Source organism: Phyllopteryx taeniolatus, chromosome 9 (genome assembly GCF_024500385.1).
Source record: "Phyllopteryx taeniolatus isolate TA_2022b chromosome 9, UOR_Ptae_1.2, whole genome shotgun sequence".
Taxonomy (NCBI): Eukaryota; Metazoa; Chordata; class Actinopteri; order Syngnathiformes; family Syngnathidae; genus Phyllopteryx; species Phyllopteryx taeniolatus.
This window is the reverse complement of record NC_084510.1, coordinates 8,182,894-8,468,184: the sequence shown is the minus strand read 5'-3', so window position 1 is coordinate 8,468,184 and position 285,291 is coordinate 8,182,894. Positions and strand designations below refer to the sequence as shown.

The following is a 285,291-nucleotide window of genomic DNA, read 5'->3' as shown; positions in this document are numbered from 1 at the left end:
TCAGGAAAATGTGAGCTGTCTGAACACCAGTTTGGTCATCCTAATGTTGGCCCGCAGAAAGGCTAAATTGCCCTTCTACCTTAACGCCTTGCGTGAGAAGGAATACGCCGAGAAGTACCCCGGCTGTCTGCTCAACAACTTCCGCAACCTCCTGCGCTTCTGGCAGTGTCATTACCTCAACAAGGACAAAGATAGCACCTGTCTCGAGAATGTGAGTCAAACACCCTAACAATCCCTGAACATGGCTTGACTGTCGTAAACTCATACGCTACATAAAAAGAACATAAATGTTGTCACCCGCAAGCTAAGGTGAAAATATTTGTTTCATTGAAGCAGTAAGTTAAACCCTCTAAAATTTTACTGTGCTCACGGACACATGCAGATATTCAGCTCTCCTTTAGTGAGTTTAGCAGTGACCTTTCTGTTAAAATGTCTTACAAATACTGTCTAGCATTGTTGTATTTGAACACTATTTTCACTCTCTCTCTGCTCTTTAAGCTTACACTAGGTTGCTATTTTTAGTAAAGCAAGTCCAGCGGTCAGTACAGAGACCTGAAGGCAGACAGAGTTGGTGAACGGAGCATGGCATGTCTTGAGGGCCAGATGTTGGTCGCAGCAGTTAGCGAAGACCAAAGCTGAGCTAAAAGGAGCGTGAATGTTGAACGCTTGCCAGACGGAACGTAGCACCAGTCCACATGAATGTTCCTGTCAGCTGCTTTATAGAGGGCCAACTGTTTGCTCACAAGGTGAAGTCAAGGTTGTGTTTTTATTTTTGCCGCCACCTTCACGTGGCCAAACATATCAATCGTGGCGGCTTTCACAGGAATAGTGCTTCATGTTTTCACAACTATTTACGCAACCAAAAACATAGCATCGTAGCTCATAGACGTGGTGACTTTTTTGTTTTGTTTATTGAGTTCATTGATCAAGTAGATGTCAAGATACAGCAGATTTTACTCTCATTTTAGATTAGTGCGTGCGAGAGATGAAACTGAGTCATATCATGGGCAAAATTATCACAGTTGTTGGTGTTATCATGAATGTTGGTATTAGAATCAATTATTCATAAAAAATTATGATTACATGAATGAAAAGCATTTTGTATGCTGAATGGATTTTGGCATTAGAAATTGTAAACAGCAACACTCAAAGGGTTTTTTGTAATACCTCACAAAATGTACTTTAATGATAACAAATAGGCTGCAGTTATCCATTTGTGTGTGGTGGGCCGCTATTAAAGCTTGAATCTCAATTTGATTATTAAATGAAATTATCATTCACAGTGTCATAACTTCACTCCAAATGATCAGCTCTCTCAAAATGAATGTGGTGATTAATCACAGCCACATTTTGTAATGAAACACTTGAATGGTAATGCAGTTTTATCATGGTTTGTGTAAAGAGGAAAACACTTAAATATACGATAATGCTAAACAGCTACATAGACACAGGGACCGGAAACGACCGCTGCTACGTCACTTGAGAAAATGGGCCTATAATTCTTTAAATGTACATTAATATAATAACTATTTAAAGTATAAGATAACCTTAATTAGTCCCACAATGAGGAATTTGCATCATTTCAGCAGCAATATTGGATACAGGAAATATAAAAAGAGCAGGCAAGAGAAGACATTTGGCCGCAAATGTCTAGCAGTAAAAGGTTGATGCAATAAATACAGTAAAATAACAAATATTGAAGCCATAATTTTTTAACGATTACAATTATAGCGTAATGATTGTTGTGAAACTGAACAGTGTGCTGAATTGTTTATCCTACTACATAGAGTAACATGCAACAATAAATTATCTCGTGAATGTTCCTGACATGATTTAAAAATATTTTTGATCCTACTACATACAGTAACATACAGCAATAATTGTCCCATGTTAATGTTCGTGACAAGATTTTAAAAAAATATGAAAGTTCGGACAAATTGTTCTGGAAATGAATTTCTATAGGTGGCCATCTCTGCAGTCATAGCCATAAATGCAATTTTACTCATGATTCCCACACGTTTATAATTAATGATAGGCGGGCTTGATTTATATATATATATATATTTTTTTTTTTCTGGCTTTTGGGTTTTGGCCTGGGGCTCCCCACTATCGGTTTTCTGCTTTGGTCAAGATTTTTTCGTTTTGGTGCATCACTAGTTTCATTCTAATACGAACTTATAGTTAACACTCTTATTACAGTGTGGAATTAATTTTCGGCTGGCAATAGTCTGACCCTGGGCTAGGTCATTTAAATTTCCAAAGAAATGTTTCCAAATCTGTATCCTGGAATGGATTGTTTGACTTTGGAGGTTGCACTGTCCTAATGATGAGAAGCGTTAACTTGTCAAGCGACTCCAACCCTGTGGCCTTCTTAACGTCGCTGTTAGTGTTCAAATGAAGCGGCTGCCAGGAAGAAACAGGGTGACATTTGTCTACTGGCATTTTGTTTCCTCAGAGCTCGTGTGTCCCATTCAGCTACTGGAAGGAGACTGTGTCGGTGTTACTCGGCTCAGACAGGACTTCCCTCTGCGCCATAGCCAGCTACATCGACGAGCCCTTTATGGATCTGGACAGAGAAGATTGACCGCGAGCAGGCGGGCGCACAGTGCGGTGTGCTTCGGAGAGTGGGTCGCGGGTCGCATGTAACGTTGCTGTGGACTCCACTGAGCTGAGCCTTCGAGGCGCCTGCTGCCCCACCTGTCAGCTCTGCCCTAGCATCGATGCTGGAGCCTGGCTGCCATCTCGTCTCTATGAAGGAGGCAGGCCCCACCCCGTGTCTACCCCACGCTATGACAATGTATGGACCTTTGAAAATTTCGCCTGCGTTGATTGTTTGCTTTAGTTGGAACAAAATAGAGCCTTTTTATATAATCTTTACAAAATGTTATGAAAAAAGTTCCATTCAACAAGTGTTGAAACAAAAAGACTTTTCACAAAGCTACCAGATGTGCATCAAACTGCTGCATTCACTCGCCCGCAACCTCTCCATCCCCGAAGTGCACCTCCATGGCCTCGTGGGGAAATGGAAGTCTTCTCAGCGGACATCATCTTTATTTCCTCTGTTTCCAATTGTTGATTGGTGCTTTCTGGCCTGACCAGCACATTTACTTTGCCTGGGGCTCTTCATTCGGGACTCTCTTGTTTTTTTTGTGTGTTGAAAACTATGGCTTTTTAGCTCTGGATTAACTAGAATAAAACATTGCACAGATTCAATTGTTTTTATTGTTTATATAACACCTTTTTGTTGATTAAATGTTTTCTTTTTGTAACAGAATGTGTATGGTTGTGAGAGATGATTTGGGAAGAGAAGAAACTATGCAGGCACTCGAGTTCAGATAGCCTTTTCATTTGAGTTGTTTGTTGAGGCCAACATGGCTCCACCACGACCTGAGCTGCGTGTTCTAGTTCTTTCTGCTGGCTTTCTGACTGACCACGAGCTGAAATGAGAGTCTGTCGGTTTGACTGCTCTTTTGTGTGGTGCAGCTTGATTATTTGGGAGCGAGAGAGAAGCGGGGTCCACTTGGGTGCCGACCTGGCGTCCAGTCTGAATGTGCAGCTATTTGGTCTCAACAGGATTGCTACGCTGTCTCCAATGAAACACACGCGATAAGTACAAAAATGAGCTACCTCGTTATGTCTTTTTCGAAAGAACAATTGTGGACAATTTGCCTCCCAGCATATCATGATTCCTAGCACGGGAATGTAAAATTGCATTTCTGCAGTTGATCCCTGATTCCTTGGGATGTAAAAAAAAAACAAAAAAAAAAAACCTATGTTCAAAACCCGTTTTCCCGTTGCAGTCGCTAAGCCTGTCTTAAAATTCAAATATGATGGTGGTGCCAGTATTTTAACTTTTATTTGGTTTGTCCTCTGTGCTTTGCAGTGAGGTATTTTACTTGGACTCTTCCTGATAACCGTAAGAGGAAGTGATGTTTTCTGGGTACTTTAAGTCCTCTTACTGATCATATGATTTCACTGATTCCCATGCTACTTTGCTTTGGATGTCAGCCACGCAGCTGCTCTAAAAACAGGATTGTTGACTGAAAAGAATACTTCACTTCATCATGTACATGATTAAAATGTGGAAAACTGATGTAATTTCCCAAATATAATAGAAAATGTTTAACACATTTTAATCGTGCAACTGATGTACGTTTGAATTAAGTAAATTCAAGGGACTTTTTTTTTTTTTTTTTCAGTGTTCGGTGTGGTTCAGTAAAATTGTAAAGATTACCACTGCGTTCTGACCACTAGCTTTGAGATTCACATTTCTTTTGTCATCGCGCCGTATGGTGAATGGATGTTTGTGGTTGACTCTTCTAAGATGACTGAATAACTATTAGAAGGGGGGGGGGGGGGGTTGTCTGCAAAAAATACAAATAAATACTTGTCGTGTGAATGTTGCACCGTTGTTTTACACTATGGATATAGTTGGTTTAACACTTTCCAGTTTATGTTGTTATGTCCAGCACAATGAGGACACGTGCAAAATGACTCAAATCACTCCTATTCACACGTGCACTCATGCAGACTTTCTTCCATTGACAAATCACTGAGGTGTTTGCCGAGTGTGCGTCTTAATCACACAATTGTATCTCAACATCAGTGAAATAGTGATTTAATAGTATACAAATCAAATACTATTATTTTGTTGATGTCTGTAATCCTAATAACAGTCATGTAGTTTCTGTCACAGAACCATTTTGGTTTTGACTAATTTCCTTCATTTGTTTGTCCAATAAAGACAGGAATAAATTATTTTTTTAGGCAGTTACTGTGGCGTTCCTATATATATTCACAGTGACAAGTTTTTATGAAGTCTTTATTTGCTTGCTAGCACACGGTTTAATGGAGCTGTTGCAGCTGCTTGTCCATGTGACGTCTGCATGCAGCCTCATCATTACTCAGGAAGCTGAAACAGAAAAATGGAGTTTATTGCACATACCTGTCATGACTACCATAACATTGAAATGTGTAGCTTTATCTGAGATGACTTCTAGAAATGAGTCGACTTTCTGCTGCATGTTTTAAACTGAGCTGGACTTATCTACCAACCTTGCCACCTTGGTCGCGCGTGCGGACGCGGAGCTTGTTGACTTGTGTTTCGGCCGTGTCGGCCCTCTCTTCTGCATCGTCCAGCTCGTGCTGCAGCTTCCGGTACTTGGACAAGTTGGTGTTGGCCTGCTCTTCCTGAATACAAGACACAGGACTACCATTCAAGAACAGATCTGGAAAATGACATTTACATCCTCAAAGCACTGTTACAGTTATTTGTCCAACTCTCTACTGTTGTCACCCTGGGTTACACACTGGTTTTTACATTTTCCTGTTGTCACCAAGTCGCGACCCACTTTTACAGGAGCAAAGAACATGACTTGTTCAAGAATAGCCTTTGCAACATGTATATCATGTTTTTAATTAGAACACATGCTTACACGTTCAGTTCAATGTCTTTCAGAGCACTTTATTAAGAAACTGAGGATGAACATGACAACTTCATGTACAAAGATAAAGTAGAACTAACTGTCATTATTGCACAAAATACGGCCACAAAATTGTCTGCCTCACAATTCTAAGGTTCAGGGTTGGAATCTCTGATCCGGTCTTCCTGCATGAAATTCGCCTGTACTATCCGTGCTTGTGTGTGATTTTCTCTCCTGGTACTCTTGCTTCCCTCCACATTCCAAAAACATGTTTGTTAGGTTATCGGAGACTCTAAATTGTCCATACTGACGGCTAATTAACGTCATTTCATTACACCGCCTGTCTCCAGTTTGTCATTCAAACAGCCTAGTCACAAGGCCTTAAGGGGTCTGGCGGACAGATGTCGCTTTTTGGTTGGCCTATGAGGCAGTTATAATTGAACCTTACCAACTGCCTGACAATAAGTCTCAGTTTTAGAACAAATCTGCGCAATTTATAACACTGTATAACCGGAAATATGAAAGCACCTTAGACAGGAATCGTAGTTTTCCGGGGATGGAGCATACGTGAGTGGTTTGGTATATAGAACGTGACTGAACTGAATTCAAGCACCTCGTGACTGGTAAACGAGCATGTCATCGACTCACCGCTTCCTCAGCCAGTCTCTTGTAACTCTTCACTTTGATCTGCAGTTTGTCAATGAGATCCTGCAGGCGGACAAGACTCTTCTTGTCCTCCTCAGCCTTCACAACAAAAAAAAACATTCAAAAGACATATTGAATACACTATGATTGATGGCTAGCAGCCCGATGTGTTGATTGTGCTACCATAGATGTTTACCTGGTAGCATAGCTCTTTGACTCTTCTCTCATATTTGCGTGCGGTCTTCTGTTGCTCCTGGTTCTTCTTTTGCTCTAAATCCAGTTCATTCTCAAGTTCTTTCACCTATTAACAAACAATGTGTCAGCTATGGTGAAACCTCCAAAAGGTCATCCGGTTTGGAGTTCAACCAAAATGTTATGGAAAAATATGTCTCAAAAGTAAAAAAAAAAAAATGAAAACCGAGTTCCAACTATCATGATGCAAATCTTGTGTGACTTCAGCTTAGGGAGTATCGAAAGGATTCACTCTAAAAGCGTTTTTCTTTTTTTAAAAACAATTTTAACATTTTTTTATTCCACCAAGAAACTTACAGTTGTTGATTGTCATTTCATTAGCACACTGAATACATATTGACGTCCAATCAGCAGCATCACGTGATGCATAACATGAACCTACTGAACTAGAACATCTGATGACATTTATCTCGAATTTGGTCTGTCTGTGGCTGCGACTCGAGTGAGGGAGGTGACCAACTCACGCGTCGCATCACGGAACGAGTGCCTCAGCTTTCTGCACATGAATGTGGATGCATGAAATTGTATGATCCCTTTGTTATTGATGTGTGAATTAATCTGGGTGTGATACGACTAGGATCGAGCCCAATGCAAATATTCAACATTATAAGCTTAATTGCTAACACTGTTATAATTTCAATTTCAATTGAAAGACTGCTGATGGATATTTGTAATACTGAGAAAAGGTTGTTGGCAAATGTTACGTGAATAAATCATAAAGGAAGTAAATATGTAATTTATTCTAATCATGGAAATGTGTGTCATTTCAAATACTGTTTTACAAATAAGTAAGCAGTCTCAGTAATAATAATTTGTTTTTTTTAAATAATCATTGAATCTTAGCTCTAAATTATAATGTAATCGAATCATGAGGAAAGAAGAGGTTTATGCACCATTGTGGTTACTTTTTTGCTTGTATGACAGGAATGTTAAAAGTTCATTGAAACCATTGACTGCGCAGTTAATTAAGGTTTTAAGGACGGCAACAGTTTGGGAATCAACCCGTTTCAGGAAGTACGTTGTGTTCAACTTTGAAATGGAAATATGGAAGGAATTGGCGTGCACGTGCACTCATGCAGACTTTCTTCCATTGGAGCACGGACATCCAGGCAGACACTCACCCTGGCCTCCAGTTTCTGGACCTGCTTCTTGCCACCTTTGAGGGCGATCTGCTCAGCCTCGTCCAGGCGCATCTGTAAGTCTTTGATGGTCTGGTCCATGTTCTTCTTCATCCTCTCTAGGTGGGCGCTGGTGTCTTGCTCCTTCTTTAGCTCCTCTGCCATCATGGCCGCCTACAAATACACATACAGTACGCTGTTAAAGGATCTCCGTGTCCAGCATTTCTAGAGGCCTGCGCACAGCGCACGGCTTACATCCGTGATAGCCTTCTTGGCCTTCTCTTCTGCATTGCGGCACTCCTGCACAGCATCGTCCACCTCATTCGACAGCATAGAGAGGTCACTCTCCAGCTTCTTCTTTTGGTTGATCAGCCCTGTGTTCTGGAGCAAAAGATGCCGTCGTTTAAAAAAAAATGAAATTAAAAAAATATATATATATAAAGTGCTTAAACAATGTATGAGACCATCACCACATGTAAGGTGTATGCCACAGCTGCCCTATAGTAACAGCATTGGTAATTTTCAAAATATTTGTCTTTTACACTTTTATGTAGAAAGACCTTTTTCCTAAAATTATATTTTAAATGCTAAATGCAGTTTCACAAAACAAATCGACATAATTATGTTGTCTAATAACATAGCCAACTTTGTTTGTTTTTCTTTTCATGGTGAAAACGAAAAATCCCAGTACACTAGCTTTGCTATCACTTTGTTTTTCAATGCAAATCCAATGCAAAGTTCTGGAAAAATTAAATCATCTTCAGCCTTTTGAATATGTTGTTAGAATTTGATAAATAAATCATTTCTTTTTCTCGATGAAGCCTATTTATTTTTAAAGTAATTGTCCGAGGACATGTAGTCACTCCGATATTCAAATTGCAAATTATTTCAAAATGTTAAATTCTTCAGTTTGAATTGTTTTTTTTGGGGGGGAGGGGGTTATTTTAGTGGTTAAATATTTTCTGACATCATACATACATACATCTCATTTATTATGTATGGTCATCCCTAAGTTGTTTTACACTTTCACTGTTTGGAGATTTGCCAATGACCCTGCAAAGACCAACAGGAGCAAATTTATGGCATGTACAGGTTTACAGTTTTAAGATTCCCACCATTACCAGCATTTTCCTTTACTTAACACTCAATGATAAATCTAAAATCCATTTTAGTAGACACAGGTCAAATTTGACCGGAAACAGCTTCATTGTACACACATTTTGTAGCATCTGTATAAATGAATTATATTTTCACTTTTGTGTATTTTGAGTCACTTTAAGAAATCTCATATAATTTGAGGATGAAGGAAAGACATTTGGCTATTTTCATTGCTGTCAAATGTCAAAATGGGTCAAATTTGAGCCAAACAGTACACAAGGCTTAATTAAGATCATGCTGTTACCTGCGAGTGCAGCAGGCTGACTCTCTCGTTGGCTTCAAGCAGCTCATTCTCGGCCAGCTTGCGAGCCCGGTCGTTCTGCTCCAGTAGAGCCCTGAGCTCCTCCACCTCAGCAGCAAGCAAGTTGTTGCGCCGCTCCGTCATGGCCACCTGCTCCCTCAGCTCTTCGTTGTGGTGGATGGTGTCATCCAGCTCCAGTTGGACATCCTGGGCAAAAGCCAAAGTACATCTCGTACTGTCCTGCGCACCATTATTGGCTTCCATTAAGTTTAAGTACTAAATGTGGAATATCTCCTGAAGAAAATGAATCGAGTGAAACAATATTTTCTATAGTGAACTTGTGGTTGATACAAAAGAGCAAATGATAAATAACATTTTACAGACAGATGAAACGAAAAATAGAGCTTTTTGGCACTGCGTACAAACAGTTTATTTACAGACGACGCAATGAAGCCTTTAAGGAAAAGAACACCTTGCCAACATTCAAGCATGGTGGAGGATCCATAATGCTGAGTGGCCGCTTTGCTGCATCTGGTACTGGAGGCCTTGACTGTCGCAGCTATGTCTAAGTTGAGTCAAGTGTCTTGCATACGAGGTCAAAGTTAAGTCGAGTTTTACCAAGAAAGTCCCGAATCCTAGAGAATTTGCAACTTAAGTCTGACTCGAGTCAAGTCATGTGACTTGAGCCCGGAACCTCTGTCCTGGGGTCACACTCTAGTGCTCCTCTCTGAAGCACGAACAATAGATAACGCTTGGTGATGTGTGTCAATTATCACCTTAAACTGAATCTGCAGGGTTCTCAAGAGTTTCTGGGACTCCGCGGCCTGCCTGTTGGCATGGTTCAGCTGCACCTCCATCTCATTCAGGTCTCCCTCCATCTTTTTCTTCAGGCGCACTGCCTCGCTGCGAGACCTGGTCTCAGCATCCAAGGTGGCTTGCATGGACTCGAGTGCTCTCTGGTGGTTACGGCTGAAAAGATTATGGTAGAAGAGGAGGAGCATATCGACCATTTCAGAATATTTGTAAACATCAGGTGCCAGGATACTTCCAGGTGGCAGAAAAGTCAGTGACTATCACTGACCTGAACTGAAACAATGACAAATACTTATTTTGTTGTGTTGTGCTATCTACATCCCAAAAGGTTTATGTATTTTTCTGTTAAATACATTAATCCAGCGTAGATGTCGTAAATAGTTGTGCAGAGAAGATCAACAAGACTGCTGGCAGTGTAGCCACCTCTAAAGGGACAGACTATAAACCAAACCTCCGTCATCAGCTTTGTAAAAGGCATTTTCTCACAGGTATATATCAAATGTTTGGTTGGGTTGTCTGGGAGTACCGGTAATTTAGCAAAAACAAGGGCTAACACGGTAATAGACTACAGTGCGCTTCCATTTTACTGTCAAAAGAGCACATCTGTGCCAATAATCCAATTAACAGGTACGTCAATTAATTAGCCAGTCCCTCAACATCATGTCAACTATGCCGGAAACCTGAATTTCCATCACATCTATTTTTAAATCAACTGTTGAAATGCAAATTAGAGTGGGAGTTCTGTCTCCCTTAGAAGGACCTTACCTCTTGTAATATCTTTTTTTCGACAGACGCTTCACACATTGAAACTACAGAGGTACGCGGTTTTCTCAATCACTCGGCCTTCATCAAATGACATTGAAGGGTTTGTTTACTAATGGTGCCAGTGCCAATAGTTTCCCACCCGGAAGTACGATTGAAATCATGGTGAAATGTCCTTTCGGGTGGTTGATATAAGAATGACAGGATGGAGTAAAACTTACCGGAGGTTGTCAATTTCTTCATCCTTTTCTGCCAACTTCCTGTCAATGTCAGCCTTGATCTGGTTAAGCTCCAGTTGGATCCTCAAGGTTTTGGTTTCTTCATGCTCAAGCGCGCTCTGAGACACAAACACACACACTGTTCACTGGAGGTGGTGTACTTACTAACTAACTAACTAATAGCTATAAATGGTTTACACCGAACGAGAAATAACAGCTTGCTATTTGTATTTTAACTGTATTGTCGTCTCAAAATAATATCAAACTAACGGTTATTGTAACTGAATTGATAAATCAGACCCATGCTTCACATTTCAACTCAAAGTCAATTCAACCATCCATCCATTCTTTGCGGTGGCTTATCCTGTTCAGGTTCGCGGGTAGCTGAAGCCTAGACCCAGGTGACTGCAGGCTAAAGGTGGACTCCACCCAGGAGTCATTGTATTTAGTGTATTTTTCATTCTTGAGCATATTCGATTATTGGGACTGACTACAAATTGTGATTTTGCACTTTTAATGTGCCATTTGTATTCATTATTTTTTAAATGATTTTCAAATTTATTTTCTATCAAATTGTAGAATATGCTTATCTTTAAGTTAAGAAGGGGTTATGTTGAAATTTAAATATACAGTGGGTTCGGAAAGTATTCAGACCCCCTTAAATTTTTCACTCTTTGTTATATTGCAGCCATTTGCTAAAATCATTTATGTTCATTTTTTCCCCTTACTAACTAAGAATTGTTGACATATTTATCCATCCATCCATCTTTTTTCTGAGCCGCTTCTCCTCACTAGGGTCGCGGGCGTGCTGGAGCCTATCCCAGCTGTCATCGGGCAGGGGGCGGGGTACACCCTGAACTGGTTGCCAGCCAACTAACAACCATTCACACTCACAGTCACACTTACGATTACCAATTTAGAGTCTCCAATGCATGCATGTTTTTGGGATGTGGGAGGAAACCGGAGTGCCCGGAAAAAAACCCACGCAGGCACAGGGAGAACATGCAAACTCCACACAGGCGGGGCCGGGGTTTGAACCCGGGTACTCAGAACTGTGAGGCTGACGCTCTAACCAGTCATCCACCGTGCCGCACAGATTTATTAAAAAAGAAAAATGTAAATATCACACAGCCATAAGTATTCAGACCCTTTGCTGTGACACTCATATTTAACTCGGGTGCTGTCCATTTCTTCTGATCGTCCTTGAGATGGTTCTACACCTTCATTGGAGTCCAGCTGTCTTTGATTATACTGATTGGACTGGATTAGGAAAGCCACACACCTGTCTATATAAGACCTTACAGCTCACAGTGCATGTCAGAGCAAATGAGAATCATGAGGCCAAAGGAACTGCCTGAAGAACTCGGAGACAGAATTGTGGCAAGGCACAGATCTGGCCAAGGTAACAAAATAAATTCTGCTGCACTTAGTCCTAAGAGCACAGTGGCCTCTATAATCCTTAAATGGAAGATGACAGGGGCAACCTGAACCCTTTCTTGAGCGGGCTGTCCAGCCAAACTGAGCAATCGGGGTAGAAGAGCCTTGGTGAGAGAGGTAAAGAAGAACCCAAAGATCACTGTGGCTGAGCTCCAGAGATGCAAGATAAAACTTTTTAGCCTGAATTCTAAGCGCTATGCGTGGAGAAAACCAGGCACTGCTCATCACCTGTCCAATACAGTCCCAACAGTGAAGCATGGTGGTGGCAGCATCATGCTGTGAGGGTGTTTTTCAGCTCCAGGGACAGGAGGACCATACATCACCAAGCGCAATGCAAAGTGTCAGATGTAGTGCTGTAAAGCACGCCACCACTGAACTCTAGAGCAGTGGAGATCTTTCTGGCATGAAGAATAACGCTTCTCCATCTGGCAATCTGAGGGACGAGTCTGGGTTTGATGGTTGCCAGCAGAACAGTACTTGTCTGACTGCATTGTGCCAAGTGTAATGTTTTGGTGGAGGGGGGATTATGGTGTGTCGTTGTTGTGGCTTGGCCCCTTAGTTCCAGTGAAAGGAACTCTAAATGCTTCAGCGTACCAAGATATTCTGGACAATTACATGCTCCCAACTTGAAGCTGGCCCCTTCCTCTTCCAACATGACTGTGCACCAGTTCAAGGTGTACCTTGCGTCTTGTCCAAAGTCAGCTGGGATAGACTTCAGCTCATCCGTGACCATAAACAGGACAAGCACTATAGGAAATCGATGGATGGATGGATGAACAATTGGAAATAAATGTATTCACATTATCAATGGAAGACTTGTCTAAATTTAAATATATAATATAATCTTGTAGCCATTTTGGCACTCAGCGCAGTTAACAGAGCCACATAGTTACCTCCGCTTCTTCCAGTGCTGCTTGAATCTCATTTTTCTCCAAGTCCAGACCCTTCTTGATCTTCTCCAGCTCTTGGATGGTCTTCGCTCCCTGGCTGATTTGATCAGACAGGTCAGCAATCTCTTCTAATTGAGAGAAAAGAAGCAAACATGACCTTCCATGTGTGTACTAATGACTCAAGGTTCACTGACACGTTGTTCACTCACCCTGCAGGTTCTTGTTCTCTCGCTTGATGGTCTCGAGATGATCCAAGGTCTCCTCGTAGGAATTTTTCAGTTTGAAAAGCTCCGTGCTCAGGCTACGGGACTCTTTCTGAGAACTTTCCAGCTCTGTCTGGCACTCTTCATACTTCTGTTTCCACTCAGCCAGCAGCTGGTTGAGGAATGAAGCAGAATTTTAGACATGCAGCACTAAATTGTATATCTGTTTGTTCAATCAGTACCTTGTCAAAATTACGTTGCTTCTTGTCCAGGGCGGCAGCGGCAGAGTTGGAACGCTCCAAGTCAATGATCAGGTCTTCAATCTCTGTCTGGAGTCGATGCTTGGTTTTCTCCAGAGAGGAGCACTTTGCATTGGAGGCCTCCACTGCCTCCTCAGCCTCCTGCAGACGTGTCACCAGCTTCTTCCTGACAGCAAACAAGTTTGTCATGCGTGCTTAGATGCCATTTCATGCCTAGTGTGTGTTACACTTCCCATACGCATTAGACACAGGTGGAACCATTCCTTTCATTCGTATTTTATTTTTTTTATTTAATACAGAGTAGTGATTCAGTTGTGAAATTCATGTGTAAATAAACCACAATCCTTTTGGCCACATTTTCCAAGCTCCTAGTTTGTCACTCACTTGGCCTCTTCCAGTTCTTCAGTTCTCTGGATGGCGTCAGTTTCATACTTGGTCCTCCACTGCGCCACCTCAGCGTTGGCCTTAGACAATGCTCTCTGCATCTCAGCCTTGGCCTCCTGGTCCTCGTCGTACTGCTCTCTTAGGAGGTCGCAGTCATGGCGAGATGACTGAAGGGCGTGCGCCAAGGCGTTCTTAGCCTGAGGAAAGCGGCCGTGATGTTTGAGAGGAGTCACGGTGGAGCTGTGATGCGATACGGCGGCAGTAAACAAACACTGCGGTGATCAGGAACTGACCTTAGCCTCCTCCTCCAGCTGCTTCTTGAGCTCTTCAACATTTTGGCTGAAGGAGGTCTTGGCACGCTGGAGCTGAGAGACCATGGATTCACGCTCTTCCAGCTTCCTGCTCAGCTCGGCTGCATAGGTCAAGGTAAATTAGTTATACTTCTATGGGGTCTTTGAATTGAAATTATTATAAAATTATTCATCCTTCCCCCACTGAAGTACAGTCGTTTTCATCACAGTTTCTTTGCTAGCAGGAGGGAGTAAATGTCTCGGTGAATATTGCTTGAATGTTAACTAAATACAGGCATAAGCACGATTACAATGTGGCGCATTAGGCTTTGGTAGATGTCCGCATTCTATTGAGTGCCATTCTAATTACCTTGTCAAGCACAATTTAAGTACTGTTTTGATTGACTTCTGCTAGACAAGTACCCATTGAATGTTCACAATGAAGGCTGTTCATTGCCATCTAATGCCTCCTTCTTGTCAGAGCGCATAATCCTATCAGTAAAAAAATACCACATGCCAACCAAACCCAAATAATGCGCTCTGTTTTTTTTTTTTTCACTTCTTTGAATAGTTTGAACTTGAATTTGAAGAATACACTGAATAATTAAAACTGAATGTTGAATTTGAAGCTGAATGTTGAATTTGTGAAGCTGAAAAGTACACTGAATATTTCGGTTGTAAACAAAAAAAACAGTTCAACTATTCAATGTATGAGTACTTTTTGCATAACTTGTTCTCTAACAAGGAGCTGAACGACAAAACTCACATCAGGTGTTTGTTCCATGAATGGACCAATACATTTCCTGGTTCTATTCGAATTGCTATTTGAACAGTCCTCTTCATTATGCTGTTCGCATTTCGACATCATGAGACCAAGACAACACCTGCTGTGACAATTGATCATCAGTACCTCGCCATTGCGATGCCCCAAAGAGGATGTTCTCAAAGGTAAGTGGCGACTGACCTTAGAGTGTCACAAAGTGCCATCAGCAGGTTGCACCAGAAATAGAGAAACACTGGAAAAGTCACAGAAAGGCATATACAGTCCCCTCCAAAAATATTGGAATGGCAAGGTAAATTTCTTTGTTTTTGTTGTATATTGAAGACATTTAGATTTCAGATCAAAAGATAAATATCAGACAAAAGTTCAGAATTCCAGCTTTTATTTCATGGTATTTACATCTAGATGTGTTAAACAACTCAGGACAGAGCACCTTTTGTTTGAACCCACCCACTTTTCAAGTGAGCAAAGGTATTGGAACATGTGACTGATGGGTATTTCCAGTTGCTCAGGTGTTGCCTTTTAGACTGATTGCTTAAACATTAGATATTGTTTGATTTTGGCTTTGGGTTTCACCTGTGATAACTAGATTTGCTGTTAAGCAAACATGAAGACCAGAGAGCTGTCTATGGGAGAAAAGCAAACCATTTTGAAGCTGAGAAAAGAGGGAAAATCGATCAGAGCTATTGCACAAACATTGGGCCATACAACAATTTGGAATGTCCTGAAAAAGAAAGAAACTGCTGGTGTACTGAGCAACAGACATTGAACAGGTCGGCCAAGGGTATCAACAGCAGTTGAGGACAGAAACATTGTCAGAGCTGTGAAGAAACACCGAAAGACAACAGTCAGTGACATCACTGCCAACCTCCACAGAGCAGGGGGGGGGAAGGTATCACAATGCACTGTTCGAAGAAGACTTTGAGAGAAGTAATATACAGGCCATACCACAAGATGCAAACCATCCATCAGCAAAAAGAATCGGAAGGCCAGATTGTATTTTGCAAACAAGGACAGAGATGAGCCACAAAGGTTTGGAGCAAAGTTTTATGGACTGATAAAACCAAGATTAAGCTCTACCAAAGTGATGGAAAGGCCAACGTATGGCAAAAGAAAGGATCCAAAACACATAAGCTCCTCTGTGAAGCATGGTGGCAGTAATGTCATGGCTTGGGCTTGCATGGCGGCTTCTGGAATGGGCTCACTAGTCTTTATTGATTATGTAACTCATGATGGTAGCAGCAGAATGAATTCTGAAGTCTACAAAACCATTTTGTTTGGCAATTTACAGAAAAATGCATCCAAACTAATTGGGAGAAGCTTCATCATGCAACAAGACAATGACCCAAAACACACTGCGATTACAACAAAGGATTTCATCAGAAAAAGTGGAAGGTCTGAGAATCACCGGACCTTAACCTAATAGAGCATGCATTTTACCTCCTGAAGAGGAAACTAAACGGAGAAACCCCCAGAAACAAACAAGAACTGAAAGAGGCTGCAGTAAAGGCCTGGAAAAGCATTTCAAATGAAGAAACTGTCTGGTGAAGTCAATGGGTCGCTGGCTTGATGCAGTTATGCAAGTAAGGGTTACGCCACAAAAAAATTAATTGTTATTCACTTTAAGTTAATTTAATAGTATGTTCCAATACATTTGCTCACTTGAAAAGTGGGTGGTTTCAAACAAAAGGTGCTCTGTCCTGAGTTGTTTAACACATTTAGATGTAAATACCATAAAATAAAAGCTGGAATCTGAAACGCAAATGTCTTCAGTGTATAACAAAAACAAAGGAATTGACCTTGCCGTTCCAATACTTTTGGAGGGGACTGTAAGTGCATTTCCTTGGAAATAGATTTTTAAAATAAAACCCCTGTTGTAAATTTTACCGTTCAGCTCCTTGTTAGAGAACAGCAGATTGTGAAAATTTACTGACACAATGAACAGATGGACATTCAGGAGTTACGATATGGTCAAATAAAATTTACCTGTAGAGATTAAAGTGAACTTTAGGTTCAACATAAAATCTCCTCAATATGCCTAACTTTTTGTGAGTCATGGTTGAACTTCACTTTTTGTGTATTGAGCTACTGAAACATATGATCTTTTATGCTAATTGATTGAGATGTTCCTTACCACTCTCAGTCTGAGCACGGGCCTTGTGGGTGGTGCTTTCATTAAGCTGCCTCTGAAGCTCCTCCACTTTGGCTTTAGTCTCATTCAGTTGATCTTCATAGAGACGACACGTCTTGTCTGCAGTTGCCTGCAGGCCAGAGAAGATCACTGCCATTTCGATTCAAATTGGATACTCCTTTTGTTCTGTTTCCACCTACCTTGCCCTTGGAGAGTTGCTCCACAGTGGAAGACAGGTCGTCTGCCTCCATCTTGGTTTCGCTCCTTTCTTTCTCCAGTTTCTGCTTGACTCGCTGCAGGCTGTCGATCTGCTCGCTAAGCTCCCCGACCGTGTCTGCTTGCTTCTTCCTTAAGGCGGCTGTCGTGGCCTCGTGGTGCAGCATGGCTTCCTCGAGGTCCCGCCGCAGCTTCAGGAAATCAGCTTCTCTCTTTTTGTTGATCTCGATCTGGACCGATGTGGCCCCTCCGGCCTCCTCCAGGCGCTCGCTCAGCTCCTCCAGCTCGCGGGCCACGTCCCCACGCTGCTTCTCCACTTTGGCCCTACAAGCTCTATCAGCCTCCAGCTCCTCCTCCAGCTCCTCTATGCGAGCCTGGACCAAATGGAATTGTTATTTTTCTTTTTTACATAACAAAAAGGATCTGCATCGCTCCATGTGAGGCCTACCAGTAACTCCTTGATCTTCTTCTGGAGCTGGTTGACCAACAACTGCTCATCTTCTATTTTGGAGCTCATCTCATTCATTTCAAAGTCTTTTCTGGAAGACAATGACATCATTGTAAAACAGAGTATATTGATACCTTAAGAGGCGAGATGCCTTTTTGTGCATATTTCAATCAGGCTTACTTTTTGAGTCGCTCTTCCATCTGCTGTTTGTCGTTCTCCAGATCCATAACTGACTCCAAAGAAAGTTTTAGATCTCCTTCCAGCTTACGTTTGTTCCTTTCCAGATCCAGACGTAGCTTCTTCTCTTGTTCCAGGGAGCCCTCCAGCTAAATTACACAAGGAGTAGCATCGTTACCAAATATTAACACCTTACGTTTACTGTCGAACTGTATATAATGTAATGTATTTATGAACTACTTGTATGCAACTTGAATAATTACATTTTATGCATTTTTTTAAGTATAATATAAAATATTTTATGGACATTCTTAACAGAATTACAATGTTAAAACCAACATGCATGTGTTCCGGTATTTAATAGAAAATACATCAAAACAAAAATCCTCAGAAGAAGTCATTCCAATCCAAGAGTTGACACTCAGCCTCACACTAATTTCATTTTTCTGCACGCGGCCCTCGGAGGAAAAGGTTCGGACACCCCTGAGCTCGATTAATTCTCAATGTCTTTATTAAAAGGATCTTATTGGAAAAACTATTATGTACTCTGGTTTTTTGTGTCTTGGTTACGTTAATAATAATAAGTCTATGTTGCATCGGGTCCTCGCCACAAGCTTATTTAATATTTGTACAAACCCCAATTCCAATGAAGTTGGGACTTTGGATAAAACATACATAAAAACTGAATACAAGGATATGCACATTTTTTCAAGCTATATTCAATTGAATACACTACAAAGACAAGATATGTCTTTTTTTTTTTTTTTTTCAAATATTCTCTCATTTTGAATTTGATGCTGCAACACTTTCCAAAAAAGCTCAGACAAGGGCAAAAAAAGACTGGGAAAGTTGAGGAATGCTAAAAAAAAAAACAACCACCTGTTTGGAACATAACCACAGGTGAGTGTCATGATTGAGTAAAAAAGGAGAATCCCCAAAAGGCTCAGTAGTTCACAAGCAAGGATGAGGCGAGAAAGAAAAAGATTCAGATAATCAGGAGAAACCTCTGCACGTAAGCGGCAAGGCTGAAAACCAACATTGAATCCCCATGACCTTCGATCCCTCAGGCAGCAGTGCATTAAAAGCCAGCATCACTGTGCCAGTAGTCCAGACCTGTCTCCCATTGATAATGTGTGGCGCATTATGAAGTGCAAAATACTACAACGGAGACCCCGGACTGTTGAGCAACTGAAGTTGTACATCAAGCAAGAATGGGAAAGAATTCCACCTCCAAAGCTTCAACAATTAGTGTCCGCAGTTCCCAAACGCTTATTGAGAGTTGTTAAAAAGAAAGGTGATGTAACACAGTGGTAAAAATGCCCCTGTCCCAGCTTATTTGGAATGGGTTGCAGGAATCAATTTGATAATTAGTGAATATTTGCACAAAAAAAAAAGTGGTTCATCAGTTGGAAGATTAAATATCTTGTCTTTGCAATGTATTCAATTGAATATAGGTTGAAAAGGATTTCCAAATCACTGTTTAGCTTTGTACATTACATATGAATGAATGACAAATAGGGACCCTTCAACCTTGATAGCACAACCAGAAAGTACAAAACAAAATAAATAAGTGGGAAAAAAGAGTTTAGTATTAGCAGGAAAAAATCCTCTCATAAAACAAAATGAAACATAATCCCACTTTATTTGTTGTATTTCTTTTTACCGTTTTTGATAATGAGTGCCATGAAAAGGGTAATTCAAAGTAAGCCAGTGGTGTTCTTATCCAGTATTTTTACACAGTCCTGTACTTAATATATACGTTCTAAATGTGTGCTTGTTGTACACGACTTACATCATCTACTTGTTGCTCCAGCTTGGTTTTGGCTTTTGTTAGACTGTTGACCTTGTCTTCTTCAGCCTGAAGGTCATCCAGAGTCTGCTGGTGGGCCTCTTGGAGAGCCTTCTTCTCCTTGGTCAGCTTTATTATGGTTTCATCCAAAACTGCCATTTCCTCAACCAGGTTCTTCACCTGTAACAGAGCAGATGTGTAAACCAGAAGGGCCTCTTTTTGTGTGAAACTCCAACCACAACATTATTTTCCCCCATGATGTTCGAATCTCTGTGTGGGGTTTTGCATGTTCTCCCCCGCTTGTGAAAGTTTTCTCACCTCCATTTCCTCCCACATCCCTCCAACATGCAAATTCAATTAATTGAATGAATTGCGCTGGTGTAAATGTGAGTAAGAATGGGTGTTTGTCGCTACATCATGTGCCCTGCGATTGGCTGGCAACCAGTCCAGGATGTGCCTCGCCTCTTGCCCAAAGTCAGCTGGGATAGGCACCAGCTGACACCCCAATGACAGCAAGCGGTGTGGAAAATAAATGGATGGATATATTGTGTGGCCTGTTAGCAACCAGTCATCACTGTTCACGTGAGAGGCGTCACCTTGTTCTCAAGGGCGTGTTTCTCTTTCTCCACTTTAGCCAAGGTCAGCTCTAGGTCATCTATGTCTTTCTTTAGCTCGGCACACTCGTCCTCCAGTTTACGCTTCTTGGCCAGTAGATCAGCATTCATCTCTTCCTCATCCTCCAGCCTCTCCAAGAGTTCTTTCACTTTGGCTTCCAGCTGAATCTTTGTTTTGATGAGAAGGTCACAGCGTTCCTCGGCATCTGCAATATTGTCTTGCTCCTAATGGTTAGACAGAAGAGCAAAAGCAAAGTATGCGCCATTGCATTCCCATTCTAAAAGCAGAATGTGTGAATAGGTTAGGAATAAACACTTACTGCCTGCAGCTGCAGGGAGAGGTCATTCTTCTCTTGGGTCAGGCTGACCTGCCGCTCCTCCAGCTCTTTACGCTTGACGTCGGATTTGTCCAAGGCCTCCTTGAGCTGGACCATCTCCTCCTTCAGAGTGGCCAGCTCCTTCTCGGTGGCCGCGCTCTTAAGAAGGGGCTTAATCTTGAAGAAGAGTTTCATCCAAGGCCAGTTCTTCACCGTGTTGAAGGCGCGTATGTTCCATTGGATAATCATCAGGGCCTCCCTGCGACCAGAAAATATAGATGGAATTGAACTGAATTATTTTAAATATTTCAAACAGGCATTAACCAAGCGATTCTACAGCTTCTTTGATCACCTACTAAAGTTGATCAATTACTGAAATATATTATGTTTAAGTAATTTTAAAACAGTATTTGGACCATGACATGATTGTTACAAAGTTAAAACTGGTATTCAAGAAAAGGAAACTTTGTATTTTGTTAGTTAAACACAAAAAAAACTATTTTTACTTCCTAATTCCGCTAATATGCAATACAGTGGACCCCTGCATATTTGTGGTTCGGCACCCGCAGTCACCTATTTGCAGATTTTTTTTCCCAATTTATTTTCAATTTTTAAATTACACTTATTGATGGTATAGCCCTGCTTATTCAAGAATTTATTGAGTTACATATATATATAGTATTAATTAAATATATAAATATTACATATGTTAAAATATATTTTTATTTTGTTAAAATGACTTGAAAGGACTCATTATATCAAATTTTTACAATGCGATTATAATGAGCAGGAGTTATTCATGGCTTTTTGCTCTTCGCAGTCGGGCCCGGTCCCTATCCCCACAAATAGCGGAAGTCCACTGTATTTACATATTAAAATATGTACATCTTTTTGAGTTTGTTGCATTGAAATGTGACCAGTGATGTCGAGCATATGGGTTCCATCAACTAGTCAAAGGAAGAAGGTTCAAATGTGTAATTCTAGAGTTGTGTATTTCTTTATTTAGTGACTTGCCCTTGATGCTTAGTCGGTCTAATCACACACAGAGGGATGTGATGGTGTGAAACGATACGCCGAACGCCGCTTTTGATGTTTCATGGGTGACCCAACTGGGGTAGCAGATTGATTTAGTCTCTGTAGGATGGCTTCTCACAGCCCTAAATATGGAGCCCAACCCACTGCTCAAGGACTTCCCGTCAGTGTTTAGAGGGTGAATTTTAGTGGGTGCGCGCACGCCCCTGGGTGACTGAATGAGGATGGGGGAGCTGATTCCATTTTTGACATAACTCCAAGCTGGGTGCCCCTCAGAGGTGAGGGTCTGTGTTTTTTTAGCAACCCAAACCTTCCGTTCAGCGGCAGGCTTTAATCCTCCGTCACCCGCCATGCATCCCATCAATGCACTCGCTTGGAAGCACAGGCGCCGTGGACAAAAGGGGCCAGGGGCCATCAAGCAGCCAAGAAGGGGGCCGCGGGTTGTATTTTTAGGGAGGCGCTGAGCAGCTGCTACTTGACACATGTCGCCATGTGGCTCTGAGGGCACCGTCAGCATTGTTTACTTTACGGATAGCTCATGGAGAGAATGGCCGCAGACCTGTGGGAGCGTGTGTACGTGTGTGACAGAGCTGGAGCTGTTAACAGAAGGGCCACACGCACACATGCACACACGCCTGCCAACCAAAAAAGGGTAAGCACACGCCTCACACGCACCGACAACACTGCCCATGCATGCCACACTACCGCAAGGGAGTAAACATAAGCTATCAAGATGATCAAGTTGCTATTGAACCCCTTAGACAATTTCTGTGAATGCTCAGTCACCCATTTATGTGTTCCAGCCTTGTTTTACCTCCTTTGATTCATAATCCGAAACTCCATCCTCATGATTGTGCCTCGAGCAACTGCCTGCAGCAACGTCAGAATTTTGGCCAAACGCTCATCCCTCATTTCCTCCAGTTGACCCAGCAGGCCTGCCTTGAAGAATACCTATGGCCCAGAGAATAATAATGACTCAACAATTTAACAGCGACATAACATCATCCAAGAAGGAGGTGATGTAAGTTACCTTTGTGTGTCCAAATCGATATTGGTTATGGTCGATATCCAAGGAAGCCAGCAGCTGCTCTGCACCTTTCCTGCTATCCACAAACTTGTCATCTGGGATGGCTTGTGGGTTCAGGATACGGTAGCTGGATGAATGTAACAAAAAATGATTGTCATATTATCCAGAAAACCACTTGTAGATGTTCTAGGGCAATTCTAGTATGTAGTGAGTTAAACTTATTATTGTCAAATGGCTAAACACTGGCATATACTCCACTGGCTAATGGGTGTGTAAAAAGGGTCTACAAAACCTCCTGCGTGTCTGCTTTGACTTACCGCTGCTTGAACTCTGCATAGAGGATGCGATTAGGGAAGCCCTTCCTGCAGATCCTGATGCCCTCCAGCACCCCGTTGCAGCGAAGCTGGTGCAGCACCAGAAATGAGTCTATGATCCCTGCACAATATCCAAAAATGTGAGTGCGACCCACATGGTTTCACTCTATGTGATGTATTTGAGCTGAGACTTACCAGGAGTCTTGGTCTCATTGGGAATGATACAGCGCACAAAGTGAGGCTGGGTGCTGCGGAGGTTTGTCATCAGCTTCTTCAGATTTTCCTGGAGAGAAAAAATAGCATCGCAAATTGCATTCAAAGAGTACAATGAAACTATCTTGCAATATATGTACTGTATATGTATATTTCAAAAAGGAGATTAAAAAAGCCAATGCTATTCAATGTGGACAGACTCTTAACCCTTGTTGAACATGTTGAGACTGAGCCAATAAATTACCGTAATTTCTCGTGTATAACATGCTCTTGAGTATAATACGCACCTTCAAAATTGAACCCAAAATTCAGGAAAAACCTTCTACCTGTGTATAATACGCACCATTTGCTGCTATCCATGCTCAAAACCTAAAGTATTATCCATATTTTATTACCTTTTTCGCTGAAACATTGTGCTCTGCGTGCATGCACTGATGTAATTCAGATTTTTTTAATCGAACCTAGGTGTTGCCTCCTACTCAAGTTCTCATTTTAGCAACAAACAGAGAAAATGATCGACTCAAATCAATGCTCAATGATACAGTTAGTACAACAGCAGTGGTACTGGGCCATGAGGCGTTTGTTACCGGGCCGCATAGAAGGAATGACCAATTTATATCATTTCCGTTGTATTACGTTTTCGCGTGTCAAATGTATTTTATTTTGAAAAATGACCCGAGCTTCTCCGCTGCAACAGCTGCGCGTCGCACTTGACACGTCAAGATTGCACAGAAGGCTGCAGCAGTTCCGTTTCTGCTCCCACCTGACTCTCTCATTGCGGTGGCCAAGCTCAAAGAACGAATCATTTCATAAACTGATTCAGTTCATTACGTTCACTGGAAAGATTTGTTCTTTTGAACGAAACATTCTCGACCAAAACACTAGACTCCACGTCGGTCACATGATCCGTTTCTAAAAATAAGTCCGCAAACTAGCAAAAATGAGTGAAAAATAAACGTCTTCGGAGATCTACCTTTCAAAACGAAAAAGGCCACCTTAGGAGCCAGAAGAAGAGCCTACGACCTCAAAGAAAAAGAAAGCTTCCCTTATCCGTTATGCGTTATGGTGAGTTGTATTTTTCATGCATTTAAAATTAGTTTTTGAGCCGGTCGTGTTAATTTATTTTTGCTGTATATATATGCCACAACTTGACAGCCGCTCCATGAAAAAAAAATGCCTTCTCTAAACCGGTCCGTGGTGCAAAAAAGGTTGGGGACCACTACCCTACGGAACTAAGGGCCGATTAGTTTGTTCCACTGACTTGCATGCTTTCTTCCAAACAATGTGTTCTTTTACTCAACATTTTTTTACTTTGGTCCGTGAAGTGGGGGTCGAAGAAATACCGGTAAATCTGCCGTCTAGTAAGACGCTCATCTGATGCTGTCAAACTCTAGTGTGAGCAATAGATATGATATCGATATCGATATGGCGGTGCCTGTGAGGATGTCACAATTCTTGGGTGAGCAGCGAAAATTTACCGTCTTATAGATACATTTGTAACATTAGACATTCCATATTACATTGGAATGAAAAGTCACCTTTTTCATAACCCCTAGGTACTGGTATACATTTATACAACGAGAAACAATTTGGTTCATTTTCCGTATACCAATGTATAATACCCTCAATCGACATTTGATAATTGTTTTATTTTGGGGGGCGGGGGGCGTAATATACATGAGAAATTAAGGGAAGTAAAAGTTGAGTTAACAAAGTTAACAAATTAAGTTTGTTAAATGTGTGAATAAATCTGGGTGAATAAATGTCATTTTTCTCAGAATAATCCAAGTAGACATAGCAAAGGGCTCTTCATATTCTGGGACATTTCAATAAATGAGAAGAATAATTGGTAAACCTAATTTATCTTAGTAGTTCAATTCAATACTAAATTTCATATATTATAGAGGTAGATTACAAATAGTTTCCCTTTTTTATTATTTTTTTTTACAATTTTCAGTATAGTTTACACCTAATGAAAATGTTTAATGTATAATATATTTAAATAAGCAATAATAAATGACCTTGTAAGGTATTCTAATTTATGCACCTGTATATATACTGTTACATATATATATATATATATATATATATATATATATATATATATACACCCTGTTTTTTTTTTTTCTCCATCCACCCATACAGCACCCACAGGATTTCCTCAGTGATGAAATGAGGGAGGAGCCAGCACAGACTTAAAGTGATGTTCATGTGATCATTGCCCTAAACATCACTGCAAGTCTTAACTGCCTCTGTCCCAGAGCGCCGTTCTGATGCCCACACCACACCCTCAATAAGACATTTCAAATGGTTTATAACAAGAGAACAATTGCTGTCATGCTAACCTTGTGCAGCTGAGACACTGTCTGGAATGAGGCCGCCTTCTTCCTTCTCTCTTTGATCCCAGTTTTGGACTCTGCAATTACCCAAAAGTTAGCCCACTGAACTCTTTGACCATATGGACCTAACAATTTGTATACGGTCCTGTGTGTAACGCATTCGCTACCTGAGTCTGACCCGACGTAGTTCTCGTACAGAGAAGCCAGCATCTTGTTTGCGGACTTCTGGAAAAAACTCACCACTGTCTCATTCAGCGGGTCTTTGTTTTTGTCCAACCAGCCAATTATATTATACGGTACCTGTAAAACACATCAGATGTGCAAATGTTTAAGTACAATGAAAATAAAAAAATCCTCAATGAGTGGACAGCACTTACCACTCCAGCATAGTGCACAAGTTCGAAGTGGGCTTCATATTTGCGCTTCTTGTCCGGACGTGGCTTTTGGAAATTTGGAGACTTGCCAATATGATTATCATACATCTTGGCTTTGAAGCTGCTGTCTGTGGCTTTTGGGAACATGCACTCCTCTTCAAGGATGGACATGATGCCAAGAGGCTGCACGACAGGAACAGTTTACTCAAGTAAAGCAAAAAAAAAAAAAAAAAAAAGAATCATTTGACATGAACATGTCTTTTCTACCTTCTCGATGAGATCAATGCACGCTTGAAGGTCCAGCCCGAAGTCGATGAAGGTCCATTCTATGCCCTCCCTCTTGTACTCCTCCTGCTCCAGGATGAACATGTGGTGGTTGAAAAACTGTTGCAGTTTCTCATTGGTGAAGTTGATGCACAGCTGCTCGAAGCTGTTGAGCTGCAATGGGATGCGATCAGGTTAAAAACATGAACACCATCGTTTTTAACTAAGGAAACACTGAAGAGTTTTGTTCTGGTCGATGCAAAGACATTTGGTCGAGTTGTTTCCCCAAGTAAACCCAACAACCTGCCTTTTAGATCCAATTCCCACATCACACATACATTTTTTTATGCCTTCTTTTAGGAACAGATTTTAAATGTTGTCAATTACTCTCAGCAGACGTGAGTTTTCCCCACTGCTTAACGAACTTTCTTTGTAGGTATAGATACATTTTCTTCCAGAACACAGAACATTGAGTGTGGGGTGTCCCAAGGGTCAATTTTAATTTGTGCATGCTTCCTCTTGGGAATGTCATCAGGAGAAACAACATCAGCTTTTATAGTTACGCAGATGAGACACAGCTGTATATCGCCGTGTCTCTCTGATGATGCAGGGCCAATTGTTACCCTTCTTCACTGTATTTTAGATATTAAGTGTATGGATGACAGTGAATTTCCTACAGCTCAACCAGGACAAAAGAGGGTTTAGTCATCGGTCCTGAAACTGAGAGACAAAAACTTTTACTAAAACTACAAGATTTGAAACCATCACAGTATGTAAAGAACATGGGTGTTATTTATTACTCTGAGATTAATTTTATTCCACACATGAAGAATGTAACCTAGATAGGTTTTTACCATTTTCAAAATATAGCCAGAGTCCGCCTGTTTCGCTCTCAGGCTAACACAGAGGTGCTGATACATGCATTTATCTCCTGTCGTGTAGACGACTGCAATGCCGTGCTCTGGTTCTCCAAAAAATATTATCTCTAATCTACAACTACTGTAGAACTCAGCTGCTTGTGTGTAGACAAAGACCAGAGGGCGAGAACACATTCCACCAGTTTTAAGATCGCTGCACTGGCTTCCTGTGTGTTTTTGGATACATTTTAAGTTTTGCAATTTCAAAATTTTTGACATTTCAAATTGTCACGTTATAAATAACGTTGACATATTGCAAGCCCCTTTTTTAGGTAACTTAAAAAGTTGTTGATATGATGCGGCAATTAAACCTTTATATAGATTCACAGTCATAACTGCCCTGCGAGATAAACCGTGCCAACGTGACCCATGACAAAAATATGTTTGGCACCCCTGTTGTAGAATGATGCCACATCATTAGTGAAAATGGCACACACAGAGCACCTGGTATTTCCAAACAAAATAAGCACAATAAGCATACAGTCCATGTATTTTGTCAATTCTGCATAAATTATATAATGAGTCAACTTACGTCAAAGATCTCAAAGCCAGCAATGTCCAGCACTCCTATGAAGAACTGGCGGGGCAGTGTAGTGTATAGGGTCCGATTAATCCGTCCCACCATCCATTTGAACATGCGGTCATATGTGGCTTTGGCCAGAGCGCCTACAGCATAGTTGACCTACGACACACACACATGCACACGCACGCACACACAAATATTGTACATATAGCTGTTATTTACACATATAGCTCCAGTTGCTTAGTAACCAGAATCTAGTGTATGCAGAGTTGCTTGGAGTGTATTTCCATTCCATTGCCTTTATCTCGTGTGCTTCTGTGTGTGTGTGTGTGTGTGTGTTTAGAAACAAATGTGCAAACGTGTGGTTGTGTGGCCTTACCTGTTCAACATTCTGCCCCTTTACCACATACTCGTTACCCACTTTCACCCTTGGGTGGAGGAGGCCTTTAATGAGGTCTGCTGAACTGACCCCCATCAGGTACGAGGCCTTGTCCGCACCTTGATTTAAAAAAACAAAAAAACAACAACAACAAATCACAAATGTGTTTTGGTGCCTTTTTTGTTACTATTGTTGGTTCTTACTTTCAGTGCCATCAGTCTCTGCCTGTTCCTCGCGCTGCTTTTGCTTGAACTTCATATTGCCGAAGTGCATGATGGCGCCGACGATTTTATAGCAGCCATTCTTCTCATCGGGCAGAAAGCCGAGGATGTCCATGGCGTGCTGCAGAGGTGATCTGGTTATCTGATGCAGCCCAACAAAGCGGGACGATATAATCTCTTACGTCAGTGGCCATCAGCTCCAGTCCATCATCCAGGTTCTCAACAGTGGTCACCCCCTGAGAGCAGAAGTGATAGTCGTACGGGTTGGAGGACACCAGCAACATGTCTGCAACAAAAGAGTTTAGAAAGTAATGTATCATGCCATGCCAACTCAAAAGTAATTAAACATCTAAAGTCAACAATGGAGTTCCCACCTAAAAGTTCCGGTTTCTTCTGCGACATGATCTGGTAATAGATGTGGTAGCTTCTTTCGCCCGGCTGCTGGAAAATCACTCTGGATTTTTCCAGAAGATCTGAGGAGCAGAGAAAGGATTTGAGACAATAAACCAGATCCCCGGTATCGAGTTCCTGTGTAAATGTTTAATGCCTTTGCTTTGGGACCAGATTGAAATTTGCAAGATGCTCTGTGAACTAAAATGAGGATAATGAATTTGACATTCTGGACCAAAGAGGGAACTCTGGATCTGTTTGAAACTTTTCCCCAGTTTTAGTTATTATGTAAGATCCCAATCATCCATTCATCCATCAATTTTCTCTCCCATACACCTTGGAATGGTCGCCAGTCAATCACAGGGATCATGACCGCACTCACATTCACACCGTTACTGAGTTGGAACGGAACCCACGCTGCCTGCACCCAAGTCAGGTGAATGAACCACTAGTCATTGATCTGAGACTAATCAATGGCCAACGTGTCAACGTGGATGGATGATCCCATATGCATATACATAAGACAATTTTCTTAAGGGAGGTCATAAAATACATCAGTGAAAAAGCGCCAAACTCACATATATCAATGTCAGCAGAAGCCAGTTTGCCAGTGGGGCCAAAGTGGATCCTGATGAACTTTCCCTGTGGGGAAAAGGAGCTGTATTTGTGTGGAAATGGAAAGCATGGTGTACAAATAACAAGAATATAAGCAACTGAATATGAATGCAATTCCCCAGGGCCAGGGTATTTCTGAAGTACTCACAAAACGGGATGAGTTGTCATTCCTCAATGTTTTGGCATTCCCAAACGCCTCCATGGCAGGGTTGGCCTCGATGATCTGATCCTCCAGAGTCCCCTGAGACAGAGGGGTTAATTTGTGGCGAAACAGATTCCGTGGTGCAACGTGTACAGTTTTGTTATGAAAGAGACTCAATGCTGATGTCACTCACCCCCGTCTTAGTGGCAGGACCCTGCTGCAAGTAGAGAAAGTTTAAAACAAAATGTGAGATTGGTATCTTGTCACGTATGACTTCATAAGACTTCACAACACGGAACATCATGACCAATAGAAGCTGGTTGTTAAAGCGATGGTAAAAAACAATGGCCTCCTCGTTTTATATGATGAAGTGCTTGCGGGAATGAGTATCAAACAACATTGAAAAAAAAAATATATTTTAAATCAAAGAAAATATAAAATATTTGGATCAAAACAAAAATGAGAGGGATATAAAAAATTATTGAAAATTCACTAAAAGAGCATTGCAAAGGGGGCTGGAAAGCACATGAGGGTGAGGACATGATTAATCAGTTCTGCCACTCTGGGGAATGGAAAGGTATGGGAACAAGAAAGAATTCCTGGTAGGGAAAAAATACAAATACAAAAAGGAAAAGGAAAACAAAATTCAGGGAAAAAAAGGGTTGAAAAAGGGAGGATAGGAAAAAAGTACGGTTGCCATGTGTGCCTTACTGCTTTCTTAGCAGAGGTTTCCCCAAGAGCTGCCACAATGGCAAAATACTGAATGACACGTTTCGTGTTGACAGTTTTGCCAGCACCGGATTCTCCGCTAGGAGTGTGAAAAATAACAGGTGAAAAGAGGGCAGAGAACTAATAAAAGTCATGGAAAATAACACCACACAGGTTGTAACGAGAGAAAGAAAAAGAAAAAATGAAAAATCTTTGAAAGAAAAAAAATACATTTGTGCGCTTTTATCTCTCTCAAAAAAAAAAGTGTCAATTCTGTTACAAGTTATGCGACTTCTTTGTTCAAAGAAATAACATGTTACATTAAAGAAGAGGTCACTTACGTGATAAGCATGGACTGGTTCTCCCGATCTGAAAAAGACAGACATTCATGTGCCATCTGTTTGCCGTGGTGTGTGTGTGTGTGCGAACGCTTACTGCGCAGCATTGCATTGTAGGCATTGTCTGCGACGCTGTAGATGTGCGGCGGCACCTCTGAGCGTCGTTTGCCTTTGTAGGCGGCGACCACAGGGGCCGTGTAGACAGGCAGCCACTTGTACGGGTTCACCGCGACACAGAAGAGGCCCGAGTAGGTCTAGAGGTGACACAAGGGCGGCGCTCGTGATCAACTCCACCCAAATACCGCTGCCTGCGTGAATTAGACGGCTGCAGTCGGCAAAAGGTCAGCTCGGGTCAGCCCAGACTCACATAGATCATCCAGGCCGAGTAGCGTCTGCGCATGTTGAAGAGGACAGAGGCTTCGTTGAGGTGCGTCAACATTGCCATGTCTTCTATCATGTCGTACTTGGGAGGGTTCATCTGTTGGATGTCGCCCTCCTTCACGGTCAAAGTCTGCGCGGACACCGAGAGGACATTATGGGATGGAGTGGTGCCCCTCAGAAATAAAGTTGACAATTTTGCACACTATTTGTTCCCATGCACCTTACCTTTCCATTTTTGGTCTGAACAATGACATTGTCCCCACTGAGCTCCTTCATCTCGATCTCGATGTATCCCTCTTTCTCATCGGGGATCCATGCTCGTTTCTTACCTACAGAAAGGGGACCATGTTGATTGATTTTTTTTTTTTTTAGCTGCAACATCTCATTTGCAAGGGGGTCCCACACACCAAAAAAAAATACAACAAATAGGGCGATCCAAAATACCACACGAAACAAAATAATAATAATAATAATAATAATAATAATGCAAAACAATACATGTCAAAAACAGCCGTTAACAACATCAATCTCAACACAGAGCAGGGGAAAAGTATGAAATCAATTTATAGTAATAAAAAATGTACAAAAGAGTCAAATAAAAGAATGTAGAGAGAAAATGCATTAAATTATGTTCAGAAACTTTGACAATCACATTTGAAGTAATGAAACAAGTTCCAGTGAGAAGGTGCCGATGATTTAAAGGCTTTCTTGCCCGTTTCTTTAGAAACCGAAGGCATTGTAAAGAGCGACTGTTCTGAAAAAAAAACAAAAAAAAAAAACGAAGCATTTTATTGTTGAACTTTTGGGGTTATTGTATTGCCATCGATTGAATCAGTTTGAATTGTCTTTTGTGAAGCAACCCAAAAGTGTAGGAGCAAGGACGAGTGTATTCATGCTCCCGTTAGCGCGTCTGCGGTTTCACGTTGTGCTCGGAGGCCTACCGTCAAAAGCGATCGTTTGCGCCGTGAGTTGCTCCAAATCCGATTTGCGCAGAAAGGGGGCAGCTTCCCCGAAGTCCTTCATGTCAAAACTGGACATGGTTCCACCTGCCCGACAGCCCCTTCGATGGAAATACAACAAATGATGTTAGGATGCTGTCACGTCATCTTACTTGGAGAGGATTCAGAACAAATGCAAACGCGGCGTATGCAGGTTGGGTTTGGTTTAAAAACACACAAAAGTGTGAAAATGGTACTTGAGATTAAAAAAATAATAATAATCAAAAACGAAAAAAAAAAAGAACACTACAATGAGGATGAGGAGTCATGAAGAAAATGAAGATGAGGAAAAGTTGACCAGGTGCGTTAAAGAGGCGACAAACCGTGCGTAAACATAAAAAAATAAAAATAAAATAAAACATAGGGGGGGGGGGGGATGCAACCCACCTAGGAAATGCAAAGAGTTGCCCGGTGACTTGCAGAAACGCGCACGAGGAAATAACGGCAGAGTGAGAAGTGGCCCGCTTTATAGCGTCTCGTCAAGGTCACGGTCAGCGGACATTTGTCTCTCATTAGTTTGTGCCATGCACCTCCTCCGGCGCCCATTGGTGCCGAGCGCCTGTCTCAATTGACACAAAAGGAAAGCAACGTTTTTGTCATTGCGCTGAACTCAAGCGGGCTATTTCGGTGCACTCCACACGCTGCGGGCACAGTTGAGAATGCTTCATTTCTTACGTGCGTCATGGCTGACTTCGTCGCATCCGTGCGAAGAAATGGAGGCTAATGTAACAATAGAGTGATTTTAGTTTCACGAATTTGGGGCAAATCCACATTCCAAATGCTCTTCGGTAGATCGTTTGTGTCGTGAGAAGTTACTATGCCCCTCCGAGGATGCGACCTTAGAGGATTATTTCGGGTGCTGTAGGGCATTAAACAAGGTACTATAAATACACAACTTGTGTATTAATAGAGAGAACGATGGTGCGTTGCAAAGTTAAAAGTGGCAAAATCTAATCGATTCATTGAGCAAACGATCACCTTGGGTTTAGCTTTCCATCTTCTGGTTTGTGGGGTTAGATCATCCCAAGTGCACTCTGCCGAATCTGACCTTGAGAGCGAGGGGAAAGGTTGGAGTGTGGGGGTAGGGGCACTGCAGCACAGCTTCTCAGAATAGACAAAGCCAGAGTCCAGAATTCCTCATCGGGACTTTGACCGGTCACCGTGGCCTACGTCGGATACCGAGATGAAGTCATATGCGGCAAAACCAGACATTAATGCGCCATCTCCGACCGTTCTCGTACGCTGTCTCGAAGCGGGGCTTCGAAACCCGGCGGCGGCCATCTTTGTGGACGCCGTTATCTGTCGCGGTGGCAGACTATGAGGTGTTGCCGCGATGGCTCAAACGTTCCCGGGCCTCAGTGAGATAGAGCTGGCCGGACCTATTCTGGGAGAAGGGGCTCTTCAGAGTGGCGGAGGCTGCTTTATGTACTATGTCACCCACTGCACCGTTTCAAAAGCTGGCATGCTGATAACACATGAGGAGGAGATGAACCCCGAAGTCCCCAGAGCTGCTGGCTTTAAATAAGTCTGTAAACACACACACACACACACACACACACACATATATATATATATATATATATATATATATATATATCTCCAAACACATAGTGAAGTTTTTGCAGCGTTAGCGTCGCCCCCCCACCCCAACACCCAGCCAGCACATCTCTCTGCACCGCTAAACTGCAGCCTTCTGCAGCAGCTGACTTGTCCAGCTCACAGCTCTCCTTACATCCCCAGTGTTCTTCAAAATCATTTAGACTAATGCTCCTGTTTTCATTATTGGACATTTGTACAGGTTTAAATTACATTCTCGTATAAAATAACTCAAGTCCAGCTGAAGGCCTCGCCTCCAAAATGTTAGGTTAGAGCTCCATGGGTCCATTACGGGGGGTTGGCCCGCCGGCTGTCATGTTGGTGATGTGCAAGCGAGGAGCCAACATTTTGGGCATCAAGACTTGATCTGCGGGTCGCTGACAGTTGTTTTAGATCGTCATGCGCCGGATGCCTGCGGGATTAGGCGGCGAGATGGGGAGAGGGATTGGGAATTATGGCCGCAGTCGTTTTCATCAGCGCTTAATCGTACTTGACGCAGCCCAACCCGATCTCCGTGTTGGACCTCTGCACAGGTGGCACCGTTAATCACCAAGTGAAATAACAAAATGAAAATCAAAAGCAACTGCTGCTGCCTTTCAAAATATCTTGTATACATTTGATGGTTATCAAAATATGCTGTATCCTGAAGACATACAACACTAACCAAATATATATATATGTAGATGTATATATATTTATATGTATATATGTAAATATATATAGGGGTAATTTTCAACGGTAAATACATTCCTCACATTCAAATTTCATTCAGTTTCAAAGTTAATTAATTTTACTGATGTGAGTATTTGAATTATAGGCCGTTATCATTCAAAAGGTAAAAAGTGTTTCTAAGAATTATCTTTTTTTTTTAATAAAGTCATATTTTTCACATTTTTAATGGCGAATTGTCTTTACGTTATATGTCCCAAACGAAATTTACGGGCAAATCATATTTCCCCCCTATTGCTTAATATGCCTTTACCATAAAAAGTAGCACAAACGTTCCTTTTTGTGGTTCTTTTCCAAATGCTCCTTCCAGGTGACTCAAATTGTCTTTGTTGTTAATGCCACTGGAGCGAGCCTCATTATGTCGTTGCAGCGAGATCTGGGATCTGAAGTGTGAGGATGTGGCAGCCATTTTGCGTTCACACGGTGGCAGACAACAAAATCGATGGTGTTTATTTCTTAGGTATATATGAATTTGTGAAAACGTGTCAGAACAATTGTCTGTCTTTCCCGTTATTACAGTTGTGTAAAGACAAGTGTGTAATGAGTTTAAAGACTATTTATGATTATTTACGCACTTGGAACTGCGTAGTTTGAAGGGCAATACGTAAATTGTGCAACTCACGTGATTTTTATGCTGCTGTTGGTCTTTACCATTATGCACGTTTGTCTTTACCGTTAAGAAGTGTGTGTCAGTTGGCCACCACCATTTGCCGCCTGCAATAGGTTTTTATCAACAAAGCTGCGACAAAGTCATTAGCATTGTTTTATGATCAATGTTTGTGATGTTTCCCATACAAGTTGAAGAAATATTGAAATTATTATTGAAATACATTTCGATACTTTCAATCCATGTTTTTACTTTGGTAACGTATTCAAAGTTTGTAATCTATAAATAAACCATCACAAAATTGGGAGAGCCGTGCTTTTCGTCGGAGAGCGATGATTTCATAATTTCAGCCTGTGCTGTGAACCTGTTTTAAATGGGTAAAAATAAAGCATTGGTTGAGATAAGAAATACTGGATCACAACAGCCCATACAATAAAAAAAGAGGATCAAAGCATTCATCGCCGGTGGATATTTCTGGAAATGCCTTGTGCCCGACCACAATGCATTGCAGCGCTGCTTTGGGTTCAGCTCTCAGCCATCGGGTCATCGGAGTGGAGACGGGCTGGCGCGTGGCACAAACACACCCTAAAGCCCCAATTATTCTTCCTCACTGACTGCATGTGGCCCCCTGACATCGCACACACACACACACACACACACACACACACACAAGGAGCTAATCAGTATTGTAGCTATTAGCCTATGGCTCCAGACAATAGCCACGGCGCTCATTGTCGTCTGAGTCCATAGGCCTGGCTAGCGTGGCCAGCCCTGCCCTCGCTATGCATGGCAGCTCTCAGCTGTCTTTCTATTTCAGGACTATGCAGGCATACCTCGACCCAGCTGGGTCATCAGAGACAATGGACATGATGCCTTATCTAAACATAGGCCCGCAGACAATCTGACGCACTCCAGGATCCCGGTGAGAGCCCTGCAGCCTTATCGGCCCAATAAAACTAACTGAAAGAGTTAACAAGACTAAACACACACACACACACACACATACTCTGCATTATGATTAATGACAATAAGGCAGCTGAGCTAGGTGATTCCCACATGTCGAAAATGAGACGTCAATATGTCGATCCAATACGTCACTGAGACTTTTACGGTCAACTAAAACTTTTTGTAATCACAACTTCACAGCCTGACATTGCACACTTGGGGAAGGAATCTTATCCACCTTCCAGCAAAAGACGACAGACACCCGAAAGCGGTGTCAAATTAATTTTCCGCGTGGGCCACATCAAATTTATGGTTCCCTTCCGTGGCCTTTTAATACTGTTAAAAGTAAAAAATAATCTCAAGATATTTTCAGCCAAAATGAAAATAATGGATGGATGGATTGTATCAGTTCTTGAAAATGGGCTGCTCAAAACCAAAAACGGATTCTGAAATCAGATTAGATCACATAATTCAATCCCGCTTTTAATCTGGATCAAACGCTCAGTTTGTGTTATTCAAAACTTTTTGTGATAACTTTGATCCCAAAAATCAGGATAATTCTGATCGGATTCAGCGTGGATTTCGGGAACAAAATGTGATTTCAATGAATTTCTAAGAGGTCAAATAAATAACTTTTATCATGCAGTAGATAGTATGGGTATACATTTATAAAACAGATTTTCCGAACCATAAAGTTGAAATTATAGACTACGTCACACGACAGACCGTGAAAGTAGAAATACAATAATCCCCTCACAGCTGTAAAAAAAAAAAAATCAAAACAAGTATTGAATCCTAACTCTAAATCGAAACGTAATAATCACAGACACATCCAAAAATCACTGATCAAAAATAGTTTCTGACAATGGCATCCCTACTCAATGTCCAGTGACTCTCATTCTGGTATTAAGTATGTCTTCATTTTCAGATAGCTCAGGTGCATCATTGACATTCTGCTTTGTAGCAATATTGTGCAGGACAATACAAGCAAATATTAGGTTGTACACTCCACACGGAATTAGTTGAGGGAGGCATGTAAAGCGCTTGTGCAGAAATCCATTCAGCACCTGTTTCAAGGTTGACATTTTAAGTTTGAATTTAAAGCACATGCCATGCAATGGATATTTGCTTTTTTTTTGTGGTGCAGATATTGTCTGGCTGGTCGAAAGATATTGAAAATGGTCTTGAAAATCTTGTTTCTTCAAATAAATACACAGAGTGACGCATCTTTGCGATTCTACCATTTTTTTTTTTTGCTCTGTTTTTTTAAGCACCTAAAAGCCTTCAGTGTGATATGAATTCTAATTTAGAGCACTCCTTATCCGGATTAGGTAATCTCAAAACGTTTGGATCCAATCCAACTGCTTTGAGCAACTGACAAATGTAAAATGGATTATGTGATCCTGGATGGTAAAAAAAAAATTTTAAAAAAAAAATAGATTTAAAAATGTGGATAATTTGGATCCAGATTACACTTTTTGAACTGCTGGGCCCAGGTTCTCACATTAAATTGGTGCAATGTTGTGTAAATTGTGTCAGGTTCGGGTTTTCGAGGTGTGGGAGGCAAGACAAAAAGTGAAGGACCCAATTGCAGGGAGGCAGGCCGGCAAAGCAGGAGTGCAGGAACTTCAAAAAAATGCATTTTTATTTAGCAAGCGAAAAAGGCAAACAAGGATCATGGAGGCAAAAGGCGAAATCAACACACTCCAAGATGTGTCATGAACGGAACAGAGGATAGGACCCAAAAATGCACGACTCCAAAACAAATTGGTGATGAAGATGCTCACAGGAGCAGGTGTGTGTGAAACAGGGGGGGGAAGACAAAACCCGGAACACACACACATATGACAAGATGTAAATACAAAGTAACAAAGAAAGGGAAAAAACAAAAAACTAACCACTATAAAAACATGACAGGACTAAGAAGACATGACGTGACAACAGATCACATCCAGTATAAAAAATGACAATCGACCTACAACAGTGAACCAACACTGATTGGAAGAAAGCAGAGAACTAAATACAAAAGCAAATTGACGAGACAACGAGGAGCACCTGCACAAGACATGAGTGGCTGGAGGGAGCTGATTGGTGGAATCAAGGGGCTTGGCTGACGAGAACAGGTGGAAACGAAATCCTAACGAGCAAGACAAGACAACATGGGACACAGGAAAACATGAAACATCGATCCATCCATCTATTTTCTTCCCCTTATCCAGAGTCAGGTCGCGGGTGCAGCAGCAGCAGGGAAGTTTAAACTCCAGCGTGTCCTGGGTCCTCACCAGGGAGCTGTCCGGGAGGCATCCTAACTTGATGCCAACATCGCCTCATCTGGCTCCTCTTCATGCAGAGGAACAGCGGCTCGACTCTGAGCCCCTTCCAGATGACTGTGCTTCTCACCCTATTCCTAAGGGATAAGCCAGGCACCCTGCTAAGGAAACTCATTTCGGCCACTTCTATCCGCCATCTTGTTCTTTCGGTCATGACCCACAGTTCGTGACTATATGTGAGGGTAGGAACGTAGATCGACCAGTAAATCGAGAGCTTTACCTTTTGGCTCAGCTCCAACTACGACAGACCAATGCAGAGTCCGGATCACTGGACACGCTGCACCGATTCGCCTGTCGATCTCCCGTTCCATTCTTTCCTCACTTGTGAACAACCCCCCCGAGATATTTGAACTCCTCCAATTGGGGTAGGATCTTTTCCTCGACCCGGAGAGGGCACTCCACAACTTTTCCGAGCGAGGACCATGGCCTCGGATTTGGAGGTCATCCCAGCTGCTTCACACTAGGCTGCGAACTGGTCCAGCGAGAGTTGAAGATCACAGTTTGATGAAGCCATCAGAACCACATCATCTGCCAAAGGCAGAGAAGCGATGCTGAGGCCACGGAACTAGACCCCCTCAACACCTTGTCTGTGCCTCGAAATTCTGTCCAAAAAGGTAATGGACAGAATCGGTGACAAAGGGCAGCTTCGGCGCACTTCAACCCTCATGGGAATGCTCGTACTGGGACCGAACAGCCCTTATCAAGGGTTATGGTACTCTATACTCCCAGAGCACCCCCACAGGAACCCCAGAGGGACACACTTTGAACTTTATTGGCATTTTTTACAGAAATATACTATCTTGTCTTCCTCAGTACTGTAGGAGGTTAGCACAAACTACAGTACATTCTTATCAGTTTTGGTCTATGGAGATATCATTTACATATATGCATGCCCCCTGCCATAAGATTTGTTACTGGCGATGGGTTTATGACACACCACGGTCAACTGTACCATAATGTCGGCTGGACCTCCTGAGCTCTGACAAGAGAGCAACCATGTTTTCTGTTTATCTATCTAAGTCTTGTTCTTCGTAACGTGACTGCTTATTTAACAAATGTGGTTAGTTTTAAGTTTGAAATTCTTACGCATGCCCACGAGATACGAACGAGAGCACGCAAGTTTCACTTTCAGAGTCGACAGAGCCTCATCAAATGTGCTGTGAGTACAGGTGGTTGTCCATAGATGGCTTTGCGCAGCTCTTAAGATAAATGCAATGATACATGTTGCGTGGTTTACGCAGGCGTCAAGGTCTTGTACTGTATGTGTCCTTTATACAGGCGTGCACGCGCACATGCCACCTGTTATGCTGGCAACTGCTCAAACAAAAAGAGTTGAAATGACTCGCAGCAAATGTGTTGGGAGGTAAATTATGTTGGTGGTTCATGCTGATAGTGTGAACAAATGCAACAAATGTGAGGTTAAAGTTGTTACCTCAATCATACAATAATAACAACAGTGTCTTACTAATTGTATGTATGTATTTTGGATGCAAAAATATATCTTAACCAAGATAATAATGCTTTATTATTAATGGTTTTAAGAGCTTTTATCTATCTGTCATTTGAGATTTAAATTATTTATTTGAACCAATTTATTTTTGCAAGGTAAAATGATTATGCAATGTACAATCTCCCAGATTCTAAAGGTAAGAACTGGGTACACAAATTTGTACACTGGCTTAAATAAATGCACACAGGCATACATTAAATAAATAAACGAATACACACACACACAAAGATATATATATATATATATATATATATATATATATATATAGTACAGATAATTTTGCAGTGGTTTATTGATTTTTTTTCCCAGAACTATCAATATAAAATATATACTTTATGTAAAGCCTTCGAAATGTCTTTTTAGTGATCACGATTGACTGCAGCTGATTTGTGAATAATTTGTTAGACAGTAGTCAGTTGACCAATACTCAGAACGCTGGGAAAGTCCTGGGAATGCAGTGAGGATGTAAGAAGGAGAATCATATTCATGTTCGGAACATATTTTAGACTGGAGGGGTGGGCAATCTAAGGTCCGCGGGCCACATCCGGCCCGTTGATCTTTTCAATCCGGCCCGCCAAAGATTGGTTCAGAATCGGCCAAATCATATCAAAATCATGACTGCATTCATTTGACCTTGTCCTGTAATGCCAAGTGGTTCCACCGGGTTGTGCTGTAATGCCAAGTGGTTCCACCAAGTTGTCCTGTAATGCTCAGTGGTTCCACCAGGTAGCGCTGTAGGTACAGTGATACATTGACCTGACTTTGGCTGTTCTGTTTTTACTCTGCTACTGCGCTGAACCGCTTTTCAACCATGAAGGGGCCAAAGAAAAAGGTCGACTGTGAGTGGCGAGTGTTTAATATAGAATGGACTACTAAATACTTTTTCACTGAAGTCTGGTCGAAGGCTACATGTCTAATTTGTTAAGAAACCATTGCGGTTTTAGAGGAATATAACGTCAGCCGTCATTTTTCTACCAGCATGCTGATTATGCTAACAGCCAATCAACGCAGCAACTGATGGCTCCGGCTCAGCGGTTAAAATCAAGCTTGCAGGCTCAGCAAAACACCTTCATCGGACAAACTGCCATCCAAGATTCAGTCCCACAAGACCCTAAAAACAGCGCCACGGGAGCTGCAGACGGAACTGATTGATCTCCAATGTGATACTGTCTCAAAAGAGAAGTTCAACTCTCAAACTGGATGATTTTTATGCTTCATTAAGCGCACAGAGGATGCTGGTGGTGTTTGGCTCTACATATGTGTGTGAACAGAATTTTAGTGTGATGAACACCAACAAAAACAGCCTTCAGAACCCAGCTGAGTGATGAACACTTCAGATGTGTTCTGAGAATTGCCACAACAAAACTAACACCAGACTTTGATGCACTGACAAAAAAAGGTGATCAACAAAACAACAATGTTCCCATTAAAAGTAAATCTAAGTATTAACACTCCGATGTATTTTTTTGATTTATTTTTTATATGTAAGCATCTGGTCCTGGCTTGGCCCGCGTGTCAAATTTTATAAGTCAATGTGGCCCCTGAGCCAAAACGTTTGCCCACCCCTGTTTTAGAGCCAGGTCGACAACCCAAATCTGCACGTATATAACACATTTATTGTTATTATTATTATTATTATTATTATTATTATGTGTGGCGCCACAGCATCCTTCACAGCAAGGTTATGGATTTGAGTCTCAGCTCTGACCTTTCTGTTCTCCATATTCTTGCATGGGTATAAGGACTCTAAACTTTTGGTTGGTGTGAATGTTTTGTTTGTCAGCATGTGCCCTGTCATTGACTGGCAACCAGTCCTGGGTGTCTTGCCCAAAATCAGATGGGATAGACTACAGCTCAGCTGTGACCCTGGATAAACAGGATAAGTGTAATTGAAAAGGGAAAAGCGAATGAAGCATTTTTTTTAAAGACGAGACACACATTTCTAATAAATCACACTGAATTGTAATTTAATAAAAACAATTGGCTGGCGACCAGTTCAGGGTGTACCCCGCCTCTCGCCCGAAGATAGCTGGGATAGGCTCCAGCATGCCCGTGACCCTAGTGAGGATAAGCGGTACAGAAAATGGATGGATATTATAGACATTGTCAAGAAACTGTCATATGTGTATAAATTTCACTTGAACTAACTAGTAACTAACAGCATCAATTATTTGTAATAATAATTAAAAAGAAATAGATTAGTTAAGTGAAGTTGATAATGCTCAGGTTGAATTAATACCACAATAGAGGCATTTATTTAATTACGTTGTAGATGTTTAATAGTAGGCGGCACGGTGGCCGACTGGTTAGAGCGTCAGCCTCACAGTTCTGAGGACCCGGGTTCAATCCCCGGCCCCGCCTGTGTGGAGTTTGCATGTTCTCCCCGTGCCTGCGTGGGTTTTCTCCGGGCACTCCGGTTTCCTCCCACATCCCAAAAACATGCATTAATTGGAGACTCTAAATTGCCCGTAGGCATGACTGTGAGTGCGAATGGTTGTTTGTTTCGATGTGCCCTGCGATTGGCTGGCAACCAGTTCAGGGTGTACCCCGCCTCCTGCCCGATGACAGCTGGGATAGGCTCCAGCACGCCCGCGACCCTAGTGAGGAGAAGCGGCTCGGAAAATGGATGGATGGATGGATGTTTAATAGTATTTTGGTCGTAAGAGGGGCAAAACATTGGCAAGCTCACATAATGAACATATTGTTGAACAGAATGACATTTTTCAGCATTGTCCTTGTACTGAATTGCACAGTGCAATGGAAAAAAAGGTTTGCAACTCTTAACTGTACAGCATAATCGGGAGCCATTTTCTACCGCTTATCCTTTTTGGGTCATGGCAAGTATATGCTGGTCTGGTCGCCAGTCAAGCGGAGAGCACATTCACACTCACATTTACGCTTATGGGTCATTAATAGTCTTAACTCAAGCTAACAAGCATGTTTTTGGAATGTGGGAGGAAGCCACAAGCGTGCAACAACAACAACTGCTGACTTTGAGGCAGGAATGATCTCCACATGCCGAACCATGCCATCCTTTCTTCATACTATGGCAAAGGGTGTTTATTTGATTACAGGCCTTTTTGCGTCCTAGATGTAAAATTTAAAGAAAACATATATTTAAATAGATTATTTCAATAACCAGAAGTGGGAGTGCCTAATTTTAAGTGTTGTCTAAAATTTCCTGTTAATATTAGTATATTTTGATTTTTTTTTTTTTTGTGGTTTTATGGTGGTATTTTACAGTTTTCACCCTGTCCCTAGCACAGGGTTTTGGATATATGAAGTGCTATCTTTCTACTAAAAAAATGCTAAACTGGTGTAAGTTTTACCATAAATTCCTTAAAATATGATATAATTCATGATTTCTCATCACATATACAAAAAATTCAAATTTTGTCTTTTATTTTTACTAAAATATGTCTATCCCTTAAAGTTGCTGTCATTACTGCCACATTGACCATTTTCAGATCAATAAAGTTTATTCAAAAACGGATTCTTTAATTCCCTGTGTCATTTTGTCTTGTCACTCAAGCACATGCTCGGGCAGAGAGAAGTCAGACATTTTGAAAACTGGAAGAGTAAGTTTTTTCCTTATTTGTACCCTTAAGTCACATCATATTTTTATTGCATGTCATTACCAAACGACCTGTAGTGTTAATATGTTTAAAGATTTTCCTGTAAAAAATTGATAATCATATAAAAATGTTGTACGGGACTAGCTAGCTAAAAGAAAAAATTAAGCTAACTCTACCAGCATAGCACAGTTAGCTAAAAACTTTGAAATGTCATTACCATCACATGTCATCACATATTGCAGTATGGTGGTGATGACAGAAACGAAAATCAAAAGTGCCCGGAATCAAATAAACACCCAAAAAAATAAAATAAACATTTACTACAGTAAAACTGTGTTTGAGCCTAGATTCCTGACTCCCATCTGGTTCTCTGCTGGGGCCCCGAAGAGAGCCTGACAACATTGAACAGCAAGCTGGCGTTAGGTCCCCGGGATGCTGAGCAGGACGCGGGGCCAGAAGCCGGGGCAGGTGAAGACGGTCCCGGGGGATGCTTCCCTCTCTGAGATGTCCCAGAAGGATCCGCTTGGAATTCAACAGTGCTGCTTCATGGCAACAGGCCAGACACTTGGACAGCTGCTTTGCGGGTGTCTCAACTTCTGCTCCTCTCATCTCCCACCACCAATACCACACATAGTGTGTCGGTGGCCTGTTGTCATCTGCTTGTTGGCAGGTTAAGACACTGTGAACAGCAGCAGCTGAGTCTCAGAGGGAGTCTTATTACATGTTGGAAAAGCCAAAACAGAGATGAAACAACTGTGAATACGACACAATTAGTGCTTTGCACCTATACAAGCAATGTACTATTTTCTAAATCAACTCAATACAAACAAACTCAAGTACTTGAAAATGTGACGCAAACCAATGGTGCCCCCTACTGTCTGAAAGTATTGATTACAGGTTGATTTCTAACCGTCATGTGGCGACCCCTGACGGGACAAGCCGAAAGTCACAACAACGTAACATTAAATGTGCTGTTGTTATGATAAAAAAAAAAAAACTATGCAAGACTTCACTTCGTTCTTGGAAAATCTCAAATGTTATTAATCATCAGAAACAACTTCAAATAGCCTTCTCCAAAGGCGTTTCAGACAATTTGGCAGTACATCCAACCGGCCTCACAACCGCAAACCACGTATAACCACACCAGCCCAGGACCTCCACATCCAGCATATCCACTTCCAAGATCTGGTCTGAGACCAGCCAACCGGACAGCTACTGCAACAATCGGTTTGCAAATGGTGGTCACACCAGATACTGACTGGTTTTCTGACCCCCTAGACCCTCACAATAGAGCAAAACTGCATATTTCAGAGTGGCCTTTTATTGTGGCCAGCCTAAGGCCCACCTGTGCAAAATCATGCTGACAAATCAGCATCTTGATATGCCACACCTGTGAGGTGGGATGGATTATCTCGACAAAGGAGAAATGCTCATTTACACAGATTTAAACAGATTTGTGAACAATATTTGAGGGAAATGGCCTTTTGTGTATGTAGAAAAAGTTCAGTCCAGCTCACAAAAAATGGGACCAAAAACAAAAGTGTTGCGTTTATATTTTTGTTCAGTATATATAAATATATATATATATATATGTGTGTGTGGGTGGGTGGGTTTGTGTGTGTGTGTGTGTGTGTGCGTGTGTGTGTGCGCCTGCCTTTAAAATGTGCACGATTAAGACAATATCACTTGATGTGACAAACCAGATAAGTGAGTGTTCTATAAAAAAAATAAAAAATTACAAAGATGAAACTGGTCAAAAGTCAGTGTTGCTTTATGTGTTCAAATGTGTAAGTAGTCCAAATCTCAGGCGAACTAATCGATTGCATCACAAGGTAACGCTTGAGACGCCAGCAGAATGGCACATGACTATAAAGAGACAATCACAACCATAGGCTTAAGAGGAGGAAGTTAATTTGACTAAAATTGTAATCATGAAAATTTCCAAAAGCAACTGTCATTTAATTATGTTTTCTCCCAGTCATGAAATGGATAAGAAGATCACACATTTTGTAATTAAATGACATAATCCCATAACATGTAATTAGTTACTCCCCAACACTGATGGATTTTTGCATGAGAGGGCTCGATTCACAATCTTTGTTGAATCCATCCATCCATTTTCTATACCGCTTGTCTTGATAAAGATAGCAGGTAAGCTTTAGCCTATCCCAGCTGACTTTGGATGAGAGGTGGGGTACAACCTGGACTGGTCACCAGCCAATCGCAGGGCACATATACAGTGCCGTGAAAATGTATTGGTCCACCTCTCAAGTTCTTAGTTTTTTGTGCATAATTTTCCCCCCTTCGTTTAAGATGATCAAACAAAAAGTATAAATCAGACAAAGATAACCCAAGTAACCCAAGTTCAGATCTCAAATGTTTTTTGAAGTTCTTCCACACCAGCCATTACTTTATGGACCTTGCAATCTGCACTTAGGAACAGTCATGCTTGGACAGATAAGGGCCTTGCGTGCAGTCATCGTTTGAAGCGGAAAATTGGCCAAACGTCCAGATTCTCCATTCTTCTTGACTTTATTTGTTTATGGGTCACTGTCACACTTTAACCAGCAGAGGTCAATAAACTCCAGTTTCTTACCAGTCTCCTTTGGGTTCACTAAACCCCTAAAGAGAATATCAGGGCGCTGTGGTAGTACATCCCTGGATTAGCAGGGGGCGCGTTTGTCTTCCATTCCATTGGCACATAAATCAGAAAAAAAAAAAAAAAATGTCCCACACTCATATTTTGTGGTCAGTGTGCATTCTGAGGGTGGAGTCATGGGTGGAGTTGAGCAGCAAAGAAATTCTTAAAGGGCCTGCAGCAAACCTGAACGCAATGAACTAAGAAGTTTGAACCCAAATATGTATGTCAAATATATATTCTGAAACAATACACTGATAAAAGACGCTACTAATTTAAAAAAAAACTGTAGTTTAGAACGGAAGCTACTACCAAATTGGTTGATCATTGAGATCCTAGTTGTTACTACAGATGGTTTGGTCACAAGTGTTTTTTTTTTTTGCCTGTCAATAATCCTGGACTCTGACTTGGATATGATTGTGAGAAACGTCAACAAGTCAGTAAGACAGCCTGAATAGGAGGAAGTTTAGTCATAGTTAAATAAGTTTGACCAGCTGGAAGCTAAGAAAGTCGTGAGAGTTAAGTAAACAACTTCACCTTCGGATGTACAATTTTTGCACTTTTGGCTTTGCAACACAACCAACATAGTTTAGTATGATCAAACATAGTTACAGTGTCTTTCGTTGCTTTGTTGCACATTGAGAGGTACTTGATAAATAAAAGCACAGTATTTTAACTGTGGTGGCCTTTGTGTTAATTACACTACCATTTCTTTTTCAATTCCGACACTACAACCAGAGGTGGGTAGTGACGCGCTACATTTACTCCATTACAATTACTCAAGTAACATTTTCGATAAACTGTACTTGTCAGAGTACTTTAAATGCATCGTACTTTTTAGTTTTACTTGCGTATTTATGCGAAGAAGGATCGATACTTTTACTCCGTTACAATGATCGACATGCCGTTCGCTACTTTTATTTATCCATTCTTGCGTGCGCGCGTCTCTTTGAGACTCCATCTTCGACTTCCGCACAGGGCGCCCGTTGCGCCAATCACTAATGTCATTTGACTCCAATTCGCCAATCAGAGGACACGAGGCAGTCACATGACCACGCACATAGCCTTCGCAACCCGATCAAAGTGGGAAACAACAGTGCGAGCGTGTTTACTTTACAGACTCCAAAATACAAAAGCTTTGTCATGCATCGCTTAAATTGTGACTGGCCAAACTTGGAGATTTCAGCCCACTTCTAACTTGACAACACACATTGCGGTTAGTTGGAGACGTTTTTGTTGCTGTTTTGCCAGCGGATGTGGCAAAATTAGCACACAGAATCACTAAGTCTGTTCAGCAAACAGCTTCTTCATGAAGTCATTTAAGTGACTAAAGCAAATAATGTTTCTGTAGGGCCAAATGCATATGTGTTGTCGTTTTTTTGGGCAATTAAAACTTGAAATGGTGGCAGACTCCCATATATTATTATTATTATTATTATTTTATGTTCATGCTCTGATTTAAAAAAAAATAGACTCAGAAGTTACTCACAGGTTACTCTTTACTTGAGTATTTTATTCATTGAGTACTTTCTTACTCTTACTCAAGTAAATATTTAGATGACTACTTTTTACTTTTACTTGAGTCATATTATTCTAAAGTAGCAGTACTTTTACTTGAGTAGAATATTTGGCTACTCTCCCCACCTCTGACTACAACTGCTGCATTGTTGTGTAATTTTCAATGCGGATTCATGCTGTTTCCTTTTTACATTTGGATTGGTCGCTTTTGCTACTTGGGTGATGAAGTTCTGTATGTTTCTGGCCTCTTTAAATCATTATGCTTTTCGGATGTTGTTTGTCAACTTCCCCAGTGACTCCGCCTTCTGCAGGCCATGTTGGAGACTGCTCATCACACCACAAATTGTTCCCTATTGGCAAACAGCACCTTGTACTGTCAGATTAAAACATAATGAAGCCTCACATGTGGTCCAGAAGAATTTGGTGAGTGAGAGAACTGGAGCAAAAGCTGCTTTGATGATTTGCGTACATGAACAAATGAGATTTGCATCGAAAATTACAACACGTATCAAGAGGTCTATGCCAGCTTCTAATGAAACACTGCCTGGTTGTATTTAATATAGATTATTTCTCATTTGAACAAAGAGTGATTGAAATAGTTGTGTTTCTCAATGACAGGAAGGGGCTATCGCATAGGAAGTGGAAGTAGGAGCGTCCCTTTCACAGTCACAAAAGCGCCACGGTCGGCCACTTGCCTGCCCATCCTGTAGCTGGGAGCCCTGTGAGCCAGGAACACCCCCTCTCTGTAGGCCGATGGCTGCCTGCTAGTATTTTGGTAATCGTCATCCTCCCTGACCTGCTGGCCTGATCCTGGCGCCAGGAGTCTCCACACCTCCCGACTCGCCGACTCCCCCCGACCCCGCATATAATTCAAACCAGCTGTTGCAAGGTGCCTGCTCCCAGTGATGGAAGGACCCTTCGCCAAAGTGAAAGTACCACAGCCCCAATGTAAACATCCATCCATTTTCCGTACCGCTTTATCCTCACAAGGGTCGCGGGCGTGCATCACAAATAGTTTTCTAGAACAGTAAAAGGTAGTTGAAGTACTAGTAAAAAAATGAATTTGCATTCTTTGTCAGACGAATGGCATCAATGAATCCGTCAGTTTTTTTGTGGTTGAAAGAATCATGTCATTGTAGCTGTTGCAGGTGGAACCTCTCAGTTTGAATTGCCTTGAGATTTTGATAAGAGAGGAACGACAGAAAGAAATGGGTTTGATGCACCAATCTCTTTCTCGCTTTTGGACTTTATCCTCTTTCACTCACCTGACTTCCGTGCAGCCAGCATGGGTTCAGTGGCCAGTCAGCAAATGACTGTCTGTCCTTATACTGTACTTGACCTGCAATTGACTGGCGACCTGTCCTGGGCGTACCCCAACTATTGCCTAAAGTCAGCTGTGATGGGCTCCAGCCCACCTGCGACCCTTTTGAAAACCCACACAAACCGCAGGGAGCACATGCAAACTCCACGTAGGGAGGCCGGAGGTGAGATTCAAACCAAGAACCTTAGAACTTTCAGTCACATGTCCTAAACGCCAGTTCACCGTTCTACCACCACCACAAAGTACAACTACAATAATAAACATACAGTATTGACAGAGTCAATTCAAACTGAGAATTATCGCTTACGACTGAACTTTGAATATTCTTATTTTGTGTCACATCACCCTTCATGTAAAACCAATGTCAGCGATAACTACAGTAGAATCTTTACAATACCCAATACCGGTACCCGCAAATGTTACTTTCTAAATTCCAGACTAAATGAATTAGCTCGCTTCTTTAACAAATATATTATATTTGTATATTAATGTATAATGTTTTGGAGGCCTGTCGAGCTTTGCCTGGGGTCTCACTGACGGATTGGTCAGGCCCACGGCAATCTCAGGCTTGCTGTCTGGTTCCGGCCTTGTAACAAATCTGCATCGATTTAATGCTACTGCATTAAGAAGCGTTTACTGTTAATATTTGCTTTTCCTGGTTCTTCCCGGGTTTCGTTGCCTTGAATGTTTTTGTCGATCCTCAAACCGTCTCGTCTTCATGGAAAGGAATGTGTGCCACAGTGAAAGAAGAGAGACCTACCGAATTCAGCTCCTCATTGGAATCACATGAAGAGCATGTGCATCCTCAGTGATCAAGTGATACAGAGAGGAGATTTAGGATAATTGCAGAGGAATGTTTGTCAAGTGGGACGGGGAGAGACAAAGATAGAGGGATTCCGTTTTGCATTGTAATTTAATCCACAGGAGGGAAAAGAAACATTAATATTTTCAGAGCATATGCGTGTTTCTTTTTTCCACTTCAGTGTTTTTGGCGTTTGGGGGCTCTGTGTGCAATAAGGTGCCTCTCTGTCTATGGTCTGACCACATCGGGACATTGTGCTGAGATTTAGGGAAACCCCAAGCTTTTGATCCCCAATCTACAACCCCCAGCACTGCTGAGTAATGGCCCACAAGTGAACTGACTACATATGTGTGTGACAGAGGTTTGGATTGTTTTTCACAAGGCGTTAGTGGTGCGGTTGTCTCCTAGAACAGCAGTGGATGGTTATCAGAGACAGAGGCCCGATAGAGGGGGCGGGTGAATGGTACAAAGAGCTGTTCTGGTGGAACTCTGGAGAAAAATAGTTCATGCTGCACTGGGATTTCCTGCCTTTGCCCTGGCTAGCCTCCCCCTTCTGTTGTCTTTCGGCTCTTTTCGCGATGCTCAATCGGCTCGTGACTGTTTTTCAAGATTAAGATGGGGGAAATCAACCAATGTGATGATGCGTCCACACAAATGTTGGGGCGAAAGATGCAGTGTTGATCCTGACAGTTAATGCAGTCAGGTTTCCATAATTGCATTTCCTCTTTTACAGTGTCCGCCCACAGGTTCAGGGAAAAGGAACTGACGAGTATAGTTTGCACACTCTTGGCGCTCGCAGTGACATGCAACATATCTGGATGGTGTTATCTGATCTCATATCGTCCACAGCTGGACTACGCATTGCTTGCCTTTATATGGATCCTTTGAATGGAGAGGCACAAGGCAGCCACATTCCCACTCGTGTTGAATGCAGAAAGGACAGGTGCCTGGCCATTTGGCTGCGCTCAGACATGTCGCGTGGGTGTCAAAGAGGAGGTGGACGGGGGGAGCGGCGCGAAGGGACGAGCCAATCCAAATCAGTCCTCATCTCTTCCAGGCCTTTGATCTTAGGTGCAGCTAAGAGGCATGTGTCAGACATTAGCAGTGTGGTGAGAGTGTGTCTGCTCACAGGTTCTCCTAGTGTGGCGCACATTGGGAAGGGTGTTGTGAAAAGGGTGGCTCACAGGGTGTTCCTGCTAATAAACTCACTAAATTGGTGGCAAGGCTGGAGGATGGGTCACCAAAAAAACAATGAAAGACGAAAGTGTTCTCAATTTTACCGGCACGGCTTTCATTATGCTTTGTGGTGCACACACTTATGCTAAACTGATCACACAGGAAGTGAGAGAGACGATTTCATTGAAAAGCATTGCTGCCAGCAATCACTGTCTTGGGAAAGGGGGGAAATGGAAACCAGATGTCTGAGATCCACCATGAATATGTCAAAGCTCCTGGACTATGTCAAATCCCCGATGTCCCTTTGGAGGACTGAAACTTTTCTGCAGCGTCATCAGTAATGTGGTGAACAAACCCTCCCAGTGGACATCTTGGCTCTATCCGCAACACACGCTCAAGGAGAGACGCTGTCGTTGTACCACAAGATGATATTTTCCTCTCGCTAAAGTTTCTGGCCTAAACGCATTCTTTACATTGCAGCGTAACTTCCCATATCCCAAGGCTGAGTTGGGTGGCAAATCTCTCAGCACTCCTTTGTGGATAGAGTGCTTTCTCTTGCTTGAGAAAATAACAAGCTATAGAGTAATGACTTAACAAGCAACAGGATAATGGCTTCAACATGTGGTGTGCTGGGAGAATTCAGGCTGGTGCCAGTGCATGCTTACTCGCATGTATATGTGTGTGCCTATTGTTGGGAGGAAGATCTTTGAAAGTTGGGACATCAATGAACAGATTGCTCTGGACTTCAGAATGAGCCTTAAAGACTTTGTTTGGGGGGGGGGGGGGGGGACATACATGGACAGCGATGGCAGCCGTGTGTCACAATGGCAAAGACAGCCCTAAGGCGTCTGTGGGAGAACCGAGTGTTTTCCATCATAACCAGCTGCAACATGGGCCTCCCACACAGAGAAACGCTCCTCGGTGTACACTGACGTATAATCACCTAACGTCTGTGTGAGTGTCCCAAGATGCAAGACAACAGTGTGAAGTCCTAATAATACCGTCATTCATTATATATTTTTTAATCCCTAAATGGAAAGTCAGTTGTCACTCATTGTTGCATGATTGTAGAACAAGCGTTCGGCCTAGGTGCGCACTTTTTGAGCACCAGTTTTCCGAGGGCCGCTAGTACGTCCAGAATACACCCACCAAGGCATAAATAGAGGGACTCCACACCGGAAATTTAGAACTGAAAAAGCCTTTCGGTTTAAAGGTGAAACGTCTTCGACAAACAACAACAGTCCAGTTGCCTTGATTCAACTTTGCAGTTTCAGCCATGTCAGCTGAGCTTGAGCTCATCACAGATCGCAGAAAGGAGGTCAGAAGATTCTTCTTGATGTCTTCATGTGTACAAAGAAATTCGTTTCCAAGGCAGCAGATGAGATTGTCTGGCACTGTGCCCAGCAAGGTGCCAAGTGCAATGCTCGTTTGAAGACCTCCAAGGACCTCAGTGACCATCGGCTTGTTGATGAGCACTGGCATCTTGCAGACAGTGTGGGAAGCTAAGTGGACAAGGCTCGTCAATCTATGAGGAGGAAGGTCGCAAACACCAAACCAGATACTTACCTTCACTGTTACTGAGGATGTAAAGGCACGCAAGCCTCGGCCTGACACCAGCAAGTGCGTCCTTCGTCGCACCCGCGCTGCTCATCGGAGGAACGTGGTGGCCACACAACCAAGCGTGTGAAGAGAAACTATGTAGAACTGCAGGTCCGTCTCCACAACCTGGTGGGTGCCCTCAACGAATGCAAGAAGACCATTCCAGACTTCATTCATGGAATGAGCCAAAACCTGCGTGGTGGAGAGCCCAAAATCTAGACGTGCTCTGTGTATATATAGTGAGATTAAAAATTGTGTTAGATATTTTTGTGTGATTTGTAATAAAGTGTGCAACACTTATTTGGTTTTTGCAATAAATATTGATTTGTTAGTCATTTATAGTCCTTGTTCTTTGTTAAAAAGTTGTTACATTCCAAAAAAAAGTATGTTGTTAACTTTATTGTGAGGAGCCAGTCGTCCAAATTCCAGAGCACCAGTTGTCCGTCCACCGTGTTGCATGCATTACATCACACAAAAGGGGAGAGATGTCAAAGTGGTGGAGCAATTCAGTGGCGTTACGCCCCTAAGAGATTAGGGGATTAAATGTCTTGCTCAAGGCTCGGCGGTGCTTTGGACGCTCTTTTCTTTTCTTTCATTTCATTTCATTTCTTCGTCCAAAGTTGGCTTTCAATCTTTGAACCTCGAGAACCATTTCCCCATGAAATTATTGACTGACAATGAAAATAATATTTTCCGATATTTAATTCTAATCACATATAATTTGAATTATATTAGATTTATATTCTTCCAATTACCAGTATGTGGCTGGTTTTCTGTTACCAATTACATGGTTCAACTGTCTCTTATTAGGCATGCTGGTTCAGCATCCACTCAAATAACCAAATGTTTATTTGCCTTATAAAGGGCTACGATGCATTATCCACAAGGAATCCAAACATACATGCCTTAGAGAGATGCACAGTGTCGAACAAGCACCGTCATTACCATGCCTTTAAGCAATTTGAGCGACTCTTTGTGTGAATGAAATGTGAAATGATGGCCATCCTGTCAGTATAAGTGTGCGACATTTGTGTACGCTCCGGCAGGACCAGGCTTGCCATGCTTCACCCCAGTTCCACAAAATCCAAACTTTTAGGAGACAAGAGGTGAGACTGTGTTTCTCCGCATACTCTCTGATGATGTTTGCGTGCTGTTATGCACAGGCATGTTGTGGCAGGTGCACAGAAATGAGCAGCACCTCTTTCATAATGCTCATGTTCAGGCTTGTGGCGACAGCGCAACGTCCTCTTGCACCTTGTCTGGGAAAATATTCTCAGGTTCATTCCGATGTGACACAGGTGATATTTCCTAAAATGCCAGTAGGAGTGTAAACTTATCCAAACTTAAGTATATGCATGTCTTTAGTCATACAAATACCTGTAGATGGGTTCATAGTCTTTGAGCTACTATCCACACGGTATGTGAGCACTGATTGAGCTGTGTTTTGGTTCATGACTTGTTGAACTTATATTCCCAAAAGATGGAGGCATATCCTGTGTAATGATGAAGAAATGACTTTGTCAGACTTTTGTGTTTGCTTGGTCCACTCCTTTGCTGACATACTGCAGAAGAATTGGGGAGTTTTGACAGTGAAGAAGCGTGGGTCAAGACATTCTGACACTTGTCTTGTTTCCTGTCCCAGCGAGGTAAAAGTTGGGTTTATTTTCTTCCCCTCCTCAGTTCTCTTCTTCCCCATCAACAGCAATGTGAGGCAATGTCCCGAAGGACACAGGAAAAGCAAAGAGCCCAGACGCCATTGACTCCCCCCCCCCCCTTCCTTTTCCAACGCTCTGGTTCTCGCTGGCAACGACTCTGCAGCAACACATGTCTCTGATCAAGTCCAGCCTGCGTCATCAGTTAGTAAACTCCGGGCTCCAGGAAAACCAACAGAGAGCACATTCATAGCCGACGACCCTGTGACTGAGTGTGTGATTCATTACGCTTTAATGCAGTATGTACGCCTACCCCCTATCCTTACACCCACCCAACCACTTCTCCAATGCAGCCCTGGGGCAACCTCACAGCCTGATCAAGTCCATCATTAAACATACTTGTGGTGTTGGCGCGTTTGGCCCTCTTTTTTACTAGAAGGGGTCGTTTTGTCTCGGTCCTGTTTGCGGCTCAGAATAGTGGAATTAGTTCTCCCTGACATTTAAATTAGTAATCGAGTCGGAACTTTTAAAACATTAATAATGTCACAACCCCTCGGGAGACGTTTTCATGGGACAGGAAAGACAGATTTTTTTTTTTAAAACCACTGAATTGTGAGCAATGAGGTGTTTTTAAACAAGGTGCTAATATTAAATAGAGATGACCACGGGCGTAATACATGAGGTGTGAGGTGGGAGTGGAGCTGAGGATGGAATGATAGCTTTGGTGAAATGAAAAACAGCCACCTGACTTTGCATAACGGTGGCTCTGTTTCCAACCCCTCTGACACTTTTGACACTGTTGAGGTTTTATTCCCTTGACCCAATTCCCAACTGACACGGGAAAACGGTCCCACTTTTGGGGATTGACCATTGCACACAATCGGCCTCCTGTCAATGATTGTAGCGTGTGAATAAAATGACCGGTGACGCTCAGGTGATGGTCACAAGTGTGCATCTGGTCCATGTGAGCAGGCCACTGTGATGAGAGGGTTTTTCCGAAGAGTGCTCTCTCAAAGTCTTGCGTGTCATAAATGCCAAAAGAGTCCTGTTTATGAAATGCTGACAGCTACTTCCTTTCCTTCCGAGTCCCAACTGCTGCTACGGCGAAGGACGCACTTTAGTATGGAGCCACCAAACTCCACCCCAAAACCTTGAGCAGCCCCGGGTGGGACAGCTGATGGGGGTGGCTGTGTTGCAGGAGAAACAGCACTTGATCCCTGCAGCGCTTCGGTCCGGGCTGCTTTTTTTGGGGGGGAAAGTAGGCCAATGTAAACTCTAACTTCCTGTCGGCCTTGTCTCAGAGGGGGAGAGATGATCCTTCTGCGAAGAGGGACACACACACATAAATAGAAATACTGCTGTAGAGTCAGGCAGAGAGTGACTGGGTGAGAGAGGGAGCGAGGAATATACAAACATGACGGGGTGCAGGAATGTTAAACACATGGTTTATGGCATAAATAGCAGCCACTTTTGGTAAATTACAGTGAGTGTTCTGGCACTGTAGAGCACACAGCAGGAAAATGATCTCAGATTTCACATTGAGGGCCTCTGGTCTCCTCAAAGAACAAGACGGGGAGCGTGTTGTGTTTTCCTTTTTCTATAAAAAGGCCGAAATAAGTACAGCAACAAGATGCGGCAAAGGTTTAAGGGTTTAGCTTGGCTCAGTAAAGCCGAACAGCCTCTGTGGCAACAGTGGGACTAGAAGACAGAGATACATGCCAGGATTTAAAATTAAAAAAAGATTGCATCACGACTTGTGGGTGAGGTTTTCTTTTTTTGCGAGGCAGTATTTCAAAAAGTGTCGATAAGTGTTTTCATTCACTACATCCAAAAACTAAGATGGGCATCAGCAGAAAAAGTCAAACAAGTAGAGATTCTGACCTCGGGACATGTTGCCAGCTGACATTTTGAAAATAGTCCTGAACTAACTGGCAACAGCTGAGAGTTTAATAGGCTCATCCTGGATGAGACACAAGATCATCATGGCCTAAGGGGACCGCGATCGTTGACTTCAAATCCATAGTGGACCTGTTGCAGATGTGTGACAATCTGTATCATTCACATTTAAATGAGCGAGTCTGAAGTTACACAATGGTTCGACTGCCTGGGGGCTGCACACATATATCCCTGAGTCAGGAGGAAATAAGAAACGGCCACGGAACAGTTTACCTCACTCTGGGCAGGCTCGGCTCAGCTGGGCTCCAGCCCACGCAGCCCGACTGCCTGACTAACTGACGGAGAGCGAGGGGAGCCATGGGAAGGTGAACACACACTGACTCACTGTCTAGGAGGACGACAGGTTCTACTCTCCCTGATGACAAAAAGAGTATGAAAACATAACCAGGACACAGTTCTTGAATTAAGATAAATTCGAGGACTTTGGCAAGCATGCTCAGTCCTGGTATTGATTAAAAACATACGTCAGTTTCCTCTGAGGTTCTCTTTCAAATTGCAGACGGCGACGCTAACTTCACATATCTTTCTTGGCACATTTGGTACATGTGCACTATCTAAAAAGATCAAAGACAAGATTTATTGAGAAAAAAAAAAAAAAAAGCCTTTACCGGGATGACAATGCTCTCTTTTAAATTGACACTATCAGAGACGTCATCATTTGGCAATAGTGGTTATGCTTTGCAGTTGTGTAGAATTGACCTGCATTATACTCGGGCTTTCCATTATTGTAATCCTCTTATTTACCTACACAGCAGGTATATAACATTCAAAACACTTCTCAGTATGCAAAATGCAAACCACACCTAATCTAAAAAAAATATGTTTCTGTTCCGAGTTTGTAGAGCACAATCAACCGTGGTCTATTCTGGGATTCATTAAATATTCTACAACATATATTTTAATAAAAACAAAAGCTGTAGGATTTTATCAAAGGTTTTCTCCATAAAGGCAGAACAAATGCAAACAACCGCTGCATTAAAAATTGCACTTTTTCAAAGGTGATAATGTTCAGTTCAGACAGAAGTCAAATGTATTGACACTATACTTATTACTGCGTGTGCTGCCATGTTTGCACAGTGACAACAGTGAGAAGTAGAAGGCAGGTGGAAACTGACAACAGGTGCATTCATTTTTTTTCCCCCATCCATCATGCAGCATGTTAACCAGCACATCTGCAAAATTGCTTTTGCACAATGGTCAGTTCACTCCACACGTCCAATATCAAGATCCTGAAGTACCAGTTAATGATTATACAGACCTTGTTTAACCATAACGAATCAACTGTTTTCATTTCCCACATCATGGCAGGTGTGACACACCTTGGCTTTGCTGAGGTTCCCACCAAGAAACAGCTTTTAATAAACATAAATTACTTTATTGAATGAAAATCAGAATCACTTTTTTGGCATACACGAAATAGTGAACACACAAGCAGGGTACAAAATTGAAATAACACATCATCTGCACATTGCACTATAAAACACTGCCATACATGTTCCAAGAAACTTTACAATTCATCTTTGTACTGTCATTTACAAGGTTCTCATCACATATTAGGCAACCATGTCTCCATGGTGTAAACTTTAAAAAAAAAAAAAAAAGTTTGGTCCCAGCCTTTTTGGTTTGAAACGTTTTGGTTATCAATGATTTGAATACTGCAAACATGAATTAAAGCCACAAACAGTCATGAGGTAAATAAGACAAAGACAAAAAACAAAAAAGAACAAAAATTCCTAGGCACAAATTCATTTCACTTATGGCTTTGACTGGTATTATTAACACTGTGGTAACTTGAGTGCATGGCTTGTGGAGCTTCTGAAGTTCCTATCGTTGGAACTCATCAGTTACAGAGAATTTTGGGCTGTAGTCAAAATAAGGCTTAAGATGAGCGTCTTTCTTCGAGAGACAACGTCCTTTGCGGCGACATGCGGCGGCATCTTTTTGAAAGCAAGGTCAGCGGATGTCACCTGCTCAACGCCAGCGAAGGTCACTGCTAAAGCACCTGTTAGCGCCTCGTCTATCTACGCCACAGTACCAGGGACAGCTGTGTGTGTGATGGCTTTTGTGTTTGTGCGTGTTTGGAGGCACACTGAGAGGTTTATACCACCCACGCACCCCTACCTCTCAGCAGCTGTGTCTTGGCACTGATCCTGAGCTGTCCGGCACCAGGACGGAGACAGGAAGGATCACCTCTAACCCTGATGAGTTCAGTACATATTTGGTCTTTGGAATGCACACAAAGGCGGCAAATCAAGTGTGTATCAGCTGGGTTCGGATTTGGTCCAACCGCCTCAAGACTTCAAAATAGTATGGGAAAGATCTGCGCGGGATGGCTAACAGGCTTGTAAAATTCAGATCCACAATGAGGACTAATTCCTTCCATGTTTCTTAAAGCTGCAATTTCGGACTGAGAGGGTTTCAACAGTCCACTGGGCTTTTGAAGACACCCTGTCCGTGGTCGTAGGTCCTCCACCATCCTGATCTTGGAGCTTTGTCCTGCTACGTCTCACACCGTGGCAGAGCAACATCCCGAGGAGCTGTGTTTCTGCAGCAACGACATGCGGCTGAAGGTGCGAGAGCAGACGCTGCACTGGTACTTCTTCACCTCAGCGTGAGTCTGCAGATGAGCCCGCAAATTGGAGCGGTCGGCGAACGCTCGGTTGCAGTGGGGGCAGGAGAAGGGACGCTCGCCTGCATCGGAAGAACAAAAAGACGGAAACGTGTTAACATTTCAACTTACTCACACGGCCCGCAGAGGTGGCAAAGCCTTTGGCGGGTGTTGCCGAGGGCTTTGAATTCACATGAGCGTCCCATTAACACCTCACTCACACTCACTGTGTCGATAATGAAGAAACACTGGTGCAGTCAAAGCCTGAGTGAATTAGCATGATTAAATCAGGGCCAAATGAGATTAGTATGCTAACCAGCCGCAGCAAGTGCTCAGTGATAAGACCTCTTGATAAAACCCTTTTGTCTCCATTGTGTCATCTTCCCCAAAAGCAACGGCAGAGACAATTACCAAGGGAGGCATTGTTGTTGGCGCATTAAACACAATAAGTGATCAATGAGCACAGAGTCTACAGAAGGCTTCCCCGTGTGATTGCATGTGTTGAAGACATCGCATTGATTGCCATGGATATCCTGCTCCTTCGGGCCACAGCACTAACGACACGGGACCGACTCATGACTTCAAATGTAAATTTCAACCTTTGTTTTCTATCAATAGAACGCTTTCTCGAGACATGGAACTCACCTGTGTGTGTACGGATGTGACCGCGCAGCAGCCAGGGCCTGGAGAAAGCCTTTCCACATGTGGTACACACGCAGGGCAGGGTGTGTGAGCGGATGTGCATCTTTAGAGCCCCCAGGCTGGTGTACTCTTTAGGGCAGTGTTTGCAGAGGAAGGCAGGCCTGCTTGCGGTAACAGGGGCCTCCCTCTCCTCCTCTTCTGGAGGACTGACGTGGGCCATCACGCCAGTACATTTCATCCGCTGACGAGGGGCGTACGTGTGCACGGGTTCCGGGCTGGGGGGGTCTGAAGTACGTCCTTCGTCCTCCTCGCCGCTACTGCTGGCGCTGCTGCTGAGGCTGGACGGGGAGCTGAGGTCCAAGGGGACTGGGATGGCGGAAGGCTCTGTTTGGGAGGTGGGCAGGTAGAGAGCAGGCAGCACACTGAGGTCCCACACCAGACCTGCGGTCAAGCAGGTGGCGGTGGATGAGAGCACAGTGACAGGATATTTGTCCAGTGACGTATCTGAGGAAGAGATGGAAGCATAGATCAAACTACAGTAACACCAATAGGCTTCAAAGGAATTAACTTAAAACATTAGAACTGATCAAACCCAGTGGAGGCACGTGTCTGCTTTAGTCACTTTATCTTCCCAGTGGGATTCTTTTGATCGCCCATTTTAGTTTTTTGGGGGGGCATAAAGTTGCAGCCATTGCAAGGTTTCATGGGCCGCTTCCTCCCACGTATTCACGAGGGCTTGTAACGTGAATGGAGCTCTGTCTGCCGCCAGTAAGGGGGGAAAGTGCATCTAACGGGCCACAGCTTTATTGACAAGTTACTGGATGTGGAGTTAAACCACATTACATGGGAAATGTTTTAAAATAAAAATCAAGTATTTGTACCCCCCCCCCCCCCCACCCCCCCATAGTTCCAGCAGCTACACACTGGAAGCAGGGGAGACTTTCTCACCAACATGCGCAATTACGTAAGGAGGGTTTTCTGAACTCAAGCACTAAAATAGAAGACTTCATCACTCACCATTCTGACATTCCAGTTCACTGTAGTTGGGTTTCTGCTTGGCGAAGTACTTTTTAACCAAGAAAGACCGAGGCATTGTCCTGTTGCGTGTCAAACAACTGTGCGTAAAAGTATCCGGCGACGGGTGGGACGCACAGTTTGGAGCAAACAGAGTCAATCAAATTGTCCTCTCCCAAGTGAGAAATATTTGGGGGGGGAGGGGGTGGGAACAAGAAAAAAAAACAAGATGTATGTTCCTATAGTCCAAACGTTTGGAGTGAAGTTCGGCAGACCAGCGAGTCTGCAGCTTCCATGAAGAATGACTAAATGCTGGCCCCTGTTCTGAAATACTGACACAGGCGGTAGGGGTGTGCTCGCCCCGAGGGCCCTCCCCCCACCTCCTTTCCCTCCTCCTCCTGCTGTTCTGTGCAGGAAAGGGGCTTCATGCGTACACCCCTCTCCGCAAGCCAAACACGAGGCTCACGTCGTTGCAGACAGAATCCCAGTCGTGCTCACCGGCAGACAAGCAAACGTGAAGAAGCTCGACAACAGAGATTCTCATAAAATATTTTGGCACACCGGCTATGTAAAGCACGACCTACAATAAGCAATTAATGGCAATCATGCACAACCCTGAGTTTGGGCATCATTTGTGTATTATAGTTCCAGTGAGTGGCCATACTTTTGGTACCCTGGCCCTTCAGTTAATCCATCTCTTACCACTATTATCATGTTACAGTTAGAGAAAGGATCAATAACATACAAATAATAGAAAATATAACAGCACTGAACTGTGCCATGTACATCATCTGGGACAGTTCAGAATCAATATTGACTCCATCTAATAACATGACAAAAAAAAATAAAGTACACCAGAGATCAGCATTCATTAAATGTATTAATGTGTGCTGATCACTGGATGTGTTTCGCTGGATGCACTTGGTTGTAACGAGTTTCATTTCGACCAGTCAACCTGTGGCGACAACATTTGAAATCTGATCGGTTAAATCAAAAGTCCCATTACTAATATAGGTTACGTTACAGCAGTCAGCGCTGCAGATTCCGAAGGCCGTGAGCAGATTAGATGGAAATTGAAATCAGATTGGACAAATATATATATATACACAAAACAGCTCACGAGACGTATTGTAAGCGGTGCTGCCAAGAGAAATGCTTTGAAATGATAAGAATACACTGCTGATAATAAATGAATATAATTGCATGGAAGAAATATTCAAATTTTGATTGTAAATTAAGGTAAATGCTTCTGATAGTTTAGGCAAGTAGTTAACTGTGTGGACACTGGTGATAGCTTCAAATAAAATGGAAACCCTGAATAAATGGGCAGAAATGCTGAATTCTCACACAGAACAGAAGACTCATTGAAAGGTTTAATTAGAATCAAAATGGTGCGAATCATATGTTGTCGCACACAGTCACCAGATCACATTAGCTGAAAGGCTCCCATGAGACTTTAGGACACAGAGACTCCCAGTGCAGCGAGGAAAAAAAGATTCATTTAACAATTATTACGGTTGAAGCGTGCAGCAATGCAACACTCCATCATGTAGAGACAGTTTCTAATGCTGTAGTTTGGTTACCTTTCTTTAGCTGCATGAGAGGGCCAGAATAGAGGAAACTCCCATCGGATTATGCGGCGCAGTAATTCATGTCCAGACTGCCAGTGCCAGTCAAAGGTGCCCATTATTAAAAAAAGCAGAATTTTAATACAGCTTCTGTATTGGATACACTGGCGGTTAAAATGTCACGTAACATTTTGGGTGGTACCGAAGAATGACGTTATAGACCACTAAAATGACGCTGGTGGCTGATGGTCACCAGATGATGGATGATCTTCAGTTGAATTGCGAAAGGACGGAATTGTCGACATCTTGAGATTTCCTCAATTATGCTCCTCTTCATTTCCTATTCGTGCATACTTCTCGGGGTCACTGTTCTTGTGAACTGCATATCACGAGCACAAAGGTAGAAGATTGATAGTTTGCTTGATGTCATTAACTGATTCAGTGCCCGGCCTCCCAGTTAACATGGATATATTTTTTTAATTATTTCTTATGCAGTCAGTGGCACTGAATGCGTTAAACAAGTCACACTTTATTACTGTAAACAAAGAAAGCACTTGACCGTCATGTGAAGCACATGTGAAAAGTGGGGGCGCCCCACATTGAATTATTTCACTTGGAGCAAAAGCGCCACCTGACGGACAAGAGCAGAAGTGGAATATTACGTCATCAGAAAGCTGTTCCACGAGGAATTCCCCTAAATGACGTCGAAGGAAGGAAAAAGCTGCAGCCGAACTCCTCAGAAATTTTGAACTTCAAGCGAGTTAACTCAGTTGAGCAACACTGTTATTTTCCTAAAGATTTGTGAGCACAAAAGAAAATGACACTTTAAAAGACTGAAACCAAAGTGTTTGAGAAACAACGGTAAAAAGTGGCTGAAACTTACTTAGTGCATGATAACAGATAATGTCGCATACGTCATTACACATGCAGACAATATGTTGTTGTAATATTTTTACAAAAATGTTTATTAGTGAAACAAAAGAGACAAAGACGCTGACTGGAGTGCTGTTTGTCCTTCGTTAGAGTTGAGGCAAACGGAGCACGAACCGCTTTACGAACCAATATCATCCCGGAAGAGAGCCCCCAACCGTCTGTTCTGTCCGGTATGCGCGGGGCAGATCTGCGACCTCTGATTGGTGGGCGCTCCTCGTAGAGGCGGAGTCAATTCTCCCATTGGTCGAGCGTTTGAAATACTCAAGTCTGAAATTGGTGACCCCCAAAAAAACAAACATAAAAAAATCCAATACGTCGTTGGTTGTATGACAGTGAGTAGAATCGAGAAACATTAACTGAAGGTAAGAATCATATTAGTATCTGTTGAAATATCGTCAAACAAGAAGTAAATATGTTCATAGATATGTATGCAGCTACAGACAGTATGGACTGACACAATTACAGTACTCGACTGTTGTTAGACCTGATCAAATATGCGTATCGTTATTGTTGATCGAAGTTTAATTATTATTATTATTTTTTTTGCATGACAAGATGCAAGACGTGTGTCGCGAGCATACAGAAAATGTCTCAAACTCATTAAATGTAACTTAACAACATTACTGCTGTCCCGGGAATAGTTTTGTTCTTAAAGTCAACGTAACACCAGGTAGTGAGCAATAATAATTCCGAGATGTCTTCAAATCTTTGCTCATATTTGATGAATGTATGTTCGTCGAGAGACAGACGCCCCCCTTTCTCGAGGAGCGGGGGACACCATTATTCAAATCGCACTCGATGTTTCATTGGACATCCTAGTCAGCTGATCAAACATTGCTTTTTGTGAGACAAGCGGCAAACTTTGAACCTTTAAAGGAGGATTCATCAGTATGGAGAATGGCGTGAGATCATGCACACACACGTTAAGTATTCGTTGTATCCTCCTTAGCTCAAGATACGTCAGGGAGACGCAGCCATGCTCCGAAAGCTCGCTCATCTGCTTTTTGGGGGAGAGGAGGATGCCTCGGAGGAACTGAGGTCTGAAGAAGTGGAAGAAGAATGGCTTGTGGTTGATCATCATGGTTGGTTGTGCATCTACTGTACAGTTTGATTTGACACATGCAACTATATATTTACAATTAATGTAAAAAAAAATAAAATAATAATAATCATCTCTCAGTTGTTACCTATTCTGGCTTTTCCCAGTTGACTATTGCACAATGTATAACTATCTACATTTAATATATTGCTTATTTGGTCATGAGCAAGTTGATTGGAATCACAATATACTGTATTGATTTTTTTTTAAAACTAAATAATGTAATGGCCAAGGGAATGTACGAACTTTGAGCTCATTGATACCATACCAATACCATGTTTTCAATCACTTTTGTTGTTCAAATGTATTTTTCCTCAAAATTACTTTCACATCCTGATTCTAGTCTATGAACGTATTGTTCAGTGATGTAAACCCTATATCTTCATTCGTATCCACAGAAGACATGAATTCTGCAGAGATCCCGAGCGCGGAGGCCGCCACTATATTATCAGACTCTGCTCCTAATGCAATGACTATTACAAAACTAGAAACCACAAGGTAAGATGTACTGTATGATTAAATGCATACGAGGTACACGCTGCCTTTGAAGACCAAGAACTAAATGTTGTCAACCCATCCATTCATCCATTTTCTGTACAAGACGATTTAAAATTTTGCTTTATATTAATTGTAGAAAAGTGGAATTGTGGATGACTGGTTAGCACATCTGCCTCACAGTTCTGAGGACCGTTCAAATCCGGCCTCGACTGTGTGGAGTTTGCATGTTCTCCCCGTGCCTGTGTGGGTTTTCTCCAGGTACTCTGATTTCCTCCCACATCCCAAAATCATGCACGGTAGGTTAATTGAAGACTCTAAATTGCCCATAGGTGTAAATGTGAGTGCGCATGGTTGTTTGTTTATATGTGCCCTGCGATTGGCTGGCGAGCAGTTCAGGGTGTACCCGGCCTCTCGCCCGAAGATAGCTGGGATAGACTCCAGCATGTCCGCGACCCTAGTGAGGATAAACGGTACAGAAAATGAATGAATGAATAATTGTAGAACCAAGACATCATCACGTAAAATCTTATTTTGAAGCCTGCAGAATGAGCAATTGTACATTGAATTACATTTTATGTTTCTTTTAGTGTAACAGATCCGGCGAGTGAGCAGTCCACAGTCAAAAGCAAAGAAACAGCTGGTAACATTCAAGCTATCTCAACATTACTTTCTTCTCCTAAAGCCCTGCAAGAGGTCACAAAGTTAACCTGCATGCAAAAATCCTGCACATCCCACCACCCTGTGTCCCGAAACGCTATTCAGCAACACAATCGTGGTCGGCGCGGATTCCAGCGCCATTCCTTCCCACTCCAACAACCGGGACATCGCACCCTCAGCCACTAAAAGCGCTGCAAGTGCAACCAGTAAAGAATCCATAGATCTGATAATCCCCTTAGATTTCTATGTCTTTGTTTTACACGCAATGATTCTTGTAAGACTGACAACTCTTGTACTAATCTTGCTATAATTAATTACTGCACTTGTATTTAAATCAAACTGGCAGCTGTATAAGAACCTTTTTTTTTTTTAATCATTGCATTTTACATTGACATACATTGTTTTTTATGGATGCATGTCTATACAATTATGTCTGTAAAAGGTTTGATATGTTATACTATTTTTTTTTACTAGTACTGTATGTATTTGAGTACATGCAGCAATAAAATATAGAAAAGTGTATTACTTGTGCATGTTATTTATTAAATTCCTCATTGGTTGGAAGGTAACTAACAGCTGTGTTGGTTCACACGTTAAGCCGTGGGAGGAGTGTAGTTCATAGGCAAGACATAACACCTGCAATCAGCTTAGAGTTTTTGATAGATGCATAGTGACTGAGGAAGTTTCACCTGATGCAGAACTTAACAGTCAATCAACAATTAATTACAAAAGTTTTGATTTGTCTCAATTGACTGACAGTTCCAAGCCAGGTAAGTTCCACTGTGATACAACCAAAGAATTGTATTTAGGCGAGTAGAGCTGAGCCGAACTGTAATGGTAAAGAGGAGCAAAAGTCCTGACTTCAACCCCAATAAACACCTAGGATCAGCTAAAACAGATTGTTCAACATGAGCGACCTCTGGATGAATCAGCAAAAACTCCCAAAGAAAATGTTGTCTAATCCAGTATTTTATGATCGGTTTTATAAAGCCACATACCCAGATTTGTGGAGTCTGAAATGTCTTTCCGCGCTGCTTTCACCAGATGTCAGCAAAGGCTCCAAGAACATACCATTGTACCAAGTGGCCGCTGGTTGGAGTCAATTCCATGACCAGGATGAGATCAACTATAACCAAGCAAAGCAAAGATCCAGTGATAATACACTTGTATATTTTTACATTGCCTCTGTCACTTGTGCCATGGTGGTGACTGTTGTGTTAATGGTGCGGGTTTATCTTGGTGAAAATCTAGTATGTCATCTATTGGCAGTGTACCTCGTGCCAGGCTGTCATCCCAGTGGCTTGTCAGCTCTTTGTAGAGGGAGCGTTGGTGTTGGACCACGAATGGTGCACAGCACTTGGCCAGAGAGTCCTTCATGATCATGGTTCCAGTGTGGATGCGGCCATCTCTGCCATTCTGTGTTTGGGTGTGGTGCCTCTATATCTGTGGGTGAGGTAACTCGGGTTTTTGTTTACACGTGCGTGAATTATAGCACGTGTCCAATAATACATCTTTAACTTGCTCCCCTTTTATATAGAAGAGGGGTGATGCTAGTTCGTGACATTTGTAGGAATGCATAAGCAACTAGACTGTGGAAGTCGGACATTCTTTGGAAGGACTTTATAAAAGTAAAAAACATGCAGTATTGGCTGGCGACCAGCATTACTTAAAATTATCCATACGGAAATATGTTTTTTTACATTTTTTTAGAGTTTGGAATTTGGGTTCATGCTCCACCATCTGCTGGTGGTGCAGCTTCGCTATTGACGCTCAAGCTGTTAGAGGGCTTCCAGCTCCTAGGAACAATACCTCGGAGAATCAGACAGTGCTCCACTGGACCACTGAGGAACTAAACCACAGAGCATACTGTATATAATGGAAGGTTTGTCTATTTTGGTGAGGTGGAATTGTGTTCCTCTTCGTCTAAAATGGTCTTTCTTCACCCTGTAAAGGCTCTGAAGGCAGCTGTCACAATGGCAAGTGGTTTGGGTGACCCTAAATATAACTCATCTGTGACTGAGTTGCTCTCTTACATGCTGAGGTAAGTCATCATTATACCCCTTGGACAAAGTGCTTTGAACAGGAATTCAGACACACATAACTTAAGCGTGTGTGTGTGTGTGTGTGTGTGTGTGTGTGTGTCTGTGTACAGTTTACAGTACACTCTGTCTGTGAATCACTACTCTATTAAATCTAAAATACCCAATGGAAATGAATGTGAGGCACCACTCCTACAGCAGTTGCTATTTACTGCGTGTTTATGCTTAATGCTTCATTTATTTCAAAGTATCTTAGAAAAATATTATTTATTTAGATTTGAATATTTAAAGATAAGGTATATAATTCATACATCATGAGAAAATACCACCCTCAGATTCAAAACCCCACTTCCACTGTGCTGACAGTTTTAGATTTATTACGTCTATTTTCTATTCTGCTTATACAACCCCAATTCCGATGAAGTTGGGATGTTGTGTTAAACAGAATACAAAATTTGCAAATCATGTTTAACCTATATTTAATTGAATACACAAAAAAGACAATATTTAATGTTCAAACTGATAAACTTCATTGTTTTAGCAAATAATCATTAACTTAAAATTTTATGGCTGCAACACATTGCAAAAAAGCTGGGACAGTTGAGGAATGCTCATCAGTACTGTTTGGAACATCCCACAGGTGAACAGCCTAATTGGGAACAGGTGGGTGTCATGATTGGGTATAAAAGGAGCTTCCCTGAATTGCTCAAGCAAAGATGGGGCGAGGTTCACCTCTTTGTGAATAAGTGCGTGAGAAAATAGTCGAACAGTTTAAGGACAATTTTCCTCAACGTACAATTGCAAGGAATTTAGGGATTTCATCATCTACGTTCCATAATATCATCAAAAGGTTCAGAGAAACTGGAGAAACCACTGCATGTAAGCGTCAAGGCCGAAAACCAACATTGAATGCCCGTGACCTTCGATCCGTCAGGCGGCACTGCATCAAAAACCAACATGAATTTGTAAAGGAAATCAACACATGGGCTCGGGAACACTTAGAAAAAAATGTCAGTAAATACAGTTTGGCGCTACAGCCGTAAGTGGAACTTGAAACTCTACTATGCAAAGCAAAAGCCATTTATCAACAACACCCAGAAACGCCGCCGGCTTCTCTGGGCCTGAGCTCATCTAAGATGGACAGATGCAAAGTGGAAAAGTGTTCTGTGGTCCGACGAGTCCACATTTCCAATTGTTTTTGGAAATTGTGGACGTTGTGTCCTCCGGGCCAAAGAGGAAAAGAACCATCCGGACTGTTATCGACGCAAAGTTCAAAAGCCAGCATCTGTAATGGTATGGTGCTGTGTTAGTGCCAATGGCATGGGTAACTTATACATCTGTGAAGGCACCATTAATGCTGAAAGGTACATACAGGTTTTGGGGAAACATATGCTGCCATCCAAGCAATGTCTTTTTAATGGTCGCCCCTGGTTATTTCAGGCAAGACAATGCCAAACCACATTCTGCACGTGTTACAACAGCGTGGCTTCGTAGTAAAACGTGCGGGTACTAGACTGCCCTGCCTTCAGTCCAGACCTGTCTCCCATTGAAAATGTGTGGCGCATTATGAAGCGTAAAATACGACAACGGAGACCCCGGATTGTTGAACAGCTGAAGCTGTACATCAAGCAAGAATGGGAAATAATTCCACCTACAAAGCTTCAACAATTAGTGTCCTCAGTTCCCAGACGTTTATTGAACGTTGTTAAAAGAAAAGGTGACGTAACACAGTGGTAAACATGACCCTGTCCCAGCTTTTTTGGAACGTGTTGCAGCCATAATTTAGTCTTCAATTATTCATCAATCCATCCATTTTCTGAGCCGCCTCTCCTCACTAGGGCCGCGGGCGTGCTGGAGCCCATCCCAGCCATCATGGGCAGGAGGCGGTGTAAACCCTGAACTGTTTGCCAGTCAATCGCAGGGCACATACAAACAAACAACCATTCACACTCACATTCACACCTACGGGCAATTTAGAGTTGTCAATTAACCTACCATGCATGTTTTGGGGAGGAGGTAACAACACAAGTTTGATGCAATCTTGAAGAATTTAATTTTATTAGTATACTGTATATTATATCAAATTTGTGAAAATAACATTTATCATTTAAAGTACTGTTCTTTCACCTATGCATTGTTCCTAAGAGGCTTATATCAATAGTACTTTCAGCGGTTCTTACATGATCAATCACAGATTGAGTCCAAATAATACATTTTATATTTTTTTTGTCCTGTTCGGCTGTTAGGTCAAGCAGAATGGAAAATCGGTATCCCTTTTATGCCGAAACAGTTTTATTGTGTCACAGTGGAGTTTTTAAGCTTCCGCTGTGGTATTATAATTGAGGTTTATTGCGAATCAGACTTGATCAGTCGAATAGAACAAAGTTTCTAGAAGGGAAAGAGAAACAAAGACAAAAGCACTAATTTAAACAGGATGAGAGAAGTAAATCATTACATTATCTACAACAATGAAACATTAAATAGGAGTGTTGCATGCGGCTGTACTGCTACAACCTGTGAGGGAAGGACAGGACAAGATAGAACAGGACAAGGACAGGAGAAGAAGCATGAAGGACCAGGGTCATGAACCCGGCTGTACAACTGAAGTGTGGTGGCATTAATTATGTAAATTATAAAAGTGTACAGGACGAGAGTATAAGTGAGGGGATACACAAGCGATTTGCATATTCATGAGTTATTTGTTGCAGTAAGGGGTGTGTGCCTGCAGATACATGCAAGTGAATTGATATCGTTGTACATGCACAAAGACTGACGGAAGTGTCCTGTAATTGCTGTGGCCGCACCGTGGCGGCTGAGGACCCCACCCAATCAATCGAGGGGCGGGATCAGGCCCAAGGGTCCACCCGAGAGGAGCCCGGCGGACGGGACGGGTGGTCCGCAGGGGCCCCAATGCCACCCCCCCAGCCAAACATCCCACCCCACCCGCCGCCCCACACGCCCCGCCAACCCCCCCCCCCACTCTGCGCAAATCTGTTCTTTTTTCTCATTTTGTCTGCTTTTGAAATAAGCCTTCTGCTAACGTGCTATGCCAAAGCACACAGGCTCTTCACCTGAAGACCACACCCTCCAAAAGGCGAAGCTGATTGCTGGGCAAGTAGTAGTCATGGGGGCAGATGACCTTATCGTGTCAGTGGCAGGGTAAGCAGGCAGTACGCCATCAGTGATACACGATAAGATATGTGTGTGCGGTATTTGCTTCCGAGAACACTGACATTCTTTAATGTAATTTCTCGCGAAATTACTCTCCTGTAGTTCACTGAGCAGACCATTTGGGAGCAGAATTGTAACTCCCCCAGGCAAATGCAACTGGCCAGAGCGTAGAAATTAAAGCAAATTTATTTACATAGCGCATTTCATACACAAGGTAATTCAATGTGCTTTACATGATTAAAAACATTTAAAAAACAAAGAAAAAACAGCTCATAAACATTTAAAACAATAAAAATAAATAACATAAAAGTACAATTAAAACCGCGTACAGTGCAAGAAATAGCACTTAAAAGTGGAAATGCTCAAAAAAGCATGAGGAAAAAAAGAAGTTTTCAACCTCGACTTAAAAACATTCACACTTGGGGCTGACGTCACTTCTGTTGGCAACTTATTCCATTTGTGTGCAGCATAATAGCTAAATGCTGCTTCACCATGTTTGCTTTGGACTCTGTGCTCCACTATTTAACCTGAGTCTGTCCATCTCAGAGCCCGACTGGGTTTATATTCCATTAGCAGTTCTTTTATGTATTCAGGACCTAAACCCTTTAGTGATTTATAGACCAATAGCAGAACTTTAAAATATATTCTAAAGCTGACTGGGAGCCAGTGTAAAGACTTTAGAATTGGAGAAATATGCTCTGACCTCTTCTGGTCAGAACCCGAGTTGCAGCTGTTTAACGCTCTTTTTAGGGAATCCAGTCAGAAGACCATTACATTAGTCAAGTCTACTTGAGATAAAAGCATGGATGAGCTTCTCCTGGCCTGCTTGGCACGTACCAGCCTTCACTCTGGTTATGTTCTTCAGATGTTAGAAGGCAGTTTTAGTTTTTGATTTGATATGACTGTTGAACAACCAGTTCAGGGTGTACCCCGCCTCCTGCCCGATGACAGCTGGGATAGGCTCCAGCACGCCCGCGACCCTAGTGAGGAGAAGTGGCTCAGAAAATGGATGGATGGATGACTGTTGAAAGTCAGGTCGGAATCTATCACAACACCAAGGTTTCGGACTTGGTCTTTATTTTTTAAAGAGAGTGACTCCAGGTATTTACTAACAGTGATCCTATTTTCTTTATTGCCAAAAACAATTATCTCAGTTTTGTTGTGGTTTAATTGAAGAAAATTTGGACTCATCCAGTTATTTATGTTTTAGACAGAGACACAACATCAATTGAACTGTAGTCATCTGGAGACACTGCTTGATATACCTGTGTGTCATCTGCATAGCTATGATAGTTAAAATTACAGTTCTGAAGAATTTGACCAAAGGGTAGCATATACAGGCTGAATAGGACGGTTCCAAGAACTGACCCTTGAGGGACTCATAAGTCATTGCCATTCGATGAGATTGAACACTTCCAATGGTTACAAAATAACTCCTTTCCTGCAGGTTGACCTGACCCATTTAAGGACCGTTCCATTTAGTCCTACCCATGTTTCCAACCTCTTCAGCAGTATATTATGATCTACCATATCAAAAGCCGCACTGAGATCCAACAAGAACATAATCGACACCTTTCCTGAGTCAGTATTCAACCTTATATCATTTAGCACTTTGATAAGAACAAATTCTGTACTGTGATGATTTTGAAAACCTGATTGAAATTTGTCAAAAAATAACTTTCTCAACAATCTTGGCCATGAAAGGGAGATTTGAGATGGGTCTATAGCTTGCTAACATAGAAGCGTCCAGCGTTCTATTTTTTTTTTTTGAGAAGAGGCTTAATGGCAGCTACTTTAAGAGCTTTAGGAAACTCACCTGACTGAAGTGAGCAATTGATTTATTTGCTGCAAATAATGAAAACTTTTGTCCACAGAGTGCTGATCAAAGATATCATTAAGAAATTGACTGTTCCTCTATTTGTCTAATAAAGTCTCATTACCTCAAGCTAATAAAAATGACTATGCACTGTTGAACTGTGAAGGATTTTAATATGTTTAATGATTGCTATGCTCTTAAATAAAATGAATACACTCCTCACAAAAAGTTGTGTATCTGGCTTTTGGGTATCAGGAATAACCTAAAAATGCACTAATCATCCTTTCATCCATCCATTTTCCGTACCGGGTATCCTTATGGTTCCTTCTCAAAAATTTGGAATGGAAATGTCCAACTGTTTCAGTATTTTTGCATGCTACTTGCTGTTCTCTAACAAGGAGCCGAATGGCAAATTCACAACAGATGTATGATTTATTAATAGACGATCCATTTCTTCGGTGAATCGGAATTGGTATTTAAAGTCTTCATCATGCTGTTCACATTTTGACATCATACGACACTTAGCAATTGAGCAACAGTACCTCGCCATTGCGAGGCATCAGACGTGAAGATCGCAGAAGGAAGTGGCCACTGACCTTGTTGTCAGTCCATCAGAGAGAGTGGAAGAGGCGCAGAAAGGCAAAAAGTGGATGTCCTTGGAATTAAAAAAAAAAAGTGACTGTGAAATTTGCCATTCAGCTCATTGTTAAAGAACAAGTTGTGCAAAAAGTACTGAGACCTTGAACGTGTGCATTAAAAAGTTTAACAAAGGTCAAATTAAGTTCACCTGTAAAAGTTATCGTGCCTTTTAGGTTTATCCTGAAATTACACCTGAAAGCCGAATATTCCGAACTTTAAGTTCCTAAAAATTTTATTTTTAAATACAACATATGTGATACATTTTAAGGTGTTTTTCCTTTTTTCCAGTTCAAATGGAACAGTTAAGAAACACGACATGCGTGCATGTGCTCACTGAGGAGCGCCAAGCCTATTATCTAAAGCTGATGTGGAGCCAAGATATCGTCAAACTCGCATACCAGCTGCATCACAGGGTGCGACATGTCACATGTGTGGAGTCTGAGGACAAACCTGTCACTCAAAGCATGTATTAGTTACTGTAAATATTTCTGCCTGATGTCTGTTGACACTGCAACAATTATAATGATTTTCAAGTTGCATTACATGATTTCTTGGCAAGGGGCTATATATTTGTGTTTAATCTAAAAGTCATGAGGCTGTCCTCTTCACCAGTTTGTTATTATGTCACCTTGTTAAAGAACAACTTGACAGTACAGTATAGTCAAGCATCTCTCCACCAACCATTTGCCCGCAGCCAGACTTGAACTGTTAGCTTCTGTTTGCAAAGCCCAAGGCCTTACAGATGAGCTACTGCTAATATTCCAGAGTAAAACCTGTGACTAACCAGTTCAAACTGGTTTGATGCGTCCTTTCAGCTAAAAATGTGATTATACCAGGGACAGGACAAGGGCTTAAATATTCCAAAAGTAGCACTTCAAACCACTTCAAACTGTGGCAAGTGGTCAAGCCCAACAAGGTCGACTGCTGGCCTAAGCACTTTAAGAACTGACCTATATTTAGAACTTAATATTCTAATGTTTGTTTCATTAAATAGTATTTATTCCCAAAAGTCTAGTCTCTTCATTTCAGAGCATTTCTCCTGGCTGCGCTGTTTCCAGGTGTGTATTGTCCATGTCAGATTTTAGCCTCTATCTGCTGTGTCGTCAATCTAATCTGTCCAAGGACCTTCAGAATCAGTAGTACCGGCTTTTTCTTAAACCAATCGGACTTCAAGATGGTCTTCCCAAGGCTAGCAAGATGGCCCTCGATGATGTCAGCATTTTCCCCTCCTCCGTTTGGTCACAGTAAACTGAGTTCAGAAAACTATTTATCCCATTTGATTAGCACGTCTGTAGCGGTTCACATTAATATACCTAATTAGCTATAATTTCTGGTATGATGTATCCTATCTAGGGTTGGCATCGCTCAGTTACTCACTTTTTGTTTGTTTGTAGATAAAGCGATATATAACTGCAGTCTACTTACATTTACAATGGTGTTGTCATGTTAGTAGATCAATATTGATTCTGAACTGCTCCAGATTTATCTGGCAGTTGCATTGCATTGTGTATTTGTGCATTATTGATTGTTTCTGTCATTGCAATGTGACATGGTGGTATTAAGTCAAGTAAATCCATACTGAAGGCCCGGGTACCAAATGCAGTGACGCCACTGATTCCTTGAGTTCAGTTTTCCTCTTTTCTTTCCATTCATGCATTCATGCATTTTGTAATAAAATATTATGGTATGGATGAACGTATGTCACAAACGTGAGACAAATATTTCCCATTAGCTTATCAGCGCTGCAGTCACGCACTGCCCGCCCCCCAAAAAAAACGTGTTCCAGTGAGCGTGCTTCAGTGTTAAGGGCGGAGATGAAGTGCTGAGGCAAGTGGGCGTGACCGGTCGCACTCAGGTCAATATTAGAACAAGTGAAAAAGGAGGCAGCGGGGAGTGTTATTGAACGAGTGCAACGATTTCCTATGAAACAGAAGACAAATTGTCTCTGACTTGACGTTGAGTTGTTGGCGAGGGCGGCGTGTCTTCCGAAAGAACCCATCTAGGTGAGTGATTTATTTAGTTTAACTTTTTTTTTTTTTTTTTTTGACAACACCATTGCGAAACAAATGAGAACGTAGACATGTGTCCCTGTGTTACATTTCAACAGATTTACTCGGTAAGCACCTGCTGGCCATATTTGGTTTCAATGGAGCCCACCCCCGCGGTGTTAAAGGAGATGTTTTTCATCGTCTTACGTGGGAAGTCACGGAAAGGCTTCTCCCGGGGTTGCATCGGGCAGGTGGAGGCAGAGACGCAGCGCGGGGAGCTGATGGGGCTTCTCTACCGCGGGGGGGCCAACGCGGGGAGCCCCAAGAACGGAGGTGTCGTGCGGAAGGAGGACACGTACCCCCTGAGCCGCCGCCAAGCCCAGCTTCTCCTCTTCGTCTCCTCCGTAAGCAAACGCCTGAAACAGCTGTGCAACCCACAGCTGTTCTCGGCCATCTGTGAGCTGACTGTGGATGACCTGGTGGTGGTGAAGAACAAGAAGGCTCACCTGCCGGGACTGGTGAAGAACCTGATGCAGATTGGCAGGAAGGAGAACAAAGACGACCTGCAGATGCTGGCGTTTGAAGTGGAATTTGTGGTGGGTCCCGTTTCCCATATTGCACTAGTAAACAGCATTTCAGTAGAACTGCGAACCCCTGTGATGATAATCCTCAAGTGTGCTGCGCGGCGCCTCAGGCTACAGTAGATGAGTGTTGTTATATAACTTGACCGACTGTGTGCACCCAAACAGATTGAATGTAGCCTACTCTATAGACCAGTCACAATCTAAGTTGTCAGTCAAACAAACACGAAAAGTAATTAAGAAACCCTGAAATATGGGTTGAGTTGAGCATATGGACAAATTGTGTACTTTCTTTTTTTCACAAACTCCTTTTCTCTGCCTGCCTTCCAGGACCGTGATCTGACTTTGTCTAAAAAGCCTGCCCCTCGGTCCCTGTTCAGTGCTGCAGACATCATCCAGGTGGTCCCATCTTACTCTATCCCCATTGGACTAAACTGGAACGCTGGCCAACACGGTGGTATGTATGGGGTCAATGTTGCATCCATCTATCCATCCATATTCCGTACCGCTTATCCTCAATAGGGTCGCGGGTGTGCTGGAGCCCAGCTGACTCTGGACGAGAGGCGGGGTACACCCTGAACTGGTCGCCAGCCAAGCGCAGGGCACATATAAACAAACAAACATTCACACTCACGTTCACACCTACGGGCAACTTAGAGTTGCCAATTAACCTACCATGCATGTTTTTTGGGATGTGGGAGGAAACCGGAATACCCGGAGAAAACCCACGCAAGCGCAGGGAGAACGTGCGAACTCCACACAGGCGAGGCCGGATTTGAACTCGGGTCCGCAGAACTGTGAGTCAGATGTGCTAACCATTCCCCACCGTGCTGCGAATGTTGCATTATCAGAGAAAAATGTACAATCGAACCTTTGCAATTAGCTGTCATTCAGTCCAGGGTGTGTACCCCACCTCTTGCCCCAAGTCAGCTGGGATAGTCTCCAGCACACCCGAGACCCTAACAAGGATAAGCGGTATAGGAAATGGATGGTTAGATAGATATGAAATGAAATGTGGTGTAGTAGAAAAAATGGTCCTGTTGCTTAGGAATGCAGAAGAGTGGAGTCATCACATGGCTTGGTGCGCTTTCAGAGATCTCGACATATTTCAGACATGCTGTCTCCCTGTGTTGTTAACCAACAGCATGTCACAAGATTCAAGACAACTGTATATGACTTTTTCACCTTGAACCTCCCTCATTCTAACAGGCACAAACAAAAAGGCTGTAATGCGCATCAACTCCATGGCAAATATTAGATCCCATGGACAAGTGAACGAAAAACAGAAAGAGAAGAGCATCAATCCGAGTCGTAATCACAATCCATCACGTGCACCTTTGGAAGTGGGGTCCTTGGTGGAAGTGGTGTCCAACACGGGGGTCACGGTACATGGGGTTGTGAGGTGGCTGGGTATCCCTGTCGGAAAAACTTCTGAATGGGCTGGAATCGAATTGGTGAGTCTCGAGATGATATTTAAAGATTTTCAACTTATTTTGTAAAGATTTACAATTGATTATAACTGTTTTGTGCATCAGGACTACGATGTGAACCATTGCTCTGATGGAACATACGGGGACCAGCGGTTGTTCAACTGCAAAAAGGGCAGGGCTTTGTTTGTCCCTGTCACTAACTGCAGCCCTGATAGCAGGTTTGTCTCCTCCTCTACAGCAAGTGACACCATCAGCCAAGTGGAAATACCTCCAGGTTAGTTGCTTGATGCAATGGAACAGCAACCTTCTGAAAATTAAACTATATACAATACACCGATGGCATCATTTGTTGGTATTGATCTATCATTTGTAATGACTTTTTAACGGAAGTATTTGTCGGAATAGAATGTCGGCCAGCTCTGGAGCAATATTTTCATATTTGTGTCCATTCTTGGCAAGTTACTGGTCACTACCCCAAGTTTGATATACAAATATTTAGTTCACCATCTTAACTGCTGTGAACTACTTTCACAGGATGCTTGGACCGGGGTTGACTTCTAAAATTATTTCCTTTCACTGAACACTGAAACCCTTTCCAATTCATTAACTAATTGCAACTCAAGAAAATTGCATCAAACCTAAGCAAGATTATTTTGCTCTCAGCAAAACAAAACGTGAAAAAATAGCAGGTTGTTTCCACAGAGAGGAAGGCTTCAAAGTAGCCAAACAGGTCAGGAACCAAAATGCTTGCATTTATTGGCTTCCATTTTTATCATTGCTAAACTGTACTGTATATGTTTATTTAGTGGTGTTCATCATGTATTTATGTAGAAAGTTTAAGTTCCTGAGAGAAACTATATTCGTTTTGAGCGAGAAAGTTAACGAAAGCCGCCCTGTAATCGCCTGGCGACCAATTCAGGGTGTACCCCGCCTCTCGACCGGAGTCGGGTGGGATAGGACCCAGCATGCCCGCGGCCCGAGTGAGGATAAGCAGTTTGGAAAATGGATGGATAGTTAATGAGAGCCTTGTTGAGTCTCTGGCAGGATGAGAAAATGGTTATGAACTTATGCAATTGTTAGTTTCATTGTAAATGGGGCATGATAGACCTGTGAGCCCACTCTTGAAATGGTCAGCGTTTCAGAAAGTCCATGAGATTACAGTTTGTCTGTGCAAGATTAAAACCCTTTATATAATTACCACATTTTACATGCACTGCACATATTTTTGAAAGTACTAATTGTGTTGCTAATGATACTTGATGTATCACTGAAAGAACATGTTTTTTATGTGGTCTAGTTCCTCCATATGTGGACTCCGAGGAGTATGTGGCACCTATTGCTGAATCAGAGGTCATGTCTTTGTTAGTGGGACGAATGAAAGGGATTCAGGGTCACATCAACTCCTGTTATCTGGATGCCACTCTTTTCAGGTAAAACCAGTTCACCACCCATCAGAACTCCTGACTATTAAGTGGTGCTGTGTTGTAATCTGAGTTTTGATCTTGAATAATGTCAAGTGACAAAAGAGTTAAGTGCATCCAGATAAAAGTTGTTTATTTTTTCCTTCAGTTTGTTCAGCTCGTCTGTGACCCTGGATAATATCTGCCAGAAGCTTGCTGACACTGTGCAGCCCATTGCTTCCACACTGAGAAAAATAGTCAATCGTTTACGCAGGTATTATTGCTTTCCTCTAGTCGAGACTATATAGTTTTTTTTTTATTTTTTATTTTTTTCATAGTCTCACATTTACCTTGCAAAACAAACATTGACTTTTCCAATAACCACAAGTGGTAAACATATTTTGATTTCTTCATGATATGGTGTGTCTTTGCTCATAACGTGCTTTCTTTCCTTGCTCTCAATTGTTTTGCCTTATGTCACTCACTGACTTCAAATGCATTTTTTTGCAGACAAGGGTTCGTGCCTGCTGCAAGTGTAATGAATTTTCGCAATCAGCTTGGCTGTGACACCTTTCGAACAGAGGAAAAAGGTCCATATTTTTCGAAATCATTTTGTACTATAGTGGTTTCACGCTAAATAGCATGGTTGTGAAGTGTTTTTCCCCCCACTGCAGACCCAGAGGAATTCATCACGCTTCTCTTTCAGAAGGTTCTTTGCATTGAGCCATTGCTTAAACTCCGGTATGAACTTGAGCAGTCCTCTCTCGTTCGCATGGCTGAGTTAAGTTACTGAATACAAGTTTCTACCAGGTCGAGAAGTGAAAGTTATCAGGGGACCTACACCTTCCAGATCTTTCTGGAAAAAGAACAGATTGCCCAGATACCCACAGTTCAACAGCTACTGGACACTTCCTGCCTGTCGTGTGATATCAAGTTTGAAGAGGTACAGTAAAATGAATTCCCTCAAGGGAGGACAAATATGAAATACTTCGCCATTGAATCCTTTAAATCTGATATCATATTTTACCTGTTCCTTAGATGCCGTCTTGTCTGATAATTCAGATGCCAAGGTTCGGAAACAAGTATAAAATGTTTTCTCACATCATTCCCTCCATGGAGCTGGACATGACGGACCTCCTATACAACTGTAAGGAACATGCAGAATGAAGCAGAAGAAAAAATATTACATAATTTAACTCTTTGCTAATATTACCTCTGTGTGTTTTTACAGCTCCGAGGCAATGTTTCATCTGTGGACAATTGGCAGAGCATGAGTGCCTCCAGTGTCTGCCAGATCACAAACTCCATCCAGGGAGAATTAAACAGTACTGCACAACCTGCAACATACAGGCAAGGCAATTTTTGGGGGTTGTAAGCAATCCCCTTATTGTTAAACATTACTTCCTACTCATTTACTACTTGTTTGTTTTAAAGCTGCACAGACATTCCTCACGACAGGGGCATTCCCCAAAGCCTCTGTCAGTTCCAGCTGAGGTAGCCACAGCTTACCCTGCACCTCGGCACACGATGCAGCTGTTTGCGGTGCTATGCATTCAGACCAGCCACTATGTGTCCTTTGTCAAATCTGGCTCTGACCCACACTCCTGGCTCTTCTTTGACAGCATGGCAGACAGATGTGGTGAGGATCTTTAGTATTCTTTGTCTTTTTTTTTTTTTTTTTAGCTAGACAATAAATATTTCCACAAAAATGTTCGTGCAAACGTTGACATGTTTTGGTTTTCAAATGAAATGGTTACTCGTGACTGTTCTGTTCTGATAAAGCAGTCTCAACAAAGACAGATAAGAATGCACTCTGACTTCTTTGTCGCCTCTATCTCTTTTCAATCTGATGTCTAATCGCAACACCGCTCTTCCTTGCAGGTGACGATCAAAGGGGCTTCAACATCCCAGAGATCCGAGCTTGTCCAGAGCTGGGTGACTTTTTGTCCCAGTCTGAGGAGGAGCAGGCACGGGCTAACCCCTCGTACGCTCCTGAACTTGTGCGCCGACTGTTGTGTGACTCCTACATGTTTTTATACCAGAACCCAGCAACGACTCTTTCCAGTTCAGACCATCGGGAGCCTTAAATGTATGAGGACAAGGACGCTGTGTTCTGGCAACAGTGCCTTAATAATAACTTTGCACTTTATCAACCAGATTTTGCTTTTTGCATCCAAACAGCAGTGAGTGGAATTGTTTTGACATACCACAAAATGCAATAATGTTCAGAAGGAAATGCTGTGGTAGCTCACTACAATTTTGTTTTACATATTCGGACATGCCAGGAGTACAACAATTGTTTTTTTTAAATAGACATTTTTACTGCCTTATTGTATTGTCCTTTTGGTTGTGAATTATGGCTATTTATAGTAAGATTTAAAATGTAGCATGTAAATGTTTTTATGCTTTTTCTTTTCATTCTATGTAATAAATAATCTACTCAAGCTTTTGGTGAAATGGTGTGGTCTAGATTGACAGTGGAGACCTAAAGGGTAATTAGAACATCATTGACCACTCATCTTTTGTCTCTTGACAAGTGGACTGGAATAAGTACCAATATGGTCACATCGTGCTTACTGTAAACAATTGCACAGCATCGTTTTAATGTTTGAAAACATAACAGCTTCACTTTACTCAGTCAAAACCAGTTCAAATCTTTTAAGATGCAACAAGGACAATTAAAGGTGCCTTTTTTTCTTTTTCTAAATGAACCGTTTTATCAATATTCAAAGTTACATGAGGGGTTGTGGGAGGCTGGTGAATGTAGTGTAACATGGATTTTAGCGCCCTCTTTTGGATGGAAAAGGAGCTGCCTACTCAGGATGACTTCAGCAAACTGAGTAGACATCGTTTCACGTCATCTGTTATTTTGCTTGCACACAGGTTCGCCCATACACGCATCAGACACATTTTCGTTACTGTTAAACTGAGAGCATTTATGAAAGTTGCTGTGATGAGTGAACTAATTGAAAGCCATAGCATTTTTTACAATCTTGCTTGAAATAACAAAGGGACATAGATAAATATGCAAACATTAACCATGGGGTTGCGTGCACTTTACTACGGTTGTTATAACAGTAAGTTTTTTTTTTGTTTTTTTATTATTTTTTTGTTTTTGTTTGGGACATTTCTTTCAGTTACTATAGTCAGAAACATGCCGGTGACCTTTACGTTCTGTATCGCACAACTGTAGTTTGAAACTCCTGCGTTGTTGTGTGATAGCCGGCGCTGTCGGCTCTCAAGGTTACTGAGGGCAGGTTGGCCTGCCATGCGTTCCCTGGCCTACATTCTGGTCACCTCCATATTTGAAGTCGGAGCACAACACAATTCCAAGGACCAGAGGATTTCATTCAAACAAGGGTCATTATCGTAGAGTAAACAAAACAATTGACAAAATGATGGAGAACATTATTGCGGACAATATGTTTGTCTGTTTGGCTGTCTGTATTTTCCTAGTTGCCGTCATGCACGTAGCCTGTTCTGTGGCTTCAACAAAAAGCAGTGAGCCTGGGAGGGCTCGTGCTGCTAAAACGCAACACGTTTCTCCAAAGGAGGAGCTCCACTGCTGCTACCATTTAAATGTGGACGCATGCGCACTGCAATTCAATTGGGACTTCGTCTTACACAACCCAATCCTTTCTTTATTCTGCCCTCTTCTGCTCGCCGGTGTGTGGTAACCTCTCACGTTTGTCATTTTTTTTTTCTTTCTTGTCAATCACCGCTTAGGAAATGAGTGGGGACCATTCCCACAACGAGGACCAGGTAACGCTGAGCACATTTTGGGACGCCAGCATCAGTGATTAGCGCGTACATACTTGCTCGCATTGAATTTGTTTGGCTTGACAGGGTAACTTGGCTAACTGAACAGTGGCTGCTAATGCGCGTTGGCCGAGTGTGTTCACTAAGTCTCCTCATTTTGTTAATAATAATGTACTGACAACTTGTATTACATATTTGTTATGGATGACACAGCGGTGTGCTGGCGAGTTACCGCTTCGTCTTGTGTGGTTAGACGCATACTTGAATAAAAGAGTGCCGTAAGGCTGCATTTAATGTGGCGTTAGCATTTCCCTGTAGCATTCTAGGTATTAGCCGCTAAGTCATATTACTAGCCAGCGTAGCACGCTAGCTCACCGAGCTAAGATACTGCCCATTTGCCATCCAGCAAGTTCAAAGTTAGTTAGCTGCCGGCTGGTTAGCTTCTACCAAATGTAACCCTTGTCTGTTTTCTAATATATTTCAGATTGACTGTGGCTCTCGGGTCAACGGTAAGCGTGTTGGATTTCTAATATACATCGGGGTTAATATGCTTTTATCAAATATTGCACATATCTTCGGTGATAAATGACAACATGAGATTAGTTTAGAGCAGAGGAGAGAAATGGCGTCCAGAGACTAAGTCCTCTCTTTCACTCACAAGCGTCTATTGTTCAAACGGGAGGTCTTGCTACAGGCGTTTGGAAAAGAATAAACTCATTTCGAAAACATATTTGGAAAGAACCAGAGGTGTTTTATTCGTTTCTTGTGTTAAATATAGCCGCCGGTCACGTTAAACGGGCGAACTTTCCAGCTGAAAGTGAGGGTTTGGGGGTTGAGGACTTAGTCTCTGCGCCATTTTCTTTTTCGGCGCAGCGGCCTGACGACTGCAAGCTGAACCCAGAGGTGTACATGCCTGCATGGCTCAGAGGGCGCCCCATCTCGCCTCCACCACGGTACACTCAGCAAGATGATGTGAGAAGCGATAGTAATTGCTTATTTACTACACGATTATTAGTGATCTGGTAACGGGGGGTTAAATTTTCCTTCCCCAAGGAGAGAAACTTTTGACAGCACAGTGCTTCAGACAACATTTAAGTTAACTCAAAAGCAGCAACGCGGGCCTCAAGTCTACACTATTTCAGGCCATTTGTTCAACTTAATTGAATGGTCCCAAATACGATAAATATGACGAATGACGAGATGATTGTCTGTTTTTATTTCACAAAATTGACACTGGTCTGAGAGGTAGCAATATTTTTGGGACACAAATGGCTTGAGTGTCACCTTTAGTACCCATTTCCTTTTTAAAGCACTTATTGCACAAATGCAATATCCCTGGTGTTGAGCCGAAACCTCCTATAGCCAAATTTTGTCACTTTCATATTTTTTCACATATTAATACTAATGTTTTAGTCCCCACACACGTATGTTAGTTTTACAAATTATTCACCAATCTGAAGTGCTGAAAATGGCTTGGTCTCTTTGACGATGCAGTTTTTATGGTGCAACAAACATGGCATTTTGGGGGGGGTTACTGCAAACTGATGTTTAGGAGATACAAGGATTCTGACTCCCGTAATAAATGTTTTTAGTAATATATTGGATGAAAACAAGGTTAAGTCTACCCTGTCTAGCCTCGTACACATAATTTTCAGAATCTGTTTGGACAACACCATCAGCTTTAGTGATTTTGACCCACCTGAAATCTCACTGATGTCTGCTCTTACTCATCCATTATACTAAAACGACGTCTGCGTCTGTCTGCCTTAGATGAAAAGTAGGGCAACAGGAGAAAACTGTTCTTTTACGTGTTATGACCTGTCACTGTTTCAGATTGTTTTAAACAAGGGCTCATGTTGCAAGGGGGGTACTGTGTTGCTCTATTTTTGATTTCCAGTGATATTTTTTTTTCTTTGAGAAAATCCTTGCTGGAATGAAGGTGTGTGTGTGTGTGTGTGTGTGTGTGTGGTTATATAGATTATAATAATTTATACAACACTCACTGCACATCTTATTGGGATATACAAATACTGAAGCCCTATTTTTGATTGCCACTGTCTTCGCATAACTGTCTCCTTTTCTTATAGACTCCCACAGGCATAAATATAAAGAACACAAACACAAGGACCACAAGAAGGATAAGGAACGGGAGAAACTAAAGCATGGAAATGGGTATAATTTGCATTTTACAATGCACCCTGACTTCGGTGGTGCCCAATAAAATTAGTTCCACTAAATCTAATCGCGACATCTGTGTTTTTCATTTAATTGATGCAACAGTGACCACTCGTCTGACAAAAAACATCGAGACAAAGATAAGGACAAGTTGAAGCACAAAGATGGCAGCACAGACAAATTTAAGGACAAGCACAAGGAGAAGAAGGTGGTTGAAATTAGTCTTTGCATGCATTTAACATGATATATTTACCCTGTAGGTTCCTCCTGCTTTGTCACATCACTCCTAATTGCACCTAGAGTATCTGTCATCTAACTTCTCTGAACATGTACACTGTTGAGTAATGTCTACTACAAATGTACAATGATGTCTTATGTAGTTTATTTCTGCAAAGAAAGTGGTAATAATACAAAAATGTTTGAAGGGAATGACTGTTGATTAACAAATGTATTTCTCTTTTACAGATGAAAATCCTTGATGGTAAAATTAAAAAGGAGAAAGAGAATGGATTTGCCAGGTATTTATGTTCTGGTTTTATTTTAAGGGATTCATTGTCATTGCATATATAATAATTGAAGCATGATTGTTTTGCCGATTAATTTTTTTTCAGCCCACTACATTTGAAGTGTGAGCCTGACGATGACTTGTACCACTCCCCTAAACACGACAAGTCTCTTAAGAGGCAGCGAGATGACGATGAAGAGTGAGTGACCAATAAACTATCATCTTGGTGGTCTTTTCGGTCACTTGACATTTTTAATGTTCATTTTTCAGTTATGATTTTAAGCCCAAAAAAGTAAAGACTGAAAATGACAAGAAGGACAAGAAAAGGAAACAAATTGAGGTAAGTACATAACCATGTGCAAAATATGTGTGTTTGTTTGTGTGTGTGTGTGTAAAATTCATTAGGGCTGGGCGATTAATCGAAATTGTGATTTCGATTTTGGCTTCTCACAATCATATTATAATTGAACAAAAATTATTTCCGGTATGTGGCGCGAGTTGTGTATGCAAGTTCCTGCGTTGTGAACGCACCCTGTGTTGCTTGTAGCAAGCGTGTTGACATGTTCTTCTACTCTCCCAGAGTGTGCTTTAAGCTGTTTATTGACACCCCAGTTGGAGTTTACTGTAAAACTAAACGCACAACAAAAATTTTTACACACATTGTATATTAAATACAAGACGCATTGTTTCAGAAATTGCCATCTTAATGCTAACAGTCAATTGAAAACCCTATTGACGGACAAGCTAAAGTAAGCATTAGCTTACGGGAGGGATTTACCTTAAAATAAGGTATCTTCACACACAAACACTATAGTAACAGACAGGTGATATAACAATACTCACAGGCATATAGTCTTCCAAATCTTATAGTCTTCCTAATCCAGTTTTTATTATAACTTTCTTTGTCTACTTTTTTAAATTTTATTTTAATTGTTTTTATTTTTATTTAAAAAAAAAAAGCTGGCTGTAAATATGCCACACTGCCCCTAAGAAGCCAAGGTGTGTATAGGAGTAACAGCAGCTACAGTCATGGCTTAGTATAAAAAGACAAACTCCCCCCGCCCCCTGTGGCTGTCTGACATGAAATCAGACTAAAGATTTCCTGTTGTAGGTCAATTAGGATTACCAACATTTCTATTTGCTAAATGCCAGGTTATTGAGAGGATTTTATTTTTTATTTTTTTTTATATAGACAAATATGTGTAATAGATCATAGTCACCCCAGGCGTACCAATGTTTTTCACCATGACTATTTATTTAAATTTTTTTATTTATATTTTTTTAATATGGACTGTAAAACATTATCATGATATTATTTCACCAAATCAATTCAATTGTAATTCAGATAAATTTGGTTGACTACATGACAAATTATTCGATATTGCTCTGGAGAGTTTAATTTAGTACCACCAAAGTGACATGCCTCACTCAGAGATTTCATGCAACAGGAACATTTTAATTATTGTTACAGTGCTGCTGTTTAATGCTTAGGTACATCTTAAATTAGTATTTAGTTGGAACATAACCCCCAAATTACTAAGCATAATCACTGTATAGTAGTTATAATAACATAAACCTAGGGGCAATGGTAAATTGCATTGTTTACTTATGTCTTATGTTTTTTTTTTCTTTTTTCTTTTTAATTGTTGTCTTTGGGCTTCATCATAAAGACCCCCAAGACACAGGGTCTTGGTTTACTAATATGACCTTTTTGGGTTTGAAATACATGTATTGATTGAACTTTTTTGGAGAATTATCTGTAACCTGCCCTTGAATAGCTTCCATCTTAAACAGGATTGTTGTTTGTACTGCCTAGTAATAAAGCTTATCAGTGGGATGTTTGATTGCTTTTTTCCAGTAATAAGATATGAAAGGTCATGGTTCGCTTTTTTAAATATTTATGATAAAGATCATTTTGCATGTTTTATTTTTTTTACATCACGTGGTCTTAAAGCGAGTTTAAGTTTGCATAATTAGTTTCAACCAGGCAGTCAGGCTTTCTGTACTACAGATGTGAATTGCAGCTTGGGTTTGGCCAACTCAGTTAATTTTCTCTTCCCTTTTTAGGACGTAAAGCCTAAAAAGACAAAAGATAAAAAAGGAGAAACTGCTGATGGAAAAAAGAAAGCAAAAAAGGAACCAGAAGAGAAGTGGAAATGGTGAGTTAGTAGTGTTTTTGTGAATACCGTATTTTCGCGACTATAAGTCGCAACGTATTAAAAGGCGCAGTCTCAGTTACTTTTCTGTATTTAACACATACATAAGGCGCACCACACGCATTATTGGGCGCAGGCATGGTGAAACATTCGGTAGCTTAAAACATACGGTAGAATGCATGCACGCTAAAACATACGCTAGTTGTTTTTAAAAAGGCAGCGGGAGCAAAACTGAGTTCGGTTGTACTTTATTGAAGTCTTTAACAATGTAAACAGTGAGTTTGGTTGCATTTTATTGAAGTATTTTAACAATGTACTCGTGTTATTATAATTATTATTTTTTGATCAATCCTCATCCATAAATCCATCGAAGTCCTCATCTTCTGTGTCCGAAATGAACAGCTGGGCAATTTCGCCATCAAACATGCCGGGTTCCCTCTTGTCATTGTCAAAGTCAGTCTCGTTGCCGGGGGGCTGTTCAGCATTGATGCCGGCTTTCGCGAAAGCTCGGACAACAGTCAAAGCAGATACCTTAGCCCAGGCATCCACTTGCGAACCATGGATTTGTTGATCCTGAATTCTCTCGCGGCTACTTGATTCCCATGTTCCTCCACGTAACTGATAGCTTGCAGTTTAAACTGTGCTTCGTAAGCGTGTCTCTTCGTAGGTGCCATTTTCGGGGGTCCTTAGACAATATATACCTAATGGGGACGTGCCTTTAGCGTGCTCTTTCACGCGTACCCTTCCCCCTTTAACGTCCGCATGCTGTCCTCAGTCCCGTCCGCCTTTACTCAATATAAGCAGCGTGTCGGCAGGAAATGCTCCCAGTCAGTCAAGTGGAGCGCTCATCATTCACACAACAACATTTACAGAATTTGGAACTCGGTCCACACATAAGGCGCGCCGCATTATAAGGCCCCCCCCCCCTCGTCCACTTTGGAGAAAATTTAAGACTTTTAAGAGCGCCTTACGGTCATGAAAAAATACAGTAGATGTGGTGGGATTCTGTCATGAGTTATGATTTTTGCCACTGGTTCCAGGTGGGAAGAAGAGCGATACACAGATGGTGTCAAGTGGAAGTTTCTGGAACACAAAGGACCTGTGTTTGCCCCACCATATGAGCCCCTCCCTAGCAAAGTCCATTTTTACTATGATGGTAAGAAACCTATGTTTGCATAACACCACTTCCCTGGCTGATCAATACATCTATTTATCTTTAAGGTAAGCCAATGAAGCTCAGTCCAGAGGCAGAAGAGGTAGCCACATTCTTTGCCAAAATGCTGGACCATGAGTACACCACAAAGAACATCTTTCTCAAAAACTTTTTTAAAGATTGGCGGAAAGTAGGTGGAAAATAAGATAAGTAGGTTTTTTGATACGTTCTCCAATCTTTTTAATTAATGGTATATTTTTCTAAATTCAGGAAATGACCACAGAGGAAAAGGCTAAGATCACAGACTTGAAGAAGTGCAACTTCTCTGAGATGTCTGACTACTTCAAGGCTCAGTCTGAAGCAAGAAAGGCAATGTCCAAGGAAGAGAAATTGGTAAACTTCTATCACTTTTATGACAGTGCCAAAATGCCAAGCTCCCTTGATTGATGCGTGGAATCAACTTTACATCAGTTGAAGTCTTGAAATCCCAAAAGATTCTGGTGACACTGAAAGTTGGTTACAGTGTCCTTGGTTTATGACGGAGTTCTGTTCCTACAGCAGTGATGTAACCTGAAATTGTTTGTCACTAACACACACTTAAACCGTACTAAAGTCATAATTACAGTAAAGATGTCTGTATTATTTGCTACTTGTATCAAACACACGTCTTGGCCATACGTATAAAACAATCAAATGAATAACGGTAAGCATGCCAGTAACTGGGCATATTGCCTGACATTCCGACACCACTGAGCAAACTATTTAATTGCGTGCCATCGTTAACAGTTTGTCATTATTCATTATCAATCCTTATAAAGGGATTTTATTTTTTCTTGTTTACAGTGAGTGAAACCTAACTGACGAGTCTATGTATTTATCCATCCATCCATTTTCTGAGCCGCTTCTCCTCACTAGGGTCGCGGGCGTGCTGGAGCCTATCCCAGCTGTCATCAGGCAGGAGGCGGGGTACACCCTGAACTGGTTGCCAGCCAATCGCAGGGCACATACAAACAAACAACCATCCGCACTCACATTCACACCTACGGGCAATTTAGAGTCTCCAATTAATGCATGTTTTTGGGATGTGGGAGGAATCCGGAGTGCCCGGAGAAAACCCATGCAGGCACGGGGAGAACATGCAAACTCCAAACAGGCGGGGCCGGGGATTGAACCCGGGTCCTCAGAACTGTGAGGCTGACGCTCTAACCAGTCGTCCACCGTGCCGCCTCTATGTATTTATAATTTCTTTAAATTCATGGCATTGTTTGTCTTTTTTTGTTCATAGAAAATAAAGGCAGAGAATGAGCGCCTCTTACAGGAGTACGGCTTCTGCATCATGGACAACCACAGGGAACGTATTGCTAACTTCCGCATTGAGCCACCTGGCCTGTTCCGTGGTCGTGGAGACCATCCTAAAATGGGCATGCTGAAACGTCGGATCAGACCTAAAGACATCATCGTCAACTGCAGCAAGTTAGTGCTTTTCCTCAGTGCTGTGAGGCCTTTATTGGCAGCGGCACAGTTAAGTGCAGGGTCTTTGGAATGTCACTGTGCGCTCATATTTTTGTTGAACAGACATATTTTACTATAGAATAGAGAATGCACATATATATATATTCTATATTGAAACATATCTGTTGATTAAAAACATGGTAAGTGCACAGTAACTTTCCAAACACCCTGTATTAATCTAATGTGCACACAGGGACTCCAAGCACCCACAGCCTCCTCCGGGAACAAAGTGGAAAGAGGTTCGTCATGATAACAAGGTGACATGGCTGGTGTCGTGGACTGAGAACATCCAAGGTTCTATCAAGTACATCATGTTGAACCCCAGCTCAAGGATCAAGGTAGGCTGCAACCTGATCTACTGTACATGTATGGGCTTTGTTTGATCATTGAGCGTCGTGGTTCCCTCCTTATTTTGTGTGTGTGTGTGATGTGACATCATCTCTAGAGCTGTGGAATATTTTCTTTGTATGTAGTGTGATATAAAAATGGGGTGGGGGGGGTTACTCTGCGAGCCAATGAGAACATGGCTGTCAAATTTATGAGGACCTCACAGTATTATGTTGGTCGCAATAAGAGAGATTTCACTCTTATTGCGACCAAATCCAGTGCAAACTGGCATACAGAAATGGTCATTTGACCTTCACAATAATAATAATAATAATTTAGTACATTTTCCTGACAGTTGAAGCACTTGTTTTTGTGTTCACTCTGAACGGAGCAGGAACCTAACAGGATGCTAGTTTGTCAATCACTGGCGGGAGCCGACATACTTGAGCTTATCCTTTCACATTCAGAGCTAGCTGGTTTCACTTTAGTGTTCGCGGTGCTAGCTTCATTCTTAAACAAAGCGTTTTGGGCTATCTGTTCCGGACAGTCTGGTTTGGTTGATGTGGTATTTTCAAGAATCAGTCTTGTTTCTTTTTTTATTCACTTTATTGAAAGTTCACCACACAGAGCAAAAGTGGCATCCTTATAGCAACTTAGAAATACTTCTTCGACTCTTGTTTCTTCAGCTCCTATCGACATACTCCTTTTACGTGGTGCCCCTCAGTTTTCGGAGTCTGAACTGTCTCAGGCTAAACTTCAGACTGAGACACGACATTTGGGTAAAGTAGGGCCTTTCGAACAAGATGACTAACTTGCGTTACTAAAACTCTGATTAAATGGTAGTTAAATGTGACTGTGAATTTTAATTTCATTCTTTGAAAAGGGATTGTGCTACCAGATATTTTGAATGGTATTTATTTGGCCACTGGATATTTTTCATTTTTATTAAAATTGTATTCATTTTATTGTGTTGTATTCAAAAAATTTTTTATGAACAAATGTAATAAAAATAAGGGAAGATTCCCAGTTATTTCATGTAAGTTTAAGAAAAAATACTATGTCGGGATATATATCGTTATCAGGATATACAATTACCTAAATCGGGACAAATAATTTTGTCCTTCATCTGTGTTTTTTTTATTACCCCAACTGGAAGGATTGGAACTAGCCGTGTTTGCTTGTCAGATGGATCATAACTACTTTGAGGCAGTCGTCGCATGTCTTTTGCTGGTCTTATGTTCCAAAAACTGCTGTGAAAAGTGAAAATCTGGGAATATCAGGCGGCTCCCATAAATTTAGTTTTCCTATCAAATTTAATCCCGAAATTAAGCTCTTTAAATATAAAACCTTGACACGGATATGTGAATAAATATATGTACGAGAGGTGCATCAATTAATTGACAACTAATCGATTATCAAATCAACAGTTATTTTGATATTTAGTTAATTTAACCTTGTTTAATTTACAATTGGCCAAATACAATGTGTCAGCCGCACAATCGTGAATATTATCAGATTTCTGTAGTCCTCCATGAAAGCACATTGATTATCTTAGTTTAATCAAAATAAGACATTTGCAATTATCTAGTTTTTGGAAAACAATGATAAACATTTTTACCTATTTTCTGACAGAAAATGTGGACCAAACAAGTAACTGAGTATAATCAATTTGTTTGTGAATTTCTGCAGTTAATTTGAAATAATGTCCTGTTTTTGAATAAAAGGATGGATGGCTAGAAAATGTTTTTTAAACCAATTCATCCATTAATCAAATGTTCTAATTGGAAATCTGTGGGTATACCAAAGTGAAGTGTGTAGGCCTCAGTCTGATATGCGCTGAACAGTTACTGTAATGTAGTGGTCAAAAAGTTTGACCCAATCGTTTGTCAACACTGTCGTCTGTTTTGTTTGTGTGCAGGGAGAAAAGGACTGGCAAAAGTATGAAACAGCCCGTAGACTAAAGAAATGCGTGGACCGCATCAGGACCCAGTATCGCGATGACTGGAAGTCCAAGGAGATGAGGATCCGACAGAGGGCCGTAGCGCTTTACTTCATTGATAAGGTGAGCTACACCTCGCCCGTGTACGTAGCTCAAAGTTACAATGTGACAAATTCCTTGAACGCAAGCTTGGTCTCGTGTGGTGCAGTTGGCTCTGAGAGCAGGTAACGAGAAAGAGGAAGGTGAGACCGCCGACACGGTGGGCTGCTGCTCCCTGAGGGTGGAACACCTCAAACTCTATCCAGAGAATGACGGTCAAGAGTATGTCGTGGAGTTTGACTTTCTGGGTAAAGATTCCATCCGATATTACAACAAAGTCCCTGTGGAAAAAAGGGTGAGTGGTCCTCTAAAGAAAACTATCTCACTGCAAACTCTTACTCATGGCTGTTGTTTCTCTTTAGGTTTTTAAAAATCTACAGTTGTTCATGGAGAACAAAGAGCCAGATGACGACCTGTTTGATCGCCTGAACGTGAGCTAAAAAATATGCAGTCGCACCTCAAAGTTCAACCGCAATCCATTTCAAGACACCAAGCAACATTTTATCATTGTCATACAAGTATGAGCAGAAGTTAACCAGCCAGTATTTAAAACAATGAAGATGCCAAAAGGTGCAGCAGGCATTGGATCAAAACAGTAGAATACGTAACTTGATTTGCACTGACAACATTTGATATTTTTGAACTCTAAAAATACTTAGAACTTTGGGGTATATTTGTTACCAGCGTTTTGAACTCCCAAGTGGGCATTCCAATTTCAAACTGCCACTGCACCTCTGTACGCACAGAGGGGTCCTTGGTTCATGACGGAGCTCCGTTCCAATGGTGGAGACCTAACCCAAGTTTATACGGGCATTAGAGAAAAGTTGTAGTCTATAACCAACGTAAGCTAACGCGGTAGTAAAGTCATGATCACAGTCAGGCCATAAACAGGGATGGACAGGGTGTGCGCATGTGCACTGAAAATATAAAAAGTGCACTAGATTTAATTGTATCATTGCGCATTTGCATACCGGGGGCTCGAGATTAGTGTTGTCATTCACGAACGACTCGTTCGAAGGAACAAATCGTTTGAGTGCACGTATTAATGGAATCACTTCATGAATTGATTCGTTCCTCTCTGTTTAGTTGAGCTCAGCCTTTGGTGCCAAAGAAATGGAAACAGTGCCACGTACGCACGGCAATGGTGGTTGAGTATGCGCGCATGGGCCTCAGGCGAGGCGGTGGGCTCTGTGGGGTGTTGGTGTCTCGGTCTTGCTGCACAGACCGCTACGACAGTCTGTCAAAATATGTTGTATTTGTTTAATTCATTTATTGAAGTTTTCACAATAATACAGATATGTACAATTACAGCATGAGAAAAGAAAAACCCACCCCACACAAAACTTAACTTTCCCACTGCCACAGAAAATATAGTACTTCGTATGTCATTCTTGTAGCTTTGTTGATGGCTGGTTAAAGAATGTCTGTCAAAATATGTCTTGACGTAAAACCAGATCGTGGTGGAAAAATCAATGGGGACCGGTGCCCCTCAATGGTCAACCCCATAATCTTTTTCCTGGCAGTGTGGGCTGGCGCAACCTCGGTCCTTCCCCTTTTGCCATAGATTTTAACTAGTATGACCCCGCCTGTGTGGAGGTTGCATGTTCTCCCCGTGCCTGTGTGGGTTTTCTCCAGGTATTCTGGTTTCATCCCACATCCCAAAAACATGCGTGGTAGGTGGATTGACTGCCCCAAATTTGCCCATAGGTGTGAATGTGATTGGCTGGCGACCAGTTCAGGGTGTACCCAGCCTCTCGCCTGAAGATAGCTGGGATAGGCTCCAGCACACCCGCAACCCTAGTGAAGATAAGCGGTACAGAAAATGGATGGATGAAAATGTCCTTACGGGATTATAAAATAAGTATAAGTACAGGTATATACAGAATGCAAGGTATGAAATGATATACAATGGGCTTTATATTTGTGGACTGCTCAATGTGGGCCGGAGCGCAAATGGTACGCATCTTGATGTTGGTGCCAGCACCACGCTTGCTGCGCATTTCCCTATTTGGCAGAATGGTTTGTGCCAAACTAAGGGCGGGGGGGGGCGGATAGTTGTGTGATTTGTCTTCTGTCTGGAGCATGTGACGTTTTGGTAAATGAGGGCTCTATTTCCAGTGATACATCTTCATTTCATGCAAGCACAAGACTCATTGCGTGTTGGCAGACCGTCTGTGCCAAGCTGGGCGGTGTCAGCGCAATGAGGGTGTGCGCTTGAAGTGACATTATGGTTTCAGAAAGTCTGTCTAAACTTAGACCAGCTATGGCATGGGGATCTAACGCGATATTGGTGAATCTGATGCAGTGTACATACAGGCACGCAAGGTCGTTTTTCGTGTGCTGATTTATTTCATCAGTGGGCATCCAAACCGCTTAATCATTTTCGGAATCAATACATTGGATGCATTAGTATTTTTTTAATTATTATTATTATTTTTTTTAAATCCACGTACCGGCTGGCCCACAGGGGTGGAAAGGAATGATCGTTTGAGGGGATATAAATCAATGAGGTGCGCGAACAAATTTTTGTCGCCAGCGATTTTTCGCGAGATCATTCTCTGTATAAGGGTTGACCGCTAAAGTTAAATGCTCCAGTCTCACACACGTCACTGAGTTCTCTTCCACGTATATGACGTCACCATATGCCGCTTTTAAAGGGTATGACATGACCCGCTTCGATTAGAGTGTTGAAGTCTGTTGCGGTGATGCCCACACCAGCGCGGATGTCCAATTTTAAATGTATGTAAATAGGGTACGTCAGTCCACCAAAGTACCAAAGCCCTCCCGCCTCGCAGAGAGAGCAGATAATACGTGACCTCTGCAGATGTGGGGTGGATCAGACGCAGTATTTCATTCATAAATATGTGAACAGCTGACATCGAACCCTCTGAATTAATGTACAGACCCTTTCCAAAAAATTTGAATATCATGGAAAAGTTTATTTCCATAATTATATTAAAACAATTAAACTTTTATGGATTATAGATTCAGGGGCCACAATTGAAACAATTTCAAGTACTTATTTGTTTATCCATCCATCCATTTTCTGTACTGCTTATTCTTACGAAGGTCACGGGTGTGCTGGAGCCTATCCCAGCCATCTTTGGGTGAGAGGCGGGGTAGACCCTGAACTGGTCGCCAGTTTTTTTACATAATTTGGGCTACCAGCTGATAAAACTCCGAAATCAGGAATTTCAGGAAAATTAGAATACTGTGAAGAAATCACCATTTACTTCTGTGTTTGTTTAAAAAAAAAATAATAATAATAATAATTAGTCATATTAAATCCATCAAAATATGGTACTTTCAAAACAATATGTTAATCTTCAATACTTGGTTGGGAATCCCTTTGCTTTAATCACTGCCTGAATGCGCGGTGGCATTGAGGCAATCAGCCTGTGGCATTGGCTGGGAGTTATGCAAGCCCAGATTTCCTTGATGCTTGCTGACAGTTGTTCTTTGTTCTTGGGTCTGGTGCCCCTCATTTTCCTCTTGATAATACCCATCGATTCTCAATGGGGTTTAGATCCGGCGAGTTGGCTGGCCAGTCAAGCACTGTGATGGCATCAAACCAGGTTTTGGTGTTTCTGGCGGTATGGGCAGGTCCTGCTGGAAGATGAAATCTGCATCTCCATACAGATCCTCAGAAGAAGGAATCATGAAGTCCTCTAAAACATTCTGGTGGTAGATTTTTGCGGTGACCTTGATTTAAGAGGGCAGAGTTTACAAACAGCTGCACTGGACATTGCACCCCAAATCATGACTGACTGTGGATAGTTCACACTGGAGCTCAAGCAGCTTGGGTTCTGTTCTTCCTCCAAACCCGTGGACCTTGATTCCCGAATCATCGGTACACTTTACTTTCATTGGAAAAGAGGACCTTGGACCACTGTCCAACAGTCCAGTTCTTCTTCTCCTTGGCCCAGTAGAGACTCTTCCTACGCTGGCTCAGAAGTGGCTTGACCCGAGGAACCCGACTGACAGTTGTAGCCCATCTCATGGATGCGTCTGAATGTGGTGGTTTTTGAACCTGTGACTCCCTCCTCATTCCACTCTTTCTGGATCTCTGCTAGATTCTTTAATCTTCTCTATTTGATAATCCGCTGAAGCCCACGGTCATCTCTTTTGCTGGTGCATCTTCTCATGACACATTTTGTCCTTCCACTAGACTTTCCAATGATATGCTTGGACACAGCACTCTGTGACCAGCCAGCCTCCTTAGCTATGAACTTTTGTGGCTTACCCATCCTATGAAGGGTATCAATGATGTTCTTCTGGCCAGTTGTCAAGTCTGCAGTCTTCCCCATATTGAGCCCATCCATCCATCCAATTTCTGAGCCGCTTATCCTCACAAGGGTCACGGGAGTGCTGGAGCCTATCCCAGCTATCATCGGGCAGGAAGCGGGGTACACCCTGAACTGGTTGGCAGCCAATCGCAGCATATTGAACCCAACTGAGAAAATGTAACCAATCTGAAGCAATTTAATGACACCTGGGGAAACCTGTGCAGGTGCTTTGAGTTTTGTAGATGATTAGTGGGTGACAATCAGCTTAAAACATTTATGGCTTGCAAAATTTGTGCTGATTTCTTCACAGTATACACATTTTTTAAATTCCTGATTCCGTGGGTTTAATGAGCTGGAAGCCCAAATTATGTAAAAATAAACAAATACTTGAAAATGTTTAAATTGTGGGCTTTGAATCTATAATCTATGAAAGTTTAACTTTTTGAATGGAATTATGGAAATAAATAAACTTTTCCATGATGTTCTATTTTTTTTGGAAAGGCTCTGTATAAAGCAGTTCCTTGGAGACATCATTATCATCGTCATTATTACCCCATTTGTATTTATTTAATCACCCAACTGGCCAGCACAGAGCTATGGGTGGAGATAGATTCTTGAAGTCCACAGACATATTTGTCACCCGTGGTTATCCCCAGCTCATACTTCAATCACGCTTCCTGTTGCCACACGGGCAAGTGACAATGCTCCATGCAGTCACGCATTGATCGCTCTCTCCATGCATGCAAGACCGTCAATGCGCCTCACTTAAAGGGAATGAATGAATTTGAGCCGCTTTGATCGGCCGCGAATGAAGTCTGCTGTGTTTACGCCCACCGGCGCAGACAGCCCCTTTTTGTTAAATACACTGGCTGCACGCGTCTGCGAGATTACGACAATCCGGTCTAACCTGCCCCCTCCCTCACAGAGACACGCCACGCGCTGTGCCGGATTTGCGTTTGTCAGGAAAATAGAGCCCAATGTGGTCTGTTTCAATAGCTATGTATGGACAGGCTGTGTACCAGCTGTGATCTGGCTCAGACTATCCATCCATCCGTTTTCCATACCGCTCATCCATGCTAGGGTTGTGGGTGATTTGGAGCATATCCTAGCTAACCTTGGGCGAGAGGCCGGGTAGATCCTGAACTGGTTGCCAGCCAATCGCAGGGCAAATATAACCAAACAACCATTCGCACTCACATTCCGACTAAGACAAATAAAACAAAGCGTATGCAAAAAGACCTAAAGGACAACAAAAAAAACGTGCACCTCTGGCCGTAGATATAAAAAATATAATAATCAGACGAAAAACAGGCGGTGTGATGGTAACTCGGCATGATTCCTGTGCTGTGTCAACGCTGCGCAAACTAATTTATGGTTGCACTGTGTAAACGAAGGACCCTCTGTATTTGGAATGTTGGCATTTTGTTCATTTTGCTCACTTTTGGCAGACTTCAATTCTCAACAAGCACCTTCAAGAGCTGATGGACGGTCTGACAGCCAAAGTTTTCCGTACATACAACGCATCGATCACCTTGCAACAGCAGCTCAAAGAGCTTACAAATGGTATGCTGCCATTGGAAAATCTCAGCTCAACAATCCAAACCAGATCGATGTCAAGAATGTTCTTTAAGTTCATCCTTAAGAATTGATAAACGTCTTTTTCGTCACTATTAAATCAATGTTGTTGCTGTTTCCTCTGTAGCGGATGAGAATGTTCCAGCCAAGATCCTGTCGTACAACAGGGCCAACAGAGCTGTGGCCATCCTGTGTAACCACCAGAGGGCTCCACCTAAGACGTTTGAGAAGTCCATGCAGAACCTGCAGACTAAGGTGAGCATGGGATGTGCTTTTGTTTATCATCACACAGGAAATGTCACATTGCTGGGCAAATGATCCAATTACAGGTTTTTATGTGGATAAATCTCCATTTTCTTCTTGTGGGTGCTAAAATGCAAGTTTCAGTGCAAACTAGAATTGTGAAAGGCTGCAAATTTTGTGGTAAATTTCCATGGGAATTTAATCTAGGGAATTTTCGAAGTATTCCAAATTTGAAACTTTCCATGGGAAATTTAATCGAAAGATATCGTATTCAAGCATGCATGTAAACATTTTATTTTGTTATAAGCAGACATCCATGCAAAAGGGATCTCCTTGATCACATGTGAGGTCATTGCAGGACCTGATCTGCTCCATTTGTTTTTCACTTCACTCGAGCAGCAGGGTATCTGAAGCAGTGGTGGTTTTTGACTGGTTTTACTGGGGGGCCAGGGGTTTTGTCAAAGGGACACACACACACACACACTATTGTTGAAGTTGCTTCACTGTATTTACTTATTCATTCATGGTATTTATTAACTGCATTCATTGTTTTTTATGCTATTCAGTAAATTATTTCATTGTATTCTAAAGCCTGACAAGGGACGAAGACTGCAAATTAGCTGACGCTAGACATCTAGACATTTTTAAAGGCAATGGAGAGCAATACACATTTCATCAACCCAGTATATATAACGTTTGGTTTTGTGTCGTGGTTAAGTTAACTAACATTAGCTAAAAGCATGCAATCAACTCAAGCTAACATTAACGCCTGCTCTGACAGGCTGCTATTATATCATTCATAAAGTTGGCCAACAATAATTTTTGACCAGAAATCTTACCTTTTATTGTTCGTAGTAATTGTTTCTTCATTCTGATTGCCTCTGGTGGCCGGTCATTTTGTGCTGCGGTTTTCACCTTTTATATCAACAAAATGCACTCAAACAAATTAAGGATCGGACTTGAATATTTAACTTGAGCCGGCGCATTATTTCCGCCTTTTGCGGTGCTGCAATAGCAAAATTTTAATGATTACAGTAGGTTCTGTAGCGCTGGGAGAAGTGGATGAGGATTTCCCTTCATGCCTAGCGACATGTTGTACATTGTTACAGTAATTAACGTGTCAATCTAAATGTTTGACGTTGTTTCCTCCATAATAATACTGTTTTACTCACCTGTTGGTTTTCGTTGTTGTCATACTGTAAGTGTAGGTTGTGCTCTGTGTAGTGACTGCTGACTAGTTTTCACAAAGTGACAAGCATATGATTAGTCCGTATGAGGTGCTGATGCTTGGGAGGAGAGACTGTTGTAGCATGTATTCATAATGGTGATTTGTCTGAGCTAGATTCACCCTCCATGCCACATTATAACAAGTCAGCCCGTTATCGACGCAATGTTAAACAAACCTTAACTTGTGGCCCCCCTGTTACATAGTAAGGGGGGGAGGGTGAAGGCCCTGAGTTACAGGGGTTCTGCCCTTTCCCGTCCCGCCCTAAGAACTGACACTGGTCTGAAGCTTGCTCATATCTCACATTTTGGCTTGCATCACAAAGCAAAAAAACGAGGCGGTAAGAGATGGTAAATCAAGGTACCACTGTGCTGTAGTCAGACTTATGCTAAAATGTCCCCCCCCCCCCCAAACTATATGTAGGTTGGCTATTAAGAGCCAACCTTTATTTTTTTAATTCCTGGTTTGTTCCTGTTCTTTCTCATGAAAGGTTTTCAACTTTCAAAAATTCTTGGAATTTTGCAATCCCGACTCAAACTTATTTTTGAAATGGTGGTGAAAGTTAACATGTTGCAAATGTAACAGTCAGTGAGTTGTTATCTTGATTTGTCTTAGATTGAAGCTAAAAGGGACCAGCTGTGTGATGCTAAAAGAGAGCTGAAGAGTGCCAAGGCTGATGCCAAAGTACGGAGGGATGAAAAATCCAAGAAGTGAGTGGACTTTTATAGATGTGGTGCCACGTGTTAACTAACGGGCGGTTTCTTACAGCCTTATGTAATCGTGACCCTTCACCGTATAGGGCTGTCGAGACGAAGAAGAAGGCCGTCCAGAGGATAGAAGAGCAGCTGATGAAGCTGGAAGTGCAGGCGACCGATCGTGAGGAGAACAAGCAAATTGCGCTCGGCACTTCGAAGCTCAACTATCTCGACCCCCGCATCTCTGTGGCTTGGTCAGTGACGTTTAATTTAAACAAATAAATAAATAAATAAACAAACATGTTTATAACAAGTAAATGTGTCCAGCCTGCTAACTATACTTTCTATTCCCAGGTGTAAGAAATGGGGCATTCCCGTTGAGAAGATCTACAACAAAACCCAGCGCGAGAAGTTCGCTTGGGCCATCGACATGGCAGACGATGACTTTGAATTTTAATTCCAGGTTATGGTTTTAACTCTACTTTTTAATCGGATACTTCTTTTTACTATACTGAATTTTTCTTGATGGACTGACCCGATAAGGTTTTGGCAGGAAAAAAAGATGAGATGAGGCCACATTTGAGTGGTAGTTTAAACATCTGATCTGCGATCAGGCATCCAGCTGAACTGAGCATCAAGGCATAGTGCCAGTAGTCGGATTGCTCCCTCACCTTTTTCTCCCTGTGACGATGCCTGAACTTTGAACTCTGTGGTCTTTTTGCTTGCGTATTAAGCAAAAAAACAAGAAAATGCTTTGTATCATTATATCTTCATTCACTGTTTTTTGTTTTAGCCCCTTCATGTATTATGAATGAATCTATATTTTGATAAAAGTCAAATCAAATGAATTCCTTAATACCACCCACAGGCCTTTTGAGGACAATGACAAGTGTGTGTGTGCGTGTGTGCGCGTGTGCGTTAGCGGGCCCGACCTTAAAAGCTGTCTGTTTAGGGTGATTATTTTAAACTGGACTATTTAAAATGGTGTTTAGCATACAGATATCTGGGAAGTGGGCAGGCTTTTGGGGGTTGGAGTAACACTGCAACCATGTCAACATTTACTTAAGCAAGCAGAATGTGAATATATGTTTTAAAGCCTTTCAATCAGGGACTTCTTTTTTCAGTGTAAATGTGAACCAATCATTTTGATCCTGTCACTTGCGAGCCCCCATCCCCTGAAGCTGCTACTCAGCCCCCAAAGTCTACACCTGAGTTGAACTTAATTTGTTCCTAGAAAAAGAATCTCCCCTGTTACTTGAATTCAATGTATTTAAGTCTGTAAAAGGAAAGTGTTTCTCATTGGAGAAGAGTGTGTGAGGGATATCAACTTTGCCAAAAAATAATCACCAATCTGTTACAATTTTAGGTAGATAATTGTGTAAAGAATGAGGTTAAAGCAATGTAACATTTTAATGTGAATTCATTTTATTCCACTCTTATGATAGGAAAGTTGATGTAAGTAGTTGTAAAGTCAACATCCTATTCCTGTTTTACCTTTTTGTCCTAGCATTTGATCATGTTAAGTTGTATGCGCATTGTAGGTTAAGAATATAAATAAAAACCCTACACACGAAAACGTTTTTTTTTTTTTTTACTAGTATATGGTGCTGAAGTAGCACAATTGAGGATGTCTTGTCTGTCCTCGGGTACTTAAAAATGTCAACCTGTGCTCGAAAAACAATGAAACTTGTATTCTCGCTAGTTCCAGTTATGGAAGTGATTAAGAATGATCTGGCATCGCTGTGTCTCTTCATGATCACAGCATTCCCGCAACAGTATTTTGTCTATGTTGAGAGAGTCATTGTCTACAAATCCATATTTGAGGCCAATCTCCCTCTCACTTTGCCTTGTAGTAAAGACAAAAAAAAAAAAAAAAAAAAATGGAAACAGGCCGAGGTGCCTTTTTTCCCCCCTGCCAGTTTTTAGCTATTGTCAGCGGTTCGCCAGCAGGTGACGCGCTAAGCACTACAAAGTCATTTGAAAAGTATCCCACAGCGTTGATTTCTGGCGTCATTTTCGCTCCCGCTGCAGGGTGGGTGGGCTCTGGAACAAACAACACTGCTGATTAGTGAGTATTCGGTTTATTCTGTAAAGATTCAGAGAAAGTGTAGAAAGGATGATACAACAGTGCTTTATGATCAAGCTATTTCATAAAAGTATCGTAAGCGATCATTACACCGTAAGTCCAGATTCCATTTATCTCAAACCAAAATAAATTTGTAACATTCGACACAAGTGCATACACTGCTGGTAGGAGATTAACCTCCAATTTCACTTTGGATGGTATAGCACCGTTCTTAGCTATTAGCAGCTTGACAAGGATGCAGCTTAATAGGATATCCATGTAGTGACTGTATGTTTATATAAACACAAGAAAATTCCGAAGAGAATTTCTCCCCATTTGGCTCTCTAGCTAGCTCTCGATCTCACTCTGTCAGTGTCAAAGGATCCAATTGGTAATTTAGCTTTCAACAACAATTGCCCAGTCACAATATTTGATACGATATTAACAGTTACAGCTCATATGAAAACATCTCCAAAGCAGCACATGATTTATTTTTTTCACAGATATAGACCCAACAGCGATCCTTGATGCACTGGCTGTTTGTTTGTTTTTTGTTTTGTTTTCCTCTTTCTTCTTCTTTATCTTTACAGAAAGCGCAGTAGCTGGAAAGCGAGCTGATGGACGAACAGGTCATATAAACACATGGACAGAGCTGAGTAAGGCAACGTTAGCGTGACAGGCTTGTCTCTGTTCAGTTTGCAGGGCATTGTAGGTTATTGATCTGGGCAAAGCTGTCAATACCTTTGCAGTGGGGCAGTGGGATTTTGAGCATTGCTGTCTTCATTAGTGCATTGAATATAGTCTCTTGCGTGTAGCTGAACCACAAAGTGATCACCGACATTGATACGGGTCTAAATAAAACGTGTTTGATTGCATCTGGACTTACAGTGACTATAGAAAAGTAAATAGAATTGGGGAAAAAAGCAACAACAACAAAACAAAGTAACATTCAAGGCAGTGCTTAAGTACTGGTTGCTAAAAAAAGTAAAAAATATCACAAAAAAGCCAACAATAACATTTCTTTGACACATCTTTTGTCCATTCAGTCAGTAAACCCCCTTTTGTAGTGCAGTTTCGATCATATTCTGTATATAGATTTCTCACTGTGACCCCAAAACATTATCTCTCGGCCTCATCCCATCCTATTTTTGTTCATTCAAGTCAGTTTTCCAGTCAGTGTGCGTCTTCTTTTTCTTTTCTTTGATCCCTCATACTGACCTCATTGTGCACCCTCCCCACACGACCACAAAGAAGCATGAAAGGCTGAAACATCACAGGACTCGAGAAGGTGAGAAGTTCTTTCTTCTGACACGGGAAGAAGCGATGGCAGATGGAAGAGGAAGAGGAGGGGGGAGGGGGTGGGGGGTATTCACAGTTACAGTCAGAGTCTTACGGTCCAGCTACAATCACATTTGCTGTCATTACAAACACTTTTTTTATTTTTTTTTATTCTAAGCCCGGCCAGGGAGCAAACCAGCCTTGTACGCGTGTTCCGTGAGACTTCATCACACCTCCAGCAGCTCCATCCTCAGGCGATCCCTAAACGTGAGCAAGCAAACGCAACATGCACAAACAGGTGAGGATCTGATCCCAAGGTTGTATGAAAGGAGCGTGCCTCTCGGAAATCCACCCCACTGAATACAATTGTCATGATTTATTCACACGTATTAGCATGCGCGCTCAATCTATAATTCAACGGGCTAGACTCCTACTTACCTAAAAATAGCTTTTAAATCAAATTAAAAAAAATTTTAAAAAAAAGACACAGACCCTTGATTGGCTGAATGTCTGTGCACATACACACGCCGCACAAACCAGCTGGTCCACTTTCATCACTTCACCTGAAATGTTAAGTTTTTATTGACTTGTAATGAATGATAATAGCAAGTCGATTAGGGTATGGTGTTGCTATATCGCAGTCAGGGGCGTCAAGTAACCAAGTACAAGTACTTTGTTACTGTACTCAAGTCGGTTTTTTTTTCAGGTATCTACTTGAATATTTTTCTTGCGACTTTTTACTTTTACTCCTTACATTTTCAAATTGAGCTCGTTTACGCCTTAAGCTTAGCGACGACACAACATTAAAGACAGAGGGTGGTAAAAGAGCCGACTTGTTCCAGCGTTGTTGTTTTTTTAAATAGACCTTAATTCCTATAAAACGGGTATTTTCTAATGGCGGGCATCGTCACGCGGCCATTTAAAAATAATAATAATAATAATAAATTCTCTCTCTCTCTTCTCACGTACGACGCTGTAACAGACTGTTTATATTCAGTATTACGGTAGCTCTTGTGATCACGTGACCACAATGAGCCAATCAAGTAGTTTGTTTACCGGAAGAGATTTGCGGACTTGAGAAAGCGGGACGCTGTATTGCCGCCTGTTCAAAAGGAAAGTTAACTCTGAAAAGAGTTTTTAAAAATGAATGGATGGGCCAGTACTTTTCTATTCTTCCAGACGCCAGCTAAAAAGTGTTGTCTCATATGTTGCGAGACCGTGGCTTTATTACCATTAAGCAGCTGTTCTTGCCGAGAAGACTCGAACTCGGCTAGAAAAAATAATTTTGACTTGAAATGTACATCAATGATCAAACTCTTCCGATTTACTCGAGAGTCGCGTGTTCAGTGTTACTTGAAATTTCGGCTTGATGTGCCTGTACTGCTTCACTTCAAACGATTGTGAGCCTTTCATTTCTTTTATCGCGTTTAGGCATAAAAACAATACAATTTGTAGTCATGAAATGTAATCCTGATGTGTTTGTGCCTGTTTAGTGGATTTTTACTTGTAAGTTATTGGTGTTCTTTCTTTGTATTTAAATGTGAACCTGTTAAGGGTTTGGATGTGTGGTTAAAAATCATTTTATATTTCAGTATTTTTGGGGGAATATATTTATTTGTGTCCCTGTATTGTTCTCCTTTCGTAGGATCAAAATAGTTTTTCATTTATCCTACAGACAGATGTTATTTTTTTCATGGAAAGCAAAACATATTTGCTCTGACACGTCCGATTGAGGTTGATCGTTCCCACCTATTTGCTGCATCGCGCATTTTTCAGCAATTGTTTTTCATGGGGTTTTACAGTACTGTACGCTGGAAATGTATTTTTAAATCAAATGGTTGAAAAATATTAGTTTGCTTGTCTCAAGTGACGTAAATGTATTTTCTTTACTGTAATTGAAATTGACAGCGGGGCACCAAATTGAAGTGTTTCATTTTGACCAAAGGATTTATTTATTTATTTTTATTTTTTTATTATTGAATGTGATTTGCGCATGCATTGCGGACTTAGACACAAGGAGCGGCATTGACATTGGTAATAAAAATGGATAAACGTTGCATTTATGGTTAGTGTAAAGTCATTTATGTTTTTAAACATGGGTCTATCCCTGACAGGATGTTGTATTCGGCCCTCGAATCTGACGCACTATTGTCCATAGGGTGCACGCCAGGTAAACGGTAGCCTACTGGGAACGGGAGCTGGGAGGAGCCGCCGCTTAGACGTGTATTTACTGTATTTCTTTCAGATGAACCAGAAAGACGCCATAAAACGTTAAATTTTAAATAAACCTTTATTTGTTGGGCCTCTGGAGAAAGTCAAATCTCCTAACCTTTACAGCACCTTTCCCTAACCTTGGTGAAAAATGTCATCGGGTCAAGGTGAGATTAAAAGGGGAACATAGCACTGTTTTAAATCAATCCACTTTTCCTATCCGACGTTATCCTGCGACGGCAAGTATTGCTGACGTAAATCTCTGACGTGAAACTACTATTTTCCGAAGATGGATTATAAAAAGCGCTCCTCCGATCTATGCATGCTTGATGTGTTTATTTCAATCAGGTTGTCCCCAACAGTGCAAATCACTTAATAGGCCAAACTTAAGAATGTTGCTGTGAAAAATCCAGTGACCTCAGTAGTCTCTCTTTAACGTGAAATTTGCATTTTATTTTCTTATAGCATAAATTATGTGCCACGAAAATAACTATTATGATGCTGTCTAATATTATTATAAGATCCGGTAACTTCCATCCATCCATCCATCCATTTTCAGAAAGAAAGAACAGTCTTGAAAATGATGTGTCATTGTGTTAATTGAAATTGTATGTATCAAACGTACTTGTGGTATCAGTACTCTATTATATCTGCATCAGTGAGTGCTCTAGAGGGAGTACTCGTATTGCTATTGTTCTGAAAAAAAAATGGTATCGAACATCCCTAGGTAACATCCTTTTATAAAGGTTGCTTCAAAGTAGACTTCTGATCGGTGTGATCGGTATCGGCCGATGATTAGCATTTTATGCTGATCGGCTTTCATGTCGTCATTCGCCGATCCGATCAATGACGTCATCGGCTCCGTACAAGACATTTAACTCGCCGTCACGTATAAATCCAAAAGCTAGTTTATGTTTAGCCTTGTCACGTGTCTTGTGGCGCAGTATTGTAACTATCTGATGGCCAATAAAGTTTTTTCAATCTTGTCGATGAAAAAACATGTCGTCGGTGTGGGACTATTTTGCGGTGTCTCAGACAAACAACACGTAAATTATTTGCAGTCTGTGCACAACTGAAGTACGTCGTGGGGAACGTCATCTAAATGCTTCGACACAAATTTGATCGGGCACCTGAAGAATGTACACAAGGAGGAGTGTGCCGCATTCACCCTTTATGTTATAATGTTGATTTGACTTGCTGATCGGTGAGCGGCCCTAAAAATCCTGACAGTGTAAAGCCTACTTAAAAGGTGTGTTCAAGGTTGCATTAAGGCACCTTCCCAAAGCATTTCAGAATTCGAACAAGCTTTCCTCCAAATATGGTCATCTTGCTCGGATTGGAAAGGAAACGAAAGGTCCTGGGCAAAAATAGAATCCAAAGAGGGCTGTTGTTTCCACATAGTAGAGAGAATATACTGTTAGCCTGGGAGTACTGCTGTATTCTGTTTGTATGTGTTTCAACTCCCTGTGCGTCTAAGTAGCAGTTGTTTGACAGTCTATAATTACTGTAACATCTATTCTAATTTCTTTAGCTCGTCTATGGCATTTCGTTCGACAAAATTATATGGTTTGGTTGAACAGTTTGGTGTTTTTCTTTCTTTTTTTTTGGTCAGTTTTACAGTAAACTTAAACTTGGAGTGACAAACAGCTTGAGGCAAGCACGCGTCGCCTCTTATTTGAAGAAGAGACGGAGAACAAGCTACTTTAAAAATGTGTTTTAATGAGTTCAAGTGTGTTTTAATCAGTTTAAATGTGTTTGAAGTGTGTGAGAGAAGTAAAACAAACTAATGTTTTTGTTTTTTTAGATAATCTCTCTATATCGCGGATTTTCACCTATTGCAGGTATGTCTGAAACGTACTTGACCTGATAAACAGAGATCACTTTCCAGTTCTTTATTTTTCGTGACAAATAAATCTTTTTTTTTTTCAAAATTTATAAGATGTAAAATGTATACCAAAGCAACAGGTGGCGCTATAACACTAACCGTCTGCTGCTGTTTTAGCTCATCAGAAGTCAGAGGAAACTCATTTACTGAAAAAAAGTCCACTGACAATAATTGTTCACAGTTAACAGGGGGAGTTAGCAGTACATTGCACGAAAATCTTCATTCATTTGTAGGGATAATAAACATAAACCCTAAGGAAAGATGGTGGTTAAGAGGGGAAAAAAACAACTCATCTCTGAAAGCAATACTCACTAAATAACCAAACATGAAACAAGTAATTTGCAATAAATAATTGTGACAGTTCCAAGAAAAGCAAGTAATACAGTATGTTTAACAGGTGGCAGACCATTTTGAATTTTCTCCAAATACCACACTAGGATTGTCATGACATTGTCCTGCCTTGAGATATGTTTCACGTAGTTAAATGGACTGAATTAGTTGTTAATATTGCAGGAAATGAAATTCACTGCACACAGGAATTTCTGAACATTTTGAAAGTACACTTTTGACTTAAAATTGACCAAGGTTGTGATTAAATGTATTAGTACATTTCTTAAAAATGAATGATTTAGTAATTCTTTTGTTACTATTATTGTTACTATTATTATTGTTATGATTAGGATTTCATATTATTTTGTTTTATGTAGGCGGGACGGTGGACGACTGGTTAGCACATCTGCCTCCGAGGACCCGAGTTCAAATCTGGCCTCGCCTGTGTGGAGTTTGCATGTTTTCTTTGGGCTGAAATATGCGCCAGCAGGAACTGAATTTGAATTTCTACACTTGAATAATTGCATTTACAAACTGAATTTGAAGAAAAAAAACATTTGAATTTGTGTTGTTTAATTTGAAACAGTGCATTTAAAAAAATAAAAAAACTTGAGTCTGAATAGTATAATTTGAAATTGAATTTCTTGGTTTGGAAACTGAAGTCCAGTAAACTTGAAAGTGAATGTAAGAATTTATTATCCGCAATGAAAATTCAAATGTTATAGTTTCACATTCAGTTTGTTCATTTCAGATTCAGTTCGACAAATTCAATTTCAAATTAGCTGTGACAGACATCCAATTGAAGACTCTAAATTGCCCGTAGGTGTGAATGTGCGTGTGAATGGTTGTTTGTTTGTATGTGCGCTGCGATTGGCTGGCGACCAGTTCAGGGTGTACCCCGCTCTCGCCCGCAGTTAGCTGGGATAAGCTCCAGCACGCCCGCGACCCTAGTGAGGAGAAGCGGTGTAGAAAATGGATGGATGGATATGTGTGTTATGTAAATAAGTGTATTGCTTAATAATTGATTAATCTGTCGATTATATATTCAATTAATCGATGAATCAGATTTAAAAAAAACAAAAACATTTTTAATTAGTATTTAGTTACTGGATTTGGTTGTGTGTTGTGTGTGTGTGTGTGTAGAAAGAGAGAGATAGCTTGATCGATAGATAAATAGTAAACACATTTTCCAATGTAATTGTTTTGCCAATTCTTGTTGAATGTTGTTAATAAATGATGTCTGCGTTGTTTTCATTTTTCTCAGAATAATTTCAATTGATTTATAGCGTTTTGAAAAAGACCTCCACTTAAAAAAAAAAACCCAAACAAATCTCAGCCTTACTTGGGGGTTTTGGGCCCCGCTCATTTGAATTACCTGGTCTGATTGGCATCGTTGGGTTGTTCAATAAGTGGCTGACTGGCAGTTAGCTGCTGATGGTCTCTTTCTGGCCAGGCGTCCATCAAGACTCCCGGCTGTGTGGAGGTCTCAGCTTTGATTAGCTCTCTGCTTCCCTCAGTCCCCATCAGACCGTGCAGTGGTGAGTTGAAATCCTGCCATTGAAGCCGTTGGTCAGTGTTTATTCCTCCTTCCCCTTCGAGGGGCTTGTTCACATCTTGTTCAATAAGTTTCTTTTTGGCAGCCGGCAGGTCCTTCTGCAATTTGGCTTCAACATCTCCTCTGCCACTGGCTTCCTCTGCATCTACAGCTGGTCGCAGATAGGTCTCCAGCCACTTCAGCTGTCCATTCTTGTGACTGTGGCGGCTGTCACTGAACCAGCGTACCACCTCTGACTTAGGCAGGCCCGTCTGGATGCTTAAGTCCTCGTATTGCTGACTGTTGGGCCAGCGCGCGCTGGAAAAAGCCTGGCGAAGGATGCGCAGCTGCTGGGCATTCTTGTTGGCCCAGGGGGGTGAGAAGGACCCTTCGGCTATCTCCGACTTGTGATCTTGATGTGCAATCTCAGAGGTGCTCTCGCTTTCATTCATTTTCAGTCTCCTGAAGTTGATCTTGATGGGTTCAAATTTCAGCTCTGAGCAACTTCTGTCTCCGGTAAAAAGGTCATCCTCCTTGATAAGTTGCTGCAAGATTGACATGCCTTTTATGCTAAACTCCTTGTTGCGTTTACCCTCATCAATCACAGATGAACTACCTTTTGTGATGACGGTGGTGCTGGTGGTGCTTTGATTAGGGGAAGTGCTGGCATGGTTCAGGTGGGGAACACTGTCTTTAGAGGCAGGGTTTTCATTGGTAATACTGCTGCTGTTGCTCTGAATGTCGCGTTGCTCGTCCTTCTTCAAGGTGTCAGCCTGCTCTTGAGGACTGATGATGGCGCTGTTATGATTGTTATTTTTGTTATGATTTATGTTGCTGGTGTTTTCTATGGCGCCGTGACTGTTTAAACCTTCCGGTCCCGTCAGTAAACTGTTGCGTGTCTTGTCGCTGGGGTAGTGCAAATCATTATTGCTAATATTTGTGGAGCCGGCAGCAAAGTTGTGGATCCCGTTGGTCGCGCTGCTGTTATTCCCGGTTTTCCGGGACACATTCTCACCACTGACACCGCTGCTTGAATAGCTGGTGATGCTGCTGCTATTGCTGCAAGTGCTGCTGCTACTGCTGCTGCGACTGCTGCCGCATCCAGCCGCCACATCCACGGTGAGGCCATTGCTGCTCTTATCCGGCTCCGCGGTGGGTTGAATATTCTTGGTCAGTGTCTGCGTTGTTCTAACCAGAGACGGAACCTTCTGAGGGAGAAGCGGAGTCGAGTACGAGACCCTCGTCACATGGGGATTAGTGGACATGCTGGCCTGCTTAGCAATGACTCCGACAGGCTTGTTTCTTATGCTGCCATAGGGGACTTCAGCCATTGGAAAGTGTGGTCCTTTTGAACCTGAAGGGGTTGTTACGGTGTGGTGAGTAACAATGTGATTGACATGACGCTGCGTGGCAGGTTGCTTTTGGGGTGCTCCACCCTGGAACACGGTGTTGAACATCTTCCTCCTGGCCTCTTCTATTTCCTCCGGAGACCAGCTTATGCCCTGCTTGAGTCTTTGGGCAGTAAACCACAGTTTGATCTGCTCTTCGGGGAACTCCGACACTACTGTCAGGTAACAGAGCTCAGCTTTGGTCGGGTAGGGGAACTTGCCAAAGGATGTCTTAAGAAAGCTGCTGGTGTCCATGGCGGCATCGTAGGTAGGGATGCTGCTCAGAGGGATCATCACCTTTGGAAGGTCTTTATTGGAATCAGAGGAAGGTGGGGTGTACAGGGAGGGAGTGTGCTGGTGAAAGACTTGGTTGGAGACTGTTGTCGCAATCACGTGACTAACAGCTGTCCTCGGCATAGCTTGGGCGCCAGAAACACTGAGAGCCCCATTTTGGAGTTCAGGCACATTTGTCAGCATGTTGGGGTCTACATCTTTCCCACTGACTTTCTTCAATACTTCCACGGTATGAGATACTACAATCCTTTTGTGCTCTCCCTTGGCTCTCATCATCTTTGCAATAGGGGTTTTGCTAAGGGAGATTCCAGATTCTCGGTAGGGGTCTCCATTGTCCGTGAAGAGGCTTTGCTCCACTGCTGTGATGCCATCCCTCTTGTTGACACTCAGGGAGGCAGTCATCAAGCCCTCCATGATTTTAGGATGCGTGTTGGCATTATGCAGAGCCAGAGCCTCAAAGCGAACAACTGAGATCCCACAGTTCAAGCAGTAGAAAGTGGGATGGGCCCTGAAGTCTAAGTGGCAGTTGTGCATGTGATCCAAATAGTAGTTTAAATCTCTGGACTCGAAAGAGCATGGTGGACAACTGTATGTACCTCCTTTCTGCACCTCGCTGCCACATTCGGATTTGGATGAGCTGTGGGAGACATGGCCAGACTCCTCTCCAGAGATGCTGAGTATGCCGTCTTCCGGGATTGTTGGTAGGAGTTCTGGCAGTGAGCCCAGTATAATTTCCTCGCGCACATGTTTGGATTTGGATGGTATCATGCAGGGTACGGTGGATTTCCTCTTGCTGGCCATTGTGTAGTTTTGTGGAGATGGCAAAGTGAGTGATTGATTGTCCGGTTTGATGAGAGCAGGGGGCGAGTGGAGTTTCGTGTCATGGATCAGCCACAGTGTTGCTTCATGCCTTCTGCTGCTCTGGGACCTTTGTCCAACTTTAAAAGCTCCCAGGGAACCTGTGAGGCACAAAAAGTCAGAAAACAACATCAAATTACTCCATCGCTCAAACTTCTGGTAATTGTAGAAAAACAGAAGTAGTCGGTGACCAATCCTAAGGATGCGGGTGTTTAACTTTCCTAAGCACTGGGCACGCTGTATTTCTACATGGCACATAACGGAAGTGTGAATGTGGGGAAGCTGAGAGCCTTACGCAGAGTAATAAGTGTAGGTGGAAGTACAGTGTGACAATGTAGGTGGTGTTGCTCTACAATCACAGCGCTCATAACACTTCCAGGGCTTCTTTCTTTTTGCTCCAAATAAAACTAGCTTATATAAGTACTATTTAGTATGACGGGTAGATGTAAAGCAGATTTGTTTGAAAAGCTATTGATAGCCACAAAGCACTTATTGACGATTCCAAATAGCCTTATGTCAGACGTGGTGTTTTGGAAATTCAAGTGACTGTAGCAAAGACAACGGCAATTAAACAGGAAAATGTCCGAGGGCAACACACACTCAGACAATCACTATCACCTGTCAAGTGTTCTGTTGATTTCTTTCGGATTTTCAGACTTCTGTCTTGCTGTCTGTCACTTTTCATCAATTCAAAAAGAGACCATGAAAATCAACACAGCCAGCAATGACAATGTCTCATCTTCATCATATTTGTTGTTTTTCTTGACTGCCGCCTAAGGTTTAACTCAGCTAATTATTAATGGCATGTGTATTTTTAGCAGCGCTTCATCCAAAAACAAAAAAACAGTAATTAAACTGTAGCCTTGCATGCCAACTATAGTCAAGGCGCAGAGCGAGTAATGTGATTTGCAGGCTTTGAATGTGACCGGGGATATTTGTTGCCAGATGCCACCTGGCTCCCTCAAGGAAGGAGTTATTATCAGTGAATAAATATTAGCCCCACACTTCCTCTGGGATTTTCAACCTCTCGAGTTGAGTGTATTTCCTCCACTCCCTTGATTGATAGTACCGCATCCATCCCACTTTTCCAGCTATTTTACATTGTCTGCTGGCAAAAATATACAAAATATGCACACAGGTTTTGTCTCTGGAAGTGATGAGTATTCATTGATTTGGTTTTTTTTTTGAGCAGGATGTTAGTTTTACTGAAAAAGATATAAAGGGTATCTCAAAAACAGCATACACGCGTGGAATAATGAAACTACAATTTCAAACTTCCAGTATTCAAATGAGCGTAATCCGAAAAGAAAAGCCAATTAGTTAACTGTGTACACATTTTAGAGACACGCAGTCCAGACTCTTCATTGCGTACACATGCTTTACCAAATGAGACAAAACATATACTGTAGAGAGATAATTCATGCTTTGCTTTGATTAACACCATCAGAAAGGTATTCGTTTAACACTAAGTTTATGATCATGGTTGTATATAGTTTTTGTTTCCATTTACATTTGGCTTGACAAATTCATGTGGCGACAAAATGTCATCAAGACAAGTCAGTTTGCGCTATGCGTGGCATTAGCAGTATCAGTCTTATACAATGTTCATGTTTATACTCATTTTGGTTACCTTTGCTCCAAGAAAGGACAAAATGTTTGACACCACAAATACAGCTATACGGTGCAAGTGTAAATTATTTAAGGCTGCGTTCATGTGAGTGTCGTTTCATAATAATTCTGCTGGATCAAACTATTGTGTTGAGCATTTGCTAAAAAGCATGCATCGAGCCAAAGCACACACATCACCGAATGCACAAATCCATTTGTAAACCGCATCCGCTGTCTTATAACACCTCAGTCATGCACAATGAATTTCTCTCCTTTCTTCACTGTGTTATTATGAGGTGAAAAATATGCCTCTCACCAAGACATACATATTCGAAAAACTATGGATACTCTCTCCGGGTTACTGTCGCATCGGCAATACAGCTCGCATTAATCGCTGTGTAGCAATAGAAAGTAAAAGGCATGGAGAAAAAAAAAATGGAATTCTTCACCCTCTGCCTGAACTTGTGACACACAAAGAACCTCCGATCATATTTCTCTTGTCTTCTTTTCTGGGACTGGAGACTTGTTGACTTGTGGCATGCTTTGAGAGAGTGAATAGCTCTCACTATGTCCATATCACAACGGTTTAACCTCATCTCATGGGTTGATCACACCTGAGAGAAACATCAACTGCACATCATTCATCATTCATACAACAAACTGCTAAGATCGATTAGTATAATATTGTGTTGGTAATATGGGTACTGCGTTTTTCCTTTTCATCATGTGGCATTTGGACATGATGAAAAGCTCTTCCACAGACTTCCATTTTACAGAAGCCACCCTGGTGGCTGGTAAATAAAAGATGAACCTGTTCCTGAATTAAAACCCTCAAATGACTGCTCAACAGCACTAAGTGACCCCAGACATTGACAAGCTCCTTGTGACTACTTTTTTTTTTTTTTAATTTTATCTTATGACAGACAGCTGCTGCGTTCGGAGAGAAATACAAACAAAACCAAAAAATGAAACAAAACAAAACAAACACCAAAAAAAAAAAAAAAAACAACAACCCAAAAAAACTAGGTCACCAGCATCTTATGCAGTAATCCCGCTTCACTGCATCCAGACCCAGGCATGTGCTGTACGTTTTGGTGCCAGACAGGTCATGATATCCTCTGATGGAACACTCAATTAACCCCTGCTAAGGACACCATGTTTGTACTCTGAACTAAAGATTTACAAGTGTGTTCATGCACCAGAAGGATGGAGACATGCACATCTGTATGAAAGATGCCACGATGCTTTTCGAGTGTTGAGAGAAATCGTTGACTCCATTTAGTTGTGCAGATTCTCTTTTTCTAACGGATGACGACACTTGGCAGATCAATGGCAACCACAACAACAAGGTTCTGGGTTCAAATAGGTCCGTGTGGAGTTTCCATTTATCCTTGTGCGCTTCTCTGTGTAGACTGGCTTTTCCCCCCCAGTCCAAAAACATGTAAGCTCCGTTCACTGACAACTCTAAATTGCGTGTTGTTGCGAATGTGAATGGTTGTCAGTGTCTATGTGTTAGCAGACAAAATGTGATTGAATAGTAATCACCCTAAGGCCTTATTCCGTTTGAACAGAAAACAGTAAAACACTGTTATTTTGGCAGTTATTTTTGAAGCCTGAAAGCAAGGGTCTCAAAGTGTGAGTTTATTTAATATAAGCCAGATTGCTATTGTTTCCGTCTAAACGCTGAAAGCGGTCGTCTGTACCAACAGAGGTGTGTTCAAGCATGACGTGTTAGTGTTCGAACAAGGGGTCCTCGTTTTACAGAGCTTTGTTCCTATGGAAGCAATGTAACCTCAATTTATATGTACAGTATGTTTGAATGCACCGTAGTCAATCACAAACCTACACTAATGCAATAATAAAGTTGTAATTACGGTAAATATTTGCTTCTTGGACATAAATATAAAGCAATCAAATGAAAAGAGTACTGAAGCGTGACATCTTCTGCTGCACGACACAATATTCTTACGCAATGCCCCGCAAATGAGTAACTGTGCCCCTCTGCCCCCCGTAGCCTTTTTGTGCCAAACTTTATATATATATATATATATATATATATATATATAATTATCTATGTGTAAATGTATTAGCCACTAACACAGATAAAGAATCAAAGTAAAAATAAAACAAGTGTTGATCATTTGCATTTGGTCACGTCACTTCCTATCAGAGTACTCTATACACACAGCTGATGGCCGTGCCAAGTGTGAAGTGAGCTGATGGCTTTCAAAATTGGCTCCTCCACGGCAATATGCGAGGATTCATTCTCCACTCGTGAGTAGCGCGTTCTCAGACCACAGGCGCACAATGCTTTATAAAATAAAAGGCACGGTTGGTTCAGCTGGCCTTTGAGAGACGCAACCCAAGAATGCAAAAATGTGTGGAAGGAAACTGAAAAATGTCCACATTCGCCACCTCGGCTCTTCTAAAGCTAAGCGATGTGTTTACTTTACCCAATGCCCATAATGGCATACCTTTTCATAACGCTTAATTCGCATTTATTGAGCAGCAGAATGTGCCCCCTCGCACGGACCAGGTTGGGGAGCAGGAATGTAACAACCAAAATAACAATGGCGGCGACCACGTCCCTGTTGTAGTAGGTTTGTGTATAATTTTTCTTCAGAAGTGGTGGTTAACTGCACCATTAATGTTTTCAGAAGACACATTACAGTAGCACCTTGACTTACAAGCGCCCCAACCTTTTTGAGTGCCGTCGCTTGGTCAATTTTTCACTATCGCGACGGCACTCGAGTGGAAACAAAGGCAAGCGACAGTCGCTGATGCATTTTCAGCAGTTTGTGGAACGGGACAAACAGTCAAACACACAAATATAAAATGAAAACACTCGCAAGGAGTATGGAGAAAGACGCTCCCACTGAACTAACCATGTTCACTAATGGCCAACAAGCTCCTGACATCACTCACTACTACATGCCGTTGAAAAGGACATTTTACCACAGTGTTGCTTTTCGTCATTAAAAACCTGTAACAAATAATAGTGGTGTTTGGGGAGGGGCTGTAATGGATTCATTGCATTTCAACTCCTTTTAATTGGGAAAATGTAGCTGATATACAATACAGAGCGAGTAAATTGAGTAAGACTTGTAAGTCAAGGTACCACTGTGCTTAGATTTGACAAATTCTCAATAACACAGAGGCGCCACACGTCTTTTCAAAAGATGGTTTTAGATCTTCCATGAGGACAAGTAGTGTGTGAATGTGTGTACAGTGTCTTTACAAATTGCCATTTATCGCTCTAGCATGCATATTACAGTATTTTTTTAAAGGTCCATGTGACCAGAGATCTTTGTTATCTATATGTGATTCTTAAAAACAGAAAGGAAAAACATTCCCAATTATATTTGGTCATTGTCCTATAATTGCACCCAAAAACTCGCAAAATTGGCAAGGCTTCTACCAAATGTTGATACAAACCCAAAATGATTACATATCTGATTATATGACCCAGGCGCAAATTGACAGATGGTATGTAGGCACTAAATTGGAATTAGACAATTAAGCCTGCAGTGCAACGAAAACCAAAGCGTGTGCTTGTGTCCCTTTTAGGGCGATGGGGTGTTCACACACAAGTTGTGGCTTGCCCCCTTAATATATTTAGAATGTGTGGCCACGTCAGCGGGTATTGTTTTCCACAAAAACGTCGGTGGATGGTGAGTTTAAGGTTGCGGGGACGTTCCACCTTTGGTACTACTTCAGAAACCAGCAATTCGCAGGTCGACTCCAACCCCTCCATCCCGCATGGGTAGCACGCACACAGGATAGCGAGCTGGGAAAAACCTGTTCAAATGCTGGCGTAGATGACCAGTAATTAAAGAGGGTCCAGTTAGCTGGGCTCGGCTGGGGCTATATATCTAAATCACCTTTACAGCTTTTTTACGTTTAAATTTAAATCCATTTAGAAAAAAGGTTTGACCTGAAAAATATGCAATCAAATTTTTTTTAATTTTGAGGTCACTTCTTGAAGAAGATTTTTTTGTGTGCCTTCATTTTCAATTAGTCTACAATGAAGGCCTTGGCTGTTGAGTAGCTGTGTTTCCATTATTTTAAACCTCCCCTAGAAAACGGACTCAGGGTTCACATTAATGGTGGGTCAGTATTTACTTTTGTGTGTTTTGGGCAACTGAAATATGTTTTACTTGGTTTCATATATTTACAATGTTGTCTGGGGATCTGCCACACTTTCTCCCGCTGGCCAGAAGTTTATTGCCAAAAAAGGTGTGAAATGCGCTAGAGAAAATAGATGAATGGATGGAGAAGGTAATTTGGTAACAATGCTGGAGTGTTACTGGAGCAGCTGCGTTTAAATGGGACAAGAGTCAGTGACAAGGCAGACGTGGGCTGAGTACAGACGCTGCGCTCCCTGTAAAAACCGTCCAGTCCTTTTGGTGAGAGAACCCAAGACGGGTGAACAGTTTGCATAAAGAATCAAGTCACCTATCCGAAGAATGGCCCACTATATCTGGACGAGCGTGACTGGAGACACAAAACAAGGGGTTCGTTCCCGAGACCGCGGGCCATTGAATGTTGCCGATGAAAAGGCAGGATTTGTGTTTTGGTGGAAAGGTGGACAAAGCGTTGACCAACAATGTCCCCACAGGGTGTCACATGGCCACTGTGAAACAAACTCTCTGATGCACCTTTCTCTTGGGCACCCACACTCACGGAAGCACACTGCCCTTGTTGCTAAACTGGTGCTCAACTAAAAAACAAGCGTTTCCAACGAAATGGGATTAGGCTCTATTTAGGTTGGGGGGTTAAATTTAAAGTGATTTAATAGCAGCATTACGATTTGAAGGAGGGCTTGCTTTTATACTGTAATTTCCATTGCAGTATTATATTTACATGCCATTAATGTATGATTATAATCTCTACTTTTGTACGGCTGAGTGCTTCTACCTCTGCAAGCAGCACTGGCGTCATTTCATCACTTCATAAACTGCTGCAGCAATTAGAATATTACGTGAAAAATCTCCAGCGTGCTAAAGAGAGGCGAGGCTGCAAAGTGGTTGCTAGACATTAAAATTGAATTCAAAGCAGCCCACTGGATGCAGACACTCCCAGATTGTTGGGTCAGCTACAGTTGACATTAACAAACACAGATTTGTGTTTCGCACCGCGCTGCCTGTCACATGAAGGAGAGCGTGGAGGCAGGAGGAAGAAGAAGCAGGACAAAGGAAGACAAAACTCAGACGTCTGGGAGTAAAGCGAGAAGATGACTGACGATGATGACAGCCTGCGCTCTTTCAATATTCCTCCCTGCTGGCACCTCCTAGTCGGGCATCTACACACTCTCACACACTCCCTCCTCACCTCCGCAACATTTAGCGCCTGCGCCGCTCTCAAATCTTTCTCTTTGAACCAAATAACTGGCAAGGAGTCTCTTGATACGACTGTTGCAGAAGAGTTAAAACACAAAAGGAAAAGGAGAGAAAACAATCTCTCACTCTCAAAACATTTGCGGTTAATTTGCCCTGACAGTGAGCTACGCCTGTTTTTTTTTTGGGTTTATTTTCCCAAATGGGGTAAAGACAGAGGAGCCTGACAGATCCATTTGAAAGATCAAAAAATTTGTCCAAAGGGAACATTTTCAGCCTGGTGCCCAATCGAGACTTGGATGTCATGTGAGGGGATCAGCTGGACACCTAAATTATAAGCCAGAGATAAGGCAGAGAAAGAATATCACTGTTTTACACAGATTGGGAACAATGGTGGCTCATTTATGTGGCAAACGTGATCCAGCGCTGTGGGCTTTAAGACGTCTTTCTGTGGACATGCGATAGTTCTGTTGGCCGTATGTCTCCTCTGTCCGTGGTGTGATGCATGCCGGGAATAACGTGTCATTTCTTTTACAATAGCAGAGTGGACAGGTTTCACATTATGCGTGCCACTGTACGCCACGGCACCATGAATAAGTGTGCGGCTGGAGTGATACGTGTGCTGAAATACAAGTGGGAGATGTCAGGGTGATTAGCACAGTGTTAATAGAGTGGCTGTCCAGCTCAAGACAAAATGTGACCTCCAAGCGTCTTCGTCTCGTCTGCACCCTCTTTTTGTGTCTACGTCCGACGTATTTGTGTGCGTTTGTGTCTGAACGTCTGCGACGCAGGTGTAGTCAGCCTTCTTCTTCCTCCCTCTCGCTCTCTTTAATACACACACAGTCATGCACAAACCCCCCCTTACCTCCACGACTATGGCCCCGTCCACTGGGAGACTGGTCGGTCGTGCCACTCATGTGTTAACATTGCCATGGCAACCCTTCTCCTCCCCTTGCCCACTATGCCACACACACACACACACACACACACACACACACACACACACACACTCTAACCTCAAGACTCATACACACTGAATTCCTCAGACTGCATCTGGCACAGGACAAACTTTAATCCAAATGGGCCTGCGAGCCACATCGTTGAAAAGTCCATTCACGGTTCGGGTCCCTTTCAGACAACTTCGGGTGAGGTCTGAGCCATTTTCTTCCTCAGCAACCCGAAACCCGCCTCTCCACTTCTCAAATGGTTATCAGCGGGCTTAGTTAAAGAAATAGCACAAGTGAGCATGCCGCAAATGACCTCCTGTCACCATGTTTCTCAATCAGACGCTGCAGTGACATACTTAGTGTCTCCTTGCACGTGTTTGCTGTTATGTGTTAGGGCGTAGCTTGCTGCGGAAAGCGTACATTGTTCTTCAAAGCCTTCTATCTGTGGCCCAGATGAATGACGGACAAATAAACTATGGTGCGCTGAGAAAGAATTCTGAGTCACGCATCCTTTTACATCACTTTTCATAAATAACTTCTTCAGTTCTGGAGCCAAGACTACAGGCTTTCATTTGGCAACTTAGGAAGAAAAGGAAGAAAGATGGCGGCGTACCACACATTGTACTGTCCATCCTAAAATGGCTGACATCACAGGCTCGTCAAAGCCTGGCAACGGCCAGCTCCTGCGTGGGACAGAGAAAGTGGCAGGGGTTCTTTCCCCACTAGTCCCACGTTACCCCCCTCCCCAGAGCACAAGTGTTTCTTTTGGTTGGAACTGTGCAAACATGCTGTTTTAGTGAAGCTTTAGAGCGGGCCGAGTTTCGCTATAGCTAAGACCGACGACAAAAGCGGCATTAAATAAAGGCTGAAAGCCCTGACTAAATTGCACCTGCATAGGAGGACACTGTCCTCTCTGGCGAAATAAATAGGACCCTGCATTGTGTTTCTGAGCGGGAATTGTGCGGCTCATGCAGTATGCTGTTTGCATAAAAAACAGCAGGAAATTTGATTGGTTTGGCATTAAGACAGTTGATTCTCTTCTTAGAACTTGAGGAATGTTGAACACTCCAAGTCAGCTAAATCTGAAAACCATGACCATATGACCTTCCTTGGTATTCTCAGGCAGGGGTTTCATTGTGAGCTGTGGGAGGCACACACACACAAGCACAATACCTAGGAAGTGCTGTCAGAACACCAGAGATGTGCAGTATTGCAGGTATACAGAGGCGTGATGTGCCTTCGCTGTGTTGCGGCATTGTCAGCGTATACAAGCACTCTGCGGTGGCCATAATAAAAAAAAAAGAGAGAGTGCTTTTTGTGCAGTGTGTGTGTGTATGGGTGGAGGGGTGCTGCCACCATGGTAGTGTACAAGTGATAGCAAAGAGGAAAATAGTTATGATGACCTTAGAGCAGGGAATGGAAATGATGCCCCATTCACACTGCTTGGTACTACATGGCACTGCGGTGTTTTAGTGGTTGGTTCTCCATTTCATAACAGTACCACCACAGCAGTCGCGGGAAACTGCCAAAAACCATACCTCATTGAATGCATCGGTTGGCACAAGATGCAACAGCAACAATGAGGAGAACGGGGGTCTTCTGTATTCATTTCTCGGAGTGCTGTAAGGTGACCATTTTTATTCAAGAGGAAATTAGGGTGGCCGGGCAAAAATAGGATGAGCAGTTACGAGCCATGTGTCCTAAGGAAAGTACGACACTGTGATCACTAATGTGGTCGACGGATGGCAACCCGGCTGACCAGGTAGAAATAGCACCTCGTAGTACCAGGTACGGACAGCTAATAGGGCCGTGACGAGGTGAGGTACCATGCGGTTGAAAATTGAGGGTACACGCTGGAGCCTATCCCAGCTATCTTTGGGCGGGAGGCGGTCGGCAGCCAATCGCAGGGCACATAGAAACAAACAACCATTCGCACTCACATTCACACCTACGGGCAATTTAGAGTCTTCAATTAACCTACCCTGCAGGTTTTTGGGATGCGGGAGGAAACCGGAGTCGAATGATCTTTTCTACGATATTCTGATTTATTGAGATAAATGTTGCACACAACAAAAGTGAGTCAATAGTGTGTCAACATCAATTATAAAAGAACAGCTTAAGGTATATACAGAAAGTGAGCGTGCTGCATTATTAATGTGCAGAGACTCACCTCCCAGGTAAACACAGTGGCCTGCCTCAGCACATTTGTCACCTCGCTTGTCATTTGACAAGAATTTGTTATCTTTACATTTTACTTTCTGTTTATTAAAATTGGTTTACCTCCTTTGACGCTTGTATGACATTTAAGAATGTTACTTAAATCACTGCCTGGCAAGTTATAGTGGAATCCAATATTTAGCTCTTTGGCGTACTTACAGTAGATTGCAGATTGAGGGACAAAAGCGGACCCAACCGCAGTCCTATTTCTGACTGGATGAAAGGGAGACTGGCTGGCCTCATTAGAGCCGTTCCGAAAAACGGGAGCCCGTTCCCAGTGTACATGCGCTGGACTGAAAACCTCCACGCACGCACAACTCACCGGTCCAAGCTGCCAGAAAGACAACGGCCAAGAGCCCGTCCACCACGTCTTACTGGTCAAGCACACACACGCCCACGAATCAAGTATGAAGCACGGAGAGCGGACAACCATACTTGTTCTGGAAAGGCCCTGTGGAAAACCTCAGTCCTTTCCTTGACCTACATTATATGTAACGCCCTCACATGGTGAAATAATTAAAGTCCATTCCCCAAATTTGCCAGTGAAACACGCTTGTGGAGCTAGCCGGTCTGCCACGATTCATTTGGCCTCTGGTTTCGTGGAGCCACATTGCAGTCCATAGTGGCAAGAAACAGTTGGTGCAGAGAGGTTCCTCCCCTTAGGGCAGAGGGAGACAGAGGCTGTGTTCGGAATCGTTCACTCTGTCCCTACTTCATCACTATACAGGGATTTTTGTTTTGTTATTGTGGGCTATGCAGTTTACTAAAGAGTCAACTAAAAATCCCTGTATAGTGAATAGGGAATGAGTGAATAATTTGGAACGCCGTCTTCTGAACACAGCGACTGCATTCGAAATTATTCACTCATTCCCTACTCCCTATACAAGGATTGTATATAGTGTACTATAGTTTAATCATCAGTCAAAAGAAAAATATCTTTCGAACGCTACTGAGGTTAATTGCGTCATTGCTGTCACATAATTACAACGTATCGGATCAACGTCAGCTGTTGGCCCTTCTGTAATAAATATTTAACAAATAAATGAGACGAACATTATTTTAAGATGGGTTTCTTTTACAAACCAAAGGAAAAAAAACAATGCACTTTATGTCCGTCCATGTTGTGATGTGTTGCTGTACTTATAATAAATATATTTTTATTTAGTCTACTGTTTGATTTTCATGCCGAAAATCAAACAGTACACTAAAAACTGTCATTTTCCTGTGTTGGTGCAATGCATCATGGGATACATCTGGTTTCTAGTGGCCGTCATTACTGACTACTTTCCAATCAGGGCGCGAGATGAGTCATTTTCATATAATTGGATCAATAACGGTAAAGACATGGCCCACCAAATGTCCTTTTGAAAATCAATTTTACTGATGATATTTGAATTACTGGCAGTTGTTATCCATCAAAAGGTCATACTTGTTTTCGAAATAAAATTTAAAAAAAAAAAACTCAAACTTTTATTGCCTAAATGTCTTCACCGTCAGGTGTCCGAAATGAACTTTCATGATTTGCAATGTTTTCTTCAGATGCTAATTCCATTTTGTATATATAGGATTTTTCTCCTCTTGCTTAATAAGGCGTTTCCATCAAATGCATTGTAGTGTCTTCAGAGTTCCTTTTCTTTTTTCTTGCTTCTTTTGCAAACGTTTACCCAATTGTCACTCAAGCCGTCTTTACCGTTAATGCCACTGGAAAGAGCCTCATTATGGTGTTGCGATACAACAGAGGGATCTGCGTGCTGACACAACAGCAGACAGCAAAATAAATGGGTGTTATTTCTGAGATAGAAATGAATATGTACGAATTTGTGAACGTGTCGGAACTATATTGCATGTCTTTACCGTTATTACGATTGTATAAAGACAAGCGCGTAATGGGTTTAACGAGGAGTTAGCATCATTGATGCACTTGTATGAAAGGCAGCAAATGTAAATAGCGCAACTCACACGATTTTTTTTATGTCATTACCATTATGGACTTTTGTCTTTACTGTTATTAAAAAGAAGTGTATTTCAATGGGCGACCATCATTTGCTGTCTGTCAAAAAGGAGGGCCTTTACTATGAATGCCGACAATTTTAAATGATCAATAACCTTTGGAAAATAGGACTTAAAGTGTTGGCTGTTTCAGCACGGGAGACATTTACCCTTATACAACCAAGGCAAAAAATAAAAAATACAAATAAAAAAATTCCTAACTTAGAATTGATTTCTTTTTTTCTTTTTTTACAATCGTCTTTAATGTTATTGATCAAATTATATGAAAATGACCCACATAGTGACTACCGCATACGGATTGTTGTGGTCAGTATTTCTGCACATTATTTTAAAAAAAAAAAATTTCTTCGGCCGGAAGTGCTCCATTCACTACCCCACTGGCAATGCCGACTTTGGGAAAATATGTAGAAATGAGCAAGCCTTGCCTTGTGTACTCGTGTTAGCGTGTGTGTGTGTGCGCATGCGGGCGCGTGCGTGCTCGCGCGTGGGTGAGTGGGTGTGTGAGGAGGGCAGAAGCACATGTTGGTGGGAGGAAGAGGAGGAAATGAAAGAAGAGTCCTGTGCATTCGGGCCTACCATAGCAGGACGTGCAGAAAGGGGGGGGGGGGGGTGTTTGTGACACTTGTGCGCGCGCGTGCGGTTCCACGGACTTATGTTATACGTGAACCCGCACGGCTCACTTGTGTGTGTGTGTGTGTGCGTGTGTGCTATATAGCGTGTGTTGCTGGGTTGGCAAGTCTCTCCCAGACTCAAAAGCGCTCCGGAGAGGAAACACGGCGGGTTGTGCAATAATCCAAAAAAAAAGAAAAAGAAAAAGAAACAAACAACAAAAAAAGAAATAAGCAGATCCGCCACATTGGAGGCTATAGCGAGCGAGCAGGAGCGCACACGCAGAGGGGCTCGGCGGGCTCCAAGTGTGACAAAGTGACGCGTAAAGCCATTTCAAGTCCATTCACAAGGCTCGGGAAGCCTTCCGCGACCTCCCAAGACACTTGTCAACGGTCAGCTGGCACTCTATATAAACCTTAGGAACACTCAACCCCTCTCCAACCCCCCCGCCCCAAAAAAAAAAAAAAAAAAAAATCCTCCACCCCCTCCACCTACTGTCGCCATTTTATACATAGGCGACTTCATATAAACTACAGCAGCAGATCAACATCCACAATTCAAGAGCGAGACGTCATTTCGGTAAACAAGTTCGGAGCTCACTCCGCTCCGCGTCAGAACGAGTCGATGTGTCCTTACCTCAACAGTCGGCACGGCAAAATGGAATCCGACATGAATATATCAATGACTAATATTGGATTAGCTCCGATCGCCGCGCTTTGAGGAGAAGAAGAGGCGAGCAAGGGGGTGGGGGCTCTCCTCAAGTGAACCCGCTGAACTGGCGTGAACCCGTCAGTGACCACGGCAAGGTACATTACATGACACGAGCTGCCAGGCCCGCTGCAAAACAACTATGGTCGGCGATGCGGGACGAGGCAGCTCCAAAAAAACATAGCCCGTGTATTTCCTACGAGCACGTGATTGGGAGCGTCATCCAAAATCCAGAAGCCCTTTCATCTCAAATTTAGGAGAGGGGCGGGGATAGATCAGCGTGTGTAATGAAAAAAAAAAAAAAAAAAAAAAAAAAAAATAAAAAAAAAAAGAGGAGGAGGAGGAGGAGGAGGGATGTATAGACTGGTTCTGTGCAACGTCACCACCCCTGAGACACACTGGATGGGCACACGAGAAAGGAGGAACCAGTGCACTTGGACCCAAACAAATGCAACTGAGATGAATGAAAACAGACCCAATACCCCAGGAAGTGTTTTTGCCAAGAATGGGCTATTATATGGACTCAAAGTGTGCGACTTGCCCAATACTGTGCACGCAAAGACTCCGCGGTCGCTCCTGCAAACAGCCTCGAAATCCAAAATTATACGGCTCTGAGGATTACACGCATTTTATACAAAACAATTGTTGGACATCCAAAATCCATACATGGACAGGAACCCTTTCGGCGTCATACTTTCTTTGTTTCCTCTATTTAGATTTGTGTGGATTGGAACCGTGAGTCCAGCGTTCACATCAATGTCATTCTGCGTCAAAATGTCCGTTACCAAAACATGTAATGGCACGTGACAGCATCGCTATTTCGCAACTGATTCAAACTCAATAAAAGAACAAAATGTGAGGCTTATACGGAGTGGATGATTCATTACTTTTGAAAGTCCAAACACTCCCTGTTTACAAAATATTGCTGCTTTTCTGCAATGATGTTGAATTTACAGGAAGATGAAAGCACATGGGTGATCTAGTTGTTGGCACAATCAAGGGGGTCAATCAATCGTACGTGGGTTTTTTTTTCTCCTTAGGTTCAATGAAGACTCTAAATTTTCCTTAGCTGGGATTGGTTGTTTCTCTTTTTGTGCCCTGCAACTGAATGGGCGACCGAAGAACAAAACAGCCTTAACAAACAAACGACAGTCATTCGTGCCGATTTAGTTAACAGGTGTAGGGGGAAATATGAAAATACAATACAGTGAAGAATTGCAAGCATGAATTTAAATAAAAACCAAGCTATATTAATGCTAAGATTGGCATACTGGCAGGATTTGGCACCTCCCCATTGACTTTTACCATGGCCATGAAAATGATCATAAGGGCCTCTAAGACTCTGATCAAATAAGCGAACTGCAACAAGGATTCGTCAAAGATCTGCCTACCATCAATACAAGCACGTTGCTCGGCAAGCTCAAAGCTCAACGCCCTCTGTCTCGCCTCACAGAGGAGTTCTGCTGCTGAGCTGCTGCCCCAAACCTGATGACAGGTAGGATGCAGTCCAGCAGGCAAGAGCTGCACTCTCCCATGGTGACATTACGGGCCGAGTCCAACGGAGAAGAAGCGTGTTTGAACTGGGTGAGTGAAGACCTTGCTGGAGTTTAAAAACAAACAAAAAAAGCCTCAAAAGAATGGAGGAAGCTGGCTGTTGCCGAAATCCGCCAACAGGAGAAGTTTAGCAGGTGTGCCAAGGCAGTGTCGCAGGCTAAATAGGGCCAGTGGATGAGATGGGAGTGTGTGGAAGAGCACAAGATCAGCTGGAAGGAAATGTGTCAGACTGACGAGGGAACCGGGCATCTGCAGACATTCTCCACACTGGGCCATCAGGGAGATGTCGAGGGTGGTAGAGAAGAGTGGCCAGTGGTTATGGCTTCACTGGAGAGACGTCCAAGGTGCTCTTCCACATAAGTTGGACTAAAACAGGAGTTGGTGGTTCTGGGACGCCAGTATCCGCTGCTGAGCCTACTGGAGACGTCACGGGCCAATCTGTGAAACCTTGATGAAAGTACGAGCCCACTTCACAACCCCAGTGATGAATCAGACCAGACTTCCTAAACAACAACAACAACAAAGCGCTGGTTTTCCATACTTGGTATGCGGTCAGAAGTAAGCTATAGGTTCAGGGAGGGGGATGCCCCTTTTGTGCACAGTCCCCGTGCACGTTGGATTTGTTGACATCACATCTTTTGCATTATGAATCTTTACATTGTTAATAAAATAACTACACAATAAACATGCAATTGGAATCAGAAGTGATGCACTGAACCGTGAAGGCTGTGCTAGTCGCCTAAGGTAATGCAGTACTAAAGGAGGGGTTTAACGTTTATTTTGCCGTAATAATAGTTTTCTCTGTCTTACCTGTTTGTCCAGGATTGGGTTCAGACGTTGCCTGTAAGTAACATTCAGGAACAACAAGATTATGAATTGCTAAACCACTACATAGAAACAAAAAATGTGGGTGTGGTGTGAGCAGTGAGCTCTCGCAGGTTCCACTATATAGCAACGACTGTAGGATTCTCAAAATGACTGCAGGATTCTCAAAATGATGTGCCAGTAATTAAGTCAGGAATGTAAAGATCCAATAACACAATACAACCTACATTCCTCTGCGGATTAAAACAGGATGTGAAGGAATCTGTTTTGGCCTCCAACCACCTCATCCGTGTGTTACTTTTCGAGACCGCCTCTAATTTGACTCACTAAGTGGAGTTTATTTCGCTTGTAATGTGTTGGGAAACTGCTCTGCGACTGACTGGTGATCATTCCAGAGTGTACCCTGCCTCTTGCCCAAAGTTACTTGGGATAGGCTCCAGTTTGAGGACCAAGGATTGCCATATTTTTACAAAAAAAAAAAAAATAAATAAAGGGTATGACTGTATTTAAACTTATTTTCAACAAGGTCATTTATAATTTGTTATTATTACTAAATAGCAGTGTACTTATTAGCTGTCTGGGGGCGTGTTACTCTAACAGTGAAGTGTTTTCCAGTCAGTCGGGTAAGTATATCGTAGCTCCATGGATAGACAAGATGCATAATGCAAGATAAATGTCTAAAGTGATTGGAAAAAAGCAGCCCTGCCTTCAAACATGTACTGTATGATTTAAAAATATAAACGTGTACAGTACAGTACCTAGATTTGCTCAAGAATGTAATCGCACAGAACGCTCTGATAGAGGGCAAGATTACAGGACAACAGAAACATGTTCAGTGTTGGACAACACTAATCAAATTTTAGCTAACAAAAGAACTGAGTATTTGTACAAGAAAAAAAAAGTTTAAAAAGAAGTTGTTGAAAGCTATGAACTACGATTTTATGAGCGCTAAAAAGAGTCAGAGTGAGAGGTCTTGCTGTTGTGTGCGGGGTGGGCGGGAGGGTACGTGGGAGCAAAGCGGAGAGACGGTGAGCGAGTCATGTTTGCATCCAAACCAGCCAATAAGATTGTGTTTACATTAAACGACGGTCTCGTTGGACCAATCAGAAGTCCCCATTCCCGTGTGAGACTTTCCCGGCACCCAATGGCAATCCGGGACAAAGGAACCGACGGAAACCACAAAATACGAAAAGTGTGTACCTGTGGGTCAAAGCAGCTTCACCCACGGGACGGTTAGAAAGGTGAAGAAGCAATGGCGCTGTCTCAGTGCCTGGACGACTCACTCTTAAGGGCGAAGGCAACAAACACAGGGGCCGCGTTGTGTGACCTCCAGGAGGTGTACAACGAGAGACACCGGCTCGCCTTGGAGGAGCTGCTGTCCGGGGGGGTTGACAGCTTTCTCGCTTTTCTTAGGAAGGAGTCCATCGCCAACTTCCTGTCTGACGATGAGCTCCAGTGGATCCGGGGCGCCGCCGTGGCTCCCCGGCGCGTGTCGGTGCTCGGCGAGGACCAGGCCCCGCCGGAGCAGTCTTTCAGCAGCTCGATTGACTGTTCGTCGGTGACTTACTTCCCCGAGGTGTCGGACGTGGAGCCGCCGCCGCTGGAGATCGGCTGGCCCGCCTTCACTGCGGGCTCTTACCGGGGAGTCACCAGGGCCGTGGCTCACTTCCAGCCAAGTTATGGGGTTAACATCTACGCCTGCAAAGAAGCTGCAAGGAAAATGATCAGCAGTGCCAGAGAGGTACGCTGCAATACTGCCTGGAGTTAGGCCTACATCATTATTGTGTCAACCCTCATCACAATTTACTGTAAACATACGTGCTCCATATTAACTGCCCAAAGTTTCATATTAAATTGCTTACTAACAGTGGTGGGAAGTAACGAGGTACAAATACTTTGTTTAGATTTTCAGCTATCTGTACTTTCCATGAGTATTTATTTTGCTGATGACTTTTTACTTTTACTGCTTATGATTAAAAACGAATAGCTGGACTTTCTATTCCTCACTTTGTCAAAATAGGCTGGACACTTTTCCCAAACACTGCTAATGACATAAACAAATATGTTAATCAAGAAATGTAAAGTTGTTGAGATCAATTTGAGATGGATGGGTCTTCTAATGTGGGGGAAAATAGGGGCCAAAATTATATGGAAGAACATGAACCAGAGGGCATTTCTGACAATTGCAACAGATTCGGAGAAGCAAGATATTCCCCATCCATAGCCTTAATCGAGCTTGATTTTGTCAGGTCCAAGAATGATTTGTGGCACCAGCTTGTGGAATTCAAAATTTAATCAGAAAAAAATAAAAACACAAAGAAGGTGTATTTTATTCTTTGTTAATTGATCTTTTTGGGTCAATTCGCAACATTCGCAAAGCTATGCACATTTTTATTTATTATTATTATTTTTTTAATAGCATAAAAGCCGAGCTGGGTCTTAGTCTAAAAAACAACAATATGCAACACAAATCGTGATTTTCTTTTTCTTCTTCTCAGTACGAGCACTATGTAAGTAAATATAAGAGGGAAACCATTTTATGTGCACATTTAGTTTTTTTTCCTGTTCTGCCAAGTTATCAATACGTGTATTGTATAATTGACAGTAAACATTCATTTTTGCTTTTTACTTCTGTTCATAGTGGATTTCAGTCTGTACTTTTTTTTTTTAAACTTAAGTGCAGAGTTGAATAAGTACTGTACTTCTACCTTTTTACACAAGTATCTTTACTTCTATTTCAGTACAACGTGTTAGTACTTTGCCAACTCTGTTTATTAGACCCTTAGACAGGATGATTGATTTTGACTGGCTTGTAGTAGACCACCACCTCATATATACTTTTACTGGAATTAAATAACAAACTCAAAATCATGTCATCCTAAAATCATGCTGGATATTCCCCATGGAATTTAGTTTGATCCTCCCCTTTTCTTTTGTCTGGCTTTTTAATGAGATGAAATGACCAAAAGAAAGGACAATCAAAATCCAAAACAGAATGAATATTCATTGTGGTGTCATGCGCCTTATTTGAGCTGTCAGCCCTGTCTGCTGTTCAAAGAAGGAATCGTTGTGTGGCTTCAGGAAGACATTGGGAGCCTTCGCAAACACTGCAGCAGATGTGTCTCAACTTGTTTTGCTAAATTTGGTTGCTCTTCTATTAAAGAGCTGTACTTCCCTCTGTAGAGCCAAATAAAAGCTTTTTTTTTTTGTAGAAAGTGCACAGGCAACCAGATCAATCTGGAAATGAGACATTATCATGGCCTTTTGTGGTAGTAAGACCCTCGTAGTCCACAGTCTTTGCTGTACAAAAGACTGTAACTGTGCATAATTGTCATTGGGCAGACATTTTGGCATAACCTCCTTAAATAATCCATGCTTTTTCATTCAAATAAGGCAGATTTAGTTTGTATGTGTCTATGACCAGATTGAAGTCTTAAATCTGAGATTACGTTAACATCCGTGTCTAATCCTCAACACACAACAGCTTGTGAAATTCCACCCCTCTTGGTGAACGTGGAAGATCTGCGCAAAACAAATCTGTTATAAAAGGTATTCGTCTCGTTTGGGGAAAAAAGTAATTTGCTGACCAAGTGTTACTGCTGATTGCCATGGTAACAGACGACTGTCGAAAGAGGGCACATCAGCACACATATTGCACAGGAGTGCGTCTGACAGAGATTCACAGTTGTGTTTTCAATAAGGCCTTGCATTTGATACAAATGAAAACACAATCATGTACCGCATCGCAGAAAACTGTGCTGCAGCCCTGAAAGTAAATTTTGTTCTCTGTAATTTTCCACTGCAGGTGATTGCCATAGTTACGGATTCCCTGACAGACCTGGATATCTTTAAGGATCTTCAAGAGGCATGTTCTGTCCGCAAAGTCCCCGTTTACATTCTGCTGGACCAGTCAAGCTGTTCCGCTTTCCTCAAGATGTGCAGAAACATTAGCGTTAGCTTGGATGACCTTCAGGTACACCGCTGTTTCTTTAAAGGGGGATGCCAATATCTGGTTTCATATGATCCAAATATTTATTTTAAGATTTCATATGAGTGGGCAGTTTTGTTCACTGCTGCTGTCTCTTTTTTTTTTTACATTCTTGAAGCAAATGAGAGTGAGAACCATAACTGGCACGACTTATTACACAAGATCAGGAGCAAGAATCACTGGGAGAGTTCATGAGCGCTTCATGCTGATTGATGGGAACCGTGCAGCTACAGGTTCATACAGGTATCTGATCTATCTATTAGGGCTACGATCAAATCAGTGGTGACTCGGTGCTGCATTTAAGTGCGCCGAAAACAATGAATGCCGAGTCAGGAAGTTTTGATTCAAATCAAAGAATAACATACTACTTACTTACTTTATTCTGACAAGAGCCGCAATTTCGCCACGCTGCATTTATTTAAAAAAATACTAAATATTTCATGATGTTTCGTCTTTGTTTAAAGCCCACGCCATCTTGACTTACTGTGTATGCCTGCATTGTATCTCTACCAAGATCGTCGGAGTCTCCGGATAAAGTTTGTCAAGAAAGGATTCATTTCTTGAAGCTTAATGTGCACACGAAACCACCTGCTGGCCATGCGTATAATCGCAGCAAGCTATATCTTAAGGTCAGAGGACAAAGATGTTATGGGGTCAGTTAAAATTCATTCATTCATTCATCTTCCGTTCCGCTTATCCTCACTAGGGTCGCGGGCGTGCTGGAGCCTATCCCAGCAATCTTTGGGCGAGAGGCGGGGTACACCCTGAACTGGTCGCCAGCCAATCGCTGGGCACAAACAAACAATCATTCGCGCACACATTCACACTTAAGGGCAATTTAGAGTCTTCAATCAACCTACCATGCAAGTTTTTGGGATGCGGGAGGAAACCGGAGTGCTCGGGGAAAATCCACGCAGGCACGGGGAGAACATGCAAACTCCACACAGGCGGGGCCGGGATTTGAACCCCGGTACTCAGAACTGTGAGGCAGATGTGCTAACCAGTCGCCCAACGTGCCGCCCAAAATTCATATTTGCATTGTTTATATGTTATGTAATACATGCGCGTCACTTCCAGCAAGGTTTTTATTACGCGTGTTGAGCCCTTGTGCTCTATCCACTGCAAGGGCTACCGGAAGTGACATTGCAATTTCCAAACACAGCGCACTACACTCTATACGCAATGGCGAGCAACGTGTTGGAATATGAGGAGGAGGAGGATTTGGACGTATAGGAGTACCGAACTGAACTTGGCATTGTCAAACCGTACCTGTTTGAGACGATCAGGAGGTCGGGACCTGACAGTGACGACGATGAGCAGCCAAGTTGCAGTTGTACAACAGAAATAGAGAGTGGCCACTGGGTCGATGCGACTGCACCGCCTGCAGAAGAGACGACAGAATACCGCGCAGAGCGGATTGGAAATACAGACTGGTATGTTTACTCAATGTGCTTTACACGATTAAAAGCATTTAAAAACAAAGGAAAAAAATAGCTTCTAAACATTTAAAACAAAGAGGGGAAAAAAATATAAGTACAATTAAAACAGCGTATAGTGCAAGAAATATCATTTAAAAGTGGAAATGCTCTACAAAGCATGAGAAAAAAGAAGAGTTTTAAACCTGGACTTAAAAAACGTTCACACTTGGGGCGGACGTCACTTCTGTTGGCAACGTATTCCATTTGTGTGCATCATAATAGCTCAATGCTGCTTCACCATGTTTGCTTTGGACTCTGTGCTCCACTATTTGACCTGAGTCTGTCGATCTCAAAGCCCTACTGGGTTTATATTCCATTAGCATTTCTTTCATGTAGTCAGGACCTAAACCGTTTAGTGATTTATAGACCAGTAGCAGAACTTTAAAATCTATTCTAAAGCTGACTGGAAGCCAGTGTAAAGACTTTAGAATTGGAGAAATATGCTCTAACCCTAACCAGCTGCAGCATTCTGAATGAGCTGCAGCTAGTTAATGCTCTTTTTGGGGATTCCAGTCAGAAGACATAACCATAATAAAGTCATAGGTATATACAAGGAAATCCTCACCTCTTGTCTGCACCGCTTCGCTGCTGCACCATGGCGGCTGCGAGATTTAGTTCTCTTGCTTGGGTTTGAGGTCACGATGGCCCTAGGAAAAAGAGTTGGCACCATCGCTGGTTTCTGCCTTTGCCTTACTATACGTGTATATCCAATGCTTTCTGCTAAGTTTTTCTCAAAACACGCCGGTTCGAAGTGATCAGCACAGAGTTTGGAATACTTGCTAGGCACCCATTGCTGACCACGTTTTTTCCCCTGTCTGTTGACTTCCCCTGTCTGTTGACTTTCCCTGTCCACTGGTGTATATATATATATACTGTGTGGGTTTTCTTCGGGCACTCTGGTTTCCTCCCCCAGCCTCCAAAAAAAAAAATGCATGGTAGGTTGATTGAAGACTGGAGACCAGTTCAGGGTTGTACCCCCCCCCCCCCCTTTCACCCGAAGATAGCTGGGATAGGCTCCGGCACTCCCGCGACCCTTGTGAGGATAAGCGGCTCAGAAAATGGATGGGTGGATATATTTATAAAACACACATTTTGAATAATTTTGAATGGAGCCTTCATGAGGGGTTTATATTGCTGTCAAACCTCGCGGAAAAATCTGAAGCACTTCCCGAATCTATCACGTGGCATAGCCAAGGCTTCGGGAGTCATCATTTCCGGCCCCTCCCCTAAATGAAGCAAGCCTCGATACGCGCTTTGTCGAAATGCCTCCTCCATTACCTGACATACGCTTCGAAGATTCTGCACATCTGTAACTATTATCTGTTGCTCTAGTAGTAGTCAGACTCGCACTCTAAATCCCCATTCGCTATTTGTATTCACAGTCACGAATGACTTGCGAATTACAATCGAATTGTTACTCTTTGTACTATTCGAAAATAGTAGTCCAACATGAAAAATCCATCAATTTTCCGTACCGCTTATCCTCACTATGGTTGCAGGTGTGCTGGGCGAGAGACTGGGTACACCCTGAAATGGTCGCCAGCCAATCCCAGAGCACATATAAACAAACAACCATTCACATGTACAGGGCAATTTAGAGTCTTCAATTAACCTACGATGCATGTTTTTGGGATGTGGGAAGAAACTGGAGTACCCGGAGAAAACACACGCAGGCACGGGGAGAACATTCAAACGCCACACACCGGATTTCAACCCAGGTCCTCAGAACTGTGAGGCAGATGTGCTAACCAGTCATCCACCGTGCCGCCTATGAAAAATCCAATTTGATTATTTGAAAACTATCTATTGAACCAGTAGGAGAGAACGAGAGTTTTAGCTGCCACGTATTTGTACAGAAAAGTTGTTCCTTTTAGTTTAAAAAAGCTTTACTTTATCCCTTGACATACCTTGGCCAAAATCAGAACCCCGGGTCTGGTTTTCGCTCGGCCATGCCATAAATCCTCGCGGACCAGACCAAGCTGCCGCTTTGCCAGCCAGCCTGCTGGCTGCTTAGCCTGCTGGTTACCTAGCCGCTGTCGTCATCTTTCACGCTGTGTTGGCTAAATTTCTCCCATTCAATCTGCCGCAGTTACTCTCTCCAATGATGGCTCCTTTTCGGCCTCAGTTGTGGGGCTTTCATGTTATCCGTGCAGCTCATTGGAGCTAGTCTAAAAGTAAGCCTCCTTCAGCAGTGAGCTCATTCATTTATTTTTAAAATCTTTATGGAGATATCGGTGATGCTACAATGCGTACATGTGCCGAAGCGATGTGCACTAAGTCAAAATGGTGGCGCCCATAAAACAATGGAAGTGGCTCTTGTCAGAATAAAGTAAGTATGTTATTGTTTGATTCGTTTTGTTCAAATGCGAACATTCTGATTTGGGATTTGTTTTTTCTAGGGTTGGGAACGATAAACCAATGCGACCGAATATCTGTTCGTAAAAGCGAGAGATAAGACAAGCAGACTCCTCAATCGATACAAAATCTGCGAGGAATCCTTAGATACATAGATTGTAGAGTTGTGGCAGCAAGCAATGCTTGTGTGCAGTGGCGTTCCTAGCTTGAATGGCACCCTGTGTGTGAGACCCCCTTTGGATCTTAAATATTGTTTGTGCAGATTATTTTCTCTACAAAAATATTTTTTTTGTGTTCTATTTAAATAGTTAATTTGATATTTGAAAAGATATAAGCTAATTTGTTATTTTTTTACAGTGCCATTAAGCAACAATGCTCAGAGAAGAGGTCTTTTACGTGTTTGAAAATACATTCTGTAGTAAGAATTTCATTTTCTCGAATTGGGTTAAATCGAGTAAAGGTTTGTTATGATTGTCTACATCAGAAAATAATAACGCATTAATGTTAACATTGCATTGATGTTAATGCATTGTTTCCGCACCGAATCGAATCGTACTACTCCCATACTGAACCGAATCATTTCGAACCATTTGCCCTTAAAGTTAGTTTTTTTTTTTTTTTTTTATTGAATCGCAACGCGTGTATCTAGATAGGTATCGAATCGGCCTCATGCCAGAGATTCCCAACCCTAGTGTTTTCATTGGGATTCGTAAGTCAATCTCAATCACCACTGATTCTTATTCTGTCAGTCTATCTACCGTAAAATTAGGTCTATTGAACGCACTGCTAAATAAAAACAAAACACTTTTTTCCACACACAAGCCGCACTGGTTTATAAACTTCAGATATTACACATAAAAAAAAAAAGGCGAACAGTGAACGCAATTCTGGTGAGTAAAAAAGAAGTTAAGAATAGATGAGAACGTGACACTCCCGGGATTGGGAAAATCCACAAATAAACTGCATCATTGTTTAAACTAGGGGGTTAGCTCGGGAAAAAGTTGCTTCTTACGGCGGAATTCATCCAGTTATCCATCGACCAGGGATGAAACTCTTTACTGATAAACAGTGATAAAATATCAGACTGTTATTAGTACCTTTTCAAAATTTGTAATGCATCAAATCTTTTGACTCACCTTTGTGATCACGACTCAGAATTGTACACCAAGGAAAGTCTGCTGTTTGTTAAATATATTGCTGTACTATTCATTTTAAAGAAAACGTGAATTTAATTAAAAAAATATATATATATATTATTATTTTTTTTTTTACAATTTTGGACATTGAGGTATCTTAAATAGGGGTGTCCTGTTCCGATATTTGATATCAGTCCGATATCATGATGATGTGGTTCTGTTCGCTTCATCAAGCCGTGATCTCCAATTCTCACTGGAGCGGTTCGCAGCCGAGTGTGAAGCCGCTGGGATGAAAATCAGTACCTCCAAATCCGAGACCATGGTCATCAGTCGGAAAAGGATGGCGTGGAGGAGTTCAAGTATCTTGTTCACGAGTGAGGGAAGAATAAAACAGGAGATCGACAGGCGGATCAGTGCAGCGTCTGCAGTGATGCGTACTTTGTATCGGTCCGTTGTGGTAAAGAAGGACCTAAGCTGAATGGCAAAGCTCTCAATTTACCGGTCAATCTACGTTCCTACCCTCACCTATGGTCACGAGCTGTGGGTCGTGACCGAAAGAACAAGATCCCGGATACAAGCGGCAGAAATGGGTTTCCTCCGTAGGGTGTCTGGGCTCTCCCTTAGAGATAGGGTGAGTAGCTCGGTCATCCGGGAGGATCTCAGAGTAGAGCCACTACTACTCCACATCGAGAGAAGCCAGATGAGGTGGCTGGGGCATCTGATTCGGATGCCTCCCGGACGCCTCCCTGGTGAGGTGTTCCGGGCACGTCCCACCGGGAGGAGACCCCGGGGACGACCCAGGACACGCTGGAGAGACTATGTCTCTTGGCTGGCCTGGGAACGCCTTGGGATCCCCTCGGAAGAGCTGGAGGAAGTGGCTGGGAAGAGGGAAGTCTTGGCGTCCCTGCTAAAGCTACTGCCCCCGTGACCCGACCTCGGCTAAACGATAGAAAATGGATGGATGGATGGATCTAAAATCTCCAATCTAAGCATTCTTTTACATACATTCAATTGCCGGCTCGGCTTCAGCACTTCTATCCTGCATGCCGTGTGGCCACAGTATGCAAAGCCCTAGTGATCACAACAACAGAGCGCTAAGTTGATAATAAAATAGCAAAGAGTAATCGTGAATGTTTAAAGTTGTTTAAAGTTGTTTATTGACACTCCAGTTGACGTTCACTGCAAAACTAAACAAACATAACAAAAGAAATACACCTATTGTATGTTCAAATACATCAGACTTTTTTTTTTTTTTTGTCCACCAAAATTCTCCAGCTTCAAGCTAACACAATGAAAAACGCCATTGATGAGCCAACGGAAATTTGCATCGCACTTGCGGCACTTCCATCCATCCATTTTCTGAGCCGCTTCTCCTCACTCGGGTCGCGGGCGTGCTGGAGCCTATCCCAGCTGTCATCGGGCAGGAGGCGGGGTACACCCTGAACTGGTTGCCAGCCAATCGCGGAGCACATAGAAACTAACAACCATTCGCACTCACAGTCATGCCTACGGGCAATTTAGAGTCTCCAATTAATGCATGTTTTTGGGATGTGGGAGGAAACCGGAGTGCCCGGAGAAAACCCACGCAGGCACGGGGAGAACATGCAAACTCCACACAGGCGGGGACGGGGATTGAACCCCGCACCTCAGAACTGTGAGGCTGACGCTCTAACCAGTCGGCCACCGTGCCGCCACTTGCGGCACTTGTATTTGTATTTGTCAAAATAATTAACATTGGTACACAAAACGACGAATAAACACATACAAACAGGCAACATAACAATATTCTAAGGCATATATTCTTCAAACTGAAAAAAACGACAAATCAATAATATGACTTTAATATGGGCGGCACGGTGGCCGACTGGTTAGAGCGTCAGCCTCACAGTTCTGAGGACCCGGGTTCAATCCCCGGCCCTGCCTGTGTGGAGTTTGCATGTTCTCCCCGTGCCTGCGTGGGTTTTCTCCGGGCACTCCGGTTTCCTCCCACATCCCATGCATTAATTGGAGACTCTAAATTGCCCGTAGGTGTGACTGTGAGTGCGAATGGTTGTTTGTTTGTATGTGCCCTGCGATTGGCTGGCAACCAGTTCAGGGTGTACCCCGCCTCCTGCCCGAAGACAGCTGGGATAGGCTCCAGCACGCCCGCGACCCTAGTGAGGAGAAGCGGCTCAGAAAATGGATTGATGGATGGACTTTAATATGACTTGCATTGCGTGCACCACACTGCCCCTCAGAGGTCAAGACGTGCACAGCAGGAACAGCACTCCAAAGCCCAACAAGACACAAAAACGGGCAGTACAAGCATCTTAATAATAATACATTATTGAGAATACTATACCCCAGACGCATAAAGAAGTTCAAAAGTGTATTGCCGCACATGTGAAGAAACCAAATGCTATTCCCACCATATACTGACAGTAAATAAATTGAATGAATTAACTGAATACCTTAAATTATTTTGCACTTTAAAAGTATAATTTGTATTTATTTATTGAGGTTATTTTTTTATTCAATCTATTCATTTGAGATTTACTGAGGTTATTTTTATGTATTTCATTTAATTGTAGTATATTCTTACTGTATGTTTAAGGTTAAACTTTATGTAACCCAGGGATCTCGTTTGATGTGCGTCTCGCGTCTGAGACACACAAAAATGAGCAGGGACACCTATATTAAGTATAATCTGTGTCCGAGGATGCGATGCTATGGGTTAAACTATTCTGACGTGGTGCTTGAAATCCGGCGTGTGAATGTTTTTTTTTTTTTTTACAAGACACGGCTCTGGAGCGCAACTAATTTGGTCGGATATGTGCCCTAATTTCTAAATGGTGCGGCTAAAAAAAACAAGCGAGATGGTTCACCTGTATGACCAGCCATTTGAGGAAGGAAAAAAAATGTGAAACATGAAACCCATCTGGTCTCTAAACCAATCTGAGATAATGAAGGTCAGGGTGGGGGGAGCAGCGTTTAAAGAAAGGCTGCAGAGTTTTAAAAAGTAGAACAAATCTTGAATCAAAACAGGTTGCTTTGATCTCTGTTATTAATGTTGCTATACTTTGCACTTTTTCTTAACGAGTTAGAAACTTGATTGGTAGTATATTGCCAGTTAAAGGATTAATGTGTGTAATCTGTGCCAATTGTTTGTTTGTTCAAGTGCAATTTTTGTGAAGAGAGTCTGAGTGTGTTTTATTTAGATTTTTTTATTTATCTAAGATATTTTATTTATTGTTCTACATTACGATGCCAATGTTCAATATTTTCTTTGAGTTAATTGTTTGTAAAAAGGAGTTAATTGTTTGTAAAAAGGAGTTAATTGTTTGTAAAAAGGATGTACTTATTATTATTATTATTATCTAATATTGCTATACTATAGTATAGTATAGTAAAATATGATAGTTTTAAAAAATATAAATAGACCTAAAAACACAGAAAATTCATTGATTAGTGCTGTTTGCAATTTTTAAGGTGCAAAAACTAGGTTTTTTTAAGTGTTCTAATTTTAATCAGTATGTTTATCCTCAAAATTGTTTTATTGGTTTTGGATTGGATGGCTTTTAAAAAAAAACATTAACTAGGGATCCGCCCATTTTGGAGATTGACACCATGAATGCATCAACAACGAATAGAAATTGATTTAAACTTTAATAATATAAAAAAATACAATAAACTGAAAAAAGAAACATTTAGTGTTTAAAAAGTGATAGAATTATGAATGGTCAGAAGCTGTCCAACCAAGTTCATCTGATTTTGATCTAGATTGCACATTTGGAAGTAATTTGACTTTAACATGGAAAACCCCACTTTCCCACTTTTCAGATCTCATCAGAAAAAAATAGAATTTGTTTTGCTCACATTTTGGGTCTAATTACATTTTGTTCTCTTGGATCCAATATCGTCTTTGATATTTAGTTGAAATGTATTACAGTATTTTGTTGTTGTTGTTGTTTTAATCGCTAAGGGGAAACAGGCAAGCATAGAGACATGTCAGAGTCATCGAGCACAGGGGTGTCACACTCTTGTAGTTCAGGGGCCACTTACAGTCGAATTTGATGTCAAATGGGCCGGACCACAAAAATAATACCATAAGTTTTTGTTTTAATGGAAAGTGTAGTAGAAAAATCTTCATCTTTATTGAACTATCCTTCAATCTTAATCTTTTTGTGTGAAGGTTCAACTGGACTGATGGCAAATTGAACACCAGCAACTTAATCGAGCTTTCTGGTCAAATAACAGAAAAGTTTGACGAAGAGTTCCGGATTCTTTATGCACAGTCTCTTCCCTTGAATATCCGAGGACCTGCAAGTGTACAAAACAGTGCGATCCTTGAGCACATTCCTAGCAAGCATCTGCTCACCTCCTCCCCATACCTGAGCAGGGTGAGGTCCTTGGAGCAAGTGTTTCTGACCAGCACACCAGGCCATAAAATCAGCACTTCATCCTTCCAGCCTCCCTGTGAGGGCTCCGCTCCAGAGGTGGGTCAAAGCAACAGCGGAGCATCAAACACTTCTACTATTGGCGAGGCCTGGTTGGATCAGCGGCGAATGCAAGAAGAAATCCTGGCCTGTGTTCTGATTCCCCCAGCAGAGGAGTCTGCAACAAGCAAGCCTTTACCCCTGGGTGTAGTGTCCTGCCACGTGGCCACTCAGACCAGTTTATCAGTGGAAGACGGTGACGCGCAGACAGACCTCCAACTCACGCAGGACCCAAATCTCACACTCCGCCAGAACAAGGCCTCCTCTCTCAGGCTGATCATCCCCACCCAGGCAGCTCCAGCTGGCACCCTGAAGAACAGCCTCAGGAATCTGACCAAAGAGCGCCAACACCACTACTCAGCCATCCGCTCCAAGCTGGAACACATGATGGCCACCGTGTCACAACGGCGAGAGCTAGCAGACATTGGCGTTATGACTCAAGGTCGACGGGGGGTAAACAAAGAGATGCTGGGGGGAGACCCTACCCTTGCTGAGAATGCAGTCATGGTCACCTGGCCAACAGCCAGATGTGTACACTAGCTTTACCCCCCCCCCCCCCCCCCCTGTATGTCCCCGGTTTGGGACACTTGGATAAGGGCTGCTGCAGGGTTCCTTTAGACTGCTGTACTAGAATGTCATCTGTTTTACATTGGCACTTTGTTTTTGTCTGGTGCCAAATTGTTGCCTTTCTGTTGTGTTTTTATGCCCTGTTCATACAATTTTGGGTGTAATGGTCGCAGAATAATAGTTGATCACACGATGTAGCAATTGTGCAATACTACTGTTACTATAATGAATAACTTCCAGATGTACAACCCCAATTCCAATGACGTTTGGACGTTGTTAAACATAAATAAAAACAGAATACAATGATTTGCAAATCATGTTCAACTTATATTTAATTGAATACACAACAAAAACAAGATATTTAATGTTCAAACTGACAAACTTTGTTTTTAGCAAATAATCATTAATTTAGAATTTAATGGCTGCAACACGTTCCAAAAAAGTTGGTACAGGGTCATGTTTACCACTGTGTGACAAAACCTTTTCTTTTAACAACATTCAATAGACGTTTGGGAACTGAGGACACTAATTGTTGAAGCTTTGTAGGTGGAATTCTTTCCCATTCTTGCTTGACGTACAGCTTCAGCTGTTCAACAGTCTGGGGTCTACGTTGTCGTATTTTATGCTTCATAATGCGCCACACATTTTCAATGGGAGACAGGTCTGGACTGCAGCCAGGCCAGTCTAGTACCCGCACTCTTTTACTACAAAGCCACGCTGTTGTAACACGTGCAGAGTGTGGTTTGGCATTTTCTTGCTGAAATAAGCAGGGGTGTCCATGAAAAAGGCGTTGCTTGGATGGCAGCATATGTTTCTCCAAAACCTGTATGTACCTTTCAGCATTAATGATGCCTTCACAGATGTGTAAGTTACCCATGCCATTGGCACTAACAGCACCATACCATCACAGATGCTGGCTTTTGAACTTTGCGTCCATAACAGTCTGGATGGCTCTTTCCCTCTTTGGCCAGGAGGACACGACATCCACAATTTCCAAAAACAATTTGAAATGTGGACCGGTCGGACCCCAGAACACTTTTTCACTTTGCATCAGTCCATCTTAGATGAGCTCGGGCAGCAGTGAAGCCGTTTCTGGGTGTTGTTGATAAATGGATTTTGCTTTGCATAGTAGAGTTTCAAGTTGCATTAACGGATGAAGCGCCAAACTGTATTTACTGAAATTGGTTTTCTGAAGTGTTCCTGAGCCCATGTGGTGATATCCTTTACACATTGATGTTGGTTTTTGATGCAGTGCCGCCTGAGGGATCGAAGGTCAGGGGCATTCAAATGTTGGTTTTCGGCCTTGCCGCTTACATGCAGTGATTTATCCAGATTCTCTGAATCTTTTGATGATATTATGGACCGTAGATGATGAAATCCCTAAATTCCTTGCAATTGTACGTTGAGGAACATTGTCCTTAAACTGTTTGATATTTTCTCACACACTTGTTCACAAAGAGGTGAACCTCGCCCCATCTTTGCTTGTGAATGACTGAGCAATTCAGGGAAGCTCCTTTTATACCCAATCATGGGACCCACCTGTTCCCAATTAGCCTGTTCAGCTGGGGGATGTTCCAAAGAGGTGTTTGATGAGCATTACTCAACTTTGTCAGTCTTTTTTTGCCACCTGTGCCAGCTTTTTTGGAATGTGTTGCAGCTATAAAGTTCTAAGTTAATGATTATTTGCTAAAAACAATAAAGTTTATCAGTTTGAACATTAAATATCTTGTCTTTGTAGTGTATTCAATTAAATATAGGTTGAACATGATTTGCAAATCATTGTATACTGTTTAACACAACATCCCAACTTCATTGGAATTGGGGTAGTAGATAATACACCATCAGTTAGAGCAGAGGTCACCAATATGGTGCCCGCGGACACCAGGTAGTTCCAAGGACCACATGAGTAGCCAGCGGGCTGTTCTAGAAATACCTCACCACTGAGATGCAACTAGTTTTTTAAAAAAAAAAAAACACTTGCATTGATATAAATTTGGAAATGAGAATATTTTTAAAAAACCTGGTATAGTTCAAATGTTCGCAACAAGTGAGTCGCAACAATGAAGATGACGAGTTGATTCCCAATAATTTAAGCAGATTTGTTATTTTAGAAGCATGTATCAAACTGGTTGCACTTCGCATCAATTAGTAGCCTATCCAAGTAGTAAATCTCAGTTTCCAAAAGGTTGGTGAGCCTGTGATACAATAAGGATGATTGAAAGTACATTTGTGTGATGTGGGTATTGAAATCAAACATGGTTGTGGTAAATGCATCTAAATATACTTGCCCATTGCGCCTAGCTAATAATAAAGTGGCCTTTTTGCTTCTTGATTGAGTGCTTACTGTATTCACAGTCAGTCCAAATGTATTTTGAATTGCAAAGATGTTGTCATAAAACAGAGGCTCAAAAGCTCCAGAACACACAAGGAAGCAAACTGCCAGTGTGACTAGAGAGAACAAGCGCTAGTGTTTTTTTGAACTGCAGTGTCAACACCAAATTAGTCAAGTCGGCATCTGAGACACTTGCACCTCTTTGGAGAAGCTTTGTCATTAATTGCGGGCATAGACAAGGAACACTGTTTACACGTGTATTTTACTTGAACAGCTCATTTCTTTAACTTTCCCAAAAAAAATTCAAAGTTTCTCAAAGATTCTTGCTAAACACATTCTCAACAGTCAGAAAGCAGCATATTTCCAGACAGAAGAGAAGCAGGGGGTAGGAATTTCTTCATAGCGCCATATTAGCGATGCTCTACTGAACGTCCTTCTGAATCGGAACAAAAAAAGTGGCTTTGCACGGGCAAAAATGCTGCTGAGCCTGGCATGAACAGTGTTTTCAACTTCCTATCGTGCACCCAAGGCCCTGCTGTGAATGATCAAAACACATCAGAGTCTTGGCTCTCATAGAGAGAAGTGTGTTCAGTTTTCATCCTGCTGAGCTTGATGTGTCGAATGTTTTGCTGCCCGAGGTGCGACTATTCCTTATCAATGTATACAGATATATAAATCCACAAAGGAGGAAACTTGCTGGAGGTTTTGGCAATACAAGAGTCCGTGCTTATGGATCCAAAACAAAGTGTTAATTAGTTGAAAAACATTTGGTTATTTGCACTGCTTTTGTTAATTTCCCTTGAGGCAAAAGTCTAGTTTAATTTTTCCAGTGTGATCAGATCTTGCATCATTCACAGTTGAGTCCAGAAGTATTTGGAGAGATTTTATTTAATTTTTTTCAACCTAATGGTGGCCTTCTTATTTCCATTTAGATCTTATTGGACTATATATTGGTAGCTCCATTCAAACATCTATCAGGGCATGATATAAACTCCAAACTTGAATCTGTTTCAATAGTCTTGGAGAACATGCAAACTCCACACAGGTGGGGCTGGGATTTGAACCGTGGTCCTCAGAACTGTGAGGCAGATGGGCTAACTAGCTGAATTGAACATCTGAAATAAATTCTTCTTTGATATTTCAATTTATTAACCTTTCTATGCAACATGTTAGCTGAATTAGATTTCGATAGTGGGCTTTATTAATGTGCATGGTTGCTGAATGTACACGACTGAGACAACTATTTGAATCCAGTCATGCACTCGAGTGTATTCACCAACACAGGCCTGTTTAATGTGAATAGTGTGTGCATATTAGCATTTTAGTGAATCAAACCATCTGAGTCCGTCTTTCAGTCTGTGCATGTTCATTTCATGGATACTAATTATCACTTGACTGGTTAATGGCAAAAATGTTATACAGTACTCAGGCTTGATTTTAGAATGTTCAAAATAATTAAGCATCACAGCACCTAATACCAGTGAACTAGAAGGAAATAATTAGGGGGGAAAAAAGTTAGTTTTCATTCATATAATGGTACATTACGGCTGTTCAGACCTACAGTAATTCAGCCAACACTTTAAACCATTATAATGGAAGAAGGTAAGAACAGCAGGCCCTCGGGCGGCTCCTCCTGCGGAGTGTGCGTCTCCTACCAGGCAAACACATCAAAAGCCTCAGCATTCATTATGTAAAATGGCACAGCTGAGAGGGGACTGATATACAAGTAAATACAATGGGGGTAATATGGAAGAACACTATTTGATTTTATTAGGCTGCTGCAAAGCAACCACTGCCTGTAATTAGGGGAGCAGCGGGGGATCCACAACACAACAGTGTGCACCTATTAGTGGAGGCTCACAGGTAAACAGACAACCTTTGCATATTTCACTTCACGTGTCAATTAAAAAACAAAATCTAGGACGTTCTTTTATTTTTTGCTGGATGAGGGCCTATTCACAAAAAAAAGTGGCCTACTTGTACAAAGCCTCACTAGCACCTTTCAGCCACCAGAGAGTGCCCTCCTCTTGCATATCAAAAAAAGCCAACAGTTTTTGTTGCTGTGTTGAAATTCGGGAAAGACAAAATTAGGACAATTTTCACTCATTCTCACTTTAACAACCTTGGGATTTCTCCTTGGCAATCAGCCAGGAAAGACGAGAACGAAAATGAATGATAATAATGAAAAAGATACTGATTAGCTGCACTGAAAGAAAGGTACATTATGCAAGCATAACCTTATTCTAAATACATATACAGTGATAATGATTGAGTTTCATTTCAAGGTAACTCGGCAAGACAAAAACGTTCATATACTACAATCATTTGTTGGTATTGAATTTTTAATTAACATTTAAGATAGTTGGGAAATGCATGCATCCATGGATTTTTCCATACAATTTCTTTTTGTTTATCACACAATTGATTATTGGATTTGCGTCTTCATGTTTATTTATGAGCTGCCTTAGAGCCTGATGGAGAATACACAGGTTGGATCAATGCGAATCTTATAGTCCTATCATCTCCTCAACTGGTCAATTAGACTTTAGTCAAATGTTCAGGTTTGGGTGTTTTACTCCTGCCCGCTCAGTAGCAGAATGTAACAGCCCTCCCAATACTGACCTTTTAATTACGACAAACATGCTTGATGAGTTTGAAGCTTGATTACTTGGACTTCATCGTCAGTTTGTGAGCTACAGTGACTCCCAGAGGCACAATTTGGCACCTCTAAAGACTCCCAGCCAATGTGTTGAGCAATCACATTTCCTCTGCAGTGTACAACCAAACAGGTAGAAGCACCCAAATGCAAGTAGGTGCTTGTGAATCATACTTTTTATCATCAGCCTGAACAAACAGGGCTGGTTATAAAGTTTTAATTTCTGTCTGTACTTACTGACAGAACATGACTGAGAGGAGACTGATAAAAAAAGAGCTTTGTGTGTGAATTTTTGTGGAGATTTGTTTTCTACCAGGGTAGTTGGTGGTTGTCACTCCTCTGACCAGGGTTTGTTCTGCGGTGCTGATTGGGAATGTTTTGCTCTGAAAAAGCAAAGTGTCTGATTTTTGTGGTTTATGATCCTCTCGTTGTTTGGATGCGTGAGTCACAGTGACATGCACTGACGTTCCCGCTGCACGAGGCCCTCACTTCCTGTGTGATAGTGCTGATGCTAGGCCTCCTGCAGGTGGGAGTTATTGTTGATAAGCTTTCTGTGCTGAACTGCATGTTGACTTCAACGTGTGCCAGGAGCAGCCTTCACACTATTTTTAGACGGGTACAGCTGCTCCTGAGTGCCCACCTCTCAAAGCAGGCATTCTCCAGCGATTTATGGCATGGGCCCATTAGAAGCAGCTGTAGTGTCTTAACACTTGCATGTCCAAGTAGAGCAAGCTGAGGTACCAGGGCATCGCATATAATGCGTTTATGACGGTGCCCATTCCCAACAGCTGACACAGCGTGGAATGCAGTTATCAGAGAGCGGGATGCTGCTAGATGATGAAACCACAAGCGATGAGTAAGCCTCCGGTCACAGAAGCACCTGAGTTCGAAACAATCGACATTTGTGGTGAGCGGCTTGCACACGGCACTATGTGTCCTAGAGCAGTACAGTACACACACATCTGATGGCTGAAACAAAGCTAGACAAGTTGTTTCATAGCAAAGTTACTCTGTGTTCCAGCCATTCCCTAATCTTTGCGTGTACAAAAAAAATAGATTATTATATTTCTATGCCTAACATGGGGGCATAGTGCTTAACACGTGCACCTCACAGTCACAGTCGAGAGGTCCCGGGTTTGAATCTCGGCTGAGACCCCGAGGTACTCCCGCTTCTTCCCACATTCCGAAAACAGCATGCTAGGTTAACAGTGATTGACCATAGGTGTGAATGTGAGCAGTTGTTTGGCTAAACTGTATGTGCCCTGCGATTGGCTGGCAACCAGTCAAGGTCCAGGGGGTACTACGCATTAAATAATATGAAATATTAAATAGATGGGGGAATGAAAGAAAAATAGCATCAACATCTTGTTCTAGTGGGCCGCTGCACTGGGCCTTTAACGTAAAATCACTACAGTGTCAAAGTAAAACAACGGCAAGGAAATGAGATCATCAGGTGTGCCGCAGGACAATATCAAATTTCACTTAATTGGTCCAAAAATTATTAATTTCCTACAAATAAAATCTCTGTTCACATATCTATGCCAGCGACGTATAGTGACAGGTGGCAGGTCCAGTGCTCTTCCACATGATGGCAGATAGTACAAAATTAACCAGTTGCTTTTCATAAACAAAATGCTGTAATAGCTTTGTGTTCAACTAAACAGGCAGATTTTATGCTGAGATAGTTAATTCATTTAATAATTTCACAACTGTATATTTTGTGCAAGTTTTGTTTGATATTGTGCTGTGAGATTTTGTTGTCAAATATGTGCCTTGGCTTAATAAAGGTCCGGCAACACTGATGTATTCAGTCGAACGTTTTGGGGTTTGGCCCTCTAAATGTCGAACATCGTAGTTCTCTGCCGCTGTTGGCTGTCAACGTCTTTGTTGTCTGCATTATTCAACAGGACACCTTATCAACCAGGTCGACCCGCATTAGCCGTCTCCACTGTGTGTGGCACACAATGATGTTCTGCGCTGTTCACCGTTAACTCTGGTGTCTATTTCAGCAGCTCTCTATCCATTTATTGATGCATGTCTTCCATTGATTCAGCCATTGATCTGCCTTGTAATCCATTACCCATCTGTCTGTCTCAGCAGGCTTTCAAATGATCCATAGGATTGAGCTATTACAGCGAGTAGTGGTGAAGTCCAAAGGTTGGTGATACATTCACGAAAAAGTGTGTGTGTGTGTGTGTGCATGTGCGTGTGTGTACATGCATACATGTGTGTTGTTCTTGGCTCGTCAGACTTGGAAGAGTACGACAAGGGTGTGTATTTGTGGAATAGGAATAAAGAAGCCTACAAAAACAAAATGTAGAGCTGGGAATCACTCCTCAATAATGCTTTGATGATGACTAAAGAAACGATTATCAACCCACTTGTGAGTGTAATTCATTTCACACTATGTTTAATGCGATTCTGCGGCTATTCTGCTCCTAAAAAAGTCTGGTCAGATTATCCATCCCTCTACTTTCATATCACTTATGCTGTTCAGGGTCGCGGGGTGCTTGAGCCTATCCCACTTGGCTTTGGGTGAAAAGTGGACTAGTCCCTGGACTTGAACGCCAGCCAATCACAGGGTACTGGTCAAATTGTTTGCATAACATCAAACAAAACATTTTTTGACTCATAGTATGGGGTTTAGAATACATCACATTGTCTGTACATATGACATTACACTAAACAGTCTAACATACAGGGTGGATATCCTTTTGTTTTTGGACACAAGGTTTATGTTTCATTCATGTCAATGCTTTGGCCTCTGCTGTTTATAGTATATGGATCTTTAAGCACTGTTTCCAAATTTAATCATTTTAAACCAAAACCAAACACCATCAGGAGGTGTGGTGTTATGACCTGTTTGTAATTATTTGTTTTTAAATATCTCCCAAAAATAGTTTGCTGATTTCTGTCCAGCCGAGAGTATTGGGGGGGGGGAATCTGTTAAAACTATGTACTGAATAAAACATTAAATTATATAAATAAATAAATACATTTTAACTAAATTATGTAAAGGTACGGTAATAATATTCTTAAAGAGTGGAGAGAAACAGCTAAGCTTGAATTGTTTTCCTTTGACAATTTTCTAAATAATAAATAAAACATCACACACAGTATACATGTCTTACGAGTACGGACTAATTGCTATTTTTGTCTCCAAAGCAACGCTGTAATGTCCTTTTAATCCACTGCTGTTTGTGTAACACCACGTTTTAAATGAATATTTAAATATTGTGCAAAAATATACATATTTTGCACAGCCATCACATCTCTCCAATAAACTCCTGAGCAAAATACAGGTTTGCATTTATTTTTATAGCATGGTCAGCATGGCAGCACGGTCAGGTTTTGCACGATAACATTTGAAGCATCCTATAAGAACACACTTGGAAGGAACAAAGAAAATGCCAGCAGCTGGAGGGTGCTTCAGATTGAGATGCAAGATGGATTCATATATATTCATGAATTCAGTTAGAAAAGTCAGACGTCAGCAGTATGATTGTATAACTGTTTTAGCTAAACTGGCGCCACATTCAGACACATTTTGGTGGGAAATACAGCCATGATGCACCGAACAGCCGATACCTTAAGGCCAGTAAATCCACAGTAGAGTCAAGTGGTGGTTATGCCAAATCTCTTAGATTTACAGGTAATGGGATGACTATAATTTGTCCTCGGATAATCAATTATATGTTTAATTAAAGTAGACATATAGATAATTGAACTATTGACTGGCTTCACTGAGTTCTATTTGTCTTCTGACTCAGGGAGGGCACCGCTGGAGTCGTAGCACATTTAGGCTGAGATCGTGATGAGAGTGGAAATCAGTCTTTTCCTCAACTTGACAGAATCCTCTGATGAGCCTAACGTCTGACTGAGTGAGATGTTTTTTTTTTTTTTTGTGAACTTTTGTCACTTCTTGCTCCTTCCTCAGGATAAGAACTACAAGCTCACAAAAAAGGAACACCCGCAGCACCGTGTTTCAAACTATCATGTTTTTTTTGTTTTTTTTCCATGTCAGTCTGTGGATACATGTCAGCAGCCGTCTAAAAGGTGCTGACAATGCTGTCCAGCAGCCTGCTGCCTGTGTGTGAACTTAGATTTAGCTCAAGGGTATAGCTACCCGGCTAATTTGATGGAGCACCAAGAAGGAAACAAATTGGCCTGACGTCTCATACTCTGCCTTGTCTTGATTGTGTGACGACTTCCACTGCTAATATGCTACGATGGGTAGACCTGCCCCACGAGAGTGTGCGTGAGAGTGACAAAGAGAGAGAGAGAGAGAGAGCGAGAGAGAGAGAGGATGGGGGAAGGGTCTCAGTTTGCAAGATCAGCAGAAGTGGAATTGCTTTGATTCAGTTAACTGCAGAGTTGGAGCGTGATGTGGAATTCTATTTATCACAAGTGGGCTTACCACTACAGTACCGACTATATTTTACTCTCATTCTCGATATTGTGCTCAAAGATGTTCCATCGTAAAAATGCACTTATACTCCCATCTGGAATTTCATGTGTTCAGTAAAACAAGTAGATGTATATTTTCTACTTTAAAATGGATCATTTAAATAGCACCGTTATTTATTTTTCCCTTTAAACTATGAACACCGTTAACATTACCCAGGAAAATTGCACGCTGCATCACAAAGCTGCTGAGTTCTAAAAGTCTGCTTGGTAAAACTTAACATTACCGGTAATCACAAATGTGCATATTTAAGGACTTATCCTCCTTAAATCCATTCTGTGATTTTTTTGTTGTTGTTGTTAGTTTTTGTTTTGTTTTGTTTAAGATGAGAACTTGGTTGCAGTTTTGCATTTTTAGCAACATCAAGACAAACTGCCATACAGATAGGCCTCACATTGTCCGTCAGTGAGATACAGTAGTATATTTTAAAAGGACATGTTGTCAGTGGATATTCTTTCTTTTTTTGTCTCTAAATGTATCCATGGAGTTGTAGAACATTTCTTTCTCACGGTTTATCACAGTAGCCTCATTTCCCCTATATACTTAGTCATTTTGCTGATCCACTCACTTTTTGGTATTTCAGTATTCTTATCATTCACCGCCAGTAAGAGGATCCATTTTACTTATTTGTTCGCAGTGTGGCTGGAGCCTAAGTCAATAACTCCACAATGAATTTGGAGGATGGGGGGCAAGTTGAGGAGGGGCAGCTAGTTAGCGGAGGTGATGCTACTGGTGGGGCAGGACACCTTTTTATCCAGACTCAGCAAGGGTAAAATGTCAAGCATTTCTTAGGCAAGCGGCTCCGTAGGGTTCTATTCAAAGCTTTAATCTTAAATGAGAGCATTGCACATTGATATTCCAGAGGCCTCTTTGCCCTTCGTCTCTCAGCTACTTTCATTTAGAGGACAGCCGTGCTGCACCAGAGCATGGGGATTGCTTTGTCAGACAGCCAAGAGGCAAAAGGCAAGGTCAACCTCTCTTTGTGATGCTGCTTCACAATGGAGGGAAGGCATCACCTTTCTGACTGCTTTTTGTGGATCAAATTTGCATCTTCATTAATTAAAAGGAAGGAAAATTATCTCTGTGTGTTTGCACTCTCTGGGAATAAACTCAGGCAGCACAGTGGACTAGTGGTTGGCCTGTCGTCCTCACAGTTCTGAGCTTCGAGGGTCCTCTTCCTGTGTGGAGTTTGCATATTCTCTCATGCTTGCGTAGTTTTTTTCGGGGTACTCCGGCTTCCTCCCACATTCCCAAAGGATCCACGCTAAGATACAGTAGTTGAAGATGAAATTGTTATGCATTTAAATGGTTGTCTATACTGTATGTGCCCCGCATTTGGCTGGCAACCAGTCCAGGGTGTACCCCATCGCTTGCTCAAAGTCAGCACACCCTAAAGAGGATGGATGGAAATACACTACATTGACAAAAGTCTTTGGACAGCCATCATAAAGTTAGGCTTGGCTCCTTTTTACCTCAATCTTAGTTCTAATCATTATATTTTGGACAATTCTAGGCTTCAAACTATGTGTTAAGTCCCCTGTTTCCTGTTCCAAATGCCTTAAACGTGTAGTTCGGTGAGGTTGGTGTGTAAGCACTTGACTTTAAACTTGCCCGGTTTAGATTTTCTAACTGGCAGATGGATGTGAGGGAACAAGAGAGAGCGTCTTCAGTCTGGTTCACAAGACAGAGCTGAACTGTAAATGTGCATGCAAATGTGATAAATTCACGTTGAAAAATGTTTGTTCTTCTAACTAACAAATAAATTGTGTATTAACTTTTAGGATAAACACGATGAACGGCTAGAGATTACTGCTTGCAAGGCGGGTGACCCAGCATTCAGACTTTATGCAACTCACTATTTAACATTCTTAATTGGCATACAACGAACAGTAAAGCACAAAAACGGTTAGTTTGATGCCGAGTGACTGACCAAAATTACAGTTTGTGCTTTGGATTGGAGTCACTCACATAAAGACTTCACGCACCTCACTTTCCAGTGTACATCTACCTTTTGTCCTTTATTATTACTGTTGGCTTAACCATTAATTACTGAGCAATGTTGTTGTATGGTCATCATCACACTTTTCCTCTTTGCCATCACCAGTACCCTACCTACACCAGTGATTCTCAAAGTGTGGTATGCATAACACTAGTGGTATCGGGCTCCCTCTAGTGGTACAGTAGAATTAAATGAATTAAAGTCCCAGTAAAGTGAAAATAATTGTCTTGTAAATTTGATACACAACAGAGAAGTTTTGGTAACAACGCTGTCAAATTTGAATCATTAAAAAAATATAAAATGAGGCTTCAAAATTGTGTAAAATCTACACATTCTCTCTGCTTTCAGATCCTGTGGGCTTCTTTGTTGAATCCTTTAAAAACCACGTCCTGCTCAATTGTCAAACAAATACTGCACATCTTTCTTATGCCAACATATTCCTACATGTTTGAGCCGCAAAAAAATATATCCACTTTAAGCCTCAGATGGCTGGAATACAGTATATCCCAGCAAGTTGTCGCGGGACCTCCCACGGGAAGCGCTAGCCAACAGCTAGCTCGGAAGCTAATGGGCAGTCGACTCGTCAGCAGCATGACCTCCTCGCTTGGTGTTGTGGTGTGCGGGTCTACAGGGACAATTCAGGGAAAGTCAATCGTTTATTAAACACAGCGGCACAAGTCATTCAGCCACAGGCATTTGCTAGTTATATACATCATTGAAGGAGAAAATCAATCAATCAAAATGTTTGATTATTTTTAATTGTATTCAATTATGTCATTACTGTATGTTTTTATAAAGTATAATAATATAGAGTGCTATTTTTCCTTATTAAAAACACTACATTTTTGGGGGGGTTGGTTGGCATTTCATTCATTTCAATGATGAAAGATGATTTGAGAAGTGTTCTGAGTTAAAAGCATGGTCAAGGAATGAATTAAACTCGTATCTCAAGACACCACTTTACAATACACTTACATTATGTGCAATACATGTAAATTACATCATTATTTAAGTACTGTTTTTTTAAATATTTTACTCTAATATGTGATAATGCATGAATTGCAAAGTTTTACAGTGGATAACAATAATATTAAATATACTTTTAGGTTAAGCCTCTGTCTCATTTTTTTATGAACACTTAAGGCCTTTTCACACTGCATTTAGCAGAGCACGTTGCATGCTGGCAGGCAAGGTGCTGCGGCAGCACCGCGAAGGCACCACTCTTGAATTGAAAATTGTTTAATGAGGGAGCGGCCCCGTTGTGGTGACAAATGGAGAGATGGTGGTGATGGAGAGATGGTGGAGTAGTAGTAACAGAAAAAGATTTTAGTGGAGTTGAACAGTAATCGGCATGGAGAAAACATGTTCGGTATCTTAGTAACTAGCGGCAAATATGGACACGCTTGTTGTCACCGTTATCCCTGTGCGGTACTGTGTCCTACCTCGCGGTGAACGCTACGAAAACCAAGTGCAGTGTGAAAAGGGCTTTATTTCTACTATGTTGCTGTATTTTAATGTTGGTCATGATTAGTGGTACTTGGAAAGCTGAGTAATTTTTGAAGTGGTACTTGTAAAAAGTTTGAGAAACACTGCCCTACAAAATAGTAAAAAGTAAAAAAAAGAAAAGAAAACACCCCTGAGTTATTTCCTCAGATTGATCTGAAGTCTCATGGGATTTGCTGAGGTGTTGTGATATGTGCATAGGACGTGTGTATATTACTAGTTTCAGAATCGTATCACACCATCAATATCTGCTTCAATTACTTAGAAAGAGCTTTATCAAACATGTCCATCCATCCATTTTCTGTACCGCTTATCCTCACCTTGTGTGCCAAAAATTCCAGACTGTGTGCACTGTGGCTCACAGTTTATGAAGTGGCACCCCGTAATGCTCTCACAAAGTGGCCAGTAGATGCACTGATAAGGAGCATGTGATCAAGTAAGGTGAGGAGTGAGAAGAGGAAAGTGTGGGATGACAACTCTCTCACTACTCCTGTGGGAATTCTTGTCGTGCCACCTTTCCAAAGGCGACAAATACACATAAACACACATAAAACCTGTTTACCTCGAAGATCATAGCCCCTATCTGTGATCCTGAGGACCAGGATTGCCTCCATTTCTCATGATCCTGTATCTGTCCACTGCTGACACAGATATACTGTCGAGATAGCGGCACAGATAGGTAGGTGTGTGCATGTTGAAGTAGCCCTAAAGGCGAGCGGCTCTGAAAACATAAAGACTGAAGGCATAACTAACACACTTTTGTCTTTAACCTCTCATTTATTTGACAACTATTAACTGGAAACGTTTTTGCAGAAAACTCCAGCCCCCCTTCAAGTCTAACAAATCCAGATTGAAGTATTATACTTTCTATGATTTGTTTTACTACAGATTCTTGTAGAGTAACTGTAGTTCTGACAGATCTATCGGGTGATCGGGGCTTGATAAAGCATCAGTGAAAATGCTCCAATTTCAAAGTCTGCTCTGGCTGTGTGGGAAAGCCCAATGCTTGTGCTTTCCACCGCTTCAACCAATCAGCCACCAGCAGCCTTTACAAACACCTCAGCTGTAGCCACCGTATCAACACAGTTCAACAGCACATCTTCCCTGACAACACAGCCGCTCAACTCCTCAGCAAGGGGCCACATTTTCTAAGCAATCAATAAAGACTTCCAATGAGGCAGTAATAAAAGACACAATTCAAAAATGCGCAAGCTTGTTTCAAACAGGAAACAGAAGAACTCTGTCCAAAGAATAAATATCCTATTTCACACTTCAGCCATAGATGTCATAATCAAGTGTCCTTAAAATAATAACTGGCAAAAGTCATATGGATGCTGACAATGTTGTATGGAAAAAGGATCCACACGAGTCAAGGCTGTTCCTCCTAGGATTTAAATATAGCCCCACGCGCCATTACTGCTGTCACTCACACACTTGCGCTGCCCTTTTGACCTCACATTCACAAAAGAGACTTGAAGCTGACACCCGTAGAGCAAATGTTTTGCACCACCACAGCCAAACTGTGCCAAGCATACAGTTTTTGGGCTTTGATATTATTAAACAATGCATGGCTGCATGGTTACTTCTGTCCAGGGGGATAATTGACTGTTTTTGTTGTTTCAATAGACAAAATATAATTCATAAATAAAAAAATAATCTGCAATATAGATTTTTTTGTTTTATTTTATTTCTCACCAGGACATCCTTTATTGCTCAGTAAATAAATAATGCATGAATCTTAATGAAAAAATTAGCATATGCACTGCCACTAAGTATGCACCATATCTATGAAGTTGTACATTCTGGTGTTGATCCTAATTAGAATTTCCTCTGCTCCTCTCCTGAATGCTATTCTAGTTTGTCATAGTGTCATTTTCACTCATTTGTCTGATTTGTGTGTGTTCACTTGCAGGTCGTGTGAACACATACGGGAAACAAAGAAACAGGGGGGGGGGGGGTCTTGCGCCAACTATTAAGACAGTTGAATGTTGCTTAACATCTGATGGTGTTGCAGGCTCAGGTCAGAGCTTGTTGGGTTTTGAGTCAAAGGCCACCAACACATGTTGTCGTACAGCCTGGACATGTTAGTGCCAGAGGCTGCTTCTCACTAACGTGTGGGCAGTGTCCTTCTTTACATACTTCTCTTTCTCCCAGCTGCTGCTGTATCTGAGCTAAGGATGGAACCATCGTCATGACGAGTGTGAATAATATTGAAGAGTGTCTTGACTTTTATTTTCTGTGGAATCTCTTCATTACAGGCAGCGGTGTAGTGGCTTTTTAAGTGATCATTTTGTATGGGATTTTATAGTATAGAGCAGTGGCTCTTAACCTTGTTGGAGGTACGAAACCCCACCAGTTTCATCTGGAGTTCACAGAAACCTTCCTAATTTGAAAAATACATTTTATTTTTTAGTTTTATTTCAAACTCAAAACAGGTATATATATTTATTGTCTGTGTAGATTGTCAGTCATCCAGGTCATGCACAAAATGAACCACGCATCAGTTGCACACAAAATCATTGTGTTAAAAGAACAAAACCAACAAAACTTGAATTTCACACAAAAAAAATAAAATAAAAAATTCATTCATCCATCCATCCATTTTATGTACCGCTTATCCTCACTAGGGTTACAGGCGTGCTGCAGCCTATCCCAGCTATCTTCGGGTGAGAGGCAGGGTACACCTTGAACTGGTCGCCAGCCAATTCCAGGGCACATATAAACAATTCAATGAAAGTTTACTCGAAGTGAATGTGAATTTTGCTGTTGCCATTCACCTTGGTAAGTGGCACTCTCATGTCAGAGGAACACCCTTCGTTGTAAAAATTCACAACAAAATCTGTTCCTTTTCTCAATGTTATTTCTACAATCCTCGAAAAGGGTTCATAGGTAAGAGTAATTTTTTGGGCCTCTTTTTTATTATTGGATAAGCTGTATGATGCCACAGAGATGCAACTCAACTCAACTGTATCGTTAAATAAAGATTGTTTTAAAAAGGAACAAAGCATTTCAACTCGAGGCGCAGCGCCGCAATGGTAATCGCCCACCTTGACGCAGCATTGCGTTTTGAACGGCAAGTACACAGCATTCAAAATGCAGTGTAAGAAAGGCTTTTACGGATACATGCAGGCACGCATGTGTCGAGTCCTCCATTGAACCCCAGCAACTGCCTCACCGAACCCCTGGGGTTCAATCGAACCCAGGTTAAGAAACACTGTTATAGAGGGAAGTCTGAATTTTTTTTGTGCTACAACATGCCAGGGAGCACTAAGGCCTACTGAAGGAGATGCAGCGTAATTAACAGAAAGAAGAAGAGGAAGCCCCTTCATTGTAATACAGTGCCACGTTTGCCATTTTAATATTTGTTGTTCCCACATAGCAGAGAGAATATATTCTTGAGTGTATGCTCTGCTTGTTGTTTTGCAGCTGTTTGTTAAAGCAGCAGTTGTTTGACTGTGTAAAATTACTGTAACAGCTATGATTCTACATGATTAATCACCAAAAATAACATTAATTATGAAGTAACGCAGGTTAATCATACAATGTCTTCTGACCGCACAAGCTCCTTTCCCTTACCATAGGATTGATATCTGAAAGGCGGTGCAGGTTGCCATAAGGTCAGTGTTCAGGTCAATGCTTATGCCAGTGCAAAGATGAGTGAGGAGGTGTTTTGCTTCTGAAGTCACGCCGATGTGACTTTTGATAAAACAAAGGTAATTTGCATATAGAGCAGTACGGAACAATTTTTTCATCGAAGCACGAGTTTAAAATACCATCTCAAAGCAAAATGTAGTATTATGTGTGGTATATTTAGTGCCTGTGATTGATAGAGATTAATCATGATTGATTAATTAAGTGTGATTAATCTGATTTAAAAAAATTAATTGATCAAGTTTAAATACATAACTTTGTTTTATGTGTGTCTGTTTAACAGTATACATCATCTGGGAGTGACAAATAAACAGCTTATTAGAGCAAGCACATTTTGCCTCTTGTTCGGAGAACTGTCCGAGTGAGAGGCTTCTTTACGTTTACTCAAAGTGATAAAATATGATAGTCTCCCATTTGTTGACAGCAAGAATGGAATACAAGCACTAAGGAATACTTTAAAAAGTGTGTTTTGTGTTTCATATGTTTTAATAAGTTTCAATTGTGTTGGAGGGGTAAAACTAAAAGCATATGGTTTTTATATGGTCTTCATCACAAATTTTTACCTATCATGGTTGGGTCTGGGTCATCGTGATTGAGAGGAACAGCCCCCCCGATCAGAACCCGAGCGGTGTTCTGTTATTGGACTTCTGTGCTCATCACGGATTGTCCATAACGAACACCATGTTCAAGCATAAGGGTGTCCACACGTGCACTTGGCACCAGGACACCCTAGGTCGCAATTCTGTGATTGACTTTGTGGTCGTGTCATCTGACTTGTGGCCGCATGTCTTGGACACTTGGGTGAAGAGAGGGGCGGAGCTGTCAACTGATCACCACCTTGTGGTGAGTTGGCTCCGATGGTGGGGGAAGATGCCGGTTCGACATGGCAGGCCCAAACGGATTGTGAGGGTCTGCTGGGAACGTCTGGCAGAATCCCATGTCAGAAGGAGTTTCAACTCCCACCTCCGACAGAACTTTGCTCATGTTCCGGGGGAGACGGGGGACATCGAGTCCGAGTGGACCATGTTCTGCGCCTCCATTGCTGAGGTGGCCGAATGGAGCTGTTGGCCGTAAGGTGGTCAGTGCCTGTCGTAGCGACAATCCCCAAACCCATTGGTGGACACCAATGGTGAGGGATACCGTCAAGCTGAAGAAGGAGTCCTATCGGGCCTTTTTGGCCTGTGGGACTCCTGAGGCAGCTGATGGGTACCGGCTGGCCAAGCGGAATACAGCTTTGGGGGTCTCAGGAGGGGGAAGGACTGCATCATCAACACTGTGTATAGTGGGGATGGGGCGCTGCTGACCTCGACTTGGGACGTTGTGAGTCGGTGGGGAGAACACTTCGAAGACCTCCTCAATTCCACCGACACGCCTTCCCATGAGAAAGCAGAGTCTGTGTTCTCTGAGGCAGGCTCTCCTATCTCTGGGGTTGAGGTCACCGAGGTGGTTAAAAAGCTCCTCGGTGGCAAGGCCCCAGGGGTGGATGAGATTCGCCCGGAGTTCCTAAATGCTCTGGATGTTGTGGGGCTGTCCTGGTTGACGCCTGTGCAACATCGCGTGGACATTGTAGACAGTGCCTCTGGATTGGCAAACTGGGGTGGTGGTCCCCCTTTTTAAGAAGGGAGAACGGTGGGTGAGTTCCAACTACAGGGGGATAACACTCCTCAGCCTCCCTGGTAAGGTCTATTCAGGGGTGCTGGAGAGGAGGGGCCACCGGGAAGTCGAATCTCAGATCCAGGAGGAGCAGTGTGGTTTTCGTCCTGGCTGTGGAACAGTGGACCAGCTCTACACCCTCGGCAGGGTCCTCGAGTGTGCATGGGAGTTCGCCCAACCAGTCTACATGTGTTTTGTGTACTTGGAGAAGGCGTTCGACCGTGTCCCTTGGGGAGTCCTGTGGGGGGTGCTTCGGGATTATGGGGTACCTAACCCCCTGATACGGGCTGTTCGGTCCCTGTACGACCGGAGTCAGAATTTGGTCCGCATATCTGGCAGTAAGTCGGACTCGTTCCTGGTGGACTCTGCCAAGGCTGCCCTTTGTCACTGAATCTGTTCGTAAAATTTATGGACAGAATTTCTAGGCGCAGCCGAGGCGTAGAGGGGGTCCGGTTTGGTGGCCTCAGTATTGCATCTCTGCTTTTTGCAGATGAAGTGGTTCTTTTGGCTTCATCAAGCCGTGATCTCCAACTCTCACTGGAGCAGTTCGCAGCCGAGTGTGAAGCGGCTGGGATGAGAATCAGCACCTCCAAATCTGAGACCTTGGTCCTCAGTCGGAAAAGGATGGCGTGCCCTCTCCAGGTCGGGGATGAGATCCTGCCCCAAGTGGAGGAGTTCAAGTATCTTGGGGTCTTGTTCACAAGTGAGGGAAGAATGGAACGTGAGATTGACAGGCGGATCGGTGCAGCCTCTGCAGTGATGCAGACTTTGTATTGGTCCATTGTGGTAAAGAAGGAGCTAAGCCGAAAGGCGAAGCTCTCAATTTACCGGTCAATCTATGTTCCTCCACTCACCTATGGTCACGAGCTGTGGGTCATGACCGAAAGAACAAGATCCTGGATACAAGCGGTCGAAATTAGTTTCCTCCGCGGGGCATCCGGGCTCTCTCTTAGAGATAGGGCGAGAAGCTCGGTCATCCGGGAGGATCTCAGAGTAGAGCAGCTGCTTCTCCACATCGAGAGGAGCCAGATGAGGTGGCTGGGGCATCTGATTCGGATGCCTCCCGGACGCCTCCCTGGTGAGGTGTTCCAGGCACGTCCCACCGGGAGGAGACCCCTGGGACAACCCAGGACACACTGGAGAGACTACGTCTTTCGGCTGGCCTGGGAATGCCTCAGGATCCCCCCGGAAGAGCTGGATGAAGTGGCTGGGGAGAGGGAAGTCTGTGCATCCCTGCTAAACCTACTGCTCCCGCGAAGAAAATGGATAGATGGATGGATGGGTTGGGTCTGGAACGTATAACCCCACGTTAAACGATGGTTCACTGTAAATCTAATACACTGGAATATGATCATTTTCCATTCCAGTACACACAATGATGGTCCCTTTTTGTAGCACTTTTTCATAAGCAACTCTTTAATACAACATGCGACCAAATACATGGGACCATTGTGACTCATTAGTGAAGCTGGTAGCAATAATGAACCTCTGAGGCTGGCTTTACACTGCAGGTACTATAATGGTAAATTAAGCTTCACCAGAAAAATGTCCCATGTATTTTCACGACCATAAGGCACACTTAAAAGTCTTAGATTTGCTCCAAAATGGACGGGGCGCCTTATGTGTGCACCAAGTTCCAAAATCTGTAAATAATGTTGATGAACCCTCCGCTTGACTGACTTGGAGCATTTCCTGCCGACACGCTGCTTATATAGAGGAAGGTGGACGTGACTGAGGACAGCATGCAAACGTAAAGGGGGAAGGGTGCGCGTGACAGAGGAAAAAGACACGCCCCCAGTAGGTATATAGTTCCGGTACGTGCATCGGTTTGGCTAAGTACCCCTGAAAATGGCATCTACGAAGAGACACGCTTACGAAGCACAGTTTAAACTGCAAGCTATCGGTTACGCGGAGGAACATGGGAATCGAGCAGCCGTGAGAGAATTCAAGATCAACGAATCCATGGTTCGCAAGTGGAGGAAGCAGGAAAACGAGCTTCGCCAAGTCAAGAAGATGAAGCTGAGTTTGCGCGGGAACTAGGTGAGGTGGCCCGAGTTGGAAGACCAACTCGAGCAATGGATTAATGGGAAAAGAACAGCCGGGAGAATCGTCTCTACAGTCACCATTCGACTGAGGGCAATAACGCTTGCAGAAGAAATGAAAATCGAACATTTTCAAGGAGGTCCGTCTTGGTGCTTTTGTTTTATGAAACGGCGCCATCTATCCATCCGGGCAAGGACTACCGTGGCGCAGCAACTTCTGGTGGATTGCAAGCAAAAGCTGGCCATCTTCCGCTCCTACTGCAGTAAAAAGATTGCCGACAAACCACATTACCAACATGGACGAGGTGCCGCTCACTTTCGACGTCGACCACACTGTAGAGAAGAATGGGACCACCACGGTAGCGATACGCACAATGGGGCACGAGAAGTCGGCTTTTACTGTTGTGCTTGGTTGCCATGGTAATGGAGAGAAACTGCCACCTATGGTGATTTCTTAAGAGGAAGACGCTGCCTAAAGAAAAGTTTCCTGCCATAGTCATCGTTAAGGCCAATCAAAACGGGTGGATGGACGAGGAGAAAATGAGAGTGGCTGCCTTTTTAAAAACATTGTTTTAGCGTGCATGCATGCTACTGTATGTTTTAAGCTAGCGTATGTTTTACCATGCCTGCACCCAATAATACGGTGCGCCTTATATATGTGTTAAATACAGAAAGAGACCCCGTAACTGAGACTGCGCCTTTTAATACGGTGCGCCCTATGGTCGTGAAAATACGGTAGTTTAACACGACACTAACTTCTCCTGCCCTTTTGTGTTGAAAGCGATTGTCACTGTCCGACTAGTATTGTATACGTTACACCAGCCATTAGCGTGATTCCGCGCCACTGTGCCAAAGCACACACAGTTGAGGCATCTGAAAATAAACGTGAGTACCGCTGATAGTAATAAGGGAGATCAATTGCTCCTCTCTTTGACCTAAGTAACTTTTGCCATAATTGATCAGACATTTTAAAATCTACAGCTACACTGCCCTTATTTAGGCAGCAAACAAACATAATGCCTGAAAGTTTTAAGATTGATCAGAAGACTGCTCACAGGGAACATTTATATAACAATGCGACCTTTCCCCTCTTGAGTGGGATGCCCTTCACAATGAATAGGATACTTGCTCTGAAAAAGTGCATATCACTTGAGGAAACCAAGCTGTTGAGTGGTCACAAGAAGCCTCTTCAGACATCGGACTTAATCGTGTAATCGCATTTAAGAGGAAAACACATCTTCATTCAAATAGGCTGAGAGGCCTAACTTTCTTTCTTGTTATTTGGTATAAATTATATCCTATAATCGATTAAATTGTTTTTGTCATTTCATCAGCAAAAATCAAGTGTGAAGTGTCTGAATTCTGCTGTAATTATATGTTATACGGTTTTTTTTTCTAGGGAGACCAGAAAGGAGAGTTTTACAGTAATCAATGCCACTGTAGAGAAAAGTATGCATCAGGGTCTCCGTGTTTTTCTGGATAGAAAAGAACGTACTCTGGCGTTCTTAAGAAAAATCCAGTTATTTACAATGTTAATAACACGTAGGATAAAATTTCAGTCACTGATGGTGCAGTGGTACACTTGCCTGACGGGCGTAGACATTGTGGGTTCAGTTCCCTCTCAGTGACACTGTGAATGTGTCAGTGAATGGATGTCTGTCCCTATATGTGCCCTGAGATTGACTGGTGACCAGTCCAGGGTGTAGTCTGCTTTTTACCCAAAGTCAGATGGGATAGGCTCCAGCTCAATTTATCTGTGAGTCAAAAATAATGATAATGACAAGGTTTTTAATATGGCATAAGTTTCTCTCTCTGAGCTACAGGACTGATAACTAGAACTTCAGTTTTGAAATTAAATGAACAGGATGTGCTTTAACTGCAGACTTGCAGCTTTATTTTGAGTGTACTTATATCCAAATTAGGTTAACGGTGTAGGATATTTACATACAAATCAGGTAAACGGTGTCGGAATTACAACAGTTCATGTTTATGCCTCCTACTTTTTAAAGGCTAGTACGCAGCATTAGGATTGCATATGTTCAGGTGAAGCAAAGTTTCCATGGTAATCAAAACACCTCTCAAAAAAAACGATTTCCAGCGAGTTATAATTCCAAGTCATCCGTTATAAGTACCAGAGATCTTGCGTTGGAGTTGCCTACTTACTTCTACAGAGACTCAATCTCTTCTCGCCAACGCAATATCTCTGGTGACCTGCCCCGCTGTAATATGATTGGCTGCTGCATCGCTGGAAAACATGACGCAGAAGACGTGTCCGCGCCGCCATCTTGGCTAACTTGCTAATTTGCTCTGGAGTGTACACATTGCTTCACTTCATTGGTAAATGGAGGGGGGGGGGAAGATAAAGAGTTCTGCATGTTATGAACAGAACGGGACAGACGTTGACCTAACCGAAACAGTCGAACCGAAAGGTAGGAAAGGTATATATATATATATATATATATACATATATATATATATATATATCTTAGTTTTTTGCCTAAAATGGCTGCCGCCAGAGGGGAGGCCGTGGTAGCACTGGACCCCTCCTGAAATCTGATTGTACAGATGATTGACATATCACGGCACTGCACGTCTTGTCGAAAGGAGCCGTTTGCATTTTGAAATCAGTGATGCCTTTTGACTGCTTAGTCCCTCCTGTACAGTAGTTGGCGCTATGTACCACAAAGAGTTGTAATCCACATTTATTAGGAGAAGAATCCCCACAGAAGTGCAGTGCGCTAGTCTCTCTTGCCTGTTGGCTCACACAAACACGGGCACACGGACAAGTTACATCTCATGGCATCTACAGATGACCAATGTCAGCTTCCAACAGGCACTCCACATTAACGTGCACATTTAATGCGGGTTGCTGCTAATATTTACGTGTTTCTCCGATGATTTTAGAGGAATGAAAGTAGCAGACAATCAACCAGCTAGCTGTTTCATGCTCTGTTGGCTTAAATGAAATATAACGTGAAGGAGGGTGGAGGGTTATCCTTAACGTTTTGCCCTTTGCTATGTCTCTAAACTGTTGGTATACTGATACTGTATGTTTGTTTAAAAGGTTTAAAACTGTCAAAAGTGTTGCTTTTTCATCTTATTTCGTGCATAATGTACTGCACAACAGGCTAGCTAAAAACACTTTTAAGACAAACTAGTGGAGTGCTTTCAAAGAAAACGTCAGGAGTTGAGGGCATCACAAAAGTGTTGTTAATGAACATCACAAGTGTAACTTGTTTAAAAAGCATAAAACCTGTGATTTGCTGGTGAGCCCACTGATATTTCGTCATCATGAATTGTGTTTTCACCTATTTCTATATTGCACAGTATTTATTTTTAACCACACAACAATCATTCATTCATCCTCCGTACTGCTTATCCTCGCTAGGGTCGTGGGCGTGCTGGAGCCTATCCCAGCTGACTCTGGGCCAGAGGGTACACCCTGAACTGGTAGCCAGCCAATCGCAGGGCATATTCAAACAAACAGCCATTCGCACTCACATTCACGGCTATGGGCAATTTAGAGTCTTCAATCAAGCTACCACGCATGTATTTAGGATGTGGGAGGAAATCGGAGTACCCAGAGAAAACCCAGGCAGGCACAGGGAGAACATGCAAACTCCACCCAGAAGAGGCCGGATTTGAACCCGGGTCCTCAGAACTGTGAGGCAGATGTGCTAACCAGTCGTTCACTGTGCCGCCGAGAACGGAATCAAAGAACAAATTACATTCGTAACCCAAGGTTCAACTGGATTTATAGCCTCTTCATTTCGATATCTAAGATGTTGCTCAGTGATTTGCTTGTGAACGCACCATGTTGTTTCATCATATAAAGTTTATTCTATATTGTACTGAATTTTTAAATACACACCGATTAAAACAAGGTTAACATGACTTTATTTTCTGGAGTTGGAAAGGAATTTCTATTTCCATTCATTTAAATGGTAAACTTTGCTTTGGTGTCTCAAAACGAACTACTGTGAGTTAGTGAAGTGAGGTTCCACTGTATATAATATCACTGTTACATAAAAAGACAACTTTGCTAAGGCAAACAGTAGATCGATCCAATGTCAGAAAGCATTCAAAGTAAGTAAGTTAAAAAAAAAATTTAATCAGAGTGGGTTACTTTCTGTATGTTGAGCACCAACTGGATGGGTTTACTGTAGTGTAAAGGCCCTAAATAGATCCTACACATGCTGTGAGTTGGTCTCTTCTGCCTGACTGTCAAGAGGTAAACCCACCCAAGAATGGGTGTAGAAAACATTTCTACCACGTTGTCCATATGCAAAGTAGTAACATGACTTAAAGCTTCACAGCCACCTCTGGAGAACTGTGAGAGACAAGTTATGACACTACAGAGATGTTCACATGACACATTAGTGGGAGAGTGACACACCCAGTTTCAAGCAGTCTTGTTAGAGTTCTCTAGAACATATGACACCACTGCCATGTTGTCTTGTCCATCATGTCAGGGTGCTAATGCTGAAGACAGATCAATAAACAAGTTAAAGTTAAAAAAGAAAAAAACTATACATTAATATTGCCTAAAACACCTTCTTTGCTGAGGATTCTATAAACGTTCTTAAAAAATAAAAACCTCTTTGTTATTTCCTGGAGGTCAGAGTGCTGTACAAGGGAGATTCAATGCTGAAGAGTAGCGATAATGTGCGTTCACTGGGGGAAAGCCCTACTTTGTCAAGCTATGTTGAACTCGTCAGTTTGCACATGCTTGTGTGTGAGCAGGAGCTGACCCTTAATCAGCGCAGCTTTGCTTCACTGAAACTAAGAGACACAATTATCAGCCCTAAAGATAGGAATCGGGGGGGGGGGGGGGTAGTAGGTGGCTGAGTTAACCGCTGTGGCTCGTGTTTCTACTGTGCACTAATGGTTGCCTGTCATTATTATAGACAGAAACAGGAGGGCGCCTGCCAGCTGCATGACCCCCATAAAACAGGACAGGAAATCCTAACAGGGAAAGAAAGGGAAAGAGGTTGGCTTTCTTGGATAATCCCCCGTGTTGACTGGACTCATTTATCCTTTAAAGTTGCAAAGTGACACTAATGAAGTAGAAAGATCTGTCCATCACAAAATGCAACATCATTCAGTCTTTTATCGAGCCCTGTGTTTTCCAGGGTTGTTCTGTCATGAAGGGAGGAATCTGTATAATTATTACATTACAGCAGTTCACCCTTTGCTCTCCGACCAAAGTACAGGGTCTGTAACGCGACAGGACTTTGTCAAAGCTGCCTCAGTGGTGTCCAGTGAAACGTGACAAGCTGTTTATCAGCAGTCCGTCCTATCAGATCCCCAGAAGTTCATGCATAAACAGGCTGAACACCACGTCACCAGGAAGCCTTATTGCAGTCAATAAGATAACTCCACAAGCTTTATTGTAGTTGAAGAGCTACATATTAAACCGCTTGGTAGAATCTCGCAGAGCGTGTCATATGATAACATTAGTCATTACCAGTAGTACATTCATAATTGCATTCATGTACATTCATCGGTCAAGATGTAGAAACCAGTAAAAAATTACTTTGAAGTGCAAGCGTGAAAGCAACCAAAATTTTTAAAAAAAGGAAAGAATATACACTTTTCTAAAATACATTAATAATTTGTTCTGACTTTATTTGGGGAACTGCTCATGCACTGATTTTACATTCATGTACGTGCAATGTCCAAGGAGATGTGTGCAACATCCATGAAGTGCGTGTGTGACAACGCCATGATTCACAGTGTCACAACTGCCCAGAAACGACTGGACATCCTGAGCGGAAACCACAGCCATCCAAGCTGTGTTTTCCTGCGACATACAAGCTTAACGCTCTCACAAAGAGTCACTTGACTGGGTCCTCATATAGGAAGTGAAAGAGGAAGCCCCTCGTCCATCCTGTCCTCTGTCCAAATCACTGCTCTGTGCCTCACGTGAGGCTGCGCTCTAAGACGACCATCAATTTTGTACTCTTACTGTTGCAAAACAACTGTGAAGAAAAACTAAGCTAGAACTGGAGCTCTCCTGATTTTAGGGGTCAAAACTGGCCAGTTGCCATAGAAGATTAGCAGCAATCATTGTGACTCACTTCTTGATCAGCAGTGTTTGTTTGAAACCAACACATGTTTACACAGCTGATTAACTAATGCTTCTTTGAACGTGCACATTTGTATCTAATCTCCGACAGTCACTCAGGAGCTCTTCTGAAACAAATCCCCCAAAACTGTTCAGGCAACATGGGTATGATATTACAAGTCCTGTTGAACTCTAGGTTCTGCTGGGCCAGGCCTCCTCTTGAGGCTAGAGGCCTCTGGTTGTGTTCATTGGTGTCCGTGTGTGCCTGCATTCCTCTGACTCTCCCCACACAATGGTGACTCTCTGCAGCATTCTTCTGTCTGTGTCCACTGTCTGAGACGCAGCCAAACACTGGCAAAGCTCACATTCTCTGGAAAACATCTATAAGCGTTATACACTGTATCAAAGTGTGTCATGTTGTTGTATTGGTCACGCTCATTATAACAGACACCTCTGTGGTAGGGATTTTGAAATAATTTAAGATGTGATGATGCTTCCTCTTTAACCTGCTTCATCATCCTGTTCTTTTTTGTGCAATCATTCCCTTTCTCCATTCTGATGCCACAGACGTGCAGACACCTTTCCCTCATGCTGACTCAGTAGCCTGCCTCAGGCGCTGTGGGCTTGGGGTCTTTGCGGTGAAGTGGAAGGGGGGTGGGGTGAAATGTGTGGCTCGCACATCAGCCGCTGCAGCCAATTACATTCGAGGGAAAAGAGCTGGCTAATCGTTTCTACAATGGCACCCCACACATTGTCATACAGCACCACAAAGCCCCTCTCCCTGCCAACACGGGCACTGTATTGTGCTGCTGATGCTTATAATTCCAAATGCAGTGATTGATAGTGGTCAAAGATTCTAATGCATGAGGAAGGCACTTCTTGAAAGGGCTGAAAAGCATACAGAGCATGCCAAGTTAATAAACACAAATACTGTAAAGGTTACGTAATGTACGGTATGTGTGACATCATAAAATGTAAAAAAAAATATCTAAAAGGTTCATCAGTGAGACTGAATGGCTTTTTAGTGACAGATTGTGGTAATGTAAAAAGAAATATTTGAAAAGAAATGTCCCCACAGTATTCATTTGACTGAATTAAACCTCACAAAGAGCAGGTTTAAACACTATTTGAAATGTGGAGGAATCTGATTGACTGTCATATACTTTCTCTCACAAACTATAAGTACCCCTGCACAATCTGGTAACACTGCACATATTATAATGCAGGATTATGTTAAACAGGTATTCATAACATATTTATTATTAGTAGAACTTTCTTACATAATTAGACACCTTGGAGGGGGAATCTTTCCCAAAGACCTCTCATAATGCAGTGCAGGGCATGACCGTGAACAACCACACCAGACAACATATTTTTAAATGAATATTTCCCTCACATTATCCAGATTAATTATTGTTGTAAAAGTGACATTTTTCCACACAGCTCATGTATTGGCTCTCATTCTAGATTGTGCAGGGATACCTATTGTGAGCAGTGAGAGTATTTTCCACCATATTATCTGCTACATGATTCATGTAGTCCCAGCACAGCAGGAAAGGCTACAGGGCCAATGCCTGTTTTCAAAGGGAAAGTGCTTTTGCACCTGTGGTGAGAAGGGGTGAGCAGAGAACTGTCATGGGGTCAAACATGAGAGAACCTGATGTCCAGTCAAAAAGATGGTGCCATTAAGTGAGCCACCTGCTTAGCTGAACTATCACCCAAGAGAGGACTGTCAAGTATTCTATGGCAGTAGAATGCTCACTGTAGTACGGTAGGAAGTCAGTTCTCAATGAAACCACTTATCACATCGGCCTTGGAAGCAGGTTGGTCGTCCAAATATTATTGCACTCCTAAACTGTCAAGGAAATGTGGTGAGGAAACATGCTTGTGGATTACAAAGTGGCAAACAGTGCAGAAAAGAAGAAAAAGTATCAAGTCCAAACATTCCTCTTGAAGTGTCCAGAGGAGCGAGGACCCGGCTGCCATGGATTGCCGCTTCTCTCTTCCTGTGTCACTGAATACAGATGTGATTTGTTTGTCTGAGGAAGCGAGAAGAGGGGAAGCCTGATTTCCACTGCGTTTTATCTGTGCCCCACAGCCCCTGCCAGCCGTCGTCCTTTGCTTTCACGTCAAGATCCCACAGGAAGCAGCACTCCTTGAAGACTAAAGGTCATGGAATGAGAGAAAGCACTTGTCCCTTCATTCACCGCAAAGAGGAATTTTGGGGCATTTTTAAATAGCCAATACATTAGACAAGGAAGTAAGGTTTTCACTAATTGGATTGGACAAACAATACATACACCAACTAAAGATTATTTCATGTCCTCTTAACACTTTCAGTGAAAAATCTTCTCGTTCATCCTTTTGCAGGATACCAATCACATATCACTAATTAATATTTCCTTATACTTATGTTGGATGCTTCCTCTTGCGTGCATTTAAAGGTTCCTGTGTGTGTTGAGGAATGACTTAAATCTTTTTAAATTAGCTTTCATGTGTGACAAAGGACATTGGCAAAGACAGAATGTGCAAGTGACATTTTTGTATACTCAAAAATTCCACAAAGAGATGAGATGATATATAAAAAGTCACAATAGTTTTATTGATCCACAGTACTGTACTTGAAGAACAAAAACAATTTGCATAATTGTGTTTTCTTTAAAAAAAGAAAGAAAAAAGACAAGCAAGTCAAGAAGACGTCTGCCCAGCAGAATCAGCTCAGTAAAAAATAATGCTGCAGAGAAAACTAGCATCATTGTCTTCAATGAGTATTTTAATAAACAGAAACTCAAAAGAAGTGGTAATTAAAAAAATCTAAGCCAAACAAATTTTTTTTGGGGGGGGGGGAATATATATATATATATATATATATATATATATATATATATATATATATATATGAAATAAAATGAATCAAAAGAAACTGCAGGGGGTGATTTCAATGACGTAATTTCACACAAAATGCAGATATGTCTCTATAAACTGCTCACACATGTCCTGCATGCATGTTTCATTGGGCGTCTTCATTCACCACTTGTTGAATCGCTCTACTATCATTTGCTATATTTCAGTCTTACATGAATTAAACGAGGAAGAAGTGATTGTTTACAAAGCAAAGTTGGCTGCTGGTTATTGAAAAGTAGCTACAGTTCGGGTTCTTGCGGAGAATCGACACCTCACATTAAATACTCGGGCGAGGAAGGGTTGTCACTGGTTGAGCCGGTTTCGTGGTAACAGTTTGCACCGGACAGTTTCTCGCATTTAAGTTTGTACGCATCCCTCTCCCGGACCAGCCTGTTCAGTTCGTGCTTGAGCTGCTCGACCTGGGACACCAGGCTGGTCTTCTCGTGCTCCAAGACGTGTTTCTGCTGGACGCGCTTGTAGCGGCACGATTGTGCGTAGCCTCGGTTTTTCAGGGTTCGCCGCTTCTGCTTGAGGCGCATGACTTCGTCCTTACTGAGGCCCCGGAGGAGCCGATTGAGCTCCCTGACCGACATGGACACCAGCTGGTCGTCTGAGAAGTGGTACTCGGCGTTGTTTCGCCTGTGCTGCCCCTGAAGGTGGGCATGGTTATGGTGCGCCCCGCTGACCTGCTCAGGGGACTTTGGGGAGGCGCCGCCCATGTCGTTCTTGAGATAGGGGTCTTGGCAGTGGCTGCCCGGGAGCATTTGTGGGGGCGCCGAGAGCTCCGAGTAGTGATGCGCAGTCTCGCCGAGCTGGTTGTAGCCTTCGTACTCAACCGGGAAGGGTGGCTGCGGATGGCCCTGCTGCGTTGTGGCCCCGATGAGCGCTTCGACTGCGTCCTCGGGGGTCAGCCCAAAAGCTTGCGGATACATTTGCGGGTGAGGGTAACCCCCGTTGTTAGCTATCCAAAACGGGTCCTCGGGGTTATTTCGCAGCTCGTTTGGGGGGAGGTTCGGCGAGGAGGGCATCGAGTTGGCAGGTGTGCTCCCGGGGGTGGAGGACACCGAGTCGGGTCTGTGGAGCTGGTTGCACGGCCCCAGGAGGGAGCGCTCTATCGCCTGCATCGTCTCCTTTTTCACGCCCAACTTCATCAAGTCGAAGTCGCCGACGAAATTCATGAGGGGTTTCTGCACTCCCGAATGCGAGCGCGTCTCGGTGCTAATCTTCACCTTTGGATCGTCTCGTAAATGTCCGCAACTAGTTCATGCGCTCGCTGAAAACGCACTCACTGCCCCGTAAAAAAAAAAAAAAAAAAAAGACTTCATAAAAATGAGATTTCCGCTCACAAGGGAAACCCGATTCCAAGCGGCATCCAACTGTAACTAAGCGAAGCTCCACTCGTACCTGAGGACAGACGCACACGCCGTCGAACTGAGCAAAGAACCAGTGCACAGTTAGTTCATAAAGCCGCACAGGATCCGCGTCACCGCCCTCCAGACGACACCTCCACACTGCTCGCCAATCACAGCGCGCAGGAGGATATTTGCAGAAAAGAGAGCTGCTCGTGACCGTCACTTGACCAAGACACGTTCGCGTCATGCACGCTGCTGCCGCCATCTGCTTCGCAACTTGTCTGTCTTCCGTCAATTTATGTCTCTTACCAATTACATACGTACATGTACGCACGTATTGTATAGGTATGCAAATATCCAATAGGGAAAATTAAACAGGAGTGGGACACAACATTCAGTCATCAATCATGCCCTGTTAAAATAACCAATCAGTAAACCGAGACTGGCCTTGTTCCGCTGACTCAACAGCAACAACAACAAAATGTTCACGTAACAAAAACACAATTCACTTGACACCGCGTTTTGGGGGCTCGTCTGAGTCAATACTGACATCTCGTGGCTGTTTGTTAAACCACAGCCGTCCCATTGCAAACAAATAAATGAATGGTAAACGCTAAACGGACTGCACTTATAATGCGCTTTATCTGGGCGGGATAAAAAAATAAAAATAAAAAAATAAAAATAATCCAGCACTGTGCCTGCTCTTGCATGAATTTCCTGATGCAGTGTTCAGTCTAAAACCATGCCAAATTAAACAAGCGCATAAACGATATAAAACAGCGGTCTTGTGTGTTTCTTACATATACTGTATGGGCGTTCTAAATAAAATTTTAATAGCGTAGAAAACTTAATATAAGTAGTTAAATTCAAAACCTGAAACTTACAGTATATATTACATAGATTCACTAAACACAGAATAATTTCATCCCCCCCCCCCCCCCCCCCCCCCCAATTTTGATGCTTGTCGCTTACAGCTAACCAAAACCCCAAATTCACCATTTTAAGAAATTTGAATGTTACATAAGAAACAATCAACATCCTTTTTAACATAGAAATTATTTTGAATTGGCCTGATTTTTAATGAATCTGTATGAGTTTCACTTCTAAAATTCAACAACTTAAATACATTTTATTTCTTTTCTAATTTATTGAGATGCACCTACTGTATATATAAAATCTATGTTTTTTATTAGTTTAATTATTTGTTTTTACATCAGCGCCTATTAAATAAAAACATCGCAATAGACTCCTCAGACAAGTTTTGCATCCGAGATGTATCAAAAATATTTTAAATATTTAACATACTGCAAGTTAGACACAGGATAGATAAATGTGTAGTAGCCCACAATGTCTTGTCTTTCCTATGTGAGTGACTACGATGTAAAGAGAACCTCAAGATTAAACTTGGCCAGTCAGTGGATTGGTACACGGCTGGCATTTCTGGAACAAACTGTCAGAATAAACACCTTTATTTACCAGCAAAGAGCGGCACCACTGCAGACAAAAACAAATAAGGCAACTAGATGTTGCAGAGATCCTCGCCTGCTTCCTGACTTCTGTCAAGGTTCCCTTGAGCAAGAGATGTCAATGACCTAGCTCAAAGACTACAGTACTGTTTGTAGGCACCCCCTACACATGACATCTGTCCTTGCAAGCCCCTATGTGTGTGATCTAGTTCTCTGTGTGGTATACAACAAAAAATATTTGGCGGAGTGTAAGTTGAATTTCCCATTGAGTGATTAAAATCAATATAGAAGCCACTATTGTATGATTAATTGAACATTGTCATGTGTCTTTGCTTCTTGTATACATAACATCTTTCCCACATGATATTTGGTTCCAGTGTCTATTATGTAAACACGTGAGGGCCACTAGCAAACATTAGCTTTACTTATACTCTCGAGTCATCAGATAACAACCACGGAGTGAACAAGTAGCGTCAGGAGAAAAGCCATGGCTCGACAACACAAGGCTGAAGTCATGATTGCTGGAGAACAACTCAGGTATGTTGTAAAACGCAGTCAGATTCCTAAGTCATATCAAAGTTAGATGAGTGATGTAAACTTCCTTCAAGGTTGAGGCTTCACGATGGAAAACTCATCAAGGACAGACGCTACCACCTTCGAACATATCCAAATTGCTTTGTAGCGGAGGAGCTCATAGTCTGGCTTGTGAACCATAAGGAGGCTCCGGATCGGACAACAGCCGTGTGTCTGATGCAGCACCTCATGGATCAGGACATTGTGCATCATGGTAAGAGAAAAGCACCAAGAAAAGACAAGCTTCAGCAAGGAGAGTGTAATGCAAAAATGATTACTTTTAAGACACAACAACAAATCTCTCTGGGTTTTTTATAGTTTGTGATAAGTGGTCTGAGTTCAAGGATGCCAAACTGCTGTATCGTTTCCGCAAAGATGATGGCACATTTCCCTTTAATACACAAGTGAAAATCTTCATGAGAGGACAACGATTGTATGAGCAGTAAGAGCTTCAATGAGCACCATTTTATAAAATATCATCCTGTAATCTGTCATATTAATGTTGTGTATTTTTAAATATTCCTTCCAGTCTTTTCTAAGTAAACTCTATATTCTTATTTCTAACAAAATAAGATTTGTATTCTTATATCGGTAGTCTCATCGGGGACAAGCACTCAATTCTCCAGCTAAGAGAGGAGCACGGTGTTGCGTATCAGCGCTCTTTTCCTGGCTGCCAGATGATAGATTGGCTCCTTCAAAATGGAGAGGCAGTGAGCCGGTGCCGGGGTCTAGAGCTGTGCCGTGCTTTACAAGAGCATCGCGTCATTCAGCATGGTGAGAGAAAAGCAACTACACAACAGTTGGTGGCCACTGGCCAGCTACAGCAACTGCAACTCATCAATTTAACAACAGTTCCCTCTTGTGATTTTGTTCCCTCTCCTCTCATCAATAGTGGCCCAAAAACATGCTTTCTTTGACAGTGGACTTCTCTATCAGTTCTGCATAAATTTCCGCCGCAGACGACGCTTGTCTGAGCTGCTGGGTGAAAGTGAGCAAGACAAACAGGAAGGCACAATGTTGTCAACACAAGGAGACAGCCACTCTGATAGTCCATTTGTTCTGCATAAAGATCCACCCCAAGAGGCTACCAGTGGTTTCCAGTCAGGTTAGAAAAACGTGCATTTTCTTCCCTGTTTGTTGCATATTCCTCTTCAAAAGATTCACACACAATTGAATGATAGTGGGAGCCAGTAAAGACCTGAAAAGGGTGACAAGTGGCCGTCGAGGCAGCTTGAATTCCCTTCAGCTTCACTCTGCAGGATTTCCCCCTATTGTTCAGCTGTCTTCAACCCCAGTCATAAGATGCAACCCTAAATCAGGCAAGTGTGTAATTAAACTGCAGTGCTGTATAATACATTTAGTTAAGATAGAACATTTATGATGAAATTAACTCTTGTTCTTGCAGTTCTTAAAAGACATTTTACTTGTGAAGAGTTACTGGTACCAGGAGCACCCTTTACCAAGAGTGTGTTGACAGTGAGTTGCTTTAGGCATCATTATTCTATTTTCATAGGATACGTTTGTATACATTTTTCATGAAGTATTACTTTCTACTATGTGGCTAGCATAATCTGCCTCACAGTCAAACGTTCCAGGTTTTAATCTCAGCTCTTGTCCATTTTCCTCCCATATTCCAAAACTATTTCCACTCTAAACCTCTAAATTGCCCATGTGAGTTAGCGTGATCACATACAGTATACTGTATGTGCCCTCTGACTGACTAGCGATCAGATCAGATCAAATTCAAATCTTAAAAAGAAAAACAGATATTTTATTCGAGATTCCAAGAATATTTATGGTAAAAACGAAAATGAAATTCTCTCACCATGATTGCAGGTTACAGGTGATGCCCTCGGTTGGGGCTTTGTCCTTAGAGGCGTGGCTCCTTGTTATGTGCAAGCTGTTGACCCCGGAAGCCCTGCAGCAGCTGCTGGAGTAAAGGTCATAAACGTCATACACATGGGATTACAATGAGATTAAAACAATAACGTATTAACTCAATGACAAAAAAAAACTAAATGTGTCTTACTCTAAATCTGCCATTTTTTTAGGTGCAGCAACTATTGTGTCAGGTGAATGGACAATGTGTACTCTATTTGGACTACAGGACAATAACCACACTGGTGATGACAGGACCTCGAATTGTTGTATTGGAAATGATGGAATCATTGGAATAAAAAAGCTTCAGTATTCAGTTTGATCAAGTGCAAAATGATGCATTTTATAGAGATAAGACTTATTTGTGATGGGTGTTGACATTATTTTGTAGTTGTGTAAAACTGCACTGCATCACATAAGGAGGGTTTTCTCATTTTTAGCTCTTCTCAGAAGGGATTTTTCAGGAAATTTCCCCGGAATTATGTTCTCAAGCCATTTGTAGCTTTGTTATTTTAATTATATTTTCACAACAGTCATATTAAACAGTACATTTTAAACAAAATAAAATGATAGACAATACAAAAAAAGCTAATTACAGATTTCCATAAAACTTTATAGGGGGATCATGTACATATGTCAAGAATGAAACTATTAAACTTAAGTGAAGGTCTGGATAAAGGTGCAGATACATGAATGTATTAGTTTTTCAGGCATTATGACATCAGTGGGGAAACACAGGGCTGCATTGGTTAGCATGTCTACCTCATGTCGAGAGGTTCAGGAATCAAATCTTTGCTTAGGCCTTCCTGTGTGTTTTTCCAGTGCTTGTAGGGGTTTCCTCCATCTTCCTGCCACATTCCCAAACCATGCATGCTATGCTCATTGAAGACTCTAAATTTTCCATAGGTGTGAATGTGAGTGTGTTTGTCTATCTATGCCCTGCTATTGGCTGGTGACCAGTTCAGGGTGTACCTTCCCTCTCACCCAAAGTCAGCTGGGATAGCCTCCAGCTCAACCTTGACCCTAATGAGGATCAGCAGTATAGAAAATGGACGGATGGAAATTGTCAGAATATGGTCATGTAAGTGTAAATGGCTGTGACCTCCAATTGATTGGCTATGAGTCAGCTGGGATAGGCTCCAGCTCACTTGTGACCTGAATGATGACAAGTGGTTGCTAACGAACAAAATGGACAAACAAACAAACACGGCAGCCTAATCCTTGCTTGATACTACTAGTTTTTCACAGTTCTGAGGATCGGGGTTCAAATCCCTGCCCTGGCCTGTGTGGACTTTGCATGTTCTCCCTGTGCCTGCGTGGGTCTTCCCCGGGCACTCCGGTTTCCTCCCACATCCCAAAAACATGCATGGTAGATGAATTGACGACTCTAAATTGTCCTTAGGTGTGAATGTGACTGTGAATGGTTGTTTGTTTATATGTGCCCTGTGATTGTTTGGCAACCAGTTCAGGGTGTACCCCGCCTCCTGCCCGCAGATAGCTGGGATAGGCTCCAGCACTCCCGTGACCCTTGTGAGGATAAGCGGCTCAGAAAATAGATGGATGGATGGATGTGAGTTGCAGGGTTTGAGGAATGTAGCAATGTTGAAGGAGAACATTTCCAGCACATCAAAGTTTTTTTTTTTTTTTCCTCAGACCAATTTGTAAGTATGTTTTCCCTCAGATGGCCATTATGACAGTGAAACTAGATCCAAGTATGTGTATGTATGTATTATCACCTGATGATATTATTACATATCGTCACTGTCAGTCAGAAATCTCCTATGTCCAAATTTGGTAAATTTCAAATGTTTTCACAAATCGATACTCTTGGTCAGTCCCCACATGGGGCTTTTATATTTACAAATTGATGACCAATGTAAAGTGTTGAAAATGTCTTGCGCTCTTTGACAATGCAATGTTAAGGGCTCAACAATGTTTTTGGGGTTCCTGAAAAGTGATGGTTTTGGTGAGGTTTTGTGAGGATTTCACTCAACACCAGTGATATACATAACAAAATGATGGATAACTACTTTTGAAATCATTCAAGGAAATAGTTTGTTCAACTATTGTTCTATTTATATTAAAAATTAGTTTGGTCACCCAAAAAAATGTGATGATAATTTGTTAATAAGTTTTTAACAAGAAAAATTAATAGGTCACCCATTATTTGCTTCAGCAAGCCATTAAATTAAGTGAAATGATCAGGCCCCGTGATACCTGTGATTTAAAAAATGTAACTGTGTTTCACAAATATAGATTAGTGTAAATGCAATAAAATTAAACCAATTTAAAGTGTAGACTTGACTTTTGGCCCAGTATGACAGTGTATCGTCTTGTGACACTGTCAATCAGAACATACTGTACTGGCACTCCGTGCATAAGGCAGGCATACCCAATATTTCTTGCTGTGAGCATTCATGAAAATGTATTGTAGGATTGCAAACAAAAGCAATTAAAAACTTCAAATGGATGGAAATAAAACAATTTAGAAGTGAAATTCAACACTAGCTCTGGAGCCAGCTCCCAGGCTCTTACGACTTCCGCCGCCCCCATCGCCATTTTGGATTTGGAGTTGGTTGGCTTACTTTGGTGTGATACCTTACACAGCCAGGCTAGCGGCTTTCAGTTATCACACTGGGCACTGGGTGGTGCTGACAGAGTCATTGTGGAGGACGTTGTTTTCCACAAATCCGCATTACTTCCATCCTTTCTCTCTCTCTCTCCTCGTCTCATTCTTTTTTTCCCCCCCGTCGGCTCGTTGCGGAATTCCAAGTGGTTGTGGAAGCTGCAAGCTAACTAGCTTGTAAGCTAGCCGCTAAACATCATCGGCACCGGCTTCTTTTTGAACAGAGGAAGCATAACCAGGCCCGCCGCCAAATTGTCTTTCGGCGTTTATCCAGTGAGGCCCACCTGGCTTATCACCCGGTGAGTAAAATGTAGTCACATCGAAGAAAGCAATAATGCTTACGTGAAAAAGGATGCTCTAATGCTAAGTGGGCTAACCGAACCGAGAGGAGCTAATACAACAGCTAATATTAGCCACGACGCGAACGCTGGTGCACAAAGTTGACTGAATGAATCTTTTTTTTTTTTTTTTTTGTGCTCAATAGCCCCGATGAGTTTCTTCAAAGACTGGTCATAAATAGACGACATGCTCCGTAACGCGTTTACAAGCACACTGATTCGCAGTCATTTGAAACGCCTTTTCCAAGCTTGCCCGCCCAAACAGATTCGGGCCTCAGAGATAATCTCATGATATATTTTATTCTCACATGGAGCTGAATTGCTCAGTTATGTTTTATACACTAAAGTCTGGCTAGGAGATATCGCTCAGAAATTAACTGTGACTGCATATGCTTGTTGTAAATGTTTTTTTTTGTCAGGAGAGATGTATCAAATCCCTGTGAACGACTTGACAAAACTCAGGAAAGCCAGGAAACAAGTGAAAATTGCACTTGAAGATATTGGACTGGAGTACTGCAAGGAGGCGCTAAATGTGAGTGAACATTAGTTTAATTGCCTCCGGAAGTTGCTGCATATTTATGGGCTTGTTTTTGTATTTTCCTTTCTGTTGTTTATTCTGTTTTATTTTCCACACAGGAATTCAAGGATTTTAGTCCTGGTGAGAAAATTTTCTATGAGACGCTCTACACAGATATCTGTGTCTGGCATCCTGCATACTCTAAAATACAGGTAGATGTATTTTTTGTCTAAAGTTCTACAGTAAAGCCCTGCTATATAGCGGTTCGGTTTTAGCAGTCCCGAGATTTTGCATTTGTTGTTGTTTTTGTCAGTATTGTTGCAATTGTGAGTAGAGGTGTCACAATTCATATTAATAAGCACCCGTGTTTTTTTTATTTATTAACCGTTTATAGCCATTGTTCAACTTAAAATTGTCCAAATCCTTTGAATTAAGCCTCTCATGGGTATTCTGATTTTTGTAGTCCTACATGAAAGCAGACTGACCCTTTGTGTTTAAGCTGAATAAGACATTTTCAAACATTTGCTTTCACTTTGGAAAACATTGATCAACATGTTTACCTATTTTCTGACATGTTATGGACCAAACCAGAAACTGAATCACGAAATGTATGGAAAACAAATAAGTCAGTTTAATCTATTATGAAAATAATTATTTGCAGCCATAGTATGAATAACCTGCAACTGACATGTAGTTGAACCTATCGCAGCCTCAGAAGTGTATATCAAATTAGCAGCCTTTCGCATTAATCAGGACCCAAGAAGTACTGTAGCTCTCAGTTTTAAAAAGGTTGGTGAGTGCAACATCCCTCCCTCTTGTGTAGGCCTGTCACAATAATTACTATATCGACTTATCGTTCGATAAATAAAATTGACACGATAGTTTTTATGGGCTTGATAAATTGTCATTGTTGTGGTGAGCTGGAGCGCGGATCACACAGTGAGCCGACAGAATCGGACGACTGTGTCATTAGGCGCTAATGGGCTCGTGGAACGCCGGTGGACCGACACACTCTTGCCTTGCTCCTCGTGCGGCACGTAGATTTACACAACAGAGACACTTAAGGGAACGTTCACTGTTTATTATCTTCGCTTGCCCACAAGCTAGTGAGTTAAGGAGCTAAACAGCTCACTCCACCGGTGCAATGCCATTTAAAACCTCAGTGCTTCGCTCTATGCGTGTGTGTGTGTGTTGGTACCTGATTAACACAGACACGGGAAAGTTAACTGTTTATTATGTTAGCTAGCCCGCAAGCTAACGAGCTAGCCCAGGAGCTAGCAAGTCAAGCAGCCAAACAGCTCGCTCCACTGCAGCAACGTTGTTCAAAACGTCAGCGCTTCGCTGAGTTGTTGTGAGTCCCAAATTAACACACACGGGAAAGTTAACTGTTTATTATGTTCGCTAGGCCACGAGCTAAGGAGTTAACCGCTCGCTCCACTGCGGCGAAGCCGTTTAAAACGTCAGCACCTCACTCCGAGTTGTTGTGTGCGTGTTAGTCCCCAATTGACACAAACACGGGAAAGTTAACTGTTTAAGCATAACCTCAGTGGCACATGTATTAAGCCAGTAGTTGGTTAGAGCGAACGTCATCTTATATTTGATTGACAGGTGAAGGGCTAGTCTTAAGCGGACTAACCACAGGGCGGACCTTATTTTTCATGATTTTAGAGGCCTAAAAAACGTATCGTTTGTCGTGATAGCTTTTGGGAAAATATATCATCTTAAAAAAATGACAGGTCTGCTCTTGTGTGCTGTATCACTGTTGTTTTTGTTTGTGTTGTTTAATCATTAAACAATAACAAGTAAACAACAATAATTGGTTAATAAACAGTAATTGAAAAAATTATTGTCTAATAAACTAATGCAGAATAAATTTTTAAGCAATTATTCAATGGAATAATTGATTTATCGATTCTAAAAATATTCGATAGTGACAGCTCTAGTTACTCTTTTTTATACTGTTTGTACAATATTTGTATCCATTGCACTTGCTTTCTCCCAATATATTATGTGTTTAAATGTGGTTATATTGTTTTAAAGTGTTTAAAGGTCCCCGTCATGACTTTTTGTATTGAATTTTTGACAATCGTTTGAATCTTTTTGTATTAGGTTTGCGTGATCATTTTGGTTGGAAGTACCAAAAATTTCTTTTTTCAAGCATTTTGTCTTTTCCGCCCGGCATTTGAGACTGTCAAATTTCTCATTATTATGTGACATGTTAATGAGCTTTTCTCTGATTGGATTGCTCATCTTCCCTCATTTAAATATGGAAAATAGCTTGGGTCTGATTGGACCATATCACGGCGTCTGCTAGATAGGTGTCGCGTCCTTCGATGCCTAATTCAGACTGACAAGAATGCGTGCTGTGTGAAGTCACCTCCAGACTTCTCTGCTCATGCTGCAGCCAGCTTTGAATGTCACATTAGCTTAAAGTTATAATGCTTACATTTAGAAATGTGATAGTTTCAGTCCAATGTAGGCGATTGGGAGTCTGACAAAATAACCTAATTTTTTTTGGTCAGTTTTTCATTGTCAGCTGTAATGTTATTTTAATAAATACAAGATGTAAATCTGTCTTTATTCGTGTCTTGCATGTTCTGCTTCGAATGTTGGTTCTGCACTCTGTTAATTTAAACCATGCGTAAGAGCACCATGAATTTGATCTTGGGAGTTATTAATCCACATGGAACATACATTCAAATTCTGGCTATAAGTATACATATGTTGTGTTTTACAACAATACTTATTTGGGGTGTAACGATTCGTTTCAGGAACGATTCATATCATGATTCAAGGTTTTCGATTCAATTCCTGGACGATATTGGTTCATTGAGAGCAATACGATCTGGAACAATTCAGTGGCTTTTAGCCAAAAAAAGTGTGTCTGGTGTGATTGTGAAATGAATACCTGCATACTGGACAGTGCAGGTGGAATTTCTTAGATTCCTATTGTTTCTTGTAAGGTAACTAGGTAACATTAAGTCATTGCATATAAATATTTTCCTGATGTACTTTTATTTCTTTGCAATAAAACTAATAGACTTTACACCGATTTCATCGGGCTGATCGGTATAGGCCGATATCTAGCATTTTATGCTGATCCGCTTTAATGTCATAATTCGCCGATCCGGTTAATGACGTCATTGATCGGCTCAGCAAAAGACATTAACTCCGCGTCGCCGCGTGCACAGTATATTTGAATCCAAAAGCTAGTTTGTTTTTAGCCTTGTCGCATGTCTTTTGACGTAGTACTGTAAATATCTGACGGCCAATGAAGTTATTTAAAAAAAAAAAAAAATTAAAAAAACACGTCGGAGACAGGCAACACGTACTGCCCGGATCAAACTACAAGACAAATTTGCTCTTTCACGATTGCACTGTCAGACTACTGCAATAAAATCTTGTATTCCGATACCACCGCATCCCGTTTTTTACGATCATTGGGCTTTATCTTGTCAACTCATGTGACCGGATACACTCGTTGCCGTGGCGACAACAACAGTGGTTTGCACCGACTGTATTATAAAAACAAAATGGGGGGAAAAAGTGTGTTGGTGGTCACCGGTGCTCAGGACAGGAGAGGACGTTCGTTTAAGGCTTGCTTGAGGTATGTTCACATACTTTTAATACGATACGGCTCATAAGCAGGCAATAAAACGTGATGTAGCCTAGCAAGCAAGTGGTTGCACGAACGGTTGGACATGAACATGCCGCCGTTCTGTCGAATCATGCTCTAAAGTTTCGGTGTGGGTGAAGTCACTGGAATAAATAGAGGAACAAAGATACATTATTTATTGTAAATATATTTTTTGAGCAATTAAGTACACAAATATATACAGTAAATGAACAGGTCATTTAAATAGACTCATTCCTGCATCTTGTGATCGGATCTGTGATTGGTTTATCGTTTTTTTAAACTCTCTGATCGGTGTTCGGCCCCAAAAATCTTGATTGTATGAAGCCTAAAATCTAAGGGACTAAATAGCAACTTATTATGTATATTATTTCAGCTATGATTTTACTTGAGTAATGTTTTTCCTCAAAAGCAAATGTTGAATTGGTGTTAGAATTATGAGGGGTTTCTTGGAAAAAATTCTCCACTGTAAGGAGTCCCTAACTGGACCCAGAGTTTGAGAATTCTTGTTCTAAAAAACGTGAGTCTGAAACACCGTCCAGTAGTTGACGACGTCGCTGGTTCTGCTCTTTTGTGTCACAAAGTTCCTCCACCTCGTACTCTACTGTTGTTCTTTCTAAAGCTACAGATATTTATGTGATGGCTGCACTTGGTCTTGCATTCATCAATGCTCTCAGCATTTCTACTGTACACATTTTCATACGATCGTCACATTCACAACAGTTTGCACTCACACCTGATCTCTACTAAATGATGCGTTTATCACAAATGCGTTTCTCGTGCCTCGCGACCTAAGCTAAGCTAGTGAGCTTTAAAGGCTTCAAAGTGTATGGGGAGTTCCACGAATCATACACACACACTCTTATTGATAATTTCTCGCTCTCTGCCTACTCATCTGACATCCACCAGACAGACTGATGTCTTCACTGTCAATAAAAGTGCTTAAAAACACACGCATACTGTAGTGTCTCGTCCAACCACTACGGACACTATAGAAAGTAGCACCTCGATGTGGGGTGTACAATAGGACACAAGGAAGAGTGTGTATATATATATATATATATATATATATATATATATATATATATATATATAAAATATTTTTTGCCAACTGAAAAATAAAACGGGAATGAATATTAAAAAAAATACAAATAAAGTGTTGTAAAACAACATACAGTATGTATACTTTATAATGTGTATTTTTATGGCTCTGCCGCAGCTGAGACTGGAAAATGCTGTGTTGCTGTTCAGCTGAGTTGAGTGGGCGGGTAACAACCATGAAGTGGGCAGGTATAATATATGAATGTAATTACCAAAACTACGTCACACTATCAACAATTTCAAATAGCGGTTTTGGCGTTCAAAGGCTGTTATATTCAAACGACAAACCGCATAGTTATCAACCTAAAACCATGTCACAGACTAATTTTTACTGATATTATGCATAAAACAGTACAAAAAATGGATTCTGATGGAAGGGGACCTTTAAAGACCTTAACAATTTAAGTACTGTAAATGTTACAAAAACATGCTAAGGGTGTATTTAAATAAGGTATTTGTATTTTTCAGATTTTTACTTGGGTTACTGCATACTCCTGTTGAACTCATCACGTGATATAATGTATTTCCTTTTGTCGTCTAGGACTATCGATCAAGGCCTTATTGCTGCAGAGAGTGTCGGTTTTCTTCCGCAACCTACGCGGGTTACAAGAATCACTTCCGCCATGCACACAAGAAAATCATCCAGGATCGAGTTCTTCTTAACTGTTCTTATTGCACATTCATTGCAAACAGGAGAACATTGGAGATTCATGTTAGAGTATTCCACAAGGACAAATTGGACCAGCAGATTTCACGGATTAATGCGGTCAGACAGAGACAAGTGGCCTCAAACAAGCCTGCCCTTGGTTCGGCAAGGTCTTTGTACTTTTGCAAAAAATGCACTTACCGTGACAGTCTCTACAATGCTGTAAGAAAGCACATCTACCGGGAACATTTCAAGCATGTTGTCGCTCCGTATCTGCGTATGATTCCCAAATCATCAGTTCCAAACGGTGGTCCTTTTAACGGGGACAACATCCTTTGTAAACGCTGCAAGTTTACCACGAAAACCTATGAGTCGCTGGTGCAGCATGTCATAGAATATCATGAGCGCATAGGCGCTCAGGTAACCACAATGATTGGACACGCAAATGTTGTTGTCTCCAATTTGCCAAGCATGTCCCAGAAGTCTTCTATGATTATCAATGGTGGGTCCTCACTCGCAGTTAATGCAAAAGCACAACCAGTCATTGGCTACTTAAAGCCACCGGGTCCTGCTTTTAAAAGTCAGTCTTTGAGTGCAGCCAAACAGGTTGGCGTTAAAGCTTCCCCCAACACTGTGCCCGACAGTAATGTCCCTGGTGTCAACACATCCCAGACACAGAAGTGGAAGATATGTACAGTGTGCAATGAGCTTTTTCCAGAGACACTCTACAGTGCTCATTTTGAAAGTGCGCACAAGGCAAGGATAGTGTGGGCAATGGCCAAGTATATCATGAAAATCCACAACTTTACCAGCAAGTGTTTGCTTTGCAACCGCTACCTGCCCAGTGATACACTGCTTAACCATCTGCTAATACATGGGATCACTTGTCCACAGTGCCACTCTGCTTTCCACAGTGTTGAGAAACTTCTTGAGCATGAGCGGCAGGCTCACCTCACTGTTTTTGTAGGACCGCCTGGATCAGCACCGCTAACTTTTGATCTCACCATCAAGCAAAACGTACAGCTTCATGTTCTCACCTTTAACATGAAAGAGTCTGATAGCAAAGATCCGTCTGTCACTCCTCTTGTTAAAGTGACACCTTCCATTGCAGAAATGCAGACTCAAGCGCTTGAAAGTATGTGCTCCTCAGAGAGGGATATGAATGACTCTAGCAGGACCATGTGTCCGCTTTGTTGCACCAATGTGAAAGATCCTGTGCCGAATGCTTTGGCCGTTCACCTAAGGCAGCGACATCAGGTGCTCCAAACAATGCATCCAGTGGAAAAGAAGATGACATACAAGTGCATCCATTGCTTGGGAGTCTACACGAGCAACATGGTGGCTTCCACAATTACGCTGCATCTTGTCCAGTGCAGAGCAGTAGGAAGGAAGCAGGCGAGTCTAGGTGCCAAGTCGACCTTGACACTTAATTCATCAGGGATGAGCATGCTCAAGAGGCCAATGCCACCACGTTTAGCATCGTACTCCAAGAAGATCAAACTAAGTGCAGAGTCAATGCTTCCTTCCACCACTGGAAAGAAAACTGGTGCTGGGGACCTCTCTCTAGATCCCAATGCGCACAAGACATATGAGGCTCGTAAAAACTTCCTAAAATCCTATTTCAATCAACGGCCTTACCCTTCCCCCAAAGAAGAAAAGAAGCTGTCTGCGAGTCTCTGGATATGGAAAGCTGACATCTGCAAGCACTTCGCAATTTTGCAAAAGGAATGCAAAAGTTGGTGTGAGACCTCAAACGTGTCTGTGCTGCTTGGATTTGACATGCAGGCCCTAAAGACAGTGAAACACGACATAATCTTTAAGAACGTCCAGATTGAAGGCACTTCAGGGGGGAGGCCTGGTGGACTCAAGTCTGGTATTCCAAACATGGCTAAAAATCTTAAGGGTGTCTCCTCCAGCTTGAAGAACACATGCACAGAGCCCATCCTAATTGACTCAGACAGTGAGCCAGAAATCCAACAGACACCTGTTGCTAAGAGAAATGGTGACTCGGACCTGCACAAGAGTGGATCCCAGTCAACACAGACGGGAGAGAATCAGCTGGGCGACTCGACACAGACGGCAGAGAAGCAGGTGCGTGGCTCGACACAGACTGAGGCAAAGCAGCCCAGTGACTCGACACAGACGGAAGAGAAGCCGGCAAGTGACTCGACACAGACGGAAGAGAAGCCGCCAGGTGACTCGACACAGATGGAACAGAAGCCGCCAGGTGACTCGACACAGACGGAAGAGAAGCCGCCAGGTGACTCGACACAGACGGAAGAGGAGCCGCCAGGTGACTCGACACAGACGGAAGAGAAGCCACCAGGTGAGTCGACACAAACGGAAGAGAAGCCACCAGGTGACTCGACACAGACGGAAGAGAAGCCGCCAAGTTACTCGACAAAGACGGAAGAGAAGCCGCCAAGTTACTCGACAAAGACGGAAGAGAAGATGCCAGGTGACTCGACACAGACGGAAGAGAAGACGCCAAGTGACTCCACACAGACGGAAGAGACGCCACCAGGTGACTCGACACAGACTGAAGAGAAGCCGCCAGGTTACTCGACACAGACGGAAGAGAAGCCGGCAGGTTACTCGACACATATGGAAGAGAAGCCGCCAAGTTACTCGACAAAGACGGAAGAGAAGCCGCCAGGTGACTCGACACAGACGGAAGAGAAGCCGCCAGGCGACTCGACACAGACGGAAGAGAAGCCGCCAGATCACTCGACACAGACGGAAGAGAAGCAGCCAGGCGACTCGACACAGACTGAAGAGAAGCCGCCAGGTGACTCGACACAGACGGAAGAGAAGCACCCAGGTGACTCGATACAGACGGAAGAGAAGCAGCCAGATCACTCGACACAGACGGCAGAGAAGCAACTGCATGGCTCGACACAGATGGAGGCACAGCAGTCCGGCGACTCAACACAGACTGAAGAGAAGCAGCCAGACGACTCGACACAGATGGAGGAGAAGCAGCCAGATGACTCCACACCGACCGGAGAGAAGGAGGCAGTAAACACAGAAGAGCCCTTAAGCGCAAATGAAATATCTTTGCAAGATGAAAATGTAAACATCTGAAATTTTCCATTTGTGTCTGTGCTTGGGAAGTGTGCCTTGTTAATGTTGTCTGAAAGATCTGTTTCCATTGTTGTCCAATAAAATTGCATTTCTCTCCAAATTTGTTACTTATTATGCACTTATATTCAATAAACCAAATTTTTTTGTCATTTTAAAAATGGAGCTGCATGCTTTTAATTGGACAACAATGATGCGAAATGGCCCACAAATTTGCAGTGTTCCAGTGGTTCATTGTACTGTATATACTTAATGTTCTTTAATTGCCACCCCCCCCGAAACCTGTTCGCCTACAAAAGACATGGTCTCATTTCTCAGAGATATATATTTTTCAACTGTATTAAATTGCTGATATTCATTTGGAAAATGTATAGTAATTGCTTATGTTCACATTTTCAATAAAAAGAAAAAACAAAAAAATGTGAATGTTATTTTGGTAAGTGAAAAAGACAATATCTCATCGTGCCTTGTAGTCAACCTAAAAGTGTTTGGGGGACACACATTAATTGTGTGAGTAGTTGTTTTTTATACATTATTAGCCAATCAGCCCATTGTTCATGGTGGGTAAAAGTAAGCTGCATAGAACAAGAATATAAATTAGCAGGATATTAATCCAAATATCTCTATTACAACAGCAATATTCCTGTTGTATTGTTGCTTTGCGATCGTTATTTTCATTTGTATTACCATTAACATAATTAGAGACAAGTAATATGTAATAAAAAAAAAAGCATGCAAAACTATAAATAGCTGAATTGCAGTTTATGTATTGTTTTTAGTACTTGTGAATACTAGTAGTATTCATGAAACTAAAAAAAATAAAAAACGCAGGGTAACAATGGCCAGTTTTTAAATTTATGTGATAGGAGTAATCTTATCTGTTTCTTCTACATTTTATGATCTCGTAAAGACTGAGCAAGTACGTATCGATATAATAGAGATTGGCAGCATACGAAGTAGTAAATTGAGTGTTAAATACATGACCATGAGTTAGGCACACCACACAACACTTATCTTTCAGCAGCAGGGATCAAGGCATTGCATCCTGTGCATGTCAGTTGGGGCGGGGTGGCGAGGTTGCAGTATCTTCTGATTTCCTTTGCGTGTCGCCTGTGTCCCACAAGGCTGACATGACGTGAAAGCGGTGTGTTTCCCATCCCCTTTATTGAGACAAGGAACATATTTTACATTAGAACAATCTCACGGTATAAAACCAATCACAAATGTCACAAAAACTAAATACGATAATGACGGTCTCGTCTCAATTTACAAATGTATTGAAGGAAATCTATATGGAGCGGGGAAAACAAATTCATCCCGACGCAGATATCAGAGCAACCTTGTGAGTGGCACAATTTACACGTCCTTCAAACTCTGCAGATACAAGTACATAAATGATCCTAACTACTCAAACCTATGACACCCTTGTCTTTATACATTCCTAATAATGGTAAAGACATGCAATTATTGTGACAATTTCACAAATTCATACATGTCTGAGGATAAAACCCATCCATTTTGCTGTCTGTTGTTGTGTCAATGTGCCTTGTATGTAAATCTCGTGTGGTTCCTAATCTTTTTCTTTTTGATGTTTCATTTGTTTCCAAGAGCATTGGCTGCTGCAGATAAAAAGCGGCTAGGCAGTTAGGTAAACAGTTTAAATTTACCGCTCATTCAGTTCAAAGTACTCCACAAATCAAACGCTACGCAATATAGTATCCATAAAATGGGCTATTCAAAATCAGACATATGCACTCATTGTACTGAAAACACTCCAGGCACTTATTTTCACACTCTTTGGCATTGTACACTTCTGGTCACAAGTTACACAGAAACTCTCCTCAGTTTTGAACAGTATGATTCCAATTTCTCTTAATCTTTGTCTATTGTGTGATTTTAAAGGTATAGATCTTCCAAATAAACATGCTCAACCAATACTTGTAATTCTAGCAATCTCTTAAAAAAACAAAACAATATTGTTAAACTGGAAAGATAAACATGCTGTCAACATTAACCAAGCCTCTTTAGCCTCTTCACACACTCATCACACCCTTCCTCGATGTGCTGGCTCTGCAACTCCGTACACCAGTTGACTAACATGAATGTGATATGGTGTTCATACGTTTCATGGACACGCTACAGGCTTTAATTGCTTGTGCTGGGACCACTAATAATAACGCAGGTTATATTAAGATATCAACTCACAGGTTCTTACAGGTGTTTAGACACAATAAAAGCATCTCATCGCACAACTCATCAGTAGCACTACCTTGCTCATTTCCCACATCCTGACCTGTTCTGTCCTCTCTCATCTTGTCCTATTGGTTCGTTGCTGCATGTCCTCACCGGGTGTCCCCACGCCCTATTCACAAATAAGAACACGATTTGACTGTTGTAACATTACTTGTGGTCAAATATGTAGACTGTATAACGATTGTTCTGCTGTGCTTCGCACCCCTATTCCCCTATTCCATTCTGTCCCCTAAAACCCTTTTCTGTCCAGCTGAATTTTCAATAAACATCAGAATAATAATAAAAATGAGCAGAGGGAGTATTTCAAACTCCACAGCAAAAGTGTTCCAGTACAAAAGGCATCCAGATCCGCCATTCTGCAAGGCCATGCAGCTGAACAGGACAGGTTAAAAAAAATCTAACTAATCTATGTTTCAACGTTTCCTGCAATCGACAGTGATAAATGTACTAAATACTCTTTTGGGGTCTTCAAAACGTGTCAGTGTTTACGTATGTTTGCAAAGTACTAGTGAGTAGCACGTGGTGTCCTCCACTTGCCAACTGCAGGGAGTGTGAGCGTGGTGATGCCAGTAGCAGGTGACCGGTCCGAGGTCTGCAGTCCCGCTGATAACTAATCAGCCATCCCCCATTCATGAGTGTGTAACCAGCTCCGCTTCTCACCATGAAATATACTAGCAAACATTGCTATACTGTGGTTACTGCAGTCTGTGTTAAACATCCTTCGTATGAATAAATCTCACCTTGTTTGAAAATCCACATTCGAGTGATATAAAAGGCCTTAAATCTGGTTTATTAGTTGTACTGGGAGGTTTTTTCGAATATTTCTATTATACTGTATCACAAACTCCTCTCTGTTTATCCATCCATCTGTTTTCTGTACTAGTTATCCTGTTCGGGGTCGAAGGCGCTGGACTGGTCGCCTGTCAATCATAGGGCCAATATAGAAACACGCACACACATTCTTACCACTTATACACAAGACCCGTTTTAATAACTTGGTACTACGGGGGGAAAAAAACTTCCATCTCATAATAGTTCCCCTCTTAATAACTTAACATAGTGCTCGTACTGTTCACATAGCTTTGGAAACGTCACGAACTGACGAACAAAAAATGCTACATTAGCTAATGATGAAAACTGAAACCTTACTCGTATGTGTCTTTTCAGATTAGATGGAGAATATTTGAGCACCAGAAGGTGGTGGTAAAAAAAAAAAAAAAAGTCAAACAAATCTGTTTTGACAAACACAGTCCTCGTACATGTTTTCTTATGTAAGGACTAAAAGTCGAAAGTTATTGGTAAAAAAAAACAAACTCAAATGCTGAATGCGGATACCTGGAAAATGTACTAATACATTGACAAACTATTTGTACTTCATTACTTCCCACCACTGGCAAGAAATACATTGTTAAAGAGCTGTGATGTCTTGCTCACACACAATAGAGCAGAGGCTACTAAAGCAATATTTAAAAAATAATAATAATTATGTCTCAAATAAAAGAAGACGTCGACCATGTGTATGCATGTGTGTGTTAGAAATTGGACATACTGTAAGTGGTGCACTTGGGTTGTTTTTCACCTTTGTGGGTGGGTGAATTTGCATAAACCGCTACTGTATGCAAGCGTTACGCAGTCAAAACTCAGCACCCCCATTCAATGCAACTACACAAACATCTGAGCGCAGAGTTTAATCAACTAAATGAATGCACTCAAGAGTCAAAATGACCTCATCAACATCATGGTCCCACTACACATACAGTAAATTCACACATTTTATTCATTTGCCTGCTGTTTACATGTCATGGTAAATTAGACAAACAGTCCGTGACATCACATACAAATAACTTCACGCCGTGAATAATAGAAAAGACAGTTAAATCAACCTTGCTAATATTTACATCGTGAGCCAGCTGGCCGGCCGGACTGCCCCCATCTTCATTCACACTAAATGGTCACCATGCCCGGGTTGTGGTGGTGTGGGTATGGTAAGGGAGCAGAGGCGTGCAGAGGCGATGAGCCTGGAATGAGGTGGGGTGTGTGGCTGTAAGTCAGGAGAGTGGCGGGGCCGAGGGCGAAGGGCCCGCCGTTGCCCTCCAGGGAATACGGTTGAGCGCCTTCTGCGAACGTCTCCAACGTGGCTGCCTTCTTACTCTTCTTGTTCTTGTTCGACACTTTCCTGTTGCGGGTTTGAATGCCGTCTTTTTTCATAGTGAGGGGTCGGTTGACCTGTGAGGAGAATTTCATTTGTGCATTACTGTAAGTAAAATACACCACATGATGAACATCGTATGGCTGAATAACTGACATTGTGGAGTTTAAAGTAGAGTCCACAAGCGTTACAGACAGGCTCCCCATTTGCATTGCGTCTCCACAGTGTCGTCGTGCTCGTGTGACAGTTGGCACACTGTGTTCCTGCCCGCTTGCTGACAATCTGAAAAACAAAGACCATTTGCTTTCTTTTAGGAAGCTAATCCCCTTCATTTTTCCCACCACAAAAGTGCCCCTGTTAGCGTATACTATAGTACCAGTCTCTTCTTGGGTCGGATCAGAGGTCTGTTCTGGCCATTCATCTTATGGTACAGTCCACAGGCGTTACACAGGTAGTGGCCTGTACCGTCACGGCGCCACAGAGGGGTTGCTGTGGCTCCACAGTTAACACACTCTCTAGCCTCTGTTCAAACATAAAAGTGCACCTATTGTCAATGTGTGAAAAACAATTTAGATGTTTTTTTTTTCGTAGAAATTGTATTATATCTTGGAAATCTACGGAGAAATGCTGGATGAGATGAGGGTGTCGAGACTCTGACCTGCGAGCCATTTGCAGCCCACGTTTTTTTTTATAGGCCCGCTGCATGTGCTACTAATAAAGTTAACCACGGCCCACGTCAAACGTTTAGGCAAAAAAATATCAAATGTTGGAAGATGGCACACACCCTTTTTTTTTTTTTAAAAAATGTAAAAAAGTGTAATTGTCCAAGAAGTTTTTTAAATGTAAAAAGGTTTCATGAACATTTGTTATTTTAAATTTGAAGATTAAATGTTATTGATCCAAGATATCACACTATTTTAATGCATTTTTTAAAATGTAATGTTAATTAAAATAACAACTAGATATGTTCAACTGCTTAGCATATGTTGACCGACAGCGTATTGAATTTGCTTCAGCCTCTTTTATAAACACAAGGTAAAGATTTGTATGTACGTGGCCCTCATTTGAAAAAGTTTGGACATGCCTACTGTACAAAAATACTAATTTTTGAATGACAATGTCATATATATATATATTTTAGTAATATTTACTTTATTATTGTGGTTGTTGTTCGCAGTGGTGTAAAACTGCACGGCATCATACCAATAGGTGTTTCTAATATTTTGGTCACCTCATTTAGCTGTAAGCCGTGAGTCCAAAAAATTTGAACACTTTGAAGATTTGAGCTTTGGTGCAGTGTAATTCCACACCAATGTAAACGACAACCGTGCTAATAATAAAAATGGTTAAATTAAAACATCTCTAACAGTCACAGTCAAAACTGTTCAGATTTAAAAAAATATTTCTTTGACTGAAGTACCACATATCAAAAATGCATGTTAGGTTATTTGAAGTCTTTAAAATTTCCATAGGTGTGAATGTGAGTGCTCGCCGAAGTCAGCTGGGATAGACGCCGGCTCATCCTCCACCCTAATGAGGATAAGCGATATAGAAAATGGATGGATGGTTTTCTTATACGATGTAATGTTGTGGTGGGTCTCTTTATGTACCGAAACTGCTTTGAAACATCTCCGCTATCTGTCGAAGCGCTTAGATCAAAAGCTGAAATTGAACTCCAGATGTTATGGCATGTATGTGAGATGAAGGATTTGATCGTTTTGTCACTTTCCAAAATCTAGTCGATCATCATGTTGAATTGTGACCCCACACAGTGTATGACTTTGTTCTCACCTGGTGTGGATATTCTCATTTTGTTGCAAAGTTTCGGGGAGTATGCGGGGCTTATCCAGGCACCGGGGCTGTTGTAGTAGTTAGCTGCGGCATACTCCTGTGGGCTCGTCATATATGGGCTGTAAGAGCTCAGCATGTGCGTATGCGATTGGGAAGTCGCTGTGTACATGCTCCCGACTGCAGGAGTCAGATGGAGAAAACCGCTGCAGGACGTCGACCCCCCGAGTGGGCTCATACGCTCAGCCTTGAGGGCCTCCAGAGGCTGAGGACTCTCCCTGCTCTCCCTAATTGGAGATGAATATCCATCCCTGGAAGGGGTGAGGGAGGAGGAGGCCCCTGTGTACAAAGAGGTCGGCAGTGTGGTTTTTGTCAGAGGGCTGCTGCTCCAGCTGGTGTCTGGAGAATTGTAGGGTGAGCCCAGGGAGTGACCGGCCGCCCCGTCCAGCAACTGGAGGTTGCCGAGGAGACTCGGTGAGGTGAACACCTGCCGGACTTTTGGACAGAGCAGAGGTCATGTAAAGCCTTTTGGGTCATTCTAAAATTGGAGGACATTTCCCTTCGGCCGTAAAATTTCCAAAAATCCCTTCACAAAATATGCACTTGTTGTGCATATTATACAGTAGTTGTACTGATACAAAATATAACTTACTGTACCAAAGTGATTCCGAAATCGGATTTAAAATACCAAATAGCACGTGAGCACCCTCTAAAATGTTTTTAGCTATAATGGTGTTCGTCACGCAAACCAACAACTGTTACGCATATTATCAGAAAGAGACGTTTTTATCTATAGAGGTAAGTCAGTTTGGATGACAGCTCGTATGTACTTTTGAGGAAACACTCTAACATTAGCATTGGTTTGCAACACTGTTACTAGCAACCCTCTTACCGTAATTAGAATAATATTAAAATGAAATTATTATTCAAAATAATAATTGTAAGGGATTTATTCAGCAATATTTTTTGTTCATTGTTTTTCAGGTGCCAGAGTATCTGTATCAGGGTTGTGCTGAAAAGCAAAATGTATGGTATGACAAAATATCCCGTAAAAAGTGTATCGTTGATGTTTGAGATGGACCAAATTATATGAAGTTTAGGACTTGCATTTTTTCAAACATAACAAATAATATAAAAGAAATAGTCCGTTTTTCAAAAATGTTGATGCCTAAACTTGTGTCCTCCAATTCTGGATTGACCCTTTTATCACACTGTGAAAAGACTCAAATGGAATGCTTGGTAGGCTTAATGAGTGACCACTGACCCGAGCTGTTCCTGTAGGTGGAAGGTATTCGATTCTGACTCGGGTTGGAGAAGAAGGAGGACAGGTTGGTGTAGTCTGTGTCCTGGCTGCAAAAGAAGGCATCTCCATCTTCTCCTGGAGGCAGCAGACTTGCCTCAGAGGAGAAGGCCGCCAGAGGATCTGAGCCCAGCAGTGACGAAGACACCCAGTGAGATGGCTCTGAAGAATGCTCCATGCCGCATGTGAGAGCCTCTACCTGTGTCGCCATAAGTACATGCCATTTTACTGAACTCGGTTGTGTTTTTAAGCGAACCATAAAAAAAAAATTCCACACAGTGATTCTGATAAGATCACGTCATGTCCAGCATCCAAATCACACCACACAGTCCAAATACTGTAGATGTGGGACTCATTTGAAGACTTGTACATACAGAAGGCGTGAATGTGAGCGTAGAATGTGGTCCGTCTCTGTCCTATGATTGGTTCTGTATCTAAAACACAGGTGTGAAATTCTAGACCCAGAGGCCAGATCTTGCCCACCGCATCATTTTATGCGGCCCGCTAAAGCAAACAGAGTGTCTACGTCATGTTTCTTGCTGAATGGATTTGTTCTTTTCACTTTAGCAGAAAATTTGTACCATAATTGCGCTTTCTCTTCACTTTTAATATAATATTACAAGCACTTTCCCCCCACCCCACCAAATCCCTTCTTAACATCAAGTGAACAACTGAAATGTTGCCATACACATGCCAGGCCAGTAAGTGTTCATGGCACACACTGAAACAGTACTGGTTATCCCCCCCATGGAAAACCATCTTGTTATATCCTTTTGTCTGCATACGTGATTTAAGACTTCAGTAGGTAATGCAACTTTGTTGAACACGGTACCAATACAGTAAGTTTACACTGCCTGAGAGATGTTACAATGCTACTACAGTACTGGGGTATTACATTACTGATTTGACTGTGATATACTCGCTTAGACCTAAATGCCCTGACTGACTATCACCTGAAATCAGCTGGGATTGGCTCCTTATGACCCTGAACAGAATAAGCAGTTGAGAAAATGGATGGATGGATAAGTTTAACCCTTTATTCAGCAAAAAGAAAACTGGCTTCTAACTTAAAGTAGACTCGTCTGATTGATTATGAGGCAGCAATTTCTCACAAAAATCCACCAAATGATTTATTATATGATAATAATTACAGTGACAACCGTATAATAAAATACTACTAGACACTATTATCTTGATAAATTATTATTATAATAAATAAGGATAATTGTACAAAATATAAAGTAAGAAAATATTTTTTATGTATGTCAATAAATGTTTAAATGTGGAATTTGTAGGATATCAGTGTGTCTGTCGAGGGTTGAATTGTATTTTATTTTATTACAATAGTAATTGTAAAACTCATTCCAGCCTCTGCAGTTAAGCACTATACCATAAAGGATATATTACTGCATGTAGAATCTTCCTTAAACAATGACAGCTATATCTGATCTAGTGATAACTATAAATATGTCAACAATAAATGTGCTAAGGCAAAACAAATAATAATTCAACTCATTCATTCGGAGCCGATTAAAAGAGTTTATATTAAAGAATTAACCAATTTATATTTACAATATATATCAAATTTGTGGGTTGCGTATGTGTGGGGTGACCTACCTTATGAGATGTAACTGTCGAAGGGAGTCGAAAGTCGAACTGGGCTCAAATGTTTCGGATAAAGTGTGGGCTGCCAGATCGAGGATGCCACAACTTGACTGACCTTAACTGAAAAAAAAAAAAAAAAAAAACATCTTCTCCAACCAGCAGTAACGTTTAGGGCCCACAGTGCGTGGGAGGGATTTGGGGCAAGTTTCAGAGAGACACACCTCCAAAAAAAGGATCCAAAAGACAGACACAAACAAAAAAGCACTACAATGTCTGCAATTGATACCATAAAATGGTCATTAAAAATAGATTCAGTGCCATTATTAATAACCAAATAAAATATGCATATTGAGCAATTCAGTGGCGGATACAAACATGCAGATTAATGTTGGAGCTACGCAATGTAAATGTAAACGTGTGTTTCCAGCAAACTACAACTAGCGTGTCTCACCTAAATGCTCGCAGTGAGAGTTTGACAGACAAGTGAAGAAAACAAAAATTATAAGTACAAAGACTGATTTCTCTGACATGGGAATGCAAAGCACAGCAGTGAGAGCGAGAGATACGGTCTGATACGACCATGGTCTGGACATGCACAAGTCCACACTGTGGCGGCCATTTGATAGTCAAAGCAGTCCCGCAGCTCTCTTCCCTTTGTTCATGTACAGTTTTCAGGGAAATTAGGGGAAGAAGAAGACGAAGAAGAAAAGTTTAGGCACCAGGCATTTGTGCAAAGTGTGGCAATTAAACCGCGCTGATAAGTTATGTGGTTGCACAGGAGAAGAGAAACTGCAAATCAATGTGCATGTGGAAAAATATGACATACAGTTGTGACCCTCGGGCAAATGTCCACGTTGGATTGTCCAGAAAGACAGGTAGGTCAAATATGGACTTCAAACCCAATAAATGTCACAAAAACTGAGTCTATTACTATTATTATTATTATTATTATTATTATTATTGTGCCATTTTCCTAGACACTCTTGAACGTACCCCCACAAATAAATGAGGTATCACAAGATATGTCATGGCCATGCTTGAATCGTCCCCTCCGCCCATAAACGCTGTATTACCATGGCAACAAAATTTTTCGTTAGATTAAACTGCTTTCTTTGACACTGCGCACCATCAGATCCTCCTGTGCCGGCTAGAGAACTGTGTGGGCATTCAGTCCAGTGCCTTGGAGTGGGTTCGGTCCTACCTTACAGGTAGAAAATTCTCTGTTCGTGTTGGGGTTGATGAGTCGTCTTCTGCCCCTATCAGGTCTGGAGTGCTTCAAGGTTCTATTCTTGGGCTATTTTTTTTATTTCTTCTTCTTCTTGAGGATCTTCTCTGAAAATATGGCATCTCATTTCATTTTGATGTGGATGATACGCAAATTGACATGCCACTCAAGCGACAATATGCGTACTGTGAAAAACAACTTCTCAAATGTGTGCAGGACATTAAGGCGCGGAAGTCTTCACATTTCTTGCTTTTTTTAACGACAAAAAGAATGAGGTCGTATTGCCCCAGTGACCTGGGTGCTCTGTCACAATATGTGAAACCCAGAGTTACCAATCTGGGAGTGAGGCTGGATGCTGAGCTAAAACTTGACACGCAGATTAGATGGTCAATCTTTTTTCATCTGCGTCAACTGGCCAAAGCTCATCCAGCCCTCTCCCATCATTACTTTGAGATTGTAATTCATGTTTTTATTATGAATTATTTAGACCACTGCAATGCACTTTATAATTATTATTTATAATGTAAGACTCTAAATTGTCCGTAGGTGTGAAAGTGAGTGTGAATGGTTGTTTGTTTATATGTGCTCTGCGATTGGCTGGCGACCAGTTCAGGGCATACCCCACCTATAGCTGGGATAGGCCCCAGCACACCCGTGACTCTAGTGAGGATAAGCGGTATGGAAAATGAAGGAATGAATGAACATTTGTTTTGAAATCCCAGAAAATGGTCTGACCCCACCGTACTTGTCCGACCTGCTCCAGCCCTACACCGCAGCACGTTCCCTCAGGTTGAAAGATGAATGTTTGTTAGTTGTCCCCAAGTCAAAGAGAAAACCCAGAGGGGATCACACTTTCTATTTTACTGACCTGAAGTTTTAGAATGAACTACCTCTGCACCATAGACGATTCTGTTCATGTTTTGAAATCCTCTCTTAAAACGCACTTTTTTTTTCTTTCTTTTACCTCTTTAATCCTTATCTACATTTATTGTGTTTTTTTTTTACGGTGTTATTTTTTAATTGCTCTTTTCATTAATTGTATTAATTTATTTATTAACCAATTAATGTTGGTTTTATTTTGTTTTAACTTTGCTAAATCAGTTTTATATTGGTCTTACTTTATATCCGTGGTATTTTCTCGATCTATTGTTTTTTGCTGTGTTTACAATTTTGTTTCTTTGGTTAATTTACATTGTGTTAATCACTGTGTTGTTGTTAAAGCGCTCTATAAATAAAGCTGGATTGGATTGGAGGCAACTGACAGACATGTTTCTCATCTCAATTTGATGACAAGCTTCCGATCTTTATCTTGTTGTCTTTTTTTTCTCGAAAAGTAAACTCACCCTTTAGCGTCGATTGAAAGCTAAAGCCTTGTAGGTGACTTTTGGCTCATCCTATCACAGCGCATCACAAATTCTTCACTAAACGTGTGTCGCGTTAGAGTGGAGGATTGGAATTTAGAGGGTGAGTCCCCAGAAAGACCTCTCAAAAACTTTCCATTTAACTCGATACTTTGGCCGCACAATTCAACCCTGTTCCATACAACTTGGTAATTTTGTCAATGTCCAAATCAGGTGTCTTCTCTCCAAAACAGCCCATTTCTGTGTCACATGCAAGTTACTTTTGACCTTTTGATTTCACTTGAAGTGAGAGATCAACTACTCCATTGCCTGCATTGTTATTGTTTTTTCACATTTCTCAGTCAGAATCAATATTTTACACTTCATTTTACCTGCTTTAATTCATTCATTTTAATAATTAGCTTTTAACTGACATAGAAAATGAGCATTTCCACACATTCACGGAAGCCTCAGTAGTGTTACATGGACTTAATATCTCAAACCGGTTTGGTCGTGATAGCAATTTATTGGTGGTGAACATTCTCAACATTCCGTCACTAGGTGTGGCCAATCAACATCAGCCACCTGTCACATGACACAAGCCCTCAACCCCCCCGAAACTGAAAATCTGGCCATTCCTCCATTACAGTGTTGTTCAGCCTCATTGCACTAAAAGAAAAGTCCTTCACAAATGTGGCTTTTGGACTTGCAGCAGTTAGAAATGTCTGTGCAAATCGGTCTAGTTATTATTATCATGGCCTGCAATTGCGATTGCCATTATCATTATCAGACGTTCTGAAGAACAGAGGTCAACATTGTAAACATTGACTTTTTGCAAGTGTTACTTTGTTTGTGTGTGCACGTGTATGTTTTACACACACAACCGTGTATATGGCGTACACACACATCCACACTTATTATCACTGGCACAGCCTTATTATTATTATTATTATTGCATAAACAATACTAGAGCTGCCTCTCAAATCCTGCCCATACGAAGATTACAATGGTCAGTTTTGATTGGCACTGTCGGTGAGGTATTAACTCAACAATGTGTTTCTTATTATGGTTGTTGTTTGATGTGCACTGCATCTGAGAGTACAAATATTTTGGCCACTTCATTCTATTCGAGAGCGTCTCTCAAATAGATGACGTGCAGGACTACACCACAGCAAACGACAACCGCAATTATTAAAGTCATACCAAAACTGAGCATTATTATTCATCATATCATTTGCCTCACTGTGCACGATACAGATAAAACTGTAGCTTACCTCAAATCTAATGACTAATAGCACATTGAAAGGAAGTAGAATAATCAGAGGGCTAAAAGTGTGTTATGCCGATGCTTGTAACCCTTAGTGACTGCGCGGAGACGTACATTTTAGGGACAATAGTGTTCGTATGTATTAGTAGAAGAGCGCAGTGGTGTGCATGTGTGAGTGAGATGAGAGCAACTGGGCAGGGATGTGGCTTGGGCTGCAGTGTGAGTGGACTGCTCCGCTAAGATAAGTGCTTATCAAGATGAAAGGGGGAGGCCAGGAATGAAACGCTGTCATACACTCACACACATGTACACACAAGAGAGTAACATCTGCACTTTCGCATGCAGCGCATGCAAATACAGCACGCGTACAGCACCCACCCGGGTCATTCCGACGCAAACAACACAGACATGGTTTGAGCTGACATAGTATCATCGCATTTGGACGTTTAGCGGGATGGCACTCATTTGCTGTGGTGTGCCGCTAGTACATTCGGAGGACTGACAAACAATTCCCAGGAAATGAACTTGTGTGTAGGCTGTGCTCTTATCTCTGCCACACAGGACCTACTGGGACAGTGTATACACACACACACATAAACTCGACTTTTGCTTATGCCACTCCTGACTCCTGGGGTCTTTAAATTGACTCGAGACTAAACCTGTTTTCCCCAAAACTTGAGTCAACTGTTAACTTGAACATTTTAGCCTTCTGTAACATTGACCCAATTCTCGGCTTGCATCGAATATTGGCCCTCTCTTGCTCTAACTTTGATCTGTAGATTGTTTGTACCTCTCGACGTGACATAATGCACTCTTAGGCTAATATTAACTTGACCAGACTCCAGATTTGACCTAACTCACCTTTAAGTTCATCCTTAAAGTGAGGTACACGCAGAACTAGTTACAATTTGACACAGATTCTCCAAGTCCTCTCAAAGTCAGCAATTGATTATTGCGTGGCTCTAAAAGATTATCCCGAGCAATTATCCTGTCAAGTGTGGTGTGTTAAGATTGATTAATATTATTTTTTTATACCTTCACGATCTGTTTGGAAAACGGTTGAGGCCGACAGTCATAAATGTTAAACCTGTTCAACATTAACGATTGCAAATCTTTCTATGTTGTGAGTCGGTGGGAAAAACACTTCGAAAACCTCCTCAATTCCACCGACACGCCTTCCCATGAGGAAGCAGAGTCTGAGTTCTCTGAGGCGGGCTCTTCTATCTCTGGGGTTGAGTTTACTGAGGTGGTTAAAAACCTCCTCGCTGGCAAGGCCCCGGGGTTGGATGAGATTCGCCCGGAGTTCCTCAAGGCTCTGGATGTTGTGGGGCTCTCCTGGTTGACACGCCTCTGCAACATTGCGTGGCCATTGGGGACAGTGCCTCTGGATTGGCAGATTGGGGTGGTGGTCCCCCTTTTTAAAAAGGGGGAAGGGAGGGTGTGTTCCAACTACAGGGGGATCACACTCCTCTGCCTCCCTGGTAAGGTCTATTCAGGGGTGCTGGAGAGGGGGGTCCGTCGGGAAGTCGAATCTCAGATTCAGGAGGAGCAGTGTGGTTTTCGTCCTGGCCATGGAACAGTGGACCAGCTCTTCACCCTCGGCAGGGTCCTCGAGGGTGCACGGGAGTTCGCCCAACCAGTCTGCATGTGTCTTGTGGACTTGGAGAAGACGTTCGACCGTGTCCCTCAGGGAGTCCTGTGGATGGTGCTTCGGGAGTATGGGGTCCCTGTACGACCAGAGTCAGAGTTTGGTACGCATTGCCGGCAGTAAGTCGGACTCGTTTCCGGTGAGGGTTGGACTCCGCCAAGGCTGCCCTTTGTCGCCGGTTCTGTTCATAACTTTTATGGACACAATTTCTAGGCGCAGCCGAGGCGTAGAGGGGGTCCGGTTTGGTGGCCTCAGTATCGCATCTCTGGTTTTCGCGAATGATGTGGTTCTGTTGGCTTCATCAAGCCGTGATCTCCAACTCTCACTGGTGGAGCAGTTCGCAGCCGAGTGTGAAGCGGCTGGGATGAAAATCAGCACCTCCAAATCTGAGACTCAGTCAGAAAAGGGTGGAGTGCCCTCTCCAGGTCAGGGTTGAGATCCTTCTCCAAGTGGAGGAGTTCAAGTATCTTCGGGTCTTGTTCACGAGTGAGGGAAGAATGGAACGCGAGATCGACAGGTGGATCGGTGCAGCGTCTGCAGTGATGCGGACTCTGTATCGGACTGTTGTGGTGAAGAAGGAGCTAAGCCGAAAGGCGAAGCTCTCAATTTACTGGTCGATTTACGTTCCTGCCCTCACCTATGGTCACGAGCTGTGGGTCGAAGCTCGGTCATCCGGGAGGAGCTCAGAGTAGAGCCGCCGCTCCTCCGCATTGAGAGGAGCCAGATGATGTGGCTCGGGCATCTGTTTAGGATGCCTCCCGGACGCCTCCCTGGTGAGGTGTTCCGGGCACGTCCCACCGGGAGGAGACCCCGGGGACAACCCAGGATACGCGGGAGAGACTAGTCTATCAGCTTGCCTGGGGACGCCTCGGGAGACCTGGATGAAGTGGCTGGGGAGAGGGAAGTCTGGGCGTCCCTGCTAAAGCTACTGCCCCCGCGACCTGACCTCGGATAAGCGGAAAACAATGGATGGATGGATATTCAAAGTCAAAAGTTTACTTACAGTAAGATTTCTAAGATGTATTTAAGCAGTTTAGGGGGGGGAACAGATGATGATGTCATTTCTTTAGACGCTTCTGATATTTGGTCAACAATATCTTTCAGAGATGTCAGAGAATCGGCCTTCTGCTGACTTTGTTCGCAAGAAAGAGAAATTGGCCGGATTGTGGGTATGTGTGTACCTCGCTTAGAGGCAATTTTTTGTTTCTCATCATGTGTGGGTTCCTTCACATTTTTAAACATCGGTGAAGATGTTAAAACTCGGAAAGTGTTTACCTGGTTAGATTCACTTTCATGTAACCTTCGCCTTGATCTTACTGTGACCTTGATGAATTCCCTCCACAAGTAGCTCCCATTTTGAACAGAGGTTGAAAGCCTTATCGTACATTGAACATAACCTAAAAATACCATCAAATGTAGGCTACAATTATACGCTGATTTCATTCTTATGAATTACATCAATTCATCCCAACACCTGGCACAAAAAGGAAGCTTTTGAGGACGTACCACAGATACTGCCCCCTGGTGAAAAATTAAGAAATGACCGAAAAGATGATACAATCATGGACTTCGTTTTAATTCTTGGATGGCAATTTATTTCCGTGCGTATCCCTTAAAATGTTCGTGTTAGACTTTCAATTGTGATTACAGGGAGTTCTCGGTTTGCGGAGTTCTGCGACGTAACCTTTACGTCAATTTCTCGGAGCGCGCCGTAGTCGTATTCGAGTCACCAAATAAGCTTTATTATGGGGTGGCTTCAAATAACAGCAATAACACGTTTAACTTCAATGTTAAAAAAAATAATAATAATTGGGTGTGCTGTGAATTGCTGTTCATTTCAACGTGAGCCACCACAAAAAACGGCCTCCAGTATATGGTCGCAGTTGGTGATGCTGTGGTCGCTGATTGGGGATGTGGGGGGTGGGGTGAAGACACCAAGCCCGGCTGTTTACCATGTTTATTTTTTGGATGATAAAAGATACATTACTCCCTACAGTACAAAAAAACACACATTTGAAAATACAGGACATTTCCAGGTAGCTTGCGATTCGTCGAGAGAAACTCGCAACGACTGCCAGTGGTGACAGAACCACTCGTGGAGGGGAAAGGTCAGACACATCTCGGCACTGCTGACGGTGACCTATCGAACAAGGGTGCAAAAAGAGTGACCCTGCAAAGGGACTGAGGAAGGGAAGGACACACTTGAATACCACGTGGAGAGAGGAACAAACTTCTTGTTTTTTTTTTTGTTGTTTTTCCTTGTAGAACCTTCAGCGTATGATCTAATTAATTTAAGGCATCACTACCAAAATACACTGCTTTTGCATGCATGTCTAGTTTTGTTCAACAGACACACTGACACGCACAAAAAATAAGAATGCATTTGAAGAGAAAGTTCAGCCAGACAAAGAAACTGAGCGAACCCACAAAAGGTAGATTAGATGAGAGACAACAGAGAGAGAACAGGCTGGCCAGTATCATCACAACAGAGATGCACGGCCTTGGCGAAAACAAACACTCCAGTACAAGTTGGCGCTGTACTGTCATGGGATTATGACTCCCACACGCAGAATCGGCATGATACAGGCAAATCAAAAACAATCAGGGAGACTATACATATCTTTGTATATAGATTTTTTCTTTCATAGTAAATACACAAAAAGGCAATGAAGCGATGACCAATGTGAAAAAACAGCGTCACAGGTAATTATATAAAAGGCCAACGTGATTTTGTTTTGTTTTATTCTTGCTCTATGAACGAACTAATTTACAAGTGAGTACACTGGCTATGTAAGCTCTTTTGCTCAAAGACAACCTCAATCGAAGTCACACAGGTTTGCACCTCGCAGCTGACTGGCATGCCATCTGCAGTTTGAAATACAGAGTCAAAGAAGGGAAAAAAAAAATTAAAATTTATTAAATGGATTCACATACATCAATAGGATAGGGGAATATGCCTACTAATATAATTTGACATTCTACAAAAACAAAACAAAAATGAAGAGGTGAGAGACCACATTCATGAGCATAAAAAGCATAGGACAACTGAGTGGGATGTTAAGGGAGTGGGTATGAATCCCATGAAACCATGTTTGGCAAACAAAGCAAAAACAAGCATGGAGACCGTTGTAGTAAACAAAGTAAAATCTATCCCTGGGTCCACTTAAAGTTCCCTTCAGTCCTATAACCTCTGCAGTTCTACTTGAAACAAATACATACAAAAGTTTCGCTCTTTCATTACCATCTGTTAACAAGAACATACAACCAACTGAGTGACGACTTTTAAAAATATAGTGGCAACTTCAACATGGCCACCCATCTGCCCACAAACACAAACTATTGGGTGAGGGGAGGAACAAACAGTTTAAAAAAAAAAAAAAAAAAAAAAGGTGATGTTTTTAAAAATGCACACATACACAGTTGGGGGAAAGCTTAAAAAAAATATATACAAAAATAAACTACACAAAAAGATCTGCGCCATTGCACGCTAATTTTTGGGGAAGATTTTGCAATGATTTGTGTGTGTGTGTGTGTGTGTGTGGGGTGCAAGTCTCAGTCGGAGCAAAGTTCAAGGTCAATTCTCTACAAATTATTTTATTTTGGGGGAGGGAGACCACATCCGGATGCCACCAGTCCTCATCTTGGGGTGAAAAGCACACAGTGATGACGTTACCAGGAGTCCCGTACCATCATGACTGTATGGACTCAGGTCTTGTTGATGCAATTTGGAGCAAAAAAGAAAGGAAAAAAATAATGTCCTCTCATTAAGGACAAGTGCTTTATTTGATTCCATACTGATTTCCGTTCATCTAATCTAATGCCTCCACAGCCTTGTTCCAACACTGTACATTTATGTAGTCTCTCGCTACATCCCCCACAAAAGATGACCCAGAAAAAAGTAACATAGCACCCAGGCTGGCTCCCACTTTGTGAAAGATGAAAATGGTTCTCTACTGTTAAACTACTGAAACAAGCCCCCCAAAAAGCAAACATTAAAATGGCGAAAGAGGATTCGATTCGACTGAAAAAGATAATGTGCTTCTAGGTTTATGCCACTCTACAAATATCATGGCCAACAGAACATGGACGAAAGAGGGTTTTATCTACAGAAACGACTCAGATTGACTTTCATCTCGGCTTCATTCGGGTGTTGTGCCTCTGTTGTTGTCGTGTCTGAGACTTGAGGGTGGAGGAGGAGGATGCTGTTCGGATGACATTGAGGATGAAGAGGTCTTCCTGATAAAAAGGACAGCAAATAGGAAAAGGACAAAGGGGGAGGGATCTCTGGGAAACCTCACTGGTCCGTCCTTGCTTTCTTTGGACCAGTAGTCTTACTGGAAGAGCACACAAAAGCAAAATAAGTACAGCATGTTTCAACATTAAGTCTTGCCACCACGTCAGGCCAAATTAAGTACTTACGTATCAGGAGAGGTGCCTGGTCTTTTGGGTGCCGGTTTTGCAGAGGCGCCATCTTTGCCAGATTCTATGAAGCATCATGTTCGTTACAACATTGTCTCACGTTGAAATATTAGTTTAAGAATTGTGCTTCTCACCCTGCAGCCATCGAACTTGAGTGGCAGGACCGTAGCCCTTCTCATTTCGGGCGGCGATGCGGAAGATGATGGCTGGCTTGGTGGTGTAGTCGATGTGGGCGTTGGAGAGGCTGGAAGACTGCACCAGGCAAGAGGGGTTGGGCCCACAGTACACGCGCATAAATGCTAACTGGGCCGGGGTGGAGGCCTTGGCCTCGGCCGTCTGGTTGCTCTGGATGGCCAGGTACACGGAATACTCAATGATCTTCCCTGACGTCACACTGGGAGGCTCCCAGGTCAGGTGAGCGCCATCTGGGCTCTGTGTGACAGAACAGTTATAGTGTTATAGTTATGGTTGCTAAGGGGGGGGGGGGGGGGGAAGACAATTTCCATGAGACGTTAAGATGGGAAACTGGGAAACTTTGGAAAGGTTTCCTAGTCTAGCATAAATATTAAGATTTGGTTTTGTCATAAGCAGACATCTGTGCAAAATAATACAATAAAACATGTCATTTCATGATAAAAGCTTGATAACGTTCTACCTACGCTCAATCTGTTATTTCTCAGTATGTACAACTATCAAGTATCAAACATTCCATGAACTAAACAATCAATTCATACATTGAAGAACAAATAAATAAAAATAAGTTAAATAATGCTCATCACCAAATACTAACAAGTGCAACCTCACTGTCCCAAATTACCAACAGTTCCATTCAAAATGTGGAGAGGAAAATAAAAAAAGTCCAGATTGGTGAACCCATCCGTACTACATCCGTAATGGAGAATTGCACAGTGCATGATGGGGATGTGGTTGATTTGCATTTGATTGAGGAATAGCAGTTATTCAACTCTATTCACATGAAATCTGGTTGTTTTAGCTAGAATTACATTAAAAACAAATTTTCTCCAACTACATGATTTCTTATAGAGGTGCACCAATGAATCGAGAACTAATCGATTAATCGTTTAGTAAGGCCGGGCGATTATGGGAAAAAAAAAGATTTGTTTAAATTGATATTTAAATCACGATTCATAAACGTCATTATTCACTGATTTCTAAACTTATGAACTACTAAAACTCAACTCTTTAAATTTAACTTAAGAACCAGCAAATTAACTCGTAACAAGTAAAATAATAATATATTAAAAAATACAAATAAAAACAGTCATTGCTAAAAACATTGGCACACCTGGGGTGACTGTCTGGTCTATTATATAAATTTGTCAACAACCAAAAAAAAATATCTCTCAATATTCTGGCATTTAGCGAATGGAAATAACATTGGTAAACCTAATTGACCCAAAACAAGAACATTTTAGTCGGATTTCATGTCAGACAGTCGGGGAAAAAAAGCATTTGTCTTTTTTAGGCTTTACACGATCAGGATTTTTGGGGCCGATCATCGAGATTTAAAAAAACGATAACCGATCACAAGATGGAGCAATGTGTCTATTTCAATACATTTCCTGTGTATACTTGTGTACTGTATACTGAGTATCTTCAAAAGTATTCTCTAGTCCAGTGATTCCCAACCAGTGTGCCGTGGGAAATTATCAAATTTGACTTGTAGACCAAATTTGTCTTGTAGTCTGATCAACGCATTTTGTGTTGTCTGTCCCACACTGCCGACATGTTTTGTTTTTGAGAACGTACCACAAGGCAAAAAATAAACTAGCTTTTGGATTTCAAATATACTGTACACGATTGCAACGCGGAGTAAATCTCTTTTGCGGAGCCGATCCATGACAAAGCCAATCATCATAAAATGCCAATTATCGGCCGATACGGATCAAGCTGATCAGATCGGGGTAAAGTCCAGTCTTTTTATACAAAGCCACAAAAGACTATCTGCTGTTCCTGCTTTGAGTTACTTGGCCTCTTAGAGTGATGCATGCATTGAGCTACTCATTTCTGTAAGCTAAAAAACAAGTAGTAGAGGAAAGTCGCAATAATAAAACCAACTGTTTTTTTAACAGATTAGGAAGAATATATTCCTGTGAGCATTGTTACATTGTCTGTCTGTCTGTCTGTTACTATGGCGTTGTGTGAATATTGGTTATTTTAAGTTAAATCCCTCCCATGATTTAATGCTAATATTAACTAGCCTGTCAATAGTTTTTTCCATTGACTGTTAGCATAAGCTGGCAATGTCTAACACGATGTCTTGTATTTAAATATAGAACGTGTGCAATTCGTTTTGTTGTGTGTTTGGTTTTACAGTAAACTCCAACTAGGGTGGTCAAACAGCTTAAAGCACCTTCAGGGAGCACAAAAGAACAGGAGTCACACGCTTACTACAAGCAACACAGGGTGCGTTTTCAACGCAGAAACTTGCATACACAACCCACGGCACAGGACAATCATTTTTCTTTGATTATAACGTTTTTTTGTTTCTGAGAAGCCAAAATAGGACTCCTGATTAAATTTCAAGTAATCACCCAGCTCTTCATTTAGAGTTCTTGTTGAAAGTTCCCATGCCATATATTTTTTTTCATATCCTTTTATCGGGTTTGGAATTTGGGTTTTTCAAGCTATTCTAGTTGGTCTTTTATGCTTGGCGATTGAAACGGCCGGATTCCTTATTAATATTTGATATGTAAATCAACTATGCTCTAAATTGATTGCTCTTATTCTTAATTAATTTAAATATGGGAACCAGCTTTGCTCTGCTTGGTCCTTGGCGATATCACGGTGGATTGTGGCGGCCAGGCGATTATAGTGACATTGCATTTGGATCCTTTGATTTCTTACTATAATTGTGGCGCACAATTCGCCAAGCGTTGGCTTGTTTGCCCACTGAGGTGAAAGGGGACGTGGGTGAAAATTGAAAGAGGGGTGGGGAATTTTTAGGTTATGCTTGTCATCCGCTCCCATTAATTTGAACTGAGCCTGCGTGCAACATTCATCGCTGGCGACAATGAATGCAAGCTTTGCTTTTTCATCCACAGTTACATTAAAAAGGCTAAATATAGTTCAGGATTGTTATAAAACACAACATGTATACTTATAGACTGTATTTGTATGGTTGAGACTTGCTCGCTTTGAAACTCAGAAATGCCATTCAGCTAAGTTGAGTAGGAGGGTACCAACCACAAAGTGTGGAGGTACTTAAATATTAATTGATAAACTACGTCACGACGACAGCGATTTCAAATCCACCCATTTTGCCGTTTATTGCCTTTTGCATTCAAACGACAAACTGCATAGATGTCAAACTTAAACCATGTCACAGAATCATTTTTGCTCTATGTTATGCATAAAACTACAAAAAAATTGATTTTGATGGCATGGGACCTTTAACTTAAAATTCTCTGATTTCAGCCTTTCAAGACTCTCTATTTCAGTAGTCCTCCTTGAGAGCAAACTGATTATCTTTGTGTTTAATCAAAAGACACTTGCAGACATCTGCTTTTACTTTGGAAAACAATGTCCAACATTGTGTATTTTCTGTCAGAAATTACAGAACAAAACAGTAACTGAATCAATCAATTTATGGCTGCACATTTTCTACAGTCAATTTGAAATAATTTCCTGTTTTTCAATCAAGGGATGGATTTGGCTTTAATTCAATTACGTGATGAAAATAATCGACAGATTACTCTTAAAATAATCTTGAGCAACCTTGATTTTGTTAAAGTCCTAATTTAAACCAATTTGTTCCCATCCCTGTTTTTTCCCCTCATAAATTCCCATGAAAAGTTTCCAACTGAAAATTCCAGGAATTTTGCAACCCTAGTCTATTTGGGCCAAAATCCCACGGGCTCAGCTTTACTTGTGACTTTACCTTGCTGATTTTGATGGCGCATGGTGCGCCGGGGAATCCAGGCAGGCAAGTCTTAAAAGCGGATATCTCTGAGAAGGCCCCACGGCCACAAGCATTGATTCCAGCTACACGAAACTTGTACGCTGTCCCAGGCTGAAGCTCCATTTTCTTCATCTGGCCGTAGTCTGGAATAACGCCAGAGTCATCCTAATGGATACAAGACGGATACAACAAAAGTGAACAAGTACTTCACAAGAAACTGAAGTATAAAAAGGAGGTCTCAGAGGATATTTACATCTCCTTGTGAATCATCTGCTGGCACATAGAAGTGAGTGACAACCATATTTGTCACTTTGACAATTCCGACATCAAACCACTGATTCTCTTTCTTTACAGCAGGCTTCACAGGGGTTGGCTGAGGGGCTTGTTTCTAGACACCAACAAAGCGATACACATTCTGTCAACGGACACTCCAGATTCCATTCAACAGAAAAGTCAACAAGGCTGTTCTGCCAAAACTCACCTCTCCCTCAATGCCATTGGCTACTTCAGCTAGTGCAGCTGCCGCTTGCAGCTTGGCGGGACTGGCCACTGACACAACCGGTGCAAATGTACTCGACGGAGCCAGTGCTGTGTGGATAGGAAGTGGAGAGACAGGAAACATTAATCCAGTTGTTTTCAACAAAACATCCAGTGGGGTTGGGGGGTAGAAAAAGCGCTCCATATTAAACAGATGAAAACGGACAATTAAACATGGCATTTTACATGATCTCTCATAACGAAAAGCACGTTTCCGGGTACCAAGTCAGATCCAGTTGTTCAGTACTGGGTTCATACACTTTTTTTAACCAACAGTTTTTTCCCCAAAACTTTTCCCTTAATTTCCAAGACCAAAAAATTTACACATTTAACTCAGACCACAGAAAATAATTGAAATGCACACACGCGTCAACCATATCGGCCGCAGAGGAGTGCCCCCAAAATTCAGAGCCAATCAATGTATTTGTGTTTTTTCGTATTTGATCCATCCCACAATCTAATGTGTATGTCCATTTGTTTCGACTGCAATTGTTTGTTAAGACATTCGTCGAACAGCACAACATATGCAGTTTGTTGCGACACTTCTTTAAGTAGCAGCTTCTTAAAATACGGAGCAGGCCCGTATGTGCACACGTGACTGCACTCTCACCACTCGCAAACTTATTCGCTATCTGGCTGTCGGGAAACATTAGCTTGAAAGGACGATTCATGTTCAATTTCAATTACTTTTCCAGGTTTTTCATCAACGTGCGAACCCTTTCAGTAAATATGATATGACGTTTTACAGTAATACTTTATATTTTTTTACGTCACTGCGGGTAAAAAGCCAAGCGTGGAGGCTCTCCGATGCCAAAATGCCAAGTGTAGTCAATGGCGGAACGATAAGGCAAACGGCCTCTCGAATATTCACACACACCTTTATTCTCACCCGTTTGTGTTATTAGAATATAGGTTCAGTCGTCAGCGCAATACGCTTTTGCCTGGACAATTGTGAAATGTAATTTGTGGTTCAATTAAATATTTAACGTCATTTCACAATAAGAATACCAGGGGCAGCAGTTTTTCCATTGCAGCAAGTTGGTAGGTGTGTGAGGGTCAGTCACCGACAGTAATTCATTTCCGATTGTCCAGTTGGATTGCGTGGCTCAGTGTGCAGGGGGCCTTACTCTCAGCAGTGGTACGTGGCAGCAGGGAGGCCACTGCACTTGTTACTGCGGCAGCCATCTCGCTGTGTCCGTTGCTCTCCACAGAGGGGTCGTTGAGGCTGTCAGCAGGAGCGAGGCCCTCAGTGGGCATGCTTGTGTCTACAGCACCTTGCTGAGCGGCAGCCTGGGCCTCCTGAAGCTGCTGCTGCTGCTGGACCAGTGCTGCGAGCTCCTGCTGTGTCAACATGATGGGGATGGTGGTGGTTTGCTGCCCCTCCCCAGCTGCATCACTTTCATCTGCACAAAAATAATTTGTGTCAGTACCTTTTGGACAGGCACAACATTTGTGGCCTTTGAAAAATGAAAAACTCACTCATTACAGCTTGCTGGGCAGCCTGGAGGACTGCTTGGATGGCCAAGGCCTGAGCTTCTTCAGTAGCTGCTGCCTGAGCAGCGGCTTCTGCTGCAGCTGTGACAGCCAGCTCCTCGTCTGACAGCCCCGTTACCATCAGTGTGGCCCCCTGGCCCTCAGACATGAGCTCCGATGGCAGGTTCAAGGCTGTGGCTGTGGCTACTGCATCTCCCTGACCAAAACATGACAGTGTCAGTAAAGATCCAGGACTGGTGTGACAAGATTTCAAACTCCAACTACATAAACTTTTCCCCTTTAACTAATTCAGTGCCAAAAACCTATAAATACATTTACTAAAACCCATCTAACGTTGACTAAAACCCATCTGTTAAGTGCCACAGATGTATTAATACAATTTGCACGTTTTTTCATGGCATCAGGTACAAGCCTTTGTGCAGCTCCATTGTAAATAAGCCACAGCAAGGATTATACCATGGTGAACCAATACTAGATGGCAGCAGTGCCTTTGATCAGAGCTCTGTAAACATGATCAGAAAAAGAAAATATCCGGAGAGGGGGTGTGGCGTGGTGTAGGAGGAGAGTGTGGTTGAGAGAAGGTGGAAATTGCGCAAAAAAAACAAAAACAAAACGTCACGTTTGTCAAATGACGATGGCAAACGTGGGCGGATGATAGGGATAACGCTTCGAAGCGGAACGGTGTGTAACAACGGTAGTGTCGAGCAATGGTGGCGGTGAGAATGCAACCCGCTCAAAGTCCACTTCGCCTGAGTCTTCGTCTGCCGATGACTATTCGGACTACAGCCCTGAGCCTGAAGCAGATTCGTCTAACGACTACTGTCCGTCAAGTTCAACTGGGAGCAGCAGGGCATCCTCCCCTTAAATCCCCAGAAAGTCACGGAAGTGGCAAGAACTAGCTAACTTCCAAAAGCCTGAGCAATTACTTCTTTTACCCTCCATTATGCACAATATGCACACCAGTTTGTCCCACGATATTATACATGTAAAGATAATACATACTGTAGATATGGACAAAAACATGACGTGGAGCATCGATAGCTAGATAAACTTGATAGATTTTTTTAATTGTCATTATTTTAGTTATAGATAGCAGTGCACAAAAAAAAAAAAATCAAAAATACATAGTCCGATCAGTTTTGCTAAAATACCACTGTTTACAGTCTTACCAACACTGGGCTTTATCTTGTCAAATCAATCGACACCGGATACACTCGTTACCATGGCAACAACAATAGATCGCGCAAATTTATAGTGTGGGATGTTGTCCAGACTTTGGCCGTTTCACTCCACCCCTCTTCCACCACGCTGCGTTGCTTGAACGCGGCATGCTCCTCCTCGTGTACATTCTTCAGGTGCTCGATCAAATTTATTGTGTTGAAGCACTGACATTCCTCACGACATACTTCAGTTGTGCACAGACTGCAAATAACTTACGTTGTCGGTGTGGGACTATTTTTGCGGTGTCTCGGACAAACGACACGTTTTTTTCACCAAAAAGATTTTTAAAAAACTTTATTGGCCGTCAGATAGTGACAGTACTGCAAATAACTTACGTGTCGTTTGTCCGAGACAGCGCAAAATAGTCCCACACCGACGTGTTTTTTTCACCGACAAGATTGACATTTTTTTTTTATTGGCCGTCAGATAGTTACAGTACTGTGCAACAAAACATGACAAGGCTAAAAATAAACTAGCTTTTGGATTCATACGCGACAAAGACGCCGAGTTATACGTCTTGTGCGGAGCCCATCGATGACGTCATTGATTGGATCGGCGAATTATGGCATGAAAGCTGATCACCATAAAATGCTAATTATCGGCTGATACCGATAAGACCGATCAGATCGGCGTAAAGTCTGCTTTTAATACGATACAGCTCGCAAGCAGGCAACAAAGCGTAGCAAGCTTGTGCTAGCACTAAATGTTGTATGTAAACATGCCGGCGTTCTTACATTTCAGTGTGTGCAAAGTAATTTAATTAGAATAAAGTAATTTAATTACACAAAGTTAGCACTCATTATTTCTGTCATGTTGTAATGTTGGTTTGACCTGACTGAAAACTTAAACTTATGTCAGTGGCCAATCCTTGAATTCCCCCTAGAGGTCAATGTTTTACCTTTTGTCTAAAATGCTCGAGAATACTTTTGAAGATACTCAGTATACACTACACAAGTATATACAGTAAATGAACAAGTCATTTAAAGAGACACATTGCTCCATCTTGTGATCGGATATCGTTTTTTTTAAACTCGCTGATCGGCCCCAAAAATCCTGATTGTGTAAAGCCTAATTTTTATGGTAATTGTTTATTTTTTATCATTTAAAGGAGGTGCATCAAGCAGTGGTGGGGGTTCTCATGGCTGGTCGTCTGCTGACGGGGAACTAACAAAGATCAAATTCACGGCGACTCCTGGGCACCGCTGCAAAGTTGGACTCTGACCAGCCAGCACACTTCCTGGAGTGGTTGCTTACAAAGGAGCTGCTTCAATATATTGTGAATGAAACAAACCACTTCGCTGTGGATTTTCTTGAAGCACAAACCAGCAGTCTGCCAGACAGCAGTGGAAACGGGTCGAAGTCGCTCACAGTTCAACAGGTCGAAATATTTTGGCACTCTACTACAAGATTCGTAAGAAAACAAATCCTTGCAATGTAGTGGTCTGTTGATGAAACGTATGCCACGCAGTATTTTGACAATACTATGGCAAGGAACCGCTACCAAATTATATGGCGGTTCCTACATTTGAACACAAATGCATCACATCAGGCTTCTGATAGAATGCATAGAGTCCGACCAGTGCTTGACTACTTGGTGGACAAGTTCAAGACATTCTACCAGCCTGAAGAAAACGTATGCATTGATAAAGGAATGATGAAGTAGCGGGGATGCCTGTTCTTCCGGGTATACAACCCGCAAAAACCCATCAAGTACGGAATAAAATCGTACATGTTGTGGGACTCGAAGGCGGGATATTGCTTCAACATGCTGCCGTACACAGGGGAATCCTGTACGCTCTCCAGTGTTGTTTTTGTGGTCCTTGACCGCCTCGCAGGACATGGCTACACTCTGTTCATTGACAATTTTTATAATTCAGTTGACCTGTATGAGTGTCTACTTGATAAACTAAAATTTGCGGGACGCTGAGGAAGAACAGAGGCAAACCTCAGGCCATAAAAGCGGCAACAAAAACACACTTTGGAGGCAAGGTAATGGTTGCATGGCAGGACAAACACATTGTGAAAAAGGTAACAACCTGCCACCACAATATAATGAACAGAGTGGACGTGTGGAAAAAAGGACAGAGAAAGAAGCCAGAGTTTGTCATACCCGCACATGAATGGAATGGATAAACTCGATCAGAACATTGCTTATTATCCATTCATTCGAAGGTCACCAAACTGGCCGGAGAATTTTGCGACCTCTCTTTTTCAGATTAGCATTTTCAACGCCTATGTCCTATATAGAACCAAACACCCAAATAAATCTCTATCCTTCCTGCAGTTTGTAAGAGAGGTAGAAAAGTCCTGGAGCACAACTCGACATGAGGGTGCTGACGTCTTGAAACGCCAAACTCTGTTGTATAGTAGGAAATCACTGTTTAGATATTTGCTATAACTTACCTATGTTCTACTGCTGTTTACTAACGAACAGTAAAAGGTAGAAATGTACTTTTTTCTGATGAAAGAAGACAGTTTAGTATTTCTTTTGGTAGGTTCCATGTTTATATATCTATAGAACAATCCGTCAAAATCGTCAAAAATGCCACTGAGGGGGCTGCAGTTTCTGAAAACGGCTGGTACTCAATGAGTTAATTTGGGCCAGACGATCCACCTACAGCTATAAAAAGATCCTGTCCCGTTTTGCTTTGTTTAGTGCACAAGAAGAGGTGAGAGTTGTGGCAGGACAACTTGTGGCTGCTTCACCATGACAACGCACCTGCTCACAATGCAGAGTACCCGACAGTTCATTGAACATTGCCGTAGTACCACGTTGCGCTACAACATGTTGGATGGTACTGAAGGGTCTACTGGCAGAGATTCAGTGTAATTGGAGCAAGAAGAGACGGAAAACACCCCCAACATACTCCAGTAATAAGCGTCGTTCCCACAGTATTTGTGTATCCCGTTTGTATGTGTTGCTGCTCCATTCGTGTTAAAGTAGCAGTTGTTTGAAGGTTTCAAACCGCAACATCCATGCTAATTTCCATTAGCCTGTCAATATGGCATTTTGCATTATGTTAGCATTAAGCTAGTGGTTGGCTTGGTTGATGGTTGGTGTTTAAGTATACGTTACCAGCTCTTTTGTTTTGTGCTTTAGTTTTACAGTTAAACCTAACAGGCACTGACAAATAGCCTAAAACAAGCACATATCGGCTCTTATTCAGATAACTGCGAACGAGTCCTTGCTTTGTGGCCTCAGTGATGGTATAAGACTCCCATGTGAAAATAGGAGTTAATAAACGTTCCAAAAAGTGTGTTACAATAAGTCTAAATGTGTTTTAAGTGGGTGGGAGTGGTGAAACTATAAAAGTGTTTTTAAACGGTCTCTCTATATCGCAAAATTTTACCCATCGTGGGCGAGTCTGGAACATATCCATCGCAATAAATTATTCTCTATAGAGCAGGTGGCTGTGATAATTCACAAAAACAACGCATCGCTGATTGAACTTCAGATAGTAGCACAGCACAAGTGTAGTGACATGATAGTTTACTTCTGCCTGAGTTTCCATAGGAGTGGCTCCCTCCTCTGCAGGTACAGCTTCTGCTGATGCAGCCGCTTCAGTCTGCATGGGTTCTTCTGTGGAGCTGGCTGCAGTGCTCCCCCCCTCTGTGATTGATGAGATCGACTGGAGGAAAATGGAAACAAAAATACTCAATGGCAAAAATCTAAGTGACTTCACTTTCTTATCGACAGTCAGCCTGAGACGGTTGCTCTTTGTGCCATAAACAGACAGTTATTCTTACAGGTACGGATGGCCCAGGGGCAGGCGTGGACTGAGTGACAGTAGTGATGGCCCTGCCCTGGGTGGTGGTGGTAACAGCTGCTGCAGTGGAAGAGGCCTCTTCAGTGCTGCTGGTGCCTTCAGTTACATCATCTGTCTGCTGAGCTGCTGATAGATGGCCAAACACACAAATTATATTTGCAGTCAAAACAAAAGCAAATCATGTGAATAATCTTTTCATTTCTCTAAATGACAGCCAAAATCTAATTAAATACATTCATCAACGTGGTGGAAAAGCTGGTGTTGATGTTGACACAGTCTTAGTACCTGTGCCTTCTCCTGCCTCAAAACTGCTGGTCGCAGTGGTGGCTGTGTTGGTGGTCCCAGTCTCGTGTGTTTCGCAAGGTGGGTTGGAGCAAACTCTTTGAACGGCACCAGTTGCTGAGCTGGTCTGGTCCCCTCCCATGTTGGAGGTGGCCGTCGATGGCGTGTTAGTTGTCCCGGTCTCGTGGGTTTCGCAAGGTGCGTTGGAGCAAACCCTCTGCACCGTGCCAGTCTGGCCTTCACTCATGTTGGAGGACGCCTGCGTGGATGTGTTGGTGGTACCGGTCACGTGAGTCTCACAGGGGGGATTGGAGCACACCTGCTGGACTCCTCCCATGCTAGCTGATGCTGTGGTTGCCGTGTTGGTTGTCCCCGTTTCATGGGTCTCACATGGCGGGTTGGAGCACACACGAAGCGCAGGCATATTTGATGATGCCATCGTAGCTGTGTTGGTGGTTCCTGTTTCGTGGGTCTCACAAGGAGGGTTTGAGCAGACCTGTCCTGCTCCAATTGTAGCGGAGGAGGTGGTGGCTGTGGTTCCGGTTTCGTGGGTTTCGCAGGGTGAATTGGAGCAAACTTGCCCTGCGCCGATGGGGGCAGACGATGTTGTGGCTGTATTAGTAGTTCCTGTATCGTGTGTCTCACACGGCGGGTTAGAGCAGACCAAAGTTACGGTCCCGGACCCATCTCCAGCAGCTCCAGCCTCAGAGGAGCTGGGCTGTTCAGAGGTGGGTGAAGCCAGGATCGACACTGGTAGATCCTGCACTGGTTGGGCTTCTACACCACTGGGAGTTGTGATTAGAGTGACCTGGGTGGGCTGGTTCTGGGGTGGGGGAAGCAAAGAAGAAGCATTTTTAAATAGATCTGTTTAAAAAACAACAACAACCCAAAAAAAACTCTTTAATTGCAGCCCATTTCTATTTACAGAAATGAAACAAACCAAGCATTTTATACAATCATTATAGGCTGAGATAACAGTAGCCAATGGTATTGTACAACAACTGAACTGATCTCCCACTGGCACAATTAAAAAGCAGAATTTCACCTGCACTGTGATGCTGGACGAGGGCAGTGTGGTTGCAGACGTTAGGGTAGTCTGGGCAGCAGACACAGTTATCGCAGGCGAACTGATGACCTGACTGGACAGTGTAGCAATGGTCCCCAATGTGGTGATGGGAGTAACCAGAGATGCATTAGCAGTGTCCACAGTTCCACCTGCTAGGCTTGTGGAGACTGTACCAGTGACTGTGCCGAGAGAGGTGACACCTAAAAAAGTGACAACAAAAGAAAGTGTGATTTGTGATGGAGTGGCTGCACCAAAACATTTAAAATGACTTTAGTTATTTTCATACCAGTTGTTCCCTTGACAACCAGGGTTGTGACAGTGGGTTTAACAGCAGATACTGTCACTGGCGTAACAAGTCGAACACCGCCAACTGTGCTCATGGGTACAGTGCGCAAAATAGTCCCTGGCTGCCCTGGGGCACCCTTCAAAACAACCTACAGACAGAAGATTCGGGGTTAATCTTATTATACATAAACCGTACATGGTCCACAGCAAAACAAAATACCAGGTCAATGTATTATGTTGATCTGTGTACCTGTGTCAATCCCTGTTGGCCAGCTGCAGTTCCGAGCTTGGGCACTGCAGTGATAATTTTGCCAGGCGTTCCAGTGGTCATCACCTTAGTTGTAAGGATTGTTATGGGCGTTTTCATTCCTGTGCTACTTGTCACACCTACAGGACCAACAATACAGATGCATTACATAAACTTCTAAGACTTATGTTGGTTGTATTCGCTGCAAAATGTAATAACTTTTCAGCCGAATACTTTTGCAAGCCTTTACCAAAAGGTAGTTGTCAATATGCATGTGCAAATAATGACACTAAACTGGTAGACATTTTAAAAGAAGGAACAGCACAAGGTAAAATAATTGTAACTGCCTTTATGACAAGCAAAGAACTGAATAAGCGAAATAAGCCTGGTACCCACACAGAAAATTTTATTGAGTTGTTTAAGTGTTGTCCCATACTACCCTGGGAATGCCCGATCTTGTCCGATCTCGGAAGCTAAGCAGTGTCGGTCCTGGTTAGTACTTGGATGGGAGACCACCTAGGAATACCAGGTGCCGGGGTTGAGCAGTAGGCCAATCACCTGCTCCGGTAAAAAACTATGGATTACAGAAACCGCAATTGTGGGCGGCACGGTGAAAGAATGGTTAGCACATCTGCCTCACAGTTTAGAGGACTGGGGTTCAAATCCCAGCCTCGCCTGTGTGGAGTTTGCATGTTCTCCCTGTGCCTGCGTGAGTTTTTTCCGGTTACTCCTTTTTCCTTCCACATCCCAAAAACATGCGTGGTTGGTTGATTGAAGACTCTAAATTGCCCGCAGGTATGAATGTGAGTGCAAATGGTTGTTTGTTTATGTGTGCCCTGCAATTGACTGGCAACCAGTTCGGGGTGTACCCCACCTCTCGCTCAGTCAGCTGGGATAGGCTCCAGCACGCCCGCGACACTAGTGAGGATGAGCGGTACAGAAAATCGATGACTGTTTAAGTGTTTTTAGATGAGATATGCATAATCAACTTCAGTGTTGTGCACTTAATGGTAAATATTCTGGTGTTGGTGTAATTGACGGCAAAAAAGTTAGATAATTCAGACCTGTTGCTCCAGGTTGGGTCATGATGGCTGACATCGGGATGGTTTTAATAATAGTGGGGCCCTGTTTAGCGGCATTTGAAGAGACACCACTGATATTAAGGATTGTGGGTTTGTTTCCGGCGCCTCCAGCCTGGGAGGTGGTGATGATTGTTGCAGGTTTTCCATCCGCAGAGGTCACCAGCTTCAGAATGGTGCCGGCTGGCAGGGGACCCTTTGTCTGGGGAGCGAAAGGGAAACTTTTATGCAAATTATCTGGAGAGACAGCTTGTACCTGTATGAGGGCTTCTTTGCACTACATATATTCTACCTGAATTATTTGGGTGAGAGGGTTCGTGGAAGCTTGGCCCGTGACAGCTGATGTCTGCACTGGTTTGGTTTGAACCACAGACATCATCTTGCCAAGGTTGGAGATCTGCCGACACGAGAGAGAGAGAAATGAAATGATTTTATCTTAACTGACTGATTGTCATGACGATAAATAAATTAACTCTAACTAAACACATCTCCTTCCCCCAATGCTCACGGAACATTTTTTCATGTGACAAGGCAAAATATACTTACACGATCAGAATTATGGGGCCAATCACCGAGTTTAAAAAAAACGATAACCAATCAGATCACAAGATGGACCAATGTCTCTATTTAAATGACTCTCTCATTTACGGTATATACTTCTGTACTGCATATTGAGTATCTTCTCTAGTCCAGTGATTCCCAACCAGTGTGCCGTGGCACATTAGTCTGCCATGAGCAATCTTTAGGTGTGCTGTGGGAAATTATAAAATTGTACTTAACTGCTCAAAAGAATTATTCATTTACAAGAAATAATAATAATAGACAGAATAAATAAATGCTCTTCTATTGGATGGCAGGATGTATATACAGTAATTACTGTGTATCTACTTTTTGTGACATTTTTGTTTGTTTGTGTGCTGTGAGATTTTCCAATTGTAAAATATGTGCCTTTGCTCCATAAAGGTTGGAAATCATTGCTCCAGTCAGGTGATGTATTCTAATCAGGTAAGTTAAACCAACATTACAACATGACAGAAATAATGGGAGCTAACTTACTGTAGTTAAATTACTTTATTGTAATTAAATTACTTTACACACACCGAAACTTTAGAGCATGATTCAACAGAACGGCAGCATGTTTACGCACAACTGTTACTGCTAGCACTAGCTTGCTAGGCTACATAACGTTTTGTTGCCTGCTTGCGAGCGGTATTGTATTAAAAGTGCGTGACCATACCTCAAGCAAGCCTTAAATGAACTTAATCTCCTGAGCACCGTTGACTACCAGCACACATTTTCCCCCCATTTTGTTTTTATAACACACGCGTAACGATGTCATCGCCATGTTAAGGAGTGTATCCGGTCACGTTTGCGTTGACAAGATAAAGCCCAGTGATCGTAAAAGACGGGATGCGGTGCTATCGGATTTTATTGCAGTAGTCTGACATAGTGCAATCGTGAAAGACCACATTTGTAGTCTGATCCAGAAATTACATGTTGTATGTCTCAGATGTGTTGTCTGTCCCACACCGCCGACATGCTATTATTATTTTTTTTAAATAACTTTATTGGTTGTCAGATATTTACAGTATTTCATCAAAAGACACGCGACAGGGCTAAAAAGAAACTAGCTTTTGAATTCAAATATACTGTACACGATGGCGACTCGGAGTACATGTCTTTTGCAGAGCCGATCAATTATGTCATTGATTGGCTCGGCGAATTATGACAAAGCCGATCAGCATAAAATGCTATTTCTAATACCTTTGTGTGTAAAACAATATTTAGAAAGCATGTGATCTCCCACAAGCATACGCAACACTGTACCAAGGCATATTTTGTCAAGAGATGGGCATTTCTGAAATAATTTTAAAAGTAAATTTCTTTTTATGATTGTAGATATGTACATTAGTTAATTACTGAAAAATTACTACTTGTACCCATTCGCAGTTGTGAAGAATCAGATTTTCTTACCAGCGTGCCACCACTACCCATGGTGAGGGGACTCTTGACCAAAGCGATAGTCTTGGTAACTCCTCCCATCACAGTGGTTACCACCTGGGCCTGCTGAGCCACAGTGACTGCACCAGACTTGTGCACAGTGATGATTGGCCTGGTGGTAGTGCTGGGCGAGGACGTGCCTGCTGTGCCCACCTGCGCTGCAGCAGTTTTCAGCATGCGTGTGGCAGGGTTGCTGACCTGTACGCACAAAATTATTTGAACACCTTGCTCGAGACCGCTAGAAGTACACTTTTAGAAATTATTTTTTTCCTCTTGATATGTACCATGACTGGGGAAGCAACTTTCACTGTAGTTGTGCCAGGGGAAACAGCTACTGTTTTGAGAATTGTGGCACCTGCAGGAACATTGAGGACTGTTCCAGCAGAGGACGGCGGAATCTTCTGTGTTGCTGCAGCTGCAGCGGCTAATGCTGCCATGCCACTCATCTGCGGGCTACTACCAATAGGCTGGAATCAAGAGGAAGTTGAAGACAATTGTTTATTTGACCGTATGACTGTCATAAATGCAACCTGATCTGCACATTTGTTCATACCGAGCCTTGGGTGACCTGGGCAGGCATAACCATTCTGACACCAGGAGGAAGGGATGTCACAGTTACAGGCGATTTCCCAGGGTGGCTTGGGCGGACTGTGACAACAGACGCCCCTGTGGCAGATTGCTGAGTAGCAACCTTCAACACAGCTGTAAAAATTGATAAAGATGTAATAAGCCTTTTTGCACAAAACAACAATTGAGCTTGCCTTGGGTGCAAAATAGAGGAAACATCAGTAATACCAGCTTGTGACAGGGTCTGTGGTGAGGGGGCTGCAGCAGCCGGAACGGGACTCTTTGGAGAGTTCACGGGTTGCGAGGGGATCGCACTCATGGCTGGCGAGGCTACAGCTGGAGTTGCAGGGATGTCATATTTCTGCAGCTGCAATAAGTATGTGTCCGCAGTGGAAACTGCTCCCCAGCTCACTTCCAGGGAGTTTGTATTGGCACGGACCAACTGCACTCGAGCAGGGGCATGTGGCCGCTCTGGTGGTGAAGAGAAAAACAAAACCATCAACCTCAACACTTAAACTGATGGCAAGATGATGAAAATAAGAAAATTGAACACACACATACCAGTTTCCAGGTACCAGAGGTCTTTACAACAGACTTGGTTGTTCCATGCTTTACGGTAGCCATCACGACCACTCCAAACATACAGTCTGGAATTGATAGACACAGCACAATGACCAGCACGGGCCCGGGGAATGTTGTCTTCAAGGGTGTCCATCAACACTGTCTCCCAGCACATGGTATCTAAAGGGGGAATAAATAAATAAAAATTAATCAGCACTCTTGCTTCCAATTTACATTTATTTTTTAATAGAAAATATAAATGCAGTAAAACCTACCAAGATTTAAACAGGCCAGGGTGTTTGTGCACTTCCACTCTTTCTCATGTGTGGCCACTTTGACATCATCCATTACCAAAGGAACCCATCCGCCAAAAACATACATCCTGTACATTAAATGCAATTACAATGAGATGTTTGGCAACACAGCATGTCAGGCTGCCAACTCGAAACTAAATCAACAGAAACCACAAAGTGGGAAGGAGCAGTAGTTGCCTCACTTATTTGTGATGGTAGTGGCAGAGTGTAGACTCCTAGGAAGTGGTGCTGTCCCGCTCACTGATGGTTTGTTCCATGTTAAGGTATCTGGAGATAACAGAAAAGTAGTTAAGTCTAACAACATTAAACAATCGCAATACCCCAAAGGGCTGCCATCTACTGTCCAAGTATATTTAATTTCATGAACAGGTTATATAAACCTACCAATGTCAAGAGTCCACAGATCTCCAAGACGACATCCACTCATTCCCCCATAAATTATCAGTCGAGATTTTCTACTTGTCTTTTCTGTGTAGACCACTGCGGTGTGGCTCTCACGAGGAGGAGGCAGGACTCCATACGTGATTGGAATATCCCATGCGACAACGCTGGACCCAGCACGAAGCTCGAGTATGTACAAATCATTCAGGTATCTGAGGAAAATGACCCCCGCATTAATCCTGGTCATTTTACACACGAACACGTGATATCAAACACACTGATAACACTACCTGGGAATGTTGTTTTTCGGGTCCTCACTGTCATTGGCGAGTCCGCCAAACAAGTAGCATTTGTTTCCCACCAGGGAAAAACTGTGACCAAGACGCGGACAGGGAGGGGGGCCATTTTTGGGATTTTTTGCTTTTAACTTTTTCCATTCCCATCGGCTGGCCTAAAACAGAGATCAAGGTAAAAAATTATATTGATGGCAACAAGTTGACTTCAACTCAATTTCCAGTCTCTTAAATTTATATAACCCATTGTATGAGATTGGGAAATAACTTTATTCACAATCAGAACGCCAGCCATTGAACAAAACTTTTTTTTTTCTTTCCAAAATGAAGTTAGGCTTTCTGCAGGCATAATAAACCCTAAAGTTGATTAGGTACAGAGAGCTTCTACCAAGGTTTCAAATTAAATTTGACCACTTAAAGCACAGTTTTGTGGCATTGATCGACAAGAATTAAGGCCTTTTCACACTGCACTGAGCATAGCACAGCGCGCTGTCGACAAACCCATGCCTTGTGTACATGCTACGAGGCCATGAGGATGGAAACCCATGACGTGTCGCGATGCGCAAGGTGGGTGTTTGCCATGATGCGCCCTTGGGAGCGGTGTTGCGGTGACATCAGAAGGTGCATCCAATAGGAGAGAGGCTGGTGGAATGATTTCAGAGTACTAACAGCAATAAACCAGCCAGTGGGAAAAGCCTCCTTGTTGGCTGCTACAAAAGCACCTTCAAATATTGACAAGCTTGCATCGGGGTGCTGTAGTCCTTGCGGACCGCTACTCGGTGAGAACCAAGAAAACCAAGTGCCGTGTGAGAAGGCCTTTTCTCAGCATCACGGTCATTGATTCAACTTTGTTACACTACAAGGTAGTTACTAAGGGAGCTAAATAGAAGTTAAAATGTAACCCATGAGTTAGAAAGACATGTCTTTGTGCATTTTAATGTATTAAAACAAACAAAAAACATTCAAAAATACATTTTTAAAAAGTTGTAAAATGTGTCCAGCCATTTATTAAGTGGGCACATTGATGGGAAAACCTACCTGTAATTCATAGAGATCATTGCTGTACTTTCCATATTCCACCATACCACCAAATACCAGCAATCTTGTGCCATCACAGACAAAACCATAAGCAGCACATCCGGGTGGAATGTCACCACGGACAGCCGGGATAAACCACTGGTTTGTTGCTAGAAATTAAAAACAAACCACATTACATTAAAACATTTAACTGCAAGGACATTTCAGTCACTAAGATTATGATCATACAAATCAAATTGTTGTTTTAATTAAAATTTCCATGAATACCTTTTATGTTTAACAAAATAAACAACATAATCAAGGAGATGACATAGAGTACATGTTTCAACAACTGTTACTCATTTTTGCAAGAACGCGAAACGAGAAACATCCATTTTATTTTAGCCCGCCTTTTTTAAATTAACAATGTGGACCCTTGTCCAGCAGAGGGAGGTCATGTACTGACATTTGAATCTGTTTAGGCCTGCTGCGGCCTGTACTGATGTGTATCGAGCCGTACATAATCTATCCTTTACGAAAGTTTTCATGCTTCCTTTATTAGTGGTGAATATGTTAAAAAAGTGGGGTTCATAGTGTGACACCATGTTCAAGGAGTAAAGTTATAAGAGCAAATTTAAATTTACCAGTATTGTAGACATGTAATTCATCCACTATCCCTTCATTTCCACCGCCAAACACAACCATCAGTTCCTTTATCGCCACAGCTCTGTGTCCATGTCTGGGCCGGGGAACAGGACCCGACCATCCGAGGACCCGTTTCCACCGCGGTTGCAGAACCGACGCCGAGGTCCCAGTCACCGCGGTGCCAGGGACAGACATGACTTCTGTCAAAATAAATAAACAAACAAAATACGGGAACTTGCGTGTGCTGAAGCACCGACTATGCAGGAAATTTTGAACGGGGGAAAAAAACTTGATAATTAGGCAACTTTTCACAGTGGTTAACTTATTCGGTGCGCCTGAGTCTAGCTTTGTCGTAAACTCTTCCCAAAAACTGATGCCAAAATGACAGCATCGGGTCACTTCCACAGATGAATATTTTGTCCGACAACAACACTGTATATATGGATCAATAACGTCAATTATCCGCGGTTGTTTCGAACCATTGAATTCAAACCATGGAAGTCGCCATCTTGTAGCCAAACAAGCCCCCGCTAACGATATTGCCAGTCTGAAAAATGGCGGAAGCGAATAAGACGCGACCACTGACTACATTAACAAACAAACGTAACAAATTGCAGTCAATCGCAATAAATGGCAGACGACCACACACAGGGACATGTAGCGATACAACTCGCGTGTAAATCACGGATAAAACTCACGCGGAGCAGTCGGCTTTTTTTCATGCCTCTGTGGGAGTCGCCATATTGTAGCTGGTCAACTTAGCACTATCTGGAGCCTTTCCGACGCATTTACTAACAACGGAACATACCGTTCAAGTTAGAACAACAAAAAGTATAGCAATAACCCGGTGTCTTAATTCACATATTACTCTACATTGTGCAGTAAAACACAAATTTCCAAATTTGTTAGGAGAAGTTCGCTTGCAATAGCGGCTAGCGGCTCAAATCCAAAGTGTTAGCTTGATTGGCTTGCATCTGTCAAAGCGTCGCAATTTCTTACAATTAAATGCAGTCTATTTTCGCGCTATTCTAATATGCAGACATTACCTTACATAAACAAAGTTGCAACAACAGTCTTGTAATGTAGCTAAGCCTAGTCGAAGTGCATGAACAGATTGTTATTATGCTTCACGCCGTCAGTGGAAGCAGCCATGTTTTCACCATCGGCCTACTTGCACTGCTCCCACAAGAAAAATGGCCGGACGGTTTGTCACAACAAAACACTACTACCGTAAAACCGCCAACTCATTGCAATATTTACCTACCTAATTCGATGCAGTATTTGCAAAAGCACTGACGGGTGGTCTAATCTTGTTGTAATAATTCCGATTCATTCGATTTGCGAAGAAATATGTCCTCTCATGCCTGCCTGGAAGCTGCCATCTTCTTGACAACCAGAGGCGGAGGAAAATGGAGACGGTTGGCGTCACCCAAAGCAAACATGGCGACCGAGAACAACTTGGTGACTATGGTGGCTACAAATTAACAAACTCTTTCTATTTACCCTAACTAATCCGCCAAGGATGACATGTGCGAAGAGGACATTTAACAAGGACTCGAAATAAATATTATGCTAACGCTTAACAACTGACAACTCTTTACAACACGTTTCTATAATAGTCCGAGGTTTATTGTCCCTTACTAAAGATGGCGACATCCGTTTTTTTGTTTTTTTTGAAAGCGTTTTTATTTTTATTTATTTCTTTAACTGTTGCGGTGGATTATATTTTTCACACAACTCTAAACGAATATACACATGCGCATCAAATCACAAATCTCTTGTTTTGGCATAAATGTATAGATATTCGCTCGCTTATTGTCAAAAGTTTCCACGCCCATATTCACTGGAGTAATGGTTACGCCCTCCATCGATGTATAATAATTTTCATTAACATTAGTAGAAGTATAATCAAATTCTCCTACATTCAAATGTCTGAAAATGCGTTACTACCTTCGGTGAAATGGTCCGATTAACTATTTAAACTTCATAAATCAATACTTTATCAACTTGATCGATACTGGTTTGTCAGTTCTGATCAACCAAACTGGGTATAACGACTGACAAGAAAACAATATTATTTATCAATAGCACCATAACTACCAATAAACTGTATGTAAATGATTCTCTCAGTCAATATTTTTATTATGCTATGTGTCCTTTAGATGTCAGACTTTCTCCTCTTACCTTTTGTATGATACTACTGCACCGTATTCGGTACGTCCGGTTGACAGATCATTTTCAAAAGTGGTTGTGCTTTTACCTATATTCTGGATCATCGCATCAATGTTAAATTCCCCAACATAAGCACTTCCCTTAACGCACAACATCGGTCCATTCATTTCCCATGTCATTTGTTGGTGGTTGAGTTTTTATTTTTTGCATTTTGCAATTAATTTATTTTATGATTGGATTGTCCAAGCAGTCTTTAAACAACTTGTTTACAGTGACCACGTCATTATTTCAATGTTTATTTTCATACTTTGGAGTCCAAAAATATCTGTTAGGTCTATATCATGCCACACAAAGTGTGATTTAAAAGAAAACGAGTTAATGATATAATAACAATTACTTTCAAGTTATTACTTTGGCAGGGAGTAGGGGCAAACAGTTTATATTTAATATTTGTGGCATGATTATTTGTAATTTTGTCACACATACACATACAGTACCTCCGACAACAGATAAAGTACAGCTATTGAACTGAAGTCTATGTATACAGTAAAACTACTTTAAACTGGTGAAATGTGAGCAAACAAACAAACAAAAAAAGGCAACTGAACACATCAGTCGAGCACAAAATGCCATCTCAATATTTATATGACTGACTAATGATCATTAAGTGTTAGGCCTGGTGCACTGAGAATACCAGCTGCTGACTTTGGATCACACATCTCTTCCACTTGGGCCATGCTGTCTGATGTTTTCTTGTGGCTTGGTGGTACTTAAGTTTACCCGGAGAAAACCCACGCAGGCACGGGGAGAACATGCGAACTCCACAGAGGCGAGGCTGGATTCGAACACAGGTTCTCAGAACTGTGAGGCGGATGTGAGAACCAGTTTCCACTGTGCAAAGGTATTGGAATGGCAAGGTCAATTCCTTTGTTTTTGTTGTATACGGAAGGCTGTTTCAGATCAAAAGATGAATATGAGACAAAAGTTCAGAATTACAGCTTTCGTGGCTTTCATGGTATTTACATCTAGATGTGTTAAACAACTCAGGACACAGCACCTTTTGTTTGAAACCACCCACTTTTCAAGTGAGCAAAAGTATTGGAACAGATGTGATTAAATAAACTTAAAGTGGGATGACACCCAACGGCACGGTGGGCGACTGTTTAGCACATCTGCCTCACAGTTCTGAGGACCGGGGTTAGAATCCCGGCTCTGCCCGTGTGTTCATGTTCTCCCAGTGCCTGCGTGGGTTTTTCCCCCTGAGGAGGTCCTTTTTTGTAATGGCAGTGTGTTTTCGGTCATTGTCTTGTTGCATGATGAAGCTACTCCCGATTAGTTTGGTGGATATACAATGGGTACGGAAAGTTTTCAGACCCCCTTAGATTTTTCACTCTTTGTTATATTGCAGCCATTTGTTAAAATCATTTAAGTTCATTTTTTTCCTTCCTAGAGCTGGCCGTCCGGCCAAACTGAGCAATTGGGGGAGAAGGGCCTTGGTGAGAGAGGTAAAGAAGAACCCAAAGATAACTATGGCTGAGCTCCAGAGATGCAGTCGGGAGATGGAAGAAAGTTCGAGAAAGTCAACCATCACTGCAGCCCTCCACCAGTCGGGGCTTTATGGCAGAGTGGCCCGACGGAAGCCTCTTCTCAGTGCAAGACATATGAAAGCCCACATGGAGTTTGCTAAAAAAAACACCTGAAGGACTCCAAGATGGTGAGAAATAAGATTCTCTGTTCTGATGAGACCAAGATACAACTTTTTGGCCTTAATTCTAAGTGGCATGTGTGGAGAAAACCAGGCACTGCTTATCACCTGTCCAATACAGTCCCAACAGTCAAGCATGGTGGTGGCAGCATCATGCTGTGTTTTTCAGCTGCAGGAACAGGGAGACTAGTTGCAATCAAAGAAAAGATGAATGCGGCCAAGTAGTGATATCCTGGACGAAAACCTTCTCCAGAGTGCTCAGAATCTCAGACTGGGCCGAAGGTTCACCTTCAAAAAAGACAATAACCCTAAGCACACAGCTAACATACCGAAGGAGTGGCTTCAGAACAACTCCGTGACTATTTTTGAATGGCCAGAGCCCTGACTTTAAACCAATTGAGCATCTCTGGAAAGACCTGAAAATGGCTGCCCACCAATGTTCACCATCCAACCTAACAGAACTGGAGAGGATCTGCAAGGAGGAATGGCAGATGATCCCCAAATCCAGGTGCATCATTCCCAAAAAGACTCATGGCTGTATTAGCTCAAAAGGATGCTTCTACTCAATACTGAGCAAAGGGTCTGAATACTAGTGGCTGTGTGATATTTCAGTTTTTCTTTTTTAATAAATCTGCAAAAATTGCAACAATTCCGTTTTTTTCTGTCAATATGGGGTGCTGTTTGTACATTAATGTGGAAAAAAATGAATTTAAATGATTTTAGCAAATGGCTGCAATATAACAAAGAGTGAAAAATTTAAGGGGGTCTGAATACTTTACGTACTCACTGAATATATATATATATATATATATATATATATATATATATATATATATATATATATATATATATATATATATATATATATATATATATATTTATATTTATATTTATATATATATATATCCATCCATCCATTTTCCGTACTGCTTTTCCTCATGGCTGGCGTGCTGGAGCCTATCCCAGCTGACCTTGGCGGGTACACCAAGGTGATATGCTATACAGCTGTTGTTTGACTGTGCTTGCATTTTGTACTTTTGCTCAGTATTTACTGCTCATTCTAGGTGGATGGCATATCGATGGTAGTTTTCTGTTTGCAATTGTACAGTGCTCTTTTATGTTCTCTTATGTATACTTTTATTTATCCTTTTCTGTTTACTTTTATGCATCCTTTGTTCTTTTATGTATCTATTGTATTCTTATGATGAGAGTTGTGCTCCGCCTTCGTGGTCAAAACACCCGAAAAAAAGACATTGATCTCGATGGGTTTTTATTTTCAGGTTAAATAAAGGTTTTGACTGATTGATTGAAATGCAGTGTTTTGTGCTTAAAAAAACAGCTTTTGGTGTTTAAAAAGTCACTTTCTAATTTGAAAAAAATACATCAGTTATATTTTTTTCTGTTGTTACAATTAGCTAATTTAGCAATTTTTGCTCCTCACCTCACATCATTAACATACCTGTGTAAAAAAAAAAACTTTGTTTCAATAGCATAAATGTCAAGCCAACACTCGCTAGCCAATGCTTGAATTGCATTATATTTGGTTCTATTTTACTGTTTTGCTTATAGAGAAATAAAAAAAGGCTAGCTAGCTGACAAGTAATACTGTAAAGGTAGCCTACACATCATAAAAAAAATATGTGAAGTTATCTTTTGCAAATGTCCTTAAATATTTTCTCAGGTAACATTAGACCTATTGAAAAACAATACTGCCACATATTATGCAAAGAGAGCTGTGCTAAGCTGTGTAGTGTCTAAAACAAACACACTGTTAGACATTCTTGAAAATTCTACCGTTATTTTCCATACCTTACAGTAAAATACTTTAAAGTGATTTTACAGTTTCGCTGCATCATGGGATTTTGGTTGCTGCAGAACTGCGAAGCATAATAGAGTGACATCCCGGTCATTTCTCCTGTATGCTAAGTGAAGTTAAAATATGCGTTACCTGGCCTACTTCTATAAGCCAAAAGAGCTGCTATTTACTGTGTAACTCATCAGCACCACAATGAATAGAAACATTGACTTGACACTGTTGCCATAGTTGAATTACAGTAACTTACTGACAACACTGTTGCAACAGTAAAAACCCTATGAAATGTGGAACAGTGCACATTTCACATTCCGCCATAGTGTCAGCGTCAGTGCTAGTCATAATAAATGTGGGTCGTTTCTGGGCCACATGTATGTATACACTGTATGTATGCATGAACCTAAGATTTTTTTTAAATGTCCTTTTTGAACAATTCTGAATTATTTGTATTAAAAGTTGTCATGTTGCCTAAACATGGCAGAGACAAGACCATGTTTGAGTGCCAAATGTAGTTGTATGTCTCTTTATTGGCTCTACCAAAATCGAAGAAAGATGTTACTTTTACCATTTCCCAAGTGAGGAATCAAAAGTCCCAAAATGTTAAACCTTTTACTGACGTTATTCAATACATTTAGAGTAAAATACCTGATTATGTTTAGCAAGAAGCAAAAGAAGAAACATCCAAGTCTCCATGGTTTAAAACAAACACAGTCAAGTTCTACAACCTGTAGTTTCAGGTGTTCATACAAGCATGAGACTACTGGGAGTGTGCAAGAGGGTTAAACAGGTCAGTAAGGCTCAGCGAAAAACCTTGATCTTCTGTACTGCTTTGAGCTGCCTGTAATGGTTTATATACAGTAAGAGCATTAAGGAGCAACCATGAAATCAACTTTGAAACCCTAAAGAGCTCATGATGTATAAGCCAGGAAGTGAAAGAAGACTGGTCATATCCTTCCACCCAGACAAGTAAGACAATTTGAGGTATACTGATTGCTGTAAAACAAATAAGTCAAAAGATCATTTGGCAAAGTATGGAAACAAAAGCATTCACGAGTTAAGAAAATGGATGGATGGATGTTTCTTAGTATAACTCAGAGCTATCATTTCACAAATTTTGAAAAGTATCACAGAATGGTCACTAGTAGACCATGAAGGAAAACTACACAGATGGTTGATATGGTAAGATCAGACTTTATTGACCCCACAGTGGGAAACCTCAGTGGTTACAGTAACAAATGACTGCAAAAGATTTAAAAGGCATACAATATAATAAAAAAAGAAGAATTATTGAATAAAGCAGCTGAGAGAAATAAGTTATTGCAGTTCTAGGGCATTAAGTTCAACTAGACCTCATTTACTAGAGAGTGGACCACAGGAAACAAATACATTTATAATCTATACATACAAATACACTCACAACATAGTCATCATTATACATTTTAAATTTGAAGCTGGTGTTACCTTGGTGACGACCTTGCTCCACCTGTAGTGACACCAATAACAGTTTAGATTACCAACGTACTGATACTTGATAAAATACTATAAACAATTCTGTTCAGGGTCTGTGAAAATTATGATATGTGAAAACTGGATTGATAATTGCAGACTTAACATGAATTTTCCTTTCTTCATGATAATGGAGGTAGAGATAATCCATCCTAATGCTAACAGAAAGTAGGTTACCCAAGGGCAGATGGACGTGATGAACAGGTGTAATAGTTTGCCGACAGGATTAATTGAATCCAAAACAATTGCTTCCTACCAGACTGGATACAAATACAATATCTTTTGAAACAAAGAAAATGTGACCAAAGTAGTGTGTAGAGTGAAAAAAATCAAGTTATTACCAGCCCAGAGTCCTCTCTATTTTAATTAGGAAGGTCCCCAGTGATTTGCAGGTGTGCATTGGGAGTCTACAAAGTCGCCAGGGGTCTCTAACCGATGAGCCGCAGTCAACTTCAAACCCGGTGGGGGAATATCCAAGAAGACAGATTCACAGTCAAATTTAATGTTGGAAATTAGCGAAAAGATAACCTTAATCCTGGTGGGCTTTGCTTGAGAGCAGTCAATGACAACCTACAGCAGGGGTGTTAAAATAATTTTATTCACGGTCCAGATCGTCGTTATCGTTTCCCTCAGAGAGCCGTTGTGACTGTGAAGCATATTGAAAGCCAGTAAAAAAAAAATTCCTATTCAACTATTATTACATTTATTTTAAAAGGAATGCTTGCAAAATCTCAACATTATTAAAAGTGAAGACAATTTGCTATTTTGGTATTTTAGCAAGAGACATGAAGTTAAAGCAAATGATTTGCTTTCGCGAGAGGGAACTCCACCCTTGTCTGAGTGAGGATCATGGCCTCAGGAGGTGCTGATTTTTATCTGAGCCGCTTCACACTTGGCTGCGAACTGCTCCAGCTAGAATTGAAGATCGCAGCTTAATGAAGCCAACAGAACCACATCATCTGCAAAAAGCAGAGACGCAATGCTGAGGTCACCAAACCGGACCCCCTTAACACCTTGGGTACACATTCTGTCCATAAAGGTAATGAACAGAATCAGTGAGAAATGGCAGCCTTGGTGGAGTCCAACCCTCATTGGAAACGGAGTCTGACTTACAGCTGGCAATGAGGATCAAACTCTGACAAACGTTGTACAGGGACCGAACAGACCTTATTAAAGGGTCTGGTACGCCAAACTGCCGGAGAAACCTCCACAGGACACGGTCGAACACCTTCTCCAAGTCTACAAAGCACATGTACACTGGTTGGGCGTTCGCCCATGTACCCTCGAGGACGCTGCTGAAGTTGTAGAGCTGGTCCACTGTACCATAGCCAGAATGGAAACCATACTGCTCCTCTAAATCTGAGATTTAACTTCCAGATGCACCCTCCTCTCCAGAAACCCTGAATAGACCTTTCCAGGGCGGCTGAGGAGTGTTACGCCCCTGTAGTTGGAACACACCCTCCCTTCGTACAAAGGGGGACAACCAGCTCGGTCTGCTAATCCAGCGGTACTATCCCTGATGTCCATACAGTGTTACGGAGCAGTGTCAGCCAAGACAGGCCCAAAAAGTCCAGCGCCTTTAGGAACTCTGTGTGGATTTCATCCAGCCCTGGGGCCCTGTCACCGAGGAGATTTTCAACCACCTCAGAGATAGGAGAGCCCATCTCAGAGTCGTCAAACTTTGCTTCCTCAAAGGAAAGTGTGTTGGTGGAATTGAGGAGGTCTTGAAAGTATTCGTCCCTGCATCCCTAGTTGAGGTCAACAGCACCCTGTCCCTACTCTACACAGTGTTGACGATGCACTGCTTCCCCCTCCTTAGACGCCGGATGTTGGACCAGAATTTCTTGGAGCCATCAGCAAGTCATTTTCCATGGCCTCATCGTACTCCTCCCATGCCCAAGTTTTTGCCTCAGCGACCACCAAAACTGTGTTCCACTTGGCCTGCTGATAACCATTAGCTGCCTCCGGAGTCCCACAGGCCAAAAAGGCCCGATAGAACTCCTTCTTCAGCTTGACGGCAGCCCTCACCACTGGTGTCCACCAGTGGGTTAAGGGATTGCCACTAAGACAGGCACCACCACTCGGACTCAAAGTCAACCGCCACCCCCGGGATGTGGGCAAAGTTCTGCTGGAGGTGGCAGTTGAAGCTCCTTCTGACAGGGGACTCTGCCAGAAATTTCCAGCAGACCCTCACAATACGTTTGGATTTGCCAGGTTGAACTGGCATCTTCCCCCACCATTGGAGCCAACACACCACCAGTCGGTCATCCAGTTGACAGCTTTGCCCCCTCTCTTCATCCGAGTGTCCAAGACATACAACCGCAAATCCGATGACATGACAACAAAGTCCATCATCGAAATGCGGCCTAGGGTATCCTGGTGCCCAGTGTACGTATGGATACCCTAATGTCTGAAGATGGTGTTCATTATGGACAATCTATGACAAGCACAGTTGCCCAATAATAGAACACCGCTCTGATTCTAATGGGGGTATAAGGGCGTTCCTCCAAATCACGCCCTTCCAGGTCTCACTGTCATTGCCCAGGTGAACATTAAAGTTGCTCAGTAGAATGAGGGAGTCCCAACAGGGGTGCTCTGGAGCAGCCTATCCAAGGACTTCAAAAAGGGTGGATAGCATGAGCTGCTGTTTGGTGAATAGAAACAAACAACAGTCAGGACCCGTCCCCCCACCCGAAGGCGGAGGGAGGCTACCCTCTCGTGTACTGGGGTGAACACCAATGTACCGTCACTGAGCAGTGGGGCAAGAAGTATGCTTACACCTGCTTGCAATTCCAGAGGGAAAAATAGTCCAACCCCTCTAAAGAAGACTGGTACCGGAGCTCAAGTCATGTGGTTAGGCGAGCCAACTATGTCTAGTCAGAATTTCTCACACTCGCACACAAGCTCGGGCTCTTTCCCTGCCAGAGAGGTGACGTTCCATGTCCCTAAAGCTAGCTTCCACACCACTTAGCTCACAGTGTACATGACACCCTTGTCCCCTTCCACAGGTGGTGAGCCCATGGGAAGAGGGACCCACGTTGCCTCTTCAGGTTGGGCCTGCGGGCACTCACCATTGAGCCCCACCTACGGGGCTGGCTTCAGAGGGATGCCCCGTTGAGCCGTGTCTGGGTGAGGGAAAAGGTTGTTCAAATATTTTTCTCATCATAAGGGGTTTTTGAGCCGTGCTTTGTCTGGACCCTCACCTAGGAACTGTTTGCTATGGGTAACCCTGCCAGGCCCATTAAACCCCAGAAAACTTAGCTCCTAGGATAATTGGGACACACAAACCCCTCCACCACGATAAGGTAACGGTTCAAGGAGATGGACAGTGAGAAAGTCATTCCCTTGCTCTTCCCCAATAAATGTCTGTATAAAATTTTACAATAAGACAGACAGACTTTTCACCATTAAATGTCACAGAATACCAACAGTAAAGGCAGTCATTCTCATACATTTTCCAGACTATAGTGAGGGAATAGAGGGAGAAAGTGACAAAAATACCTTTACATTTTCCAAACTAAGACTGAGGCTAGAGAGAGAAAGTCACAGATAAACACAGTTGTGTTAGAGAGGAGGACGCAGAAGATAGGCATAGATGGAAAAGTATGATGTGCTGTGGCAACCCCAATGGGAAGGAAAAGAAGATGTTTAATGGAAATATTAGGTGCTTTGTTCCAGTCTCCTGCCATAGGGCTCTACCGGTGACCTGAACTGGAAGGAAGTGTGTCATCCTGTTTTGCTAAATGTGGAAGTTGGTTATGCATAACTATTGTCACAGTGTGCTGAAATGACCCAGGTGCACGTAAATGCAGAGTTGAAAGGAGTTTTATCATAGGTGGTAATGCATGACTCCTTGTGAGTGGCTCCAGGTCAGCCCTGAGTTCCTTCAGAAGCTTCAAAATTCGATTGCTGAATAGACAATATTTCAGGATCATTTTTGTTGACATTTCAAATATGTTTACACTTTCATGGTGATAGATTCCGACCTGATTTTCAGTAGTAACATCAAATAAATTTCTGAAACAGCCTTCTACCTCCTGAAGAACATATCCAGAGTGAAGGCTTGCATGTGCCAAGCAGACCAGGAGAAGCTCATCCATTCTTTTATCTGAAGTAATCTTGGCTATTATAATGATCTTCTGACTGGACTCCCACAAAAGAGCATTAAATAGCTGCAACACATTCAAAACACTGCAGCTCGGGTTCTTACCAGAACAAAGAGGTCAGAACATATTACTCCAATTCTAAAGTCTCTACACTGGCTCCCGGTCAGCTTTAGAATAGAATGAAAGTTCTGCTACTGGTTTATAAACCATTAAATGGTTTATGTCCTGAATATATGAAACAAATGCTAGTGGAATAGGGGTGGGGACACACCTGGTGAGGATATGCAACAACTAACCAAATCCAAAAGAACAAGATGAGAGAGGACAGAAAAGGACAGGACTGGATGTGGGAAATGAGCAAGGAAATGGAAATGAGTGATGCGGTGGGATGCTTTTTATAGTGTCTAAAAACCTGTAAGAACCTGTGAGTTAATATCGTAATATAACCTGTGTTATTATTAGTGGTCCCAGCACAAACAATTAAAGCCTATAGCGTGTCTATGGAACTTATTTTTGAATGAACACCATATCACCATGTTAGTCAACTGCTGTGCGGAGTTGCTGAGCCGGCAAGGGTGGGACCTCCCCCTTGCACCCGCAAGGTGCGGGGACCAAGCCAGTGAGCCCAACCTGCGGGGGACCCAGCCAGGGGGATGCCACCCACTCCCCACGACCCAGGGCGCCACACTCGCTATTTCAAGACACAATATCAGCCAGTGCAATTTGTCTCAGGTTTGATAGATCACATTACGCATGCGTCTTCCTCAACGTACAAAATGAACTACACTGCAGTTTAGAACGTTTGGTGGATGCAATCCTGAGTGCTCCCAGTTAGTAGATCGGCTTCCACATTTGTTTGCATGAGTAATCAATTTTGCTTGTGTAAACGTTTAGTATATCATACCCTTAGTATTAATTTAGTATCCAAACTCTTCTCATACAGTGCTATTTTTTCCAACATATTCATTTACATAACATACAGTATGCATGTACATAGGGATGAGAATTGATAAGAATTACCCTTATCTATTTTCTTATCGATTCTCATTGGTTGAGGGAATAAAATAATACAAATGATAAATGATATAATTGAATCATTATCATTACAGTATATGATTCGATAATACAAGAGATTTTTCTGCATGTTGGAAATATTACCCACTTTGATGAAATTAAAGCTTTGTTGCAAGTGTTGAAAGTAGCCCTGGTATTATCTTTTTGAGTGAAATTTAGTCAAACTTTAGAGTGCTTCTGCCTTGACGCCATATTGGAAAGTTCGGAACCAAAATACACTTCTTTCGTGTGATGAAAGTGCTGTGCAATACGGACGATAGCGTACATCCCAATATAGGTCATTTTATATCAATATGGTGTTGTCACTGTCTTGAGAGCTCATTAAACCCATGGAGGAGGCAAAAAGCCAAAGCGGCGACACCAATCTCAAATTAAACCAGCAGAGTGGATTACACAGGGCTGCAGTGAGTCAGATTAAAAGATTTGATGCAGTAGCAAACCAGATTAGCAGGTAAAGTCCTGCTGTGTGCTTCCTTAAGAAAGGGGGATTAACCTGTTTAAAGTCATTTGTTGTTGAGTACTAGAGGTTATGTTTATTTGCCATCGCATGTTATAAACATTTTGGCCCTTAGATAAATGCTTGGGATAGTGTTCTGTAACTTCCATCCATCCATCCATTTTCTTTACCGCTTATCCTCACTCGGGTCGCAGGCTGCTGCAGCCCATCCCAGCTATCTTCGGGCAGGAGGCGGGTACACCCTGAACCGGTCGCCAGCCAATTGCAAGCCACATAGAAACAAACAACCATTAGCACTCACATTCACACCTAAGGGCAATTTAGAGTCTTAAATTAACCTGCCACGGATGTTTTTGGGATGTGGGAGGAAACCACAGTTCTGGGAGAAAACCCACCCAGGCACGGGGAGAACATGCAAACTCCACACAGGCGGGGCCGGGATTTGAACCCCAGTCCCCAGAACTGTGAGGCAGATGTGGTAACCAGTCGCCCACCGTGCCGGCTGTACTGTAACTTAATGATGAAAAATATTCTGATATTTAGCACAAACAACACTGTATTTCAAGACACAAATTGGTCAATATTTAAACAACATGACAAACTGTGCTTTGTAGCTTTCATTGACACCTCCAATGAGGCAGCACAAATCGACAGACTGTGGTCCAATGATATTGACTTTGACTTCAGCCACTCACAAAATGTAATCCGAGTGCTGTTTAACCTATTTAGAGTCACAGACGTAACAGGAACCACTAAATGAATTATTCCAATAAATGCAAACTTAAATCCTTTAGTCTATTATAGAAGCCATTTATCCGTTAATGAGGCTAATTGGTTTCCTTGGCCCTTCATATAAATTGTCCTCCATGACAGACCGTGTAAGACAGCAGGGAGGCTGCATTTATTTATTTTTTGGGCAGTTTGAATCCATTCAGAATTCCTGTATTTTTATTTTTGCTACACGTGATTGGTTGAAGCATACCACAAGCAAGGAACTGTTGAGGTGTTTCTGAGTTTTGGTGACATAAAGAAATACAGCAAAATGAGGGGACATCGAAGCAATGAACTGCCAGAAGACTTCTGGATACCTGTTCCGCTGGACACTAACAACATCACATCGCTTAGTCCATTCCTGGTTCCTCAGGACCATCTGGGGAATTTAGGCACCTTTTATGGCATGGCTGCATTCATGTTCTTTCTTTTTGTGGTGGGAACGGGCATTAATGTCCTCACCATTGCTTGCACCATCCAATACAAGAAGCTCAGGTCCCACCTGAATTACATCCTGGTGAACTTGGCAGTGTCAAACCTTCTTGTGTCATGTGTGGGCTCTTCCACCGCGTTCTGCTGTTTTTCATCAAGGTATTTCATCCTTGGACCATTGGGATGCAAGATTGAAGGTTTCATGGTGACGCTTGGTGGTGAGTTAAAACCTGCATTTAAAACATAGACAAACCTGCGTGAGTTGGAATGCTTTGAAAACGGGGTTAAAGCCTTTTTTTTCTTTGTTCTACTAGGTATGGTAAGCCTGTGGTCTCTTGCTGTGATTGCCTTCGAACGATGGCTGGTCATTTGCAAGCCTCTTGGAAACTTTGTTTTTAAACCGGACCATGCTATAGCTTGCTGTGTATTCACATGGTTGTTTGGACTGATTGCCTCGACCCCACCACTTTTCGGATGGAGTAGGTTAGTATCAACAAAACTCAACATTTATTGTCATTGCACAAAACAAAAGACGAGGGAGATTGTGATTGTCCGTTTTTGCAGATATATTCCAGAGGGCCTGCAGTGCTCCTGTGGGCCGGATTGGTACACCACAAATAATAAATTCAACAATGAATCCTATGTGATTTTCCTCTTTTGCTTCTGCTTTGCTGTTCCCTTGGCCACTATTATCTTCTGCTATGGTCAGCTGCTCATTACAATGAAAATGGTGAGATAAATCAAATACTAATTCCTTAACTTCCAAGATTTTAATGTGTTGTAATGAATCAGGGTTTGGTTTATAGCACTAAACCTGGCAGATTTAGCTAAATTAAGATAAGAGTTGGCCATGGCAAGCAATGTATAAACCAAACCTAATAAACTAAAAGTGTCGCAACGAAATGTCCTTCCCTTTTTTCCGCACAGGCAGCAAAAGCCCAGGCTGAGTCTGCCTCCACTCAGAAAGCAGAGAAGGAAGTGACCAGGATGGTGGTCATCATGGTGATGGGCTTCCTTGTGTGCTGGCTACCCTATGCGTCCTTTGCTCTTTGGGTAGTCTTGAATCGTGGGCAGACCTTTGACCTGCGAATGGCCACATTACCTTCTTGCTTATCAAAGAGCTCAGCGGTCTACAACCCCATCATCTATGTCGTCTTCAACAAACAGGTCTGTTTGATGTTATCTTGTACTATTATCCAGTTACTTCTATAAATTTAACACGAATATTAATTGTTAGCCAAACGAAATAGATTCAAAACCTGGAGTGCATTCTGTTACTGATGATTTTATATTTGGTTTAATAATTTGTCTCTCCAAAACAGTTCCGGTCATGCATGATGCAGATGTTGGGAATGGGTAGTGGTGAAGAAGAGACATCATCAACAACATCAGTGACTGAAGTCTCCAAAGTTGGGCCTGCTTAGACTGTGGATTTGATTACTTGTATGCCACTAAAGAGTTGTATGAGTCAGTTGTAAATAACTATAAATGCATGTTTTCGCAATGTTAAAAAAAAAACAAAAAAAAAACATTACAATAAAGTGAAGTGCTTTTACAACTTTCTGAATTCTACAAAATATTTACCATCATCATGAAGTTACTTTAAATGGCTCATATTTTGGCTATTTAGCCCTCCGTAGGGTGACTCTTTAACATGGACTTAGTATAAAAGTGTCAATTTCATTAAAAAAAAAATAAACACCTTGGTTTTGTCATACCAGTGTCCAGAAAAGGCCCCTTTGACAGGTACTTCTGTTTGACCCAGCTTTGTATCCGCTTTGTCCATATTTGGCTAAGACCCACCCCTTTCCTCTGATTGTTTGCCTCCATGTAGAAGACCCACTTGTGAGAGCATACGTGTTTGTTATGTTGAAAGCGCTGGCTCGGCAGAGGGGAGGTAGGTGGAAATCTTCACTAGTGTCAGGTCACTGGGTAATAAATCAATGTTGATTAATGACATCATTATAACCTATGATCTGGACTTTTTGTTACTAAATGAAACGGAGTTAACAGGAAGTAGCTGTAATACCATTTTAAACGAGGCAACACCAGCAAATTTTTATTTTATGAACAAGTGTCGAATAGGGAAAAAAGGTATTGCTGCTATTTTTAAGTCATTATTTCAGTGTAGGTGGCACGGTGGCCAACTGGTTAGCGCATCTGCTTCACAGTTCTGAGTACTGGGGTTCAAATCCTGGCCCTGGCTGTGTGGAGTTTGCATGTTTTCCCCGTGTGCCCCGGGTTTTCTCCGGGCACACCGATTTCCTCCCACATCCCAAAAACATGCGTGGTAGGTTGATTGAAGTCTCGAAATTGCCCGTAGGTGTGAATGTGAGTGCGAATGGTTGTTTGTTTCTATGTGCCCCGCGATTGTCTGTCGACCGGTAACCTGCATCCCGCCCAAAGATAGCTGGGATAGGCTCCAGCAGCCCGCGACCCTAGTGAGGAGAAGCGGTAAAGAAAATGGATGGATGGATGGAGGTTCACGTTCGCACAAAATATGAACTACTTCATGAGCTTTCGTTGATTGAACAACGTTCAGATACAACACTGGGCACATATAGAACACACTGTTCATACAGTGTGTTCTATTTTTGGGCTTAAAACAAAGCTTTAAATCCTTCCCGAGCCAATTAAGTGAAGCCAAAGTAGCATTCAAAGCTCCTACAAATACAGCTTTCGGTCACATTTAGAGAGATATACAGGTGTAGGAAGATCTGCAAGAAAATCGTTGCCATTCTATATACTATAAAAATAGACATTTAGTTTTTCTCACAAAACAGGTAGAAAAATGAGAAGAAATCATCCCCTGGAGCTCCCAAGTGACTTCTGGATCCCTATTCCTTTGGACACCAACAACATCACTTTATTCAGCCCGTTCCTGGTTCCCCAAGATCACCTGGGGAGCAAGGCCATTTTTTATTCCATGTCAGCATTTATGCTCTTTATATTTGTCACTGGCACAGCAATCAATATTGCCACTATCGCATGCACTGTTAAATACAAGAAACTACGATCTCACCTGAACTACATCCTGGTAAACTTGGCTGTGGCGAACCTCCTTGTCTCCTGTGTGGGCTCCTTCACCTGCTTTTACTGCTTTGCCTTCCGATACATGATTCTTGGAGCACTCGCGTGCAAGATTGAAGGATTTACTGCAACTCTCGGTGGTAAGGAACAAAAATAGGCAGATGAATACCTTAACAGCAACATTTCCATAGACACAGCTGTATTTTCATTGAATTATGACATTTTCTAAAGGTGTAATGGTTACATGTGACATGTTTTGTTTCTGCTGTGTGTGGTAGTAAACTGAGATACAGTACACAGTCTCTGTATTACAAAAGCAAATTAATTGAAAGAAATAATAAAAGAAAAATAAAATGAAAGGTTTAAAATAGTCAAGAGACTGTGGACGCTCTGTGTGTTATTACAGCAGACCTATACATTAGCTCTTACACATTTGTGTTTATAGAAAAGTATCAATTTCTCTCTTCCATTGATCCTTTTTATGCTACAGGTGATATCAGTGAACACGTTATTTTCTTTTAGAAACAATAACAAAAAGTACAACAGTATGAAAGAACAACAATATATTAATATTTCAACACAGATTAACGGTGCTGTTGCTTTGACATATGCACTATGATATGAACAAATGTCTTGGGGGCACATCTCAATCACCGAATGAATCATTTTGGGTTTGAACTATAAGGACTAATTCATCCACTCATTTTCTATACAACTTGTACTAAGGCTCACACTGTGTGAACGACTGGGTAAAGCCAATAATAATAATAATAATAATAATAATAATAATATTGGCCGGCACGGTGTACGACTGGTTAGCACATCTGCCTCACATACCCGCGATGCTAGGATAAGCAGTACAGAAAATGAATGAATAATAATATGAATAACAATAATACTATGAAGAATAAGGTTAAGTAATTATTAATCTTATTAAGAAATTTTGAAAAGTTTGGAAGGCCCCTTTCATTTCCAGCATGACTGTGTCCCAGTGGAAAACAAAAAGTAAGGCCCATAAATGCATGCTTGGATGAGTTAAGTGATGAAGAACTTCTTTAGATACCTTACATCATGCACATCAAATACATTAGAAATGAACTAGATTAAAGATTGGGACCTTACTCATTCATTTGAAACCAAAATCTTTCAGAAAGTCAGGTATCCCAATACTTTTGTCCAAAACGTGCATTTAGTACATTTATCGTGGAAAGTTATGTTTTCTGTCTCCTTCCAGGTATGGTTAGCCTCTGGTCTCTGGCAGTAGTCGCTTTTGAAAGGTGGCTGGTTGTGTGCAAACCTCTGGGAAACATTGTGTTCAGACCTAATCATGCTATTGCTTGCTGTGCAGCAACTTGGCTTTTTGCTTTGATTGCTGCAGTTCCGCCGCTTTTTGGGTGGAGTCGGTAAGTACTAAAAAGCGGACACAAAACAGTTTTTTAAACATGCTGCGTTGTTATACATTGAGATACGTGTAATGGTTCGTTGTCTTTAGGTATATCCCTGAGGGAATGCAGTGCTCTTGTGGTCCGGATTGGTACACGTCCGACAACAAGTTTAACAATGAGTCCTATGCGATGTTCCTCTTCTGCTTCTGCTTTGCAGTGCCATTCTTCACTATTGTTTTCTGCTACTCACAGCTACTTATTGTGCTGAAATCTGTGAGTTACAAGTGACTTTGTGTCCAACCAACATTTGAAAAAAAATTCATCAGTGCCAGCAACTCTTTTGTCTCCTTGAACAGGCCGCAAAAGCCCAGGCTGAGTCAGCTTCTACTCAGAAAGCAGAGAGGGAGGTGACTAGGATGGTTGTTGTCATGGTGCTGGGCTTCCTGGTGTGCTGGATGCCGTACGCCTCCTTTGCTCTTTGGGTTGTCAACAACCGTGGGCAACCTTTTGACCTGAGATTGGCCACCATACCCTCCTGTTTTTCTAAAGCCTCTACAGTCTACAACCCATTCATCTACATCTTTCTCAACAAACAGGTTGTTTTACTGTCACCAAATCAATGTGTAGAAATCACTGCCCTTTTGCAGTCACTTACATAACAATGTTTTTTGCATACTTTTATGAACATCCATTGAATGAAAATAAATATTTAATTCTTAATCTATTTGGATGACAAAAAAAAAACCGGACAGTTTACACCACAGGTGTCAAACTCAATGGCCAGGGGCCAGATCTGGCCCTCCACATCATTTTATGTGGCCCGCGATAGCAAATCATGCGCGTCAACTTCTTTGATTATTGCTCAAATCTGTACCAAAATTTCATCCATCCGTCCATCCATTTTCTGAACCGCTTCTTCTCACAAGGGTCGCGGGAGTGCTGGAGCCTATCCCAGCTATCATCGGGCAGGAGGCGGGGTACACCCTGAATTGGTTGCCAGCCAATCGCAGGGCACATACGAACAAACAACCATTCACACTCACATTCACACCTACGGGCAATTTAGAGTCTTCAATTAACCTGCATGTTTTTGGGATGTGGGAGGAAACCGGAGTGCCCGGAGAAAACCCACGCAGGCACAGGGAGAACATGCAAACTCCACACAGGCGGGGCTTGGATTTGAACCCCGGGCCTCAGAACTGTGAGGCAGACGCTCTAACCAGTCTTTCACCGTGCCGCCACCAAAATTTACTAAATAATAACGTTGAGATATCGCAAGCATTTGTTGTTACCAAACACCTTTTAGAGTAACTTGAACAAACTATTATCCTTGACCTCTGATTTCAAAACTAGTTATCCATTGATTTGTTGTGTATATGAAATATTCTGATGAGCCGATGAAAAAATGTTATGGTTTCACAGTCATAACGGCCCTCTGAGGGAATCTGTAACTACAATTTGGCCCTCGACAAAAATGAGTTTGACATCCCTGGTTTACACTATGATGTATGTGAGTGTTCTCAAGAAGTACAGCCTATCCAGAATACAGTACTACATGCCCCAATCAATCTTCTCATGTTCCTTCTCTCCTACAGTTCCGCTCATGCATGAAGATGATGCTAGGGATGAGTGGAGACGATGACGATGAAGCATCAAAAAGCCAATCAACCACTGAAGTCTCCAAAGTTGGACCTGCTTAAACTATTTCATTGTAAACGGAGATCAACTGCACAATAGAAACAATATCAATTTTGATACAATATGTCACTTTGTGGGTGGCACTGTGAACGACTGACTCACAGTTCTGAGGACTGGGATTCAAATCCCGGTCCTGCCTGTGTGGAGTTTGCATGTTCTCCCCGTGCCTGCGTGGGTTTTCTCCGGGTACTCCAGTTTCCTCCCACATCCCAAAAATATGCGTGGTAGGTTAATTGAGGACTCTAAATTGCCCGTAGGTGTGAATGTGAGTGCGAGTTGCTGTTTGTTTATATGTTCTCTGCGATTGGCTGGCGACCAGTTCGGGTGTACCCCGCCTCTTGCCCGAAGATAGCTGGGATGGGCTCCAGCACGCCCACGACCCAAGTGAGGATAAGCGGTACAGAAAATGGATGTATGGATGGATGGATGTCACTTTGTAAAAAAAAAAAAAAAAAAAAAGCTATTTAAAAAAATGGCTATTGTAAAAAGGACTGAAGGTTTAGGATTTAGGTGACTCTTGGATTTTGTTGATTTAAAAAAAACAGAGGTAAGTGTATAGAACCACTTATATTATCCATCCATCCATCCATTTTCTGTACCGCTTATCCTCACTCGGGTCGTGGGAGTGCTCGAGCCTATCCCAGCTATCTTCGGGCGAGAGGTGGGGTACACCCTGAACTTGTCCTCAGCCAATCGCAGGGCGCATATACTGTAAACAAACAACCATTCGCACTCACATTCATACCTACGGACAATTTAGGGTCTTCAAGTAACCTACCTTGCATGTTTTTAGGATGTGGGAGGAAACCGGAGTACCTGGAGAAAACCCACGCAGGCGCGGGGAGAACATGCAAACTCCACACAGGCGGGGCTGGGATTTGAATCTCGGTCCTCAGAACTGTGAAGCAAATGTGCTAACTATTCTTCCACCGTGCCGCCCACTTGTATTATTTGCAAGTTAGATGTTATACACAGTTTCCATACGAATACAATTATGCAAAACTAGTAGTAAATACAAGCTAGTATAAATTTAAAAAAAATAATTAACTGACAATTGATGGCTAATAATAGCATAACAGGAGAGACTGCAAAGTTTGTTCAACAAAGTAAAATATTCTGATGTGTATAAATGCAAGAGGTTAAACTGCAATAAAATTTACTGCACCCAAATAAAAAATGTTGGCATAATAAGTTTGCTCTTTTTCATCATATTTCATATTTACTGTACCGTAAACGCAGACACATGTAGCATTATCACACATGTACCTCTAGATGGCGTAATATTTCTTATCCACATGAGAAATTCCCATATAGTATGTACAGTAATCCTAAAAAATTGGGAGTAATACAGACATCAAATACTGACATCAACAAGCAATTTCATTGATATACAACTAATTCTTTAATGACTTTCAGAATTCTGTTGGATTTTTAATAATTATGACCTGTTGGAAGCAACCTCCAATCATGATGAACCTTTTAATCCATAAATTACCACAACCAAGGAACAAGATAGACGTTTACTCACCAATCCGACTCCTTCAAAAGCAAAATGATGAAAAATTCGAATTTTGTTATCACAGTATCTTGACATGACGTGTTAAAATGTATATTTTGAACATTACACCCAAGTCTTTTTGGTTGATTATTACCTGATGTCAAATGAACAGGTGACCACTGGAAAAAGCTTTTGAATGCGTAAGACAAAAACTATTCAATGCTTGAGTAACTTTTGCACAACTTGCTGTTCTCTAACAAGGAGCTGAACGGCAATATTCATGTCAGGTATTTGATCCAGGGTCAAATCAAATATCCAATAGACAAAAATATAAAAAAGGAATGTGCAACTTCAGATATAACAGTAACTAAAACAATAGTAATTTAAATCTTTAAAAGATAAATAATACAAAACATAAAACATAAATTAAGACAAATTCAGCCACAAGAAATGTTCTTCAATTACCTTTGTTTTTTGACACTCACGAAAAGCACAAGAGGCTCAATAGGCAGTCATTACACAGAAAACCCCAATGTGCATTTTTCAAGTTCGAAGTGGATTTCTGGTAGACTGAACTGCATACATTTTAGGAAGACATAGATGAGAGCACGACAGCTGTTCTTTTTGGTAGTCCAGCCATCCATTTTATATACCACTTATTTTTTTTCATTTATTTATTGCTTTATTCTGAAAGGACATATACAGAGAATACTATGTAGAAAAAAAATGTAAATATGCCGGCGTTAGCTTTATGTTAATTTTCATCATTAGTTCACTCACTCTTTACTGGAGCTGGAGCGTTTCTGTAAGGTAACTATAGATTCATGCCATGTTTCACCTAAATAAATCATTTTGAAAAGTTTGCCATTGTGTGGGGCTGCTGTGCAGCGACTGTGCAATAATGTGACAGCCTAGCTCCGTTTGATTGGTCAAATTGAGTAAAAAGTCACGAGTAGTTATATTGACTGGTGAGACAATCATATGACACAAGTCTCTTTGAGGAACCAAAATAGATCATGCAAGCAATAATAAATACCTGTAGATAAAAATACGAGCAGCAAGCGGAATGTAGCTATACGTAACATGTGTGCTCACCAATTTTAGACCTATTTCCAAACCTCCGTTTATATTTTTAAAAAAGTATTTGACAAAGTTTTACACGGTCAACTAAAGCATTTTCTGGATGAGCATGATGTCCTAGAGGTTTTTCAATCCGATATTAGAACACCGCATAGCACAGAGTCAGCTTTAAGAGTTCGAAATGACATTCTCATGGCAAACGACTTCAGGGACTATGAATGTCTTGTCCTGCTGGACCTAACTGCAGCGTTTAAAATGGTGGACCACAATATCCCTGTGGCCTGGTTACAGCACTCTGTGGGTATTAGCAGTAGAGCACTGGAGTGGTTGAGGTCCTATCTGGGAAACAGAACTGCAGGTATGTGTGTGAGCCTTGGTAATTCTGAGTCCTGCTCGGCTCCGCTACCCAAAGGAGTTCCAAATGGTTCAATGTTGAGGCCACTCCTCTTTTTCTTATGTTTGCTGCCCTTGTTGTTTCCGTCCTGAAAAAGCATGGGAATTCCTTTCACTGTTATCCTGATAACAGTCAGATTTATGTCCCATTGAAAAAGAAAGACGCTTTCTCCGTAATACCACCTGTATTATGTCTCGAAGAAATTAAAACCTGGATGGGCTTGAACTTTTTAAATTTTAATGAAAAGAACGCTTACTGTAGGTGAAAGTGTTTGGTCCAAGTGGCCCTTGTAAATCCTTGCTTTTTGCCTTGGGCTGTTTGACACAATATACGACGACAACGGTCTCGAGCTAGGGTTTTAAAATGGACAGTGATTTTAAATTGGATCGGCAAATTGGTGCAGTAGTAAAATCCAACTTCTTTTATATTTGGCAGCTGGCAAAGCTGAAACCCTTTCTTAAACAAAAGCACTAAGAAACAGTAATATGTGCCTTTATTACAACCCCAATTCCAATGAAGTTGGGAGGTTGTATTAAACATAAATAAAAACAGAATACAATGATTTTCAAATCATGTTCAACCTATATTTAATTGAAGACACTACAAAGACAAGATATTTCATGTTCAAACTGATAAAGTTTATTGTCTTTAGCAAATTATCATCAACTTGGAATTTTATGGCTGCAACACTTTCCCAAAAAGCTGGGACAGGTGGCAAAAAAGACTGAGAAATTTGAGGAATGCTCATCAAACACCTGTTTGGAACATCCCACAGGAGAACAGGCTAATTGGGAACAGGTGGGTGCCATGATTGGGTATAAAAGGAGGTTCCCTGAATTGCTCAGTCATTCACAAGCAAAGATGGGGCGACGTTCACCTCTTTGTGAACAAGTAGATGAGAAAATAGACGAACAGTTTCAGGACAATGTTCCTCAACGTACAATTGCAACGAATTTAGGGATTTCATCATCTACAGTGCATAATATCATCAAAAGGTTCAGAGAACCTGGAGAAATCACTGCATGTAAGCGGCAAGGCCGAAAACCCCACATTGGATGCCCGTCACCTTCGATCCCTCAGGCGGCACTGCATCAAAAACCGACATCAATGTGTAAAGGATATCACCACATGGGCTCTGGAACACGTCAGAAAACCAATGTCAGTAAATACAGTTCGGCGCTACATCCGTAAGTGCAATCTGAAACTCTACTATGCAAAGCAAAAGCCATTTATCAACAACACCCAGAAACGCCGCCGGCTTCTCTGGGCCCGAGCTCATCTAAGATGGACTGATGCAAAGTGGAAAAGTGTTCTGTGGTCCGATGAGTCCACATTTCAAATTGTTTTTGGAAATTGTGGGCGTCGTGTCCTCCGGGCCAAAGAGGAAAAGAACCATCAGGACTGTTATGGACACAAAGTTCAAAAGCCAGCATCTGTGATGGTATGGGGCTGTGTTAGTACCAATGGCATGGGTAACTTACACATCTTTGAAGGCACCATTAATGCTGAAAGGTACATACAGGTTTTGGAGAAACATATGCTGCCATCCAAGCACTGTTTTTTTCATGGACGCCTCTGGTTATTTCAGCAAGACAATGCCAAACCACATTCTGCATATAGGTTGAACATGATTTGCAAATCACTGTATTCTGTTTTTATTTATGTTTACCACAACATCCCAACTTCATTGGAATTGAGGTTGTATATCTTGGCTGGATTACTGTAATGCACTTTATTTATTTATTTATGTCCTGTTCAGCTTTTAGGTCAAGCAGAATGGAGGATCTGTATCCCTTTTATGCCGGAACAGTTTTACTGTGTCACATTGGAGTTTTTAAGCTGGTGCTGTGGTTTCTTGGTATTATAATGGATAATTACAGAGAAACAGAGTTGATCAGTTGAGCAGAACAAAGTTTCTAGAGGGGGGAGAGAAAATAAGTCAAAAGACAAAGCACTAATTGTAAACAAGATGAGAAAAGTAAATCATTATATATCTAGAACAATGAAACATTAGCTATGAGTCTTGTATGGGGCGGTAGTGCTACACCCTCTGAGGGAAGGAGAGGACAAGATATGACAGGACAAGGACAGGAGAAGAAGCATGCAGGACAAGTGTTGCGTACAACTGAAGTGTGGTGGGAGTGACTATGTAAATTATAAAAGTCTATAGGACGAGAGTGTGAGTGAGGAGATACCCAAGCAATTCGCATATTCATGAGTTATTTGTTGCAATAAGAGAGTGGCCCCACACCCAGCGAAAAAGTCCCAAGGGTGTGGGAGACATGCAAGTGAATTGACACCGTTTCGCATGCACAATGACTGACAGAAGTGTCCTGTAATTGCTGTGCCTGCACCGCGGAGGCTGAGGACCCCACACAATCAATCAAGAGGCGGGATCGGGCCCAGGAGTCCACCCGAGAGCAGCCCGGCGGACGGGACACGTCCCACAACGAGGGACCCAGGGCGGTCCGCCGGCCCCACCGTAATTTTGTGTTCTTTCACGAGCGAGCAGATACCTTTAATATTAGCATTCTGACATATAGCGGTAGCAAGAGGTTCGATGAATATTGCAAATAGCATTGGTGAGAGTGGACATCCTTGTCCGGTTCCTCTTTGTAAAGTAAAACTTTGTGATGTAATCCCATTTGTGGTGACTGTCGCTTTCGGCGAGTTATATAATGTTGCTAGCCAAAGTATAAATGAGTCTCCAAAGCCCAATTTGGCAAGTACTGCAAACAGGAAAGCCCAGTTAACTTTATCAAAAGCTTTCTCTGCATCAAGTGACATGATGATTGCATTTAGATTTTTACGCTGTGACATGCTTATTAAATTTAACAGACGCCTGACATTATTTGTGGGACTTGCACTTTACTTTGGAGTCAGCCAGTCCTCCCTTAAACATCTCCAGCTGGCTCAAAATACTGCTGCTCACCTCCTAACTGAAGTACGTAAGAAGGAACCCATAATTCCTGCAACTAATATCACGCAACTTCGCACAGCCATTGAAGAGGAGTGGACCAACATTCCACAGGCCACAATCAACAACCTAATCAACTCTATGCGAAGGAGATGTGTTGCACTGTATGAGGAAAATGGTGGTCAGACCAGATACTGACTGGTTTCCTGACCCCCCAGACCCACACAATAAGGCAAAACTGCACATTTCAGAGTGACCTTTTATTGTGGCCAACATAAGGCACACCTGTGCAATAATCATGCTGTCTAATCGGCATCTTGATATGCCACACCTGTGAGGTGGGATGGATTATCTCGACAAAGGAGAAATGCTCACTAACACAGATTTAGACAGATTTGTGAACAATATTTGAGGGAAATACCCTTTTGTGTATGTAGAAAAAGTTTTAGATCTTTGCGTCCAGCTCACGAAAAATGGGAGCAAAAACAAAAGTGTTGCATTTATATTTTTGTTCAGTGTAGATTCAAATACTCAAATGTATATAAAATAAATCAGCTACACACACTGAGAGTGAACAGAAAGGATGTGGTATAAACCACTGGCAGATTTGTAATGGATACATGTGATCATGACAGTCACATGGTCTAAAATCATGGTTGAATAAATCGAAACGACCACAGGCACTACAGTGTATATAATTAAGTTACAAAAAGGGCAACACATTCCCAAATGGCTGATCATATACTCCATGGCAGCTTTCCCCAAACTTATAGGACTTGGGACTTTGGGGCTGGTGATTGTCAAAGTAAAATACTGTTGGCGATTTTAATAATGTTTGGTGGACCAAATATTATGTGTTTTATTCTTTATTAGTAGTATATTAGTATTTGCTGCTATGGCAAAACATGACAGAATGTATTGTATGTAAGGAAGTTGGTATCTGGGGGAGGAACCAAATTTCTACGACCGGGTACACCCGCGTATAGGACACCAAAAGTGTTCACCCTTTCACTGCTCTCTGGTCCCTGAATATCATCTCCTGGGAGAGATGGATAGTTGTATGCAAACCATTTGGAAACGTTAAAATTGATGCCAAGTGGGCTACAGGTGGAATTGTGTTCTCCTGGATCTGGGCAGGCATATGGTGTGCTCCCCCAATCTTTGGATGGAGCAGGTATCATATTCTCATCAGTGATCTGGTGTCGATTCATCAATGGACACAGAAACCAATAATTGTGTTATATCCGGTACAGAGAGAGAAGTGTCTAGGATGGTGGTTGTCATGATCCTGGCATACATTTTTTGCTGTGGACCTTACGTACGCCTTTTTTGCCTGCTTTGCCGTGACAAATCCTGGATATGCTTTCCATCCTCTTCCTGCAGCAATGCCTGCATACTTTGCCAAGAGTGCAACGATATACAACCCGATCATCTATGTTTTCATGAATCGACAAGTAATGATCAACCTGTTCTGCATTCAAAATCAATACTTTATTGGACAAATCCTCTTCTGTTCTCTTTCATCGGTTTCGCACGTGCATCTTGCAAACAAGTAGATGATGGCTCAGAAGTATCCAAGTCAAAGTCTCTTCTGTGGCTCCACCTTAAAGTCTTTATCTATTGAGGATTTGTGAACTATCATAATTTGTACACTAATATTTATTGTTTATTTTTGTTTACAGATGTTAGTCAAGTGAATCTAACTTTTTGGCAAATGAGATATAACATTTTTTAAAAAATAAATCTATGATTATCTTTCTTTTATCACAAATCACAAAATGTTGTACTGACACAAATGCTTAGCCACTAAGCTTTCATATATTTTTCTAAATTTACAATAGTGCTGAATGCTGATGAAACTAATAAATAACCTTTTAAATGTACGGGTTGAGTAAACAAAACAACAATGGTGGACTACATGGCTGTTATTGTGCCTAAGGTTTTAATCATTTCTTTTAGATCCAAGGGTCCTGTTGATGCATTCATTCAAAATTAAGAAATGTAATCAAAGTGTAATTAAATTAAATTTATTTTAATAATTTGAGGAAGTAGTTTAAACAGTTACACTACGGTTTCATTTTCAACAGGGTAACTTGTAGTTGTAACTAACTACATTTCCAAAGTAATCTTCCCTACACTGCTAATTAACAGCCACATAAAACCAGTGTTGGCACCCCTTCACCCTGGTCGCCTGCGGGGTACCCTTTTTGTGCCAAACTTTTTGTACTTTTTTAATCTGTGTGTATATCTATTTATATAAACCACTAAAAATGATAATAAAACAGTACAACAACACCTGCAATTGTCTGATGACCAGTTCAGGGTGTACCGCGGGGTTTCTGGGTTTTACGCTAGCAAGACCCAGCTGGCCACCGCACCGCCGCCAAGCCATACAAATACATTACTGTATATACAATATTCATATATTGTGTTTTACAGTTCGGCACGGTGGCCGACTGGTTAGAGCGTCAGCCTCACAGTTCTGAGGTGCGGGGTTCAATCCCCGTCCCCGCCTGTGTGGCGTTTGCATGTTCTCCCCGTGCCTGCGTGGGTTTTCTCCGGGCACTCCGGTTTCCTCCCACATCCCAAAAAACATGCATGAATTGGAGACTCTAAATTGCCCGTAGGCATGACTGTGAGTGCGAATGGTTGTTTGTTCCTATGTGCCCTGCGATTGGCTGGCAACCAGTTCAGGGTGTACCCCGCCTCATGCCCGATGACAGCTGGGATAGGCTCCAGCACGCCCGCGACCCTAGTGAGGAGAAGCGGCTCAGAAAATGGATGGATGGATGGATGTTTTACAGCAATACTGATATAATTTTATATCTACCTGTTGATGAAATAGTGAAGCTTGCAGCAAAATATATCGTTTTGAAAGTACTATATTTTGATTGATTTAATGTGCCCCTGATTTATCTCTCTTTTTTCTTTTTTTCTTTTTGTTTACAAAAACTGAGTAAATGGTGATTTCGTCACAGTATTCCATTCCAGTGATTTCGTGGGTTTATGAGCTGGAAACCCAAATTATGTAAAAAAAACAAAACAACAACAAATAAATACAGGCAGGCACTCCCTGCGCCCCGAGATTGTGTCAGAGACCGAGCGTGCTCCATTTTCTATAGCTTTACTAATAAACCTGTTGGCTATTGGTAAGGAAACGTCAGTACATCCGCCATATTGAATGTGTCAGTTTTGCTTGTATCGAGAGGCACACACACTAACAAAGCTCTGAGTTACCGAAGGTTCCGGGGTGCAGAGAGCGCGCCCGGAGTGAACTTCCCAACGCACCCTATGTTGATGTGTTTGTGCGTTTGCTGTGTCGGTGCGACTAATGCAATTATATGTTGTTGTTGTTTTTACAGAATCCGTAACCTGTTTTATTTCGAAATAAAAATCGGAAGTTACGCACTGACTATTGCGCATGCCCACATCTAAGGCACGTACACGTGGGACTCTGTGGGGCTGGAGCTATGTCTAAAACAAGTGCGTAACATTTTGGTGTGGATTTATGTCTCTAAAATCACCCTTAAACGATTTCAGTTACATTCGATAATATATTTGATTTGTGTTTTACAGAACAAAAACGAGCAAAACGCCTTGGTTTTGGGAGGAAATGTAAGGTACGTGTTTTTTTTGACAAATACTCAACCACTTCTGTTCGGTTGTTGACACTGTGGGTCGACGGTAGGCTCACTCAGTCACAAAGTCGAAGATTTTTTTGGGGTACAAGTGTATTTTAATTATGCGCAACCCTTTTTTTTTTGTCAGATGCAGCGTTGTATTGTCGGACTAGGGAACAAGACGTTATACAGTGTTTCATGTGTGTTTCAACATCGAAGATCACTGCCCAGTTTTCTCTGAAAGTTATTCATTTTTGTTAGTTTAGAAACTGTAAAGGGCTTGTTTTGAGGTAATATTGCCCATATGCACAAAAGGCTGTTAAAAACAGCAATACAACGCAGTCAGAATTTATTGTAGCTTCTCACATGCTGGCTATGGAGCTGTGTGGGTGACTCTGGATGAGCTGGAAAAAACGAATTTACCACATATTTGGCCTGTTACCTGTACACAGAATAAAGATGGTAAAAATGCTGATGCTTCAGGGGGGAGGAGTTCTCAGGATCAGTCATCTGTGCAACATGACAGAAAACCAGAAGAAACCAGAAAGCAAAGGGTAATTACAACTTCACTAACATTACAAAGGTTAAACTATACAGAACACTCCACATTGTGCTGCTCTTTTATTTTAAACTAATAAGCTTCAAGTGCTCAAAGAAAAGCAGAAGATCTCCAGAGAACAACAGCTGATGAAGAGGAGGAATTTGCAAAGCTTTCAAAATGACATCCTACAGAGGCAGAGAGCGTTTGAGCAGAGGGTAAATAAATACAATGCCGTTTCGGGGACACGTACTGCAATTTGTCATCAATGGTAGTGACTGAAAATACTGTCACCGTTGCCATTTATATTTTACTTCCAATTGTGTTCACAGGAAACAGAGATGCAGAGTTTAGAAAAGCATGTGCACTTTGAAAATGAGAATTCAAGAAAAGCATATTATAGAGAATTTAAAAAGGTAATTTTCCATTTTGGTCTTAATCTTGCTACATACACAGCTGCGAAGCCCAATGCTGAGCTTTGATACTACATTGGAACCTCGATAGAATAGACCATTAATGGAGGGGGGTGGGGTGGGTCTTCAAATATAGCCAATTGTCTGTTACACTGAAGCACATTTTTTTTATTTTATTTTTATTTATTTAATTTTTTTTTGAGGCTGTACTGTCCAAAATTATTGTCTTTTTTTCCGGAGCCTAAAATGCCCAGGACAAAGTTATGGTAAATACATATTTTTAACAAGTTGTAAAATGTAGGAAATGAGCCTCGAGGAATTAGTGTGCTTCCTAGTTCCAAATCCATTGCCAAAGGTGAACAGCTTGACAAAAAAAACAACTTACTAAAAATAGCATGTTCCAGTCTCCAGAGACCTTTTTTTTAATACTTCAGAGTTAACACTATAGCCATGGTGCTCTCTCTGTCTGCCTAGCGCTCTATGCACAAAAGACAATGGATATAACCAACATTAGTCCCATTTTCTGCCTGCATTGTGCCACAGTGCCAGTCAACAACAGCGGCCAATTCTGGATTTAAACAACTTTGTCAAAGGCTTTTTAAATGACGAATGGAAACTATTTTTGGACACATTGTTCAGTCCTAACGGTCTCTTTAATCTGATATCTGTTTTTATCAAGGTTCCACTGTACTGTAATGTAAATTGCGGGAATTATTCACTTTATAAGAGATGTTTTAATTCCTGTCTGGAAGGTAGTGGAGGCTGCAGATGTGATCTTAGAAATTTTGGATGCACGTGACCCACTGGGGTGCAGATGCCCTGAGGTTGAGCAGGCAGTCATTCAAAGTGGAACAAACAAAAAAATTGTGTTGGTGTTAAATAAAATTGGTAAGTTCAACTCAACACATTTAGAGTTATCTTCTAAATGGGTTTTTTGAGGTTTAAAATGCTTAGGAAGAAAGTGCTTGAATTTGACTTTGTTCTACATGAGCTTGTCTAACTTATTTTTCCAATTCTAGATTTGGTATCAAAGGAAATTGTGGCGAAGTGGATTAAGTATCTGCGGAATGAGTTTCCCACAGTGGCTTTTAAGGCATCCACACAACAGCAATCCCAAAACTTGGTACCTGTCACACTATATACGAAACACTTATTGGTTCACATTTTTTCTTGCCACCCTATGTATATATACAGTCGGTACGGAAAGTATTCAGACGCCTTAAATTTTTCACTCTTTGTCATATTTCAGCCAGTTGCTAAAATCATTTGACAGAAAAAAACTTTTGCAGATTTATTAAAAAAGAAAAACTAAAATATCACACAGCCATAACTATTCAGACCCTTTGCTCAGTATTTAGTAGAAGCACCCTTTTGAGCTAATACAGCCATGAATCTTTTTGGGAATGATACAACAGGTTTTTCACACCTGGTTTTGGGGATCCTCTGCCATTCCTCCTTGCAGATCTGTCAGGTTGGATGGTGAACGTTGGTGGACTGACATTTTCAGGTCTCTCCAGAGATGCTCAATTGGGTTTAAGTCAGGGCTCTGGCTGGGCCATTCAAGAACAGTCACGGAGTTGTTCTGAAGCCATGCCTTTGTTATTTTAGCTGTGTGGTTAGGGCAGTGATTTCCAACCTTTATGGAGCCAAGGCACATATTTTACAATTGAAAAATCTCACGGCACACCAACAAACAAACATGTCAAAAAAAAGTGGCTATAGTAATTACTGTATGTACTTCCTGCCATCTAATAGAAGAGCATTTATTTGTTCTGTCTGTCACTATGCCTCTCTGGCATAAAGAGATTAACAAAGATACATTATTTCTTGTAAATAAAGAATTTTTTGAGCAATTAAGTAAAATTGTATCATTTCCCACGGCACATCTGAAGAGCACTCACTGCACACTAATGTCCCTGGCACACTGGTTGAGAATCACTGGCTTAGGATCATTGTCCTGTTGAAAGGTGACCCTTCGGCCCAGTCTGAGGTCTTGAGGACTCTGGAGAAGGTTTTCGTCCAGCATATCCCTGTACTTGGCCGCATTCATCTTTCCTTCGATTGCAACCCTTTGGGTTGTTCTTTACCTCTCTCACCAAGCACCCATTGCTCAGTTTGGCCGGACGGCCAGCTCTAGGAAGGGTTCTGGTCGTCCCAAACGTCTTCCATTTAACGATTATGGAGGCCACTGTGCTCTTAGGAACCTTAAGTGTAGCAGAATTTTTTTTTTTTTTTTTTTTTTTTGTAACCTTGGCCAGATCTGTGCCTTGCCACAATTGTGTCTCTGTGCTCTTCAGGCAGTTCCCTTGACCTCATGATTCTCATTTGCGCTGACATGCACTGTGAGCTGTAAGGTCTTATATAGACAGGTGTATGGCTTTCCTATGCACTTAACTGGCTGTTTCATTCATTCCATCTTCCATTACGTTTTATCCTCACTAGGGTTTAAATTTGATAATCCATTGGGGGGAAAGAAAAAAAGTATTTTCTTTAAAAAAAATAAACTTGAAATTCTAGAAAAAGATGTGTTTTTGAAATTTGTTTTAATAGTGATGTCATATTTGGTGAGGACAAATATTTGAGTATTTCTTTCCTCCAGGTGTGCACAAACTACAGTTAACTCTAAATAAATAAAAAAATATATGAATAAAGGTTATCGTATCAGTCTTGAGAAGCGGGAGGTTACGGTATGGGCTTGAAAAACGTGCATTGTGTATCCCTTATATACTGTACATATATACATACAGTGTTGTATTGTACAATAACACTACTTTTGCCTCTTGACATTGACAGAAACGCAGTCATGTGTCAGTGACTCAAGCCACCACAGAGCTCCTTAGCAGCAGTGCTTGTATTGGTGCAGAGTGCTTGATGAAGCTCCTCGGTAACTACTGCCGCAACCTTGACATAAAGACAGCCATCACTGTAGGTGTTGTAGGTAAGCACCAATAATAATAATAGCAGGTCTTTACACGGTGACATAAGCATGACAGTCACTACATTACTGCCTAATACAATCTCACTCTTTTTTATAATAATTTTCTCTTCAGTCGTGAAGCAAATCACCACAGTCATAATGACTACTTGTATACAAAAATGGATATGCATTTATTTGTTTTCTTAACTGCTTGACTCATTAGGCATGCTGCAAACTGAGCAAGGCGTCCGAACATAACAACTGCACAATCGCATGAAACAGTCAAGAACTCGGACCCGTTAAACAGGCAGTTGGCCCTCGCACATAATACTAACTCGCTGCAACGGAAAAACTGCAGTTCCAGGTGTTCTTCTCGGAAAATAACATTTGGAGGCATCACATACTGATACCCATGTACAGTTCTGTACTGTAGTATTTTACATTGAACCACAAACAACATGGTGTTATAGGCAAGGAAGATGCAGATTGCTGGCCAATGTAGCTGTATTATAATAATATAAAGAGGGAATAGGGACGAGAAATAACAGGAGAATGTGTCGATATTTCAGTGGCTTTGCAAAGATTGCTCCATTTTTAATTAACGTATGTTTTGTTGTTGTTTTTGAAATGTGGGATGAAGCCAGAGTACCTGGGGGAAAAAACATGAGGAGAACATGCAAACTCCACACAAGAGGGCCTAGAGCCTGTGACGCAGAAATGCTGACAATTGGGTCTCTGTGCTGCCTGCAAAAAGGAAAAGGCAATGTTAAAATGTTTATAAAGGGATAGAGGCGCTTCATCCATTATGTGATGTTGATTTTTGTTTACTTTTCGGCTTCTGTTTTTCAGGTTTTCCTAATGTTGGGAAGAGCAGTTTGATCAACAGCTTAAAACGCACAAGAGCATGTAATGTTGGAGCCACTCCTGGTGTCACCAAGTGAGTAAAGGATATTTGACTGATTAGTGATTACAAACATAATGACTTTCTTTTTTTTAGGATTTTTATTGATTTATTTATTTATTTATTATTATTATTTAAATTTATTATTACACAGACATGTTAGACTGAAAGTAGATGTCAAAGGTTTGGACAGAACTTCTCATTGATAGCATGAGAAAGTTTATTCAAACTTTTGGCTGGTAATGTACATAGTCTCCCCGATAAAAGGTTGTTTTTTCCCCTTGTTTTCTTTTGAATTATTAAAACATATTATTGTGTTGGCCCCTCAAATGGTAATTACATTCCTACATTTGAAATAGTAACTTGACGAACTTTCCCAAAAATGACAGTCTGTCAAAATGTCAACCTGTTTGTTGGCTGCTGTCAACCTGAGTACAGCGCACCAAGAACTTTGAAAGTCGGATGAAGGATTCCGTAGAAATTGAGATTCTTGTCGGAAAAAAAGTTGCCTTTTTGGAAAGCGTTGTTGTGTGGTATCTCCTAAGGAAAATCTAGTCAAGAAACACTTTCAAATTAGAGCGAAACATTATATAGCACAAATGGAACATTATCTGTGAGATGAGCAGTCTGGGCAGTAGAATAGGTCATGTACTTTAGTCAGCAATTGTTATGTGAATGTCTTTGTTATGGAGGATTTTAGAGGCATGTGACATGCTCCTTTTTATTTTTTTGTTTGTTTGTTTAAATTCCACAAAGATGGCAACCGCTTGTCACATTACTATGGAAACGGTGTGCTGCAGGTATGGGGCCGGTATTAGATTCTGACGGTATGATAACCTTGAGCAAAATTATTGCAGTTTCACGGTATTGCAATTACAGCTCTAAAATGTATTACAGTGAAACCTCGGATTACGAACAACTCTGTTGACCAGCAATTTGGGTTACATATCTAATAGTGTTTGTGATTGACGTGGTTAAAAAAAAAAAAAAGTCTGAAAGTATTTTACTTTAGTCAAAAAATATTATTTACAGTATGTATTGTTTTTATTGAATTGTAGCATCTCTAAATTAAAACAACGAACGGTTAATCAGAATCATCTTTATTTGCCAAGTATGTCCAAAAAACACACAAGGAATTTGTCTACCGTTGGAGCTGCTCTAGTATGACAACAGACAGTCAACTGACAGAGAACACTTTTGAGACATAAAGACATTGAGAAAAACAGTCACTGAGCAATAAAGGGTTGCGAGTTATCTGGTAATGCCGGTACAATTTTTTATTTTTTTTTATTTTTATTTTTATTTTATTTTTTTTGACAATTGTGCAAAAAGATGCAGAGTCCTCTAGCACGTAGAGCAGTTCGAATGACTAATCTCGCAATAGTCCGGTGCAATGACCATTGTGCAAAGACTTCAAGGAGTATTTGCAGTTTAAAGTGGCGAGTAGTGTGATAATCTGGGACAATGTTGATTGTGAAAATGTTGCAGATACTCCTCAATCAGTGTGCAAATGGAGCAGATGCTACTCTGGCATGAGTGGCCAGTATTGGTCAACAACCGATATGCAAATAGTGCTGCGTGGCAAGACTACTACAGTGAATGCACGAGTACTATATAATTGGCCCGACAGAAATGTGACAACAAATTCAGACAAAAGAAATTGGCAGCATGTTGCAATGGAATTATAAGTTAGCTGTTAAAGAAGTTGATTGCAAGAGGGAAGAAGCTGTTGGAATGTCTGCTAGTTTTAGTTTGAATTGTTCGATAGCGCCTACCTGAGGGAAGGAGCCGGTGACCGGGATGTAGAGGGTCCGAGAGAATTTTGCACGCTCTTGTCTTAGTTCTGGCAGCGTGCAAGTCCTCAAGGGTGAGTAGGGGTGTACCGACAAGCCTTTCACCAGTTTTGATTGTCAGTTGCAGTCGGAGTTTGTCCTTTTTTGTAGCAGCACCAAACCAGACTGAGATGGAAGAACACAGGACTGATTTGATGACCGCTGTGTAGAACTGCCTCAGCAGCTCCTGTGGCAGGCCGTGCTTTCTCAGAAGCCGCAGGAAGTACATCCTCTGCTGAGCCTTTTTGAGGACGGAGTTGATGTTGATCGCCCACTTCAGGTCCTGAGAGACTGTAATTCCCAGGAACTTGAAGGTCTTGACGGTTGACACAAGGCAGCTGGACAGCGTGAGGGGCAGCTGTGGTGAAGGATGCCTCCAGAAGTCCACAATCATCTCTACAGTCTTGAGCGTGTTCAGCTCCAGGTTGTATCGGCCGCACCACAGGTCTGGCCGCTCCACTTCCTGTCGATATGCAGACTTGTCACCGTCCTTGATGAGGCCGATGACAGTGGTGTCATCTGCAAACTTCAGGAGTTTGTCAGCCGGGTGCGTTGAGGTGCAGTCATTCGTGTAGAGAAAGAAGAACAGCAGAGAGAGGACACAACCTTGGGGTGCCCCAGTGCTGATGCTTTTGTGTGGATGAGGTGGTCTCTCCCAGCCTCACCTGCGGTGTCCTGCCCGTCAGGAAGATGTAAATCCACTGGCAGATGGCAGGTGAGACACTCAGCTGGAGAAACTTGGAGGAAAGGAGTTCAGGGATGATTGTATTGAACGCTGAGCTGAAGTCCACGCACAGGATCCTCGCGTAGGTCCCTGCACTGTCGAGGTGATTTAGGATGAAGTGCAGTCCCATGTTGACTGCATCATCCGCAGACCAGTTTGCTCGGTAGGGAAACTGCAGGGGGTCTTGTGGCGCACTTGAGGTGGTCCAGCACGAGACGTTCAAAGGACTTCATGACCACAGATGTCAGGGCGACAGCCCTTTCTTCATTCAGACCTGAGATTGTAGTTTTCTTGGGGACTGGGATGATGGTGGAGCGTTTGAACTTGTACTTTGCACAGTTCCAGAGATCTATTGAAGATCTGTGTGAAGACTGGAGCCAGCTGGTCCACGCAGACTTTGAGGCAGGATGGGGACACAAGGTCCGGTCCTGCCGCTTTGTTAATCTTTTGTTATTTGAAGATGCGTCTCACATCCTGTTTGTGGATGGTCAACGCAGAAGTCAGAGGTGTGATAGTGGTCGGTGGTGCGGCTGGAGGGGTGTGAAAGTGTCCTTTTCAAATCTGCAATAGAAGGTATTCAAGTCGTTGGCTAGTGTGCTATTGTTCTCAGCTTGGGGGGGATCGTCGCTTGTAATTGGTCAGCGATTGTAAAGCATGCCAGACTGATTTAGAGTCGTTAGTGCTAAACTGTTTTTCCCAACTTTGCTGCATAAAATGGGTTTAAAATCAGATATTATTATAAAATAATGCGGCATGGTGGCCGACTGGTTAGCACATCTGCATCACTGTTCTGAGGACCGGGGTTCAAATCTCAGCCCCGCCTGTGTGGAGTTTGCATGTTCTCCCCATGCCTGCGTGGGTTTTCTCCGGGCACTCCGGTTTCCTCCCACATCCCAAAAACATGCGTGGTAGGTTGATTGAAGACTCTAAATTGCCCTTAGGTGTGAATGTGAGTGTGAATGGTTGTTTGTTTATATGTGCCATGCGATTGGCTGGCGATCAGTTCAGGGTGTACCCCACCTCTCGCCCAAAGTTGGTTGAGATAGGCTCCAGCACGTCCGCGACCCTTGTGAGGATGAAGCGGTACAGGGGAAGAATATAAAATACTCCCAACTTTGTACTCTTTACTCATAGGTCAAGCATATAGAGTGACTGTTTAAACGTTAGTCTTGGCAAATCAACTGCTTATGGTTCAAACATTTCATGCTGCTTGGGGTTTCATATCAGGACAAACAGTTCTCTAAGTCTTTACCAGCTGCACCGGTAAAGTTGACACACTGACACAGACATCAAAGCATACTTTAATTGCTTGTGCTGGGACCACTGATAACAACACAGGTTATACTAACATAATAACTCACAGGTTCCTACAGGTTTCTGTCATTACGGGGTGCTGTGTGTACATTTAGGGGGGGGGAATTAACTTAAATGATTTTAGCAAATGGCTGCAATATAATAAAGAGTGAAAAATTTAAGGGGGTCTGAATACTTTCCGTACCCACTGTATGTGGAGAAACCCTGGTGTCATATACAGTACTTTGTGCATCAGGTTAAAAAGTTAACATGCAGCTGGCTGCAAAATGGCTGACTTATGGCTCATTGTATTTACATGTTTTTTAAAAGTATCCTAATTCTTTAGGTGCCTTCAAGAAGTGCACTTGGACAAACACATTAAGCTTCTTGATTGTCCAGGCATCGTCATGGCAACATCAACAACTGATGCTGCAATGATTCTCCGTAATTGTGTGAAAATTGAACAGCTGGTTGATCCACTTTCACCCGTTGAAGCCATCCTCCGACGTTGCAACAAGGCACAAGTATGTTGTTTCCTTTCCCACCATTTGTATAGTACATTAATAAAAAAACATTAGCATTAAGTAGTAGCATTTGTACACTGTTTAAGACAAGACACAACCTGACATACATTTTCATGAATGTGCAGATCCTCCAGCACTATGGAGTACCCGACTTTCACACAGCTCTGGAATTCTTGGCGTTGCTTGCGCGGCGTCAGGGCAAACTAAGAAAAGGCGGGCTGCCTGACACCGACAAAGCAGCAAAAAGCATATTGATGGACTGGACAGGGTGTGTCATATGTTTAATTTTAGAGGCCTTACAAATGTTAAGATGGATTAGTGTTAATTCCAGTGTTCTTTAGAGGAAGGATCAGCTATTTCACTCACCCCCCTGAGACACACACACTTCCTATGCATGTCAGCGCTGAGATTGTAACAGAGATGGGTAAAGCTTTTGACTGGGATGAACTTGAAAAAGGAAATCAGGAAGTTCTTGCAGGTAATATGCTCTTTTCACCCTAATTTTATGATACTATTTGCTCTGGTGATCTAGACAAACCGCCGGCACGGTGTCCGACTGGTTAGCACATATGCCTCACAGTTCTGTGGACTAGGGTTGAAATCGCGGCCCCGCCTGGGTGGAGTTTGCATGTTCTCCCAGTGCCTGTGTGGGTTTTCTCCGGGCACTCCGGTTTCCTCCCACATCCCAAAAACATGCATGGTAGGTTAATTGATACCTCTAAATTGCCCGTAGGTGTGCATGTGAGTGTGAATGGTTGTTTGTTTGTATGTGCCCTGCGATTGGCTGGCAACCAGTTCAGGGTGTACCCCGCCTCCTGCCCGATGATAGCTGGGATAGGCTCCAGCACGCCCGCGTCCCTAGTGAGGAGAAGCGGCTCAGAAAATGGATGGATGGATCTAGACAAACCGCCGGCACGGTGGACGACTGGTTAGTACATATGCCTCACAGTTCTGAGGACTGGGGTTCAAATCCCGGCCCCACCTGTGTGGAGTTTGCATGTTCTCCCCGTGCCTGGGTGGGTTTCCTCCCACATCCCAAAAACATGCGTGATAGGTTGATTGAAGAATCTAAATTGCCCGTAGGTGTGAATGTGAGTGTGAACGGTTGGTTGTTTCTATGTGCCCTGTGATTGGCTGGCGACCGGTTCAGGGTGTACTCTGCCTCCCGCCCAAAGATAGCTGGGATTGGCTGCAGCAGCCTGCGACCCTAGTGAGGATAAGCGTTAAAGAAGATAGATGGATCTAGACAAACTGTTAGATGAAGAATAATGCACATACTGTTAAATAGGCAGTGTCACGTTCAAAAGAAAAGTGTTTTGCTTTGTTTATGAATGGACTGAAAAGATGCAGTAGTGCAAGCCTGATTTTAATGTGAGCTTTGCGATATGTTTCAGATTCATCTTGTTCTGATATTCAAATGGGATTCTGCATCGAAAACATGGGAATGACAAATGGCAACCAGGCTCCAGTGCACTTTTACCAAGAAATTGAAGGCGAGTCAGTGCAGGAGCCAGAATTAAAAGATGAAGATGAATCTATGGAGGATGATCAGGATACAGAGGTATGAAGAAGTGTGATTCTTTCTAGTGGCTGGAATAAAAGACTCAAATTCGATATGTGTGGAATGTTATTTAACCGGAATAGTCTGTCTTGCCATAATAAATGTTGCCAGATAATAATCTTGTTTGATCCAATAGTTTGGACCAATGACAGTGGAGCTAAAATCTCAGAGGTTGAAGAGTGTCTTGCCTGAAATTAAGGCCAAGGTTCCAGATTTGAAGGATATTGTTAATGTACATCCTTTACAACAAGGCCAGGCGCTTTTGGCTGCTGTCAAGAAGCGGAAGAAGCAACAAAAAAGAGCTGGTTCGTGTCTTAACTCCTATAGTCATATTGGTATTACGTGTCATAAATAATAGTCATATTGGTATTATGTGTATTTTATGTACTTTCTGTTTCTTTTACAGACAAACTTTCTACCAAACTCTCAGACACCTTGATATCTGCAATGGATTTCTCGTTTTGTGACAGCTAATTAAAGGAGTACTAAAAGATTGTTTTTCTCTGCTTTGCCTTTTTGTTTCTTTCAAAAAAAATAAAATTATTCTCTTTGACATTTACAATACACTTTAAACACATTAGAGTCAAGTCTGTGGATCGATCACTTAGGACACAAGTGTCAACCTCCATGCCTGAGGTCCCGATCTGGTCTGCTACATCGTTTTATGTGGACCGCTAAAGTGAGTCATGTGTGTTTAACTTAATGTTTCTGGATAAAATATGTAAGTTGTATTCCCTTCGAATAACATTGAGAAACTGCATGCATTTTGTTTTTGTATCAAAACCGCTTTTTAAATACATTCAAAAATAGCTGGAAAAACCTTTTTTCTCCACTTCTCATTTCAAATCTTATTCAATTTGTTACATGTAATAATATGATGAGGCAATTACATGGTTTCACGTCAATAATGGACCTTTAAGGGAAACATAACAACCCCTGTTAGTAATCATCTTCCTAAAGTCAAGGTCTTTTCCCCCTCAATGTTTTTTTTTTTTTTTTTTTTTAATTCTTATTAACATGTACAGTACATATGCAAACAATTGCTTCCTATAGTCAACAAGTTCCGGGTAAAAAGTCGGAGGATGACCTCAGCGCGTCGGCTCGAGGAGGTAAACAAGGCTGTTTGGGCCGAGGTGGCCATAGCTAGCGCTAGCTGCTGTTAGTTCAACGACTTAAAATGTCCAGAAACACAGAGGACCTACTGGATTCATGGCTGTGATCACGTCGAACATTTCTGTTCTTACAGTATGTTTTTTAAAGTTACATTTCTACCTTTAACGCGTTAACCCGGTAGCGTTAGCTCCTTCGACAATTAATAATCATGATTGCTAGCTAAGCAACAACTCTTCCCCCCCCCGCACCCTACGAAAAAAATCCCCCCAAAAACCCGACCTTTTAAATGTTACAAATACACTAACGCTCCGAATTTAAACGCGTATTTTGCTTGATAGGCAGCTGGTAGATAACAGGAATAATAAAAAAATAATTATATATATATATATATATATATATATATATATATATACATACATACACACACACTGTATAAACCTCGGTGTGCACCTTTTATCATGAAGTTGTAGTTAGGGCCTCCCGACACTTAGCTGTCAAATGAGCACTCCTAATTTGTGACCACCAGTTTGATATGTAATACAGTAGATCAGTATTCATCGATTTAAGTGTTGACTTAAAATGAGAGGGCTATTTCATACGTAGGCAATTAATAATTATTACCCAGTAATATACATTAAGAGCATTATTAATGTACAATGTGCAATTCAATTGACACTGCACAGACTATTTCAAGCCCCGATCGCAAGCAAGATGTAACAAGCTACTAACAGGTTACTAACAAATCGTTGCTAATGTGGGGCACAGCAGAACCCAGTCAGTTTCAGTAGTTTGGATTATTTCAATCCAATTGCAGCACTCGAAGCTGTTTGACACAAACCAGCACAGACATTTAGAAGAAAAGTGTTAAAGGTGAAGACAATTGGCCATTTTGATTTGATACAGGCTGTTTCTGTCAAATCATTAAGACTGGTTTTCCAAATTCAGAGGAGGAAAGCAAATGTCTATTGCATGTACAACCCTAATTCCAATGAAGTTGGGACGTTGTGTTAAACATAAATAAAAAACAGAATACAATGATTTGCAAATCATGTTCAACCTATATTTAGTTGAATACAGTCCAAAGACAAGATATTTAATGTTCAAACTGATAAACTTTATTGGTTTTAGAAAATAATCATTAACTTAGAATTTTATGTCTGCAACACGTTCCAAAAAAGATGGGACGGGGTCATGTTTACCACTGTGTTACATCACCTTTTCTTTTAACAACATTCAATAAACGTTTGGGAACTGAGGACACCAATTGTTGAAGCTTTTTTAGGTAGAATTCTTGATGTACAGCTTCAGCTGTTCAACAGTCCGGGGTCTCCGTTGTCGTATTTTACGCTTCATAATGCGCCACACATTTTCAATGGGAGACAGGTCTGGACTGCAGGCAGGCCAGTCTAGTACCCGCACTCTTTTACTACGAAGCCATGCTGTTTTAACACATGCGGAATGTGGTTTGGCATTGGCTTGCTGAAATAAGCAGGGGCGTCCATGAAAAAGACGTTCCTTGGATGGCAGTATATGTTTCTCCAAAACCTGTATGTACCTTTCCGCATTAATGGTGCCTTCACAGATGTGTAAGTTACCCATGCCATTGGCACTAACAGCCCCATACCATCACAGATGCTGGCTTTTGAACTTTGTGTCCATAACAGTCCTGATGGTTCTTTTCCTCTTTGGCCCGGAGGAGACGACGCCCACAATTTCCAAAAACAATTTGAAATGTGGACCGTCGGACCACAGAACATTTTTCCTCTTTGCATCAGTCCATCTTAGATGAGCTCGGGCCCAGAGAAGCCGGCGCCGTTTCTGGGTGTTGTTGATAAATGGCTTTTGCTTTGCATAGTAGAGTTTCAAGTTGCACTTACGGATGTAGCGCCAAACTGTATTTAGTGACATTGGTTTTCTGAAGTGTTCCTGATCCCATGTGGTGATATCCTTTACACATTGATGTCATTTTTTGATGCAGTGCCGCCTGAGGGATCGAAGGTCACGGGCATTCAATGTTGGTTTTCGGCCTTGCCGCTTGCTTACATGCAGGTATTTCTCCAGATTCTCTGAACCTTTTGATGATATTATGGACCGTAGATGATGAAATCCCTAAATTCAATTGTACATTGAAGAACATTGTCCTTAAACTGTTCGACTATTTTCCCACGCACTTGTTCACAAAGAGGTGAACCTCGCCCCACCTTTGCTGGTGAATGACTGAGCAATTCAGGTAAGCTCCTTTTCTACCCAATCATGGCACCCACCTGTTCCCAATTAGCCTATTCACCTGTGGGATGTTCCAAACAGGTGTTTGATGAGCATTCCTCAACTTTCTCAGTCTTTTTTGCTTTTTTGGAACGTGTTGCAGCCATAAAATTCTAAGTTAATGATTAATTGCTAAAATCAATAAAGTTTATCAGTTTGAACATTAAATATTTTGTCTTTGTAGTGTATTCAATTAAATATAGGTTGAACATGATTTGCAAATCATTGTATTGTGCTGTTTTTATTTATGTTTAACACAATGTCCCAACTTCATTGGAATTGGGGTTGTAAGAGTTACCCTGATGCAGAGGTGCTGCAAGGGATTCAATCCCTCCATGAAAAAAAAAAAATCTCACTTTAGACCTTGTGAATGTCACAACTTTATGATATATTTTCTAAGGCCCCTTTCAGTCATTGGCCCATTGGGGCCTTCTTGTCAACTTCCCCCAAGCAGGCACCCTTACTCTGATGTGATCAATCTTAGTCTATGCCGACAGGATGTGTTTGACGAAGCATTCACTCTAGAAGATTGTGCTACACATTGATTGCCTACACAGATTGTTTCATTGACCAGGTTGGCAAAAATGAGCTTCGTCTCTCCCCATTTAGTTGTGTTTTCAAATAATATAAGTGTCCACACTCCTCTGCGCGCATTTAAGAGCCTCAATAATATGGCAGCTTGGGAATGACTCCCGGGATGCGGTTGAAACATTGAGGAGTAAAAAAATAGACATGAGATGCACCAATCGAGTATTTAATTAACCAACAGACATGTATGCTTTTGGAATGTGGTACTGAAGGAAGTTGGGGGGGGGACCACAAGCACAATGAAAATGCAAACTCTACATACGAAGTCCAGATTCAAACCTTGACCCTTCGAACTGTGAGGCAGACTTGCTAACCACTCGCCAGCTGAATTCACCAGAATATTGTAGTTCATTTTTTCCCTGTATGGTTAGTGTGAGATGAAGTGACCAAGCATTATCCTAGTAAAAAATATCAATATCCTTGTGCTGCTGTTCTAAAATGCTCTCTTGATTTATTTGCAGCTTCATTGTTAGATGTTGATTGTTGTCCTCAGCTATGTCGTCACGTGTGTTGATGCGGCAGCAGCTGATGCGAGAACAAGCTCAGGAACAGGAGAGGCGAGAGGCCCAGCAACAGGCCTCTGCCTCTCAGCTCCGGCCCACCGACTCCACGCCTGCCATCTCCGTCTCACTGCCTCCAAATGCTGCCCGCCCGCCTCCAGCACAGGTGCCCGTGGAGGTGCTGAAAGTAAGTGTGTCCTCTGTGTCTCCTGTCACAGTGCTGTCAGTCTTTATACAAGAAAAGCTCTGAACTAATGCTTGAATAATGCAGGTGCAGACCCATCTAGAGAACCCCACCAAGTATCACATCCAGCAAGCACAGAGGCAACAGGTGAAGCAGTACCTCTCCACCACTCTGAGTAACAATGCAGTTACTCAGACGCTTGGTGTGTCGCCTGTGCCACAGTGCAGCTCCGCCCCTGAGGTTGCACACACTGCCAGCAGTGCCCCTAACAGCCCGATGGCCCTTCTTAACATCAGTTCCAAAAAGGAGGAAGTATGCCAAATTCCTTATTTTTTAACAGCAGTTTGCTGACGCAGCAGATGACACATTCTTGCCAATAGTTGTCTCTCTGTTAACTTCCAGTGTGTTTTTGGAGAAGTTGGAAGTCAAACCTTCAGCACACTTCGTACTTAATTACTTTTTGTTCGTTCTGCAGTGATGTGGCCCCAGGTCCCAATTTAATGTTGCATGCCTTTTGTCATATACTTGTTGGCCTGGTGTCACAATATGATGTTAAATACTGCACCCGCAGATTAACCATGCCAGCTCTCCACTTGCACGTCTGTTTATCTTTTCTTTTCTTTTTTTATAACTTAGCCAACTGAATTATTTGTACTTCACATAGTGCTCTCTGTACAGTCCTGAACATTGCTTGCGTATGATCTTACACTAATAAGCTTTGCTCACCCTTTGCCATGTGTTCCCTCTCATCTACTTTATATAGATCGAAGATGTTATCGATGACATAATTAGTCTTGAATCCAGTTTTAATGATGACATCATTACATTGATTGACTCAGGTCTTCAGTTACCTAGTACGGTAAGAAATATTCAGTTTCTTTTACCACATGTACCCCCCCAAAACAATTTTTAAACACTTGAATTTTACTTAATAAATTGCAGAATATTAGAAAAACTGTCTCACAACCTTTGTAGATACACGTTTTGTTTTTCCTTGAATGGAACATGTTTTAACTGCGTGGAATTCTGACGATGGAATAGCTGTTTTAGTAAATATATGCTTTTGGCACATACTTACCATTTGTCACAAACGTGCTGCCTGGGCGGGGTTATCAGTCAGGATACACGGCAAGAAGTCAGAGGACCTGTTTAGTTCTCATTAAAACGTGGATTGCAAAGATAGCAGGTTTACAGGCACCAAGGAATTGCCAAATATTTGCCATTTAACAGAAAATGAGGATTATGGTGATGTTGGAAGAAAGAAAAAAGAAGAACAGCGAGGTAAAAGCAGTTTGTAATCTTTAAAGTGGAACAATGTAATATTGTTTTTACATGTAGCAAATGTAAAATGACATGAATATGTACATTATTGTGTGCTTAAATGATGTCACGCAAACCATCAATAGGATTATGTATGACAATTTGTATTTCACTGATACCACGCCAGATTAAATTTGGAGCCCTGGGAGGTGGTTGCTTTAAGAGTTGAAGCAAGAATGGGGAAGTTATGCTTTTCACATATTCCTTGCATGTAACTCCACTTTGGGAGTCAGCATGTGTTGCAGCTACTGTATAACAAGTTTGTTTTATTTAGCTCCCAGGAAATCTGCTGGATGTGTATCACAGCCCTGGAATGGCGGCACCCACTCTCACTGTCAGCAACTCCTGTCCTGCTGAGCTTCCAAATATAAAAAGAGAAATTACTGGTATGGTCCAATCTGTGCAATTTACTCGTATGTGTAGCAGAATTTAAACAGTTTAATATAATCTGCGGGGTAACTTCATGAAACACAATTGTCTTTCAGATGCTGATACCAAAGCTTTTATGAAGGAGAGGCAAAAGAAAGACAACCACAACCTGAGTATGTTGAGATTTATTGTCTGGTCACTTTGTAAAATCAGCTTCTACTGTTATCTGCAATAACATAAATAACGCTTCTTTCACTATTTTTTGGTTCTTAACAGTTGAAAGGAGGCGGCGATTTAATATTAATGACCGTATAAAGGAGCTTGGTACTCTCATACCCAAGTCAATTGACCCGTGAGTCCTAGCTTGTTTTTTGATGTTCATTTACTTTCCTAAACCTTTAAGTGAGTAGGAGACTAACTTTTAGTGTTTGTGAAATCTCTGCAACATCAATCTAGAAAAACAATGTTGTTTACTCCCCCCCCCCCCCCCCCCCCCCTGCAAAACTTGCATATTATTGCACTGATGACAGTGAGATGCGCTGGAATAAAGGCACTATTCTGAAGGCCTCTGTGGATTACATCCGGAAGTTACAGAAGGAGCAACAGCGAGCCAAGGATATCGAACTGCGGCAGAAAAAATTGGAGCAAGCGAACCACGGTTTAATGTTGCGTATCCAGGTTAGTATTTGCCCTCCATTACGATCTGTTGAATCTATAAGCCTGCATTGGCAGTATACACTGGGTACGGAAAGTATTCAGACCCCCTTAAATTTTTCACTCTTTGTTATATTGCAGCCATTTGCTGAAATCATTTGTTATTTTTTTTAAATTTTCCTCATTAATGTACACACAGCACCCCATATTGAGAGAAAAAAAACGGAATTGTTGAAATTTTTGCAGATTTATTAAAAAAGAAAAACTTAAATATCTCACAGCCATAAGTATTCAGGCCCTTTGCTCAGTATTTAGTAGAAGCACCCTTTTGAGCTAATACAGCCAGGAGTCTTTTTGGGAATGATGCACCTGGATTTCGGGATCCTTTGCCATTCCTCCTTGCAGATCCTCTCCAGTTTTGTTAGGTTGGACGGTGAACGTTGGTAGACAGCCATTTTCAGGTCTCTCCAGAGATGCTCAATTGGGTTTAAGTCAGGGCTCTGACTGGGCATTCAAGAACAGTCACAGAGTTGTTCTGAAGCCACTCCTCTGTTATTTTAGCTGTGTGCTTATGGTCATTGTCTTGTTGGAAGGTGAACCTTACAGTGGTCTTGAGCACTCTGGAGAAGGTTTTCGTCCAAGATATCCCGGTACTTGGCCGCATTCATCACTCCTTCGCTTGCAACCAGTCGTCCTGTCCCTGCACCTGAAAAACACCCCCATAGCATGATGCTGCCACTACCATGTTTCACTGTTGGGACTGTATTGGACAGGTGATGAGCAGTGCCTGGTTTTCTCCACACATACCGCTTAGAATTAAGGCCAACAAGTTCTATCTTGGTCTCACCAGAGAATCTTATTTCTCACCATCTTGGATTCCTTCAGGTGTTTTTTTAGCAAACTCCATGCAGGCTTTGATATGTCTTGCACTGAGGAGAGGCTTCCGTCGGGCCACTCTGCCATAAAGCCCCGACTGGTTGGAGGGCTGCAGTGATGGTTGACTTTCTAGAACTTTCTCCCATCTCGTGACTGCATTTCTGGAGCTCAGCCATAGTGGTCATTGGGTTCTTCTTTACCTCTCACACCAAGGCTCTTCTCCCCCCGATTGCTCAGTTTGGCCGGACGGCCAGCTCTAGGAAGGATCCGGCAACCAAGACCCTAAAAGGTTTAGAAGCAGTGCATAAAAATTGGAAGTACCTCTACCACCACCACCACTGCAGCACAATCAGCACTTTGATGTCATACCATGTTATTATAAAAAGATTCACCTATACGCAGATTTAAAAAAAAAAATAAAAAATATTGCTGGGTCTACCTGTTTTTCGCAGAAACTGCTTATTGGTGGTATTTTCCCGCTTAATCATGTTTTGTTTTTTTCGCGATGAAAACAATTCTGAAAAAAAGTGTGAAATTTTTGTAATGAATTTTTTTCATGGCAATTTGCGGATTTTCGCTATTAGCGGTTGGGCCCAGTCCCTTGTCACTTGTGGGGAGTGGGGTCCACTGTACAATATTTATACAAAATGGTTTAAAAGTAACTTTTTGTGTCTAGTATATTGTTCTTTATCCTCTTATTGTATTTATTTGAACATGAGTTGTATACTTGAGGTCAGAATAAATGTAATGTCTTCATTGTAGCCTATGTACTGTGCAGCAAAATCTAAAGTGTTGTTAAGGTCCACAGCATTGAAGAGCTCCAAGTTGACTGTCAATGGCTAAATCGCAACTAGCTTAGTGTTTCCGCCTTCAACCAGAGCAGTTGCTTGAGGCTCTGATGCAAATAGAATTTTGAGGTCATTTTGACAAAAAACACTTTTGAAACATAAAAACACGACATAGAGTCACTTGGCAATAAAAGGTTACCAGTAGTGTGGTAATGCTGATACAATTACAGTTGTGCAAATGATGCAGAGTCCTCGAGCAATTTAATGGCAAGAGGGAAGAAGCTGTTGGAATGTCTGCTGGTTTTGGTTTGCATTGTTCAATAGCGCCTACCACCTGAGGGAAGGAACTGGTACCCCCCTACCTACCCTTGAGGACTTGCACGCTGCCAGAACTAAGACTAGATCATGCAAAATCCTCTTCGACCCGCCACATCCTGTTCACCACCTCTTCCAGCTCCTTCCCTCAGGTAGGCGCTATCGAACAATGCAAACTAAAACTAGCAGACATTCCAATCTTCTTCCCTCTTGCCATTAAATTCTTAAACAGTTACAATTCCATTGTAACATGCTGGGAATTTTGTCTTGAGGTTGTTGTCACATCTCTGTCGGGCCAATTATACAGTATTCGTGCACTCACTGTAGTAGTCTTCCCACTCTGCACTATTTGCATTACTGTTGTTGACCAATACTGGCCATTCGTGCTTGAGAAGTATCTGCACCATTTGCACTATTGATATTTTTCTAGATTATCGCACTACTAGTCACTTTAATCTCCTTAAATTTCTTGAATTCGCTCCGCCATTTTGTCAAGAAAAAAAAAAATCAGCATTACCACATTACTGGTAAACTTTTATTGCTCAGTGACTCTTCGTACTGTGTTTTTATGTCTCAAAAGTATTTTCTGTCAAATGGCTGCCTGTTGTCGTACTAGAGCGGCTTCAAAAAAAGACAACAGACAAATTCCTTGTGTGTTTTTGACATACAGGGCAAATAAAGATGATTCTGATCCTGAAGAGGTGGTGACCAGGATGTGGAGGGTCCAAGAGGGTTTTGCATGCTCTTGTCTTAGTTCCAGCTGCGTGCAAGTCCTCAAGGGTGGGTTTATTGTTCTCTGCTTGAGGGGATGGTCACTTGTAGTTGGTTAGTGATTTTAGTCCTCACCAGACTGACTAGCTAGAGTCGCTAGCAGTAAACCGTTTTTCCAGCTTTTCTGCATAATTTCTCTTTGTGATGTTAATTTCGGTTGTCAGCAGTTTTCTAGCACAATTGTACAGGGCTTTGTCCCCACTTCGGTAGGCGTGCTCTTTAGCCTGCCAAAGTTGCTGAAATTTACCGGTGAACTACGGCTTGTTGTCATTGAACGTGCAATATGTCTTTGTTGGTACATACACATCCTCACAGACACTGATACAGGATTTGACACTGTCCATATAGTCATCTGGGCTGCCATTTGAAGTTTCAAAGACACTCCAGTCTGTGCCGTCTAAACATCCTTGAAGTTATAGCCTTGCTTCATTGGCCCACTTCTTCACTGTTTCCACCATAGGCTTTGCACATTTAAGTTTGTGCCTGTATGTTGGTATTAAGTGAATTAAGCAGTGATCAGATGAGCCCAGAGCTGCACGGGGAATAGCACAGTATGCGTCATAGCGGAGTGGGCCAGCCACGGTTTCTGTTTACTCCCACAACATGCAAATGGCAGTGGAGCAAGAAAAGTACGACACTGATTGGCTATAGTCGCGCACATTCCTGGCATGTTTGATCAAGGAAATATGCACACAGCTGATCATCAGCGACATCAACGAGAAATTAATCACAATCGTATTATCACCCAGCCCTATTCTGTAGTTTAAATACTTGTTTCAAGGTTCATTTAAAAAAAATGTTTAAGCCTGTCCTCTTGCTGTTAAACATTTTGGAAATTACAACTGGTTAGCACATTCGCCTCACAGCTCTGATGACCCGGGTTCAAATCTGGACTCGCCTGTGTGTAGTTTGCATGTTCTCCCCGTGCCTGCGTGGGTTTTCTCCGAGTACTCCAGTTTCCTCCCACATCCCACAAACATGCACTGTAGGTTAATTGAAGACTCTAAATTGTCCTTAGGTATGGATGTGAGTGTGAATGGTTGTTTGTTTATATGTGCCCTGCGATTGACTGGCAACCAGTTCAGGGTGTACCCCGCCTCCTGCCCGATGATAGCTGGGATAGGCTCCAGCATACCTGCGACCCTAGTGAGGATAAGCGGTGTAGAAAATAGATGGATGGATGGATTTTTGGATGCCTGTCAGAAGCAGACCGAACATTTTCAAAAGGTTGCAAAAAAGGGGAAGCTTAGGCTACAGCACAGACAAAAAGTGGGTGTCCAGGATCAAAGGTGAAGTGACCGCCGTGACTAGAAAAGGAGCTTGTGAAATCATCATTTCCTTTGGATAGACAACAATAACCCATCCCCATACTCACCTGGTGTAGCACCATTAGATTATCATGTTTTTTTGACCTTTAAAAGATAGAGTTAGGGGTCAGCACTTCACTGATGATGAACAAGTTAAGTTGTAAAAAACTGGTTAAAAGTGCATCCTACTTAATTTTAGGCTGGCGTACGTGCCGTTGTTCATCAATGGACAGTCGGTGTTGACAAAAGAGAGATTATATTATTATATTGAAAAGTAGTGATGACGTATTTTGCCTTTCTATGGCATTAGATAAAGCTAGAGGAAAATTGCTCATCGTTGAGTTACCTTGTGTATGAAGTGCGCTATATTAATACATTTGCATTACTTTTTGACTGACCCTTGTATATTGTGGTGTCATTTTAACATACAGGCATAGTTGAAAATGAATATATGTGGGTGTTCTTCTCAGGAGCTGGAAATACAGGCACGTGTCAATAGTCTCTCTTCCAACACCAGCATTTCCTCTGGTCTGAACTCCAGTCCTGCCCTGCTGCAGCAGCACAAGCAAACCATTCAGAACGGCCAGTCCCTACACCCCAGCGCTGACGCAACGTCCGGGCTTAATCTCCTCAGTATGGGCGTGGCAGCCATCGGACAGCCTCTGCCCACTGCCTTCCTCTCCCCACCTTCCTCAGACTCTCCTGCTGGAGTCACCATCAGCAGCCCTTTAGACTTGGGCAGTTTGAGCTTTGCTGAGCTGGACGACACCTCCACAGCGCTTTACCCTGATGTGGGTTTGGGGGACATTCTTATGGACGATGGGTGCACCCTCTCTCCAGAGGCGGTGGCTGAGCCCCTCTTTTCTCCTCTGTCACCGGGTGCCTCTAAAAGCAGCAGCCGCAGGAGCAGCCTCAATATGGATGAGGACTTGTGATGCGCTCTGAGAGGTGCACACGCACTAGCAGAGACTGAATGTTAGCATGCAATTTGTCTCTTACGGTAGGTGAGTTTGTTTGTAGGACGGTTGACCAGAAGCATTTTAAAGTAAATATTCAGATTGAAACCAACCTAAATGTTAGTGAGACTAACATTTCCCCTCTTATCCTGGGACACGTAAATGTTATATATGCTATTTGTGTGTCAATGCAATAGTATTAAAACAGAATATTTTACACTCCAGGGATGCTTAAAAATATATTAACAAATGTTTTAAGATTTAAGAGTAATATAATATATTTGCTTGAATTTATAATGTGGTCATACATAGGGAAGATTTTTTTTGGCCTTATTAACGTGACAGTATTGGCAAAAGCAAATAGATGCAGACATAAGTTTTCTTTGTTGACTGGAATCAGGGTTTACACGCTTCCTTGTTGGGATGTCTAGAGGGGATACAAAAGGGATACGCTTAAAGTGAATTGGCACATAATTGTGAAATACTTCTCCTCATGGTGTATATACAGTAAGAATATTTTATTTTCCAGCAATTTATTGCACCTTATGTTATTGCAATCTATGCATTTTATGAGAGATGTTTTTCTGCTATGACACACAATGGGTGCATGTATTTTTACGAGCTTGAGACCTGCTGCTGCTACTGCTGCTAGTTAGCCAAAGCAGGACTTCTTAAAGTGTAGCTATAGTGCAAATTACAAATCACTGTTCTATTTTTCAACATATTCAGCTTCACAATAAAACATACAGATCAATTTGATTATTTTTACAGTAATGCTGTACTTCATATTTTTTATACCGGGATAATTGATTGAGGTGCAGTTTGTGTCTTGTGACTAATATTTGTGTTTGTGATTGTTAGTCTCCATTAACCTTGGTGATCACTGGCTGATTTTACCTGATAATTTCATTTCAATTTTTTGCTTCTGGAGGTGAGGGTGTCAAATGATCTATCAATGCAATGTGTTCCAAGTTGAATTATGTTTTGTTTTAAACAAACCACTATTGTGCAGGTATACTATGACGTACCGATAAACTTCAAAAAGGCATTTAATTCATTAACTGCATCATGGAACTTTAAATTAATGAATGTGTACTAGCCTATTCATGTTTTTCTAACATCGTTGTACTGTTTTTGAGTTTGTGTCAGAACATTTGTAAAAGTCGTATGCTTGGATTTGCGATTTTGCTGGTGTTACAGTAACACGTGAACTGAAAGAGCCCAGTTAGTTTTGACACTAATTAATGTGATTGGTTGTCCTCTCCTGCAAGTACTCCAAGGCACATTTTTAGCTGAAATTAGCTAGTTTAGAGCCACTTATTGAGCAATTCTAAAATCAAGCATCAAATGAAAAGCTTTTTTTCTGCTCCTACATACACGTAAATGCTTTCCAAAACTTGAAGCACGTCCAACTTTTCACAAATGTATGAACAACATTGTCTCTCACTTTGTCAAATTTGTGTTTTTTGGTCATGCTCAATGGAGTGTCTTTCGGCAAATTTTAACAAATAAACTATTCTTTCGGTTGTTTAAGTGTTATTTTCTGCTTGCTGCCAAGATTCGTGGTAGAGCATTTGAGAGATTTCCATGGCAAGATCCAGGCACTCTGAAGCCTGGAGACAGAGATCACAGATACTGCAGTCACATTGGCAGGAGAATAGTTCTTGACATCTGCATACATTACAGAGTTGAGTAATATTCAGGAGACTGCATGGTAGCTGGCTTGCAGCAGAACAGTGAAGAGCACAGGTACTGGGAACATCCTCTGACTGTGGCTAGTAAACGATCCAGTGGATGGCAGAACAGGCAGGCCAACAGGATTGGACCGCAGAGGTCTCAGTTTTCAGTTCTTGACTCCTCTTGGCTCACGTGAATGACTCTTCAGTGCCAGATGACAGCAACACAGACGGTAGTTGTAGTTGCTGTTTCTTCAGACAGCCTCATCATTGGAGTTTTGTTCTCGGGTCTCTGATTAGGATACAAAAGTAACCACGGTAAGCGAATTTTATCAAGAATTTGGCATATGAAGATAATTCAGTAGGGCTAGTACAAACTACAGCCTTTGTAAAGCAGAAAAATATGACAAAATGTTTTATTATACAAAAGTTGAACTTTCTTTATCAACTACATGCTGTCACTCACTGTAAAATACCTGTTTCACCAGAAATACAGCTGTTCAATACATTGGGGCTCTGCAAATCAGTTGTCGAGTTGACTCTTCACATCCAAAATCCAACTTTTCAAGACCTTCTGCAGGACCTTGCTGTCTCTGCTCCCCGCCGAGGAGACGACCCCGGGGATGCCAGGTTTCACTTCGCACACAGACGCTAAATGAATTACAAGCCAGTAGCATCAAAGCCGAGACACAGACAGCTGGTTTCCCACCAGGACGTTAAATGAATTAACTTCCAGCCTGAAGAGTCTCAACAACAAAGACTTCTCTTTCCCGCTGTCTTTAGAGACATTTGCCCATCCTGGCTGGGGCAATGGACGGCGCACTAGCGACACACACGGGTAGTGGAAAGTCACTGCAACCCCGGATTAACTAATCACAATCTTCATTGGATTTGAATGTGATATATATAATTTTTAAGAATTTGACATGAACGCCATGATTGTATTTCTGCAAATTTGAATGTCTGATGTCAAATCTGTTTGCCAACTGAACCGGATGAAATGTCTCACCCCACACAACGCAAATGCCACATTCCAAATATATTACAGTGTTCTCAACAACCACATGCACTTGAAACATTCGTTACAGGGATTAAAGGGGGGAAATGGTCTCGCTATCTTAAATCCAATAATTAATATTTTATTCCACCGGGTTTAAACCACAAAATAATACATCCATCAATCCATTTTCTGAGTTGCTTCTCCTCACGAGGGTCGCGGGCGTGCTGCAGCCTATCCCAGCTATCATCGGGCAGGAGGCGGGGTACACCCTGAACTGGTTGCCAGCCAATCGCAGGGCACATACAAACAAACAACCATTCTCACTCACATTCACACCTACGGGCAATTTAGAGTTGTCAATTAACCTACCCTGCATGTTTTTGTTGCCGCAGCTCGGCAACATGTATTTGCCACTGAAATCACTGGCTTTGTTTATAAAAAGGAGGAGGATGTGTGGTACAAACGTGTGGCTATGCTATATTAAATTTTAATACTTTATTGTTAAAAATGCTAAAATCACAAATTGATACCACTTTCAAACAACCTGGTCCATCCAAAGTAGTGGAGCTTTCCCTCCATCTGTGAGTTTTTTTTTTTTTTCTCCCCCAACTTCACAGTCCATCATCTGTCTTGTGTCTCGCATCTAACGACATTGGGTCACCACATTCATTCTTGATTTGTCAATTTCTCCTTTCTTTCTTTTTTTCCCAGCTTTTTTCACTGCAGAAATGTCTTGCGCGGTGTCACTGTGAAATTACTCTGTCACCATCTCTCCTATTGGGTGTGCTGCGAAGTCGTCACAATTTCAAATTCCTCCGCAGAGTTGTTGTTTGGTCATGAATGGGTTGGTCAACAGCGCAGTACAAAGGTGGTGCAACAGATTTAAAATGTCAGAGGCCAGGGTAGATTTGCTGTAGCCGTCAAGAAAGTAACTGGGCCAACTGCACAATTGATTACGAACAAACTGGAGAACAAGGCAGGGCCATGTGAGGGATGCAACTAAATGGGGGGAGTACTAAATTGGGGAACACTGAGCAGCACACAAACACAGTCGTGGTGTGGTGGCACATTGGTACATCAGGCTATTGGCTCTGGTTGTGGGATTATAAAAAAAAAAAATTATAGCGTGGGATAGGTTTTGTATCCCAAATCTGCAGAAACTCACATCAGGACTGTACTAAGAGAAAATAAACGCCGGTAGATGGCGGTAATGAACTTGAACGCTGGTTGCCAACCGAAGAAGAAAAAGAAAGAAGAAGAAGAAACGGGACGCGTTTTGCCCGATGGTGATGACGTCATCCTCGTAGATTCGGCACAAAGCTCGGCTTGGCTAATGCTAGTTAGCGAGCTAAGAGATTCGCTGTTTCATGCCACATTAGCTGTCATCTGTACTTCTTCAACGACCCCCGAGCAGTACAAATACAATGGTAAGTGTATGTACGTGTTAAATGTTTCATAAGGTTGAACTAATTTAGGTGTTTTTAGTTAAGCCGACATAAACATGGCCTTGATATTTACGACAGAAATGAATATCGAAAGTTGGAAACTGACTTTCTTCGTCAGAAATGGCGATTGACCAATAAGAAGGTTAACCATAATTCAAGTATCTAATCTTAAATAACTATACAGTTTAATGGGTAGCAATTTAACAGAGCTGCTACCAAGCAAGACAATTTTGTGTATTGTAAACACCCCAGTTGTCCGTTTTATTCGCGTTCTTACGCTCTGCATATTAAAATTGTTTGGGTTTTTCTAGGAAAGCGAAGCGTCTGATATTGATCCTGCACCAGGATTGGAAAGCAGTATTATGGATGGGGAGAATGCCCCACTGTACTGTATTTGCAGGAAACCGCACATCAACTGCTTCATGATGTAGGCATACCACTGCTGTTGCATTCTTTCACCTAGATTCTGCTGACCGATGCTTGTAAATTAAATGCTGTGTTTGCTCCTCTTAGTGGCTGTGATAACTGCAATGAGTGGTTCCATGGAAACTGCATTAATATCACAGAGAAGATGGCCAAGGCAATTCGAGAGTGGTACTGCATGAGATGCAGAGGTGATTCATCCAAACACGTTAGACTTGCCGAGCATTCATTATGCGACGAAGAAATCTAGCAATTATAATTGTTCTTTTCTTTTTCCTGTTACCAGACAAAAACCCATTGCTGGAAATAAAGTATAGAAAAGAAAAGAAATACAGAGAGAAGGAACCAGACTCTGATAGAACTGAAAGACAGTACAGCACTTCAAGTACTCCAGACTACAAGAGTGAACGGAGGCGTGGCTCAAAGGTGAGTTGTCCAATTGTCCAGATCTAAAATTATGCACTAGACAACAATAAGTGACAAAAATAAATACAAATCGTAAGGCTACCATACAATACTGTTAGTTAGCAACTTCATGAGCCATATTCATCCATATAATTAACATATTTCAAACTACAATTCCCAATTCCAATGAAGTTGGGATGGTGTGTAAAACGTAAATAAAAATGGAATACAATAATTTGCAAATCTTTTTCAACCTATATTCAAATGAATACACTACAAAGACAAGATATTTAATGTTCAAACTGATAAAACTTCTGACGTTGTTTTTCAACAATCTTATTTTAATTGAACACAAAACGTAATGCTCAAATGTTCTAATTATAATTTGTACTACCCACTCACTAGTCACGATGTGTGATGCAGTGGTGACGTAGCTCTGAGAAGCTCGTGATGTCCAATTTACCATCTGTCGTGAGTGAAACACTCCACAACAGTGTTTCTCAAAGTGTGGTACAAGTACCACTAGTGGTACGTGGGCTCACTCTAGTGGCATGCAAGAATCACTTAATTAAAGTTCAAACTGCATCATGCTACAGTGTCTTAAACTTTTTCAGAACATTTTTAAAGTACAGTTGTATTTAAATTTTAAGCACCATACACTTGCATTTCTTTTTTTATAAAGACACTTCTTTAGGTATGTTTAACTTTTATGTACAACACAGTTAATTGAATCATTAAGTAGTTTTTTGTTTTCCTATATTTAAGTACAGTGTTCATGTATAATTTTACAGTGGCTTACAATAAATACACTAAATAATAAATACTGTTTTAGCAATAAAGCCTCTCATTGTTTTATTAACACTTTTGCCTACTACGCTACTTTTAATGTTGGTCTTGATGGCGGTACTTGGTTTAAAAAATTTGAGATCCACTGCTTTATAGTATGCCTGCTCGATGGTCTTTCACTACATTAGTTTTTGTCTCTTAGTGAAGTATTGGTGTTAGTGGTTTCTTAAAGTAGCTGCAGTATGTCTGTGATGGAATTTTGTACTGTGGCTCATGAAGCGTGTTCACCAACCTTTTAGCTCTTGATCGTCCTATCATGAAGAAAACCTGCTTGAAGTGTCTCATGAACTGGTGTTTGGGCTCGCTTGCTTCTTGGTTCCGGGTGACTGCGACTTTTCATATTATACAGTATTCCTCGACTTGTCGACGGTGGTGGTCAGCAAACAGTTATTACATGCCTGTCATGTTTTCTCCTCGATCATTTTTTATTACTGCTAAACCAAAGTGCGTCCATACTTCTGTTTTACAGCGGCTGAAATAAGTATTTAACTCGTCACCATTTTTCTTATTAAATATATTTCCAAAGGTGCTATTGACATGGAAATTTCACCAGATGGTGGGACCAACCCAAGTAATCCATACATACAAAGAAAGTAGAACACACAAGCTTAGAAATTAAGTTGTGTGTAATATGAAATGACACAGGGAAAAAGTATTGAACAAGCCAACTATTTAATACTTTGTACAAAAGCCTTTGTTTGCAATGACAGCTTCAAGATGCCTCCTGTATGGAGAAACTAGTCAAATGCATTGCTCTGGTGTGATTTTGATCCATTCCTCCACACAAGCAGTCTTCAAATCTTGAAGGTTCCATGGCCTTCTTTTATAGGCCTTGCGTTTCATTTGTTTCCATAGATTTTCGATTGGATTCAAGTCAGGGGGTTGGCT

The 285,291-nt window shown here is 41.9% G+C and overlaps 18 protein-coding genes, 1 long non-coding RNA gene and 1 pseudogene across 41 annotated transcripts in view; 13 read left to right on the top strand and 7 right to left on the bottom strand.

The window, feature by feature from the left end:
- Positions 1-3,329, top strand: part of trpc4apa (transient receptor potential cation channel, subfamily C, member 4 associated protein a) — a 26,225-nt gene extending 22,896 nt beyond the window's left edge. For 2 of the 3 annotated variants that reach the window (XM_061783475.1, XM_061783476.1), the window contains exons 17-18: positions 5-211; positions 2,456-3,329. In XM_061783475.1, the coding sequence (XP_061639459.1) occupies positions 5-211; positions 2,456-2,584 (336 nt within the window). In that variant the 3' untranslated portion in view covers positions 2,585-3,329. Of the gene's footprint in view, positions 1-4; positions 212-498; positions 747-2,455 lie in introns of all 3 variants that reach the window. The other variant, XR_009789995.1, reaches the window with a different exon arrangement.
- Positions 3,330-4,804: 1,475 nt separating this feature from the next.
- On the bottom strand, positions 4,805-32,275 carry myh7ba (myosin, heavy chain 7B, cardiac muscle, beta a). Of its 4 annotated transcripts, XM_061783474.1 has the most exons (44): positions 32,130-32,275; positions 31,686-31,804; positions 30,970-31,073; positions 30,731-30,874; positions 30,461-30,617; positions 30,367-30,394; positions 30,029-30,125; positions 29,511-29,534; positions 29,324-29,416; positions 29,139-29,202; positions 28,545-28,643; positions 28,353-28,456; positions 28,153-28,291; positions 27,950-28,068; positions 27,580-27,729; positions 26,134-26,304; positions 25,870-26,049; positions 25,660-25,792; positions 25,499-25,569; positions 23,136-23,223; positions 22,944-23,061; positions 22,630-22,753; positions 22,414-22,550; positions 20,571-20,826; positions 20,233-20,475; positions 19,640-19,816; positions 17,851-17,996; positions 17,671-17,761; positions 17,207-17,596; positions 17,010-17,136; positions 14,098-14,216; positions 13,805-14,001; positions 13,403-13,586; positions 13,167-13,332; positions 12,961-13,085; positions 10,634-10,749; positions 9,614-9,806; positions 8,841-9,044; positions 7,694-7,819; positions 7,442-7,612; positions 6,265-6,369; positions 6,072-6,167; positions 5,056-5,190; positions 4,805-4,912 (listed from the first exon to the last, which is right to left on the bottom strand). In XM_061783474.1, exons 2-44 carry the CDS (start codon positions 31,780-31,782, stop codon positions 4,901-4,903), a joined length of 5,820 nt encoding a protein of 1,939 aa, XP_061639458.1. In that variant the 5' UTR covers positions 31,783-31,804; positions 32,130-32,275; the 3' UTR covers positions 4,805-4,900. The 4 variants fall into 4 exon arrangements, with proteins under 4 accessions (XP_061639458.1, XP_061639456.1, XP_061639457.1 ...); XM_061783472.1 differs by lacking the exons at positions 30,029-30,125; positions 30,970-31,073; positions 31,686-31,804; positions 32,130-32,275 and having other exon boundaries at positions 30,731-30,870; XM_061783473.1 differs by lacking the exons at positions 30,029-30,125; positions 30,970-31,073; positions 31,686-31,804; positions 32,130-32,275 and having other exon boundaries at positions 29,511-29,531; positions 30,731-30,870.
- A 24,774-nt stretch (positions 32,276-57,049) lies between these two features.
- Positions 57,050-60,342, bottom strand: snai1a (snail family zinc finger 1a). The gene is made up of 3 exons (XM_061785851.1): positions 59,964-60,342; positions 58,950-59,450; positions 57,050-58,387 (listed from the first exon to the last, which is right to left on the bottom strand). The coding sequence occupies exons 1-3, from the start codon at positions 60,037-60,039 to the stop codon at positions 58,203-58,205; spliced, it is 762 nt and encodes a 253-aa protein (XP_061641835.1). The 5' UTR covers positions 60,040-60,342; the 3' UTR covers positions 57,050-58,202.
- A 13,883-nt stretch (positions 60,343-74,225) lies between these two features.
- Positions 74,226-80,223, top strand: cyldb (cylindromatosis (turban tumor syndrome), b). Its single transcript, XM_061786125.1, has 14 exons — positions 74,226-74,383; positions 74,488-74,964; positions 75,280-75,406; positions 76,159-76,403; positions 76,485-76,653; positions 77,677-77,809; positions 77,949-78,053; positions 78,290-78,369; positions 78,454-78,520; positions 78,590-78,722; positions 78,818-78,926; positions 79,011-79,129; positions 79,214-79,418; positions 79,661-80,223. Exons 2-14 carry the CDS (start codon positions 74,527-74,529, stop codon positions 79,864-79,866), a joined length of 2,136 nt encoding a protein of 711 aa, XP_061642109.1. The 5' UTR covers positions 74,226-74,383; positions 74,488-74,526; the 3' UTR covers positions 79,867-80,223.
- A 1,171-nt stretch (positions 80,224-81,394) lies between these two features.
- On the top strand, positions 81,395-101,004 carry top1a (DNA topoisomerase Ia). Of its 2 annotated transcripts, XM_061784779.1 has the most exons (22): positions 81,414-81,541; positions 82,023-82,047; positions 82,412-82,510; positions 83,626-83,710; positions 83,819-83,921; positions 84,179-84,231; positions 84,325-84,417; positions 84,489-84,558; positions 86,286-86,377; positions 87,415-87,530; positions 87,596-87,717; positions 87,798-87,920; positions 88,813-89,000; positions 89,233-89,377; positions 91,285-91,428; positions 91,514-91,699; positions 91,767-91,835; positions 97,139-97,253; positions 97,393-97,520; positions 99,349-99,443; positions 99,533-99,682; positions 99,783-101,004. In XM_061784779.1, exons 6-22 carry the CDS (start codon positions 84,179-84,181, stop codon positions 99,883-99,885), a joined length of 1,992 nt encoding a protein of 663 aa, XP_061640763.1. In that variant the 5' UTR covers positions 81,414-81,541; positions 82,023-82,047; positions 82,412-82,510; positions 83,626-83,710; positions 83,819-83,921; the 3' UTR covers positions 99,886-101,004. The 2 variants fall into 2 exon arrangements, with proteins under 2 accessions (XP_061640762.1, XP_061640763.1); XM_061784778.1 differs by lacking the exon at positions 82,412-82,510 and having other exon boundaries at positions 81,395-81,541.
- zhx3a (zinc fingers and homeoboxes 3a) lies at positions 100,836-128,404 on the bottom strand. Of its 5 annotated transcripts, none has more exons than XR_009790121.1 (3): positions 108,573-111,372; positions 102,712-103,032; positions 100,836-101,471 (listed from the first exon to the last, which is right to left on the bottom strand). XR_009790121.1 is itself a non-coding variant. In XM_061784777.1 (3 exons), exons 2-3 carry the CDS (start codon positions 111,212-111,214, stop codon positions 102,999-103,001), a joined length of 2,676 nt encoding a protein of 891 aa, XP_061640761.1. In that variant the 5' UTR covers positions 111,215-111,372; positions 128,286-128,404; the 3' UTR covers positions 101,494-102,998. The 5 variants fall into 5 exon arrangements, 4 of the variants coding, with proteins under 4 accessions (XP_061640761.1, XP_061640759.1, XP_061640758.1 ...); XM_061784777.1 differs by lacking the exon at positions 100,836-101,471 and adding an exon at positions 128,286-128,404 and having other exon boundaries at positions 101,494-103,032; XM_061784775.1 differs by lacking the exon at positions 100,836-101,471 and adding an exon at positions 127,071-127,204 and having other exon boundaries at positions 101,494-103,032.
- Positions 127,356-143,416, top strand: fam83d (family with sequence similarity 83 member D). 2 transcript variants are annotated; one of them, XM_061784780.1, is made up of 5 exons: positions 127,356-128,826; positions 130,891-131,058; positions 131,192-131,316; positions 132,360-132,506; positions 140,214-143,416. In XM_061784780.1, the coding sequence occupies exons 1-5, from the start codon at positions 128,338-128,340 to the stop codon at positions 141,055-141,057; spliced, it is 1,773 nt and encodes a 590-aa protein (XP_061640764.1). In that variant the 5' UTR covers positions 127,356-128,337; the 3' UTR covers positions 141,058-143,416. The 2 variants fall into 2 exon arrangements, with proteins under 2 accessions (XP_061640764.1, XP_061640765.1); XM_061784781.1 differs by lacking the exon at positions 132,360-132,506.
- Positions 139,669-175,724, bottom strand: LOC133483473 (uncharacterized). Of its 3 annotated transcripts, XR_009790123.1 has the most exons (5): positions 175,573-175,724; positions 174,946-175,057; positions 140,731-140,892; positions 140,413-140,635; positions 139,669-140,341 (listed from the first exon to the last, which is right to left on the bottom strand). It is a non-coding gene; the product is annotated as an uncharacterized LOC133483473 (long non-coding RNA). The 3 variants fall into 3 exon arrangements; XR_009790124.1 differs by lacking the exon at positions 174,946-175,057 and having other exon boundaries at positions 140,413-140,650; XR_009790122.1 differs by lacking the exon at positions 174,946-175,057.
- mafbb (v-maf avian musculoaponeurotic fibrosarcoma oncogene homolog Bb) lies at positions 170,027-171,854 on the bottom strand. Its single transcript, XM_061784783.1, has one exon. The coding sequence runs from the start codon at positions 171,532-171,534 to the stop codon at positions 170,629-170,631; it is 906 nt and encodes a 301-aa protein (XP_061640767.1). The 5' UTR covers positions 171,535-171,854; the 3' UTR covers positions 170,027-170,628.
- si:dkeyp-97e7.9 (DEP domain-containing mTOR-interacting protein) lies at positions 173,046-175,947 on the top strand. The gene is made up of 9 exons (XM_061784782.1): positions 173,046-173,711; positions 173,783-173,961; positions 174,066-174,189; positions 174,343-174,521; positions 174,640-174,852; positions 174,929-175,066; positions 175,153-175,223; positions 175,584-175,688; positions 175,799-175,947. The coding sequence occupies exons 1-9, from the start codon at positions 173,662-173,664 to the stop codon at positions 175,922-175,924; spliced, it is 1,185 nt and encodes a 394-aa protein (XP_061640766.1). The 5' UTR covers positions 173,046-173,661; the 3' UTR covers positions 175,925-175,947.
- A 2,218-nt stretch (positions 175,948-178,165) lies between these two features.
- Positions 178,166-188,066, top strand: adnpa (activity-dependent neuroprotector homeobox a). The gene is made up of 4 exons (XM_061784772.1): positions 178,166-178,550; positions 179,009-179,121; positions 179,226-179,318; positions 184,383-188,066. Exons 2-4 carry the CDS (start codon positions 179,014-179,016, stop codon positions 187,569-187,571), a joined length of 3,390 nt encoding a protein of 1,129 aa, XP_061640756.1. The 5' UTR covers positions 178,166-178,550; positions 179,009-179,013; the 3' UTR covers positions 187,572-188,066.
- Positions 188,067-191,580: 3,514 nt separating this feature from the next.
- Positions 191,581-196,795, bottom strand: gata1a (GATA binding protein 1a). Its single transcript, XM_061786140.1, has 6 exons — positions 196,676-196,795; positions 195,023-195,257; positions 193,762-194,253; positions 192,347-192,492; positions 192,127-192,252; positions 191,581-192,047 (listed from the first exon to the last, which is right to left on the bottom strand). The coding sequence occupies exons 2-6, from the start codon at positions 195,234-195,236 to the stop codon at positions 191,766-191,768; spliced, it is 1,260 nt and encodes a 419-aa protein (XP_061642124.1). The 5' UTR covers positions 195,237-195,257; positions 196,676-196,795; the 3' UTR covers positions 191,581-191,765.
- Positions 196,796-204,085: 7,290 nt separating this feature from the next.
- Positions 204,086-227,887, bottom strand: hcfc1a (host cell factor C1a). 7 transcript variants are annotated; one of them, XM_061784978.1, is made up of 28 exons: positions 227,506-227,886; positions 226,241-226,441; positions 225,618-225,766; positions 224,577-224,737; positions 224,290-224,498; positions 224,088-224,172; positions 223,867-223,973; positions 223,592-223,771; positions 223,259-223,501; positions 223,017-223,165; positions 222,748-222,930; positions 222,437-222,661; positions 220,755-220,859; positions 220,448-220,664; positions 219,387-219,523; positions 219,138-219,285; positions 218,831-219,051; positions 217,789-218,608; positions 217,484-217,629; positions 217,231-217,365; positions 212,501-212,711; positions 212,149-212,424; positions 210,966-211,072; positions 210,738-210,872; positions 210,464-210,649; positions 206,697-206,994; positions 206,563-206,626; positions 204,086-206,477 (listed from the first exon to the last, which is right to left on the bottom strand). In XM_061784978.1, exons 2-28 carry the CDS (start codon positions 226,434-226,436, stop codon positions 206,438-206,440), a joined length of 5,133 nt encoding a protein of 1,710 aa, XP_061640962.1. In that variant the 5' UTR covers positions 226,437-226,441; positions 227,506-227,886; the 3' UTR covers positions 204,086-206,437. The 7 variants fall into 7 exon arrangements, with proteins under 7 accessions (XP_061640962.1, XP_061640961.1, XP_061640957.1 ...); XM_061784977.1 differs by having other exon boundaries at positions 217,484-217,626; positions 223,017-223,501; positions 227,506-227,887; XM_061784973.1 differs by having other exon boundaries at positions 223,017-223,501.
- Positions 219,805-219,924, top strand: LOC133484255 (5S ribosomal RNA; annotated as a pseudogene).
- Positions 227,888-239,944: 12,057 nt separating the features above from the next.
- opn1sw2 (opsin 1 (cone pigments), short-wave-sensitive 2) lies at positions 239,945-241,835 on the top strand. The gene is made up of 5 exons (XM_061786273.1): positions 239,945-240,495; positions 240,592-240,760; positions 240,842-241,007; positions 241,205-241,444; positions 241,600-241,835. The coding sequence occupies exons 1-5, from the start codon at positions 240,117-240,119 to the stop codon at positions 241,699-241,701; spliced, it is 1,056 nt and encodes a 351-aa protein (XP_061642257.1). The 5' UTR covers positions 239,945-240,116; the 3' UTR covers positions 241,702-241,835.
- Positions 241,836-242,043: 208 nt separating this feature from the next.
- LOC133484127 (blue-sensitive opsin-like) lies at positions 242,044-246,465 on the top strand. Of its 2 annotated transcripts, XM_061786270.1 has the most exons (5): positions 242,044-243,447; positions 244,542-244,710; positions 244,800-244,965; positions 245,049-245,288; positions 246,288-246,465. In XM_061786270.1, the coding sequence occupies exons 1-5, from the start codon at positions 243,069-243,071 to the stop codon at positions 246,390-246,392; spliced, it is 1,059 nt and encodes a 352-aa protein (XP_061642254.1). In that variant the 5' UTR covers positions 242,044-243,068; the 3' UTR covers positions 246,393-246,465. The 2 variants fall into 2 exon arrangements, with proteins under 2 accessions (XP_061642254.1, XP_061642255.1); XM_061786271.1 differs by lacking the exon at positions 244,542-244,710 and having other exon boundaries at positions 244,910-244,965.
- A 5,179-nt stretch (positions 246,466-251,644) lies between these two features.
- On the top strand, positions 251,645-255,650 carry LOC133483490 (red-sensitive opsin-1-like). Its single transcript, XM_061784815.1, is given in 8 exon segments — positions 251,645-251,650; positions 251,724-251,777; positions 253,266-253,470; positions 253,533-253,597; positions 253,599-253,761; positions 253,815-253,863; positions 254,635-254,653; positions 255,642-255,650. Coding segments are annotated over 8 exon segments (570 nt in total).
- gnl3l (G protein nucleolar 3 like) lies at positions 255,586-267,096 on the top strand. 2 transcript variants are annotated; one of them, XM_061783941.1, is made up of 16 exons: positions 255,586-255,762; positions 255,856-255,899; positions 256,352-256,453; positions 256,539-256,655; positions 256,770-256,853; positions 257,603-257,738; positions 257,870-257,973; positions 259,644-259,788; positions 260,408-260,527; positions 260,617-260,704; positions 264,864-265,041; positions 265,167-265,309; positions 265,383-265,519; positions 266,436-266,602; positions 266,739-266,907; positions 267,009-267,096. In XM_061783941.1, exons 1-16 carry the CDS (start codon positions 255,750-255,752, stop codon positions 267,074-267,076), a joined length of 1,815 nt encoding a protein of 604 aa, XP_061639925.1. In that variant the 5' UTR covers positions 255,586-255,749; the 3' UTR covers positions 267,077-267,096. The 2 variants fall into 2 exon arrangements, with proteins under 2 accessions (XP_061639925.1, XP_061639926.1); XM_061783942.1 differs by lacking the exon at positions 260,408-260,527 and having other exon boundaries at positions 255,591-255,762.
- Positions 267,097-267,674: 578 nt separating this feature from the next.
- Positions 267,675-280,136, top strand: tfe3b (transcription factor binding to IGHM enhancer 3b). The gene is made up of 9 exons (XM_061783945.1): positions 267,675-267,847; positions 271,062-271,255; positions 271,340-271,564; positions 272,016-272,111; positions 272,847-272,958; positions 273,058-273,114; positions 273,218-273,293; positions 273,472-273,619; positions 278,123-280,136. Exons 2-9 carry the CDS (start codon positions 271,064-271,066, stop codon positions 278,585-278,587), a joined length of 1,371 nt encoding a protein of 456 aa, XP_061639929.1. The 5' UTR covers positions 267,675-267,847; positions 271,062-271,063; the 3' UTR covers positions 278,588-280,136.
- Positions 280,137-282,501: 2,365 nt separating this feature from the next.
- Positions 282,502-285,291, top strand: part of cxxc1b (CXXC finger protein 1b) — a 19,662-nt gene continuing 16,872 nt past the window's right edge. Inside the window, exons 1-4 of one of the 2 annotated variants that reach the window (XM_061783944.1) lie at positions 282,502-282,711; positions 283,041-283,156; positions 283,243-283,343; positions 283,439-283,578. In XM_061783944.1, the coding sequence (XP_061639928.1) occupies positions 282,709-282,711; positions 283,041-283,156; positions 283,243-283,343; positions 283,439-283,578 (360 nt within the window). In that variant the 5' untranslated portion in view covers positions 282,502-282,708. The remainder of the gene's footprint in view (positions 282,712-283,040; positions 283,157-283,242; positions 283,344-283,438; positions 283,579-285,291) is intronic. The other variant, XM_061783943.1, reaches the window with a different exon arrangement.

Excerpts from the sequence above, each read along its gene's own strand:
- gnl3l (XM_061783941.1), top strand. Across the intron at positions 259,789-260,407 it reads CATCACTGTAGGTGTTGTAG|CCAGAGTACCTGGGGGAAAA; the intron begins GTAAGCACCAAT and ends TGTGGGATGAAG. Across the intron at positions 265,042-265,166 it reads GACGTTGCAACAAGGCACAA|ATCCTCCAGCACTATGGAGT; the intron begins GTATGTTGTTTC and ends ATGAATGTGCAG.
- gata1a (XM_061786140.1), bottom strand. The coding sequence starts at position 195,236 with ATGGAGCATTCTTCAGAGCCATCTCACTGGGTGTCTTCGTCACTGCTG. Across the intron at positions 192,493-193,761 it reads AATGAGAATATCCACACCAG|AGGCTAGAGAGTGTGTTAAC; the intron begins GTGAGAACAAAG and ends ATGTTTGAACAG. Across the intron at positions 192,048-192,126 it reads TCTACTTTAAACTCCACAAT|GTCAACCGACCCCTCACTAT; the intron begins GTCAGTTATTCA and ends TTCTCCTCACAG.
- fam83d (XM_061784780.1), top strand. The coding sequence starts at position 128,338 with ATGGCGCTGTCTCAGTGCCTGGACGACTCACTCTTAAGGGCGAAGGCA. Across the intron at positions 128,827-130,890 it reads TGATCAGCAGTGCCAGAGAG|GTGATTGCCATAGTTACGGA; the intron begins GTACGCTGCAAT and ends TTTCCACTGCAG. Across the intron at positions 131,317-132,359 it reads GCAGCTACAGGTTCATACAG|GAGGTCGGGACCTGACAGTG; the intron begins GTATCTGATCTA and ends TGAGACGATCAG.
- snai1a (XM_061785851.1), bottom strand. The coding sequence starts at position 60,039 with ATGCCTCGGTCTTTCTTGGTTAAAAAGTACTTCGCCAAGCAGAAACCC. Across the intron at positions 59,451-59,963 it reads TGAACTGGAATGTCAGAATG|ATACGTCACTGGACAAATAT; the intron begins GTGAGTGATGAA and ends TCTCTTCCTCAG. Across the intron at positions 58,388-58,949 it reads TCACATCCGTACACACACAG|GCGAGCGTCCCTTCTCCTGC; the intron begins GTGAGTTCCATG and ends CTTCCGATGCAG.
- mafbb (XM_061784783.1), bottom strand. The coding sequence starts at position 171,534 with ATGAATTTCGTCGGCGACTTCGACTTGATGAAGTTGGGCGTGAAAAAG.
- cyldb (XM_061786125.1), top strand. The coding sequence starts at position 74,527 with ATGGAGCCCACCCCCGCGGTGTTAAAGGAGATGTTTTTCATCGTCTTA. Across the intron at positions 77,810-77,948 it reads CTGGATGCCACTCTTTTCAG|TTTGTTCAGCTCGTCTGTGA; the intron begins GTAAAACCAGTT and ends TTTTTCCTTCAG. Across the intron at positions 79,130-79,213 it reads GCACAACCTGCAACATACAG|CTGCACAGACATTCCTCACG; the intron begins GCAAGGCAATTT and ends TTTGTTTTAAAG.
- opn1sw2 (XM_061786273.1), top strand. The coding sequence starts at position 240,117 with ATGAGGGGACATCGAAGCAATGAACTGCCAGAAGACTTCTGGATACCT. Across the intron at positions 240,496-240,591 it reads TTTCATGGTGACGCTTGGTG|GTATGGTAAGCCTGTGGTCT; the intron begins GTGAGTTAAAAC and ends TTGTTCTACTAG. Across the intron at positions 240,761-240,841 it reads CCACTTTTCGGATGGAGTAG|ATATATTCCAGAGGGCCTGC; the intron begins GTTAGTATCAAC and ends CCGTTTTTGCAG.
- tfe3b (XM_061783945.1), top strand. The coding sequence starts at position 271,064 with ATGTCGTCACGTGTGTTGATGCGGCAGCAGCTGATGCGAGAACAAGCT. Across the intron at positions 273,115-273,217 it reads GAAAGACAACCACAACCTGA|TTGAAAGGAGGCGGCGATTT; the intron begins GTATGTTGAGAT and ends GGTTCTTAACAG. Across the intron at positions 273,294-273,471 it reads ATACCCAAGTCAATTGACCC|TGAGATGCGCTGGAATAAAG; the intron begins GTGAGTCCTAGC and ends CACTGATGACAG.
- zhx3a (XM_061784773.1), bottom strand. The coding sequence starts at position 126,519 with ATGTCTGCAGATGCCCGGTTCCCTC. Across the intron at positions 111,373-126,494 it reads TGCAGATGCCCGGTTCCCTC|GTTCCCTGGGAGCTTTTAAA; the intron begins GTCAGTCTGACA and ends TGTGCCTCACAG.
- LOC133484127 (XM_061786270.1), top strand. The coding sequence starts at position 243,069 with ATGAGAAGAAATCATCCCCTGGAGCTCCCAAGTGACTTCTGGATCCCT. Across the intron at positions 244,711-244,799 it reads CCGCTTTTTGGGTGGAGTCG|GTATATCCCTGAGGGAATGC; the intron begins GTAAGTACTAAA and ends CGTTGTCTTTAG. Across the intron at positions 245,289-246,287 it reads ACATCTTTCTCAACAAACAG|TTCCGCTCATGCATGAAGAT; the intron begins GTTGTTTTACTG and ends TCTCTCCTACAG.
- si:dkeyp-97e7.9 (XM_061784782.1), top strand. The coding sequence starts at position 173,662 with ATGGCTCGACAACACAAGGCTGAAGTCATGATTGCTGGAGAACAACTC. Across the intron at positions 174,190-174,342 it reads GGACAACGATTGTATGAGCA|TCTCATCGGGGACAAGCACT; the intron begins GTAAGAGCTTCA and ends TTATATCGGTAG. Across the intron at positions 174,522-174,639 it reads GCATCGCGTCATTCAGCATG|TGGCCCAAAAACATGCTTTC; the intron begins GTGAGAGAAAAG and ends TCTCATCAATAG.
- myh7ba (XM_061783474.1), bottom strand. The coding sequence starts at position 31,782 with ATGTCCAGTTTTGACATGAAGGACTTCGGGGAAGCTGCCCCCTTTCTG. Across the intron at positions 30,618-30,730 it reads ACTCGGCCTGGATGATCTAT|ACCTACTCGGGCCTCTTCTG; the intron begins GTGAGTCTGGGC and ends TGTCACCTCTAG. Across the intron at positions 7,820-8,840 it reads TCAGCCTGCTGCACTCGCAG|AACACAGGGCTGATCAACCA; the intron begins GTAACAGCATGA and ends CTTTTGCTCCAG.
- top1a (XM_061784778.1), top strand. The coding sequence starts at position 81,509 with ATGAGTGGGGACCATTCCCACAACGAGGACCAG. Across the intron at positions 83,922-84,178 it reads ACAAGCACAAGGAGAAGAAG|ATGAAAATCCTTGATGGTAA; the intron begins GTGGTTGAAATT and ends TCTCTTTTACAG. Across the intron at positions 86,378-87,414 it reads CCAGAAGAGAAGTGGAAATG|GTGGGAAGAAGAGCGATACA; the intron begins GTGAGTTAGTAG and ends CACTGGTTCCAG.
- hcfc1a (XM_061784973.1), bottom strand. The coding sequence starts at position 226,436 with ATGTCTGTCCCTGGCACCGCGGTGACTGGGACCTCGGCGTCGGTTCTG. Across the intron at positions 217,366-217,483 it reads CCCCTGGGCCATCCGTACCT|TCGATCTCATCAATCACAGA; the intron begins GTAAGAATAACT and ends ATTTTCCTCCAG. Across the intron at positions 210,650-210,737 it reads CAGATGATTCACAAGGAGAT|GATGACTCTGGCGTTATTCC; the intron begins GTAAATATCCTC and ends TGTATCCATTAG.
- adnpa (XM_061784772.1), top strand. The coding sequence starts at position 179,014 with ATGTATCAAATCCCTGTGAACGACTTGACAAAACTCAGGAAAGCCAGG. Across the intron at positions 179,122-179,225 it reads ACTGCAAGGAGGCGCTAAAT|GAATTCAAGGATTTTAGTCC; the intron begins GTGAGTGAACAT and ends TTTTCCACACAG. Across the intron at positions 179,319-184,382 it reads CTGCATACTCTAAAATACAG|GACTATCGATCAAGGCCTTA; the intron begins GTAGATGTATTT and ends TTTGTCGTCTAG.